This window comes from Oncorhynchus mykiss, chromosome 3, assembly GCF_057628025.1.
Source record: "Oncorhynchus mykiss isolate SJ-2025 chromosome 3, ASM5762802v1, whole genome shotgun sequence".
NCBI lineage: Eukaryota > Metazoa > Chordata > Actinopteri > Salmoniformes > Salmonidae > Oncorhynchus > Oncorhynchus mykiss.
Window position 1 is genome coordinate 73,369,812 of NC_143024.1, and position 226,826 is coordinate 73,596,637.

Here is a 226,826-nt window from a genome sequence, read left to right on the forward strand (position 1 = left end):
GCCTATTTAGCTCCTATAAGCACATTACTAATACATCAGTACATCAGTACATCAGTACATCAGTACACTGATGAAAGCTTATTACAGTTCATTTCAGAAATGCTTTTGAACAAGACCTTATATTACCATTCCTAAAAAGATTAGTTTAGCCTCCAATCCATGGCTAGTTGTAATTAAAGGGTGATTATATTGTGTAAAATTGTATTAGAGTATTTTATTGGCCCCTCCCATTGGATGACATGCCTGTTACTAAGGTTTTGATATTGAGCTGTAGTTTACCTAGCAGTGGTAACAAAACAAAGCAATGTGTGCATAAATGTCAGCACTAAATGTGGTCAAAATTCTAGGATTCCTTGAATTGATTATTAGATTCAGTGTTTATTTGTTTCACTCACTGAAAACATGATTAATCAGCAGCAAGGAATTTGTCTGTCATATGCTGAGCTGATGAGGCCCACCTCACAGTGTATGACAGACTCAGGTTATGTACAGGTTATATAGCTGAGGCATTAGATAGGAGCCAGGCTTTGACCTCAAGTTCTCCCCCAAGCAGGAAGGCAGTAATAAAATCTGTAAAAGGCAGTAAAGCTCCGGTTAATACAATGTTTTAATTTGAGGAGCTGATAATTAACACTAATGTGAGATCTGGAAATAATTACACACATCGCAACAGCCTACAGTAGTGTCTGACATTCCTATTGTGTTACACACACCACGATTCCATGGTTGTGTTCCAAATGGCACCCTATTCCGTTTATAGTGCACCACTTTCAACCAGAGCCTTACGGGCCCTGGTCAAAATTGTGAACTTTAAAGAAAATAGTGTGCCATTTGGGTCACAACCCATGTAACAGGGACTGAGGCTGTCACGCTGTCACACCCTGCATGACTTCCTGGAAAAACAGTAGTAAAAAATATACATTTTTCCTTAAAAGCAGAGATTAATGAGTTATGATGTATTAATGAAGACATACGTGATTAGCGTTTTATGCCTTCGCACCACTTCTCAGTCTTCTGGGGTTAATTAAGCTGGTGTTGACAAGACAAAGAGGAGATGATCTAGAATCAGACCATTGCAAAGGACCCTGAATCTAGAAAACCTCATCCTCTATGGGGAATATACCGTACGTCTTCCACACAGTCTGTGAAAGCTTCCTATATAGCTAGACACAATTCCTTTCTAACCAAAGTTTTAAAAAGCTCCATAGAGACGGACATCTAATAACTTACAAATGTTGTATGAAATAAGCCTTGTGTGAATCCTGTACAATCAGGTTCTGACTCTGATTGAAGTGCATGTTATGAACCCTGTCTCTGAATAATTTGAGGGATATTGCTAATCAATTAGACATTACATGACACTTGTATTGGTAATACCACAGCTTCCCTGCTTAAAGATGATACTGTACCGCAAACAACCGAACAAGGCTATGTTGGGTTAAGTAGCTTAGCTTGAATCTTCAGGGACTTACCCAGTAATTTTTCCATGCAAACAGAATATTTAATTTTGATAAGAGGAGCATAACATATGTCTGACTCTTAACGTCAACCATAAATCCAAACATTAAAACCTACAGTACACAATACACATTTGTTCTTATCATGTAAGAAATATTGAGATATTCATTGAGATATTGGTTGTGTATATGTGTTGTAATGTGTCTAATATATGTGGGCCACAGTAATGAGGTTGTGAGAGCAGGACAGAAGGATCATGAGCTCAGCTTTTCCACCAGTCACTCTTCACACCTGCTCCATCTGTCCCTCATATCAGACCTGCCTAGCAGAGCATGAGCCAGACATCCCTCCGTCTTTCCGTTCTCCCTCTCCTGCTTACCTCCCATCCCTGTCTACCTCCCACCCCTACATCTTCTTCCTGCCTCTACCTCCCTCCTCCTCCTCCTCCTCCTTCCCCACCCTGCCCTCTACCCTTCTCTCCCCTACCCCTCCTAAGGGTTCGGTTGTGGTGTAGACTAGTCTGTGCTGATCTGCTGAGCGACACCAGTGCAGCAATCCTGGTTTAACAGGAGTTTGGAGCTACCTAAAAGGATCTAATTGTGACTATAATGCAGACACATGGGAGCTATGGTGTGGCAGTGTGGTGTAAAAACACACTCCCACACATGCACATACACAGACAGGGAGAGAACGCACACACACACACGCACACGCACCAGCAGTCTGCTGGATGGGAGGTACTTCATCACTGCTTCCAGAACAAGTAATTAAAGTGCCACCTGCCGTGCCCACACTGGAGAGGACACACACCCACACACTCCTTTAAAGGAGACTGCCTCGGCTGGGTCGACTTGGTCCCCTGGCACACTGTTCTAATCATAGTATTATCACTAATTTTTTAAAACCTGGACTCTCCCTTCCCTCACCGTCTTTCTCTCTCCTCTCTCTCTCCTTTCCTCTCTTGCTCTCCTTCTCTCTCTCTCTCTCTCTCTCCTCTCTCTCTCGTTTATATTGCTCTCCTTCTCTCTCTCTCTCCTTTCCTCTCTTGCTCTCCTCTCTCTCTCTCTCCTTCTCTTTCTCTAACTCTGCTTTTTTATTACAGCTACTGTAAATGCCACCTTAAGAGTATGAACAAAACAGACCGTACCACAGACATGGGATTACTTCCTCATCTGACTTTGACTCTGTGCCATCATCCATCCCCATCCCTCCATCCCCATCCCTCCACCCTCATCCCTCCATCCTCATCCCTCCATCCCCATCCCTCCACCCTCATCAATCCTCCCTCACATCACAGCCCAGTATAATACCTTGTATTAATTGGAATCTCACCATGCTGATTACTCAACTCCATATCAATGTGGTGTTTTTGTTTACCTGCCTAACCCCTGAATAGAAAAAATGAATAAAGTGATTGGTTTTATTAATTTCCTTAGATGAGATTAGATGTATCATTCTGCTGCAGCTGCATTCCCGTACTGGGAACACCTGCTCAGATCAGTGTATTGGTTGGTTTTCTTTCTGTCTGATATTTTATGGAGAGGATTTATATGGACCATCTAACAGATAGTGTGGCAAGCAAACCTGTCCATCATATTCATCCAATTAGATTCTGCACAGAATGAATAGTGTGCCCCGTTTCTTTCAGTGACTGTGAAGAGAGAAATACAAGAGAACATAAATAAATGTGTTAATGAATGAAATATGAAATCAGAGGGCTGGGCTGGCACAAAAACATGGCTTTTAGTATCCCTATCCAATGTTAATTTGGCACATGGCTGCTGAACATATGGGGGTGGTGGTAAAGTACAATTTATACTTGCATGCGGTTTGCATTTTGTATGAAGAAAAGAGAAGCAATGCAAAGAGGCTGCCTCCAGAGTGTTAATGCTTCTCTCACTTATGCAAAACAAGGTCAGTAATGCCACTGCTCATGTTCATTATTTTGTTATAACGTGTAGTTGGTGTGGATATTTTAAATATTTTGCAACACTGATGTTCATTATTTTGTAATAACGTGTAGTTGGGGTGTTATTCTAAATCCTAAATCTGTTTTTTTCAGGCAGAAAGAGGTCAAACTTTCCGGGGGGAAGGACATCCGAGGGACACAGTGAGACTACTATGATGTACAACAGCACTGGAGCGAGTTGATACATTGCCAATTTGGGATGTGGGCATATCCACAGTGGGGGTGTGGGGGAGACAGGAAGGATAGCGGGTGGCACGCAAGGGAGAGGAGCACCCGTATCCCCACCCAGTTCTCCAGAGACTAGGTAGCTGTCACTCTGCATCGCTGTCCTTAACACACACACACAGATACAATCACCCCCCACCTCATCCCCCACCCGACACACACACCCACAAAGGAAGATGCCAAGGAATATGGGGGAACGTGGTTCTATACCACAGATGGCGTTACATGGCCTTGCCCCATTTAGCAGTTCTGGGGCACCTCCTCTCCGTCGGAGCAGGTTAGTCCCAGCTGTACCCACCCATCACACACACACCCTTGTACACACACACACAACCATCACAGGCTCCTCCATGACGGATGTGACACTTGCAGATGAGGATTTGTTGTGTGAGAATGTGTATCATATTGGTTGGGCCAGTAACCGAAAGGTTGCTGGATCGAATCCCCGAGCGGACAAGGTAAAGATCTGTTGTTCTGCCCCTGAACAAGGCAGTTAACCCACTGTTAATTAAATAAAGGTTACATTTTTTTAAATTCATTTTAAGAACCACATGGATGTTCCATTCCTGGTCTATGTCTCTGGTACCAATGCCTACCATTGCAGTTGTTTTGTTTCATGGAAATGTTAGGTGGACATTTACGCTGAATGTACAAAACACCCAGGTGAACGCTATGAACCCTTATTGATGTCACTTGTTAAATCCACCTCAATCAGTGTAGATGAAGGGGAGGAGACTGGTTAAAGACGGAATTTTCAGCCTTGAGACAATTGAGACATGGATTGTGTATGTGTGCCATTCAGAGGGTGAATGGACAAGACAAAATATTTAAGTGCATTTGAACGGGGTATGTTAGTAGGTGCCAGGCACACAGGTTTCTGTTAAGAACTGCAACGCTGCTGGGTTTTTCATGCTTAACAGTTTCCTGTGTGTATCAAGAGCAGTCCCCCACCCAAAGGACATCTAGCTAACTTGACACAATTGTGGGAAGCATTGGAGTCAACATGGGCCAGCATCCCTGTGGAACGCTTTCGACACCTTGTAGAGTCCATGCCCTGACAAATTGAGGCAGTTCTGAGGGCATAAAAGGTTGGGGGGGGGGAGGTGCAACTCAACATTAGGAAGGTGTTCTTAATGTTTTGTACACTCAGTGTACAGCAAAAACAGGGGCTTGAACATATCCTGCTATCCGGAAAGAAATACACTATAGCCAAAAATGATCTGCAGGAATGTTTCTTCCCTGGTACCAGTTGTGTTGTCATATCAAGATGATGTTGATGTATGTTGTGGACATACAGTAAAAACAGTGACTATGCAGAGATGCTTTTTTATCCAGAAGAAATGGCCCATGTACATACATTCACATAAACTCTATGATTTGTCATGCATTAGATATTCTATGCAACTGTTATTCTAAATATTACAACTATATGCTTACAAAAACATGTTTTTTCTCTGTTTCTACCTAACTGTCATTATATTGTCCAAATAACATTATCATTCACTTGTTAAAGTACATTTGTCACCATCACAACTCATTGAAGTAATAACATCATCAATAACAGAAATTATAACATCATCAAACCCAGTTGGTCCCAACTGCCACTGCAGTGTTTTGCAGAGTCCAGAACAGCTCCCAGCTTCCAGCCGGGGCCCGAATGAGATATTTAATTTATATTAGGTAAAGTATGTTTTAATGGCTCCTCGTCGACCACTCATCCCCTACCCTCCCCACGGGGAGAACACAGTCTCAGGAAAGAAGGGCCGCATCCCAAATGGGACCCTATTGCCTGCATAGTGCACTACTTTTGACCAGAGTTCTATGAACCCTATGGGCCCTGGTCAAAAGTATTGCACTGTATAGTGAATATTGTGCAATTTGGGACACAACCAGATTCTATTACAGTTGGCATTTAGAAGTCAGTTGGCTTTTAGAAGTCTCTGGAATCAGATAGTAGCATTCATTAGAGTACACACACACACACACACACACACACACACACACACACACACACACACACACACACACACACACACACACACACACACACACACACACACACACACACAAGCATGTACACACTTACACAAGCACTTACACAGACAGGAGGAGGAGGAGGAAAGGAGTAGGGGGAGGGGGAGGAGGAGTGGGAACAGGAAGAGGAGGTGAGGAAGAGGGGGGAGGAGGAACAGGAGGAGGAGGAGAGGAGGAGGGGGAGGAGAAGGAGGAACAGTAGGAGAAGGAGGGGGAGGAGGAACAGGAGGAAGAGGAGAGAGGGAGGGGAGGAGGAGGAGGAGGAAAGAGGAATGGGGAGGAACAGGAGGAGGAGGAGGGGGAGGAGCAGGGGGAGAGGAGGAGATGAGGATGAGGAGAGGGTAAAGAGAGGGAGGAGAGGGGGAGGAGGAGATGGGGAGGAGATGAACAGATGGGCCTAGCCCCTCCCATGGGTCAGGTTACTCAGTAAGGAGAGGAGTCACTGCTCCTGTTATTAAGTGTGAGACGCACTTTAGACTCAACAGAGTAGTACAGCTGCTGCTATACGCACACGCACACGCACACGCACACACTCTCATGGGACACTTACTGGTGACATCAGCCTTGATGTCTGCTAGCTGAAACAGTGGTGCAACATAGTCTCTGCAGATCTGATAGGCCTCTTTCTTATGGCTGGTAGGGTTCACAAACACCTTCAGGGATTTGGGCCTGTTCTGGAAACCTGCAAGAAGACAAGGGGATAATCAATCAATCAAATGTATTTGTAAAGCTATTTTATAGCACAAAGTCCTGGTGTAGACACCAAAAAGAGACAGCAAAAACAGAAGCAGAGGACAACAGAATTAAAAAAGGCAAACAAACAGGTACATTTCTGCTTCACTGGGATTTCCAGTCCAGGTCAAGCACATCTGTTAGTCAGTAAAAGCAGGCATCCCTACCAGGCATGGTCAGTTTTATCACTGTGTATTGAGCTTTTGTCTGAGGCACTTGCTATAAAATCAGCTGAACAAAGAGTGAGTTGAGTCCGCTCTAAGGTCAGTAGGTTTGAAGCTCTCGCTTACACAACCTGAACTGCAGCTAGAGAGTCTGAGCTGAGGGAGATAGGGGGGAGTCATGACTCTCTGTCTAACTCTCTCCCCTTCCCTCAACGCTCGCCCTCTCTCCCCCCTGACCTCTCCCACTCTTCACCCTGCCCTCTCTCTCTATTCCCCCTGCCCTCTCCCTCACTTCACTCTGCCCTCTCTCTCTATTCCCCCTGCCCTCTCCCTCACTTCCCCCTGCCATCTCCCTCTCTTCACCCTGCCCTCTCTCTCTCTTCCCTCTGCCCTCTCTCTCTCTCTGAGCTCCCCCCGCCCTCTCTTTGTCTGTTGTCCACCCTGCCCTCCACTAAGCACCCAGCCTCTGAGCTACTGAGCTTCCACACTGGATCAGAACTAGGCAGAATTAGGGAGTGTTCCTTCCTGGCTTTCCTGGAGCCTGGTGGAGACCCAGGAATCGATGTGGAGAGGCAGCATGCTGAACCTCTCATCCCCATCATTGTCTCCATTATCCCCCTCATTACTCTAATCCACTGGCTCCCTGGTGGTTGGTCCCTGAAGTTCCTGACCTCGACACGCTAATGAGCCCTATGCCCCCTGAGCCCCAGCCTGAGCCTGAGCCTCAGCCTGCCAGCCCTGGTTCTGCTCTGACAGAGCCCCACTCTGAGCCCGGACCCCCGGCCCTCTGCCAGCCACCCAGCTATCCATTCTGACAATTCATTGTGATCTCTTGGGTTTCAGGGGCATCCAGGGTCACATGTTCAAAAGGAAGGGAACGAGCAACGATCAAGGAGGATGTGCCCGCAATGCCGTCGGGGGTACGCCAAATAAAAATGTGATTCACATTAAAAATAATAATAATAATAATAATAATAATAATTTCGTTTTTGCTTCGGATGTTGGAGTGTGGGCCATCCTGTCCCAGCGATCTGCACCGGGCCAAAAGCTTTATCCCTGTGCTTTCCTGTCCCATCGTCTCAATCCTGCAGAGAGGAACTACAATGTAGGCAACCAAGAACTCCTGGCGGGTTAAGATGGCGTTGGAAGAGTGGAGGCACTGGCTGGAAGGAGCAGAACAGCCATTATTGGTCTGGACCAACAATAAAAACTTGGAATATCTCTGTACAGCCAAGCGCCTCAACTCCAGGCAGGCCCGGTGGGCCCTCCTGTTTACCAGCTTCAACTTAACCGTTTCCTATCACCCAGGGTTACAAAATGTGGAACCTGACACTCTCTCCCGGCTATACAGTTCCTCTGCCACACCCTCGACTTCCGAAACTATTCTCTCTACCTCATGCCTTGCTGCCACTGTGGATTGGGGTATTGAGAACCTGGTTCGTGAGGCGCAATGCTCCTAGCCTGGACTTGAAGGGGGCCCAGCTAACCAGCTGTTTGTCCCTAACCCAGCCCCAGTCCCAGGTCCTGGAATGGCTCATTCCTCCAGGCTTACCTGTCATCCAGGGTTCCGTCGTACACTAGCTTTCCTCCGACAACGTTTCTGGTGGCCCACCATGGTTCCTGACGTCTCTGCCTTCGTCGCCGCATGCACAGTGTGTGCTCAGAACAAGACTCCATGGCAAGCTCCTTCTGGCCTCCTTCAGCCTCTACCGGTCCCTCATCGTCCCTGGTCTCATATATCTCTGGACTTTGTCACTGAGGCTCCATCCGTCTGATGGCAACACTGTCATTCTGATGGTTGTTGATCAGTTCTCCAAGGCCACCCATTTCATCCCTCTCCCTAAACTACCTTCAACCAAGGAGACGTCCCAGCTCATGGTGCAGCATGTCTTCCAGATCCATGGATTCAATCGGGGTTCTCGTCTCAGTTCTGGAAGGCAATCTGTACCCGTATTGGGTCATCGGGCAGTCTGTCATCCGGATTCCATCCCCAAACTAACGGTCAGTCAGAGCGAGCCAACCAAGACCTGGAAACCACCCTGAGATGCCTGGTCTCAACCAATCCACTACCTGGAGCCGACAACTGGTTTGGGTGGAGTATACCAGGAACACCCTTCCTTGTTCGGCCACGGGTCTCCCTCCATTCGAGTGCTCCATGGGGTATCAGCCTCCACTCTTCCCGGAACAAGAACAGGAGGTCAGCATACCCTCGGCCCAGATGTTTGTCCCCCGCTGTCAACATACCCGGAGAAGCGCCAGGGCGGCTATTCGCAAGACCAACTCCAGGTATCGTCGACTAGTGGACCGTCGTCAGACCCCAGGTCCCGCTACCTCATTGGGCAGTGGGTATGGCTGTCCACACGGGATCTGCCCCTTCAGGTAGAGTCCCGCAAACTGTTCCCTCATTTCATTGGCCCTATTCCAATCTCCAAAGTCCTGAGTTCCACTGCTGTCTGTCTTGTGTTACCCCGTACCCCCCTCCCCGTGTCATTGATGGCCATCCGGCCTACACGGTAAAACGTCTCCTGGGTGTTCGACCACGGGGCAGGGGTTTCCAGTACCTGGTTGACTGGGAGGGTTATGACCCGGAGGAGAGGTGCTGGGTTCCCGCTAGAGACATCCTGGATCCAGCCCTCATCACTTTAGCAGTATGCTTAGGGTCATTGTCCTGCTGGAAGGTGAACCTCCGTTCCAGTCTCAAATCTCTGGAAGATTGATCCCGGTTTCCCTCAAGAATTTCCCTGTATTTAGTGCCATCCATCATTCCTCCAATTCTGACCTGTTTCCCAGACCCTGTCGATGACAAACATCCCCACAGCATGATGCTGCCACCACCATGCTTCACTGTGGGGATGGTGTTCTCGGGGTGATGGGGGGTGTTGGGTTTGCGGTAGATATGTGGTAGTGGTGGAGTATGGGCCTGAGAGCACACAGTGTGTTGTGAAATTTGTGAATGTATTGTAATGTTTTTAAAATTGTATAAACTGCCTTAATTTTGCTGGAACCCAGGAAGAGTAGCTGCTGATTTGGCAGCAGCTAATGGGGATTTTTAATTAATACAAATACAAAATTAACCTGTGGTGAGTTATTCACAATTTTCGATTAACAAATAAGGTTTTATATGTAAGATTACAACCCCACGATACAACCCCATGAGCCGGGTTGTGGCAAAAACTCACACTCATTCTTCTGTTTAATAAATGTATTGTATAGTGTGTGTGTGTGGCAGGCTTACAATGATGACAAAAAACAACATTTGAGAGTGCGCTGACCCTGGTGCTAGAGGGGGTAAGCAGCTGGAGGTTGAATGTTTGAAGGGGTACGGGACTATAAAACGTTTGGGAACCACTGCTCTAGAGGATAGACAGATGAGGCTGGAGAGCAGGATCACATCTCCAGCCTTACTGGGCCTTCCTGCCCTGCACTCCACTTCTCTCTACCCTCCCCCTATGACCTCCAGGCCCACTATACCACTCCTGTCTCTCTATCCTCTCCCACTCCTACTGGGCTCGGAGGCCCTGATACTGGGAGCAGGTGCAGGAAGGATGCTGTCACTGCTGACTGAGTTGGGGCTGTGGCTGGGGCTCAGGAGGACCAGAGTAGGCCAGGGGGTTGGATCAGGAGGCTCAGCCCAGGAGGCTCAGGAGGGTTAGGAGGCCAGGGGAAGGCTAGGGGGACTGGGAGGAGGAACAGGGGAAGTTAAGGAGGCTAAGAGGGGGCCATGGGAGTTTCTCATCATCCCCCAGCTAACTTCACACAGCCCCCAGTCTCACAGAGGGGAGGGGACAACAGACACACACTAAGCCACACTTTGTCCGACTCAGACAGATACACAAAACACTCTGCTTTTCATATCATATCGAAAGAGACACTTTGAGCCATATATCGGTCTTACAGCTAGGTCTATTGATTAGGTATTGTCAACACGAACACTAGATTGTGCATTATAGCTGTTAATTTTAAGTAAACACCATGTAGTGGAGTATAGCATTATAGTAACATTTTATTATTAGGTACAGTATCTAAGTAACTAATGCATTACACTGTACGTAGCCATAGGAAACTGGAACCCTATGACTGTAAATCTTGTTGGCCTTCTCCTTTCTAAAACAACATGAAACCAACATGAGTCTCCATACAATCCAGAATATTATGTTTCAGTCCAGTCGTCAGCAGAGCTTTCCTACAGGCTTCAGACTACACAGAGGATTATGTACCATAGCAACACGGCAGGCTGGGTAGCCAGGCTGGTGAGGGATCTCTCTCTTCAATCAGGGTTTAACTAAGTCCTCTCTCTCCCCGCTAGGAAATGTTTACCATCAACACTGGATAACTCATGTACACGCACAGTGTACACACAACAGAAAAATGTATTTATTGGGTCACTTCAGTACACCATAAAATACACCAACAGGTACATTTACCACCTAGTTCCTGCCAGATGAATGAGGCTTGCAAGCTATGTTTCTCAATTGTTCGTTTAGCATCCTCAGAATCAGCCTTAAAAATATAAAGTGTTTCTGAGTTCATTAACTTACATGTTGCTAACATGACATGGAAAACTGGTAAATCGTGGGAGCTTGGGTGACATAACCAATGATGGTGCTACATTGACTGAATATTGACAAGATACTGTATGTGCAATTAGAGAGTGATGTTGTCCATGTTGTGGACTTGTGGAAAACAACATGAGATCATCAAGTTTGTATCCGATGATGATGTCTTCGGTCTCTGACTCATGGGTTTAATGCTGTGTTACCTCTGAGGACCATAAGGCTAGCCTAATGTCACCCAACATGCACACACACACATACACACACACACACACACACACACACACACACACACACATGAATGTCGGCCAACACAGTGACTACATCTGTCTCTGACCACCACTAAGTGCAGACAGAAAGAACCAGGAGGAGAGGACGTGTGGCTCCTGTGGCTGTGGTCGAGATTCAGTCACCAGAGCATCTGTTTAGACCTGCTAAGGGCTTCTCTCTACCCCTGGAGACAGCCACAAGTCACAAGGGACTACTTTTCCCATAATCACCAGTAAATTACCTGGAGCTGAGGTCAGGTTTCTCAGTGATTCCTATTGGAAAACAAAGCTTCTGTCCTACCGGAAGACTAAGAGTCCCCTCTGGTGGGCTAACGATCACAACTGGGATATGATGGGAAATATGGTAAAGTCCCAAATGGCACCCTATCACCTATATATCACACTCCTTTTGAGATGGTCCCATAGGACCCTTGTCAAAAGTAGTGTACTTTATAGGGAAGAGGGAGCCATTTGGAGGTAACCTATGGCTATTATAGCTGAGGCCAATTACTCAGCCTCAGCCCTGGTATACCAATGTTGTGTTGTCCCTGTTCTTTTTCATTTGGCTGTGAGCTGCTAATCTCCCATTTAATGAGTTCAAAAACACTGGGAGGGTGAGTGTTCACGAGGCAGAGAGAGAGAGAGAGATGTAATGCACATATGCAGCTCAGTGATTGCTTCAATGACAATACTCGGACACAGACAGGCTTTCAGGAGAGCACAGAATATTTGCTAATCCTTTAGGAACAGATGTCTTATTTTTTCCCTGCTGAAAATCCATGGCTGACTGATTCACTGGCTGGCTGCCTGGCTGGTGAGGGGGCCATGATCCTCCTGGCTGAGCCCAGGCTGGGGAATCTGAGTTTGGGGAAGGTCAGGGCCTCGTGGGGCCTCTAAGGGGCTGGATCCTGGATGATCTGGAAGGCCCAGGAGAGGCAGGGAATTAAGACGGCATACAGGATATGGAGAACTAGCCTGGTTCTTAGATCTGTTTGTGCTGTCTTGTCAACTCCTATGGTAATTGTCAAGACACAGGCCACATGACAATGACCATAGGAGTTGGCCAAACAGCACAAACAGATCTGGGACCAGGCTAACTTAGAACTGAGTCGTGTAGGCTGGACTCGTCTTGTCCCCATATTGTCCCCATCTTGTGCTACTTCTCCTGGGCGTATGGCATACGGGTGGCGAACCCAACACCCCAGACCTTTCTTCAGATCCTCAGATGCCCTGCCAAACAGGAGCATCTGGCGCTGTGTCAGGAGCTGGCATTAGAACGCATTAGCGGTGGGGGAGCCCCCAGCCCAGTCCCTGCATGAAACCCCACCGAGTCCTTCCCCACCCGGCCATCTCCAGATTTACCCCCTCAAGCAGGGGGATCACCGTGCTGAGGCTCTGGATCTGACGCCAACACACACACACATCCCTTCCTCCATATGTGCTCTGCCCCCAACCAAACCCAATCCTCCCTCCGTGCTGGATAAATTGACTAGATATTTGGGATTATTTAGGCTGTATGTGTCCAGTCCACAGAGAGTTGTAGATGTAGGCTGATTACAAAAATACACCACAATTCTTCTGGATTTATTCACAGTACTTTAACAAATGAATATAAATTGTGAATTTAATAACTGTTGTGAATATAACAACTGTGTTGTGACTATAATAACTGTGTTGTGACTATAATAATTGTTGTGAATATAACAACTGTGTTGTGAATATAATTACTGTATTGTGAATATAACAACTGTGTTGTGAATATAATAGCTGTGTTGTGACTATAATAACTGTGTTGTGACTATAATAACTGTTGTGAATATAACAACTGTGTTGTGAATATAATAACTGTGTTGTGAATATAACAACTGTGTTGTAAATATAATAACTGTGTTGTTGTAACGGATTTCCTCCTCTTCGTCTGAGGAGGAGTAAGGATCGGACCAAAACGCAGCGTGGTAAGTGTCCATATGCATTTATTCAAAAAACACAACTGAACACTGGAACAAAATAATAAACGTGAAATATACAAAACCGAAACAGTACCGTGTGGCCCAAACACACACACGGAAACAAACACCCACAAACCAAAAGTGAAACCCAGGCTACCTAAGTATGATTCTCAATCAAAGACAACTGTCTAACGACACCTGCCTCTGATGGAGAACCATACTAGGCCGAACACAGAAACCGAACATAGAAAAACAAACATAGACTGCTCACCCCAACTCGCGCCCTGACCATACTAAAACAAAGAATAAAATAACAGAACTATGGTCAGAACGTGACAGTTGTGAATATAATAACTGTGCTGTGAATATAACAACTGTGTTGTGACTATAATAACTGTGTTGTGACTATAATAACTGTTGTGAATATAACAACTGTGTTGTGAATATAATAACTGTGTTGTGAATATAATAACTGTGTTGTGAATATAACAACTGTGTTGTGAATATAACAACTGTGTTGTGAATATAATAACTGTGTTGTGAATATAATAACTGTGTTGTGAATATAACAACTGTGTTGTGAATATAACAACTGTGTTGTGAATATAATAACTGTGTTGTGAATATAATAGAAATCATTATCTGCATGTGATTTGGGTCAATAAAAAAAATATGAATACAAAAAATAAACAAATACTGTATTTGGAAATCATTAAATAATCCAAAAAGACTAACGGGAATGTGTCTCTGGTTACTAACACAAAAGGTTACCATTATGAACTTTTTGAATATGTATTAGCACTAAGTACATTATAAACCAAAATATATTTTAAAAAAAACATACAGTACAGTGAAGAGATGCATAGCAGCATATGTGTTTTCACTGTAGGTGATAATCCTCCGTTTATATTGCTGGTGTGTTTTCACTGTAGGTGATAATCCTCTGTTTATATTGCTGGTGTGTTTTCACTGTAGGTGATAATCCTCTGTTTATATTGCTGGTGTGTTTTCACTGTAGGTGATAATCATCTGTTTATATTGCTGGTGTGTTTTCACTGTAGGTGATAATCCTGTGCCTTATATTGCTGGTGTGTTTTCAATGTAGGTGATAATCCTCTGTTTATATTGCTGGTGTGTTTTCACTGTAGGTGATAATCCTCTGTTTATATTGCTGGTGTGTTTTCACTGTAGGTGATAATCCTGTGCCTTATATTGCTGGTGTGTTTTCACTGTAGGTGATAATCCTTGGTTTATATTGCTGGTGTGTTTTCACTGTAGGTGATAATCCTCTGTTTATATTGCTGGTGTGTTTTCACTGTAGGTGATAATCCTGTGCCTTATATTGCTGGTGTGTTTTCACTGTAGGTGATAATCCTCTGTTTATATTGCTGGTGTGTTTTCACTGTAGGTGATAATCCTGTGCCTTATATTGCTGGTGTGTTTTCACTGTAGGTGATAATCCTGTGCCTTATATTGCTGGTGTGTTTTCACTGTAGGTGATAATCCTGTGTGTTATATTGCTGGTGGGTTTTCTTTTATAAATGCGGTGTGTATGTGTCAGACAGCGACACGTGTTCTGTGCTTCAACACTGACTGATAACACCTCTAATGTGGGGTCTGGTGAGTCAGACAGACAAGGCCCCCCAAAAAAGACAGACAGACAGACACACAGACAGTTTTAAGTCAGACAGACAGACAGGCAGGCAGACAGACAGACAGACAGACAGACAGACAGTTAAAGTCAGACAGAGAGACAGAGACAGACAGACAGATGCGGTCAGAAAGACAGACAGAAGGGTCCAGTCTGTGGGGGGGAATACACTAAGACAGGACTGGTACTCCCTCCAGTGAAAGTGATATGGCTGTGATACCTTTGTTACGGAGGACAGCATCTGCTTCTCTCTGTTTCATCCTCCGCAGAGAGAAAGGAGACAGATATACACACACTACCGCTCTCCCATGGTGATGAGAGCCAACACACACACACTCCCTATTATATGCTCTCCCACATAACACATGCTCATTCACACACTATTTTCACACTAATTTACTTACATCTAACATACTGTTCATGCTCTCTTTCTCTCCTACTCATCTAACTTACTTACCATATTCCATGATCAAATTAAATCACTCAATCACCAACTCCCTGATCCACTTTCTTTCTGTATCCATCACACACACCTCAATCCCTTACTCACTCACTCACTCACTCACTCACTCACTCACTCACTCACTCACCCACTAATTCATATTACTACATTACATCCACACAATTCACCCTCTAACTGATTGACTTGACTCGCCCACGGGGAAGTTTTCTCCACCTCACCCAACTAAGTATACAAAGACCAACAACAGAAAACATTGTTGACCAAGCAAGGTTGAGCGAGGGACTGGTATCTATGCAGAGGAGTTGACGAGAAGGTGGTGTCTCCATGGATACACATGGTGAGTTAATGGAAAGCCTGTTAATGTGTAACATTATACACTCAGTTTGCAGACAGGGACCAGGGTAACATTCTACACTAATCCATGCAGCTAGCAGACAGGGACCAGGGTAACATTCTACACTAATCCATGCAGCTAACAGACAGGGACCAGGGTAACATTCTAAACTAATCCATGCAGCTAACAGACAGGGACCAGGGTAACATTATACACTAATCCATGCAGCTAGAAGACAGGGACCAGGGTAACATTCTACACTAATCCATGCAGCTAACAGGAAGGGACCAGGGTAACATTCTACACTAATCCATGCAGCTAGCAGACAGGGACCAGGGTAACATTCTATACTAATCCATGCAGCTAGCAGACAGTGACCAGGGTAACATTCTATACTAATCCATGCAGCTAACAGACAGGGGCCAGGGTAACATTCTACACTAATCCATGCAGCTAACAGACAGGGACCAGGGTAACATTCTACACTAATCCATGCAGCTAGCAGGCAGAGACCAGGGTTACATTCTACACTAAAACATGCAGCTAGCAGACAGGGACCAGGGTAACATTATACACTAATCCATGCAGCTAGCAGACAGGGACCAGGGTAACATTATACACTAATCCATGCAGCTAGCAGACAGGGACCAGGGTAAAATTCCACACTAATCCATGCAGCTAACAGACAGGGACCAGGGTAACATTCTATACTAATCCATGCAGCTAGCAGACAGGGACCAGGGTAACATTATACACTAATCCATGCAGCTAGCAGACAGGGACCAGGGTAACATTATACACTAATCCATGCAGCTAACAGACAGGGACCATGGTAACATTCTACACTAATCCATGCAGCTAACCGACAGGGACCAGGGTTACATTCTATACTAATCCATGCAGCTAACAGACAGGGACCAGGGTAACATTAGACACTAATCCATGCAGCTAACAGACAGGGACCAGGGTAACATTCTACACTAATCCATGCAGCTAACAGACAGGGACCAGGGTAACATTCTACACTAATCCATGCAGCTAACAGACAGGGACCAGGGTAACATTCTACACTATACCATGCAGCTAACAGACAGGGACCAAGGTCACATTCTATACTAATCCATGCAGCTAACAGATGTCTTCAATCACAAGGATCCATTTTAGGTTTGAATTATATTTTAGCCCAAACAATTCAACAAGGGTTACATTCTACACTAATCCATGCAGCTGGCAGACAGGGACCAGGGTAACATTCTATACTAATCCATGCAGCTAGCAGACAGGGACCAGGGTAACATTCTTTACTAATCCATGCAGCTAACTGACAGGGACCAGGGTAACATTCTACACTAATCCATGCAGCTAGCAGACAGGGACCCGGGAAACATTCTACACTAATCCATGCAGCTAACAGACAGGGACCAGGGTAACATTATACACTAATCCATGCAGCTAGCAGACAGGGACCAGGGTAACATTTTACACTAATCCATGCAGCTAACAGACAGGGACCAGGGTAACATTCTACACTAATCCATGCAGCTAGCAGGCAGAGACCAGGGTTACATTCTATACTAAGCCATGCAGCTAGCAGACAGGGACCAGGGAAACATTATACACTAATCCATGCAGCTAGCAGACAGGGACCAGGGTAACATTCCACACTAATCCATGCAGCTAACAGACAGGGACCAGGGTAACATTCTATACTAATCCATGCAGCTAGCAGACAGGGACCAGGGTAACATTATACACTAATCCATGCAGCTAGCAGAAAGGGACCAGGGTAACATTCTATACTAATCCATGCAGCTAGCAGACAGGGACCAGGGTAACATTCTATACTAATCCATGCAGCTAACAGACAGGGACCAGGGTAACATTCTACACTAATCCATGCAGCTAGCAGACAGGGACCAGGGTAACATTCTACACTAATCCATGCAGCTAGGAGGCAGAGACCAGGGTTACATTCTATACTAAGCCATGCAGCTAGCAGACAGGGACCAGGGTAACATTATACACTAATCCATGCAGCTAGCAGACAGGGACCAGGGTAACATTCCACACTAATCCATGCAGCTAACAGACAGGGACCAGGGTAACATTCTATACTAATCCATGCAGCTAGCAGACAGGGACCAGGGTAACATTATACACTAATCCATGCAGCTAGCAGAAAGGGACCAGGGTAACATTCTATACTAATCCATGCAGCTAGCAGACAGGGACCAGGGTAACATTCTATACTAATCCATGCAGCTAACAGACAGGGACCAGGGTAACATTCTACACTAATCCATGCAGCTAGCAGACAGGGACCAGGGTAACATTCTACACTAATCCATGCAGCTAACAGACAGGGACCAGGGTAACATTATACACTAATCCATGCAGCTAGCAGACAGGGACCAGGGTAAGATTTTACACTAATCCATGTAGCTAGCAGACAGGGACCAGGGTAACATTCCACACTAATCCATGCAGCTAACAGACAGGGGCCAGGGTAACATTCTACACTAATCCATGCAGCTAACAGACAGGGACCAGGGTAACATTCTACACTAATCCATGCAGCTAGCAGGCAGAGACTAGGGTTACATTCTATACTAAGCCATGCAGCTAGCAGGCAGAGACCAGGGTTACATTCTATACTAAGCCATGCAGCTAGCAGACATGGACCAGGGTAACATTATACACTAATCCATGCAGCTAGCAGACAGGGACCAGGCTAACATTCTACACTCATCTAGTCAGCTAGGAGACAGGGACCAGGCTAACATTCTACACTCATCTAGTCAGCTAGGAGACAGGGACCAGGCTAACATTCTACACTCATCTAGTCAGCTAGGAGACAGGGACCAGGCTAACATTCTACACTCATCTAGTCAGCTAGGAGACAGGGACCAGGCTAACATTCTACACTCATCTAGTCAGCTAGGAGACAGGGACCAGGCTAACATTCTACACTCATCTAGTCAGCTAGGAGACAGGGACCAGGCTAACATTCTACACTCATCTAGTCAGCTAGGAGACAGGGACCAGGCTAACATTCTACACTCATCTAGTCAGCTAGGAGACAGGGACCAGGCTAACATTCTACACTCATCTAGTCAGCTAGGAGACAGGGACCAGACTAACATTCTACACTCATCTAGTCAGCTAGGAGACAGGGACCAGGCTAACGTTATACACTCATCTAGTCAGCTAGGAGACAGGGACCAGGCTAACATTCTACACTCATCTAGTCAGCTAGGAGACAGGGACCAGACTAACATTCTACACTCATCTAGTCAGCTAGGAGACAGGGACCAGGCTAACATTCTACACTCATCTAGTCAGCTAGGAGACAGGGACCAGGCTAACATTCTACACTCATCTAGTCATCTAGGAGACAGGGACCAGGCTAACATTCTACACTCATCTAGTCAGCTAGGAGACAGGGACCAGGCTAACATTCTACACTCATCTAGTCACCTAGGAGACAGGGACCAGGCTAACATTCTACACTCATCTAGTCAGCTAGGAGACAGGGACCAGGCTAACATTCTACACTCATCTAGTCAACTAGGAGACAGGGACCAGGCTAACATTGTACACTCATCTAGTCAGCTAGCAGACAGGGACCAGGCTAAGATATTATACTCATCTAGTCAGCTACCAGGCAAGGACCAGGGTAACATTATACACTAATATGTCTGCTAGCTAACATTCTACACTCATCTAGTCATCTAGGAGACAGGGACCAGGCTAACATTCTACACTCATCTAGTCAACTAGGAGACAGGGACCAGGCTAACATTGTACACTCATCTAGTCAGCTAGCAGACAGGGACCAGGCTAAGATATTATACTCATCTAGTCAGCTAGGAGACAAGGACCAGGGTAACATTATACACTAATATGTCTGCTAGCTAACATTCTACACTCATCTAGTCATCTAGGAGACAGGGACCAGGCTAACATTCTACACTCATCTAGTCAGCTAGGAGACAAGGACCAGGGTAACATTATACACTAATATGTCTGCTAGCTAACATTCTACACTCATCTAGTCATCTAGGAGACAGGGACCAGGCTAACATTCTACACTCATCTAGTCAACTAGGAGACAGGGACCAGGCTAACATTGTACACTCATCTAGTCAGCTAGCAGACAGGGACCAGGCTAAGATATTATACTCATCTAGTCAGCTACCAGGCAAGGACCAGGGTAATGTCCTTCATACACTCATCCAACCACGAAGAGTACTAATATCCTACAGAGGATATGACCACATCAGGAGAGGGGAGGTTGCTGGACACACACTGACTAATAGGTCATCTGCTGTAAACCAATTTAAATCATGAACTTTATGCAACTGATTGTAATAACATTTTTGCATATGATAAATAAGGTTCTAAGGTCAGGCGGAGCTCCTCTGAGACTCCTACTCTGAGACTCCTACTCAGAGACTCCTACTCGGACTCCTACTCTGAGGCTCCTACTCTGAGGCTCCTACTCTGAGACTCCTACTCAGAGACTCCTACTCCGAGATGCTTTATAAATATAGCCCCAGATGTTTCGTTTTTTAGCCTTTCTGATAGAAGGTGATTATAAAGTTTCAGTGTCACATTAAGCGGTGTATATTAGGCTCCTGTGTGCTCTGAGATGTGAAGTCTCTGTCTCTCAGCTCCTTCATTAGAGTTCCTCCAGACTGCCGTAGCCAGGTTCTATGTGTGTGTGTGTCCTAAAGAACAGATGCATGCTGCTATCTTTTACTACATTAGCTTCCCACATTAGCTAACTGACTTGCCTGCCTGGGAGAGAAATGCATTACTTTGGGCCACATGTCACCTTGGTCCGCGCCGCGCATGATTGCCTGTTAAAATTATACCTTGATAGCCTCACACAATGGAACATAAAGGACGGTGTGCTAGCTCCTCCTCTAGCTCCTCCTCTCTCTCTCTCTCTCTCTCTCTCTCTCTCTCTCTCTTTCTCTCTCTCTCTCTCTTGCTCTCTCTGTTTTCCACAGGGGGATGTCTTTTGTTTTATTATAAGGCTGTTGTTAAGTCAGTGGTGCTGCTGAATAATTTCTCCCACAGGGGGAATTTAAACTGTGGTATGCTGGATTACAGGAGCTCTCACCTGTTACAGTGGGAACGGTGTATCCCTGCGCCCTCGTTTCCCAGGGAGCCTCTAATAACGTTGCACAATGAAGGGAGTGTCCCAGCTGACAGTTAAACACAAAAGGTGCTGCTGCATAACCCCGTCTCCCTCCTTGCCTTTTTTATCAACCCCTCACTCTCCTTTCCTAGAGATGGATTCTGAATGCTGGAAACCAAATGGAGGCATTGCCTTGGCCAGTGCTGTGGTCATTGCTGGGCCATCGCAGTGACAAGCCATGTGATGTGGTCTGACACATGAGGTGGCGTGGTCCAGCTGAGGGTGTCAGCCACCAGATTAAACCAGCCATCAGTCGTCTGGTAATGTCACCAGCCTGGTCACAGACAGACCAGCATGTGTAGAGGCCAGCGCTAACAATGGCAGCACCTGTACAAGGCTCAAGGCAGGATGTCCGTGTCTTTCTGATACCCTTGCCTTGTGCGAGCGGAGCGACGCTGTGTAGAGCTACAATCCTACAATCACCTCCATGGCATTTTCAAAGCCCCCTTTCTTTCACAGATTAGTGGGTCCTGTGTTGGGCAGGTCAATCAGACCAACCAGGCCCCTCATAGCCCACACCAGGCCGTCTCCCCTCTCTGGACAGATAATATGGCCTTGGTGCTCTTGTCAAAGTGGATGGTCACACTCCTGCATCAAGTTGAACTTTATTGTTGTCGTAGCTAAAGGCCCTCAGGGGGAGGAAAAGAGAGAGCGGAGGAGAGAGTGAAACAGAGAGGAGAAAAAGAGAGAGGGGGGAAAGCTCAGAGTTCAACTTAGAGTTGATCCATTGACCATTGTCCTCTAAACTGAATTCATATGTCTATTGATAAGTCATAGTGTGAGAACTACATAAACCCGTTAGCTAAGTTGTTTAACAACAGAATGGAGAGGATTTTTTTACCGTTTATGTTTTAACTCTTTGTATAGAGCCTATATGAATATATGCATGATTCATGTAGTTGATGGCTATTATTTAATCGTATATAACATTATATGTCTATTGTTGATAAGGACAAGGTCTGTTATGCCCTTAATTTACTTTTGTACTTACTTGGGCCTTGTTGTGCCAGGTGAAGGCTAAGGGCTCTGCATGCTCCTAATACCACCTTTTAACAGGGTCAATATTTAGAGCCGCAGTGGATCTTTGTCCGAACAAGCCAAAGCCGTATATTTATTTAGTATATGAATCTGTGTCGAACCATATTTGCCCAGCACCTGAGTGTAATGAGATGCAGGTTTTATAACAACCAATAACTCTTGTTGGTTCAATTTAGTAGTGCAAATGCACTGCCGCTGTGTTACATTTGGTGAAAAATATTCTGTACAATGATAAAAGACGAAACCGCTTGTAGTTCAGCACTCCTCTTCTAAAATGCTTTTTGAATATGGGCCCAGGCTTAGTTTCATAAGATGATCCATTCTGCAACATAAAAAAAGAAGAAGAAGACAATATCGAATCAATTAATGATTGTTTTTGTATGTTTTTTTCTTCATAAATAAGGCTATTCAGTGTCCTGTAGGCCGCCTCAAGGCATGTTGTTTTAATTATGTTAATAAATTCGTGTTAAAGTACAAAGTACTCACAGCCCTCTCACACAAAAACCCAAGGCCAACGTCCCAAATGACACCCTATTCCCTACATTGTGCACTACTTTTGACCAGACGCATATGGGCCTTTGTCAAAATTAGTTCACTATATATAGAGAATAGGGGACCATTTGGAACACAGCCAAGGCTTTGGATCCTCCTAAGGCTGAGGGAGGTACAACTTTAAAAGTCGGCTTTGCCAAAGTTGTACTAAGTCTTAAATGGCACACTATTCCCTAGGCAGTGCATTACTTTTGACCAGGTCCATAGGGCTCTGGTCAAAAGTAGTGCACTATATAAGGAATAGAATGACATTTTGGACAAATCCTTGGTTTGCCTGAGGAACAGAACAGTACAGGGCTATAACAGAGCGGACAGGCCTGTGAAAGGAGAGATGGTGTAATGCCGGCTAGATTGAGCTAACATAACAACAATCCCCTTTAATCTCAGATGACTAATGCAGAACTAATCACGTAGTATTAGCTGGCTGCTGCTATAACGAACGTTACAGGGATTACACTGAATTGTGTTAACACAACATTATGTTCAGACAGACAGTGTCACTAACTGGGGCTGTCTAGCTTTTGAGTGCTCGTCTAAGCTGCACCTGGTAGAGCTATCTCTAAACCAGGTTTTTCATTTACAGAAACTCCAACATACATTCTATGCACACACTGTACTGTATATTAGGCAACATTTCTGGGGTGGATATTTTAGATTGTCAAGGATATTATGTCTGATGAGGCAGCATGTAGTAGATTAATTGAAAGGTGTTGGATATGGGCACTCTTTTTGTGTGATGGCCATGTCATTGCCCTAGACTACGCTGGAGAGGAGGAGGGTGGGAGAACGATGTGGAGGTGTTGGCCACTAGGGCCTGAAGAACAGGTTGATGGTGGCCACCCTGTAGTTAGTAATTATCTTTCCTTCTACGGAACTGACAGGGGGAGACAGTGGGTGGAGAGGGGAGGAGGATAGGCTGCCTAAATGGTCCAACCCAGCAGGGCCCTCAGAGACAGGTGTCCCCATCATGCCAGGTCTCTTCCTAGAGACACTCACAGAGCCAATAACCACACAGGGGTGCTGCTTAAAAAAGTCCTAAAAAAATCACAACAGGAAGATATTGGAGAATGTCTTTATGTGACAACCTGTAAAAAGATTGTGATATCCTAGTGACTACAGTGATCGATAATGTATTGCTTTATTATCAGTGACCAACTATTTGAGCATGTCTCTAAATCTTTGTGGGTTGTTGGCAACAACATCACTGCAAACTGCTGTACAACATATATGCCCTGATATGTTTGGTGTTCAAATATTTGTCAAAAGCACAGCCCACTTAGGGTGGTACAATTACATTTGGGGCCATAGGTTGAGTCCACATAAAAATACACTACATTTTTTGATGTTTTCCATCTTTTTTACTCAGTCAGACCAAATACTATATGAGCCAGTTTACCAGACCTAGATTCAGTCTTAAAAGCAGATTTGCCACTGAGTCTAGAACTCGGCTTAATCTTTGTCAGAGAAACCAGTCCTATATGTTTAAAGTATTTTTTGTGAAGCAGACTTACCACTGAGTATCTCCTTCATTTTTTTAAACCAGATCTCACAGTGTTCCACATTCATGTTGTTGAAGTGAATGGCATGGTCCTTCAGCTTGGGTCCATACTTCTTAAACTGGAACAGAGTGATGCCCAAGAGAGTGCCCCTTGTCTGCTGGCTCGTAGCATCTCTCTTCACCTTCACTTCAAACATATCCTTCAGCTGCACATACTGTGTACGCCTCAGAGTCTCCGACTGACCTAGAGATACACAGGAAGCAAAGACATGCTCCGGAAGTGCAGGAGCCCTTTACCACAATGCCGACATAAAGGCTTAGGCCTATACTTGAACAAGGAAATAACTTTAGTTCTGAGAGATAATAGCTTTTGAAAGTGTTAAAGGCCCAGTGCAGTCAAAAACGTGATTTTTCTGTGTTTTATATATTCTTTATTTCCACACTATGGGATTGGAATAACAATGTGACATTGTGAAATTTATGATAATGCCCTTTTAGTGTAAAAGCTGTTTGAAAAGACTGCCTGAAATGTCAGCCTGTTTCGGTGGGATTGAGTTTTGGCCTTCCATGGTGACATCACCATGTGATAAATTAGTTAATAGACCAATAAGAAATAGAGTTTCAAACCTATCTGCCAATAACAGCTAATTTTCAATTTTCCCCTAGACAATGCCAGCAAAATTGTTGCTTGAGAAATTGCCCTTTGCCCTTTGTTTATTTTTGACCATTTTAATTGAAAACAATTACAGTACAGTAAGGTCAGGTACTTCATTTTTACGCAGAAACGATTCGATCTTGAGATAAAAACAGCTGAATTAGATCTTTAACTCTTAATGGGAAATGTGTTGACAGAGTGTGACATCACAGGATTGTTTAGTGTCTCATTCTCCCTGGCCCTCCTGCTGAAGACAATCAACATCAGACACAACTCCAATTAAACAGATCTGGGTTCTTTGTCCAAGATGGCCAACTGTCCTGACTGTGACTCCTTCTCTTCTCTAAATGAGTCTGTCTCTCCTCATGTGAAACCCTTTCTTCATTAGGAAGATCCCCAGCCTGTTCCTCAGACAGTGTTTCAGAACATTAACTACCATCTATCCTCTCACATTACTGAGCTTAGCGGGACACCCCGGTTGACACCATCTGTTCCTGGTGATCAGGCTTCTTCCAGACCTGGGTCCAAATACGATTTGAAATTGTTCAAATACTTTGAGTGCGTCCTCTATCCCACTCTAATGTTGGCTGTTACAAAAATATCCAATATATTTAGAGGAAATAAAGATAATCTCCCCCGATTGACTAAATGAGCTGGCTGCAGACAGGGTCCAATGACAAACAGGGCATTATTTACAACAGTGATATATTAGGATACAAGGGAAAAGGCACTCAGAAAAGGGGGTAGAGAGGGGGGATAGTTTGAGGCTTTAGAAAGGGGGAGAGTCCCCCTCACCCGTTTCCTTCCCTCCAGTAATACAGTGATGTACAAGGGAAGGAGGGGGGGAAGGGGGGATTACAGTAAACTGGTGCTGGCGCCCTGTCCTGTCTGGATCAATCTAGGCACATCTGCCTGATTCCGACCATAAACAGGATTATAGGGGGACTTATCTGCTTGACGCTAATTGTTTTCGCAGTTTATGCACAAGCCAACTCTTTCAGGTGCTGCAACTCGGCATATAAAAACTCCATACACAGTGGTTGGCTGCCCGTGACTTCTTTCAGGCACAGGTCCATTCATAAAGTTGGCTGAGTTGTTTGGAACTTATTTTCGGTTATTTAGGGGTTTGGCAGGGGTTTGAATCTGTGAAACTAATTAGTGTAATGTTTTGGATTTGGACATTGCTGGTTTGGATGGGATGTATTGTCACACTGTGCATAGGCAATATAATGATATAGAGAGATGTGTCATGGCATTGAATTGCAACTTAATAACATGTTCATGTATTTGTATATTCTGCAGAGGATGTGGAGTATTGTGGAGAAATTATAAATGTTTTCAAATTTTATCTATCTTCTTAAAGTCTTTGAAGTCCTTGAAGTGAAACAGACATTGCAAAAAAAGGATTACTTACTACTATTAACAACTAGTCATTATGTTACAACTAGGGCTTTCAGAGTTAATCAGTTTCGAAGTCGATGCCTCTCCTTGTTCGAGCGGTGTTCGGTGTTCTAGTCATCGCCGATCCATTTTTCATTTTCCATTTGTTTTGTCTCGTTTTACCACACAACTGGTTCTCATTTCCCTCATTATGTGTTGTGTATTTAACCCTATGTTCCCCCCATGTCTTTGTGTGGTATTGTTTATTGTAAGTGCACATTTTGTTTGACTGGTGCGCGTCGAGTTATTTGTGCCCATAATTTGTATTTCTTATGCCGTTGGTTTTACTATTAAACTGCTCCGGCTATTATCAAGTTCTGCTCTCCTGCGTCTGACTTCCCTGCCACCAGATACGCACCACTTACAGAATACCACACCCACTACATGGAGTCAGCAGGAGCAGGTGCCCCTGGTATGAGGATAGAGGAGAGCGTCCAGGAGCAAGCGATGAGTCTCGACCTTCCCAGGGAGTATGATGGGACGGCGGCACGGTGCCAGGGTTTCCTGTGACAGCTGGACTTATACCTGAGCACCGTTTACCCGGCTCCCTCGAGAAGGGAGAGGGTGTCCGTCCTCATTTCATGACTCTCGGGGAGAGCTCTGGAGTGGGCTAACGCCGTATGGGGAGAAGGAGATTTCGAGAACGTCTATTCCACCTGCGGCAGGGGACGAGGAGCGCACAGGAGTTCGTTTTGGACTTTCGGACCCTGGCCGACTGCGAGGGCGGGATGGAACGACAGTGCCCTGATCGAACATTATCGCTGCAGTTTGCGCGAGAATGTCCGTCGAGAGTTGGCCTGCAGGGACACCACCCTTACTTTCGACCAGCTGGTGGACCTGTCCATTCGGCTGGATAACCTGCTGGCTACCCGCGGACATCCAGATCGGGGTCTGTCGGTTCCATCCCCCAGCACCACCACTCCGATGCCCATGGAGCTGGGAGGTGCTGCGCTAAGCGAGACCGGAAGAGGTTCCGTCTCGTGCACCATCTGTGGCCGCAGAGGTCACACTGCTGGTCGGTGCCGGGTTGGTTCCTCTGGGAGTTGAGGCAGCAGGCAGGGCACTCTGGCGTCACCTCAGGTGAGAAGGCACCCTTCTCACCCAGAGCCCTCTGTTGCACAAATGTTTTTGTTCGTTACGTTTCCTGAATTTTCCCCGCATTCCCAGCATAAGGTGCTCACCGATTCAGGAGCGACGGGGAATTTTATAGACAGATCATTAGACTTTAGTTTAGGGATCCCCATCATTCCTGTAGGAATGCACTTCCCAGTTCACACCTTAGATAGCGACCATTAGGGTCAGGGTTGATTAGGGAGACCACCGCTCCTCTGGGCATGGTGACGCAGGGGGGTCACACTGAGAAAATCAGTCTCTTTCTCATTGACTCTCCTGCGTTTCCAGTGGTGCTAGGTCTGCCCTGGTTAGCTTGTCATAACCTCACTATTTCATGGCAACGGGGGGCTCTGTTTACCTCGGCTCCCGTGCTGGCCAATCCAGATCCCTCTTTGGCATTCTTAGTGGTGGTGGACGCGTCCGAGGCTGGGATAGGAGCCGTGCTCTCTCAGTGCTCGGGCACGCCACCGAAGCTCCGCCCCTGTGCTTTCTTCTCGAGGAAGCTCAGCCTGGCGGAGCAAAACTATGACGTGGGAAACCGGGAGCTGTTGGCTGTCTTCAAGGCTCTGAAGGCGTGGAGACATTGGCTTGAGGGGGCTAAACACCCTTTTCTTATCTGGACTGACCACAGCAATCTGGAGTACATCCGGGCGGCGAGGAGACTGAACCCTCGCCAGGCAAGGTGGGCCATGTTTTTCACCCATTTTGTGCTCACCCTTTCTTACAGACCAGGTTCCCAGAACGTGAAGGCAGACGCGCTGTCCCGGCTGTATGACACAGAGGAGCGGCCCATGGATCCCACCCCCAGGCATTGCGCAGGCATTGCGTGCAGAGCCCGCTCCACTCCAATGTCCCGTTGGGCGTCTGTATGTTCCGTCTGCTGTCTGTGACCGGCTGATCTATTGGGCCCACACGTCACCCTCCTCTGGTCATCCAGGCATTGGTCAGACGGTGAGCTGTCTGACTGGGAAGTACTGGTGAGGGTGTGAGGGTTTATGTTTCCTCCTGCTCGGTGTGCGCCCAGTGTAAGGCTCCTAGGCACCTGCCCAGAGGTAAGCTACACCCCTTACCCGTTCCACAACGGCCATGGTCGCACCTGTCAATTGATTTCCTGACTGATCTTCCCCCATCACAGGGAAACACTACCATCCTGGTCGTTGTGGATCGTTTCTCTAAGTCCTGCCGTCTCCTTCCTCTGCCCAGTCTCTCTACGGCCCTAAAGACTGCGGAGGCCTTGTTTACACACGTCTTCCGGCACTACGGGGTGCCTGAGGATATAGTGTCTGATTGGGGTCCCCAGTTCACTTCAAGGGTCTGGAGGGCGTTCATGGAACGTCTGGGGGTCTCGATCAGCCTTACCTCAGGTTTTCACCCCGAGAGTAACGGGCAGGTGGAGAGAGTTAACTAGAATGTGGGTAGGTTTCTGAGGTCCTATTGCCAGGACCGGCCGGGGGAGTGGGCAGCGTTCGTGCCCTGGGCAGAGATGGCCCAGAACTCGCTCCGCCACTCCTCCACTAACCTCTCCCCCTTCCAGTGTGTATTGGGGTATCAGCCGGGTTCTGGCTCCTTGGCATCAGAGTCAGACCAAGGCTCCTGCGGTGGACGACTGGTTCCGGCGCGCAGAGGAAACATGGGGCGCCGCCGCCTTTTTTTTCTTGTGATTAATCACATTGTCTGAAATCATTCAAAATACACTGAAAACATACCAAATACATAATCTATACAGCTAAAAATAACAATGCAATGTTAAAACAAGTCGACATGAGGTTAAAGAAAATTTGCTTTTTCAATTTGCCTAATTTTGCTAAAAGTTACATTAGACAAAATCAACATTAATATTCTTGTAATTTTTTTGTATGAAAAAGTCTTAATTTACAGCTTAATTTGAGCAAATTCAGAATTTGCGATGAATCGCGATGAATCACAGCAAATCCTGCGTTTCAATCAATTATTTTTTAAATACCATTTGACAGCCCTAGTTAAAACCTGTGCTGTTCACTGTAAGGCATGTGTGTGTGTGGTGATAGAAATGCTTAGAGTGATGGACTGCAATTACCAGAAATACTATTGTGTGTAGTTTCATTAACCGATTCAACACAATACACCATAATTGTGGGAAGTGCACATGACAGATTGAAAGGACTAATTTCTGCCCATATTTGCTCTACAATTTATGGCAGTCAAAGTTAATTAGCTGAACGGTACAGTGAGTACAGTAACCACAGCGAGGGTTCAGAACGTGTGTGACCCCTCCGTATTACAAGAGGGACAGATAGAAATTGTGTCTGTCCCAAATGGAACCCTATGCCATATATGGTGCACTACTTTTGACCAGTCCAATGGCCTGATCAATTGGACACGGGTCAAAGTAGTATACTATATAGGGCATAGGGTTCCATTTGGGACAGACAGAGACAGACAGACAGTGTCATAGTCTAATTGCACAAAGGGAACAAACAGACCCTGTCGTCTGCTCTGTTTGCTTCCTGGGGGCTTGACAACAGCAATATAAAAATGTAAATATTGGGTTTTGCTGTGTGTGTGTGTGTGTGTGTGTGTGTGTGTGTGTGTGTGTGTGTGTGTGTGTGTGTGTGTGTGTGTGTGTGTGTGTGTGTGTCGGCAGGCAGGCCTCTGAAGGCACAGGTGGAAAATATGATCCTAGGTGCCACACTGTGAACCACATGGCCCACACAACATGGGGGCAAAGAGGAGCACTACACTGACCTGGCACAGACTGGCTATGCTTGGACAGTTGACAACATGACAATGTTAGCTTGAGTTATCTGGGACTGAGAGCACTCTACTGTATGTCCCAAAAAAAAAAAATCAACAACAACAGCTGAAATGAGACAAATAGCAGTTAAATCTGTAGTGAATAACAACCCGTTGTAGTGTGAACTAAGACACACTTGAGATCAAACATTAACACATTGAATGAAGAAGAACCCAACAGAGAGATTCTATGAATGCTCAATACAAATTTGAACAAAAAGGCATATCTGAGAACATTCCTTCAATTTTTGTATTACAGCCAATGTCCAAAACATTGTCATTGCGGGATGCCAGATTAAATGGATGTATTTTTTTACCATAAATTAATTATAGTAGATTATATGATGCTGCTATGCTACCTATGTCTGCTATGAGCAGAAGTAGTGCTGGGAAGAAGCTTGTCTCCATCTGGCAGCAATAAAGGTTTTCTAGAAGTCTGCAGCTATGCTTAATCTTTGTGCTCCTTCTTGTGCCCCGAATGAAAGGTTGTACCTATCATGTCATTTCAAATCAGAATCATATTTCGACAGAGAGCGACACAAGCCAGGCTGTTGAGCAGAGTATACAGTCGTGGCCAAAAGTTTTGAGAATGACACAATATTAATTTTCACAAAGTCTGCTGCCTCCGTTTGTATGATGGCAATTTGCATATACTCCAGAATGGTATGAAGAGTGATCATTTGAATTGCAATTAATTACAAAGTCCCTCTTTGCCATGGAAATGAACTGAATCCCCCCCAAAAAAATTCCACTGCATTTCAGCCCTGCCAGAAAAGGACCAGCTGACATCATGTCAGTGATTCTCTGGTTAACACAGGTGTGAGTGTTGATGAAGACAAGGCTGGAGATCACTCTGTCATGCCGATTGAGTTCGAATAACGGACTGGAAGCTTCAAAAGGAGGGTGGTGCTTGGAATCATTGTTCTTCCTCTGTCAACCATGGTTACCTGCAAGGAAACACGTGCCATCATCATTGCTTTGCACAAAAAGAGCTTCACAGACAAGGATATTGCTGCCAGTAAGATTGCACCTAAATCAACCATTTATCGGCTCATCAAGAACTTCAAGGAGAGCGGTTCAATTGTTGTGAAGAAAGCTTCAGGGCGCCCAAGAAAGTCCAGCAAGCGCCAGGACCATCTCCTAAAGTTGATTCAGCTGCGGGATCGGGCACCACCATACAGAGCTTGCTCAAGAATGGCAGCAGGCAGGTGTGAGTGCATCTGCACGCACAGTGAGGAGAAGACTTTTGGAGGATGGCCTGGTGTCAAGAAGGGCGGCAAAGAAGCCACTTCTCTCCAGGAAAAACATCAGGGACAGACTGATATTCTGCAAAAGGTACAGGGATTGGACTGCTGAGGACTGGGGTAAAGTCATTTTCTCTGATGAATCCCCTTTCCCCTTTTTTGTTTGGGGCATCCGGATAAAAGCTTGTCCGGAGAAGACAAGGTGAGCGCTACCATCAGTCCTGTGTCATGCCAACAGTAAAGCATCCTGAGACCATTCATGTGTGGGGTTGCTTCTCAGCCAAGGGAGTGGGCTCACTCACAATTTTGACTTAGAACACAGCCCTGAATAAAGAATGGTACCAACACATCCTCCGAGAGCAACTTCTCCCAACCTTCCAGGAACAGTTTGGTGACGAACAATACCTTTTCCAGCATGATGGAGCACCTTGCCATAAGGCAAAAGTGATAACTAAGTGGCTCGGGGGAACAAAACATCGATATTTTTGGTCCATGGCCAGGAAACTCCCCAGACCTTACACAAATGATGACAAACTCCAAGCAATGATTATGCAAGAATGGACTGCCATCAGTGGCCCAGAATTTAATTGACAGCCACCGGCCAAACTGAGCAATTGGGGGAGAAGGGCCTCAATACTAGGGGTCTATGGGTCTGAATACTTTCCGAATGCACTGTACATGTATATAAGATACAGTATATCCCATAACTATTCTAAAGGACCAGAGTGCTTGTCATATTATTATTATTTTAATTTTAATCTACATATCAGGAACCATATAGGCCCAAGTATGGAGCCTTGTGGGACACGACATTATATTATTTTGGCTCCGATAGAATTCCATCAATATCACAGACTTTGATATTATAAAAAATATATATTTTGTGTTCATATTTAGTGCATGGTGACCAACAACTTTTCATCAAACTAATATTTATATCCTGAATTATAACACAAATTGAATGGCTGCTATTTGTTAGGTGTCCCAATATGTGCACTAGATGAGAATGTAAATCCATTAAAGCAGAGAGAGCCCCCACAGGTTAATCTATCTATCTGATAAGATCTCTGGAGACAGTGGATATACGTATAATGTATATCTGTAGTCCCACTCGAGAGAGGAGAGACTTCATGTTACATATATGACCTTGTGTGTCAACAGATGTGTTGTATTGATCTGGTCCCTATACAGCCATCACCCACAACATATGGAGAAGATATACACATCAGCAGTCAGAGGCATTAGCAGACTATAGGGCCTCAGCATGGGGTTAGATGTCCCTGTCAATCCTGAACTCAAGATGAAAAGAGATGAGAGATGGTTGAAGACCTTGGTCTGGGAACATGTGCAGTGCCTTCAGAAACTATTCATACCCCTTGACTTATTCCACATTTTGTTGTGTTACAGCCTGAAATTCCAAATGTATTAAATTGATTTTTTTTGCACATTTATTGAAAATGAAATACATAAATATCTAATTTAAATGTATTCACACCCCTGAGTCCATACATGTTAGAATCACCTTTTGCAGGGTTTATAGCTGTGAGTCATTCTGGGTTAGTCTCTAAGAGCTTTGCAAACCTGGATTGTACAATATTTGTACATTATTATTTTTTTAATTCTTTAAGCTCTGTCAAGTTGGTTGTTGATGGTTGAAGAAAGACATGTTCAAGTCTTGCCATAGATCTAAATGCAGATTTAAGTCAAAACTGTAACCAGGCCACTCAAGAACATTCAATGTTATCTTGGTAAGCAACTCCAATGTACAGTGCCTTGCGAAAGTATTCGGCCCCCTTGAACTTTGCGACCTTTTGCCACATTTCAGGCTTCAAACATAAAGATATAAAACTGTATTTTTTTGTGAAGAATCAACAACAAGTGGGACACAATCATGAAGTGGAACGACATTTATTGGATATTTCAAACTTTTTTACCAAATCAAAAACTGAAAAATTGGGCGTGCAAAATTATTCAGCCCCTTTACTTTCAGTGCAGCAAACTCTCTCCAGAAGTTCAGTGAGGATCTCTGAATGATCCAATGTTGACCTAAAAGACTAATGATGATAAATACAATCCACCTGTGTGTAATCAAGTCTCCGTATAAATGCACCTGCACTGTGATAGTCTCAGAGGTCCGTTAAAAGCACAGAGAGCATCATGAAGAACAAGGAACACACCAGGCATGTCCGAGATACTGTTGTGAAGAAGTTTAAAGCCGGATTTGGATACAAAAAGATTTCCCAAGCTTTAAACATCCCAAGGACCACTGTGCAAGCGATAATATTGAAATGGAAGGAGTATCAGACCACTGCAAATCTACCAAGACCTGGCCGTCCCTCTAAACTTTCAGCTCATACAAGGAGAAGACTGATCAGAGATGCAGCCAAGAGGCCCATGATCACTCTGGATGAACTGCAGAGATCTACAGCTGAGGTGGGAGACTCTGTCCATAGGACAACAATCAGTCGTATATTGCACAAATCTGGCCTTTATGGAAGAGTGGCAAGAAGAAAGCCATTTCTTAAAGATATCCATAAAAAGTGTTGTTTAAAGTTTGCCACAAGCCACCTGGGAGACACACCAAACATGTGGAAGAAGATGCTCTGGTCAGATGAAACCAAAATTGAACTTTTTGGCAACAATGCAAAACGTTATGTTTGGCGTAAAATCAACACAGCTCATCACCCTGAACACACCATCCCCACTGTCAAACATAGTGGTGGCAGCATCATGATTTGGGCCTGCTTTTCTTCAGCAGGGACAGGGAAGATGGTTAAAATTGATGGGAAGATGGATGGAGCCAAATACAGGACCATTCTGGAAGAAAACCTGATGGAGTCTGCAAAAGACCTGAGACTGGGACGGAGATTTGTCTTCCAACAAGACAATGATCCAAAACATAAAGCAAAATCTACAATGGAATGGTTCAAAAATAAACATATCCAGGTGTTAGAATGGCCAAGTCAAAGTCCAGACCTGAATCCAATCGAGAATCTGTGGAAAGAACTGAAAACTGCTGTTCACACATGCTCTCCATCCAACCTCACTGAGCTCGAGCTGTTTTGCAAGGAGGAATGGGAAAAAATGTCAGTCTCTCGATGTGCAAAACTGATAGAGACATACCCCAAGCGACTTACAGCTGTAATCGCAGCAAAAGGTGGCGCTACAAAGTATTAACTTAAGGGGGCTGAATAATTTTGCACGCCCAATTTTTCAGTTTTTGATTTGTTAAAAAAGTTTGAAATATCCAATAAATGTCGTTCCACTTCATGATTGTGTCCCACTTGTTGTTGATTCTTCACAAAAAAATACAGTTTTATATCTTTATGTTTGAAGCCTGAAATGTGGCAAAAGGTCGCAAAGTTCAAGGGGGCCGAATACTTTCGCAAGGCACTGTATATTTGGCCTCGTGTTTTAGGTTATTGTCCTGCTGAAAGGTGAATTTGTCTCCCAGTGTCTGATGGAAAGCAGAAGAAGGCTCCTGCCATGGAGCTGGAGGTTCAGGACCGTGGACCATCGCCTGCGCTGCAGCATACTCCTTGCCAAAACACCTCCCGGTATCTCTCATTACCTTCCTCTATCGACTCCCACACAGGCTCTGGTTCACTCCCCGGCTCCGCCGACCAAACCGTGTGCCACCCCCCCCAAGACAAATTGGACTGTTTTTTGGGCTTTCTATGTGGCCGCGAACCCCAGAATCGTCGCTGTACTCCCTTCTCTCCTTCAGTCTGCTTTTGTGTCCTGATTTCCTCCCAAGTCCAGGATGTCTTCTTCTCCTTTATCTCCTCCCAACCAAGCCCAAGATAACCTCTCCTCCCAGGCACGCTGCTTGGTCCTGTTGTGGTGGGATCTTCGTAAGCATACTCAGACCAAGGCGCAGCGTGATATGGGTTCCACATATATATTGGTGAAACGCCTTAAAACAATAAAGAGCAAACGAAACTAGACGTTCTGGAGTGCTCATAGGCAACAATACAAAAACAAGATCCCACAAAACACAGTGGGGAAATGGCTACCTAAATATGATCCCCAATAGAGACAATGATAAACAGCTGCCTCTGATTGGGAACCATACCAGCCTGACAGAGCTTGAGAGGATCTGCAGAAAATAATGGGAGAAACTCCTCAAATACAGGTGTGCCAAGCTTGTAGCGTCATACCCTAGAAGCTATAATAGCTTCCAAAAGTGCTTCAACAAAGTACTGAGTAAAGGGTCTGAAAACGTAGGTACATTTTATATTTCCGTTTTTAATTTGTAATACATTTGCAAAATTTCTAAAAAGTTGTTTTTGCTTTGTCATTGTGGGGTATTGTTTGTAGATTGATGAGGTGGGAAACGCAATTTAATCTATTTTAGAATAAGGCTGTAGCGTAACTAAATGTGGAAAAATCAAGGGTTATGAATACTTTCCGAATGCACTGTAGACCCAAGAACCTCTGTGGTGCAATTAATTCCCCAAAACTGAGGATAGACTGACAAGTAGCAGTGACAGAGGACCTGACGAGCTAAGATCTGCCTCACAGTCTCAGAGTCTTGGGAAAACAGGATATTTTTGAACATCAAATTAACACTTCAACACCCTACATCTAACAACCCACTAGTGAACTGGCCAGAGAAGTCATATCCCTCTCACAGGGACTGAACCTCATGGAAGGATATCTAGGACAGAGTGAAATAAAAGAGAGCATAACATTTTATGAAGTTAAATTGCATTTTGTAAACATTCACTGTGTGTCAATCTAAATCTTGTTGTTTTCTTAGACATCCATCCAATAAGAGGCATTTGACAAATACAAGTGTTTAACATGCTATCTAGTTTAAATGCTTTGGCCAGGAGACAGATTTAGTAAACTTCTACTGTTCTCCTTGCCTAGGTCAAGACACCTAGTACTGCCAAAGTTGTGGGTTCAATCCCAGCAGGAATCACATACACGTACTAAATACAGTCACCTCAGGCCAAGGTCCAATCACAGTAAACAAGGCCAACGAAAGCAAAGCCAGGGGTCTCAAGGTCAAGCTATTGTAGGAGCCTCTGGGCAAACACAACGCTTCAGTAGGTTTACATTACATTTTTAATTCACTATGAATATTATCTGTGGTGAGTTGATGCATTTAGTGTTTGAAACTGTGATATTAAAAGTATTGCCTCTCAATGATATGAGAGCATCAGATAAATAAGTACAAGAATTTAGTATACTATAGCTACTTGAATATGTTCAGTACCTAAAGAATACCTGTTATAACTTAATATTAATTTCTGTCTATCAAAACAACATAACATTGCATTTCTTTGAACATTGGCATAACTTCAGCATGTCAAATATATAGGCTACTGTGAGTCATATTTCAAATGATCATTGAAATTGAGACCACTGTACAGATCTGATCTGCTATCCCTGGGCAGAACAGAATCTCAAACCCAGTCAAATAGACAACCTCCAGCGAATCAGACATGTGCCTGTGGTTTTTTTGGCAGTTTTGTTGGAGCATTTGGTAGTGGCCATAGGGGGTTATTAGACTGATGCTTTCTGGGTAATGAGAGTGCTGGCTTAATAACATTAGCTTGGATCACACATAACCAAAAAGTATTGCCCGTAAAGATTATTAAGCAAAATGAAACCCAATCTGTTTTGCACTAAGCAATTGATGCTTTTGAGAGATATATACTGTACAAAACAACAACAACCCAAAAATAACATGAAAGGGATGGATATCTAGTTCAAACTCTCCATATGTTTAATTTTTTTTCATTTTGTTTTGATGAAACTGTTTCATCTGATCAACCATTTGGACACATTTGATTCTATGTTTGAAGTCTGTGCACAAGAAAAATGGCTACAACCCCACCCCCCTCTCCATTGAAACTGATAAGGCAAGTAGGGCCTCCTATACCAGCCCATGACGATTACACGTTGTCCCATGTATCCATCCTTCAGTGTGGAGATGCAGATGGCGATGTGTGAGTATCATTTACTTGGACATGTTCTAGGTCTGCTCCCCAAATGACACCCTATTCCTTACAGTGTATATGGCTCTGGTCAAAAGTAGTGCACTATGAGGGGAATAGAGTGTCATTTGGGATGCAACCTAACTGTCCACATGAGCGCCAGATGCCCTGCTTTAGGTGGTCACAATAGTCGGCCAGCCGGCTGGTCAGAGACGGAGTCTATTACCGACACATCTGTTACACATAACTTTCTGGCAACAGGCACTTTCTACATTTTTCCTAACTGGTTTAGTGATTTTATCTTCCGTATACTTTGGCCGAGCGGCCAACAATAAATAAAGAATTCTTATTAGGCTATTGGCTGGCTAAGCTCTTCAAGAGGCAGCACATAATATCATTTATTTACAGCAATATAACACAAGACCAAGTAAGATCTTTCTGCTTCCAGAATAATATTTGGTAACCTAGACCTACATCATTTCACCCCAAAATTGAAATTTACCCTACAGCATGGGCTGGCCATTGAGTGTCACTCCCATGTATGTCACCATTGACAAAGGGGATTGAAACTGATTGAGACTGCTGTGTAACATAGTTTGAAACCCAAATAAGTAAAATATCAAACATTAACGTTTTGAATATTGATAGGTTTAAAAGGCTAACTGTTATGATAGGTTTAGTAACAGTCAATAGGCCTATAAGCCTACATTACATACTGTGCGAATAATATGTAGACTATAGTATAGGCCTATGCAAAATTAGCTAAATATACTTTGTTTTATAACAAAAATACATTTTATAACGTTTTTTTTGTTAATGTCTGTATCCATAGAGCCAAGTATGTTTACTTCATGGCTTGCAATTGATAGGCTGTCATTGATGTTGCACCTTTTCTTGGTTCAGCTCCCGTATTAAGGAGTCCATCTTATCTGGAATCTAACCTACAGATAAATGAAACACGTACAACCCTCTTTTCTCAAATACCTTTGTGTCACTTCTTACAAGCCATGTAGGAAATGTCCGAAATTCACGAATTCATGGGGGGATTCTGTTTCACTAAAGCCAAGAAACGGTTAGCTATGTCTTCATGTGAAAATATTATGTTTTATGATTCCCCTCCCTGTCTGATGTAGGCTATGTTTGTCGGCAAGCGGCACTGGTAGAAGAAACAGACCCCGTCTGCAATTGTCATGGATAATGGTGAAACAGTGAGCTCACCTGTAGGGGTCTCTGGCTGAATAAGACTCCATGTCACCCTCGTCGATGACAGAAGGACGTCGTGACTCTTCTTCCCTATTTGAAATATCCCTCTCACTATCGGTTCGTCTGTGTCGTAATCGGTGTACTGTTTCTCTGGCTGTTCTTGTTCTTGCTCACTCGACTCCTCCGCGCAAAGCTGTGCAGCTGAGAACGAGCGTTTATCGGGTTGTTTTGGTTGTTGCGTTCTCTCGTTCTTCTTCCCACGGTTTCCTGTACTCACGGGAGACCGCGGTGGCGTCTCACTCAACTCCTCATGGCTCTTTGACAATGCGTCCCCTTCATTTATCGATTTTCGAGGGGACTCAAACATTTAAAAACGTTAACGGTAAAGTCTTATTCCACAATGGTGCCTGCTTTGTAGGCTATTACTGGGTTGCTTGCATGGGCGCGTGCCCGCGACGGTAAGGTTATTATGGCAGGTCCAACAGTTGAAACTTCCCACTCTGTCTAGTTATGTGGTTATGACTAGATGGTATACAGTTTATGTCAGAATTGACCAGAATTGACTTTTGCTACAGGTTGGGATAATTAGCGTAGCAGGTTATGAGAATTAGGTTAAGAAAATGGTTAGGGTTAGCTAAAATGCAGAAAAGTTCACTTTTGACGTAAATGTGACAAACTGTAATCAATCTAGCCATGACCCCTCTGCCTACTTCAAGTCACCAGGCTGAGCGCAGCCCGTAAAATGTTCCTCCGGGGCACGCGCCCACAAGGAAGGTTCTGAAGAAAATCTCTGTCAAGAGCCTATAGGATATAACGTATGGTGTGTTTATATTTCATCCAGCCAACATGCTAGTCATTAGACCATCGTTTGTATCATGCTATGGTTCATTTCTAAATTCGTTTACATGCTTGGCCTATGCACCGAATCCAAAGAGCTGGTGCGTAAAGTTTGAGTTACGCACAGGAATGGATTTCTATTTTTCAGGACCCTGTCTGTCCTGTCCATTATGTCATTGACTTTACCTCAATGTTGAAGGTTTACGAACTAACCAAAGTAATTATAGAACAGTGGCCTTTATAGGTCTTTAATTCAATAAAATATCCTGGCATATCCTACTGAGTAATACGGGTATAAGACTACATACCTAGACAAGGCTAATGCGCCAATATCCTTAGCAGCACCATGGACAGTTCCTGATTTAACAAAGGAACCCTGCATACCCATTCATAAAGTTACAGATGACACAGGGATGCCAGTTTCCCAATTTGACATAGTTTACAGCCAACCGACTTGGATGTCTCTCAAATAAATAAAAAACGGTGTGCATTTATGAAATACATTTATGAAATACAAAATACATAATACATTTGTATTTTGGGGACACACGATTTACAGATTTCAGGAGTACACACATTGATTTCATTTTTTCATTTTATTATTCCAGTTTAAAGCATGCTGTGAGTGTTTACTTCCATCGAAGATGTATGCTTATAATCAAATGATTAAACTGTTCAGTGAAGATTCTAATATTGAGGAAGGACGGATATCCAAGGAAACATCTCTAATGGTTATTCAACATGAACAGTGAATAAAGAAGCACCATTCAGAATGTATATCATGAAGTTGGTTCGCTGCATAGTGTTTTCCCTTATAATATAAGTATTGGGTTATAGATGCAGCCAGTGTGTTCATGCATAAACAAGATAATTTTCATAAATTAAAAACCTCCCCAGCAGAAGTAACATCTGTGTCTTGCTCGGTTTGCATACGAGATGGTGTTCTTACTAAAATAGCACCCTATACCCCTCTATACTTGTGCAGGGCTCATAGTGCTCCGGTCAAAAGTAGTACACTATATATAGGGGATAGGGTGTCATTTGGGAAGAAACCATGGTGGCATGTGAATGCCCCTTGACTTACTGCAGCTATTCGTGGCATGGCAGAAAAACGCTCGTTTTGTCCTTCAGTATTTGATATACAACGTTAGGTAAATAAATGCTGGCTAAGGGGATGTGCTCATTTTCACTCATATAGCCTAGGCCTAAATGTTAATCACAAATGGATGTCCTAATATTTCTCATATCAAGATGCTTTTAATTTCATGCATCTACAATTCATAATATAGCCTAGGACAATATAGGATATAATGATTTAGTAGCATATCCTTATGGGCAGAGAAATAGTCACTCTCCATGCGTAAAGATTTGACGGAAACCCATATTTTAGAGAATGTGTCAATAATTTGGACATCCAAGAAGTGTCGAATGTGGGTTTCAACGAAGTCAAGGTTATTGTGCGACCAGGCTGAGGGACTGAGGGGAAAGCCACTGAAACTAATTGTGCCTTAACTCTGGTTTTTGACAGATTTAGTCATAGGCTATACGTTTTCATTTAGGTTTTTATACAATTTTATCATTATAAAGAACCATATAGTTGATGATGGAGCCACACCTGTCAACGTAATGTTGGCCAAATCAGTCCTGCTCAAAAGTAGCTATTTCTGTTTAGCTCCGTTATTGTCAACGCAGATGTAGGTAATCAATTTGAGCCAGTTTGCAACAGCAGGAACATTATCCTGCAGCAATAGGACATATGAATTATTATGTGGATTATAATTAATGGACATTGTTGTAGGGGTTGATACATTTTTCGTTAGGGCAAATCAAGTCTGACATTTCAAAGTGGAAATTACAAACTTAAGAATACTTTTTAAACCTAAAATAGACTACAGGTTTTCATTTTCTGTATAGGAAATTCTCAGCAACAAAGGAATGATCAAACTAAGATCCTACATCTGTCGATCCAGATAATAATTAAAGAAATTGTAGGCTACTCATTCACTTTATTTTACAATAATAATTGAGTGCGCCTCATGATATACATTTATCTCCACTGACTTATGTACACTTGAATCACATCGGAAGAGAGTTTAAAACTAAAAACAAAATGCAAATAACGAACATATGAGTATAACTCCATGGCACTCAGTCAGTCCCTATGAGTCCTGAAAACATCCTACATTATAAAATGTTTACAAACAATATACAGTCGGCACACATTGACGATAAGCATCATGCTGCAAATAGCTCTTCTGCACTGATTTGGACATGCATGCAATGGCGCAATAAGAAGGTGCCTGGTATGTTCCAAAATGTGCTGCACTGATAATGAATTTGAAGATAGGCCACGGTTGAATTTTGAAATGAAATAATAAGTAGGCCTACTTCGTTTTATGCAATGAGCATTTCCAGGTGAAGCGTTGTATACACAATTAGGCGTTTAGGATACTTTGCAAGTAGTAGGCCCCTGCGCATTATTAAACTTTTAAGTAGGCTATCAATGTTTTGGGGGAAATAAAGTTATCAATATTGTGCAACGTTGCATGATTTGCAGTAGGCTAAATAATTGCTAAGGCAACCGATTTGTATTAGCACTTGCCTCTGTATACATAACTTTTTTTATAAAACGGTTGTATCATATAAACATGACATAACACTATTTTATAAAACATTAACAACATGGAGTTGTGTGAAATGAAATACGACTCGACTTCATAAAAAAGCTATTCATAATTCTGTACAAAATCACAACAAAATAATTCAGTATGGGAGATGTACAATACTGGTTGAAAAATATAGAAATCTTTATTATTTATTTTATTGGCCCAAGTATTCGTTTAAAAATTGCATAGTTTTCCAAATTATTGCTTGTGATTTTGTAGCATGGATAATCAACACATTCTGAGTATAGTCACCACTATTTCCACAATGTGACCTATAGAAGCGCTATAGAATACAATACATGAAGTGAAAGAGAATATGCATATGTATCCGCACTTCTCCTAAAGGCAGTAACAACAATAAATACATAGGCTACATGATAGAATCAAGATGATAATAAATTGCTCTTTTGCATCAGTGGCACTAGGATATCATATCATGACGCACTCTTATCAGTCTTTGATGGTTTAATGTGTTCACGGATCATGAAATATAGCGTTAAGCTGAGCATTCATGACTCTCTCGTGATGAGTGTGTCCTTCGTACGACATAATGTTTTCCATCGGTATCTCACACCGCTGCGCAGAGCTCGCGTAAAGGGGCGCGTGCCCCTGTGGACCCGCCAGTCCCGCGGCAGCCTGGTAGTGCATTGTAAATGCGTAGTTCTTTTCGAACTCAGACGAAGGCTCGTGTTTGAAGGAAAAGTTCCCGTTGACACTCAGTGGTGGGCTTAAAGGTCCGTCGAATGATGGACTAGTGCAGTCTGTAAGCGGCAGCGCGGTCTCAAAGAACGGCTCCAGCGCACTTCCGTATGAATGGGGCTTGACGTGGAAGATGTGGGAGCTGTCCATTGTACCATATGGAGGGCTGGGAAGACCCGGGGTCTGGTAAGAATAGGGATGCGCGGCGAAGGAAGCACTTGCTGGTTGCATATGAGATGGTATCTCCTGTGTCTGCTCCGGGAGGAACGTTCTGGGGTTGAGCTGGAGACAGCCTGCCACTAGATTAGTAGTGGGCTGAGACAAACCCTTACACAGGGCCTGTACAAATGACATGATGTCTGGGCTCTTACCCGACCGCAAGATCTCTGACAGGGCCCAGATGTAGTTTTTAGCCAGACGCAAAGTCTCAATTTTTGAGAGCTTTTGGGTTTTGGAGTAACATGGCACAACTTTACGCAAACTCTCGAGCGCGTCGTTGAGTCCGTGCATACGATTCCTTTCGCGCGCGTTCGCCTTGTGGCGCCTCATCTTAAACCTCTGCATTCTGGCTTTTGTCATTTTCTTCTTTTTTGGTCCACGACGTTTAGGCTTTTGATCGTCGCCTTCTTCTTCCTCATCTTCATCTTCATCATCATCCTCATCCAGTCTGTTTAACCCATCCTCGTCGTCATCCTCGAGGTCCCCGTGCATGGATTCGAGTGCGCCGTTTTTCTTCTCCATATCCTGTTCATCCTGGGAGCCCTGACACTCATCAGTCCAGGTCGCAGAATCCTGGGGGTCTGATGACATCATGGTTTCTTCCGTGTAGGACTTAGTCATATTGGAAATCTGTCAATAAAAAAGACAACCGTGAGCAGACTCACTTAGGACATAATTTTCTACTTGACTAATAGCCTATTCAGCAGGAGTTCGTTTTGGAAAATGTGCATTATGCTATACTAATGTTTTCACTCTAAGTCAAACAAAAATAATTTTGTATCAGAAGAACCAATATTACGTTTGCAACACCGATGATTATATAGGCTATCATAAACGTCATCGGAATTTGAGAGCAAAATGTAGAACAGTACTTTGACAATTTGATGGAAAATAATTGTTGCAATTACGTTATTTTAAATCTCCAGTCAGTTGAAACATCTATGAAATGTCATCGCTGAGTTCAATCAGAATATCTGAATCCCTGTTTTCTTTTTGTAACAGGTGACATATGGTCACATCACCTATCATCTGAGCAGGTTTGTATCAATAAATAATTCACGCCTATTCAGAAAATCTTTAACTGTTAAATAACTATACTTTATGGCAATGTAACAGATAAATCACAGCACACAGCACTCCATGCAATTACTTTCACCCAAAGCATTTGCATAAATAAGTTATTGCATTATAAGATTGAGAAATAAATACCTATGTTTTGCAGAATTATCTTGTTATGACTCTGGCATGCCCCTCCTGAAGTGTGAGGTCCGGTGGAAGGATTGTAATGTGGCTGCGCCGACAGATGCTCGGGTTATATAGCGCTGCTGCTGATGCTGCGAGTGACTGACTGGAAGAGAGAGATGAACCTGTGTGTATATATGGCTGTATCCCTAATACCATCACCATCGCGTTACCCAATGACAGTCAGGAACAGGCTCCACCCACCCAGGCCTTACTCCCGGCACGCGCCATATGGTCCATCTACGTCAGGCAAAAACTGCCTCAAGTGTCACGTGATATGGGACCATTTGTGTTCGCCAGCGCTCTGTATTCCGCTCCTTTGTGGCCAAAAGAAAGTGGCCATCTGTCACCAGTTAGGGACTCCATAGACCTGTGTGGACCCGCAGGATGGATTAACTCTTTGGTGCGTAAGACATATTCAATCACTACCAATACTCAAGCCCAACCCATTCCCCACGTGTGTCCTCTTTACATGGTTTGATTTTATTAATCATGAATCTCATAATTATGGAATAATGTAATTTTGCACATTAGGATACTTTGGGGACATTGAACACACCTAACATAGCCCAATAAACACGTAAAGTCACGAAGGAAAGAATAAGGCCCTTGCTGGCAATATTAAAGGCCCCATACTGGCCTTTCATAACAACAAAAATAATTAATTTGGATCAAATGCATACTTTGCCTTTCTTTTTTTGCTCATTGCTGACTGCATCAGTGCTCCTCTGTAAGCGTTATTGTCCCCATCTCTAACAGTGCGTGATGTTGATTGGCAACAGTGGTTGTACAATCTGGACCGAGCTCGAGCTGCTGAAGTAATGAGCATCGAGTCTCCCTCTCTTTTCAAACTGCAGGTCGGCACGCGAGTCGCACGCGCACTAACAAAAGCATGTTTCACGGCTCACTGCCTCGATCCAACGACCAAAATCTGCTATCTTCTGTTCAATAATTCCCCAAAAAATCTACGTGTTGACCGTTGGACAGACAGCGTAACAAGTGGGGGTAAAAACATACAATCAAGACAGAACTGAACCACAAGACAACGATTGAATATTTAAGCAGAATAGTTATATGGTGGGACTATAAAATGAGTCCATAGGCTTAGAATGAGACCGATCTGCTGCACGAACTAAAACCATACGGACTGGACTGTCTGGTCATTCACAAAATGAGTAACTCTAGGCCTATAGCCTAAAATCTAACGACTGGGCATTTGGCTAGTCCTAAATGGAAATACACTCATAAGCACATCATTTGGGATGAATTGTCAATATCTTTAAATAAACCTATTGATATAGCCTATAGTAGCATAGGCCTACGTGTATGGATAATTGCGCAAATAACTCCATTTTTTATGCTAAACAAAAAGTCTAAATTAAAACAATTTTGCCGACATGATGAGCCATCATAACATTTTCAACTTGTAAACGTCCATTAAAATAGCTTATTTTTTTCAACATTTCAACTCGGTAGTGTCTGACACGGACATCCCGAGAAAAACACCACACATTCACACTGTTTGCACAGCTCTGAATCGTATATTTAACAGCGTCGGTTAGGCTAATGGCCCAGCGGAGCAACTCAGAGCACGGGTCTGCTCCGTGATGTAGGTAACCGTCAAGTGGCCACATAACCTGGTCGCCTCAAAGTGCTGCCTGAGAGAGAACACCTTATCTCGACTCTGTCATAAAACCAGGACAAGTTGTGTCAGTCGAAAGTCCTCTACGAGAACAAGCTGCGCACGCAGCTTCCTTGACTACATCTTTCTGTTACCATGAAAACTGTGTTAGCAGGAGACACACGTGGTCGAGGCTTTCAGCACCACCGACAGCTACACTTACAAGAGGGAATACAGCACACTTCTCTTAGAAGCTACATATGATTTTAGGATAGACTTTACAAAACAATTTGTTTATGTATTTAACAGCTCATAATTACTAGGCTAACTTTGGTTTAAATAATACACAGTAAGACCAGTCTATCTGTTAAACATATTGGCTAAACATAACTAATTCCTAAAGAAAATGCACTGATTAAACGTAAATTTGCTTTAGACTTGCCTATGTCTAAACATAATTCACACTGATATTGGCTTCATATTGTAACATGTCTTTGCAAACATTATTCGTTTATTCTGTGCTCAACAATATGATACTTTACTGTTATGCTCGTAAAACAACATTTTAAATGCAAAAAGATAAACCAAGTTAATATAACATCCAACTTGGCACAGACATAATTTCAACGTCTATTCCACATTGGTACAACTTAATTTCATTGAAATGACGTGGAAACAACCTCGGTCCAACCAGTGTGTGCCCAGTGGGGTGCATTGGGTTCAACTTGGTGTTTGGTTGCAAACATCCTAAACCCACCGTATCTATTTGAATATGATGATCTGACCTATTCTCTAGCACTAATTAGAAGCCCTTGTCCCAGTGCACGGAATACATACTAGTCCCTACTCCTAGTCTCCTACCAATGCCCTTCCGCTTGAATGGACGCTTAGATTGAACTAATTCCACGTAGCATTTCATTGCACCTTCATCGCAATAATTGCTTGTGCAAAAATGCAAATATGTATTAATTAGTTAGACCACTGATTAGTTATTTGGTATTGGCGTGTTATAAATCACAATTTTGGAAGCGGAAATAAAATCCTGGCTCGAAATCCAGCTGTGTATAGCGCGATGGGTTTTGGATTCAATAATAGGCCTAGGATATGGAACCCTTCCGGCGCGTTCATATTGCAGGTGACCACCTGCTGCATGCACGTGTCTATCTGACCCCTGTGTGGAGTGCAGATATGACCTATATATCTTATTAGGGAAATGCATAATATTAACAAAAACACCAATGGGCTAAGAATAACAATCTAATAATAATAATCATAATGTTTTTATTATTACTCTGTTGAAGCCTAATACAATTATTAACATAGAAGACCTACACTGTTGTAATATAACAATACCTACTAGGCTTTTAATAATAACAATGTAAGTATCATACAAGTATTACTATTTGCCGGGGCTTCAGAACGAAGTCCAATATTTTTTTTATTGACGAACAAATATGAATCTTATTTTTTTAGCCAAAAACGCACCACTTAGCTAAGACAATCCATTTTGTAAAATGTTGGGAACTTTAAAGCTAAAATCCTTAGTTGATATACATACAGTTTTCGACTTATAAAGTAATGATATAGAGGCCTATACCCATTTATTCTTGAAGAATATAACTTATAAATGCCTCATCCGCTTAGTTCAACTGTCGTACCCCATCAGAACCCAAAATATAAGTCTGGTTTACTCCAGTGTTTGTAAACAATGTAAATGTAAACAAACACTGTATAGCCTCAAAACATGGTTAAAACTATAAAGTTGATCAAATCAAATGTTATTGGTCACATTCACATGGTTAACAGATGTTAATGCGAGTGTAGCGAAATGCTTGATATCATGGATGGTCAGTCAGTCCTTGCATCTATAGATCTGTCTATACATTTGAGTGGTAACATTTATCCAGGCCCACCCCTCAGCTACTGTTTCAATTAAGGATTATAGCTTTAATTTAGTTGTTTTTCTTTTAAAACCCACATAGCCTAACAGTTACCCATAGATCACAATTACATCCTTCCCGATCTGTTTTAAATTCTTCGAACAGGCACTCATAAATAAGCTAGACAATATAACTTTTTCATAATTAAGAAACAGGGGTGGCACTTGAGGTAGCACTCGAATGTGATGAAATCACGACATTTCATTGTTTATTTGTCAAAATGAGGCCCAGAATATTAGAGTTTTGTGCTGGTGAGTGGGACTGTGACTTCACTGAGTCACTTTTCTCAAAAAAGACCAAGATCTTTTTATTTTTTATATTTTGTCTTGGACGGATGCATGCAGCTAAATGCGGTAGTATGGCGTCGTCTTGTGGTGGATATGAAACATTATGTCGGAGGCACCAGGACCGGGTTTTTCAAAACTGTTAGTCTATAATGCTCTTTTTCGCTATCCAGGATCAAATTTCTGAAAAGAATCGGATAGGGTCATTCAGGTCCAAATACCAAAATATAAAGATCACAGAAACCGTATTTTATTTCATTAAACAGTCCTTCTCATTGCCACCTAATACTGGAAAGCTATCTACGCGTTCACTGTCATGGTGAATCAGAAATTAGTAAACTACGTGAATTAAGGTAAAGATAATAAAATAAATTATATTAGCCTCTGTATTTCGCTTAAGTAGGTAGCTAGGCTACATGCATTTGTTTGACACTTCTTAATATAAGAGCTGATCACATTCCTATACTGCAGTCAATTTAACATCCCGAAGGTTTGGTTTTCAGATGTAATAACTTTTTTAAACCTCCCCACTTTAGTTTCATTGAAATATCTCGCCTTTCGCCAATCTAAATCGCCTATCTAAATCATCCCTTCCAGTCGGATCAAGATTATCCTGATTTTCGGGAATCAAAATAATTCTAATCACTTCCTTTGAGTCTTGAGAAACGCAAGAACAACATTTCATACAGGTCGGATTGGATTACCCAATCAGAAGAATCAGAATCACATTTTTCAGTTTTGAAATACTAAATTCGAGCATTTAATCCACAATTGCTGAAATTCCGTTTAGAAAAGTTTAGAAAAACTGGGCCCATAGGTGAAGCTTTAAACTATAGGGACTACTTTTTAATCTTTAAACTATTCCATAAAGGATTAAAGTTGTTTAGATTATGAGCATCTAAAAAGTATAAATGTTACTGCAATTAATTGACCTAGTCAAAAGTTCCCGATAACCACTCTAGCACAGGTGGGATTTCACATCTTCATATATATTGACTGCATTATAGGTATGTGGTCAATTGTTATATTGAGAATTGTCAAATAAATGCATCTACTTACTTAGAAGTGATATGCAAGCCCTATAATTTTTAATCAAGGTAGCTCTACCACTATTCATGTAGTCTACTCATCTCTGTTAACCTATGACAGTTTAGAGGTAGTACCACAACCTGTCTAGTAGATCCTAGCCGATTATTTTCTGAAAAATCATCTCAAAAACAGCCAGATCAATCTGATCCCCCTGGATAGCAAAACATGGATTACAGAATCTGGATCAATCTGATCCAGATAAAACATTTTGAAAAACTGTGCCCCGAGCCTTGTGTGCAAATTAAGTAGAACATAGACAAACTATAATCTACTACTCAACAAAACAACAACATAGGCCTATAAGCAAAACTGACTCCTACACTCTGGAAAAAATAAAGTTATTCCATTCTATCTACTCTACCCAAGGCCTATCCTATTGTATGCAATTCTATTGACAGGTGCTGCTCCGAGGAAAATCAAATACGGTGCATACCGAAAGTATTCAGACCCCTTGACTTTTTCCACATTTTGTTACGTTACAGCCTTACTCTAAAATGAATTAAATGATTATTTTTCCTCATCAATCTACACACAATACCCTATAACGACAAAGTGAAAACAGGTTATTAGAAGTATTTGCAAATGCATTAAACATAAAAAAATCAGAAATACCTTATTTACATAAGTAGTCAGACCCTTTGCTATAAGACTTGAAATTGAGCTCTGGTGCATCCTGTTTCCATTGATCAAGCTTGAGATGTTTCTACAACTTTATTGGAGTCCACCTGTGGTAAATTCAATTTATTGGATATGATTTGGAAAGGCACGCACCTGTCTATATAAGGTCCCACAGTTGACAGTGCATGTCAGAGCAAAAACCAAGCAATGAGATCGAAGGAATTGTCTGAAGACCTCTGAGACAGGATTGTGTCGAGGCACAGATCTAGGGAAGGGTACCAAAACATTTCTGCAGCATTAAAGGTCCCCAATAACACAGTGGCCTCCACCATTCTTAATTGGAAGAAGTTTGAAACCACCAAGACTCTTCCTAGAGCTGGCTGCCCGGCCAAACTGAGCAATCGGGGGAGAAGGGCCTTGGTCAGAGAGGTGACCAAGAACCCGAAGGTCACTTTGAATGAGCTCCACAGTTCCTCTGTGGAGATGGGAGAACCTTCCAGAAGGACAACCATCTCTGCAGCACTCCACCAATCAGGCTTTTATGGTAGTGGCTAGATGGAAGCCACTCCTCAGAAAAAGGCACATGACAGCCCACTTGGAGTTTGCCAAAAGGGATTTAAAGGACTCTCAGACCATGAGAAACAAGATTATCTGGTCTGATGAAACCAAGATTGAACTCTTTGGTCTGAATGCCAAGTGTCACGTCTGGAGGAAACCTTGCACCATCCCTACGGTGAAGCATGGTTGTGGCAGCATGATGCTGTGGGGATGTTTTTCAGTGGCAGGGACTGGGAGACTAGTCAGGATCGAGGGAAAGATGAACGAAGCAAAGTACAGAGAGATCCTTGATGAAAACCTGCTCCAGAGCGCTCAGGACCTCAGCCCGAGACGAAAGTTCACCTTCCAACAGGAAAACGACTCTAAGCACACAGCCAAAACAACGCATGAATGGCTTCGGGACAAGTCTCTAAATGTTCTGTGGCCCAGTCAGAGCCCAGACTTAAAAAAAATGGGGTATTGTGTGGAGATGGATGAGGGGGGAAAACCATTGAATCAATAATAGAATAAGGCTGTAACGTAACAACATGTGGGAAAAGGTCAAGGGGTTTGAATACTTTCTGAATGCACTGTACATTCCAATATTTCACTAATACTGTAACCTACTATAATATGCCTAGCCTGACTACCCATACACATCGCTCCTGCCAAACTAGCATTTCTTCTCCACAATGAGTCCGGATTTGCCTTCCTCCCTGACATTTTGTAGAACACAAACACATTCTGACTGTTCTGATTGGTCCCAGAAACCAATGGGTTGGGCCAGAGCCGGCCTACATGATGACATTATGAACTTTGATATTCTGATTGGTTAGATTTGTTAGAGATGATCCAATCCCTGATGAATTAGTTTTGTACAACACCCCTAATTTTGATGTCACAACAAACTATTTGGTTGGCAGTTTCAGACTGAATGTATGTGGAGATTTAGGATAAGTCGTTGGGCAACAGTGGGCCTACTGTATTTCACTGATGTTTGCACTACACATATGCCACAAGCAGGTTACAAAATATCCTTGTGGAAGACTCATCTCATCCCAGTTATGAAGACAGTGCTGCGCGCCCCTTGTTATGTTACTTTACTCCGCCCGGAAGCGGAAGACTAGGGTAAATTAAATTCTACAAAATTTGTCAGATTCCATTTCCACGGAGCTGCATTTTAACGCTTCAAACTCCTTTCCAACCCACAACACAATGGTAGGCATAAGTGTTTATTGAAACATTACATACGATGATGTTTAGAAATCTGATGCTAAACTTTTACTGTGGCGCACTTTGCCTGATGCAATTCACATGGACCTCAGTTGTCACTGATTTCAATCATTTTCGTATTTATCCGAAGTAATTGTTGGGATACAAATTAACAGCTTTTATGTCAAGGGAAATTTACACGGCAAATATAAGTCAGAAAACAATGTAAATGCATAGGATATGGCGGTGTAAGACACGACTAGCCTTTGGGTAAATAGTTTAGGATAGGGCAAAACATCTCAGGTGAGAGACTAGCTCGATTTTAGACACCTTTTAACCTTTTGATTAATTAATTAATAAACCGTCCTTGACAGCTTGCGAGATATCACTCGACACGTTGCTGACTGTGGCCTATCTGTTTTAGCAGCATTTGTCCTGCTTTGGATTTTATCCGTATTATCTTTAGACCGTTCTAGTCCTAGTTTCCCGATAGCGATGGATTTTAGGTTTACGAGTGTTTTAACTTTACGTCGTCCCTACAATGGTCGAAGAAACAACATGCGTTTCCAAAAACACCACGCAGGGAGAATGTTCGCGCTGGAAAATTGAAATAAAAGCAGCGCTGCTCTCGGATTAGGTTTCTCCATTCAAATCATACTTTACCATTCTAATTATTCCACAATACTGAAGACTCATCCGTTTCTAGAGGGATATAGCACCCACTGTTGCAAATATCGTTGCGCCTTATTCTAATGCGTAAAAGCATTACCCTAAAAATGCACTAAATAAAGTTAAGAATTATAGACAGTAGCCAGTATGATTGAAATATATAGCATTGTAGGCTATAGGCCTACTGTATTTCCAGTATATTTTAGTGCAGTTATCTAGTTTTTCATTGGAAGCATATGCTACTTTTATCGGTTTGTAACAATTGCAAAGACATTGGCAACTTTAGTCAACTTTGTTTTGAAGTTATCAGGGTCACAGAGAGACAGACAAACATGTTGATTATGTGTTTAGTGGAGATGTTCTGTGTATTAGTTGACGTGGAAGGGGAAAAAATGATCTAATGATCACTTTGCTATTCTATGAGTGATCTGAGGCAGTTGGTAAAGGAGCGTTTTAAAGTGAAACTTTTTAAGGATGGTCTTCCTGCCAGTGTGCTTCTTGGTCAAATAAATGATCAATATTTCAATACAGTAGCGGGGCAGGGCAGGCCAGGCCCCCTGAGGCCTGCACATAACACTGTCCCTGATGAGTGTTATTTTGATTTCAATAACAATTTTGTTCGTTTAATTTGTGAATTGACAAAAATAAACACAACTATATAACTAGTTAATTTGACAAATGTTTCAATATATTGTTGAACATAAAATACTCTATGGGGATATCAAAGTTCCAGAGTGCCACCTCTGCTAGTTTTTGAAGTAATCAACCATTTTACACAGAGAAATTGTCATAGTTGGCAATTTAACCAATCACAGCCCTCCTTTTACTTCAATCATTGCACGTCCTGCAATTCACCAGCAGAGGGCGACCATTTTGACTCCATTTTCACGTTCCCTCTGTTGGTAATGCTTACAAATTTGATCATAAATCTCTAAAAGTAGCAGACATCCCCCTATGGAACTTTGATATGCCTGTAGAGTATATTACCGTATAACCATGTCACCGACGGTTATGGATGAAGGCCGTCATGACAATAAAATAACTGTTGTAACCATTTAAAAATAAATACAAATATGTGTGTATTTTTGGAACTAACTGCTGACTGAAGGACGGGATGGCCAGGCATTCGTGCCTTAGCCGCAGCAAGATGTTACATTTTTCAGGGGGTGCTGCAGCACCCTCAGCATCCCTACTTCCTGCGGCTGTGAGTAATGCAGTTGAGTGCGTTTCTGCGGTAACATGGACTCTTAACAACGTGATGGAACTTTGTTGCTCCTTGCTGAAACAAGCAAGGTGTTGTGTCAAATGAGCCCCATACAATGCAGCAGCGGCACACACAGAAATAGAATGAATAGAACAGGCTTTATTCTATTTCTATGGTAGCACATGCAGTCAGGCGAGGAGGAGAGCGAGAGAACAAAAAAGTAAAAATGACGGAGACCACTGTCATTTGGCTGGCCAATTACCGTCATCCAAAATTCCATGACTTTCACAGCCCTACCCACGTGCGAACACACAAGAGACACCCACATCAAAGCATGAAAGCATGCCTCCAGGATTGAAACCAAGGCTAAATCAGTCAGTTCAGCCCCCCTTTAACCTCGAACACCAAATTATGGTCATTGTCAATCGTAAAGGACAATTATTCATTTTTTATGGGTGAAACGTCCAAGCTGCGTCTGCATTAAACAATTTGATCTCAATTAGTTTAATGGAAATATGCATTTAGATCTTCTTGAATTATGTAAGTAACTATACAGTTTGTCAACAATAATTCCTCAAAGGGACCATTGTATGGATTAAAAGCTTTTTGTTCTGATTTCATGAAGAGTCACCCATGCCATATTTTGATTTGGATTATTCTAAGTTAAGTGGCTTTACATCCGGTAACAGAATTGAGGTAATGGAATCATGGGTCCTTGAGCTGTACTACACAGAAATGGATGTGAATGTCATTCTCTTCATGGTGATGTATCCTAAATAGGTACGCAAAGGTAGAAATATGCAAAATCCTCCTTTGCATGCATATTTCTGTATTCTACTCGGGCTATTATTTTAATGCGCTCCGCCACCAAAGAAGACCAAATTTGGTTGCTCAGGATCGGACCAAATTTGAACCAATTATAACGTCTATGGCTTTGTTTAGCTGATCTGATTGGGCATTTTTTTTTTCAAATAACCATTATTGGGCTGCCTGTCTAAACGCAGCCCAAGTGTCACAAGTTTGGACATCAAAGTACAGCACGGTGGAGTTCAGTACATTATAGTGTACTCAACTCTAGTGTGCTCTGCGATGCACATAACTAATCTTCTACTGTACTGCACAGGACTGTACTGATCTATACTAATTTTCTTTACTGTAATGTACTGTACTCTAATGTGTGTTGTCCGAACTAGTGAAACATAGACATCTATGATTGGTTAAGATTTGGTCTGGACCATACCAAATCTGAACCAATAATGGACGTCTATGTTTGGGCCAAATGATGGCTGGTCAAGACCTCTGTGGATGTTGAAATGAACGTTGGTCCAGACCGGACCAAAAAACTAGGTCTGTGGACGCTGAAATCAATGCCAGGGCGGACTGACCAAATTTAAACTAATTTTCAACGTTCATCGATGTCCGGTGTAGGGAGGACTTGTCCAGACTTTTCACACTCTTGCTTTAACCACCAGATGACAGATAGAGAAAGAAAAGTTATCAGTTGAACATAACAGATATTCTCTCACCGAGAATCTTTTTTATCACTTCATGAACAAAATGTATGCCAGTAAAAAACAAACTAATTGGTAGGTCTACCTTTACTTGTTACTTCTTGTTACTTACGGAATTTCAAGACACAAGGCAATGTTTCTTAAACTTACAGGAGACAAAAAAAAACGCATCCTAAACAAAATATGTTGATATTAGATGGCAGGGGTCTCTCCTTAAGAATTATTGTATTTAGATGTACAGTGGGGCAAAAAAGTATTTAGTCAGCCACCAATTGTGCAAGTTCTCCCACTTAAAAAGATGCTAGGGGCCTGTAATTTTCATCATAGGTACACTTCAACTATAACAGACAAAATGAGAAAAAATCATCCAGAATATCACATTGTAGGATTTTTATTGAATCTATTTGCAAATTATGGTGGAAAATAAGTATTTGGTCACCTACAAACAAGCAAGATTTCTGGCTCTCACAGACCTGTAACTTCTTCTTTAAGAGGCTCCTCTGTCCTCCACTCGTTACCTGTATTAATGGCACCTGTTTGAACTTGTTATCAGTATAAAAGACACCTGTCCACAACCTCAAACAGTCACACTCCAAACTCCACTATGGCCAAGACCAAAGAGCTGTCAAAGGACACAGGAAACAAAATTGTAGACCTGCACCAGGCTGGGAAGACTGAATCTGCAATAGGTAAGCAGCTTGGTTTGAAGAAATCAACTGTGGGAGCAATTATTAGGAAATGGAAGACATACAAGACCACTGATAATCAACCCTCGAGCTGGGGCTCCACGCAAGATCTTACCCCGTGGGGTCAAAATAATCACAAGAACGGTGAAGAAAAATCCCAGAACCACACGGGGGGACCTAGTGAATGACCTGCAGAGAGCTGGGACCAAAGTAACAAAGCCTAGCATCAGTAACACACTACGCCGCAAGGGACTCAAATCCTACAGTGCCAGACGTGTCCCCCTGCTTATGCCAGTACATGTCCAGGCCCGTCTGAAGTTTGCTAGAGAGCATTTGGATGATCCAGAAGAAGATTGGGAGAATGTCATATGGTCAGATAAAACCAAAATACAACTTTTTGGTAAAAACTCAACTTGTCGTGTTTGGAGGACAAATAATGCTGAGTTGCATCCAAAGAACATCATACCTTTCTGGTAGTTGTATTCTAAAACCCATTTTTCACCTGTTTTCCACCTGTTTGACAAGAAATGAAAGCTTTTGCTTACTCCAAAATTTTAGGATGGAAAATGGTTGAATGTATACCTTCAGAAAGTATTCATACCCCTTGACTTTTTCCACATTTTGTTCTGTTACAGCCTGAATTTAAAATGGATAAAATTTAGATTTTTGTTTTGTCCCTGGCCTACACACACTATCCTATAATGTCAGTGGAATTATGTTTTTAGAGATGTTTACAAATTAATTAAATGAAAAGCTGAAATGTCTTTAGTCAATAAGTATTCAACCCCTTTTGTTATGGTAAGTATAAATAAGTTCAGGAGTATAAATTTGCCTACCAAGTCACATATGTTGCATGGACTCAAACTGTGTGCCATAATACTGTTTCACGTCATTTTCTACGTACCTCACTCATACAATTATCTGTAAGGTCCCTCAGTCGAGCAGTGAATTTCAAAGATAGATTCACCCAGAAAGACCAATGAGGTTTTCCAATGCCTCGCAGAAAGGCAGGCAACTATTGGTAGATGGGGAAAAAAACAAACATTGAATAACCCTTTGAGCATGGTGAAGTTATGAATTACACTTTGGATGGTGTATCAATACACCCAGTCACTACAAAGATACAGGCGTCCTTCCTAACTCACTTGCTGGAGAAGAAGGAAACCGCTCAAGGATTTCAGACGCCAATGGGGACTTTATAACAGTTACATACTCTAGTTTAATGGTGGTGATAGGAGAAAACAACTGAGGAACGATCAACAATGTTGTAGTTATGCCACAATACTAACCTAATTGACAGAGTGAAAAGAAGGAAGCCTGTACAGAATATTCCGAAACATACATCCTGTTTGCAACAAGGCACTAAAGTAATACTGCAAAAAAATGTAGCAAAGCACAACTTTTTGTCCTGAATACAAAGTGTTATGTTTGGGGTAAATATAATACATTACTGAGTACCACTCTCCATATTTTCAAGCATAGTGGTGGCTGCATCATGTTATGGGTATGCTTGTAATCTTTAAGAACTGGGGAGTTTTTCAGGATAAAAAAATAAACAATGGAGCAAAGCACGGGCAAAATCCTACAGGAAAACTTGGTTTAGTCTGCTTTCCATCAGACACTGGGAGATTAATTCACCTTTCAGCAGGACAATAACCTAAAACACAAGGCCAAATCTACACAAGAGTTGCTTGCCAAGAATGTTCCTGAGTGTCCGAGTTACAGTTTTACCTTAAATCTGCTTGAAAATCTACTGCAAGACATAAAAATGATTGTCTAGCAATGATCAACAACCAATTTGACAGAGCTTGAAGAATTTTGAAAATAATAATGGCCAAATATTGTACAATGCAGGTGTGCAAAGCTCTTAGACTTATCCAGAAAGACTCACAGCTGTAATCACTGCCAAAGGTGATTCTAACATGTATTGACTCAGGGGTGTGAATACTTATGTAAATTACATATTTCTTTATTTCATTTTCAATACATTTGCAAACATTTCTAGGAACATGTTTTCACTTACTCATTATGGGATATTGTGTGATGGGTGAGAAACATATATTTAATCCATTTTGAATTCAGGCTGTAACACAACAAATTGTAAGTCAAGGAGTATGAATACTTTTTGAAAGCACTATGTATATGCCTTAGTTTCTCAAAAATATGGACTCTTAGCTTTCATTTGACACCCAATTTGATATGCTCCTATGAATGTCACATGTTGGTGCTCATGGGTCCTTTTTACATGGAAGTGACCCACTGTAAAATGTTGCCAGCAAATCTCTTACAGTACTATAGTAGTAGTTTGTTGTTTCTAATATCAGGTGGATGCTATTAAACCCATAATTTTCAGCTGTTATAAGAAAATGTTATGATAATGCGCCTGTTGTACCTTTGCTGGCCAGGCATAAAGGCAGGCAGGTGGACAGGCAGGGGGACAGGCAGGGCAATCAAGCAGACAGGCATCTACAGTGCCTTGCGAAAGTATTCGGCCCCCTTGAACTTTGCGACCTTTTGCCGCATTTCAGGCTTCAAACATAAAGATATAAAACTGTATTTTTTTGTGAAGAATCAACAACAAGTGGGACACAATCATGAAGTGGAACGACATTTATTGGATATTTCAAACTTTTTTAACAAATCAAAAACTGAAAAATTGGGCGTGCAAAATTATTCAGCCCCCTTAAGTTAATACTTTGTAGCGCCACCTTTTGCTGCGATTACAGATGTATGTCGCTTTTGGTATGTCTCTATCAGTTTTGCACATCGAGAGACTGAAATTTTTTCCCATTCCTCCTTGCAAAACAGCTCGAGCTCAGTGAGGTTGGATGGAGAGCATTTGTGAACAGCAGTTTTCAGTTATTTCCACAGATTCTCGATTGGATTCAGGTCTGGACTTTGACTTGGCCATTCTAACACCTGGATATGTTATTTTTGAACCATTCCATTGTAGATTTTGCTTTATGTTTTGGATCATTGTCTTGTTGGAAGACAAATCTCCGTCCCAGTCTCAGGTCTTTTGCAGACTCCATCAGGTTTTCTTACAGAATGGTCCTGTATTTGGCTCCATCCATCTTCCCATCAATTCTAACCATCTTCCCTGTCCCTGCTGAAGAAAAGCAGGCCCAAACCATGATGCTGCCACCACCATGTTTGACAGTGCGGATGGGGTGTTCAGCTGTGTTGCTTTTACGCCAAAAAGTTCAATTTTGGTTTCATCTGACCAGAGCACCTTCTTCCACATGTTTGGTGTGTCTCCCAGGTGGCTTGTGGCAAACTTTAAACAACACTTTTTATGGATATCTTTAAGAAATGGCTTTCTTCTTGCCACTCTTCCATAAAGGCCAGATTTGTGCAATATACGACTGATTGTTGTCCTATGGACAGAGTCTCCCACCTCAGCTGTAGATCTCTGCAGTTCATCCAGAGTGATCATGGGCCTCTTGGCTGCATCTCTGATCAGTCTTCTCCTTGTATGAGCTGAAAGTTTAGAGGGACGGCCAGGTCTTGGTAGATTTGCAGTGGTCTGATACTTCAGTGTTTGCTGCACTGAAAGTAAAGGGGCTGAATAATTTTGCACGCCCAATTTTTCAGTTTTTGATTTGTTAAAAAAGTTTGAAATATCCAATAAATGTCGTTCCACTTCATGATTGTGTCCCACTTGTTGTTGATTCTTCACAAAAAAATACAGTTTTATATCTTTATGTTTCAAGCCTGAAATGTGGCAAAAGTTCGCAAAGTTCAAGGGGGCCGAATACTTTCGCAAGGCACTGTATGTGGACAGAAAGGCAGTAGTGCTGAGCGATTAGTGCTTTTTGGGGTCGGTTCACTTTCGGTTTGACTATAAAAAAATAATTATGGGTTTTAGTCCCTTTTTTTTTCTTTAACCATTTAATGCGCTATGCATTGTGTGGGTTGAACAACACAGAATAAAACAATTAATACAATTCCCATGAATAAAGTCATCAAATAAAACAAATGTAATATCCACAACTGAAATATTTAGTTAAAGTAATGTTAATAACTGCCAATTACCGCTTATCACATATAACCATTTATTAACATTAACAACATATTTCAGTTGTGTATATTACATTTGTTTTATTTGATGAATTTATTATTTAATCTCTATAGAGCTGCTGCCTATGCTGTCTGAAGAACTACAAAATTAAATAAGGCATAATTTTATGACTGCTGAATACCAAAGGTCAATCACTTAGATCATGTATTTTCAGGTAGCGATACCTCGCGAAGCAACATCTGCTCTCTATATCACCTCACGATCACACATTCTTCTCTCTTCCGTAGCAGTCATAAAATAAATAGACTGGACAAGTAGATGCGCAATGGATTATGCTAATTTTAGTTCATTACCACATTTTTATGCGCTAAACTATGTAGAATGTACTCCCTACTACATCGTACAGTTCAAGCTGGATCTGATTTATCAAATAATTTAACCGATGTCGGTCAATTAGTTGTTTAAAACAAATGGAAAATAACCAACATTGGTTAATCACTCAGTAGTAAGACAGGCATGCAGTCTCAGGAGGTGAGGACAGAGGACAATGTCCACAGACCATTTTTGGCAGGGTGGCAGTCACTGTCCAGTCCTGTGGGCAATTCCAAGGTAACAGAGTGATGCCGATTACCAACAACGACGAGACGGCCTACAGGGTGGAGGGGAGGGCCCTCGAAGTGTGGTGTCAGGAAAACAACCTCCCACTCAACGTCAACAAAACAAAGGAGATGATCGTGGACTTCAGGAAACAGCAGAGGGAGCACCCCTCTAGCCACATCGACGGTACAGTAGTGGAGAAGGTGGAACGTTTTAAGTTCCTCGGCGTACACATTACAGACAAAGTGAAATGGTCCACCCACACAGACAGCGTTTTGAAGAAGGTGTAGCAGCGCCTCTTCAACCTCAGGAGGCTGAAGAAATTTGGCTTGTCACCAAAAACACTCACAAACTTTTACAGATGCACAATCGAGAGCATCCTGTCGGGCTGTATCACCGCCTGGTATGGCAACTGCTCCGCCCACAACCGCAAGACTCTCCAGAGGGATGTGAGGTCTGCACAATGCATCACCGGGGGCAAACTACCTGCCCTCCATGACACCTACACCACCCGATGTCACAGGAAGGCCAAAAAGATCATCCAAGACAACAACCACCCGAGCCACTGCCTGTTCACCCCGCTATCATCCAGAAGGCGAGGTCAGTACAGGTGCATCAAAGCTGGGACCGAGAGACCGAAGATATTTTTTAATCTCAAGGCCATCAGACTGTTAAAGAGCCATCACTAACATTGAGCGGCTGCTGCCAACATACTGACTCAAATCTCTAGACACTTTAATAATTAAAACTGGGATGTAAAAAATGTATCACTAGTCACTTTAAACAATGCCACTTTATATAATGTTTACATACCCTCCATTACTCATCTCATATGTATATACTGTACTCCATACCATCTACTGCATCCTGCCTATGCCGTTCGGCCATCACTCATCCATATATTTATATGTACATATTCTTATTCATTCCTTTACACTTGTGTGTGTATAAGGTAGTTGTTGTGAAATTGTTAGATTACTTCTTAGATATTACTGCATGGTTGGAACTAGAAGCACAAGCATTTCGCTACACTCGCATTAACATCTGCTTACCATGATGTATATGACCAATAAAATTTTATTTTATTTGATACTCAGATGTTTCACTTTAAATTGTATGTCAAACAAAAAACAATGATAATGTTAAACAAACCAATTGTAAAGTTAAATGAACCAGACAACGCTATGCACTATACTTTTAACAAATACCACAACAAATTGTACAAAAACACATTTGCTTGAAGAACAAGTGCAGATGCAAAGTTTGGTTATAGAATGACGGCACAAATCGTCATTCTGTTACCCAACTTTGCATCTCTCACTTCTTCAGCTGTGAAAGTGATAGACATGGGTTGAACTTGACACACTAAACTTCTCCTGACCTTTTTTATGTTTATATAACCTGTAAACCAGGGTCATGGTCAAGTTTGCCAACAGCAATTATTTTTGCTGGGTCACTCTCTAAACCACTGCACTGTTATTTAGGCATAGGCTTCATCCCAAATGGCACGCTAGGCTCTTTACTAATAGGATGAAGGTGCCATTTGGGATGCACTTTAGTGGTCACCCCCGGTCTGCTAGCCTCTACTAGGGGATAGAGGGTTGAAGTGACACATTTTATAGGTTGTGGTGAGAATATTCACAGAGAGGCAGGGGTACCAGAGGTGTGAAACCTTTGGCTGGATCCAAGCAGGAACACACTGACGTGTGTGTGTGTGTGCATGCTTTGTCAGTCCTGGAGCGTCTTTAGGTCAAGCACAGTTTCTTCTTCCTCAGGATAAATCTTAACTTCACATCGCCTCGACGACGCTCTGTTTGAATTGAAACGGAAATTTAGGCTTAAGCTCAACCCTGTCGGAATGAGAGTTTCACAAAAATACCAAAAGTGATGCTATCATAAGCAATGTGTCACTTTGTTCTTAAATAAAACGTAGTCTTACTTTTCAGATTTATTTGGATTGGAACCCAGTCTGTTTGACATATCCAGGATATATAATATTTAGTGAGAGTTTGAGACTCTTCTTGACTTGTCAGGTCTGACAGTACGTGGGTCATTCAGGCTTGTTTGGGATCTAATGCTACATGATATTTCTTCAGCTTTATTTGGTAGAACTCAAAGGTCCAATGCAGCCATATTTATATCAAATCATTTTTGGGTGTAAATGGCATGTTATAGAAGGGATGTAAATGGCATGTTATAGAAGGGATGTAAATGGCATGTTATAGAAGGGGTGTAAATGGCATGTTATAGAAGGGGTGTAAATGGCATGTTATAGAAGGGGTGTAAATGGCATGTTATAGAAGGGGTGTAAATGGCATGTTATAGAAGGGGTGTAAATGGCATGTTATAGAAGGGGTGTAAATGGCATGTTATAGAAGGGGTGTAAATGGCATGTTATAGAAGGGGTGTAAATGGCATGTTATAGAAGGGGTGTAAATGGCATGTTATAGAAGGGTCCATACAACTTTGTTTGTGATATCAAATTTTTTGAGAAACTTACCCCAAACAGCAAATTACTCATCCTCCTTGTGTAGTGTGGGGGCCCTGAAGAAATATGAACAAAGGCTCCAAATTTACCCAAATATGTTCTTATAGAAATGGCAAAGCTCTCAGTATAGTGATGCAGGTCTTTAGATGTTGTACAGATGACATTTATCTGCAATGTTATATTCCATTTTGTGCGACTAGTCGGAACCCCATTGCCTTCAGAGTTGCCTGAATTCGTTGGGGGATGGAAACGTTGCTCAATTGGGATCAAGGGACCTAACGTGTGCCAGGAAAGCCTTCCCCTACACCATTACCCACGAGCCGTTACTTTGTGTTTTTAGCTGAGAGGAGTGGAACCTGGTGTGGTAGTCTGTTGCAATAGTCCATTTGTGACCAGGACCGACGAGTTGTGAGTTCCAAGATGCCGTTCTGCTACCCACCTGTTAGCTTGCATGATTCTTGCCCTTCTCTTTCGACCTCTCATAAGCGACATGTTTTTGCCAATAGGACTGCCACTGACTGTTTTCTGTTTGTTGCACCATTCTCGGTAAACCCTAAACACTGCCTGGCAAAAACTATAATGCTCAAAGTCGCTTAGGTCACTTGTTTTGCTCATTCTAATGTTCCATCGAACAGTAACTGAATGCCTCGATGTCTTCCTGCATTATATAGCAAGCCACGGCCACGTGACTAACTTGTGTGTACGTGACGAAGCAGTGGGGTGGCTGGCAGGCCAAGGTATTCTGTTACCGCTCTAGACAAAGCAGTCGCTGGCAGGCCAAGGTATTCTGTTACCGCTCTAGACAAAGCAGTCGCTGGCAGGCCAAGGTATTCTGTTACCGCTCTAGACAAAGCAGTCGCTGGCAGGCCAAGGTATTCTGTTACCTCTCTAGACAAAGCAGTCGCTGGCAGGCCATGGTATTCTGTTACCGCTCTAGACAAAGCAGTCGCTGGCAGGCCAAGGTATTCTGTTACCGCTCTAGACAAAGCAGTCGTGGTTCAGATAGCCAGATTGCAGCTCTGAACCCCGGCATTATTTCTTGAATGGCACCCTATTCCCATATATTGCACAGCTTTCGACTAGAGCTTTTAGGGCTTCGGTCAAAAGTAGTGCACTGTATAGCGAATAGGGTGCCATTTGGGATGGTGGCTGCGTCATTATAATTGACCACAGAATGTTTGAATTTGTTTAACTTTAAACTGGACTTTATGAAAGAAGTTTGGCATAACGAAAGGCCCTTGTTGGCACCGATATAGAAGGCCTATTTTCCCAGAAGTTTTCTTTTTCTTTATTTTTTTTTATTTAAGCTTTATTTGTAAGGTCATCTCATTGAGATAAAAATCTATTTTTTTAAGGGAGCTGTAGTAGGATTGGATACTATGGTTGACCCATTTTGACTAGTCTATCTATGTGACACTGCATAAAAAAAAGAAACCATCAAAGTAGTGCTACTGTGCTATAATGTTTGTTTTAGAAGGTCATAACCGATAGCTGGTTAAGAAAAACAACGTATGTCTGTATAGAGGCAAGATCTCTGACAAGCTAAACAGTAGATACTGTATTGGTGCATTTTCTTTGCTGATTAAAAGCAATTTGTATTTTGACTTACAAACCAACTCCCCGAGACACACCACATATGTAATGCACAACTATTAAATAACTTATGTAAGCCTACACAACTATTGAGGGGAGGATGGCTCATAAAAATGGCCTGAGTGAATGGAATTGCATCAAACACATGGAAACCATGTAAATGATTTGATTCCACTCCAGGCATTACCACAAGCCTTTCCTCCCCAATTAAGGTGCTACCAACCTCCTGTAGCCTACACTCTTAAGTTCAGTAATGAGTTTTCCCAAGATATTTTCTCTTAAGACGTGACAACTTTATTACAATTTGAAACTACTTGTTGGCTGAATGGAGTTCTTACTAAGTGCTTTGTTTTGGGGTGGGACTTGGTGTTCAATAGCGCACACTAGCAAAGCATTTTGCAACTAAACACAAGTTCAGAAAGTACCTCCCCGTTCCATTACCTCCACCGTCCAGAGTATTTCCTTTCTTGTTGTGTGTCTTTGGGACGTGGTGGCAGTCACGATTTAACTGATGGATGATGGGTCACATTTGGCCCATGATGTGGAAACTGGGCATCTTTAGTTCTGCTGAAAGGGGTTAGGGGTCAGGGTTCAGGAGGTTGGTGTGTGAAATGGGTGCAGACTGGGACCTATACTGAACAAAAATATATAAGCAACATGTAAAGTGTTGGTCCCATGTTTCATGAGCTTAAGTAATATATCCCCAAAATTTTCCATACGCACAATTTTTTCTCATTTAATTTACATCCCTGTTAGTGAGCATTTCTCCTTCGCCAAGATAATCCCTCCACCTGACAGGTGTGGCATATCAAGAAGCTGATTAAACAGCATGATCATTATACGGGTGCACCTTGTGCTGGGGACAATAAAAGGCCACTCTAAAATGTGCAGTTTTGTCACACAACACAATGCCACAGATGTTTTGAGGGAGTGTGCAATTGGCATGCTGACTGCAGGAATATCCACCAGAGCTGTTGCCAGGAAATTGAATGTTAATTTCTGTACCATAAGCCGCCTCCAATGTTGTTTTAGAGAATTTGGCAGTATGTCCACCCGGCCTCACAACTGCAGACCCACGTGTATGGCGTCGTGTGGGCAAGCGGTTTGCTGATGTCAACGTTGTGAACAGAGTGCCCCATGGTGGCGTTGGGATTATGGTATGGGCAGGCATAAGCTACGGACAACAATTACAATAGCATTTTATCAATTGTCATTTGAATGCACAGAGATATCGTGACGAGATCCTGAGACCCATTGTCGTGTCATTCAGCCACCATCATCTCATGTTTCAGCATGATAATGCACAGCCCCGTGTCGTAAGGATCTGTACTCAATTCCTGGAAGCTGAAAATGTCCCAGTTCTTCCATGGCCTGCATACTCACCAGACATGTCACCCATTGAGCATATTTGGGATTACACGGGTCTGGATCAACGCTCTGGATCGACGCGTACAACAGCGTTACAGTTCCCACCAATATCCAGCAACTTCGTATAGCCATTGAAGAGAAGTGGGAAAACATTCTACAGGCCATAATCAACAGCCTGATCAACTCTATGCGAAGGAGATGTCACGCTGCATGAGGCAAATGGTGGTCACACCAGACACTGACTGTTTTCTGATCCACACCCCTACCTTTCTTCTTAAGATATTTGTGACCAACAGATCTGATTCCCAGTTATCTGAAATTCATAGATTAGGGCCTAAGGACTTTCTTTCAATTGACTGATTTTCTTATACGAATTGAAACTCAGTAAAATCTTTGAAATTTTTGCATTACATTTTTGTTCTGTATAAATATAAGTATCCTCTTTACAACATGTTTGGTCTCAAGGGAGTTTGATAACAGCTGAACAGTGTTCCTTCTGACCAAGCTGGACAGCAGCATAGACGTGCTGTGGTGTAGGATACAGACCCACACACACAGACATAAATAAACAATCTCTCACACTCATAGTTCTCTAGGTCTTGACCAGGCCAGGTGTTTTCCTTGGTCAACGTTAAGCTAGTTTCGCGTTGCCATACCTCATATCACATTGATGTCATGCCTCCCTTGGAGGTCTGGATAATTTTTTTTATTGCAAAACAATTTTGAATGGTTCCCTGGCTCCCAGATGTTACATTCCAAGAACCCTCCCCCCACATGGGGGTGCTGTGTGTTATGTTCATCACTGTTTTTAAGTGTGGCTGACAGTGTGCGTTTTTTTTTTACTGAAAGTGGAGTACGCTGATAAAGTAAAACCTCACGACATGTTATGAAGTGCTCAGGTGAGCGAGAATTTTTCCATGTCGCCATTCATCCGACGCTGGCTGTGCTTTGCTACCACCCGAAAATATCTTTAAGATTGCCCATTATTTTGTTTTTGTAAACTCTAAATCACCTTTACACCACACACTGAGTCGCATACGAAGCTCTCCCTCTCCCTCCATTTCGCATATCTGACAATAAGTTTGAATTCTACTACACCGGCTGTGACACTCGACAGATGTGGCAGGGCTTGCAAACTATCACGGATTACAAAGGGAAATCCAACTGCAAGGCAAGCAACACTGACCCATGTGTGAGGGCACCAGCTGTTCCGGACGACTGTGTGATCACATTCTCTGTAGCGGATGTGAGTAAGACCTTTTTGAAACAGGTTAACATTTTGTGTGTAAATTGGTCACATCCCTGACCGTTGCCCTTCTCCCCCATTTGGCCGGGGGCCAAACTCATTTCTGCCATTGAACTTCCCTGAGGCTACTGTTGGTTGGTTTGGCTGCCTTTCAGTTTCCCTCCAGTGTCTGTGCTGTGGTTGGTTTGGCTGCATTTCAGACCGGGAAAGGAAATACTCTGCTCTGTAATCCACTATTGTTCTGCAGTATCAGCACTTTCAAAATATTTATAAGGAGGTATGGACCAGAGGCAGCAGCTTCAAATTGTCTGGCTTAGCACACCCTTATACGTAATATTCGTATTTTGGCTTGAGGCAAGCTTTGCATCCCAAATTGCACCCTATTCCCTACATAGTGCAATACTACCCATGGGATATGGTCAAGTAGTGCACCATATAGGGAACAGGGTGCCATTTGGGATTCAAACCCAGATGCGTTTGTTAGTCAGTATGAGTGGTGTAAGTGTCTGAGTGTCTGATCCGGTGGATAGGCCTGTAAGTGCAAAGAGTGATTATCAACACAGCTGCTATAATAAAGCCTCCACTCACATTACACTAATCTCGCTTTCCCTCTTCCCTTTCTCACACTCTTTTATCCAACATTCCATCTGCATCTGAGACCTTAGGCTGTCATTGTAAATAAAAATGTGTTCTTAACTGACTTGCCTAGTTAAATAAAAAATTAAATCTTTATACACTAAAAATGAAAGGTTACTGGAGTATCCTTTAGGGGTTCTTAAAATTGGAACTGTGGGGGATCCACTATAAGTTCGTAGAAGATCCCCTCTTAATGGATCCTCGACAAACCTTTTGGGGTTAATATCTGAACTCCCCTCTCCCCTTTTATTATTGTTATTATGATATTGATAATACGCATAACACTATTTTAGTTGTCAGTGTTTTATTATGATTTTAGTGGCAAAGCAGAATAAAAAAAATCAAAATGCGAGGTAAGCTGCGAGGTAAACGCCCAGCAAAAGTCCAATGGGTATATCCTCTTGTGTGTTGATGCTCTCCGTATCTATAGCCAGAATGATTTTGCAGTGCATGGTGATTTGAACAGGTTTCTAGTTATCAGAGGTGTAGGGATGGGGAAGTCTGAATCCCAAAAATAGTGATTATACAGATGTTTAACTAAACATGCACACAACAGTATTCATACCTTGGTTTTTGTGGTAAATGTGAATGCACATACCTTATCCATATTGTAGAGGCCTATGGGGTTTTCATTGAAGAGGTAGACATACCTTTGTATGCCTCCTCGTCTGTATACATACAGACACAAAAGTGAGCAGTTCAGTCATCTGCATCCAATGCAGCTTCCGAGTGGCGCAGCGGTCTAAGGCACTGCATCTGTGTAAGAGGCATCACTTCAGTCCCTGGTTCGAATCCAGGCCGAATCACATCAGGCCATAGGGCAACGCACAATTGGCCCAGCGTATTCCGTGTTTGGCCGGGGTAGGCCATCATTGTAAATAAAAATGTGTTCTTAACTGACTTGCCTAGTTAAATAAATAAAAGCTAGCCTTTATATTCTTATAGCATACAGTACATATTCTTACCTTTTTTGATTGAAATCCATTGAATTGTGTCCATTTTCTGTTTTTAGAAATATTTGCACAGATATTAAAAGATAGATGGTATCATCACAAAACAATAGCAATTTAGATCATATAAGGGACAAACCTTACCTTAAATTGAGGAGATCTTAAACATTTTCGTTTAAGTGCCTGCACATGTTGTCTTTTCAAATTCAAGCATTTTAGATTGGCAGTTAGGTTCCTGCAAGAACCCTCACCAACTATGGCGGTTCCTTGAGGAACCCGACCTCCTATGGGGTTCGTGGAAGAACCTTTTTGAGGGCAATTTTCAGTGCCAAGAACCCTAAGGTTCTCTGAAGAACTTTGAGATCTTAAAAGAACCCTTGTTAAACCCCTAATTTTGAGTGTCTTTGGGCGCAGATGATTTAAAGCTGGTACAGTCGATTACTTCCTCTGTTCATCTGTCTCTCATGCTGCATCCCAAATGGCACCATATTCCCTATATCAGGGCTCTTCAACTCTCTTCCTGGAGAGCTATTGTCCTGTAGGTTTTCTCTTCAACCCTAATCTAGCACACCTAATTCTAATAATTACCTGGTTGATAAAATGAATCAGGTTATTTACAACTGGGGTTGGAGTGAACCTACAGGAAGGTAGCTCTTCAGTGATGTTTATTTTTTTTATTTTTTTATTTTACCTTTATTTAACCAGGCAAGTCAGTTAAGAACAAATTCTTATTTTCAATGACGGCCTGGGAACAGTGGGTTAACTGCCTGTTCAGGGGCAGAACGACAGATTTGTACCTTGTCAGCTCGGGGGTTTGAACTCGCAACCTTCCGGTTACTAGTCCAACGCTGTACTGCGCTGTACACACTACGCTCATCAATCTACACACAATAACCCAGAATGACAAAGCGAAAACAGGTTTTTAGAATTTTTTGCAAAAAACAAACAAATTTAGTTACATAAGTATTCAGACCCTTTGCTATGAGACTTGAAATTGAGCACAGGTGCATCCGGTGTACATTGATCATCCTTGAGATGTTTCTAGAACTTGATTGGAGTCCACCTGTGGTAAATTCAATTGATTGGACATAATTTGGAAAGGCACACACTTGTCTATGTAAGGTCCCACAGTTGACAGTGCATGTCAGAGCAAAAACCAAGCCATGAGGTCGAAGGAATTGTCCGTAGAGCTCCGAGACAGGATTGTGTCTCGGCACAGATCTGGGGACGGGCACCAAAACATTTATGCAGCATTGAAAGTCCCCAAGAACACAGTGGCCTCCATCTTAAATGGAAGAAGTGTGCTGCCCGGTCAAACTGAGCAATCAGGGGAGAAGGGCCTTGGTCAGGGAGGTGACCAAGAACCCAATGGTCACTCTAACAGAGCTCCAGAGTTCCTCTATGGAGATGGGAGAACCATCCAGAAGGACAACCATCTCTGCAGCACTCCACTAATAAGGCCTTTATAGTAGAGTGGCCAGACGGAAGTCACTCCTCAGTAAAAGGCACATGACCACCCACTTGGAGTTTGCCAAAAGGCACCTGAAGTACTCTCAGACCATGATTGAGGAAAAGATGAATGGAGCAAAGTACAGAGATATCCTTGATGAAATCCTTCTCCAGAGCTCTCAGGACCTCAGACTGGGATGAAGGTTCACCTTCCAACAGTTCAACGACCCTAAGCACACAGCCAAGACAATGTAGGAGTGGCTTTGGGACAAGTCTCTGAATGTCCTTGAGTGGCCCAGCCAGAGCCCGGACTTGAACCATATCAAACATCTCTGGAGACACCTGAAAATAGCTGTGCAGCAACGCTCCCCATCCAACATGACAGCTTGAGAGGATCTGCAGAGAAGAATGGGAGAAACCCCCCAAATACAGGTGTGCCAAGCTTGTAGCATCATACCATACCCAAGAAGACTCCAGGCTGTATTCGCTGCCAAAAGTACTTCAAAAAAGTACTGAGTAAAGGGTCCGAATACTTATGTAAATGTAATATTTCAGTTTTTTTTTACAGACGTTTGCAAAAAATTCTAAACTGTTTTTGCTTTGTTATTATGGGGTACTGTGTGTAGATTGATGAGAAACATACATTTTAGAATAAAGCTGTAACGTAACAAAATATAGAAAAAGTAAAGTGGTCTGAATGCTTTCCGAATGCACTGTAGATACACAACTGAGAAAAAATTGCTTAAAATCTGGGGTATAATACTTAAGTTGTTTGAAAAATGCTAAATTCTCCAACCCCTTCCCCCATCCTTATATACTCCATGCTCCCTCTTCACAAAATGCAGCACAAACTGTCAAGTGAATATCAGTTCATTATCTGCAGAAGTGTTTTAAGTTCGACACTCTTTGCATCTTCAAGATGTCTCACTGTACTTCATTTAAATAGACAATCCTATTAGTTAATGGTATTTTCTAATTACCCCTTTTTAGATTCCCACACATTTAGATAGCTGTCTGTCACCGCCATTGTTTTGAGAGCAAAGTGGTCGTTTTGTGTTTGTTTATTTATTTACATTCCTTATTATTTCAGATGATTACTCTGGAAATAGAAGTAACATTATAATAGCCGCCGCCTCTTGTCCCTCGAGGTTTGGCCTATACACTCCAGTGAGAACTCCCTCCTTCTGTCTATCCCTCTATCCTCACTTCAGAAAGAGCTGATCCACAACAGGAAATGACTCGGCACCAGCACGCAATCTTTCAACTAAACCGACATTTTCTGCTCCACTTGTTGTCAGTTGGACTTCTTGCTCTCTGTCTATCCATCCATCCACCCTGTCTGCCTCTGTCCCACATCTCTGCCTGGCTGAGTGGGAACTACTTTTACATTTGATGGCTTTGGAAGTGACCTTAGTATTCTTGGAAGAATTCTTAGGATATAATTCTGTCAGAAGGAGGAATTCCCACCAGGTATTATTAGTGTTGTGTGTCATGCGGATTGTTTTGTGTTCTTCTGCTTCTTGTTCTTGAAGAGGTTGTCACATTTATTAATTTGGTGTTCTGGTCGTAATTCATTTAGCCATCTAAGTTATGGAAAGAAACAAATTGTGTGTAGTCTTGTTTTATCTTGTTTGTATGATATAGCAACTTATTTTCCAAAGTCAGTTCCGTTATTGGATATTTGCTCGTTTACAGCTCAACGCTGTTCTGTTCTGTGAGCATACATGGCTATCATGCAGGATGATGTTATATTACAGGCATAGGCATGTTTTCATACCTTTCCTTTGTATCGTTAGGCTTGTTTGTGCAAGGTGTGTGTGTGTGTGCGTGTGTGTGGCTACCATCTAGTCTCATAACAATCCCCTCCCTCCTATTTGCTACAGGTGACTTGCCCCCTGCTGTAGCGACCAGGCCAGGGGAGAGGAGGAGTTGTGGATCCAGGAGCGGACCATGGAGCAGTGTGAAACTGCTGCGAGCCCCAGCATAGATCACCCATGGAAGGCAGCGACAATAATGAGGAAGGCCTGGATCCAGAGCAGAGACTCCTGGCAGGGCCTCTCTGAGAGCCAGGACACCCAGGATCAGGAGGGTTGCAGCGAGGAGACACTGTGTTCAGATCCCACTATGGAGGAGAGGACAGCCCCGGCCGAGGAGCCTGGTACGTTGGGATGAGCTACAGAGGGAGCAGCAGGCAGAAATAATTATAGTTTGGCTTTTTACAGCTCAGTACAGCTCCATGGAAGTCACGATGAAACAATAAAGCCTACTTAAGGTCTTGTTGCTATATAATTACCAAGCCCAAAAGGGAATAAAATCCTGCAACAGCAAACAGATTATTATTTATTTTTATCCAGTTGTAATCTACATTGTAGATTGAATGTTAAATTGCATTTATAGAAAACTGAACAGTTGTACATGGCTTTGAATTGCTCCGTTTTTTTTCTCTCAGTCCCTAAGAAGATTGCGAGCTGGCTCAAGGACTGCAGGTATTGTAGTGTGGCATTATAATGAAACCTTTATATTTGCATGTAAATAAAACTCCTGACTGTCACTGTATATCAGGGTGGCTGGTGTGGAATGCCTAGTGACTAGCTCAGTCAGCATAGTGAGGAAAGTAAATACTTACTTTTTTGTCATTGTCACTTCTAGGCCATCCTCAAAGACATGCAGTTAGACATCATTTGAAAAAAGACTTGTGGTTAAATGGGACTGGATGGCTGGCTTCTCGGGGTAGTCATTGTTTGGTATGACTATTGGTTACCTTTTACAGCTTGTTTAGTATACTTAAATATACTAAACATTAAAATAATATACTTCAAATATGAGATGTACTATAAAAATACATCTTAAGTATAACTGTAATATCACTACACTTCAACACACTTATTAAAAGTGTACTTTATATTCATTGTTTTTTCATACTATAAATATATTATCAAACTTCAACACATTTCAAAATACACTTGGAGTTGTTTTTAAGTTGTAGCATAGATGTTTTTTTTAATGAAACTGCTTGTGTGATACAGTGCTTTGCAAAAGTATTAATACCCCTTGGATTTCTTCACATTTTGTGTTAAGCGGGATTAAAATGGATTTATTTGTCATTTGTTGTCAACAATTAACTCTAAATACTCTAATGTCAAAGTGGAAGAAAACAATGAAATAAAAATTCAAATATAGTCATTGCATAAGTGTTCAGCCTCTTTGTTTTGGCAAGCCTAAATTGGTTCAGGAGAATTTGGCTTATCAAATCACAGAATATGTTACATGGACTCTGTGTGAAACAGTAGGGGTTGACATAGTCATAAAAATATTAACGGTTCCTCTCCTCCATACATACATCTGTGAGTTCCCTCAGTCAAGTATTGAATTTCAAGCACATATTCAACTACAAAGACCAGGGAGTCTTTCGAAAGCCTCATAAAAGGGCAGTGATTGGTAGATCGGTAACAATATCAAATCAGACATTGAATATCTCTTTAAGCATGGTGAAGTTAATAACTACTGTATGCTGTGGATTATGTATTAAACCACCCAGACAAATCAAAGATGGTCATCCTTGTGAGCTGCAGGACAGGAATGAAACTGCTCATGAGGCCATTGGGGATTTGTAATATAGTTACAGAGTTGAATGTCAGTGATGGAAGAACTGAGGATGGATCAACAACATTGTAGTGACGCCACAATAATGATTTAAATGACAGAATGAAAATAAGAATACAAATATTCAGAATTCCAAAACATACATTTTGTATTTAACAAACAAGGCACTAAAGTTTTGACTTAAGTCTGCTTGAAAATCTATGGCAAGATTTGAACATTTCTGTGTAGCCATGAGCACCAACATCTTGACAGAGCATGAAGAATTCTGAAAAGAATAAAGAGATAATCTTCAAGACTTGTCCGGGAAGACTCCCAGCTGTAATGGCTGCCAACGGTGTTTCCAGCATGTATTGACTCAGGCAGCTGAATACTTACGCAATTACTATATTTTAGTTATTTCATTTCTAGCGATCTTTATTTTTTTTATAGATATCTTTCACTTTAATATAGTCTTTTGTGTAGATTGACTTTTTAAATGTTTTATTAATTCAATTTTAATCCCACTTTAACAACAAAATGTGAATACATCCAAGGGGTATGAATTATGTTGCAAGTTACTGTAGTTTCACTGCCAATAATGAGTTTTGAAGTATTTTCTGAATTCCTGTTCAGAAAAGTGCAGCAAAAGTTGAAAATGATAGCATCCTTTTTTTGCAGTTGAAGTTTTGATTTATAATATGATATTGTTTCTCATATTTAGTTTATTCAAATGTTTTGATATTCATTTTCAAACTGAATAATGTTGTACTTTTAATTACACATGACATATTACACATGTATTGAAATGTTAATGAGGAAGGCCTGGGTCCTTAATGTGAACCACCAAATGTGTTAAATACCAATGGTGCACAGTTCTCAAAAGGGTTACTTGTAAATTGTAAATAGCATGTAATAATAACATTGGCATAACATTGGTTCAATTACAATAGCTAATGCGGTTAATGAGTCAAAGTGTATTTGTAAAAGTATACTTGAAACACATTATAAATACATAAATACACTTTTTTTTGCAAAGAAAATATAGGAATTCTAATCACAATACAATTTGAGTAAATTTCTAATTTATGAGCAATACACATAAAATGTACTTAATGTGCATTCAAAGAATATTTGTTTTGCTCTTCATCTGATATACTAAGAAGGTACATAAAGTCCCAATTTATATCATTTTAAATATATTTAATATACTTAAGTGCTAATAAAATACAAATCAAATTGACATTAAATGTATTTAAAATTGTTCCAATTTGATAATATTCAATATACTTAAAATATGAAGTATGATTTAAGTATATTTAAAAATAATAATAATAATAATTCCCTGCTTGAGTTTGCCTGCGTGACAGGTTAAATGTCTCCCGGAAGAATGTTGCTTACTATTAGGGTTTATTAGGGTTCATCGCTGTACTTTAGTGCGCAAGTTAAACAAACATTACCATGGAACTCAGAATAATTTATTCAGTCAAATATTCTAGTTGGTTGAAAATCCCCCACGAACCTACGTACATGAGTAAGACCGAGTGAGATAGTGGGAGAGAGCAAACAGAAAATCACATGATGTTGATTGAGGGTTTTACACAATGTCAATAATGTCCTTTTATGAAATATTCATTATGGCAGGGCGCTGGTATAGGCCTACAGACATCTGTTCCAAGTTTAGTTAACCTAGATTTTACATGAATAATTAGCATATAGACTTGAGTTGGTCTGACTGACTCATTATAGAAGTACAGTAAGATTAGAATAGAGTAGGTCACATCAGAAAGCATAGGTCTGGGATAGTGACCATATGTAGTTTGATCTATAGACGGAGAGGTGAGGTAGAGACCTAGGAGCCAGCTAGAGCAGGGTTAGGGATGTTATGTAATGTGCTACCTTAGACTAGAGCAGGGCTCTCCAACCCTGTTCCTGGAGAGATACTGGCCTGTAGGTTTTCACTCAAACCCTAATCTAGCGCGCCTGAATCTAGAAAAAAAATCGATACAAAGTGTGTGCAAATGAGGTAAGGCAATAAATAGGCAGTAGTGGCGAAATAATTACAATTTAGCAATTAAACACTGGTGTGATAGATGTGCAGAAGATGAATGTGCAAGTAGAGATACTAGGGTGCAAAGGAGCAAAAAATAAATAACAATATGTGGATGAGGTAGTACAGGTGATCTGAGCTGCTCTGACAGCTGATGCTTAAAGATAGTGGGGGAGATATGAGTCTCCAGCTTCAGTGATTTTTGCAATTCGCTCCAGTCACTGGAAGGAAAGGCGGCCAAAGGAGGATTTGGCTTTGGGGGTGACCTGCTGGAGTGCGTGCTACGGGGGGGGGGGGGGGGGGGGGTGCGGGGTGCTGCTGCTGCTGCTAGGGTGACCAGTGAGCTGACATAAGGTGGGGCTTTACCTAGCAAAGACTTATAGATGACCTGGAGCCAGAGGGTTTGGCGACGAATATGGAGCAAGGGTCAGCCAACGAGAACATTGTTCTGTGTGTGGGATCTTTATGTCAAACAAGATTTACATGATACAGTAACTATAGTACTACTGTACAGTAGGATTGGGTGTGACTTGATCTGCTGATATGTGGGTAGTTGACAAAAAGATAAAACGGTTGTAGTGTTTGTGTATGGGTCTTCCTGTGTGAGGAAATGAGCCAGCACAGTGTTAGTAGGACACTAGAGACCAGGGGTGTTGAACTCATTTAGCCCCGGGGGACACATTCAGTCTTCTGTATGAATATAGGTCCATTATTTCTACACAGTTTCAATTAGGTTTTGGTCATTTTTAAGTATATTGAGTTTGTTCCCGCCTAACGGTGTATTTATGTCTCTTCACAGGACTCCTCTTGGGGCCTCTCTGGATGAACAGAGCAGCACTCAGTCCAAGGGTGAATTCCCCTCTACTATAACATCAGTCCTATTTTATAAAACTAACTCTCATATGGAAAAAGATCATGTGGAGAGGTGCGTGTGTGTGTGTGTGTGCGCCAAGGGGGTGTTTGTGGAGTATTTCGCAACTGTCTCACCACACCCCACCTTGGAGCCCTAGTGTACTTTGGAGCGTACGAGCCAGCTTCTGTACTCATACACCCACACTCACTCCAGTTACCAGTTGGTAGCTTTGTCAAACTGTTATTGTGCTTCTAAATTGAAGTAAGAAACAGACTCAGGCATGATACAAGTATCCTGAGCTAAAAGGAATAACATTTGGATTCCCTGTATTTTCCTGCTCTTCCTGGTAATGCAAACTATATGGGCTGCTGGTGCCCTTTGATCAATGGCTATCTACAGTAGGTAAGATTTACCAACCAGGTAGGAAGGTATTTAACGGTACATTTGTGTCTTGGTTTAAAGTGTTTGTCTGTAGTAGGCTGTTCAAAATGTTTTTTACAGGCACGTGCCAAGGTTTTTATTTGAATGGTTATGTAGTCTACTGTAGGGTATACAATGCATTCGGAAAGTATTCAGACCCCTATACTTTTTCCATGTTTTGTTACATTACAGCCTTATTCTAAAATTGATTAAAATGTTTTGTCCCTCTCATCACCCAATACCCCATGATGACAAAGCAAAAATTATAATTTTTTGCACACAAAAAAATAAATAAATATGAAATTTAGATAAGTATTCAGACCCTTTACTCAGTACTTTGTTGAAGCACCTTTGACAGCGATTACAGCCTCCAGTCTTCTTGGGTATGACGCTACAAGCTTGGCAAACCTGTATTTGCTGAGTTTCTCCCATTCTTCTCTGAATATCCTCTCAATCTCTGTCAGGTTGAATGGGGAGCGTCGCTGCACAGCTATTTTCAAGTCCGGACTCTGGCTGGGCCACTCAAGGACATTGAGACTTGTCCCGAAGCCACTACTGCGTTGTGTTGGCTGTGGGCTTTGGGTCATTGTTCAGTTGGAAGGTGAACCTTTGCCCCAGTCTGAGGTCCTGAGGGCTCTGGAGCAGGTTTTCATCAATGATCTCTCTGTACTTTGCTCTGTTCGTTTTTCCCTTGATGCTGACCAGTCTCCCAGTCCCTACCACTGAAAAACATCTGCAATGAATGAGGCTGCCACCACCATGCTTCACCGTACGGATCGTGCCAAGTTTCTTCCAGATGTGACGCTTGGCATTCAGGCCAGAGAATCTTGTTTCCCATGGTCTGAGAGTCATTAGGTGCCTTTTGGCAAACTCCAAGCGTGCTGCCATGTGCCTTTTACTGAGGAATGACTTCAGTCTGGCTACTCTATCATAAAGGCCTGATTGGTGGAGTGCTGCAGAGATGGTTGTCCTTCTGGAAGGTTCTCCCATCTCCACAGAGCAACTCTGGAGTTCTGTCAGAGTGACCATTGGGTTCTTGGTCACCTCCCTGACCAAGGCCCTTCTCCCCCAATTGCTCAGTTTGGCAAGGCAGCCAGCTCTAGGAAGAGTGTTGATGGTTCCAAAATTCTTCCATTTAAGATGATGGAGGCCACTGTATTCTTGGAGACCTTCAATATGGCAGAAATGTTTTGGTGCCCTTCCCCAGATTTCTTTTGACCTCATGGCTTGGTTTTTGCACTGACATGCACTGTCAACTGTGGGACCTTACATAGACAGGTGTGTGCCTTTCCAAATCATGTCCAATCAATTCAATTTACCACAGGTGGACTCCAACCAAGTTGTGGAAACATCTCAAGGATGATCAATGGACACCGGATGCACCAGAGCTCAATTTCGAGACATATAAGCAAAGGTTCTGAATACTTACATTTTCAAAAATGTCTAAAAACATGTTTTCGCTTTGTCATTATGGAGCTTTGTCATTATTATGTGTGTAGATTGAGGATTTTTAACGTAACAAAATGTGGGGGAAAAAAATCAAGGAGTCCGAATGCACTATACAAGTGGCGCAGAGGTCTAAGGCACTACAGCTCAGTGCTAGAGGCATCACTACAGACCCTGGTTCGATTCCAGGCTGTACTTCAACCGGCCGTGATTGGGAGTTCCATAGGGCGGGCGCACAATTGGCCCAGCGTCGTTAGGGTTTTGCCGGGGTAGGCCGTCATTGTAAATAAAAAATTGTTCTGAACTGACTTGCCTAGTTAAGTAAAGGTTAAATGAAATGTAAAACAAACAGTTCTATTTGTGTGCTTAACCCGCTAGAGTTTATGTCGTGTGGACATCTAATTAGCATTATAAATAAAACATCAAAGTCTGTCTGTTTATGCTAGAGATACAGTATGTTTTTTGCATGGGCTCAATGTACCGCGTCCACCGGTGTCAGTCTTCCACGTTTGCAGCAGTTGCAGACCTACAGTAGTGTTTGTCAGACCATCCCTAAAATTGGTCTTCTAAGGATAGCATCTGTTGCGTTTTGAATGGTTTGGTCTAAAAACTAATATGACCCCTCTATGGAAGATGACACTCACGAACACAATTGAACTAACTGTACTTTACAGGAGTGCTAAAGAATGGCTGCAGCTTTGAAGACTACTTTTCTCTGGGAGCTGAGGGTAAGTGACAAGATGTGTTTGGGGGAGGGGTGTGTGTGTGTGTAGGGGGGGGGGGTCACTAAAGCAATACAATCTAGGACAGGGATGGGCAACTGGAGGGCCCTGTCTGCCACATATTTTATTATTTTTACTGTTGAGAGTTAGATTAGTAGAATACACAAGGTGCAATTTCGAAATGTGGTTGTGCATCAGCAGTTTTTCTGTTATGTCAGTCACTGATAGTCACTCAATTTGCCCATGTAAATTAGTCTAGCCAGCTATCTAAACTTCTAGTAATCATGGTCCAATTACCGAACGGGGGGGCCCTCCAATTTTTTTCTCTACGCTGTCAAAGGTGGGTTGCTAAATTGTTTTGCTCGCAAGTTGCCAATCCCTGATCTAGGACCACACCACTTCTATGGCAGTTTCAGCTGTTAATGAGCCTTCTAGAGCGACTAGGCTGGGCCCTGATCAAAAGTAGTGCTCTATATAGGTAATAGGGTGCAATTTGAGAGACAGAAAATCTGTGTGGCCAAACAATTAAGAGCTAGAACTTCTCATTGTAGGAGTGCTTGGCTCTTTAGTTTTTACGAAAGCTACAAAAAGCTGCTGTTGCTGCTCTTACGACCGAACATAATACTATATCATTTAGTGGGCGCTTATAAACTCAGAAAAAAAGAAAAGTCCCTTTTTCAGGACCCTGTTTTTCAAAGATAATTTGTAAAAATCCAAGTAACTTCACAGATCTTCATTGTCAAGGGTTTTAACGCTGTTTCCCATGCTTGTTCAATGAACCATAAACAATTAATGAACATGCACCTGTGGATCTTTGAAAAGCATAGTCCTGAAAAAGGGAAGTTTTTTTGTTGCTGAGTTTCCCATCAGACCTGTATGGAATGGCTTTGAGGTTTATTGTTGGTAGTGCATGGTTGGTGCTGTCAAAGCTGTGACTAAACTACATGTTTCTCATTCTTCCACTCAGCTCAACAGCTGTAGTGATGCATGCTCTCTGATGTGCTACTGTATGTTGGTCTCTTTGAGAGATGGGGTCAGTCAGATTTTGTACTGCATGGTTGCACTCCACACATTACTATTGTGTTTGTGCAGACCAGAGACAGTGGGTGGTAGCTAGTGTGTTGTGCTAAGGTTGGCTCCTATTAAGGTCTGCTCTGACTTGTCTCAGGTTGTGTTCCAAATGGCACCCTGTTCCCTATAAAGTGCACTACTTTTGACGAGAGACAATTTGGGTATTAGGGTGTTATTTGGGACATACCTATGCAAGGCAAGGGGCCCCAGTCAAACCTGAGATAAGTGTTCCATTGTGTCCATGTCATAACGCCCCATGATTAGTCAATCTTACTCAATCTCCGGCCTAGCGGAACTACAATGTACAAGTCTCAACAGAGACTTGAGGGCCCTTCACCCTTCTGGCTCCAATCCACTCCATCAGGGAGTGGCAATGATGTGGATAGATGGATGCATATAGAAAAACATCACCACGTTTTGCTACTGTTAATGTTCACACAACAAGAGAATTAAGAGTAATTCAATGGAATCTCATGCTTTGATGATTATCCTGCTCTTAGAGGTTAAAGAACCAGTTAGGCTGATTTGTGTTTGTTCAATTTCCAGGCAGACAACTGACATTGTGTACTCTCCCATCTTTGTCTCAACCAGGACCTGGGTTCAAATACTATTCGAAGTGTTTGAAATACTTTGTTTGCTCTAGCCTGCTGGAGTTTACTGTTTTGGGACTATTCTATTGATCGATCACACCAAGAAAGCTCAATTAAGCTCAGATAAAGAATTTCAAATGGTATTATATTTAGAATAGTATTTGAACCCAGGTCCTGGTTGAGACAGTCAGGCATCCACGTATTCTTTGCGTCACTAAGGCAGCCTGGAAGAAGCCATCAGATTCGGAACAGTATTTTTTTTCCTGGCAGATGAGGCTAGTCCAGACTTCAGGAGGACCGTCTTTACTGTCTGTTTCTAAACCATCACTCTGTCATTATGTTCCTCTTTGTCTCAAAGACGAGGATTTGGTTCTGGGGATTCTCATTTTGACAGTGGACTCTTTTGCTTATGTTATATGTGGGAAAGGGGAGGCTTCATATTTTTAGAAATGGTTGACTTGGAATCACTGCAAAATCAAACCATTCTGTGATGTTTCATATCTGTTGTCCTTGATCACAAATGCTTGACAGCAGTCACCTTGATTGTATGTTTTACAGAAGTAGAAATGTTTTTTTTTCTTCTTTATCAGTATTTTCTACAGTGTAACAAGTTAATTATGACAGATGGACTTTGAAGAGAAATTTGTGAATTACTTTATACTGAGCCAGCTTACCAAAGCACAGAGCAGTGTGCAAAGCTCCTGTATTAATTTCTTTCTTTCTCCTCCCTGCAGCCAACCACCTTCAGCCCAACAGTGCCAAAGCAGAGACACCCTGGTAAGACCCCCTCCCCCCCTTATGCTATTGGCCACTCCTCACCCCCTCAAGTTCAGTCCCAGCAGTAGTCTTACTCTCTGTGGCTGTGGTGTGAATACTGTACCGATCACTGCTTGCTCACTCTGCTCCCCAGCTATGGGATATGTGCAAAGGACAAGAGGAGCCAGTTCCTACAGAACAGGAGTATGAACTCAATAGGCTCAGGGAAGAGCAGCACCAGTGTATCCAGGTGAGTAGTAGACACTCAGATGGGCAGGCCCTGAGCCTGAGCCAAGCTCTGTGGTTGGTTTCTGCCCTTCTGGGTTTGAACTGAAGCCAGCCAAATAAGGTTTAGAGTGCTCTGGTTCATTCATATATTACAGCACTTCATTATTAGTATGGTAACCAGAACATTTTAGGTCCCAAGAAAGAGCTAAAAGTTGGTAGGTTTATATCAAGTTTAATAAAATACTGCTTCTAAAGTTAGTTAGCCAAGAAGTTTGGAAGTATCTATGTTTTATCTCAGACTTTTCATCTATGTTTCATTAATGGTTCAGCACTGCATTATTTCAACAGTGTATTTTCTATGCATTCATGCATTCACTTTGTCTCCAGTGTGTCTGAGTTGTTGGACCTATATGAAGAGGATCCAGAAGAGATCCTGTATAACCTGGGGTTTGGCCGGGAGGAGCTGGATATCGCCTCAAAGATCCCCTTGCGCTTCTTTAACAGCCCCTCTTGTGCTAAGGGCATCGATCTCAAGATGTACCTGGAAGCACAGCTACAACGCACAGAGATGGAAAAACCCAACTATGCCCTGACAAGTATGTTAACACTCTCTCGGTTTGCCTCCAACTGTCTTGCTTTGTCTTTCTATTGCTCTCTTGTTCATGCATGCATTGGCTCTCTCTCTCTCGCTCTCTTTCCCATGATTTCGCCCCCCCCCCCCCCCCCCCCCCTTCCTTCGAGCTGTGAAAACACTGTATGGCCTGGAAACACTGATCGTATTACTGTTCTCTGTCATAAAATCCAGACATACAGCCATGTGCTGGCATGTACATACTTGCAGACCTACAGGTAGTGATGAAAATAATGAGTTGTGGTTCTGAGTGTCACCTGGAGTGCAGAGTAGCAGTGGGATAGGTGGTAGGATGCGGTGGTGGTGGGGTAGGATGCGGTGGTGGTGCGGTAGGATGCGGTGGTGGTGGGGTAGGATATGGCGGTGGGGCAGGGGTAGGATGTGGCGGTGGGGTAGGATGTGGTGGTGGGGTAGGGGTAGGACGTGGTGGGAGGGTAGGGGTAGGACGTGGTGGTAGGGGCAGGGGTAAGATGTGATGGTGGGGTAGGATGTGATGGTGGGGTAGGGGTAGGATGTGGTGGTGGCTTAGGGGTAGGATGTAGTGGTAGGGTAGGTGTAGGTTAAGATGTGGTAGTCTTGTAGGTGGTGTAATAATGGATGACACACCGCACATTGGCTGGCCAGCCAAAGAGGAACAGGAAGGGACACAATGGCTGGCCAGCCAGAGAGGAACAGGAAGGGACACAATGGCTGGCCAGCCAGAGAGGAACAGGAAGGGACACAATGGCTGGCCAGCCAGAGAGGAACAGGAAGGGACACAATGGCTGGCCAGCCAGAGAGGAACAGGAAGGGACACAATGGCTGGCCAGCCAGAGAAGAACAGAAAAGGACAGAGTGTGTGTGGAACATAGCCTGTTGTCTGTAAACTGCTGGACCGAGGCCCAGTAAGAAATGCTGTGTTGTAGCAGCTCTCGAGTCAGTTTTATCTTGATCTGGTCTAGATTAGCACATTAAAGGGATAGATGAGACTCTCTCATAAATTCCTTTTGAAGTTTCACCCCTGTGTTGTTATGTGTTAATAACGTTTAGATTGCGTTACCCAGCAGGCTAGGCAGGGGGTTGAAGAATGCCTTGCATGGCTAAACATGGAGTTTTCTAGCTGAAGTATATGTTCATTAAAAGTAGTTAAACCTACGCCCCGGTTTGTCATTATAAAAGGAACAAACATAACAACCCCTCCCAGTTAAGTTTGTGAGAAGTTTCGTCACTAACTGAAGGCCTTGCTGTTTCTGTTTTGTAACAGTGTTGATTTTATGTACAGCATACTGATCATTGGAATTATGGTTGCCCTGTGAGCTGTGACAGCCTGTGCCTTTCTGTGCCTGTAAAGCTGATTTTATTGTCATGATGCAGCTTTCGCTTTCATCATCCTCCAAATGAACTGCACCCATGAGGGCTGAATCTGCTGCTAAGAGAGACAAATATAAACAGGCTTTCTGGAGACTAGCTAGCTAGAGTCTTGGGTCAAAGAACTCAGGAGCTCATTGTTTCTATTTTGATTCTTAGTTTATCAAGTTTACTCCCTCTTTCTTCCCCTAAACTAGAATTTGTATTTTAATTCCAGTTTCCTCTCTCTTTCTTTCCCCCTAAAGGTCGTTTCCGTCAGATCGCGGTCCTGACCACAGTGGCCAACGAATTATTCCATCTCTACTCCCAGGTGTCGGGCCAGCACGTCCAAAAGATCTGCAGCCTGGATGGGGAACCCCTTACCATCATCACTCCTTCTCCTCTGACGAGGAACAACTCAGCCCTGAACGCAGCCAAGATCCTAAAGAAGACCATCACCAAGCATAACCTGTTGGGTGGGGCAGCAGAGGAAGTCTCTCATAGCCCCACAGCCCTGTCTACTACCACAGAGAAACAAGCAGACCAATTGAGTCCAGGTACAGGGGACAGCGCCATCACTACTGACTCCGGCCACAAGGGGGAGCTCAAGCAGAAGGCCTTCATGAAGAAGGAATCTACTTCCCCGGCGATGTTGACTGAGGACAGCCACTCTAGAGGCAGCGCTGAAGCCCCCCTGAGCATCAACGGACACCACGCTGGAATGAATGGAGACAGTCCTAAGCTAAATGGAAATGGCCTGGCGTTGACAGGAAGTGGAGAAAATCACATTTCGTTCACTGTCAGTGTAGTCCCTGAGGAGGCCCAGGAGGGTGATCTGAGCCTGTGCAGCGAGGCTGACCTGGAGAAAGAGCACCAGGAAATCCATCAGAGGGCCATCCGATCAACCCCAGACGAAGAACCTAACTACAGCCTGATGCACAACGCTCACATCACCCACCACCACACGCAGGCCAAGGATTCCTTTGAGATGGAAGAGGTAGGAGGACCATACTCACACACGGGTTGAGGGGGGTTCAAATCTTGGCTTAGTTTTACTGTTGCACTGCTCCCTCCAGTTTGAGAAGGAGGTAGGACAGTCCGGAGAAACAGAGTTGTGGAAAGGGGTTAAATTCTTGACTGAGTTTCGCTATACTGCCCTCCCAGTTCAATATACCGTTTTGTTCTTATCTTCATCTCCTGGTTCTCACACTGGGCTGTTTTTTTTAAACCTTGGTTTTAGCTGTCCTAGCAGATATTGTGAAAAGCTAAGGTCACGAACTTGCGTCTATAAATAAGTAAGAACAGTAAGAGAGCATATGGAGGACCCTGGAGACCAAGTTATTATTGTGACTCCATCTGCAGTTTGTCCCTCCTCTCCCTCCAGATCTAGCAGAATGGGGTAATAGTTACAGTAACTGGAGGGAGGGGGCTGTATGCATCAGAAGTGTGTCAGTGTAGAAGTTGCCCCAAGTGTTTTTCTGTTTGGCTTTGTTTCACCACACAATACAAGTCACTGTGGAAGCATTATGTTCCACATACTGTAGGAATTAAGAAAGTAAAACGTACATTTTTTATCTATCCTCTCAGGTCCAGAGTAATAAGAGTGAAGCTCTACTTGGAACTTGCAGCCCCTCTAGAGCAGGCAGTGGTGAGTCTGGCATTCATGTTATACACCTTATAAGACATTATAAAGGCTCATACATGCTTATAACAAGTCATAATACTTTTCAGATTGATGTAAGGTGTTACCAAACTTTCCAACATGGATATCCACTGATATGATCAATCACTTTATTACATTACAAAACCATATGTTCTGTTGTTGATCAGTAAAATGAGTTCACTGGCATAATCACCATCTCTCAAATAATCACTAACATAATCACTAACACTTTGTTGTCTTGCAAAGTATTTAAATACTACTGTAGTGTACTCTGATGGAATTTTCCATATTGCTACTTAGAACACATGGACCTGTGACAATCCATTATAATTGAGTGACCCATCTAAAACAAAGCGCCATTTTCCTCAGGAATTTATACATGTTTTATTAGATTAAACCTTATATAACAACTCAGTATATTTATTTTCCTACTGATCATGATACTCTATTAGAACATAGAGCCTCAGGGATGTGCTCTTCAGGGAATCACTATAACCCAAAATAAATGGAGCTGAAGTCAACTAAATGGATGACGTCTGCCCTCTGGTGGATAACTCTGTACTTAAAAAAAATAAAATAAATGTGTGTATAATACAAGTTGTTGAGATGGGTTGGTTGTTTACAACAAAACAGACACTTGCGCCACTATGGGGCAAAACAGATGGGGTTGGCTTAGATTGTTGATAACATGTTGAAAACATACAGTTGCAGAATGAGCACTTGTCTCAAATACATTGTTAGTTGTTGGTTAGGTGGTTCGCAGGCTAGCAAATTTGAGCCATATTAGCATAGACATGACATCAGTCAAAACATCTCAAAACAAGACATGGTATCAAGAACAAGATCAAACGAGCCCCTTGTGATTCACCACATGGCCGTTTCTTGTGATTTTTGCTAGCTAGCTATCTGTCCATCCAGAACCATAACAACACACGGCCTTCAGCCCCATTGACACGTGCGCATCGTTTTCATGGCGTTGTCAGCAAACCCGTCTATTGTAGATGCAATGCAAGTGTGTCATATCCCTGTGTTGCAAAGATACCAATGGAACACAGATTGTTTTTTTACTCAGTGCAATGTGTCTCGTAATTCGTATGAAAATGTTGATTACTTATTTTGTTGAAAACCCAGATTGATGGTCATCATGGACGTCACCGGGACCTGGCTACGATTTTTGGTCAGGACCGAATCTTTTGCGCTGCTGCAATGGTGTAAAAAATGAAAACTGAATTTAATGCGCCACTTAGTTCATAGAGCTGTGGTTAAATGAAACTCCCGAAGTTATCCAGCTGTTATGATCAGGGCTGTAGTGCTGCTGGAGCGCAGCAGAGCGACGCTCGCCACTTCTCAGAATGGTGCTGTCTAGCAAGATCACTTAATGATCAATTAGTCATCTACATAACACACCGAATATGCTAGCATAATGTCAGGCTACGGTTATTCCAAAAACACCATGTCATCTCTTATGACAATTTAGGATAATTGTGCTGAATTTTTTTATTTCTTTCTCATGCGGAGCTGTGTTTAACTCCATCTGCTCTGAAATGTGATTAGTTCGGCTGGGTAGCCACCCGTACGTCATTCAAGAAGATCCAAATGCATATTCCCATGAAACTGGTTGGGATCAAATGGTTGGCATGCATGCAGCATGGCCGTTTCAACTGTAAAACATGAAGAATTAGGATTCACGATTGACATTAATGATGGCATTATTTACGATAAGGTAGGCTTAATTTGGTGTTTTAGATTTTTAAAATATTAATTAGCATTTTCCTTTTAGCCATTTACAGTACCATTGCCAATCATGCAATTTGGATGATGCATTGTATGTACAGTACCAGTCAAAAGTTTGGACACACCTACAAATTCAAGGGTTTTTTCTTTATTTTTAAAAATATTCTACATTGTAGAATAATAGTGAAGATATAAAAACTATGAAATAACACATGGAATCATGTAGTAACCAAAAACAAATCAAAATATATTTTAGATTCTTCAAAGTAGCCACCCTTTGCCTTGATGACAGCTTTGCATACTTTTGACATTCTCTCAACCAGCTTCACCTGGAATGCATTTCCAACAGTCTTGAAGGACTTCCCACATATGCTGAGCATACTCTGGATCTTCCTTTCCTGTGTCGGTCCTCATGAGAGACCGTTTCATCATAACGCTTGATGGTTTTTGCGACTGTATTTGACTAAACTTAGAAAGTTATTCAAATTTTCCGTATTGACTGACCATGTCTTAAAGTAATGGTGGACTGTCGTTTCTCTTTGCTTATTTGAGCTGTTCTTGCCATAATATGGACTTGGTCTTTTACCAAATAGGGCTATCTTCTGTATACCACCCCTACCTTGTCACAACACAACTGATTGTCTCAAACGCATTAAGAAGGAACAACATTTAGTTTGATGTCTTCACTATTATTCTACAATGTAGAAAATAGTAAAAATAAAGAAAAATCCTTGCATGAGTAGGTGTCCAAACTTTTGACTGGTACTGTATATTCTAAAATAATTTAAACAATAGGCTTCATGTCAGTACCATCTTTCATTCAGAAATGCTGGTTTAATAATAAGAATGGTAATACAAATAAAATGCAGTTCCAGTAGGCTAACTAAACAAACAGCACTACACCACTGGTACACCACTGGTTATAATAAATGTAAAGCAATTGACATGTGTGGTCAACTGATAATTGGGACAGCGTCATGGTGCTGCTTTGCGACAAGCATGGAAACTCATCTCGATAAATCAATCATGGACAGATTTTTGTTTTCAGTGAATCTCTTTGGATATTTGGTCACAATTAGGCTGGGAAATGTTAGCTACATTGAGGTGAGTGCTCATGATCATTAGTTAAGCAAATGAAAGCAATGCAGATTTTCTCAACACACACATAATTAGGCCTATAGCCTACCTGATGAGCTTCCCTGATGTTTTCCTGAACTTTCCAATACTTTTCTGATGCATTTCAGTCACTTAGCCTACTGATGCGAATACAAGTCATATAGGTCATAAAGCCTACATTGTTTCAATAACAATATAGCTTAAACAACTTTTGACTTCATTGATTTACTGATTTTACTCTCTTGTAATTGTAGGCTAGGTTACTTGCTGAAATATTATTTTAAATATTATAGTAACAGTAGGCCTCCTACACCATAAGCTCTAAATCAAATCAAATGTATTTATATAGCCCTTCTTAGATCAGCTGATATCTCAAAGTGCTGCCCAGCCTCAAACCCCAAACAGCAAGCAATGCAGGTGTAGAAGCACGGTCGCTAGGAAAAACTCCCTAGAAAGGCCAAAACCTAGAGAGGAACCAGGCTATGAGGGGTTGCCAGTCCTCCTCTGGCTTTGCTGGGTGGAGATTATAACAGAACATGGCCAAGATGTTCAAATGTTCATAAATGACCAGCATGGTCAAATAATAATAATCACAGTAGTTATCAAGGGTGCAACAGGTCAGCACCTCAGGAGTAAATGTTAGTTGGCTTTTCATAGCAGATCATTTAGAATATCTCTACCGCTCCTGCTGTCTCTAGAGAGTTGAAAACAGCAGGTATTGGACAGGTAGCACGTCCGGTGAACAGGTCAGAGTTCCATAGCCGCAGGCAGAACAGTTGAAACTGGAGCAGAAGTGGCGCCAGGTGGACTGGGGACAGCAAGTAGTCATCATGCCAGGTAGTCCAGAGGTAGGTAGTCCAGAGGTAGGTAGTCCAGAGGTAGGTAGTCCAGAGGTAGGTAGTCCAGAGGTAGGTAGTCCAGAGGTACAGTGCCTTGCGAAAGTATTCGGCCCCCTTGAACTTTGTGACCTTTTGCCACATTTCAGGCTTCAAACATAAAGATATAAAACTGTATTTTTTTGTGAAGAATCAACAACAAGTGGGACACAATCATGAAGTGGAACGACATTTATTGGATATTTCAAACTGTTTTAACAAATCAAAAACTGAAAAATTGGGCGTGCAAAATTATTCAGCCCCCTTAAGTTAATACTTTGTAGCGCCACCTTTTGCTGCGATTACAGCTGTAAGTCGCTTGGGGTATGTCTCTATCAGTTTTGCACATCGAGAGACTGACATTTTTTCCCATTCCTCCTTGCAAAACAGCTCGAGCTCAGTGAGGTTGGATGGAGAGCATTTGTGAACAGCAGTTTTCAGTTCTTTCCACAGATTCTCGATTGGATTTAGGTCTGGACTTTGACTTGGCCATTCTAACACCTGGATATGTTTATTTTTGAACCATTCCATTGTAGATTTTGCTTTATGTTTTGGATCATTGTCTTGTTGGAAGACAAATCTCCATCCCAGTCTCAGGTCTTTTGCAGACTCCATCAGGTTTTCTTCCAGAATGGTCCTGTATTTGGCTCCATCCATCTTCCCATCAATTTTAACCATCTTCCCTGTCCCTGCTGAAGAAAAGCAGGCCCAAACCATGATGCTGCCACCACCATGTTTGACAGTGGGGATGGTGTGTTCAGCTGTGTTGCCTTTACGCCAAACATGACGTTTTGCATTGTTGCCAAAAAGTTCAATTTTGGTTTCATCTGACCAGAGCACCTTCTTCCACATGTTTGGTGTGTCTCCCAGGTGGCTTGTGGCAAACTTTAAATGACACTTTTTATGGATATCTTTAAGAAATGGCTTTCTTCTTGCCACTCTTCCATAAAGGCCAGATTTGTGCAATATACGACTGATTGTTGTCCTATGGACAGAGTCTCCCACCTCAGCTGTAGATCTCTGCAGTTCATCCAGAGTGATCATGGGCCTCTTGGCTGCATCTCTGATCAGTCTTCTTCTTGTATGAGCTGAAAGTTTAGAGGGACGGCCAGGTCTTGGTAGATTTGCAGTGGTCTGATACTCCTTCCATTTCAATATTATCGCTTGCACAGTGCTCCTTGGGATGTTTAAAGCTTGGGAAATCTTTTTGTATCCAAATCCGGCTTTAAACTTCTTCACAACAGTATCTCGGACCTGCCTGGTGTGTTCCTTGTTCTTCATGATGCTCCCTGCGCTTTTAACGGACCTCTGAGACTATCACAGTGCAGGTGCATTTATAAGGAGACTTGATTACACACAGGTGGATTGTATTTATCATCATTAGTCATTTAGGTCAACATTGGATCATTCAGAGATCCTCACTGAACTTCTGGAGAGAAGTTCAAGGGGGCCGAATACTTTCGCAAGGCACTGTAGGTAGTCCAGAGGTAGAGAGAGGTAGAGAGAGAGAGATTCACACAGGAGAAATACTCCAGATATATCAGACTGACCCTAGCCCCCCAACACATAAACTACTGCAGTGTAAATACTGGAGGCTGAGACCGGAGGGGTCAGGCAGGAGACACTGGCCCCATCCGATGGTACCCCCGGTCAGGGCCAAACAGACAGGATATAACCCCACCCACTTTTCCAAAGCACAGCCCTCACACCACTAGAGGGATATCTTCAACCATCAACTTAGCATTCTGAGACAAGACCGAGTATCGCCCACAAAGATCTCCGCCACAGCACAACCCAAGGGGGGGGGGGGGCGCCAACCCAGACAGAGAGACCACGTCAGTGACTCAACCCACTCAAGTGACCCACCCCTCCTAGGGACGGCATGGAAGAGCACCAGTAAGCCAGTTACTGACCACAATCAATTGAATGAATAATAACAGGTGTTGATTATTTGGCCTTGGCGAGAGCACAACGAATGGAAGGAAACAGCGCTGCAGGAAGGGGTGCTGGAAGTGCTGCAGATTAATTGAAATACATTTGCCAAATTATATAATTATTCTTATCTCTATAAATAAATTACATAAATGAAAGTACTACACCAGCATAATTTATCCACAGAGGATCAATAGCTTATTCATAAAAAATATCTGTAGATTGTGTTTTGTCACATTTATGAGCGCATAGGCCTAGTTAGTCTACAGTCGGGAGTCCTGCAATTGGGCAACCTGCACGGTAGCAGAGAGAACAGTCTATGACTAAGGTGGCTGAAGTCTTTGGCAATTTTTAGGGCCTTCCTCTGACACTGCCTGGTAGAGATTGCAGGAAGCTTGGCCCCATTGACGTACTGGGCCATACGCACCAGCCCTGCCACTTCCGATGAGCGTCGGAGCCGGTGTAGTGCGATTCAATCTTAGTCCTGTATTCACTCTCTGCCTGTTTGATCTCTCCCTCCCTCCCTATCTCCATTACAGAACAACAACTGAGAACAACCAACCAGCAGTCAGACAGTAGTGGTTTTGCAGAGGGCCCCTCTACTGATGGCTCAGCTAACAATTTCAAGATACAGGAGAGCGCTGACAGCTGTGACTGTGAGACAATGCTGATGTCCTACGCTGGGGAGGTGACCACTCCTCTAGCCCTTGAACACCCTGCCTTTGAGAGGCTGCAGTTAAAGGAGGAACAGGAGGAGGAGGATGTGCAGATACCCTCTGTCCTACAGAAACGCCTTGAGGAGGACGGGAGTGGGAGCAAGAGCCCTATTGGGGAGGAAGAGCAGCGGCAGGAGGTGCCACAGTACACCTTCCACCAGTTACCTAAACCAGAAGATAGAGGAGTGGCCCAAGACTCAGAGCAGGACCAGCAGCATAGCACTGCTGAGGAAGCTGCTTCTTATCCTGCCTCTGAGACTCCTCAGTCAAGTCCTGAGACTTGCCATACTGTTGAGGCTGATCCTGACATGGCTACAGTGCCTGGTCCTACAGAAGACCATGGCTCCATCCTGACCCCTGACTGCAGCTCCTCTGGTGCCCCAGCCAGGGAGGGTGTGACTGACAGGGTGGAGATGGATGCCAGGCTCTCCAGCCCTAGACCCAGCTGCCCCATCTTCAGTGCCTCACCCAGGGTCCACGGGGCCCTCTACAGGGCCCAGCAGAGGGCCTTGTCCCCAGGCCTCCAGGGCCCCTGCATGGAGGGGAAGGTGAGGGATCTGTTCAGGAGAAGAGTCCCCCTGACGAGGTCCCGATCCCTGCCTACCTCCCTCCTCAGCCCCTCCTGTGCGGTCTCTTCTGTCAGGATCCAGTTTGGCCAGGGGACAGTCAGGCACTGCACTCGGACGGTCTTTTCCTACCGATACACCCCAGAAGTGAAGGAGGAGGAGGTGCAGGTGGAGGAGGAGGTGCAGGTGGAGGAGGAGGTGCAGGTGGAGGAGGAGGAGGTGCAGGTGGAGGAGGAGGAGGTGCAGGTGGAGGAGGAGGTGGAGGAGGAGCAGGTAGAGCTGGAGGTGGGGTCCATTGTGGAAGAAGAGGTTCCGGAGGAGGAGTTTCAGAGAGGCAGCTTTTGCTCCATCTTAATTATCAACAGAGAGGCCGAGCCATCTCATGGCCCCGGGCTACAGAGAGATGGGGAGCTGAGAAAGCTTCAAGGCAGAGTCCCCCCTTCCCCCCTCGCCATCCCCCGCCACCTGACCCTCTCAACCATCTCACTGCACAGCCACAGCCCCCCTCCTGAGTGGGGAGAGAGACCTCTGGTGGAGCACCACCGTGCCTGGAGCACCTGTAGCGTACCTAACCTTACCCAACGTAACCTGGCACAGCATAACCACCCTAACCTGAACCACTTCAATAACCCTAACCTCACTCAGCACAGCAACCCTAACTTAAACCTCACTCAGCACAGTAACCCTAACTTAAACCTCACTCAGCCTAGTAACCCTAACTTAAACCTCACCCAGCACAGCAACCCTAACTTAAACCTCACCCAGCACAGCAACCCTAACTTAAATCTCAACCAGCACAGCAACCCAGATTTCAACCTCACCCAGCACAGCAAACCTAACCTGGCGCACTTCAATTACCCTAACCTCACTCAACACAGCAACCCTAACTCTACCCTCACACAACACAACCTAGCCCAACACAATAACCCCAACCTCCCACAGCACACAGCCCCCAATTTACCCCATCATATGGCCCCTAACCATCCTTACCAGAGTCCTCCTTTCACTTACAACATGGGCAGCACCCTTCCACACAACTTCCCGCACAGCACACACTACCCCTTTTCCCCGTACAGCTCCTCATATAATACCCCGCCCCATAGCGACCCTTTCAGTTCACCTTACTATAACTACCATGGTAACCCATATAGTGGGTCTTACAGCTACCTTCATAGCAACAATCATTATACTGCCCATAGCTCTTACTCTAACCCATCACACACACCTTCCAAACTGCCTCCACATCTCTCTACTGCCCCCTATGGAGAACCATACAGTACTCCATTCCCTGGCCACCATCATCTGTTTCCTTACCCCCATGGAGTTGACCCTATGGGGGCAGCCCCTAATTCCCACCTTCCACCAGCCCTGTCTACCACTGAGATGCAGCTCAGACGGGTCCTTCATGACATCAGAGGAAGTGTACAGAACTTGGCTCAGGTGAGACAAAACAACTACATACTACTACTGTAAGTCACTTTGGATAAAAATGTCTGCTAAATGGCAAATATAGTATAGTAGTACATATGTGTACTATAACATTCTGCAAGGCTCTTTGCAGTTTTAAAACCTAACACTAGCCATTCCACCCATAATGCAAGCAGAGACATTTGGACCCTAGTTTATCAGTGACTAAGTATTTGATCTGTGGTTTCTCTGCCCTCAACAGAATTCATCAGAATGCAGAGCAGACGTTTTCAATCGTCAGAGATCTGCCCAGCCACTGTTTGAGGTATTCACTCACCTGACCTGCCACTCTTAAAGAAATTAAATCCATGATTACCAATTCTGTCCTCCAACCTCTCCTGGGGTGTGTCTTGGGGGTTGGGAAATAGGTCAAAGACATCTCTGTGGCCTTTTGTCAATTTGATTTGCTCAACTCCTGCGTCCTCTCTCCTCCGTCCTCTCTTGCCTCTTTTAGAAAAAGGTCAAAGGTAATCAAGGAGAGGCGGCGTGGATGAAAATGCACTTGTATGAAATGACTCTCGTTCTTCATTCGCACTTCATCAGGCAAATGTTTAGTGGGAGTGGATCCCAAAAGAAATGTGTAAAGTGATAAAAACAAATGAAGTTAGTTGTTCAAGACATGTTATAGTTACAATTATATGTAGCATATTGCTTCTAAACCTGTGCATGCTTTTCTCCTCCGACAAACGATAGCTGATTCAAAGGGGGCGTGGCAGATATCAAAACTCTTCCGCGAAGGACTCCGGTAGATTACAAATTACTATCCTTGATGAAAGGTGGCTATCGAAGAGGACAGTCTTCTGTTCGTGTACTAACAAATTGACACTCGTCGACCACTTATCTGTTTCTGGGTCACGGAGGAGAGACTACAGAAGACAGTCTTTTGCCCAAATGAAAATCTCCCTGTGTCTCTGTGACAATAGACAATAAAGTAATCTTCTTCAATGTTCTCCTCCTCCCCTCAGACCTCTCTCCAGAAGGAGCTGCAGGCTAAGAGGAGGAGTCTGAATGTGTTCCGGACACAGATGATGGATCTGGAAGTGTCCCTGATGAAACAACAGGCGTTAGTCTACCAGCACCTCAGTCACGACGAGAGGTAGGCTAGAGGCCCTTGGACACAGATGTTAGCAGAGTCTGTGACAGACAGACATGCATGCATGCAAGTGTCTTAATAGGGCGTTGGGCCACCACGAACCAGAACAGCTTCACTGCTCCTTGGCAAAGATTCTACAAGTGTCTGGGACTATATTGGAGGAATGCGACACCATTCTTCCACAAGAAATTCCAGCATTTGGTGTCTTGTTGTTGATGGTGGAAAACGCTATCTCAGGCGCCGCTCCAGAATCTCCCAGTAGTGTTCAATTGGGTTGTGATCTGGTGATTGAGGCAGTCAGTGCATATGGTTTACATCATTTTCATGCTCATAAAACCATTCAATGACCACTCGTGTCCTGTGGATGGGGGCATTGTCATCCTATACAGGCATAGCCATGGTAGCAAAATTAATGGCCTGTCCAGCATTTTTATACATGACCCTAAGCCTGATGGGATGTTAATTGCTTAATTAACGTGGGAATCACACCTGTGTGGAAGCACTTGCTTTCAATATACTTTGTATCCCTCACTTACTCAAGTTTTTCTATTATTTTGCCAGTTACCTGTACATACATGGTAACAGTGGTCTCTTTCTGTTTGTGATTGCCAGGCAGGAGGCGGAGCAGCTGCAGGGCCTGCGGTCAGCAGTGAGACAGGAGCTGAAGGAACTAGAGCTCCAGCTAGAGGATCGGCTGCTGACCTTGAACGAACAGCTCCGCTCTGCCAGCCACCACAGTCTCTACCGCCACCGCATGGTCGGTACCTGAAACTACACCTGGAAACACACACACATATACACACACACACACACACACACACACACACACACACACACACACACACACACACACAAAGACCGAACCGACTGATACTCTCTCATACTTTCTCTCACTCGTAACTCCTAAACATGTTGGATAAATGGTTTGTCATAACTCTGTTTGCTCATGGCACCTACTGTGGTTCCTCTGGGTTCTTCTCATTTGACAGGACATCAGGCTGCATGTACATCACTACTCTTGTATTTGTTGTTTAGCCACCCATCATATCAATCCGTACCTCTTCTTTAATGTAACATTTGTGTGGTTGATATTTATCTTTCCTTTCTCCTGTATGGTATGAAGAGCGGTCACAGCATGTACAGCCTGTCTAACAGTTCTGCTCTGAGAGCTATGGAGCCGGTGAGTACCTGCAGTGGGTCTGGGCTTTTATTTTCTAGGTTGTTCCTCCTGTAATGGTGTGTGTTCTATTCATATAAATATATTGTTATCGTCAATATGGCTGCACGTCCAACCGTCACAGAACATTCACATAAATAGGAATGTCTGTTCTTGGAATTCTAATTCTACAGTGCATTCGAACCCCTTGACTTTTTCCACATTCTGTTACTTTGCAGCCTTATTCTAAAATTGATTTTTTCTTTAAATTTCCCCTCATCAATCTACACACAATACCCCATAATGACAAAGCAAAAACAGGTTGTTTTTTTAAAAAACAAAATAAAAAACTGAAATATGACATTTACATAAGTATTCAGACCCTTTACTCAGTACTTTGTTGAAGAACCTTTGGCAGCGATTACAGCCTCGAGTCTTCTTGGGTATGACGCTACAAGCTTGGCACACCTGTATTTGGGGCGTTTCTCCCATTCTTCTCTGCAGATCCTCTCAAGCTCTGTCAAGTTGGATGGGGAGCGTCGCTGCACAGCTATTTTCCGGTCTCTCCAGAGATGTTCAATCTAGAGGTTGACCAATTATGATTTTTCAACTCCTATACCGATTATTGGAGGACCAAAAAAAGCCGATACCGATTAATCGGCTGTTTTTTTTGTTTTTTTTAAATTTTATTTACAACAATACAATTACAACAATACTGAATGAACACTTATTTTAACTTTAATATAATACATCAATAAAATCAATTTAGCCTCAAATAATTAATGAAACATGTTCAATTTGGTTTAAATAATGCAAAAACAAAGTGTTGGAGAAGAAAGTAAAAGTGCAATATGTGCCATGTAAGAAAGCTAACGTTTAAGTTCCTATGAAAAATGGTGGTTCCTTTTAACATGATTCTTCAATATTCCCAGGTAAGAAGTTTTAGGTTGTAGTTATTATAGGAATTATAGGACTATTTCTCTCTATACCATTTGTATTTCATTAACCTTTGACTATTAGATGTTCTTATAGGCACTTTAGTATTGCCAGTGTAACAGTATAGCTTCCGTCCCTCTCCTCGCTCCTACCTGGGCTCGAACCAGGAACACAACAACAACAGCCACCCTAGAAGCAGCGTTACCCATGCAGAGCAAGGGAAACAACCAATCCAAGTCTCAGAGCGAGTGACGTTTGAAAGGCTATTAGTGCGTACCCCGCTAACTAGCTAGCCATTTCACATCGATTACACCAGCCTAATCTCGGGAGTTGATAGGCTTGAAATCATAAACAGCTGCTGGCAAACGCTCTAAAGTGCTGTTTGAATGAATGCTTACGAGCCTGCTGCTGCCTACCATCGCTCAGTCAGACTGCTCTATCAAATCATAGACTTAATTATAACATGATAAAACACAGAAATACGAGCCTTAGGTCATTAATATGGCCGAATCCGGAAACTATAATCTCGAAAACAAGACGATTATTCTTTCAGTGAAATACGGAACCGTTCCATGTTTTATCTAACGGGTGGCATCCATAAGTCTAAATATTCCTGTTACATTGCACAACCTTCAATGTTATGTCATAATTACGTAAAATTCTGGCAAATTAGGTGGCCCAAACTGTTGCATATACACTGACTCTGCGTGCAATGAACACAAGAGACGTGACACAATTTCACCTGGTTAATATTGCCTGCTAACCTGGATTTCTTTTAGCTAAATATGCATGTTTAAAAATATATACTTCTGTGTATTGATTTTAAGAAAGGCATTGATGTTTATGGTTAGGTACACGTTGGAGCAACGATAGGCACCGCATCGATTATATGCTCCGCAGGACACGCTAGATAAACTAGCAATATCATCAACCATGTGTAGTTAACTAGTGATTTATGATTGATTGATTAATTGTTTTTCATAAGATAAGTTTAATGCTAGCTATCAACTTACCTTGGCTTACTGCGTTTGCATAACAGGCAGTCTCCTCGTGGAGTGCAATGTAATCAGGTGGTTAGAGCGTTGGACTAGTTAACTGTAAGGTTGCAAGATTGAATCCCCCGAGCTGACAAGGTAAAAATCTGTCGTTCTGCCCCAGAACAAGGCAGTTAACCCATGATTTCCGATTGTTATGAAAACTTGAAATCGGCCCTAATTAATCGGCCATTCCGATTAATCGGTCGACCTCTAGTTCAATCTGGTTCAAGTCCGGGCTTTGGCAGGGTCACTCAAGGACATCCCAAAACCACTCCTGCGTTGTCTTGGCTGTGTGCTTAGGGTCGTTGTCTTGTTGGAAGGTGAACCTTCGACCCAGTCTGAGGTCCCGAGTGCTCTGGAGCAGGTTTTCATCAAGGATCTCTCTGTACTTTGCTCCGTTCATCTTACCCTGGATCCTGATTAGTCTCCCAGGCCCTGCCACTGAAAAACATCCCGACAGCATGATGCTGCCACCACCATGCTTCACTGTAGGGATGGTGCCAGGTTTCCTCCAGATGTGATGCTTGGCATTCAGGCCAAAGAGTTCAATCTTGGTTTCATCAGACCAGAGAATCTTGTTTCTCATGGTCTGAGAGTCCTATAGGGGCCTTTTGGGAAAACTCCAAGCGGGCTGTCATGTGCCTTTTACTGAGGAGTGGCTTCCGTCTGGCCACTCTACCACTGAGGCCTAATTGATGGAGTGCTGCAGAGATGGTTGCCCTTATGGAAGGTTCTCCCATCTCCACAAATGGAACTCTGGAGCTCTGTCAGAGTGACCATCAGGTTCTTGGTCACCTCCCTGACCTAAGCCCTTCTACCCCAATTGCTCAGTTTAGCCATGCGGTCAGTCTTGGTCTTGGTAGTTTCAAACTTCTTCCATTTAAGAATGATGGAGGCCACTGTTCTTGGGGACCTTCAATGCCGCAGAAATGTTTAGGTACCTTTCCCCAGATCTGTGCCTCAATACAATCCTGTCTCGGAGCTCTACGGACAATTCCTTTGACCTCATGTCTTGGTTTTTGACATTCACTGTCAACTGTGAGCCCTTATATAGACAGGTGCGTGCCTTTCCAAATCATATCCAATAAATTGAATTTACCACAGGTAAACAGGATGCACCTGAGCTCAATTTTGAGTCTCATAGCAAAGGGTCTGAATACTTATTTTTAATACATTTGCAAAAATGTAAAAATAACTGTTTTGGCTTTGTCATTGTGGGGTATTGTGTGTAGATTGTTGAGGATTTTTTGTTATTTAATCCATTTTAGAATAGGGCTGTAACAAAATGAAAAATAAAGGGAAAGGGTCTGAATACTTTCCGAATGCATCGTTAGGTTTTACTTGTCGCAATTCACTGTGTCATGCTTGTGGTTTGTGTGGTTTCTCCCTCCAGATGTTGAACCTGCTGATGGAACCGCTGTACCTGCAGACAGAGCTGGGCTACGAGGGTGGGGCAGAGAGCAGACCAAGCATGGCACCCACGCCGCGCTCAGGCCGCTCCTCCAGGTCAGCCAGTCCAATGAGGTCCACCGGATGTCACCCAGACCCCTCCCACACCTCAGAGCTGCCCCTCCCTGGTCCCCAGAAGACAGAGGTGTATCGAACCTCCATCTCCCTCACCCCAGCCCCCCCTCCACGGCCTGGTGCCTCCACAGGGTTCTCCCAGGGCCAGATCAGTCCTCTAGAGGCCCAGGACCATGCCATAGACAAGGCACTGACAGGAGAGCAACATCCAGAGGATCGAGCGCAAGGAGAGGAAGAGGGCAGAGGAGGAAGAGGGGCAGCTGTAGACCCTCACCTGCTAGAGGAGAGGGGTAGGGAGGGAGGAAGAGGAGGAAGATTAGTTGTAGGAAGGGCAAACAACCCCCAGCTACAGCAGCTCATCAAGGAGGTAAGTGAGCTCAGTGTGTTCTAGGATTCTATTTTAGAATAAAGGTCAACATTGAGATTCTATTCTATTTTAGAATACGGGACAACATTAAGATTTGTCCTTCACTGAACTATGAGTGCTCAAATTGGACCCTGCCCAGTGCCTGCCAGTATTTGTGTTTGAGGTGCAATAACAATGCCAATATCGCCCAGGACATGTTTTATTATGTCCTTGGCTGACGGGACAAGGTTACTACATCCTTATTGAAAGACGATTCCGCTCATGAAAAATCATTCACTGAGCTGATTTAAGCGCTTGGGAGGGGGCACATGGACCACATTTTGAAGCTTCAAAAGGAAATTGGAATTCCACAGGAACCTATAACTTAGGACTACTTCTTAGTCAGTGGTCTGATGCCCGTGTTTGGCAGGGCTTTAAAGATGGAATCTGCAGTAAGGAGAAACGACACCACTGGCCTCCCAACCGCCATTGTTATTGTTTTTTTTTGCCGGGCTGAGGAGCGTCGTGCAGCATGGTAAAACAAATTCTGTACATATTTTGCTCTTTTATTGTGTGAAAATTCATGTCCGAGGGGAAAAAACAGTGTTCGTTGTTTGCAGTAACTTGTTGTTGTAATGTTGCAAATGAAAATAGCAGTTTCACCATTAAGGATTCCAGCTTTAGTTATTTTGAGGGATAAGAGATGTGTGTTTTGTGTTTCAAAAATCTCAGTTTAAAATCAACTATTTATGAAGCCCTTATTACACCAACAGAACAGGGTGTACTGCCAATCCTGGGCTGTGTTCATTAGAGCACTCTGTTATGCAACGAAAAACAAGCATTTCTTATTGGTCAAGTTCTGATACTGAGGCACCTCCTTGTTTCTCTGCATTTTCTTCTGTTTGAGTGTAGTCAATTAGTTATTCTGTCCCTTCCTATCAAAGAGACGATTGATTGATTAATTTTTATTTTATGTATTTTTTTATTTCACCTTTATTTAACCAGGTAGGCAAGTTGAGAACAAGTTCTCATTTACAATTGCGACCTGGCCAAGATAAAGCAAAGCAGTTCGACACATACAACGACACAGAGTTACACATGGAGTAAAACAAACATACAGTCAATAATACAGTAGAAACAAGTCTATATACGATGTGAGCAAATGAGGTGAGATAAGGGAGGTAAAGGCAAAAAAAGGCCATGGTGGCGAAGTAAATACAATATAGTAAATACAATATAGCAAGTAAAACACTGGAATGGTAGATTTGCAGTGGAAGAATGTGCGAAGTAGAATGGGGTGCAAAGGAGCAAAATAAATAAATCAAATCAAATACAGTAGGGAAATAGGTAGTTGTTTGGGCTAAATTATAGGTGGGCTATGTACAGGTGCAGTAATCTGTGAGCTGCTCTGACAGCTGGTGCTTAAAGCTAGTGTGGGAGATAAGTGTTTCCAGTTTCAGAGATTTTTGTAGTTCGTTCCAGTCATTGGCAGCAGAGAACTGGAAGGAGAGGCAGCCAAAGAAAGAATTGGTTTTGGGGGTGACCAGAGAGCTATACCTGCTGGAGCGCGTGCTACAGGTGGGTGATGCTTTGGTGACCAGCGAGCTGAGATAAGGGTGGGACTTTACCTAGCAGGGTCTTGTAGATGACATGGAGCCAGTGGGTTTGGCGACGAGTATGAAGCGAGGGCCAGCCAACGAGAGCGTACAGGTCGCAATGGTTGGTAGTATATGGGGCTTTGTTGACAAAACGGATGTCACTGTGATAGACTGCATCCAATTTGTTGAGTAGGGTATTGGAGGCTATTTTGTAAATGACATCGCCAAAGTTGAGGATTGGTAGGATGGTCAGTTTTACAAGGCTATGTTTGGCAGCATGAGTGAAGGATGCTTTGTTGCGAAATAGGAAGCCAATTCTAGATTTAACTTTGGATTGGAGATGTTTGATGTGGGTCTGGAAGGAGAGTTTACAGTCTAACCAGACACCTAGGTATTTGTAGTTGTCCACGTATTCTAAGTCAGAGCCGTCCAGAGTAGTGATGTTGGACAGGCGGGCAGGTGCAGGCAGCAATTGGTTGAAGAGCATGCATTTAGTTTTACTTGTATTTAAGAGCAATTGGAGGCCACGGAAGGAGAGTTGTATGGCATTGAAGCTTGCCTGGAGGGTTGTTAACACAGTGTCCAAAGAAGGGCCAGAAGTATACAGAATGGTGTCGTCTGCGTAGAGTTGGATCAGAGACTCACCAGCAGCAAGAGCGACATCATTGATGTATACAGAGAAGAGAGTCGGTCCAAGAATTGAACCCCATAGAGACTGCCAGAGGTCCGGACAGCAGATTTGACACACTGAACTCTATCAGAGAAGTAGTTGGTGAACCAGGCGAGGCAATCATTTGAGAAACCAAGGCTGTCGACTCTGCCGAGTCTGCCGATGAGGATGTGGTGATTGACAGAGTCGAAAGCCTTAGCCAGATCAATGAAAATGGCTGCACAGCAATGTTTCTTATCGATGGTGGTTAAGATATCGTTTAGGACCTTGAGCGTGGCTGAGGTGCACCCATGACCAGCAAACCAGATTGCATAGCAGAGAGGGTATGGTGAGGTTCTAAATGGTCGGTAATCTGTTTGTTGACTTGGTTTTCGAAAACCTTAGAAAGGCAGGGTAGGATAGATATAGGTCTGTAGCAGTTTGGGTCAAGAGTGTCCCCCCATTTGAAGAGGGGGATGACCGCAGCTGCTTTCCAATCTTTGGGAATCTCAGACGACACGAAAGAGAGGTTGAACAGGGGTGGCAACAATTTCGGCAGATAATTTTAGAAAGAAAGGGTCCAGATTGTCTAGCCCGGCTGATTTGTAGGGGTCCAGATTTTGCAGCTCTTTCAGAACATCAGCTGACTGGATTTGGCAGAAGGAGAAATGGGGAAGGCTTGGGCGAGTTGCTGTGGGGGGTGCAGTGCTGTTGACCAGGGTAGGGGTAGCCAGGTGGAAAGCAATAGAAAAAAAGCAGTAGAAAAGGTGGATAGCTGTAGAAAAATTATTATTGAAATTCTCAATTTATAGTGGATTTATCAGTGGTGACAGTGTTTCCCATCTTCAGTGCAGTGGGCAGCTGGGAGGAGGTGTTCTTATTCTCCATGGACTTTACAGTGTCCCAGAACTTTTTTGAGTTAGTGTTGCATGAAGCAAATTTCTGCTTGAAAAAGCTAGCCTTGGCTTTTCTAACTGCCTGTGTATAATGGTTTCTAGCTTCCCTGAAAAGCTGCATGTCACGGGGTCTGTTCGATGCTAATGCAGAACGCCATAGGATGTTTTTGTGTTGGTTAAGGGCAGTCAGGTCTGGGGAGAACCAAGGGCTATATCTGTTCCTGGTTCTAAATTTCTTGAATGGGGCATGCTTATTTAAGATGGTTAGGAAGGCATTTAAAAACCAGGCATCCTCTACTGACGGGATGAGATCAATATCCTTCCAGGATACCCCGGCCAGGTCGATTAGAAAGGCCTGCTCGCTGAAGTGTTTTAGGGAGCGTTTGACAGTGATGAGTGGAGGTCGTTTGACCGCTGACCCATTACGGATGCAGGCAATGAGGCAGTGATCGCTGAGATCTTGGTTGGAGACAGCAGATGTGTATTTAGAGGGCAAGTTGGTTAGGATATCTATGAGGGTGCCTGTGTTTACGGCTTTGCGGAGGTACCTGGTAGGTTCATTGATCATTTGTGTGAGATTGAGGGCATCAAGCTTAGATTGTAGGATGGCTGGGGTGTTAAGCATGTTCCAGTTTAGGTTGCCTAGCAGCACGAGCTCTGATGATAGATGGGGGGCAATCAGTTCACATATGGTGTCCAGAGCACAGCTGGGGGCAGAGGGTAGTCTATAGCAGGCAGCAACGGTGAGAAACTTGTTTTTAGAGAGGTGGATTTTTAAAAGCAGAAGTTCAAATTGTTTGGGTACAGACCTGGATAGTAGGACAGAACTCTGCAGGCTATCTTTGCAGTAGATTGCAACACCGCCCCCTTTGGCAGTTCTATCTTGTTTGAAAATGTTGTAGTTGGGGATGAAAATTTCAGAATTTTTGGTGGTCTTCCTAAGCCAGGATTCAGACATAGCTAGAACATCCAATCTAATTGATTAGTCTCACTGTGTAACTTCTGTCCTCTACCTCAGATCAAAGAGAGCCTTGCTGATGAGATCCGACAGGAGATAGCCAGTGAGCTCCTGGCGGCCGTATCTCCACGACGATCACCTGTGTTGGCCAGAGAATACCCCCTGTTAGACTGTTGACAGGTCCTACATCTGAGGTGAGTGTCTCTCATTCTTTGGGAAGAGACGCTATCTGTTCATACTGAAAGTAATCTCTATTTCTTCACTAAGCCATAAAGATCCTTTCATGTTATCTACACCCTGCCATAACCAGAATCCCTGTAGCAATCCACCATACCTGATCCAGTGGAGCTCAGCTCAGCTCATTTCATACACTTGTACAAATTGGTTCTTCGAGCCATATAGACCTGTTGCGATTCAGCTATCCGCTGGCACATCTATAGCTTTCGGCTAGCACCTCTATTTCTCAATGTGTAAAGAGTGTTGTTGTTTTCTCCTGCAGTTGAAGATAACCACTGGTAAAGTCTACCCATTCTACTCAACCTGAACACTGGTGAAGCCATACACTGAACAGCCCAACAACCTTTTTACCACTGTTTCTACTATTTCCAGAGAGTCTGATGATGGCAGATACCTTAACACTGTGTTTTCAACCATATAGGTAGAGTTTTTTTTTATTTCAATGGTTTCTTCTCCTCAGTAGTCTGCTGACTGACAGATACTCTGGGGCCTCATTTATAACCGTTGCGTAAATTTCACACTAAATATCTGAATATCTGCATGTGCCATTTCTGAAAAGACTGCATACATACAAAAATAGAGTTTTATAAACTTGGCATACATATGTTTACTGTTATAAATCACACCCGTCCTGAAACTGTGAGTGAAAGAGCATCAGTACTCTGTCTGAAAAACGCCCATCTACCTTTTATGGTGACAAAAACGCCCTTATTCGCTGTATACTTTCGAAGTGTTTGAGCAGTTTTCTAAAGGAAATAGCAATAGCGAACTTGATCAAATGTCTTTGGAGGTGATTGCAGAATGTTAAACTTTTGCAATGACATTTGCTGTAGGCCTAGGCTATCTGATAGACAAAAAGTTAATGAAAGACGACAACTATTGCAAATTGCTGTTGAGCTGTAAGCAGACCGTTTTAATTTAATTGGGCCTAATGTTTTGCAATGACTTTTTCTCTGAACGATGCTACACTGCCCTCGAATTCTGAAACATTCTCTACTTACAGTGGTAGACATGCACACTACAATGCACCTGTTCACCTGGTAAATTTTAATTTAGTTATAAACCCGCTTCCTTTCTGATGCGTAGAGCAAAATACTTGAAATAATAGCTTATCTAATAGACTTAATTAAATGAGAGATGCGCATGGTCATTTTTTGTAGGCTATGGTTACTTCAGAAATATGGACCAATAATGTCCAGAAAAGGTGAAGAATTTATTCTGCAATAGTTATGAAAATATATATTATGTGTATAAATGCAATATTGTCTACTCAAAAAATGTTAAATTACAGTATTCAGATGTGGGCTACAGAAGTAACCTGCAACCCGTCTGTTCCACCGTTAATACTACTGCGCTCTGGATCGGATGGCATAGAGCAAAATACTTGAAATAGCTTATCTATTTACTACTGTGAAGTGGGTCCAATTAAAGCAGATATGAGATGAATGCTATTCCTGTTGTTGCCCGATATAGGCTACCTCGTGAGTATGACACCATCACAGAAAAGGTGAGGAATTGATTATGCAATGATCATGGAAATAAATAATACATAGTAGCCAGGGATATAGATAGATGATTGTCTAATTATTTTAAAATGCAAAGATAAACTAAATATATTTTCTCTTTACTCACTAACGGAAAATGATTGCATCTTGTTATTAACCTGTTTATTGTTATTCATAAGCGTGTCCATATCCTCCATTTGCACAAAATATAAATGTACTTGCCTGCTTGCAATACAATATTTCAACCACTAGAATCTGCATAAGCATTGTCTAAAGTCTGCGAGAAGGTGAGCACGTTTTTACATCAAGTTCAGTTTTTATAAATGCCAACTTTTGTGTGAAAATTGGCACACACATTTTTTGAGATTTATTTTGTACCTGCCAAAGGTTTATAAATGAGTTCCCTTGTATCTTAAGACGTGTATGCTGTGTGCCTTGGAGACACTAATGCTGCTGTGTACTTGCTGTTATAGTGAACTGTCTTGTTCTCTGTCTTAACCGTCCTATTTCAAACACTCAGAATAACTACTGCATTACTCATGTGTTGTCGACAGGGGTGTAATTGGAGGTGAACTAGAGTTCGCAAAGTAAAATAATTTTGACATGTACAAAATGTGTTTAAGTTAACTGCCCAGTGTTTCCAGATTTCAGTGAAACATGACCTATAATTACTGACAATATGAGCTAAATAGTTGTCCTTCTATTTTTTTTATTAAGTGTGTTAAAAAGCAGTTTTTCTGTGTTGGAATGTTATGGGTGTACCCCAACAAAAGAATGGTGTGGGCATATACCCGGTCATTAAAAATATTAATGCTAGTAGACCGCTGATTGGCTATCTCCTCCTCCTCATGGAGATGACATCATGTTCTATGAGGAAATGGCAAGCATTTTTGTGTTTTATTTTTTTCAATTAATGCTGGCAACATATAAGCATAGGAAGAGTCAACAATTTGGGGGGGATATGAGTTAACAGAATATAAACTTTTAAAAGTTATATTTTCACTCGGTCGTTACTTTACGGTAAATTCTAAGATCAGTAAGTTCCCAGAGTGACTTTTCTCCAATTCCGTCTCTGGTTGTTGGTGACATTTGTTATTATGTTATGATATGATCCTGACGTTGTGTATGGGTTGTATTTAAGCACATAGATGTGGATCAGGGTGCATCTCTTGTCCTAAAGGTGAAAAATAGAGTTAGAAGATGATTATGGTTGTATGGGAATTTAGTGTCAGCTGTAAATTACCATGCCCTCTTCTTCTAATGCCATCTCTATGAGGAACTAATCAGACCTGGTTTCAAATACTATTTGAAGTCTTTTAAATACTTTGATTGTTTTGCTCAGCTTGCCTGTAGTGCCAGATGGGCAGGGTTTACCGTTTTGGGAATATTCTAATGGCTCATTAAGCCAGGCAAGGTCAGATAAAGTATTTGAACCCAGGTCTGGAACTAACTATGCAATACATTTCACTGTCTCTGAACTTGAAAATATCATTAGTAAAAAGACTATATCGATCTCTATCAGACAAGATACTGTTAATTCTGCTGTGTTTCTACTCTCCAGTTCAGGCCACCTGTCTGTCTCTATTACCCCTTTAAAGAAAATATCTCAGGACAAATACATTTAGTGGTTTTTAACGTCTATTTAAGATAAGAAATACAGGTATGAATTTTTGTTTGTTTTTAATGTGAGACACTAACAAAAACACGCATCTGGGTCGTATTCATTAGGCACCAAACAGAGGAAAATTGATTGGATCGTGCAGGGACTAAATTTGATTTGATTTGGACTTACTTTCTGTAGAATCTTTAAAAATAACGTTTTCAATTGTTACCCTAATGAACACAACCCAGGACAAAGGTGTAAAATGAGTATAATGCATACATTTAAGTGGTGCTTTTTAAAAGCAGTAGTTGATGCAACCCAATTAAACTTGTTGTTTCCGGTTTGGACAAATTATGTACATAATGTTTGTTAAAATTAAATATTGGTGCACCTAAAACATTGAAGGAATGCAAAAGGGACTAATTTGGTGGAATGACCCACTTACTACATAGCTGTAGATGATCTGTACTTATCTGTAGCTTACTTGTACTTACTAATGGTCAAGCACAGACGAACATGCAGCTTATAACTTCTCTTTTCCCCTATATGCTGAACTGTGCATCACCCCTGAGGTGGCACCCAGTCGCTTGTCCGGCCCGCTCCACACCTCCAGCCCCTGCCTCTAATTCTCTGGCATTTCCTCCAGAGGTATCAGGTGTTCCTAGGTCGTACGTGTTTAGAGGCACAGAATGATCCCTGAGCATAAATGGGCACCATTGACGGCAAGGCGAAAACACACTGGGTTGCGTCTCAAATGGCCTCCTATTCCCTACATAGTGCACTACTTTTAACCAGGGTCTAAAGTAGTGCAGTAGGGAATAAAGTGCCATTTGAGACGCAGAACTGCCCCAACCATGGGCACTGGGACTGTGGGCCTGTTTGTGTGTCACTCAGTTTGACTTGGTGTGGTGTTAATAACAGGTCTGTGTTGCTGAGGTTATTACTTTTCTCTTAAGCGCTCCTTTATATTGTTTATTATGGTTTCTCTGTGTACAGCACGTTGACACATTGTGAACATTACATCAGCATACTGTGTTTTGTCTTCTCATTCTAGTTTGGATCATCTGCCGTTCCTAGACAGATGCCAGACACAGAGAAATGGGTCATTTATGGTTATTTATGGTTCATCACAGTCCTCATTGAGGACTGCATGTCAGAATGTTGTTGTTTTGCCACTTCACTTAAATTGAAGTTTTGGTCAGTCCTTGCAGACTACTACATCATCCACAAATAAACATGTTATTTATTTGTATGTATTTGAACATTGTGGTTACATTAATGATGAATGAAATCAAATAAATCTTATTCATGAATTATGGGTGTCGGGAGCAGGTCGTTTTTCCAACACACCTATTATAGCGTTGGTATTTCATCAATGCTGTCCAATTCAAGCATATAAGGCTATAATATCGTTTGGATTAATGCAATAACTATTGTATGTGATTTTATAAAAATGTGGGGTAAAGAAAACTGTTTTAACATGGCATCCTCTTGAACTGACCTGTATTTTCCTGCATTCTAGACTAGAGCAATGTGTGGAACGATGTATTAAACATTTGGAGGGTTTGTGGTTTGAAAATGCAGACTTTTGAATTTGGAAGCTGGCACAACCCCCTGATCTGAAATATGAGGATATATGGTGATGGGAGTCAGTATCCCATTCTGAAATGGACACAGGGTTTTCCCACTCTGACCCGATATGCACAAATGCATTTCTTTAACATGAACCAGGTTTCCAGCCATGCGATTCATTAAACTACATATTGGATTTTTTGTTTTTAACAGGCCTGGTGGAAACAACATATTTGTCGGTCTATTTTCCAAATTGCGACAAAACAAAATACTATAAAAGTTGCCCACTGGGCACAGACATCTAGTTTTGTACGAGATCTTCAGTTTCTTGGCAATTTCTCACGTGGATAAGCCTTAATTTCTCAGAACAAGAATAGACTGACTTGTTTCAGAAGAAAGGACTTTGTTTCTGGCCATTTTGAGCCTGTAATCGAACCCACAAATGCTGATGCTCCAGATACTCAACTAGTCTAAAGAAGGCCAGTTTTATTGCTTCTTAAATCAGAACAAACATTTTCAGCTGTGCTAACATAATTGCAAAAGGGTTTTCTAATGATCAATTAGCCTTTTAAAATGATTAACTTGGATTAGCTAACACAACGTGCCATTGGAACACAGGAGTGATGGTTGCTGATAATGGGCCTCTGTACACCTATGTAGATATTTCATAAAATATCTGCCGTTTCCAGCTACAATAGTCATTAACAATGTCTACACTGTATTTCTGATCAATTCGATGTTATTTTAATGGACAAAAAAAATGCTTTTCTTTAAAAAAACAAGGACATTTGTAAGTGACCCGAACATTTGAATGGTAGTGTGTGTGTATATAGACGAGTGATTTATACATTTATAAACTAGGACATGCCTGCGGGATTGAGCATATTAGGCCTTTTTCAGACAACTCCACTGTCTCAAGGTTCACATACCACTCAGGAAAGGAGAGGGAGGGAGAGTGGGGAGTAAGCGAGCACAAGGTCAATGAGAGAAAGAAGTATGGAGGAAGATGGAGAGAGCAGGGGGCAGTGGTTTCCTGAACTTGGGTTATCAATATTTAACATTGTGCCTGCCTGGTCCCTTCGGGGGATTATATTGCACTTCTGGGCCATGATGTCATGATACTCAGAGAGAGATGGAGGGAGGGAGGGGGAGAGATATCGGAGACTCAGACTGGCCTGTGGCTTTCATCAATGATAGAACAACTGACCCAGCAGAGGCTAAAGAGAGTGCTGTTGGTCTGTCTGAGTCAAGGGCTGGGGGACAAGGGAGACTGGCTGTGGCTGCTACAGTGGACTGGACATTAGAAGAGTGTGTGAGGTGGAGTGCATCTCTCTCTTTCTCTCTCGTTTTCTTTGACGGGGGCAGGGGAGAGGCAGGCTGGGCTGTCCACTAAAGCTATCACAGGGCTCATAAGGAAGGGGGAGGAACAGAAGAGGCTGCTGCTGCTACAGTATGTGCAGCTGCTCCCAACACAGTCCCCTCTTCCTCTCTTTCTCTTACTTTCCCTCCCTCCTCGATCTTTCTCTCTATCTTCTCACAACATGGAGCCCAACAGTCCTAAGAAGATCCAGTTTTCTGTACCTGTCCGACAGAGTCAGCTGGACCCTCAGGCATCGGAGCATGTAAGTGAAAACATCCACTTCTACATGATATGTTAATACATGTATTACCATTATGACATGGTAATGGGACGATATTGTTATGGTGGGCTCGCTGAAAGAGTGTGGGGCTTATCCCTGTGAGACCCAAGCATTTTTGCCCCCGCCAAAATTGCAACACTTACAAAATTCCTCCTGCTCTTGCTCAGAATGTTTTCTCAATTTCTTTTTTCTTCTACATAATCACATCGTAAAGACAGGACGCACAACAAATGCTACTTAGTTCATCTCCGTAGACTCGGATGTATTTCTATGTAGTGTTAGACATGGGTTTAGGACCTGTTGCATTTTTGCAACCTGGGAATCTGAGTTAAAAGGACTAGCTCCTCTTGACACTGACTGGCAGAATAAGCTTTATGTTATGCATGTGTGGGAAACCTGTTTTATGTCATGGACAATGGTGAACTCCTTGAAAGATGAATGAAGGCTTGTTTTCCCCCTCCACTTTCTGGAATTATTTGTCACAATCTTAGTTTTCTAGACTTTATTGCAATGTCTTAGTGCCTTAAGTGAATATTGCCTGGGGAAAAAGTGTAGTGCCATATTAAACTATTTCCATTGTATCCTTATTTGTCACCATAGTGGTTATAGAAAAATAGCTTCATCCAAAGCTTTGGCCAACCTCTCCCACTCCCCCCACCACCTCCACACCCACCCCTCTCCATAACCTAGACTAGGGATTTTATTGCTACTGAACTCTAGTCTATCACTTTGTAAAACATGCACACACAGCAGTGACTGGTGCTTGTTGTCTGTCTCCAGCTATACTCAGAGCCACACTTTAACACCACTTTTCCCTGTCATGTCTCTCTGCCCCATCTCTCTACCCTGTCCTGTCTCTCTGCCCTGTCCTGCTCTACCCTGTCCTGTCCTGACCTGCGACCCTATCCTATCCCGCCCTGTCTTGTCTCTCCCAAACAGATCCGTAAGAGGAGACCTACACCAGCCACCCATGCCATCTATCTTCCACCAGACCTAACTGCAGCAAGTAAGATACTTCTCCTGTGTGAGAAACCGGGTTGGGGTCCATTTAAATTTAATCTCATTCAATTCAGGAAATAGACATTGCCCTCAATGAAAAGCAGTGAAAATGGAATTTCGGTAGTTTCCTGTATTGAAATGGAATGTGTGGTCTGAATGTTGCCAAGCTACACTCAGCATGACTGTAAACTGTCATGGAAATGATGTGTGTCTTCATATGACAGTTGTTTGGTTTTTGATTCGTTGTGCTCCTGTTGAGGGTCGTTTGAATTTGGAGACTTTTTGTTTGTTCCCAACTTGCTCATTATTGATAGTGAGAAACACAAACGAGATTTGGCTCACTCTCATTTATGTAAATCATCTAAGTGTTTTCTTTCAGATCTGTCTGACATTTAACGAAGAGCTGTGGGATATAAAGGAGTTATGTAAACATGGGTTGAATGAGGGCTCGAAGACTTCTTGTGGAGTGTTAAACTATAAGATGTCTGAGGGGGGAATAATGGATAGACGGTGATCTCAGCCCTGGTGAATGGGAGTGACGAGAAGTGTGTTAAAAAGGAGGCGGCAAGGAGAGTGTTTTTATCTTTGTTGTGTCATCATGAAACAGTGAGAGTGGAATCTAACCTTGAGTGAGAGATCCAGAACATGGAGGGTCACAATGTGATATCAGCACAAATACCTTCCCTGTGGCGTCAGCATATGGAGACTGCAACACTGCACAGCTATAGTCACAACACAGCCACAGCTTACAGCTCAGCCTCCAGCACAGCCTGCCACCTAGCCACAGTCACAGCCCATACCCTAGCAGGCTGCAGCACAGTCATAGCAAAGGCTGCCTTGTCCACACTCTGGCCTTCCTCCCCACTGCTTTTGAAAGATCATAATAGAGTAAGACTGAGAGGACCTGTGCCAAAGAAAGCTCCCCAGGTATAGCTGTGGATGACTCTGAGGCAGGGAGAAGAAACCAGCAGGACCAAATAAGAGATGGTTGGTCTCTAAAAGAGAGTACAGTATCTGTCTGTAATCAAACACTGGTACGTTATTCAGGTCAAACCTGATAGATAGCAGAAATTCAACCTTCAACCACATGACACACACCAATCTACCAACTATTTCCTTATGTTGCGTCTGGAAGGCAGTGAGATCAGATATTTCTGGCCTCCAGGGTAAAGCTTGGTTCATTAGCCTCATCAACACCCTGTTGGTGACCTTGACCTTTACCCTGTGTGACTTGACTGTGTGATCGTGGACAAACATACATCTCCACACACATCGCCCAGCTGCACACCAGATCCCAGCCTGATGTACAGCCCAGCACAGAAGGCATGCAAAAACCCACCCAGACACACAAACACGCACTGTTCAGGCTGCCCAGTACAGAACAGAAAGGCATGCAAGCAGAGCTCCCAGTCAGGCATCACAGTCATACTCAACATCACGTCACTGAGGGGAACAGGATGTGAATGGTTATCATTATCGTTATGTCATGACATGAGATAGTGTTGTTGTATCTGACCGCTGTTCCCCATGTCATAACCTGGCACAGCCTAGCTGGCCACATATCTTACAGCACACAGGGTTTGATAAATCATCCGTTTGTGTGTGCTTGTGCATTTGTGTGCATGTGAGTATGTGTGTGTTCTGTGAGGTGCTGGGTGGCCTGAACAGTGTGTTCGTGTCTGGGTGGATTTTTGCAGGCCTTGCACGCGCGTATGTGCGTGTCTAGAAGAGAGGTTTGATAGATAGGTATGTACAGTGGGGCAAAAAAGTATTTAGTCAGCCACCAATTGTGCAAGTTCAACCACTTAAAAAGATGAGAGGCCTGTAATTTTCATCATAGGTACACTTCAACTATGACAGACAAAATGAGGGAAAAAAAATCCAGAAAATCACATTGTAGGATTTTAATGAATTTATTTGCAAATAATGGTGGAAAATAAGTATTTGGTCAATAACAAAAGTTTATCTCAATACTTTGTTATATACCCTTTGTTGGCAATGACAGAGGTCAAATGTTTTCTGTAAGTCTTCACAAGGTTTTCACACACTGTTGCTGGTATTTTGGCCCATTCCTCCATGCAGATCTCCTCTAGAGCAGTGATGTTTTGGGGCTGTTGCTGGGCAACATGGACTTTCAACTCCCTCCAAAGATTTTCTATGGGGTTGAGATCTGGAGACTGGCTAGGCCACTCCAGGACCTTGAAATGCTTCTTACGAAGCCACTTCTTCGTTGCCCGGGTGGTGTGTTTGGGATCATTGTCATGCTGAAAGACCCAGTCACTTTTCATCTTCAATGCCCTTGCTGATGGAAGGAGGTTTTCACTCAAAATCTCACGATACATGGCCCCATTCATTCTTTCCTTTACACGGATCAGTCGTCCTGGTTCCTTTGCAGAAAAACAGCCCCAAAGCATGATGTTTCCACCCCCATGCTTCACAGTAGGTATGGTGTTCTTTGGATGCAACTCAGCATTCTTTGTCCTCCAAACACGACGAGTTGAGTTTTTACCAAAAAGTTATATTTTGGTTTCATCTGACCATATGACATTCTCCCAATCTTCTTCTGGATCATCCAAATGCTCTCTAGCAAACTTCAGACGGGCCTGGACATGTACTGGCTTAAGCAGGGGGACATGTCTGGCACTGCAGGATTTGAGTTCCTGGCGGCGTAGTGTGTTACTGATGGTACACTTTGTTACTTTGGTCCCAGCTCTCTGCAGGTCATTCACTAGGTCCCCCCGTGTGGTTCTGGGATTTTTGCTCACCGTTCTTGTGATCATTTTGACCCCACGGGGTGAGATCTTGTGTGGAGCCCCAGATCGAGGGAGATTATCGGTGGTCTTGTATGTCTTCCATTTCCTAATAATTGCTCCCACAGTTGATTTCTTCAAAGCAAGCTGCTTACCTATTTCAGATTCAGTCTTCCCAGCCTGGTGCAGGTCTACAATTTTGTTTCTGGTGTCCTTTGACAGCTCTTTGGTCTTGGCCATAGTGGAGTTTGGAGTGGGACTGTTTGAGGTTGTGGACAGGTGTCTTTTATGCTGATAACAAGTTCAAACAGGTGCCATTAATACAGATAACGAGTGGAGGACAGAGGAGCCTCTTAAAGAAGAAGTTACAGGTCTGTGAGAGCCAGAAATCTTGCTTGTTTGTAGGTGACCAAATACTTATTTTCCACCATAATTTGCAAATAAATTCATTAAAATCCTACAATGTGATTTTCTGGATTTTTTTTCTAATTTTGTCTGTCATAGTTGAAGTGTACCTATGATGAAAATTACAGGCCTCTCATCTTTTTAAGTGGGAGAACTTGCACAATTGGTGGCTGACTAAATACTTTTTTGCCCCACTGTACAGGGTGAATTTCTACCCATTGTACTGAATCATCAGTATGAACAGACAGGTTTTATTTATCCCATTGTACTGAATCATCAGTATGAATACACAGGTTTTATTTATCCCATTGTACTGAATCATCAGCATGAATACACAGGTTTTATTTATCCCAATGTACTGAATCATCAGTATGAATACACAGGTTTTTATTTATCCCATTGTACTGAATCATCAGTATGAATACACAGGTTTTATTTATCCCATTGTACTGAATCACCAGTATGAATACACAGGTTTTATTTATCCCATTGTACTGAATCATCAGTATGAACACACAGGTTTTATTTATCCCATTGTACTGAATCATCAGTATGAATACACAGGTTTTATTTATCCCATTGTACTGAATCATCAGTATGAATACACAGGTTTTATTTATCCCATTGTACTGAATCATCAGTATGAACACACAGGTTTTATTTATTCCATTGTACTGAATCATCAGTATGAACACACAGGTTTTATTTATCCCATTGTACTGAATCACCAGTATGAATACACAGGTTTTATTTATCCCATTGTACTGAATCATCAGTATGAACACACAGGTTTTATTTATCCCATTGTGCAGAGGAAGGGAAAGGGTTGGTACTGTTAATTGATGGAGGGTGTGCTGGCCCATATTCTCCTCAGAGAGAGTTTTTGGCAGAGGGTAAGGGGTGTTCTTGGCTACGTCCCAAATAGCACCATATTCCCTTTATAGTGCATTACTATTGACCAGGGCCCATAAGGATCTGGTCAAAAGTAGTGCACCATGTAGAGAGTAGGGTGCTATTTGGGACGTTCCTGTTTGTGACAAACTAGCTAACTCAAATCTACTGGGTGGCAATTAAATTGTCTGACAGAAGCCAGTCGCAGGACCTTCATCCAGGAGCCAGCTTTAGAGGCATTACATAGTCAGAATGTATGAATGTGTGTGTGTTACATCACAGACCCACCCTTTCATTTTATCCATTGATTTCTTTATCCTTGGCTGGGTGCATGTATTTCTGTCTCCTCAGTGCCAGGTCTGTGTTTTATGGCAGGCGTAGGTAACCACTGCCAATGTGACAGCTCTGTTCCCACCATGACCCTGGTTCCATCCCTCCTTCCATCTCTCCATTCCTCTATCCCTCTATTCTCTATGTCTCCATGGGCGTATGGACAGTTTCCTCCAGCCTAGTTGTCTTGTCAAAGTTGTTGATAGTATTTATGCTATCTGACCTTTTACCATTACATTATCCTGAGAGATCCCATTGGGAGTTACTGGCTGTGTGCTGTGAATGAGAATGGATGGTGTAGTGTAGTCGAGTGAAACTCGTTTTGCTCAACTCTGTCTGTGTATGTGGGCTGCATACTGTAGGTGGTGTGCGTGGGACCCTATTCATTCACAGCCATTATTTCAGCTACAAGCAGCTCTTTGTCTTGCTGATATTTCCCTGTGAATGTCATCCAAACTGTGTCTCTTGGAGAGAGGCCACTTCTGAAGGTTAATACTGAACCTTACTGTAGTGTTGTGTCTTTGGATTATTGGGTGTCCTGAATCAGAATTTTATCATTGAGAACCAGATGTGCTATCAATATATTTTGAGCTGCAGTGCCCATGGCTTTAATTGAACACTCTCCCTAACAGAGATAATGTGTGAAACCCATGGACCTGGAAATAGCTAATACAAGACTCTCCCTTTTGCCATTTTAGCTTTTTATAAGGCTCACTGTTGATTTTGCCATCAGCTCTTCATCTCTCTCCTCTTGTGTAAAAACAGCTGGTCATTTTCCTTGGACGCAGACCTAGTAGTATGACTGGTGTCCTATAACAGTGGCTGGATTGAAGGGTGTCACAGAGGATGTATAGTGTTATAGATGCATTGTAAAGTGTCATAGCAGCCTTACATGACCCCAGGGAATGCCAGTGCACTTTTTCCCTGCCCACTACAGTGGAGACTATGACGTCATCACCCTCCCATGCCCGTAGGCTTGATGGTCCGAGACACACTGACTTCATTCAGCTATTGTTGTGAGGTGATGTGTTATATGGTAGTAACATGCTGATAATGTGGTCCACATGTTTTGCTGCTGCCATTAGTTCATGTACTGTGTTGGCCTTAGAATACAACATAGGCCTACAGTACAAGGTTGAATTTTTGTCCAATACATATCATGTGCTCTGCATGTTTAGCTGTTTGTAGTCACATCCAATGCTTGTCTGTTGTGCCATTCAAACAACACCCGTGGTCATGTTAATGTGCTCCACATGTTTTGATGTCAGTTCATGTACAGTGTTGGCCACAGAGAACTACATACAGATGTAGGATCTTAATTTAATCTACAGTCCCAGTCAAAAGTTTAGACACACCTACTCATTCAAGGGTTTTTCTTTATTTTTTACTATTTTCCACATTGTAGAATAATAGTGAAGACATCAAAATGTTTTATTTTAGATTATTCAAAGTATCCACCCTTTGCCTTGATGACAGCTTTGCACACTCTTGGCATTCTCTCAACCAGCTTCACCTGGAATGTTTTTCAAACAGTCTTGAAGGACTTCCCACATATGTTGAGCACTTATTGGCTGCTTTTCCTTCACTCTGCGGTCCAACTCATCCCCAAACCATCTCAATTGGGTTGAGGTCGGGTGATTGTGGAGGCCAGGACATCTGATGCAGCACTCCATCACTCTCTTTCTTGGTCAAATAGCCAATACACAGTGGGAACCACACATGCAGAGATTATCCGTTCACCTACTCTGCGTCTCACAAAGACACGGCGGTTGGAACCAACAATCTCACATTTGGACTAATGTGCATTGCTCATGTTTCTTGGCCCAAGCAAGTCTCTTCTTATTATTGGTGTCCTTTAGTAGTGGTTTCTTTGCAGCAATTCAACCATGAAGGCCTGATTCACGCAGTCTCCTCTGAACAGTTGATTTTGAGATGTGTCTGTTACTTGAACTCTGAAACATTTATTTGGGCTGTAATTTACGAGGCTGGTAACTAATGAACTTATCCCCTGCAGCAGAGGTAAATCTCTGTCTTCCTTTCCTGTGGCGGTCCTCATGAGAGCCAGTTTCATCATAGCACTTGATGGTTTTTGTGACTGCACTTGAAGAAACTTTCAAAGTTCTTGAAATTTTCCGTATTGACTAACCTTCATGTCGTGAAGTAATGATGGACTGTCATTTCTCTTTGCTTATTTGAGCTATTTGAGTTTTTGCCATAATATGGATTTGGTCTTTTACCAAATAGGGCTATCTTCTGTATACCACCCCTACCTTGTCACAACACAACTGATAGGCTCAAACGCATTTAAGAAGGAAAGAAATTCCACAAATTTACAAGGCACACTTGTTAATTGAAATGCATTCCACCTCATGAAGCTGGTTGAGAATGTGCAAATCTGTCCTCAAGGCAAAGGCTGGCTACTTTGAAGAATCTCAAATATAAAATAAAGTACTGTTAAAAGGTTTGGCGTCACTTATAAATTATTTTTTTTATTTTTTATATATATATATTTTTTGTCCATTAAAATAACATGAAATTGATTAGAAATACAGTGTAGACATTGTTAATGTTGTAAATGACTATTGTAACTGGAAACTGCTGATTTCCTATGAAATATCTAGACAGGCGTACAGAGGCCCATTATCAGCAACCATCACTCCTGTGTTCCAATGGCATGTTGTGTTAGCTCGTCCAAGTTTATCATTTTAAAAGGCTAATTAACAATGTCTACACGGTATTTCTGTTCAATGTTATCTTATTTTAATGGACAAAAAATGTGCTTTTCTTTCAAAAACAAAGACATTTCTAAGTGACCCCAAACTGTTGAACGGTAGTGTTTATTTAGATTTGTTTAACACTTTTTTTTCATTACTACATGATTCCATATGTACCATTTCATAGTTGTGATGTCTTCACTATTATTATACAATGTTGAAAATATTAAAAATAAAGAAAAACCCTGGAATGATGAGTAGGTGTGTCCAAACCTCTGACTGGTACTGTATATTGTCACGGCAAAACAATCCTGCAGCAACAGGATTTGAACGTTTAGTCGAAAATGTTGCTTGATCGCGGTTAGGCTATTAGCTGGTCAATAGTAGGATACAGAAAAACATGCAATACTCTTAACATAACCATGTGTTAGTGTGGGTTTTCAGTGAGCTTATGGAAATCACAAAGCTCATCTGCATTTCCTGAGGTGCAGGAAAAATTCTTAGCAGCAAAAGAGTGATCAAAGTAAGATCCAGCATCTGTATAATACAGGGCTTGTGTGTTGACCCATGCTATTCATTCAACAAAATAGTCATGTTAATGTGGTTCACATGTTTGTGCTGTCTTCCGTTTATGCACTACAAATGTGATGGAGCTGAATTCAGTCTGGATTTTCAGGCTACGTCTGTTGTCCAGTGCCATTCATTCAATAACTTATTGAATTATTGGTGTTTTGCTCCAGCTGTGATGTTCATGGTGATATGAATCCCCCCTGGTTGTAATTTCTAAGATCAACTTCAATTCAGAGAAACGTCAATGGAGGGGAAGTTAGAGCAAACCAAGCCATTACAGCCGGAGGTTAGCAGTGATCTGGACACTGAACCATAAACTCTCTCAGCCATGAGCTCATCACGATGAACATTACAGCTCTCCCACTGTAGTCACATCACACAGATTAAATACAATGTTCCAGCAGAACCTCAGCACACAGATTCTAACCAAGGGTTGAGTAAGGTAGGATACAGAAAAACATGCAAAACTCTTAACATAACCATGTGTTAGTGTGTGTTTTCAGTGAGCTTATGGAAATCATGGTTTGCTTATGGTTTGCTCTAACTTCCCCTCGATTGACGTTCCTTTTTTGGGGCGACAGGTAGCCTAGTGGTTAGAGCGCTAGTTCAGTAACCGAAAGGTTGCTGGATCGAATCCCCAAACTGAGGTAAAAATGTGTAATTCTGCCCCTGAGCAAGGCAGCCCCCCGCACCTCTCTGATTCAGAGGGGTTGGGTTGAATGCATTCAGTTGTACAGCTGACTAGGTATCCCTCTTTCCTTTTTTAAGGCTGACAATTTTAGCTAAACTGACAAATGTACTATAACTCATGTCTGCTTTTCTCTCACACAGATGACAAGCAGACTACAAGTCATCAAGGAGAGGTAGATCACTCTGTTTACCTTGCTCTGTTTAAAAGCAGAAATAAAAGTCAAAGAACAACATTATCAGGATGCTCCCTAGCAGCAGTCTATGGTTCTATGAGGTGGCATGTCTATCTGATGCAGTTGTCATTGATTACCTGAGATGGCCTGGCTCCTGAAATAGCTTCAGTGAAATGGGATCTCTGCTTGTTGTTTCTCATGCGGTTCTTTTTTTCTCCCTCCATCTCTCTACACCAGACCCAGAGTGCAGGGACATCTCCCGCTCAGAGAAAACACAGCGTCTACATTCCGCCCACCATGAAAGGTACAGGTCGTCACTCACACCATTTTTTTCAACACAAACCTTTGCATTTACAAGCTTTGCCGTCAAGACAGCACAGGGGACATTGGTTCATATTCTCCTTTTATTCTGGAGAGTAGGAAACACTGGGTGTATTGTCTGTGGTCAGCATTATATTTAAACAGAGCCCACTGAAGCGTGTGACAGAGTAACTGCTTGCTGACTCATAGAGGTAGCTATTTCCTGGAAAGGCCATGGCTACTCTCTATATATACATCTACATTAGATATTGATTGATTGGGAGTTATATCATCCTCCTGTTATAAGACTCTCAAATGGATAGTCAGATAGTGCACAAAGAGAGCTACACCATCCCATCCCTCAAATGGATAGTCACTAGTCAGGTGGTGCAACAAGGACTATGGACACAAAATAAACTAATTTGAACACAGCAGCCTATTCTTGGTCCAATTAGATAGCAACTATATTATTGTAATAATTATTGCAGTTTTCATTACACATTTGTCTTGTTAATTAGGGGGTGGATTAGAATATATCCAGCATGGCCAAACAATATCCAATGGCCAAAAGCCTTTAGGCTCAATGGCCTTGAATTCAGTTGAATGCGGAATATGCTCCAGTTCAGAGCACAGCAGGAGACCACTTTCTGTTGTAACAGATGGTCAAATAAATGAAATGCCCAGTCCAATCAAAAACATGATTTCTGTATTTTATATATTTCCATACTATGAGGTTGGAATAATACTATGAAATTGTGAAAATTATGATAATGCCATTTTAGTGTAAGCACTGTTCAAATCATCAAGTCAAATTGTATTAGTCAGATGCTTTGTAAACAACAGGTGTAGAGACTAACAGTGAAATGCTTACTTACGGGACCTTTCCAACAATGCAGAGAGAAGATAATAGAAAAGTAATAACAAAGTAATAACAGATACACAATGAGTAATGATAACCTGGCTATATACAACGGGTATCAGTACTGAGTCCATATGCGGTAATTGAGGTAGATATGTACATATAACTAGGAATAAAGTGACTAGGCAACAGGTAGATCAACAGTAGCAGCAGCAGGGTGGCAGATAGTCTTGCAGTTAAGAGCGTTGGGATGGTCACTGGTTCGGATCACTGAGCTGACTGGGTGAAATATCTGTCGATGTGCCCTTGCGCAAGGCACTTAACCCTAATTACTCCTGTAAGTCACTCTGGATAAATGTCTGCTAAATGAATAAAAGGTTTTTAAAAATAATAATAATAATTATAGTCTGGGTAGCTATTTGGTTAACAATTGAACTAACTATTTAGCAGTCTTATGGCTTGGTGGTAGACGCTGTCAGGATCCTGTTTGTTCCAGACTTGGTGCATCTGTACTGCTTGCCGTGTGGTAGCAGAGAGAACAGTCTATGACTTGGGTGGCTGGAGTCTGACAATTGTTAGGGCCTTCCTCTGACACCGCCTGGTAGAGAGATCCTGGATGGCAGAAAGCTCGGCCCCTGTGATGTACTGGGCAATTCGCACTACACTCTGTAGCGTCTTGCGGTTGGATGCCAAGCAGTTGCCATACCAAGTAGTGATGTAGCTAGTCAAGATGCTCTCAATGGTGCAGCTGTAGAAATGTTAGAGGATCTGAGAACCAAATCTTTTCAGCCTCCTGAGGGGGAAGCGGTAAAGAGGGCACGACAACACGACTGTGTTGGTGTGTTTAGACCATGATAGATCCTTAGTTATATGGACACAGAGGAACGTTGATGTGAGTGGGGGCGTGCTTGGCCCTCAAATTTCCTGTAGTCCACGATCAGCTCTTTATCTTGCTGACATTGAGGAAGAGGTTGTTGTCCTGGCACCATACTGCCAGGTCTCTGACCTTCTCTCTATAGGCTGTCTCATCGTCTTATGGGGTTAGGCCTACCACTGTTGTGTCATCAGCAAACTTAATGATGGTGTTGGAGTCATGCAGTTGTGAACAGGGAGTACAGGAGGGGACTAAGCACGCACCTCTGAGTGGCCCCGTGTTGAGGGTCAGCATGGCGGATGTGTTGTTGCCTACCATCACCACCTTGGGGCGGCCCGTCAGGAAGTCCAGGATCCAGTTGTAGAGGGAGGTGTTCAGTCCCAGGTACCTGAGTGATGAGCTTTGATGGCACTATTATGTTGAACCATGAGCTTTAGTCATAGGTGTTCATCTTGTCCAAGTGGGAGAGGGCAGTGTGGAGTGCAATATAAATTGTGTCATCTGTGGATCTGTTGGCGGGGGGGGGTATGCAAATTGGAGTGGGTCCAGGGTGTCTGGTATGATGGTGTTGATGTGATCCATGACCAGCCTTTCAAAGCATTGGCTTCTTGGGCACAGGGATTATGGTGGTCTGTTTGAAACATGTAGGTATTACAAACTGGGTCAGGGAGAGGTTGAAAATGTCAGGGAAGACATTTGCCAGCTGGTCAGCGCAAGCTCTGAGTAAGCGTTCTGGTAATCCTTGTGAATGTTAACCTGTAATGGTCTTACCCACATCGGCTTTGGAGATTGAAAAACCGCCTGAAATTTCAGTGACATCACCATGTGGTAAATTAATTAAATCGACTAATAAGAGTTCCAAACCTGTATGCCAATAACAGCTAATTTTCTGTTTTCCCCTCCCCACACAAACCCTCCGACAGAGAAATTGCTCTTTGCTAAGAAGCTTTTTTGTTTGTTTTTACGATTTGAATTGAAAATGATTACAGTATGGTAATAACCATACCTAGAAAGTACCTAGAAATGATCTGATATTGAGATAAAAATGGCTGCATTGGACCTTTTAAAGTGAAGTATTATAGCACCATTTATTTAGGTTCCATACTGTGTGTCCACAGACTGCTCTAGAGGCCATGGTGAGGACAGAGACAGCCTGCCTCCTACCAGACTGGCCAAGACTCACACAGACACGCTGGCCCTAGCAGAGGAGCTATCAGGGGCCCTGCCACGACTGGCAGACACACCGAGGCGCAAAGACACCCCCTACCAGCACCAGCCTCCCTTCATTCCAGGTAAGGCCCTCACAGCAACACACTGTACCTGATATGAAAGTCTAGTCGAACTGGACTGTAGCTTATGTGGAAGGCTACAGGCAAATAATGTGGGCCTGGCTCAGGTTCGTGTTGTTTCCTTTACAGAACATGTAAAGCTGCAGATACAGCTCACCACTGTGGTTGAGGTTGTGAGGGCGAATCAGTTCACACTGTCAAATCTAGTTGGTCACACTACTGTCAATGCCTTGATGTTGGTCATAGTTAACGGATATAGACCAAAGCGTTTAAAGATCTCCATACACATGGACGTCTTCTCTGTGCTGTGGCTTAGCTGCAGGGAGGAGTGTTCCAGTCACAGGACAGATTACATTTGACCACTGTGCTGACACAAACAGCATCATACTTGCACACACACACCATCATCATCCTCTGTAGCGTATTAGAACAGGACACAGTGTGTGCCTGTGTGAGGAGCTGTTAGAACATACTGCGACTGTTTCTTAGTTATTGATCTCTCTGATATGACCCTACAGCACTCTGTCTGTCCAATTCCCAGGGGTCAAGCTGCTCAAGAGCAAATCAAAGCTCTCCTTCCCTGAGGAGGAAGAGAAGGAGGAGGAAGAAGATACCAAGAAGAAGTAGGATCCAAAGTGAAGCGTGAGGAGCAGACAAAACTGTTGGCCATGTTTCTGATGGTTCAAACACATGAATGGGTAATGAACTCTTGGTAAGAGATGATGCTAAACTATCAGGTTATCATTTCTAACCTGGGAATCCATTTTATTCAGCCATGCGTTGTTGAGATCAATAAAGGACAATGTCATTCATTTGTCTGTACTGTATCTCACTCTTAGTTGGTTAATTATTGTTAGATATTGTAATAAGAGAGTATATATGAACAGCAATACTGGCTGTTATGCAGTGAAAATATATCTGAACATATACAGATTTTTGTTTGTTTTCTTTAAACAGAAAATAACAATGCATCTCCTTGTGTCTGTCTCATGTAAAAACATATTTCACATAGATTGACTTGATATTTTTGTAGTATTTTATACAGAAACTGGGCTAGGTATGAATTGTTAGACTTGTTTACCACTCTTAAGGTACTGCACAAACAAAGGAGTCCTACAATTTATTTGATTTCTTTCGCTCACTGGTGTTTGGAGTGTCTGAGTCCTATCCTATGAAAGGCTGATGCATTGCACATGTGACCAAATAATAAAGTTCATTCTTGAATGAACTGTTGGCAAAACCTGTACATTTCAGATGTCTAACGCATTGTGGACCTATAGTGTAGCAGAGAAACATCACCTGCAAATAATGCCAAACCCTCTCAATTTCAGGCAGGATTATTTTAGTAGGCTAATTGTTCTCAAATTAATCGTGGGAAGATTTCATAACACAAAATAAAACATTTTTCTCTTACATGTAGTCAGTGTATTTATTGTGTCAAACAGAGAGGGTGTACATTAACTACATTACAATGGGAAAGGAATAAAACAGCACCCCCAAGTGGGTAATATTAGGCACTGCACAACCAATCATACTCAGTGTGTGTAGCTGTCGGCAACCATTCCAGTTCTACTCTAGGGTAAAATATGTTTGTCTAGCATGAGATCAAGAGAGAACACACACTGTTGCAATTAAGAACCGTGATCGTCCTAATGTACCATACAAACCCATCTGAAAGAGAAGAGAGAATGAATATAGACACAAACTACTTGTGGTGCAAAGAGGAGCAAGAAGATCCCCATCTTTAATAAATAACAATACAATAACAGACTGGAAATAAAATCAATCAGAACAAATTTACAATAAAAAAAGCTAACAAACAAATATGGTGAATCAGGGGCGGCAAACAATTGGCCCAGTGTCGTTAGGGTTTGGCCGGGATAGGCCATCATTGTAAATAATAATTTGTTCTTAACTGACTTGCCTCGTTACATGAAGGTAAAGTAGAATAAAAATCAGGAAGTGGCAGCATTGTTGGGTCGCTTATCAGAATCAAGGGCTCTGAAGAGACTCCTCCCCTGACTCAAGGACTGCCCCAGGGCCTGCTCCTGCAAGCAACAACAGTTACCATGACAACACAGAATCACACAGCTGTAACCTTGACAACCCTCCACTCCGCAGTTCTCTCTTGGACACTTGGTCACAGATCGTTGTGACTGACAATACGATTCTAGAGATGAGAGAAATACTACATAGCTATAGCCTACGGACAGGACACAGAATTATAAAAAGACATGACATTGGTAGGTTTCACTGTGATATTGTACTGTGTTCTGTTACGTTGCACTACATTATGTTGCATTTGTTGTATTGTATATTGTGTCATGTATCATATCGCTAGCTAACATTCCTACCGTTCCATGGTAGGCGTTCAGGAGTGATGGAACCAGGTGATGTTGTCTCTTTATCCTCACACGGGGACAGAGAACTGTGAGGATGGTGGTCCAGCTCTGAGTCCTCCTGGGAAGAGTTATTGGAGTTTGTGTTGTTCATCAGTTCATTGAAGGGCTCTGATTGGAGCTCCTGGCTGTGTCTCTCAGGGCTGGTGTGAGTCAATGTAACCTCTGTTTTCATCTGGGACTCCTCCATCTCCTCTGGGTCAGTGTTCAACTCAGCTCGCTCTTTACTCGCCAACTCTGAGGAAACGAGAACACAAGCAAAAAGAACATATAATGTCATACATAGACTTATGACAATGTAAAGAACATAACACTGAAAGAAGGAAAGGTATTCATGAGACTGAAGAAGACAAGGAAGAAAAAGATGAAGAAGAGCAACAACAAAAAGACAACTATACCTTGTACAGAGAGCTCCTTCCATCGGTCTTTGTTGTGTTGGATGACCTCTGCCAATGTGTGTCTGATCCGTTTCAGGTCGATGCCAGTCAGGCTATAGTCTGTAGTGAGCCCCTGGTCAACCCCCTGGCTGGATCCTCGGCCACTATGTTTCTGGACTGACTCTACCACCGTCACCGACCCACTACCCGTCAAACTGAGCAACAGAATAGAAACACAGTCTATTCTGTCAAATACATGACACCAACTCCTTGTGAGGATGTCCTAATATGGACATCAATTAAATAGAACAGAAAATACTGGAGTAAGACTTGGTTGCTTATTCCACAACTTCGATCGACCATAGAGACTGAAGATCGAGAAAGTGGTAAGCCTACTGATGCATGTTGATTCTGTCAGACATGTTAAACTGGGAAAACTGTGATTTCAAATCAATCAACCAAATGTATTTATAAAGCCCTTCTTACATCACTGATGTCACAAAGTGCTGTACAGAAACTCAGCCTAAAACCCCAAACAGCAAGCAATGCAGGTGAAGAAACAGGGTGGCTAGGAAAAACTCCCTAGAAAGGCCAGAACCTAGGAATAAACCTAGAGAGGATCCAGGCTATGAGGGAGGGCCAGTCCTCTTCTGGCTGTGCCGGGTGGAGATTATAACAGAACATGGCCAAGATGTTCAAATGTTCATAGATGACCAGCAGGGTCATAGTGTGTATAATATTAGGAATGTGTCCCACCTTGACCTGCGTACGCCAGTATCATGTGACTTTAAGGTATCCTCTATTAGAGGGGTAATGATCTTCTCGGTCGTGTCCACCAACACAGAGAATGTGGGTTCCACTATGAAGTCAATGAACCCTGCGAGACAGACAAACATTTGAGAAGAAAATCAGGCATGACTCGCTCACACTGAAGATTATAGTTTTCAGAGAAACGAGAGTAAAACATGTGTGTGTGATGTAACAATAATTTATGAAGACAGGCAGTGTAGATTCCCATGCTTTATCATATCAAGGGAAAAATATGAAATACTTTCTCAAATGTCCACATGGTGGCCCATTTGAGCTATGGCCTGTCGGAGAATACAAACCCATCCTGAATGAAACCGCTCACAGTGAGGCCAATAACAGGGTGTGATGCTCACCTATTTGTGACTGTGCGATCATGGTAGCTTTACGATCACACAGAGGAGAGAATGGCAGCCCTAACTCAACCTCTTTATCGCCCTGTAAGAAATCAACAACACCAGCCTTGGTAACCATACCAATGTAGAATGGCAGGTTACTGTATACTGTAGCATTATGTACTACAATACCCATAATGCTCTGTATAACATAACCAGTTCATCCGAGTGAAGATATCCCTGAAGCTATCAGAATGGTGTCCCATTTCCTTAACAATACAAGTTTAATTAGGATTGGATACATACAGAATACAGTGCTGAAACACTAAAGTTTCCCTCTTCCATGGTTTCTGTCAGTGACTACACACTGTAGTGGTGGGACTATGCTGGTACTGTACCTGTCGGAAGAACTCCTCCATCAGGGCCTGTGTCCATCGGTAGTGCAGCTTCCAGGCCTTGGCTGGGTGACTGATGTCAGCTGCATGCAGCATCAGAGATAGGGCTTTAGCCTTGTCTACTCTGTAGATACAACAGTACATCAGCTAACACACAAAATTATACACTGAGAAAGAGTGACGCACTCACACACACAAACATATAGGATTGAAGGCACGTTCTAGGGCGCGTTCTCAGAGCATGCGCAGAACAGCTGGCAGGCATATTCACTGTAATTTTCAACCTCTTCTTGTCCCTGTCTGTAATTCCCACATGTTTTAAGATGACCACAGTCATCCCTGTTCCTAAGAACTCTAAGGCTTCACACCCCAATGATTACTGCCCTCTAGCTCTCACATCTGTAATCATGAAGTGCTTTGAGGGGCTGGTTATGGCACTCATTAACTCCACCATCCCAGACACCCTAGACCCACTCCAATTTGCATACCGCCCCAACAGATCCATTGACGCAATCTCAATTGCTCTCCACATTGCCCTCACCCACCTAGATAAGAGGAATACCTATGTGAGAATGCTGTTTATTGACTACAGCTCAGTGTTCAACACCATTATCCCCTCCAAGCTCGTCACCAAGCTTAGGACTCTGGGTCTGAACGCCTCCCTCTGCAACTGGATCCTGGACAATCTGATGGGCCGACACCAGGTGGGGAGGGTAGTCAACATCACCTCCACCACGCTGAGCCTTAACACAGGGGCGCCACAAGGGTGTGTGCTTAGTCCTCTCCTGTACTCCCTTTTCACCCACAAATAACTCTAAAACCATTATCAAGTTGCTTTCGACAACGTTGGTAGGCCTACAGGGAGGAGGTCAGTGACCTGACAGTGTTGTGCTGAAGCAACAACCTCTCCCTCAACATCACCAAAACCAAGGAGCTGATTATGGACTACAGGAAACGGGGGGACGAGCATGCTCCCATCCACGTCGACGGGGCGGCAGTGGAGCATGTAGACAGCTTCAAGTTCCCAAGTGTGCAAATCACTAAAGACTTAAAATGATCCAAACACACACGTGCATTCGTGAAGAAGGCATGACAGTGCCTCTTCCCTCTCAGGAGGTTGAAAAGGTTTGGAATGGGCCCTCAAATCCTGAAAAGGTTCTACAGCTGCAATATTGAGAGCATATTGACTGGCTGCATCACTGCTTGGTATGGCAACAGCACCGCCCATCAATCGCATGGCGCTACGGAGGGTTGTGTGGACAGCCAATACATCACTGGGCCGAGCTCTCTGCCATCCAGGACCTCTGTATCAGGCAGTGTGAAAAGAAAGCCCGGAAATGGTCAAAGACCCCAATCACCTTAGCCATAGACTATTTTCTCTGCAGCCGCATGGCAAGAGGTACTGACACCAACAGGCTCTTGAACAGCTTCTATCCCTAAGCAATACGACTGATAAATAGCAAACAAAATAGCTACATGGACCGAGTTTACCTTGTATCTATATTGAGCGTTGCACACTCACGGCCCTACACACTCAAACTGTCACTCAAACGCACACACACAAACACTCGCTCCATAATTTACTCACTCACACATAATATGCACATACATTATACTGACTCTACACACCCACTCACATGCAAGCTACTGCTAATCATTATCCTGTTGCCTAGTCACCTTACCCCTATACATATCTACCTCTATCACACCTGTATCCCTGCACATTGGCTCCCGAGTGGCCTAAGGAACCGCGGTCTAAGGAACTGCATCTCAGTGCTAGAGGTGTCACTACAGACACCCTGGTTTGATTCCAGGCTGTATCACAACCGACCGTGATTGGGAGTCCCATAGGGCGGTGCACAATTGTCCCAGTGTCGTCCGGGTTTGGCCGTCATTGTAAATAAGAATTTGTTCTTAACTGACTTGCCTAGTTAAATAAATGTTAAATACAAAAAACATGAACATACACTATGGTATAGGAACTGACTTTTTAAATATTTCCTGTACTGTTTATAGTATGCTTACTTTGTATTTCTTATTCTTATTTCTCATGTTAGTTTTTTCTAGTATTACATTGTTCATGATTATTGCATTGTTGGGCTTTGAGTTTGCAAGAACGGCATTTCACTGTACTTGTGCATGTGACATAAAAACTTGAAAGAAAGGCATGGTCCAGAGAGCCAGGGTTAAGGGTAAGGGTTCAGAGGTTAGGGGTCATAGGTCAGGGTCCAGAGACAGTCCACTCACCCCTCAGGCTGCTGCAGGGCGTTCCTCATGCTTTTGATCTGCTGGAAATGGCAGGACATGTCTGTACTCATCACCATCTCAATCACCAGGGTCCGCAGCTCTCTGACAAACAAAGACACAGACAGGTTAGAGAGATGGCAGGACGTCTGTACTCATCACCATCTCAATCACCAGGGTCCGCAGCTCTCTGACAGACACAGACAGGTTAGAGAGATGGCAGGACGTCTGTACTCATCACCATCTCAATCACCAGGGTCTGTAGCTCTCTGACAGACACAGACACAGACAGGTTAGAGAGATGGCAGGACGTCTGTACTCATCACCATCTCAATCACCAGTGTCCACACCTCTCTGAAAACACAGGAAAACAGAGTCCGTTTCCACCTAGCCTCCACTACAGCTGGTCTTGGATTCTCCAGGACAAGAACACAGTGTGATGTCTAGCACCACTTCCACTTCCAACAACATCAAGCATAGCATTTCTTTACAGTACCTAATGATGGATGTGAGCCTATGGGACTTTCCATAATCACTGATAGACTGAATGTGAAAACAACAGATGTAGACCTTAGTGAATGTTTACTTACAAGCCCCTAACCAACAACACAGTTTAAAAAATATGAATAAGAATAAGAAAAGGAACAAGAAATTAAAGAGCAGCAGTAAAATAACAATAGCGAGACTATATACAGGAGGTACCGGTACAGAGTCAATGTGCGAGGGGGGGGGGGTCCCCGGTTAGTCGAGATAATTGAGGTAATATGTACATGTAGGTTATTAAAGTGACTATGCATAGATAATAACAGAGAGTAGCAGCTGCGTGAAAGACGGGGGCAATGCAAATAGTCTGGGTAGCCACTTGATTAGATGTTCAGGAGTCTTATGGCTTGGGGGTAAACGCTGTTTAGAAGCCTCTTGGACCTAGACTTGGCACTCCGGTACCGCTTGCCGTGCGGTAGCAGAGAGAATAGTGTCTGACAATTTTTAGGGCCTTCCTCTGACACTGCCTAGTATAGAGGCCCTGGATGGCAGGAAGCTTGGTCCCGGTGATGTACTGGGCTGTACGTAGTGCCTTGCAGTCTTGGAGGCCGAGCAGTTGCCATACCAGGCAGAGATGCAACCATGCTCTCGATGGTGCAGCTTTTCAGTCTCCTGAGGGGGGAATAGGTTTTGTCGTTCCCTCTTCACGACTGTCTTGGTGTGCTTGGACCGTGTTAGTTTGTTGGTGATGTGGACACCAAGGAGCTGGAAGCTCTCAACCTGCTCCACTGCAGACCCATCGATGAGAATGGGGCGTGCTCGGGCCTCTTTTTCCTGCAGTCCACAATCTCCTTTGTCTTGATCACGTTGAGGGAGAGGTTGTTGTCGTGGCACCACACAGTCAGGTCTCTGATCTCCTCCCTATAGGCTGTCTCATTGTTGTCGGTAATCAGGCCCATCACTGTTGCGTCATCGGCAAACGTAATGATGGTGTTGGAGTTGTGCCTGGCCGTGCAGTCATAAGTGAACAGGGAGTACACGAGGGGACTGAACACGCACCCCTGAGGGGCCCCTGTGGGGAGGATCAGCGTGGCGGCTGTGTTGCTACCTACCCTTACCAACTGGGGAAGGCCCATCAGGAAGACCAGGATCAAGTTGCAGAGGGAGGTGTTTAGTCCCAGGGTTCCTAGCTTATTGATGAGTTTTGAGGGCACTATGGTGTTGAACGCTGAGCTGTAGTCAATGAATAACATTCCCACATAGGTGTTCCTTTTGTCCAGGTGGGAAAGGGCAGTGTGGAGTGCAATAGAGACGGCATCATCTGTGGGTCCGTTAGAGCGGTATGCAAATTGGAGTGGGGCTAGGGTTTCTGGGATAATGGTGTGGATGTGAGGCATCCCCAGCCTTTCAAAGCACATCATGGCTACAGACGCGAGTGCTACGGGTTGGTATTCATTTAGGCAGGTTACCTTAGCGTTATTGTGCACAGGGACTATGGTGGTCTGCTTAAAACATGTTGGTATTATAGACTCAGACAGGGAGAGGTTGAAAATGTCAATGAAGACACTTGCCAGTTGGTCAGCACATGCTTGCAGTACAAGTCCTGGTAATCCGTCTGGCCCTGCGGCCGTGTGAATGTTGACCTGTTTAAAGGTCTTACTCACATCGGCTGCGGAGAGAGTGATCACACAGTCGTCCGGAACAGCTGGTGCTCTCATCCATGTTTCAGTATTATTTGCTTCGAAGCGAGCCTAGAAGTAGTTTATCTCGTCTGGTAGGCTCGTGTCACTGGGCAGCTCTCGGCTGTACTTCCCTTTGTAGTCTGAAATGGTTTGCAAGCCCTGACACATCCGACGAGCATCGGAGCCGGTGTAGTACGATTCAATCTTAGTCCTGTATTGACGCTTTGCCTGTTAGATTGTTCCTCCGGAGTGCATAGCGGGATTTCTTATAAGCTTCCGTGTTAGAGTCCCACTCCTTGAAAGCGGCAGCTCTAGCCTTTAGCTCTGTGCGGATGTTGCCTGTAATCCTGCTTCTCGTTGGGGTATGTACAGTGGAGGGAACAAGTATTTGATACACTGACGATTTTGAAGGTTTTCCTACTTACAAAGCATGTAGAGGTCTGTAATTTTTATCATAGGTACACTTCAACTGCCTATTGTCCTGTAGCCCATCCCAGCCTTGTGCAGGTCTACAATTTTATCCCTGATGTCCTTACACAGCTCCCTGGTCTTGGCTATTGTGGAGAGGTTGGAGTCTGTTTGATTGAGTGTGTGGACAGGTGTCTTTTATACAGGTAACGAGTTCAAACAGGTGCAGTTAATACAGGTAATGAGTGGAGAACAGGAGGGCTTCTTAAAGAAAAACTAACAGGTCTGTGAGAGCCGGAATTCTTACTGGTTGGTAGGTGATCAAATACTTATGTCATGCAATAAAATGCTAATTAATTACTTAAAAATCATACAATGTGATTTTCTGGATTTCTGTTTTAGATTCCGTCTCTCACAGTTGAAGTGTACCTATGATACAAATTACAGACCTCTACATGCTTTGTAAGTAGGAAAACCTGCAAAATCGGCAGTGTATCAAATACTTGTTCTCCCCACTGTACGTACGGTCACTGTGGGGACGACGTCATCGATGCACTTATTGATGAAGCCAATGACTGATGTGGTGTACTCCCCAATGCCATCGGAAGAATCCCGGAAAATATTCCAGTCTGTTCTAGCAAAATAGACCTGTAGCTTAGCATCTACTACATCTGACCACATTTGTATTGACCGAGTCACTGTTGCTACCTGCTTTAATTTTTGCTTGTAAGCAGGAATCAGGAGAATATAATTATGGTCAGATTTGCCAAATGCAGGGGTAGGGAGAGCTTTGTAAATGTCTCCGTGTGTGGAGTACAGGTGGTCTAGAGTTTTTTTCTGCTCTGGTTGCACATTTAAATGCTGATAGAAATTTGGTAAAATGGATTTAAGTTTCCCTACATTAAAGTCCTCGGCCACTAGGAGCGCTGCCTCGATGAGCGTTTTCCTGTTTGCTTATGACGGAATACAGCTCATTGAGTGCAGTCTTAGTGCCAGCATCGGTCTGTGGTGGTATGTAGACAGCTACGGAAATTACAGATAAACTCTCTAGGTAGATAGTGTGGTCTACAGCTTATCATGAAATACTCTACCTCAGGTGAACAAAACCTCAAGACTTCCTTAGATATCGTGCACCAGCTGTTGTTTACAAATATACTTAGTCCGGCCCCCCCTCCCCTCTTGTCTTACCAGACATAGCTGATCTATCCTGCCGATACAGAGTATGTTGATAATGATGTCGTTCGGCCACGACTCCGTGAAGCATAAGATATTACAGTTCTTAATGTCCCGTTGGTAGTTTAATCTTCTGCGTAGGTCGTCGATTTTATTTTCCAATGATTGCATGGTAGCTAGTAGGACGGAAGGGGGTGGGGGTTTATTCGATCGCCTATGAATTCTCAAAAGGCCGCCCGACCTCCGTCCTCTTTTTCTCCGTCTTCTCGTCACGCAAATGACAGGGATTTAGGCCTGACATGCCACACCACACCACATTCGCATCCAAACCTAAAGTAAAGGCTAAGTATCTAGGTTATGTTACAGTACTAGCCCCTTCGTTCTTTGAAGTGGTGATCTCAATCTCTTAATCAAATGTATATTATAAAGCACTTTTGACCTTCTTAACTCACCGCCAGTCATCTTTTGACAGGTTGACCAGTATGTTCATCTCATCCTCTTGCATAAGTCTGTACGCAGCACTAACATGGTGGTTCTCCAGGACTGACCGGTCGTTGTACAGGATGGCCACCTCTGACCTGGAGAGAGGAAGAGAAGGGGAAAGAGAAGGTGTGGATCACCGTGTGATCAGTCATTGTGCTGCATGGCGGTTCCCAGGCAAGATTATTTTACCAGGTAGCCAACCTGTATGGCAACAGTAACTAGGAAGCAAAACTGGTTGAAATGATTTATTTTCAACCAGTTTAGAAATTACAACAGCGATTATGATACGATAGCGATGGTGGATATTTGAGATGGGGTGGCAGGTAGCCTAGCGAAAGGTTGCTTGTTTGAATCCCGGAGCCGACAAGGTGCACATTTTGTTGATGTGCCCCTGAGCAAGGCACTTTACCCTAATTGCTCCTGTAGGTCACTCTGGATGACTAAAATGTAAATGTGATGGTAGCGAAATGAGAATTCCAGATTTTCCTAATGCAGAACAGGGCCACATCAGAAAGTAGTTGTTCTGAGACAAATAATATTTTATTTATTTTTCTAAATTGTATTATAAGTAAAAACAGAAAAACTAAATGACAGTTACTAGTACATTACTCCAGTGCTAGGGCAGTTTGTAGTACTTTACTCCAATGCTAGGACAGTTTGTAGTACTTTACTCCAGTGATAGGACAGTTAGTAGTACTTTATTCCAGTGCTAGGACAGTTAGTAGTACTTTACTCCAGTGCTAGGACAGTTAATAGTACTTTATTCCAGTGCTAGGACAGTTAATAGTACTTTATTCCAGTGCTAGGACAGTTAGTAGTACTTTATTCCAGTGCTAGGACAGTTAGTAGTACTTTACTCCAGTGCTAGGACAGTTAATAGTACTTTATTCCAGTGCTAGGACAGTTAGTAGTACTTTATTCCAGTGCTAGGACAGTTTGTAGTACTTTACTCCAGTGCTAGGACAGTTAGTAGTACTTTACTCCAGTGCTAGGACAGTTTGTAGTACTTTATTCCAGTGCTAGGACAGTTAGTAGTACTTTATTCCAGTGCTAGGACAGTTTGGAGATTGAAAATAATCAGAGAGGGAAAGTTTACTAAATACCTTCATTGTCCATTTCACAACAACCCCTCATTTCTAAAATACGAGTAGCCTTTCTGATCAATTTATATTAGACTAGAGAGTCATGCAGAGGGAATGAAGGGTTTAAACTAAAGGGCTCCTCTCTCTCTCCCTCTGCTATCCCTTATCACTGAGGTCAGTGCTGCAATTTTGAGTATTCTCATTGTGCACTTCATTTTAATGGGTTCTTTAAATGGGTGCCTTCACTTAAATGGGCTCTTTATATGGCCATGTTCCCTTAAGGCTCCATTGGCATTCATTAGTCAGGGTCAGACTGACTGCACTGTCTGTCTGTCTAGGAGGCAAAAGCTGTACAATACAAGGAAATCTTCAGTTTAACATTAGTATTGGTAGTATGGAATGAATGAAAATGGAAATAAATAATATGTCCATTAGGTACAGTAGCTAAGTGTTCAGGAAATCAGGAATAAAAATGCCTACTGAAAGAAGCAGAAGTTTGCACCGTTCGTAGAAAACTTCAGGAAGAATACTGACACACACCTGGTCTGAATGTGAAAGTTGTTGGTTGTCCCAGTGTGTTCAAAGTCATGGATAGCTGCAGCAAACACCATGGCCAGGATGTCCAGTTCAGTGAGCCAGTGCTAGAGAGACAGAGAGTAAATGTAACAAGAAACACAATCAGAATCCTCTATCCTTTGATCTGTCTATTATGCTGGGGTGGGGTGGGGGGGGATTCATAGCATCCCTATTGCACCAACCTGCATGTGTGTGTGAGTGTGCATGTGAGACTCACCATGATGCCAGTGTGAAGCATCAGATAGTGTGCTGTCTGTGTGACGTCGGCAGCGTGGATCAGGTTATGGTAGGGGTTTCTGTGTTTGCTGTAGCCCAACTCTAGAGCCTCTACAAAGGACACCAAAGATGACACTGGTATCTGGGGAAAAACAGCGAGGTTAGGACATCAGAGATGACAGTGGTATCTCAAATCAAATCGTATTAGTCACATGCGCCGAATACAACCTTACAGTGAAATGCTTACTTACGAGCCCCTAACCAGCAATGCCGTTTAAAACTAGTAATTAAAGAGCAGCAGTAAAATAACAATAGTGAGACTATATACGGGGGGTACTGGTACAGAGTCAAGGTGCGGGGGCACAGGTTATTTGAGGTAATATGTACATGTAGGTAGAGTTCTTAAAGTGACTATGCATAGATGATAACAGCAGAGAGTAGCAGCAGTGTAAAAGAGGGGGGGGGGGGGGGGGCAATGCAAATAGTCTGGGTAGCCACTTGATTAGGTGTTCAGGAGTCTTATGGCTTGGGAGTAGAAGCTGTTTAGAAGCCTCTTGGATCTAGACTTGGCACTCTTTTTTTTATTTCACCTTTATTTAACCAGGTAGGCTAGTTGAGAACAAGTTCTCATTTACAACTGCGACCTGGCCAAGATAAAGTAAAGCAGTGCGACACAAACAACACAGAGTTACATATGGAATAAACAAACATACCGTCAATAATACAATAGAGAAAGTCTATATACGGTGTGTGCAAATGAGGTAGGATAAGGGGGGTAAAGGCAATAAATAGGCCATAGTGACGAAATTATTACAGTATGGCAAATTAAACACTGGGGTGATAGATGTGCAGAAGATGTGTGCAAAGTAGCGATATTGGGGTGCAAAGGAGCAAAATAAATAAAATAAATAACAATATGGTGATGAGGTAGTTGGATGGGCTATTTACAGATTGGCTATGTACAGGTGCAGTGAGCTGCTGTGACTGATGGTGCTTAAAGCTAGTGAGGGAGATATGAGTCTCCAGCTTCAGTGGTTTTTGCAGTTCGTTCCAGTCATTAGCAGCAGAGAACTGGAAGGAAAGGCAGCCGAAGGAGGAATTGGGTTTGGGGGTGACCAGTGAAATATACCTGCTGGAGCGCGTTCTGCGGGTGGGTGCTGCTATGGTGACCAGTGAGCTGAGATAAGGCGGGGCTTTGCCTAGCAACGACTTATAGATGACCTGGAGCCAGTGGGTTTGGCGACGGATATGAAGCGAGGGCCAGCCAACGAGAGCTTGCCGTGCGGTAGCAGAGAGAACAGTCTGAGCAGAGAACACTAGTGTGGCTGGAGTCTTTGACAATTTTTAGGGCCTTCCTCTGACACTGCCTGTTATATAGAGGTCCTAGATGGCAGGAAGCTTGGCCCCAGTGATGTACTGGGCTGTTCGCACTACCCTCTGTAGTGTCTTGCAGTTGGAGGCCGAGCAGTTGCCATAGCAGGCAGTGATGCAACCATGCTCTCGATGGTGTAGCTGTAGAACATTTTGAGGATCTGAGGACCCATGCCAAATCTTTTCAGTCTCCTGAGGGGGGAATGGGTTTTGTCATGCCCTCTTCACAACTGTCTTGGTGTGCTTGGACCGTGTTAGTTTGTTGGTGATGTGGACACCAAGGAACTTGAAGCTCTCAACCTGCTCCACTGCAGCCCATCGATGAGAATGGGGCGTGCTCGGTCCTCTTTTTCCTGTAGTCCACAATCATCTCATTTGTCTTGATCACCTTGAGGGAGAGGTTGTTGTCCTGGCACCACACGGCCAGGTCTCTGACCTCCTCCCTATAGGCTGTCTCTTCATTGTCGGTGATCAGGGCTACCACTGTTGTGTCATCAGCAAACTTAATGATAGTGTTGGAGTTGTGCCTGGCCGTGCAGTCATGAGTGAACAGGGAGTACAGGAAGGGACTGAGCACACACCCCTGAGGGGCCCCTGTGTTGAGGATCAGTGTGGCGGATGTGTTGTTACCTACCCTTACCCCTTGGGGGCAGCCCATCAGGAAGTCCAGGATCCAGTTGCAGATGGAGGTGTTTAGTCCCAGGGTTCTTAGCTTATTGATGAGCTTTGAGGGCACTATGGTGTTGAATGCTGAGCTGTAGTCAATGAATAGCATTCTCACATAGGTGTTCCTTTTGTCCAAGTGGGAAAGGGCAGTGTAGAGTGCAATAGAGAATGCATCACCTGTGGATCTGTTGGGGCGGTGTGCAAATTTTGAAATGCTCTCACACACACAAAAATATTTTCTCATTTTGTAGTGTAGGGAATTACATCCCCAGAGTTGACTTCATTAAAGAAAATATAACTCCTGCGAGATATTACATCTGGCACACTGTTTATTGTCCAAATTGTCATGTGTGCCAGAGTTATCTTTTCTCCAATGAAGTTGGAGAGACCGAGAGAGACACGTGTGGGGGGCTTCATGTGTACTGTAGCTTATGTGTAAGCTTAACTCCTTTTGTTTAATCAGACTAAGAGCAGAGTAGGGCCCAGAACACCGCTCTTCCTAAATCAAAATATGAGCATCATGCGTCACACACGTTCACATTCACAATGAAAGAGCTGAGCTCCTCCGGATATTTGAGTATCCATTTAAAGCCTAGCTGTCACATTGATTCTAGGAACAGTATGGCTGTGAATGACAAAACCCACACGTGACAAGGCCAGGGCCTTCCGACTGACTGTTGAGCAATAGCATGGAAGAATAACAAGTGATTGGATTTATATAGCACTTGTCTACCAAGTGAGGTACTCAAAGCGCTTTACATAGTAGTCGGAAACACCTCATCCACCACCAATGTGTGGCACCAACCATTGGTGATGCATGGCGACCATTTTTATGCCAGAACACTAATCACACATCAGCCAGAGTGTGATATATGTCAATTAGGAAGGAGGGGGATGATTAGGGGCCATGTTGGGATTTTAGCCATGACACCAGGGTTAATAGCCCTACTCTTGGGATTTTTAATGACCACACAGAGTCAGGACACCCGTTTAACGTCCCACCCGAATGATCGCACCCTACGCAGGGCAATGTCCCCTTCACTGCCATGGGACATTGGGACCTCCTGGCCCTCCAACATCACTTACAGCAGCATCTGGTCTCCCATCCAAGGACCTGCCAGGACTAACCCTGCTCAGCTTCAGAGGCAAGCCAGCAGTGGGATGCAGGGTGTTACAGTGCCTTGCGAAAGTATTCGGCCCCCTTGAACTTTGCGACCTTTTGCCACATTTCAGGCTTCAAACATAAAGATATAAAACTGTATTTTTTTGTGAAGAATCAACAACAAGTGGGACACAATCATGAAGTGGAACGTGGAAAATGAAGTGGAAAATCAAGTTTTCAGTTCTTTCCACAGATTCTCGATTGGATTCAGGTCTGGACTTTGACTTGGCCATTCTAACACCTGGATATGTTTATTTTTGAACCATTCCATTGTAGATTTTGCTTTATGTTTTGATCATTGTCTTGTTGGAAGACAAATCTCCGTCCCAGTCTCAGGTCTTTTGCAGACTCCATCAGGTTTTCTTCCAGAATGGTCCTGTATTTGGCTCCATCCATCTTCCCATCAATTTTAACCATCTTCCCTGTCCCTGCTGAAGAAAAGCAGGCCCAAACCATGATGCTGCCACCACCATGTTTGACAGTGGGGATGGTGTGTTCAGCTGTGTTGCTTTTACGCCAAACATAACGTTTTGCATTGTTGCCAAAAAGTTCAATTTTGGTTTCATCTGACCAGAGCACCTTCTTCCACATGTTTGGTGTGTCTCCCAGGTGGCTTGTGGCAAACTTTAAACAACACTTTTTATGGATATCTTTAAGAAATGGCTTTCTTCTTGCCACTCTTCCATAAAGGCCAGATTTGTGCAATATACGACTGATTGTTGTCCTATGGACAGAGTCTCCCACCTCAGCTGTAGATCTCTGCAGTTCATCCAGAGTGATCATGGGCCTCTTGGCTGCATCTCTGATCAGTCTTCTCCTTGTATGAGCTGAAAGTTTAGAGGGACGGCCAGGTCTTGGTAGATTTGCAGTGGTCTGATACTCCTTCCATTTCAATATTATCGCTTGCACAGTGCTCCTTGGGATGTTTAAAGCTTGGGAAATCTTTTTGTATCCAAATCCGGCTTTAAACTTCTTCACAACAGTATCTCGGACCTGCCTGGTGTGTTCCTTGTTCTTCATGATGCTCTCTGCGCTTTTAACGGACCTCTGAGACTATCACAGTGCAGGTGCATTTATACGGAGACTTGATTACACACGGGTGGATTGTATTTATCATCATTAGTCATTTAGGTCAATATTGGATCATTCAGAGATCCTCACTGAACTTCTGGAGAGAGTTTACTGCACTGAAAGTAAAGGGGCTGAATAATTTTGCACACCCAATTTTTCAGTTTTTGATTTGTTAAAAAAGTTTGAAATATGCAATAAATGTCGTTCCACTTCATGATTGTGTCCCACTTGTTGTTGATTCTTCACAAAAAAATACAGTTTTATATCTTTATGTTTGAAGCCTGAAATGTGGCAAAAGGTCGCAAAGTTCAAGGGGGCCAAATACTTTCGCAAGGCACTGTATGCAGCTGGCTCGTATACACAATCTTGGCAATTTGGTAGTACTTCAGCAGTTTTCCTCCTGTTATGTCAGTCACTGACAGTCAATCAATTAGCCCATCTCAGCTAACATTTTATAGATTGCTGGGTAAGTTAGTCTAGCCATGTCACGCCTACTCCCGTTCCGGTGCTCAACGTCGCCAGTCTACTAACCACCGGTCCTGGCAATCATCATTACTCACACCTGCTCCCCATCGTTACGACACCTGGACCTCATCATCACCTTGATTACTCTCCCTTTCTTTAGCCCTCAGTAGCCTCAGTCATTAGGCAGTATAGGTTTTGTTCACATTCTGTACACCTCTACTTTTTTGTTTATCTTTAAGATTCTTATTATTAAACTCACCTTCTGGACATGCTTCCTGACTCCCAGCATATACAATACAAGCCAGCTATCTGAACACTGTACAGTAGTAATCATGTCGACTTAGAATCAAATCAAAATTTATTGGTCACATCCACGTGTTTAGCAGATGTTATTGCGAGTGTAGTGAAATGCTTGTGTTTCTAGCTCCAACAGTGCAGTAATATGTAACAATTTCGCAACAATACACACAAATCTAAAGTAAAGGAATGGAATTAAGAATATATAAATATTTGGACGAGCAATGTCAGAGAGGCATAGACTAAGATACAGTAGGATAGAATATAGTATAAACATGAGATGAGTAATGCAAAATATGTAAACGTTATTAAAGTGACCAGTGTTCCATTATTAAAGTGGCCAGTGATTTCAAAGTCTATGTATAAAGGGCAGCAGCCTCTATTGTGCTAGTGATGGCTATTTAACAGTCTGATGGCCTTGAGATAGACGCTGTTTTTCAGTCTCTCTGTCCCAGCTTTGATGAACCTGTACTGACCTCGCCTTCTGCATGCATGATAGCGGGTTGAACAGGCAATGGCTCGGGTAGTTGGTGTCCTGGAGGGCAGGTAGTTTGCCCCCGGTGATGCGTTGGGCAGACCGCATCACACTCTGGAGAGCCCTGCGGTTGCGGGCGGTGCAGTTGCCGTATCAGGCGGTGATACAGCCCAGGGTTTTAGGCGCCAAGCCAAATTTCTCCAAGCCAAACCTCCTGAGGTTGAAGAGGCGCAGTTGCGCCTTCTTCACCACACTGTCTTTGTGGGTGGGCCATTTCATTTTGTCAGTGATGTGTACGCAGAGGAACTTGAAGCTTTCCACCTTCTTCACTGTAGTCCCGTAGGGGGGTGTTCCCTCTGATGTTTCCTGAAGTCCATGATCAGCTCCTTTGTTTTGTTGACATTGAGTAAGAGGTTATTTTCCTGGCACCACACTTCCAGGGCCCTCACCACCTTCCTATAGGCTGTCTTGTCATTGTTGGTAATCAGGCCTATTACTGTTGTTGTCTGCAAACGTGATGATTGAGTTGACCGGGCACACAGGGCACATGCCTAGGGGCTCTGACCCCCAGGGGGCACCATTGATTTTGCGAGTCACTCCCACTCAGATATTACATGAACATGGCATAAATCATGGCAAAATGTGTGGAACGGCAGGGGATATAGCATTAAAACTGTAACATTTTCTCTCTATCCATGGCCAAATTTGTTGAATCGTATAAAATTGGCAAAACACAAAAAAAGGTGCTAAGTGTACAGTGGGACAAAAAAGTATTTAGTCAGCCACCAATTGTGCAAGTTCTCCCACATAAAAAGATGAGAGAGGGCTGTAATTTGCATCATAGGTATACTTCAACTATGACAGACAAAATGAGGGGAAAAAAATCCAGAAAATCACATTGTAGGATTTTTAATGAATTTATTTGCAAATGATGGTGGAAAATAAGTATTTGGTCAATAACAAAAGTTTATCTCAATACTTTGTTATATACCCTTTGTTGGCAATGACAGAGGTCAAACATTTTCTGTAAGTCTTCACAAGGTTTTCACACACTGTTGCTGGTATTTTGGCCCATTCCTCCATGCATATCTCCTTCCTCTAGAGCAGTGATGTTTTGGGGCTGTTCCTGGGCAACACGGACTTTCAACTCCCTCCAAAGATTTTCTATGGGGTTGAGATCTGGAGACTGGCTAGGCCACTCCAGGACCTTGAAATGCTTCTTACGAAGCCACTCCTTCGTTGCCCGGGCGGTGTGTTTGGGGTCATTGGCATGCTGAAAGACCCAGCCACGTTTCATCTTCAATGCCCTTGCTGATGGAAGGAGGTTTTCACTCAAAATCTCACAATACATGGCCCCATTCATTCTTTCCTTTACACGGATCAGTCGTCCTGGTCCCTTTGCAGAAAAACAGCCCCAAAGCATGATGTTTCCACCCCCATGCTTCACAGTAGGTATGGTGTTCTTTGGATGCAACTCAGCATTCTTTGTCCACCAAACACGACGAGTTGAGTTTTTACCAAAAAGTTATATTTTGGTTTCATCTGACCATATGACATTCTCCCAATCTTCTTCTGGATCATCCAAATGCTCTCTAGCAAACTTCAGACAGGCCTGGACATGTACTGGCTTAAGCAGGGGGACACGTCTGGCACTGCAGGATTTGAGTCCCTGGCGGCGTAGTGTGTTACTGATGGTAGGCTTTGTTACTTTGGTCCCAGCTCTCTGCAGGTCATTCACTAGGTCCCCCCGTGTGGTTCTGGGATTTTTGCTCACCGTTCTTGTGATCATTTTGACCCCACGGGGTGAGATCTTGCGTGGAGCCCCAGATCGAGGGAGATTATCAGTGGTCTTGTATGTCTTCCATTTCCTAATAATTGCTTCCACAGTTGATTTCTTCAAACCAAGCTGCTTACCTATTGCAGATTCAGTCTTCCCAGCCTGGTGCAAGTCTACAATTTTGTTTCTGGTGTCCTTTGACAGCTCTTTGGTCTTGGCCATAGTGGAGTTTGGAGTGTGACTGTTTGAGGTTGTGGACAGGTGTCTTTTATACTGATAACAAGTTCAAACAGGTTAACGAGTGGAGGACAGAGGAGCCTCTTAAAGAAGAAGTTACAGGTCTGTGAGAGCCAGAAATCTTGCTTGTTTGTAGGTGACCAAATACTTATTTCCCACCATAATTTGCAAATAAATTCATTAAAAATCCTACAATGTGATTTTCTGGATTTTTTTTTTCTAATTTTGTCTGTCACAGGCCTCTCTCATCTTTTTAAGTGGGAGAACTTACACAATTGGTGGCTGACTAAATACTTTTTTGCCCCACTGTATATCTCAAACCTAAAAAGGTTATTTGGCTGTCCCCATAGGAAGAACCCTTTTTGGTTCCAGGTAGAACCCTTTTGGTTCCAGATAGAACCCTTTTAGGTTCCATGTAGAGCCCTTTCTACAGAGGGTTCTACATGGAACCAAAAAGGGTTCTCCTATGGGGACTGCCGAAGAACCCGTTCGGAACCCTTTTTCTAAGAGTGAATGTAGCCCTTCAAGTAAAGTGTAACCATATTATCATAGGATTAAAATATAATCCTGACATTCAGATCAAAGCACAGTAACTGTATGTGTTTGTGATAAGCTCACCCCTTGTCTAACAGAGGACATGTAGAAACTATAGTATAAAACCAGACAAAGAGATGAGGACAGAGAACAGAAACAGTGTTAGGTTGAGTGCATATGTCTTCCTCTGAGGTACCCAGACCAGAGGCCTGTGGTGTAGAGTAACACACACACACACACACACACACACACACACACACACACACACACACACACACACACACACGCACACACACACACACACACACACACACACACACACACACACACACACACACACACACACACACACACACACAGAGGCTTGGGGTATAGAACAGGCTGAGAGGGTGATTAGGAAGAACACTTAGTCAACAAACAAACAACAAACACCCTAATTATAGAATGAGAGACTGAATAGAGACTAACCCTGAAGCGGTTGATCAGGTCATATCGGGTGAGCAGTTCGTAGACCAGGAACTTTAATGCGTGTTCACTGCTGGCCTCGTGGAGGACAAACACATCAAAGGACCAGTTATCTACATCCTGTAAACAATAAGATATCAGGGATGATGACAGCACAGAATTAAATAGAACACACATTGTGTTCTATAATAAAACACATATTGATTGTCATCGCTATGAATGTCAGAATATGATGTTATGATAAAGTCTAAAATAGCTGTAAAATCAGGTACATCTTGTACAGATGTAATAAAGCCTTTATTCTGCAATGATTATGCATGATATGACAGTTTATCTATTTAATGTTTTAGGATGTCATCATTCCTATCTCAAAGTGTAGCTTGACTGATATCATCATCTTTCATTTCTCATAGGTCCGGTTTCCTGGACACAGATTAAGCAAGACAAGAGATTCCCAAATTAGCAATATTTTTTTTGTCCAGGACTAGGCTGAATCTGTATCTGGGAAACCAGTCCCCAGTGTATGATGTATAATAGTAATAGTAATACTATAGTAATATGACATATCAGGCACCTTCAAAGCAGCGATGGCAGCTGGAGGGTACGTCAATCCAGCCATGTTAGATGTCCGCCTGTACATCCTGAAGATAGGTACACAACCATTAGGTGGTTAGACAATAGAACTGTGATGCACCCAGCAGGCAAATCGGGTTGAAATAATGTTATGATGAACACTGCTTGTAATGATTTCATTTCAATGAGTTTTGCCCACTGGGGCAGCTCCTGTACATGTACTTTGTATACATAGAAAACTGTACACACAGACAACAAACAACAGCTGATGATTTCAATTGTATTCTTCCCACTATGGTATCAAAATGCTACAGTCACATAATGCCACAATGCCTCAGTTTTCAACGATTACCAGTAATGGGATCAACAGTAATTTAATTTTTAAAAAGATTAAAGGCTTTTGAGCAGGCATTCTTTGCAGATTACGAATATTTTGGCACTGGACAGAACCGAACCAAAGGCTGGATGTTGAAAGGGGTGAAGGGAGGGATGAGACAGGGCTGTTAAATAAGGCCAAAGAAAGACTGTATTTGGGCTTTGGCAACAACAACAAAGAAAGGTGTGACATGTCGGAAGCCCAGCCAAGTTATCTCTGTTCTTCAAGTGGGCCTTGGTCAAGAGTAGTGCACTATATAGGGAATAGGTTGCAATTTGGGATGCATCCTACATCTAGTTTATAAAAGAGAAGGAGAATCTGCCATGCTGGGCTTTGACTGTATTCTCTTCTCTCGTCTCCTCTGAGAGTGTTTTCAGTCATAGACCAGTTCATTTTTCTCAGGGGAATCTGGGCTGAAGAGACCATACTCTCTGACAGACATATTGTATAACTGTAAAGACAGATCTTACTATGGAATATGGACACACATTTTATAACTCAAATTCTACTGTTGTCCACAAAAGAAGAAACCATCCAAACCTGTTGTTTGACACATTTGAATAATATACTAAGCAATGTACATTCCAACTGTTGAACTGAGAATGCCTGCATTGTGGATTCCATTTTGGAATATTAATTTCAGGAGATACTGTAGCCTAGTAGTTGCCATGGAAATAAAAGTGAGACACAGGCCATAGCAACAGCTCTTGAGAAGATTTCAGACACATTGCTGAATATGATGTTTATGTATTCATGTTAGTGCCCACTGTAAGTAAGAATTCACTATTGACCATTTTTATTGACTGGCAGAATGACAATTAATACTATTAGACTACAAGCGAAAGCAATTGAGGGAAGCTCATTGCTCAATATTATTTATGTATTCATGTTTGTGCACACTTACTGGAAAGTTTTTTTAAATAACCATTGTTCTAGGGCAGAATGACAGTTACGTGTTTCTTTTAAGAGCAACACAAGAAGTTCTAACAAGAGCTTCTAACAAAAGTGTTAATGGTTTGATGGTGTGTTTTTTTTTAACTTAAATGTATCTGCATACTTATCAATGTAGATAGCCTACTGTAATTCTTTGTTTATTTTCCCATATATAATAAAAGTACATCCTCCAGTACCTCTTGACTGTGGTTTGTTGTGTGTGTGTGTGTGTGTGTGTGTGCATCTGTGTATATGTTTGTACCTCTCGACAAAGATGCCAGCCTGCACGGCATGCACGATGCTCTTGAACCGTGGTTTCTCCTCGGGTCGTCTCCTGACCACGCCCATCTTCCTGGTGAAGGTCGAGGCCAGCCAATCCCGCACCTCCATTGGAACAGAGTCCGTCTGGATGTCACTGAGCTCATCCTCAGTGTCCAGAAGACGCCTGTGAGGGGGAGGAACAAGGGACAGTCAGACTCCAGGTCACTCGGAACACACAAATGTAACAGTCCCATACTACCTGATATTCACCTGTTACATACCTGTAACAGTGTCACATTCCCTGTAATTCACTTTTTACCCATAAGTAGTATAGCTTACATTTCCTGCAAAAGTATGCTAAATGCCACTCACACTAATAGCATGTACTGTCGCTAATAAAAGTGTAATTTGTTTCCATTGCTGACTGTGATGTGATGAGATGAGAGGCCAGGTCTTGTAAATGCCTGTTTACCTGTCCTGGTATGGAACCCCTGAACCATCATCCTCACTATGTGATCCCCAGTAAATGTCATTCTAAAGGCTGAATGGACTTCTTAAGTGTTAACTGACAGGCTCTCTTTCCATTGCAATTTGTTTAGCTGAGGAAACCGCCTTGGTGAATTATTAACCGTAAAACAGATCCTCAGCTGTAATGAGAAAGAAAATGTGGCCAATGAAGGAAAAGGTAGGCAGATATTTTGAATGTTGTGATTTTAGAATGTCAACATTAGGTTAGACGCTAACGTAAGGAAATGAGGCTTACGGAATCACGATAAGGGTGCAGGACTTCCTTCTGCAAGTAATTATTCTGAAATTGAAAAACCGGGCTACCGTGAAAATAAATGATCATATATTATGATAATGGAAAATGCAATTACTACACAAATATGATTCAATCAAAGTCTGCATCCAAAATGGCACCCTATTATTGCACTGATGTAGGGGAAGGGTTCTGCATTGAACCCAAAAAGGTTCTATCTGGAACCAAAAATAGTTCCTCTACGGGGACATCCGAAGAACCCTTTTAGGTTTTTTCTAAGAGTGTAGATAGTAAATAAGGTGCCATTTAGGGGGGGGGGGGGGGGGGTGAGCTCTGCAATCAGACTACAGGCTATGCAACACCTGCTTATCACTGGAGAGCCCAACTGAGCTGACTCACTCTGCAGTCTGTATCAACAACTACAGCCACAACAACCCAGACTGAGAGGGATGTATGGCTCAGTAAGACTTTAGTTTTATAGTCTCCTCCATGGAGAGATGGAAAACTTCACACGTGGAGTTTAAGAAGTAAAGTATGGAGTGCTCCTTCGAGTAATCGGACGTTCCCCCATGACGGGGGAGACACCCAGAGAGAAGTGAAACATCCAGAGAGAAGTGAGACACCCAGAGAGAAGTGAAACATCCAGAGAGAAGTGAGACACCCAGAGAGAACTGGAGGACTTTGATCAGCAGACACAAAGACACAGTTTGCATAGAAAAAGTATATTTTCAAACTGTCTGAGCTAAGGCACCAAAACAGAGTAGTACTGCACTTGTGGTACTCCACTGGTTGTACAGCACTCGATTTGTCAAGGAATTTAATTATCAGAATAGGTTACTATCTATGAGTACCATATTTTATGTGAGTTGTATTTGTGCAGTTATTTCCCATACCTTTAACGGTGCAGAGTACAAAATGTTTGATGTAGTTATTGAATTGAATTCAGCTGAAATTTACTCACCTGGTTTCATCAATATAGACTGCCTCTAGAACAGAGGCTGCATACTCTATATTCTTCCTCAGGTCCACCACGTTCACTTCTCCCTTGTCTAGTTGCTTCACCAGGCATCTTAATCTGCAAAGAGGAAGTTGGATTCAAATTTCATATTCATATATGAGCTCATGAACACTGGATAATACATAGTACACAGAGTACTGTATGTCGATACAACTCGACAGTCTCTGAGCTGGTCTTGTCAAATCAAACGTTATTGGTTGCGTACACATATTTTGTAGATGTTATCGCAGGTGCAGCTAAATGCTTATGTTTCTAGCTCCAACAGTGCAGTAATACCTAACAATACACACAAATCCCCCCACAAACGCAATAAGAAGGAAAGAAATTCCACAAATGAACTTTTAACAAAGGCGCACCTGTAATTGAAATGCATTTCAGGTGACTACCTCATGAAGCTGGTTGAGAGTATGCCAAGAGTGTGCAAAGCTGTCATCAAGGCAAAGGGTGGCTACTTTGAAGAATCTAAAATATTTTTGGATTTGTTTAACACTTTTTTGGTTACTACATGATTCCATATGTGTTATGTCGTAGTTTTGATGCCTTCTATTATTCTACAATGAAGAAAATAGTAAAACATAAATCAAAACATTTGAATGAGTAGGTGTGTCCAAACTTTTGACTGGAACTGTATATATTTCTTACATTTCTCATTTGTTTTTTTTTTGTTTTTTTGTAGGGGGGGGGTGTATTGTTTTGCAATATTAGGTATTGCTGCACTGTATATAATGGTGTGAAATAGACAGTATGGACAATACAATTTATAGAAAAGGTGTGTACAGCATTAGTTACAGTGGGGCAAAAAAGTATTTAGTCAGCCACCAATTGTGCAAGTTCTCCCACTTAAAAAGATGAGAGAGGCCTGTAATTTTCATCATAGGTACACTTCAACTATGACAGACAAAATTATAAAAAAAATCCTGAAAATCAAATTGTAGGATTTTTTATGAATTTATTTGCAAAATATGGTGGAAAATAAGTATTTGGTCAATAACAAATGTTTATCTCAATACTTTGTTATATACCCTTTGTTGGCAATGACAGAGGTTAATCGTTTTCTGTAAATCTTCACAAGGTTTTCACACACTGTTGCTGGTATTTTGGCCCATTTCTCCATGCAGATCTCCTCTAGTGCAGTGATGTTTTGGGGCTGTTGCTGGGCAACACGGACTTTCAACTCCCTCCAAAGATTTTCTATGGGGTTGAGATCTGGAGACTGGCTAGGCCACTCCAGGACCTTGAAATGCTTCTTACGAAGCCACTCCTTCGTTGCCCGGGCGGTGTGTTTGGGATCATTGGCATGCTGAAAGACCCAGCCACGTTTCATCTTCAATGCCCTTGCTGATGGAAGGAGGTTTTCACTCAAAATCTCACAATACATGGCCCCATTCATTCTTTCCTTTACACGGATCAGTCGTCCTGGTCCCTTTGCAGAAAAACAGCCCCAAAGCATGATGTTTCCACCCCCATGCTTCACAGTAGGTATGGTGTTCTTTGGATGCAACTTTCATCTGACTATATGACATTCTCCCAATCTTCTTCTGGGTCATCCAAATGCTCTCTAGCAAACTTCAGACAGGCCTGGACATGTACTGGCTTAAGCAGGGGGACACATCTGGCACTGCAGGATTTGAGTCCCTGGCGGCGTAGTGTGTTACTGATGGTAGGCTTTGTTACTTTGGTCCCAGCTCTCTGCAGGTCATTCACTAGGTCCCCCCGTGTGGTTCTGGGATTTTTGCTCACCGTTCTTCCATTTCCTAATAATTTTTCCCACAGTTGATTTCTTCAAACCAAGCTGCTTACCTATTGCAGATTCAGTCTTCCCAGCCTGGTGCAGGTCTACAATTTTGTTTCTGGTGTCCTTTGACAGCTCTTTGGTCTTGGCCATAGTGGAGTTTGGAGTGTGACTGTTTGAACTTGTTATCAGTATAAAAGACACCTGTCCACAACCTCAAAGAGTTGCCATTAATACAGGTAACGAGTGGAGGACTTCTTAAATAAGAAGTTACAGGTCTGTGAGAGCCAGAAATCGTTCTTGTTTCTAGGTGACCAAATACTTATTTTCCACCATAATTTGCAAATAAATTCATTAAAAATCCTACAATGTGATTTTCTGGATTTTTTTTCTCATTTTGTCTGTCATAGTTGAAGTGTACCTATGATGGAAATTACAGGCCTCTCTCATCTTTTTAAGTGGGAGAATTTGCACAATTGGTGGCTGACTAAATACTTTTTTGCCCCACTGTATATAGAGCACCACAGTATGAGTCATAATACCCATAAATCCTAGCAGTCAAACAGGGAAATGGTTCCATTCATTTTTCCCATAGGGGATTTTAGAATCACATAAAATGAGGGCTGTGTTTCGTGTAGGCTTACCCTGGTGGGACCTTTTGATAACCGTGTAAATCTATCTCGGACAAGGTGACTTTTATCAATATATTCGCCTGGATTTACCCACACCCAAAATTAAATGCTAATGTGGCTATCATAAAGACCTTCAAATGCCATGATGATCTGGACAAGACTGCCAAATCGAGGCAAAGGTAAGAACAATGAATGGTTAAAAACGATTGGAACAATTTCCCTGTTTTACTGCTAGGTTTTTATGGGTATTATGACATCTCAACTGTGGGGCTCGTATTTTTTTAAATTTTAAATACACTGTTTAGCAGATATATTTATTCGAAGCACTCACAGTAATATGTGCATACATTTTAAGTACGGGTGATCCCAGGAGGCATACCCACAACTCTGGCGTTGCAAGCACCATGCTCTACCAACTGAGCTACAAAGGACCAAGGGCAATATAGGATGAGCTTCGACTAGAACACAGTATATACATATGAAGTGGGTAAAACAGTATGTAAACATTATTCAAGTGTGTGTGTGTGTGTGTGTGTGTGTGTGTGTGTGTGTGTGTGTGTGTGTGTGTGTGTGTGTGTGTGTGTGTGTGTGTGTGTGTGTGTGTGTGTGTGTGTGTGTGTTAGACATCCAGGGAACTAGCACCACTGAACTACAACCGCCTGATCAACAAAGCCTAGAAAGTCAGTGAAGCCTTTGGTATTGGTCTCATACAGATCTTTAAATATTTACCACGGGACTAGTGCATCATTAAAAACCACAGGGGATTGACACTGTGCCATGGCTTGCCTCGGTGGGCACACAGACTATCACCAAACACCAGACGCCCAACCAACCCTCAGCAAAATGACTTGGGATGTGTCCCAAATGGCACCCTATTCCCCATATAGTGCACTACTTTTGACCAGAGGGCCTGTAGTGCACTATATAGGGGATAGGGGGTGCCATTTGGGATGCAAACCTACTGTAAGATCCCTGCTGCAAGGCAAGACCATAAGAGGAGCATCTGTTTTCAATCTGAGGTGTTATTATGTGAAAATCTGTAACAGAGGAGGATTCAGAAGTATTGAAGTGTTATTGACATGTGGTTTTATATGAACACATAATCCTAAACCCAAGCTGTCAAAACAACAGGATCAACTGACTGAAAGCCAGGATACAATACAGAAAACACACACACACACACACACACACACACACACACACACACACACACACACACACACACACACACACACACACACACACACACACACACACACACACACGCACACACACACACACACACACACAATACAGTACGGAAAACAACCAATGCATCTGCATGCAAAGTGAGCAGGAGAAAGCCATTTGCGAAGTGAGCAGAATGTATGTAGTAGAGAGACTGATAAGCCTGGGACTTTATTGTGCCTTTACTGTGGGCTTGTTTGCCTTATCTAGTCATTTTTCTTCCTTCTCTCTAGTCTTTCCTTCTTTTGTCTTCAGAGGGGAAACACAGCAGGATACCGCTCTGCCAGTCAAGATGAGTGAGCAAAGTGCCAAGTCTATACTATTCTATCACAGGCGGCAACTTAATTGGAGAGGACAGGCTCATAGAAATGGCTGGAATGGAGTAAATGAAATGGCATTGACATATCAAACACATGGTCTCCTAGTGCTGATACCATTCCATTCACTCCATTCCAGCCATTATTATGATTCGTCCTCCCCTCACCAGCCTCCTGTGTATTATATTGTGCTCAGTGTTAATTGAAAATCTGACTGACTACTATTGGCAAACTGCCACCCCCAGCATTGGTTTGTTCTGTAAGCTACAACAAGACAAACGCCTAGGAGCGGCTCAAACATGGTGAACTCTACATTGACGTGACCATAAATAGTGACACCTGTTGCACCTAATAGTGGTCTGTAATATCAAAATATTTCAATACATGACTAATGAGGATGCAGAAAGTAAACATTTGCCTTGCATAATCAAGCTGTAGACAGCCATCTCTTCCACATTGTCAACTGCCTGTGATATTACATCTACTGTTGCATTTAGCCTGATATAGTATCTGGTGCACTTTGGATGAGAGTGAGATGCAGCCAGGGTGAGAGTTGGCAATAGTCCCTCAAAACAACTGTCTCTCCAACTCACTTATCACACATTCAGTAGCAACAGGTTTCCACAGACCAGGGTCTGATTTCAAAAAGTGTCTCAGAGTAGGAGTGCTAGGGCAGGTCCCCCCTGTCTATATAATCATATGTACTATGATCTAAAAGGCTAAACTGATCCTAGATCAGCACACCTACTCTGAAACTCTTTGTGAATATTGTCACAGACACAGCGTTTAGACTACAGTTTGAAACCACTGAAACCATGGGAATAGATCATGTGTAGTGGGTGGGGGAATAACAACAGGGCTATTCCCCCACAGTGTTTCCAGCCGTAGGTTTATCAATCATATGACCTTTTCCTCTGTCACTCCCCACAGCACTGGCCTGATGTCTTCCATCTCACACACCCTGGATTAGACCAATCACACAGCAGATAAATATAAATAGTGGCCCTGATTGGTGGATCTATCTGGGTCACAATAATACAACCTTGTCTTTGGAAGCAAGCGAAAATGACTTTTTTCATGTGATTTCAGTATGTTTCAGTATAGGTTAGCATATGATAAAAGATTCTGAATAAAGTGGCAGTATATTAATAGTTGAAACAGCCACAAAGGTAGCAGTATTGAGATATTTCTTAAGAAATAGAAAAAACATGGACTTTACAATGGTAAAGGGACTAAAAACAGGTCAAACATGTTACAACAAGTTCAGTTGTATAAGCACGTGCCATATCTTTCTCAACAACTGGGTTGCTTATCTGAGTTCACATGAGCTCTTGGAAACTTTGTTTGACATTTTGGTCAAGTAGAAAACCTAAGACATCTGGACAACTCTCAGATGATGTTGTACAGTAATAATGTTTTAAACACTCACATACAGACGTAGGATCTTCATTTGATAACTATTTTGTTGATGAGAATTTTCCTGTACAGCTGGAAATGCAAACTTGTAGTATTTTCAAGGTTTAAAAAGGCTTCTAAAGTTTGTAATTTCCACTTTAAAATGTCAGACTTGATTTGCCCTAACATGTAAAATGTATCAACCCCTACAAAAAATGCCCATCAATTATAACGCACATAATAATTCACATTTCCTGTAGCAAACGGGATCAAATTAAGATCCTACAGCTGCAGGATGCATCCCAAATTACACCCTATTCCCTACACAGTGCACAACATTTGACCATAGTCCTATGGCACTGGTCAAATAGTAGTGCACTATGTAGGGAATAGGGTTCCATTTGGGATACACAAATAGCCTTATCTTTGCTTTCCAGGACTTCAACTCAGAGCTCAATATAATGAGAAACTAACTTCATGTGTTGACATACATTATCCTGTTACTGTGACTATGAAATAACCATAATTCATATTTAGAGTATATTCGTCATAGAACTATAGGACTACAGTACATACTGTAAGAGGACCCTTACATGCTGACCAGACCGGACACGTCGCGTGCACGAGCGTCGCAAATTAAATTTAGAAATCCATGTTATTCAATTATTGTGCCAACGAGCGTCTGCGACACAAAGGGCTAAAATAGAACTCATTCCTATTTCTGACGCAGATCGCGCTGAAAGTCCTGCCTCTCCCATCTCCTCATTGGTTATACCCACATGGGTGACTGAAAGACTAACTGTTTTGCCGGTAGTTGTGGTAATACAATGAAAGTTTAGATGCAATCACCATATAAATTAAACGATGAAAAAGCCTGGAAGGAGGAGAGATGACTAGAAACGATTCGGTTGGCCATTTTATGTGTGGATTAATTGTCGGAGTAGAGGTCCTTGTGCATTTCAGGTAAAATAACAACTCAATGTTTATATCCCAGGACAAATTAGCTAGCAACAGCAAGCTAGCTAAATAGGACAAATTAACATTAGCTAGCAAGTGCAAGCTAACTAGCTAAATTGCCATACATGTTTAATGATTTTCGACCTTTCCCCAAATTAATGTAATTGGTTCTGTTATGGTGAGTGAATGAGGACCCAAAAGCGAACTAACTTAAACAGAGCTTCTTTAATAACCAAACATAGGTAGGCTCAGATAGACCGGCAGATTCCGACAGGACAGGACAAGGTTACAGCAAACATGACGATAGTCTGGCTCAGGCATGAAACACAAACAAGAATCCGACAAGGACAGGAACAGAAACAGAGAGAGATATAGGGACCTAATCAGAGGGAAAAAGGGAACAGGTGGGAAACGGGGTGAATGGGTAGTTAGAGGAGACAAGGAACAGCTGGGAGAAAGCGGGGGAGAAAAGGTAACCTAACAACGACCAGCAGAGGGAGACAGGGTGAAGGGAAAGGACAGAGACAAGACACAACATGACAGTACCCCCCCACTCACCGAGCGCCTCCTGGCGCACTCGAGGAGGAAACCTGGCGGCAACGGAGGAAATCCTCGATCAGCGCACGGTCCAGCACGTCCCGAGAGGGAACCCAACTCCTCTCCTCAGGACCGTACCCCTCCCAATCGACAAGGTACTGGTGACCACGGCCCCGAGGACGCATGTCCAAAATCCTGCGGACCCTGTAGATGGGTGCGCCCTCGACAAGGATGGGGGGGGGGGGGGAAGACGAGCGGGGGCGCGAAGAACGGGCTTAATACAGGAGACATGGAAGACCGGGTGGACGCGACGAAGGTATCGCGGAAGAAGAAGTCGAACTGCGACAGGATTAATGACCCGAGAAATACGGAACGGACCAATGAACCGCGGGGTCAACTTGCGAGAAGCCGTCTTAAGGGGAAGGTTCTGAGTGGAGAGCCAAACTCTCTGACCGCGACAATATCTAGGACTCTTAGTTCTACGCTTATTAGCAGCCCTCACAGTCTGCGCCCTATAACGGCAAAGTGCAGACCTGACCCTCTTCCAGGTGCGCTCGCAACGTTGGACAAAAGCCTGAGCGGAGGGGACGCTGGACTCGGCGAACTGAGATGAGAACAGCGGAGGCTGGTACCCGAGGCTACTCTGAAAAGGAGATAGCCCGGTCGCAGACGAAGGAAGCGAGTTGTGGGCGTATTCTGCCCAGGGGAGCTGTTCTGACCAAGACGCAGGGTTGCGAAAAGAAAGACTGCGTAAGATGCGACCAATAGTCTGATTGGCCCGTTCTGCTTGACCGTTAGACTGGGGGTGAAAGCCGGAAGAGAGACTGACGGAAGCCCCAATCAAACGGCAAAACTCCCTCCAAAATTGAGACGTGAATTGCGGACCTCTGTCCGAAACGACGTCTGACGGAAGGCCATGAATTCTGAAAACATTCTCGATGATGATTTGTGCCGTCTCTTTAGCAGAAGGAAGCTTAGCAAGGGGAATGAAATGAGCCGCCTTAGAGAACCTATCGACAACCGTAAGAATAACAGTCTTCCCCGCTGACGAAGGCAGTCCGGTGACAAAATCTAAGGCGATGTGAGACCACGGTCGAGAGGGGATAGGAAGCGGCCTGAGACGGCCGGCAGGAGGAGAGTTACCGGACTTAGTCTGCGCGCAGACCGAACAAGCAGCCACGAAACGACGCGTGTCATGCTCCCGGGTGGGCCACCAAAAACGCTGGCGAATGGAAGCAAGCGTACCCCGAACGCCAGGGTGGCCGGCTAACTTGGCAGAGTGAGCCCACTGAAGAACGGCCAGACGAGTAGGAACGGGAACGAAAAGAAGGTTCCTAGGACAAGCGCGCGGCGACGGAGTGTGAGTGAGCGCTTGTTTTACCTGCCTCTCAATTCCCCAGACAGTCAACCCGACAACACGCCCCTCAGGGAGAATCCCCTCGGGGTCAGTGGAGGCTACTGAAGAACTGAAGAGACGAGACAAAGCATCAGGCTTGGTGTTCTTAGAGCCCGGACGATAAGAAATCACGAACTCGAAACGAGCGAAAAACAGCGCCCAACGCGCCTGACGCGCATTAAGTCGTTTGGCAGAACGGATGTACTCAAGGTTCCTATGGTCAGTCCAAACGACAAAAGGAACGGTCGCCCCCTCCAACCACTGTCGCCATTCGCCTAGGGCTAACCGGATGGCGAGCAGTTCGCGGTTACCCACATCATAGTTACGTTCCGACGGCGACAGGCGATGAGAAAAATACGCGCATGGGTGGACCTTGTCGTCAGAGAGGGAGCGCTGAGAAAGAATGGCTCCCACGCCCACCTCTGACGCGTCAACCTCGACAACGAACTGTCTAGAGACGTCAGGTGTAACAAGGATAGGAGCGGATGTAAAACGATTCTTGAGGAGATCAAAAGCTCCCTGGGCGGAAACGGACCACTTAAAGCACGTCTTGACAGAAGTAAGGGCTGTGAGAGGAGCGGCCACCTGACCGAAATTACGGATGAAACGACGATAGAAGTTCGCGAAGCCGAGAAAGCGCTGCAGCTCGACGCGTGACTTAGGGACGGGCCAATCAATGACAGCTTGGACTTTAGCGGGATCCATCTTAATGCCTTCAGCGGAAATAACAGAACCGAGAAATGTGACGGAGGAGGCATGAAAAGTGCACTTCTCAGCCTTCACAAAAAGACAATTCTCTAAAAGGCGCTGGAGGACACGTCGAACGTGCTGAACATGAATCTGGAGTGACGGTGAAAAAATCAGGATATCGTCAAGGTAAACGAAAACAAAGATGTTCAGCATGTCTCTCAGGACATCATTGACTAATGCCTGAAAGACAGCTGGAGCGTTAGCGAGGCCGAAAGGAAGAACCCGGTATTCAAAGTGCCCTAACGGAGTGTTAAACGCCGTCTTCCACTCGTCCCCCTCCCTGATGCGCACGAGATGGTAAGCGTTACGAAGGTCCAACTTAGTGAAAAACCTGGCTCCCTGCAGGATCTCGAAGGCTGAAGACATAAGAGGAAGCGGATAACGATTCTTCACTGTTATGTCATTCAGCCCTCGATAATCTATGCAGGGGCGCAGAGACCCGTCCTTCTTCTTGACAAAAAAAAACCCCGCTCCGGCGGGAGAGGAGGAGGGGACTATGGTACCGGCGTCAAGAGCTACAGACAAATAATCCTCGAGAGCCTTACGTTCGGGAGCCGACAGAGAGTATAGTCTACCCCGGGGGGGAGTGGTTCCCGGAAGGAGATCAATACTACAATCATACGACCGGTGTGGAGGAAGAGAGGTGGCCCTGGACCGACTGAACACCGTGCGCAGATCGTGATATTCCTCCGGCACCCCTGTCAAATCACCAGGCTCCTCCTGTGAAGAAGAGACAGAGGAAACAGGAGGGATAGCAGACATTAAACATTTCACATGACAAGAGACGTTCCAGGAGAGGATAGAATTACTAGACCAATTAATGGAAGGATTATGACAAACTAGCCAGGGATGGCCCAAAACAACAGGTGTAAAAGGTGAACGAAAAATCAAAAAAGAAATGGTTTCGCTATGATTACCAGAAACAGTGAGGGTTAAAGGTAGCGTCTCACGCTGAATCCTGGGGAGAGGACTACCATCCAGGGCGAACAAGGCCGTGGACTCCCTTAACTGTCTGAGAGGAATGTCATGTTCCCGAGCCCAGGTCTCGTCCATAAAACAGCCCTCCGCCCCAGAGTCTATTAAGGCACTGCAGGAAGCTGACGAACCGGTCCAGCGTAGATGGACCGACAAGGTAGTGCAGGATCTTGAAGGAGAGACAGGAGTAGTAGCGCTCACCAGTAGCCCTCCGCTTACTGATGAGCTCTGGCTTTTACTGGACATGAAGTGACAAAATGACCAGCAGAACCGCAATAGAGACAGAGGCGGTTGGTGATTCTCCGTTCCCTCTCCTTAGTCGAGATGCGGATACCTCCCAGCTGCATAGGCTCAGCTCCCGAGCCGGCAGAGGAAGATGGTAGTGATGCGGAGAGGGGGGCAACGGAGAACGCGAGCTCCTTTCCACGAGCTCGGTGACGCAGATCAACCCGTCGCTCAATGCGAATAGCGAGTTCAATCAGGGAATCCACGCTGGAAGGGACCTCCCGGGAGAGAATCTCATCCTTTACCTCTGCGCGGAGACCCTCCAGAAAACGAGCGAGCAAAGCCGGCTCGTTCCAGCCACTGGAGGCAGCAAGAGTGCGAAACTCAATAGAGTAGTCTGTTATGGATCGATTACCTTGACATAGGGAAGACAGGGCCCTGGAAGCCTCCTCCCCAAAAACAGATCGATCAAAAACCCGTATCATCTCCTCCTTAAAGTCCTGATACTGGTTAGTACACTCAGCCCTTGCCTCCCAGATTGCCGTGCCCCACTCACGAGCCCGTCCAATAAGGAGAGATATGACGTAGGCGACACGAGCAGTGCTCCTGGAGTAAGTGTTGGGCTGGAGAGAAAACACAATATCACACTGGGTGAGGAACGAGCGGCATTCAGTGGGCTCCCCAGAGTAACACGGCGGGTTATTGATTCTGGGCTCCGGAGATTCGAAAGCCCTGGAAGTGGCCGGTGGATCGAGGCGGAGATGGTGAACCTGTTCTGTGAGGTTGGAGACTTGGGTGGCCAGGGTCTCAACGGCATGTCGAGCAGCAGACACTTCCTGCTCGTGTCTGCCTAGCATCGCTCCCTGGATCCCGACGGCTGAGTGGAGAGGATCCGAAGTCGCTGGGTCCATTCTTGGTCGGATTCTTCTGTTATGGTGAGTGAATGAGGACCCAAAAGCGAACTAACTTAAACAGAGCTTCTTTAATAACCAAACATAGGTAGGCTCAGATAGACCGTCAGATTCCGACAGGACAGGACAAGGTTACAGCAAACATGACGATAGTCTGGCTCAGGCATGAAACACAAACAAGAATCCGACAAGGACAGGAACAGAAACAGAGAGAGATATAGGGACCTAATCAGAGGGAAAAAGGGAACAGGTGGGAAACGGGGTGAATGGGTAGTTAGAGGAGACAAGGAACAGCTGGGAGAAAGCGGGGGAGAAAAGGTAACCTAACAACGACCAGCAGAGGGAGACAGGGTGAAGGGAAAGGACAGAGACAAGACACAACATGACAGGTTCAGAGTTTGTTTTGATATTTTAACCTGCGTGTCGTGATCGCGTTTGGTGTAGGGGGGCAAAATAAATGTATGCACGATAGCGCACGATGGCAGCAGGTTTGGGTTCCGTGTTAGGGACCTGTGTGAGGTTGAATGAAATGAAAGAATGAAAATTAATTAAGTTAACAATTTGCCAGGGTCCGATTAAAATAGGCTTTATGTGAAACTGTATCGCTTTCAGGAACTTCTTTCTGAGCTGGGCCTCCAAGAAGTACAAACAAAGGCATAGGGGGATGTCTGATTTTAGCTGCATCCAACTGGACATGTCAGACCTACAAGAGAGCATTTTCCCATGAGTTAACTGTGTCCTCCTCCTTGGAAGGGACTGATGCCGTCACCAGGGCCCAGACTGGGGCCCCAGAGGGCACAGTGACAGGGCTGGAATAGAGCTGGGGCACCCTGCCTTGCTCCTCTCTGCCGCCTGCTCTGCCAACCTCTCAGACAGACTGATCCAACATTCCTCACCCCTGAAGATGGCACCCACAGGACTACTTTATGACCCGATAACGACCCGTTTCCAAGAAACAGCGGTGGATGATTGCTACTACATTTCATGTATGAAAAAAGAAAAAGTCCAGACTCTCTGCAGTATGTTGTCTGACTGTGAACTAGACTGGTTTTGTGCATCATTTATTTCAACAAATAAACAGATCTGTACCCTGGTGGTGCCCCAGGCACACAGAGGCTAAACGAGGATGCTTTTCATGTTGCTAAGAAATCCAAATGGCACCCTATTCCCTATTTAGTGCATTACTTTATGGGGTCATTTGGGATACTACCATTGTGTTTGGCTGGTTGTCTTTAATGGCTCCTCAATAAACTAATTCTCATGCTTTCAGATTGTAAACAACATGGTCTCACAGAGGGGATCTATTGATGGCAATAAAAATAACATCCCTGTATGATACAGGCTATCACCAAAACAGAAATATAGTCTGTGTAATTGAATGTGTTGATCCATGAAAAAAACGTAATCAAAACAACCTACAGTACATTATACTTTGGAATGTTTTTGCTGTACAATTTTTTTTTTTAAATAACACTTTGTAAGGGAAACAAACCAAACTCTGATGTAAGCTGGTGAGTTTTACAACCGGCTTACCATTCAAGGCTCCATCATTCTGACAAGTGAGTGGTTCCAGCGCTCTTGGTGGCTTTCCAATTCAGACGCTCAAGTTTTTAAAAAACGGTCATTCACTGGCCTATAAACACACTTGGTGGGGACAGGGCCTTGTTGTGTTATGTTAACACTGGTCTGAGCCTGGGCCTACTTTCTGCTTTCTACAGACCTGCAGGCCTCCTAACTGACACTGGGTCTCTCCAATTCAAACATGTTCACGGAACCTCTGGTAAAACCTTGTGACAAAAGAAATCTGGTGTTGATAGTGATATGTTTGACAGCCCTATAGATGTCAGTATAGGGACAGACAGACTCTCTAACTGAAACAGGGACAGTTCAACTCAAACATGTTCACAGGAACGGGGTTTAAAACAAGCTGACAAAAGCAATTTACATCCGATGTATGTTGCAGACATATGTTGCAAACCCTAACCATAACCCTTACCATTAACCTGTCTCTAACCCTATCCATGCTATGTGACATATAGGCTAACTAGTATGTTATAAGTAATATGTCAGTTTGAGGATAATGGTTTATTTCATGTGTAAAAAAAAAAAAAAAAAAAGGAAAAGGAAATGAATTGTCACATACACCAGATAGCTGCAGTGAAATGTGTTGTTTTACAGGGTTAGCCATAGTAGTACAGCACCCCTGGAGTAAATTAGGGTTAAGTGCCTTGCTCAAGGTCACACCGACAATTTCTTCACCTTGTTGACTACTATGTCAACTAAAAGACTGAATTACAGTAACACATAGGCTACACATACAATAAACACATTTAAGTTAATAAGATTAGATATAACAAATTGAACAATGTCAAAAAGTATGGGAGTTAAGGCAGGAGAATGGAGGCAGAAGAATGGAGGTAGAACAGTCAGAAGCGATGGAGAGAGGAGGCAGCATCTATTATGTGACATAAAGCTAGAATAGTTAAATGTCACTATTTTGACATTCTAATGAGACCAGGCAGTTCTAACTAAACAAAAAGGTATTTTCTCTGGCTTGCCACATTTTTCATAACTTTATTTTAGATAATATCACCCATGTAACACGCTTCTGGTTTATTCTGAATTGTAAACTGGCCTCTTGGGTGGTCCCTAAATGGATCTCACGTCTGTTCTAATACTAGTTTGGCACAACAGACAGAGACAAAATCCTACACTCTGACCAGTATCTCTGTTGGACATCTCATCCCACAAGTCAACAGAGATTTCAGTTTCTCACAGGGCCAACAGAGGTTCCATAGTCTCACCATCCCTGGTTCCACCTCTGGTTCAGTCGGTGTGACTAGAGGGTAATTACACCAGTCTCCTGGGTGATACATGATAAATCAGACTCCCTCATCTCTCTGTTATCATCCTGTTCTCCCCCTCCCTCCCCCTCCTCCCTCCAGCCCTCCCTCACCTCTGTGTTATCAACCTCCTTTTCTGTTTTGTTCTATTTGTAATGGGAGGGCTAAGACTCCATAAACTCTCATTACATGAAGGATAACCTACTGCAAAGTACACTGTAAATCCTGGAACGTCAAACACCCACACACACAAACAGCAGTTCCCCATAATCCCATTATAGCAGATGACTATTCTGAGGGGTGCTGGCTGTACTGTAAGTTGAAAAGCAGGCCATGGGGTCAGTGGTTTCAGAGTTGACACACACACACACACACACACACACACACACACACACACACACACACACACACACACACGGCCATGAAAAACAGATAATGCTCTCTCTGGGGAAAGTCAGAGGCCTCTCTCTCTCAGCTCAAAACCCTCTGTAGTCCTCTTTGATGGAGAGAGGTCATTTAACTGTTTGCCAGCCATTTTCCTGACAGCTGAGGTGAATTATATCATAACACTAGACACCCCCCCCCCCCCCCCCCACACACACACACACACACACACACACACACACACACACACACACACACACACACACACACACATAAGACAGATCTCCTAACTGTGATGGTCAGACTGTAGCCATTTGAGATGGACAGGGAAGTACATTTATGTAGATCATTTTTGGCTCGCAATTCCACAGCCACAGCCGAGACTCACAAGAAGTTACAGCTGGCTGCAGAAGTAGGTCAGAAGTTGGCGTTGTTATATACTTTGGTACTTTATTTCCAACCCAGATGATACACAAGGCCTGACGACAAGGGGAAACCAGACAGCTGTTTTCTGTTATACAATAGCAGAGCAAAATGTGCTTCATGTGTGCTAGGTTTAGCACAGGCATAAACCATGATCATCTCAAGTGGAGCCTTAACTGAACTTTTCTAACCACAGAGGAGAAACTATTCGCTCTTCGTCTTTCAAATCTCAAAGAATGATATCAGTCTCAGCTCTGTCCCTGGCTAAATTAAGGAACTAATAACAAACTTAATTCAATAAAATGATCAATTTTGTTTTACAGTTTTGCAGCAAAGGGTGATTTGAAGACCTGCCAAAAAATACTCTATTGTTTTCTCTAATTTTGTGAATTGTGCTGAGAAAATAGTTTTAATATGATCTTGGTCAAGCTTATCTACCTTGGTGTTTGAGATAGTGTTGATCTCCTGGACTGTTTTCTGTAGCTCTGAACCCTACACCCCTTTAGTCCCAGGATGCAGTCACAAAGGGTCACTTCTGTTTGGTTGGTGTGTGTGTGTGTGTGTGTGTGTGTGTGTGTGTGTGTGTGTGTGTGTGTGTGTGTGTGTGTGTGTGTGTGTGTGTGTGTGTGTGTCCTGACCAACATGTTTGTTTGGTCCCTCTCGTCTCACAGTAAACATCATGCTATTTATTCATCTGGGCCGCGTCCCATATGGCACCCTACTCCCTTTATGGTGCACTACTTTTATGGTCTCTGGTCAAAGTTAGTGCATTATATAGGGAATAGGGTGCCATTTGAGATACAAACATATTCAGCCATGATGATCCAGTACAGATGTCATGTTGCCCCTCTAGTCCCTATACTCTTCCTGTCTATCCACTGGGAAGTGCAGCCTGGGATGTCAGTTGTTAAACTATACTATACTCACTTGGCAGAAATCTCAGATCAATTGGTAAACTCTGATTTACCACACCAAAATACCTATTTGCGCCTCTACCGGATGGAAACTACAATTGTAATGGCTGTGCTCAATGCAAAGGCACTTACAAATGTATATCCTTCAAACACCCTCAAACAGGGAAACAGATCCCAATCAAAGGTGTTATCATGTGCTCCACTAAGGCAGTTATTTATCTTATAACTTGTCCTTGTGGTAAAAATGATGTAAAACAACACCCTGTCTAGGAGAGGGGGTGATCTTGACAATGTATTGTTAAAACGAGAGGCTGCCTGGATGTTTAATTTAAAGACCCCCTCTCTCTTGCTCCCTTCAGTGTCAATGTAGACTTTGATCTGAAGCCATTCTTGTGATTACTATCCATTGTAAAATATTTATATGCCTATGTAGCCAAATTGTATCTATGACTGTATGTTATTCATTCATGCTTTTTACATGTTCTATTTATATCTGTAAATCAACCAATGAAATCAAGCCACTCCCGGCCATGATTACAGACACCTGTGTGTGTCCTTTCAAAGTATATAAACTAGTGACCAGCAGTGTTTGTCATTAGACCCTGATGAAGACAGCTCGACAGCTGTATCTGAGCTCCTAGAGTCTGCTCCTCTCCTTTTCTTTTTCACTTGTAATACTGTAAACAAAAGATAGTGTGCCTCATTTCCAGTCCAGAGACATGGCTTGATTCAAAGAAAGAGTGTGTGTGAACATGTGTGTGTGTATATGTGTGTGTGTGCATGTGTGTATGAGTCAGAAAACAAGTCTTCCCATGCAGACAGTCTGCCCAGCATAATCAAAGCCTGGAAAAGGCTCGGGGGGCTAGCGGAGGATTAGGGCACCATGGGTTGACTAAGGAACATGACAACCCCACAAGACTCCACAGGACCCACAAGACCCCACAGGACTCCAGGGGACCCCATGGGACCCCAGTACTCCACAAGACCCCACAGCAACCCACAGGCCCCACAAGACTTAAGGAAGAGAGTCCCCCTCCATATTATGGGGTCACTAGTTCAGTATGGGCTCAGGACTCAACAATCCAAGAAACATAAGCGACAACACCACCCAGATACATGACGTAGAAGTATTTGGGAAATGACTGATGTTCTCAAACTTAGGACTGGACAACCCCACAGGACCCTGCTGGACCACCCGCAGTAGATCAAGGAGAAGAAGAAACATCAAAACAATACCACTCAGATTACAGTCTATATTAATTTCCATGGTGGAATCTATTCATAGAGGTGACTTGGGAAATGACAGCTTTTTCCAAACCCAGTCCTGACTGACAGAGCAGAGGCATCCTTCCGGAACAATGTGACAACGCCTCCCCTCATAGTCCTGAGAAACACGTACCTTCATTTTGTCAGACTATGTCAGACTCAGCACAGATTAATTGAACAATGTGAGAACACTTCCTACCCCTGAGATACAAGTGCTTTAAAACATCTTTAAAACAGCAGTTCATGAAGCGAAGTAGCTGCTAAATATTGATGTGCCCTGACTAACTCTGTAAGAGCAGAGCAGAGAGAGGGACCTGTTACACAGCTGCATTTCTTTACCAGCCCTCTCTCCTTCCCTCCCTCCTTTCCTCCCTCCCCGTTGTACATGCTAAGAAGCTATTAGCAACCTGCGTCTAATAACCGTCAGGGCCAATGAACCATGCCACAATGTTCTGCTTTTAATGACCGTCGAACCACAACAGAGACAGGCAGGAGTAGTTAGTACAATCCACTTCCTACTCCTTAGAACACACACACACACACACACACACACACACACACACACACACACACACACACACACACACACACACACACACACACACATATATTGGAGAGTGTGCTATAACAGCGAGAGAGAGCTCTGGGAATTATAATCCAGCCATGAGATAGGAATATGATTACTGCAACAACATAGCTAGTGTAGTTATGCCAACGGAACTGACACAGTCCGGATCATCAGGCAGACACACACACACACACACACAGAAAGAGTAGGCAGGTGAAACAGCCTTTAATATGATCCTTCACACTCCACAGGAGCAGGAGCAAGACAGAGAAGACAGGCAGATAGGTAGACAGACCACACTAGTAGATTGATATGATCCTTCACCCTCAACAAGAACAGCACAGGAAAGAGAAGCAGAAGAGAGGCAGGTACAGTAGGTAGAGAGACCTAGTAGTAGTAGTTTCCTGGGGACGGACAGTTGCTCTTTCTGTCTTACCTGAAGACGGGTCTATGGAGAAGCTTCCTCTTGATCGTGACATACTCTTCCATTTAAAGTGTGAGCCCAGGCTGGGCTGGGTTGGGGATAGGAGCAGGGAGCTCTGTGTGAGGCTGGGCTGTCCCCCAGCTGCTCCTCTCCTTACGTTGCACTGTGCTGCTCTGAGACAACTGGTCCTGCCTGGTCCCTGCTAGTCCCCCTAGTCCCTGGTCCTGCCCTCTCCCTCTCTCTCTTTCCCTTTCTCTACTCCCTTTCTCTGCTTTCTCTAAAAGACCAATGAGAAAGGCCATAGAGGACACATCACAGTGTTGCTCTCCTAGTCTCAGACAGAGAGGAGGAGAGAACCAGGGGAACAATCCCAAACAACCACAAACAGGTAATCAAAAGAACCCAAAAGTACCCAAAACAACCACAAACAACCACAAAAAAATCCCAAACAGGTACCTCAGGACTCCTGTGTGTGTGAGCAATAGAACAGTTCCATCAACAGGAGAGATTTAGAACCCTGCAGCAGCCCCCTTATCACCCAACTTCATCACATACCGAATGTTTTGGGGTCTGCTGCCTCAACTTCAAGGCGTCCCGTGTGAGCAGATCTTTTTAAACAAGTTGTTAGGCAAATGTTCTATATAGTAATTAATGAAGATGGATAGAGGCTGGTTAGAGGGGCTGGCTAAACATCAAGACATGGCCATTAAATCACAATATGTATTTTATTTTGCCAGGATGATGTGTGGATGGTGCAATGCAGAGCAAAGTACAGTATAGTAGCGTAGAGTAGAGTACAGTACAGTAGTGTAAAGTACAGTAGAATAAAGTAACGTAGAGTACAGTAGAGTAAAGTACAGTACAGTAAAGTAGCGTAAAGTATAGTAAAGTAGCGTAAAGTACAGTACAGTAGAGTAAAGTAACGTAAAGTACAGTACAGTAAAGTAGCGTAAAGTATAGTAAAGTAGCGTAAAGTACAGTACAGTAGAGTAAAGTAGCGTAAAGTACAGTACAGTAGAGTAAAGTAGCGTAAAGTACAGTACAGTAGAGTAAAGTAGCGTAAAGTACAGTACAGTAGAGTAAAGTAGCGTAAAGTACAGTACAGTAGAGTAAAGTAGCGTAAAGTACAGTACAGTAGAGTAAAGTAGCGTAAAGTACAGTACAGTAGAGTAAAGTAGCGTAGAGTAGAGTAAGGGAGTTGGGAGTGTGTGTGTCCGTATGTATATGTGTGTGTAGGGAGGACCACAGAGCGGCGGGAGGCCTTGCGGTGCTTTAATCAACAGAAGATATGGTTGTTTAACTTACTGAATGTGAAGTTGAGGCACGCTTTCTCACCCCAACCCAGCTGGAGGAAACTGATGATAAACATCACCAACACTGGGGTCGTTTCCAAATGGCACCCTATTCCCTACATAGTGCAATACATTTGATCAAAGCCCTATGGTCCCTGGTCAAATGTAGCGCACTATATAGGGAATATGGTGCAATTTGGGACTCTGAGAGGGCCATTCCTCCTGGAGGTGGAAACAAACACTCAAACACTATCATCAGATGGAAGACAACCCTCACACACACACACACACGCACACGCACGCGCACACACGCACACGCACACGCACACACACACACACACACACACACACACACACACACACACATAGAGAGAAATGTGGGTTTTGGGGTAAATGCAAGCAACAGTCCAACAAGAAGTCTCAACTTCAGGAAAATACAATAATTGACAAATACATTGTAGTGCACAAAATTGATTATAATATTGATTATAATATTGATTATATTATTTTGACTGTATTCAAAATGAGCTTGACAAACAGAAATGATTATGCCAAAAAAATGTAAGTCATTCAAGTGAATCAACTTTACACTACAAATTAAAAACAACGCGGCCATAAACAACACGTCTTTGTCAACAATTCATCAGTCAGTAAATCAACAATATTTCCCACACATATCGAGGTGTTCTAATGAGTGGGTGCGCTTTAAAACAGTAAATCAGTAACGTAACTTTTGGAATACCCAAACTAAGTAACGTAATCTGATTACATTGTGTTACTTTTAGATTACTTTCCCCTTAAGAGGCATTAGAAGACAAAAATACATAACTGGCAATACATGGATGTTACATTTTACTTCATGGGTTGGTTATGTAGTCTTCTTCTAACCCATTCCTTTCTACTACATATAATAATACAATTAAATATGGAAGTATAGATTAGCCAAATTGTTTTACCTGAGCATAACCCCAAAACTAAGGGCTTATTAGCCAGCCCTACACTGTTGTTTATAATTTTTGTTGTCATGGTGGACTGATTGGGCTCGTTGATTCGAGATGAAAAATAAATGCTGCGCTCATGGAATGGCATGCTTTGAGTACTGAAGTAGCGTAAAGTATAGTACTATTCACTGAAAAGTGCTATTTACATGTGAAAAATGTATGTCATTTGCTGCATTTGCTAAATGCCTATGGTTTACCTTATTGTTGGTGACGCTTTGATGTATTGATAATATGCAGCTGTTTAAAGGTCAAATCCACAAATGAAACAATAACAAAATGGTCGCCCTGCCCCTGTTTTGGTAAAAAGCTCTGGGTATGGGCCGGGAGAAATGTAACCACTCTCAGAATTATTGTTTTAACCAAGTTATGAGGCTATACAGTGTTTGTTTGTAAATATTATAAATGTAAACATTGGAGAAAAACAGGCTTATATGTTTGGTTCTCATGAAACAATGCATATACAGTACCAGTCAAAAGTTTGGACATACAGTGCCTTGCGAAAGTATTCGGCCCCCTTGAACTTTGCGACCTTTTGCCACATTTCAGGCTTCAAACATAAAGATATAAAACTGTATTTTTTTGTGAAGAATCAGCAACAAGTGGGACACAATCATGAAGTGGAACGACATTTATTGGATATTTCAAACTTTTTTAACAAATCAAAAACTGAAAAATTGGGCGTGCAAAATTATTTAGCCCCTTTACTTTCAGTGCAGCAAACTCTCTCCAGAAGTTCAGTGAGGATCTCTGAATGATCCAATGTTGACCTAAATGACTAATGATGATAAATACAATCCACCTGTGTGTAATCAAGTCTCCGTATAATTGCACCTGCACTGTGATAGTCTCAGAAGTCCGTTAAAAGCGCAGAGAGCATCATGAAGAACAAGGAACACACCAGGCAGGTCCGAGATACTGTTGTGAAGAAGTTTAAAGCCGGATTTGGATACAAAAAGATTTCCCAAGCTTTAAACATCCCAAGGAGCACTGTGCAAGCGATAATATTGAAATGGAAGGAGTATCAGACCACTGCAAATCACTGCACCACTGCAAATCTACCAAGTCCCTCTAAACTTTCAGCTCATACAAGGAGAAGACTGATCAGAGATGCAGCCAAGAGGCCCATGATCACTGGATGAACTGCAGAGATCTACAGCTGAGGTGGGAGACTCTGTCCATAGGACAACAATCAGTCGTATATTGCACAAATCTGGCCTTTATGGAAGAGTGGCAAGAAGAAAGCCATTTCTTAAAGATATCCGTAAAAAGTGTCGTTTAAAGTTTGCCACAAGCCACCTGGGAGACACACCAAACATGTGGAAGAAGGTGCTCTGGTCAGATGAAACCAAAATTGAACTTTTTGGCAACAATGCAAAACGTTATGTTTGGCGTAAAAGCAACACAGCTCATCACCCTGAACACACCATCCCCACTGTCAAACATGGTGGTGGCAGCATCATGGGTTGGGCCTGCTTTTCTTCAGCAGGGACAGGGAAGATGGTTAAAATTGATGGGAAGATGGATGGAGCCAAATACAGGACCATTCTGGAAGAAAACCTGATGGAGTCTGCAAAAGACCTGAGACTGGGACGGAGATTTGTCTTCCAACAAGACAATGATCCAAAACATAAAGCAAAATCTACAATGGAATGGTTCAAAAATAAACATATCCAGGTGTTAGAATGGCCAAGTCAAAGTCCAGACCTGAATCCAATCCAGAATCTGTGGAAATAACTGAAAACTGCTGTTCACAAATGCTCTCCATCCAACCTCACTGAGCTCGAGCTGTTTTGCAAGGAGGAATGGGAAAAAATTTCAGTCTCTCGATGTGCAAAACTGATAGAGACATACCCCAAGCGACTTACAGCTGTAATCGCAGCAAAAGGTGGCGCTACAAAGTATTAACTTAAGGGGGCTGAATAATTTTGCACGCCCAATTTTTCAGTTTTTGATTTGTTAAAGTTTGAAATATCCAATAAATGTCGTTCCACTTCATGATTGTGTCCCACTTGTTGTTGATTCTTCACAAAAAAATACAGTTTTATATCTTTATGTTTGAAGCCTGAAATGTGGCAAAAGGTCGCAAGTTTGAGCATGCGTCCATTAGACCTATAGATATATATTTTTTTTTATCAGCATGAATTAGATTGAGTAATAAAAGCCCCACTTTTATTCCATAGGCTGGGATCCGCACTATGCAGCTGTTGCAAGAGCATATTTTTACTGGCTGTGGTTTCAAAAATAATGATTGAAAGGCACCTTAAACTTCTTGAATTCAACCATTATTTGGTTCAAATACACATTTAGATTTGTGAACTGCCATCCACGACAACATAAGGCGCAAATAGCCAAATGAGAGAGCAGCAGCGTGATTCACATAAATGCGCTATGTAGATATCAATAATAAGTTATATCCGTTTAACCGTAGACTACACCCCTGCTGTCATCCTTACCTCCAAGCGTAGATTCAAGTTGGATAATCCTTGGATGCTGACAGCAGTCCCACCATTGGAAGACCTAGCTTGGACTGTAGCCTACAAAAGCCTATTCCTGCTCTTTTCCCGCGGTCCATCAAACACTTTTCGTGTGTCATCATAGTGGTCTCTGTCTTGTGGTCAGAGTCGCTCAGGTGGAACAATCTTAAACTTGCACCTTATTCAAAGCTGATTTGAATGTCATTGAGACAACAGAGAAGTGTCAAATATTTTTTTTTTGCAAACATCTGAATTTAAAAGTAATCCTTGAAGTAATCTAGTTTTTCAAAAGTATCTGTAATCTGATTACAATAGTTTTGCTGGTAACGTAACGGATTAGGGTTACCGTTTTTTGCAATCCTTTACATGTGACAGATTACATGTAATCCGTTACTCCCCGACCCTGCTATTCAAGCACTACCAAGCCATTTTCCTGTCAGCTTGGATCTAATCATGTCTTCAGCATGAGGAAACACTTGATGAAAGCAGGGGGAAAAGGAAAGCGGTTAAAAAAAAAAGGGGGCAGATGTTAGAGAGATACTGTACTACTCTACTAGGCCTAATAGTCGCAGCAACTGACACTATTTTGCAGGTTATATCAAACTGTAACAGACAGAACATAGTCCAGGCTATACCTGACCTGACACGATATCACGTCACAAAACTTAACAAGATGCAACAAGTGTTCACATAATCTTGGAATGCAGAATCAAACTTTGCATGCCCTAGCTAGCTAGCTATTTGATTTTACATGTTAACAGTCTGTCATGGGAGACTATTGTTCCTTTGAAATGACATTGGGTTAGGTTGCTTTGGGTCTTTCAACACAACTGCCTGTTGTCCGGGAGGGAAGGAACTAAGAAACTCACTTCAGCGCTTGACATCAAAGAGTGGAAAATATGTACTGGCACCACAATGACTTACGCAACTCTTGAAAAACTAAACATGATTGTTCTGAAAGCAGTGAAACTCTCCATAAATGTTCACTGTTTAAGCTATAATATTATGTTAAAGACACAATTTTGCTATTATAACAATGTTCTACACTTATCTAGTTCATTGTGACAGAGGTGAAATACAATACAGCATGGAGAGACAACATAAAGACAACATAAAGACAACATAAAGAGGGTGAAGAGGTTGAATTCAAAGTAATGTTGAAAGGGCGCTACAAACAGTATCATGAATGTAAAGGGTTTACCTTGAAGGCTCACCTCAGCTCAGATGTGTTTCACCTGAGAGTTTAGAATGAATCTTATGAACAGAAGAAGACAAACCAACAAACAACTAGAGTAGCTGTAAATTGGGTACCCTACCAGTCAGAGCCAAATCAATAGTGAACCCTGGGTACTGGGTATGTTCAGGACGTAAAACAAAAGTGGCACAGTCGGTAGAGCATGGCGCTTGCAACGATTCCCGCTGGGGACACCCATACATACAAATGATTGCATGCATGACTGTAAGTCACTTTGGACAAAAGCGTCTGCTAAATTGCATATATTCTAATTATGTATTTCTTTATATTAATTGTCATTATAGTTATTACTGATGTTAGCAACCCAGAACCAAGTAGAATCTCAGTCACTGGTCAGCATTGGGGCTGAGCCAGCCCAATATTGGTGTTGGCTGTGGTACATGGAATACAGGGCTATATTTGGATGCCATTATGGATTGCTTTACCATGCTTTTTCCATTCTCCCATTCTTAAGCGCAAAACATATCCTTTATGGCTTGTTTGAGGATCCAAATAAATCCCAAGTTACAGCTTTCTTGATATTGTTTGAAAACCTGTCCAAAATAAGAAAACTGTACCATGTCAGATATAGAGTTGAAATGTATTCAATTTTGAGTTTGCATCCCAATATTACACTTTATATACATCACAGAAGACTGAACTATAACAAAACTGGATTTGTGTCACCCAAATATTGTGTGCATGCTGGCCTGCTTGCTACGTTTAATTTGTTACAAGACACTAAGGACGCTGAGGCACAATCAGTCATTAGCTTTCAAACAAATGATAGAATATAATGTACAATAATATCCACTTCAGTAAGTAATAAAAGCATGTCAAGTCATTGATCATGTGCTTCTAAGGGCCCTAGTGAAATATTCCTGACTGTGTTTCCACTACAGGTGCATCGGGCCTATTCATAACTATCGGTCTAGTACAGCTGAATTATTCCTAAATCCAACTGTGTGTGTGTGTGTGTTTGTCTGTGTGTGCGTGCGTGCGTGTGCGTGTGTGTGTGTGTGTTTGTCTGTGTGTGCGTGCGTGTGTGTGTTTGTCTGTGTGTGCGTGTGTGTGTGTGTTTGTCTGTGTGTGCGTGCGTGTGTGTGTGTGTCTGTGTGTGCGTGCGTGCGTGCGTGTGTGTGTGTGTGTTTGTCTGTGTGTGCGTGCGTGTGTGTGTTTGTGTGTGCGTGCGTGCGTGTGTGTGTGTGTATGTCTGTGTGTGCGTGCGTGTGTGTGTCTGTGTGTGCGTGTGTGTGTTTGTCTGTGTGTGCGTGCGTGCGTGCGTGTGTGTGTTTGTCTGTGTGTGTGTTTGTCTGTGTGTGCGTGCGTGCGTGCGTGTGTGCAACAGCTTTAGTCATTTCTTTCCTCCCTGTATCTGACAGACAGACAGGGCCCAGAGCCCACTTTTCTTCTATATCTGTTGACTTTCTGCCAGACCTGGGTTCAAATACTTTTCAAAATATTTCAAATACTTAAAGCATTTGCGCTACCTTGCCTGGAGTGCCAGTTTGTCATTTTAGGACAATTGTATTAATCCATTAAGTCAGGCAAGCTCAATCGAGCACAGAAACAATATTTCAAATTATTTCAAATAGTCTTTAAACCCAGGTATGTTGGCTGGTCTGGTGTTCCTCTCCTTGCCCTGACAAGAGTGAAAGGAAACGGTGCACTACTCTGTAGCTCTGCATTTAGCTCTCACCGTATTTCAATCTGTGTCATGGAAAAAAGGCAGAAAGGCAGAGGCAGAAAAAAGGCAAAAAGGCACCAGAACACCCCCCCAAGAAAAACAAACACCAGATAGCTGCAGTGAAATATGTTGTTTTACAGGGCCAGCCATAGTAGTACAGCACCCCTGGAGTAAATTAGGGTTAAGTGCCTTGCTCAATGGCACGTCAATCCATTTTTCACCTTTGGTAATTGAACCAACAACCTTTTGGTTACTGGCCCAACGCTCTAAGCGCCAGACTACCTGTCGCCCCAATTCTCCTATTAGCATGTGATTGTGATAACTCTGTTAGCCCTGTGGTGCTATGAGGATCTTCAGTATGGCAGTATGTGAAGTGGAGTAACACTTTCAACTGTTAAGTCTTGTACTAGCTTTACACACGCAGCCTGTCTTTCCTGGATTCAGTGTGTTTTGAACAATTAATAACTGTAGAGTGAATCGCCACGATGAAAGTGCTCTCATCCGGAACTAGTGTATGCTTAATTGATCTACTCCAGAGCACTGTGTCAACCTCAAGCCACAGACTACTACGATGTCCCATAGATGACACGTCACATGCTGCTATAGCAACAACAAATTGGAATGCGTTGTCTCTCCATTAGATCAAAATGGGTTCTATTCATTTTCGTGCCGTTATCAGCTAACCTGTCTATATATCCGACAAAAACACCACACAACATGTTAAGCAAATGTCTATGGAAAGGTAATAACCTGACAAACAGATAGCTATTTAAAACATAGAACTAAATCTCGATGCTTGGTTGTTAACTGAAATCAGAGAGAGCCTGAGGTACTGTACGTGACACAGATTGAATGTAGAGGAATTGGAATTGGTAATTGCATTGCAACACTTTCATTCTGTGGCAGAATTGGTTCTAAGGAAGCATGGTGCTGCAGGGTCTGATCTAATCAAGAGGAGACGCGAGAGGAGCAGACAGGCAGTTCTGTTCAGAATAGACAGCCAACATCAGGGGATTATAAACAAAGAATAAGAGTGACACAAAAGCAAGGACATGATATTCACTAGTGATTGCCTTTTATTGTTCAGACATTCTTGTAGTTATTGTTAAACATGGGTCCTATACATCCCCTATATCAACAGGCTGATTGTCTCTGTCCATATACATTAGGACAATGACTTATTTTCAGTGGTGTGGCAACCTGCCAACCACATAGTGTATGTGTATACAGTAGGGTTGGGAGGTATACTGTACAGTATATACTATATCCCGGGGTATTTTGAAAAAACCTTTATGATTTTCTGATTTTCTGGGTTTTGCTAACTTGCTAACATTAGCTAGCTAAGTGGCTAAAGTTAGCTTAAAAGATCAAGCTTCTTCTTGGTCGCTAACAGCATCACAGACAATCTCCTCCTGGATTAAGATCACTGCTGTCTAGTATTTGTTTTATGTATGCCGCAAACTGCATGTTAAGATACTTGCATTAGCTGGGTTGTCTGTCTTACTAGTAAATGTTCACATGCACTCGTTCGCATTTACCTAGTATCAACTATGGGGATTCTTTAGTACTTGTTAGCATTATGGTAAGTGATGTTTTTTTACGTAAAAAGAAAAAGGCCCCTTGTGCGCACTACCGGTAATGCTGTATACCACGGGATGGCACAGGCACGGTATGAAGGTATGGAAATCTGGACGTGGCCCAACACTAGAACAGAGTCTGAGAAGATGCCAAGTTGTTCAAAGATATCACCTCTATCAGAAACCAATTCAACATTATAGTTAAACCAAACATCGAGATCAACATCTGCAGTACCTTCAATTGTTATTATGAAGGCCACATTCCTGAATAGATTGGCTACACTGCATAATGATTGGCTGTCCATTAACAGCTGCCTATCATTGGAGAGTATGTAAAGGGGGAAAAAATAGAAAGGAGAGAACAGCTGGTTGCCAGGAAACACCAGAGCACAGTGGATCAACTAACCAATCTGCTGCTGCTGGGTCAGGGACATAGACTTACTGAACATACTTCACATATGTGCACAATAGAAGGTTAAAACTGGATTGGAGTCACAGTATAATCAAGTACACACACACACAGCATGGGGTTTAGATTTGGGTGGAAAGGGTTCAAGGAGCTACTGAGCATACATTCACACAACAGAATAGATGAGATAGAGAGGGTTCAGGGAAAGGGTTCAGGGCACACAGAGACGAACAGTACCTACTGAGCATACATACTGTGCGTGAACACACAATAGCTATGGACGGAGAGGAGAGGAGTCAAAGCCAGAAATACAAAAATTAAAGTAGTTTATAGCCACCTCCCCTATTCTCTGCTGACTCTGTAGACAAGCTGCATGTACTATGAATACATAATCTCTTCACGTTTTTACTGAGACAGCTTGACTGACGGTTGACTGTCAGAGGCACAGCTTGACTCATATGCAGTCAATGACCAAAAGACAGCACTTTTGGTCATTGAATGCAGGAAAGGGCTACATCAGCCATAAATCCCCTTGTGACAGGGGGGAATGGAAGCTTGGCAACAGGGAGTGGCACTTGAACACAATCTTCACAAAAACATTTGATTGTTAAAACTGTTGTAGCCTGTCTATCTTTGGGTAACAGGGTTGATGTGTTATGCTCGACCCGCTCAGTTTTCCAACACTAAACACTAGAAAATGGTCAGATAGTATAACCAGCTCACCTGCTTTTACACTATGATTCTTGACTATCAGATGTTCAATGTTTATTTTTATTTTAGAGTTCAGTTCACGTAACAGGATTGACCTTAAAATGAGGAACAGATGTAAATAAATCACATTAAATAAATATGAATCTTCAGAAATGACTTTGTCAAAGCAAAAAAATAACTTGGGCTTAACAATAATGGTGAAACTTGGAGAATTGGGGGATTAAGTGAGGTCAAATCTTCCTAAAAATGACACAAGGTTGATTGGGGACATGTCAAAATGCTGAATTTTGGCACTTTAGCATGTCTTTATTCATAGGAAAAAAGGCTTTTAAAATGCAATATTGGTGCAAAATGTCTACTTAGAATATCAAAGGGACACAAAAGGCACTCTTTTTGTGGAGTGACCAATCTGGCCTCTGCTCCCTCTGAAGACATGCTGCATGTACATGTACTAAAAATACATAATGTCTTCACGCTTTTACTGAGACAGCTTGACTGACAGTTGGCTATTCGAGTCACAGCTTGTCTCATATCTGCTCTGCTCCTGTCATTGATGCCTTATCAAAAGCTATTACACTATAACAGTATATAGAGCTTCAGTAAAAGTATGGCCAATCACTTATACTAGAAACACATTTAGTAAATATATTTGAGCCATGGCATCCTCAAAGCTACATTTGAACAGCAGTCCAGAATGTTGGGATTTAATTGCAATTGATCGATTACATTTTTGAACTTTTTCAACATACTGTATAGTATCTCCTGTTGCTGAACAGTATCCCCTGTTGATGTCACATTGAGTGGATTTAGTGGGATAGTTCAATGGGTACCTCTAGTGGAGAGAGAACTCTATGGGCCAGTTGAAATGACTCACCCAGGAGTCAATATTTGAAAGTTTATTGCTACAATCAAAACCACTAACTAACATGATCTATTCATGAAGATTCCTAAAAATGGTTTGGTTAATCAACCACAGAGAATGGACAATCACTCCATGCGATCGGCGCAACTACACAGTTCACAACAACTCCCTTAATAACAGACTGCTCTCTGAATCATTGGCCAAATATTGTACCCTCTAGTCTAATCTTTTGTGGACAAACACACGTAACAAAGGATGGTATCGCAGCGTCTGTCAACAGACTGTGGGATGCGACGACTAATAATGAACTTTGTTCCGGTGCACACATTTTTTTTCGTAACAAATACCGATTTTACAGGTGTTCGCAACTTTCAAAATTTGGAAGGGGAGAGGACATTTGTCCAATGATTTGTCTCAGAGTTTCCATTTAGGGCGGTGGAGTGCCTTGCTAGTCTCATTATCTCCTCCTAGGACTTAATTGAGCATCTGACGCATTTACGCAAGATTTTTGTTCTAGGTTCCGGAGACAATGTAACAGTTCTGTTGAACCAAAACAAATGTTATTTGTCACATGCACCGAATACAACAGGTGTAGACATAACAGTGAAATGCTTACTTACAAGCCCATAACCAACAATAAATACTAATGCAGAATTCTATATCATTATATTTCTACACACTTCACAATCAACACCCACACTTACAGACGGGACGGGACCAGACAGACAGACGAGGAAAAACCTGTGCTAAGGGTCATTGTGGAAGAGCACCTACGTGTGAGCATGTTGCATGAATGCAAGCTTTCAACAGTAGACTGCATAATGCAGTGTGTGTGAATATGTGTGCGTGTGTGTGTGCATGCACACGCATGTATGTGTGTGCGTGTCTCCCTGTGTGTTTGTGTGTGTGTGTGTGTGTGCGTTTGTGCTTGTGTGTGTGAAGGCCAAGGTAATCAAACTTAACAGTTTCTGAATGGGCTCTCAGTGAGAGCTACTGACCCCACCATACAGTATGAAAGGGATGTAACAAGACACTCTAAACCAACACAGTACTGTATAGTATGAATATAGTATTTAAACCCACATACAGTGTAGCTTCAACAAGAGCCTCACATGTTTTATCCTGTAGATTAGGGATGGGCAACTTTGATGGATGTGGGGGCCACAAAAAAATCTGAACTCATCATGAGGGGCCGCAGTGGCTTGCAGGTCTGCCTACCCACATCCATACCCACACCTTGCAAGCAAAACAATTTAGTTGCTCCCCTCTTGACAGTGGAGAGAAACAATTTTGTTTTAGAGTTAATTTCCTGCAATCAAGGATTTTTTTCATGGGACTTAAAGAACATTTTTAAGTTAGCTGCAATTCTACACATTTTGCCATGAGGTGGAGAGAAATGTTGGCAGGTTTTTATGATATCTGAGTAAGAGTGACTAACCAAATCAATGTGGGCCCCTGGTCAGTAATTTGAACATGATTACTACAAGTTTAGAAAACTTACAAATAAAACCAATTTTGCTGACATGGGGTAATTGAGTGACTGTCAGTGACTGACATAACAGGAGAAAAAATGAATTTCGAAATTGCACCTTGTGTATTCGAATATTCTAACTCTCAACAGTAAATTGAGACCTGAGCTCCCCCCACCCAAAAAAATATGTATTTTTTCTTTGTTTTGGAAATTGATCTCCGGGCCTTCAAAATGGAGGCTGCAGGCTGGCAGTTGCCCCTCCCTGCTATATACAAGTATATACGAATATACGAATATTCTAACTCTCAACAGTAAATTGAGACCTGAGCTCCCCCCACCCAAAAAAATATGTATTTTTTCTTTGTTTTGGAAATTGATCTCCGGGCCTTCAAAATGGAGGCTGCAGGCTGGCAGTTGCCCCTCCCTGCTATATACACTAGGCGTGGGTGGTATACTGTATATATACTGTATATACAGTATGCCCCGGTATTTGAAACAGCCACAGGTTGGTTTTTCAATAAATAAAGCAGATTGCGTTCTTCATTTCACCTGTCACATTATTTTACATTATTAAGCTTACCATAGTTCCCCAGAAAAGCTGAGCCAGTCACATTTGTTTGTAAATAGCACAATGGGAGAAAGTGGAGGCTGTGTATATGGATTAACTTGCTAGTTCGCTAATTAAGTGGCTAAATTAATAAGGAGACAAGGCATCATATAGTGGTAGCTTTTGTCAGTGTTTGAGAAGCACATTGGATTAAATTTTATTTAACCTTTAACTATGGATGCATTATCTGTAGTGCTGCCACTGCTATCTATCCTGATTTCCTTGCATTTTTTCTCCTCTCTGTTCTCTGCCCCTCAGTCTGCCCCTCTTCTCAGAGCAGGCAGGCTCGTTGCCCTAGCGACTCAAGACTCCACACAGACAGTCCTTCAGACAAGCATGCATCAAAATCTGCACTGTGGCTCTCATTGTAAATGTCCAAACTCACCAAAAAATGACATTCGGTAGCTACTACATATACATACATATACAGTGCCTTGCGAAAGTATTTGGCCCCCTTGAACTTTGCGACCTTTTGCCACATTTCAGGCTTCAAACATAAAGATATAAAACTGTATTTTTTTGTGAAGAATCAACAACAAGTGGGACACAATCATGAAGTGGAACGACATTTATTGGATATTTCAAACTTTTTTAACAAATCAAAAACTGAAAAATTGGGCGTGCAAAATTATTCAGCCCCCTTAAGTTAATACTTTGTAGCGCCACCTTTTGCTGCGATTACAGCTGTAAGTCGCTTGGGGTATGTCTCTATCAGTTTTGCACATCGAGAGACTGACATTTTTTCCCATTCCTCCTTGCAAAACAGCTCGAGCTCAGTGAGGTTGGATGGAGAGCATTTGTGAACAGCAGTTTTCAGTTCTTTCCACAGATTCTCGATTGGATTCAGGTCTGGACTTTGACTTGGCCATTCTAACACCTGGATATGGATAACTTTAAGAAATGGCTTTCTTCTTGCCACTCTTCCATAAAGGCCAGATTTGTGCAATATACGACTGATGGTTGTCCTATGGACAGAATCTCCCACCTCAGCTGTAGATCTCTGCAGTTCATCCAGAGTGATCATGGGCCTCTTGGCTGCATCTCTGATCAGTCTTCTCCTTGTATGAGCTGAAAGTTTAGAGGGACGGCCAGGTCTTGGTAGATTTGCAATGGTCTGATACTCCTTCCATTTCAATATTATCGCTTGCACAGTGCTCCTTGTGATGTTTAAAGCTTGGGAAATCTTTTTGTATCCAAATCCGGCTTTAAACTTCTTCACAACAGTATCTCGGACCTGCCTGGTGTGTTCCTTGTTCTTCATGATGCTCTCTGCACTTTTAACGGACCTCTGAGACTATCACAGTGCAGGTGCATTTATACAGAGACTTGATTACACACAGGTGGATTGTATTTATCATCATTAGTCATTTAGGTCAACTTTGGATCATTCAGAGATCCTCACTGAACTTCTGGAGAGAGTTTGCTGCACTGAAAGTAAAGGGGCTGAATAATTTTACACGCCCAATTTTTCAGTTTTTGATTTGTTAAAAAAGTTTGAAATATCCAATAAATGTCGTTCCACTTCATGATTGTGTCCCACTTGTTGTTGATTCTTCACAAAAAAATACAGTTTTATATCTTTATGTTTGAAGCCTGAAATGTGGCAAAAGGTCGCAAAGTTCAAGGGGGCCGAATACTTTCGCAAGGCACTGTATATATATATACACATTGGGGAGAACAAGTATTTGATAACCTGAAAAATCGTCAGTGTTTCCTACTTACAAAGCATGTAGAGGTCTGTAATGTTTTATCATAGGTACACTTCTTTATTTATTTATTTATTTCTTATTTTCTCATTTTTACCCCTTTTTCTCCCCAATTTCGTGGTATCCAATTGTTTAGTAGCTACTATCTTGTCTCATCGCTACAACTCCCGTACGGGCTCGGGAGAGACGAAGGTTGAAAGTCATGCGTCCTCCGATACACAACCCAACCAAGCCGCACTGCTTCTTAACACAGCGCGCATCCATCCCGGAAGCCAGCCGCACCAATGTGTCGGAGGAAACCCCGTGCACCTGGCAACCTTGGTTAGCCCGCCACAGGAGTTGCTGGTGCGCGATGAGACAAGGATATCCCTACCGGCCAAGTCCTACCTAACCCGGACGACGCTAGGCCAATTGTGCGTCGCCCCACGGACCTCCCAGTCGCGGCCGGTTACGACAGAGCCTCTCATAGGTACACTTCAACTGTGAGAGACGGAATCTAAAACAAAAAATCAAAAAAATCACATTGTTTGATTTTTAAGTAATTAATTTGCATTTTATTGCATGACATAAGTATTTGATACATCAGAAAAGCAGAACTTAATATTTGGTACAGAAACCTTTGTTTGCAATTACAGAGAACATATGTTTCCTGTAGTTCTTGACCAGGTTTGCACACACAGCAGCAGGGATTTTGGCCCACTCCTCCATACAGACCTTCTCCAGATCCTTCAGGTTTCGGGGTCGCTGGGCAATACAGACTTTCAGCTCCCTCCAAAGATTTTCTATTGGGTTCAGGTCTGGAGACTGGCTAGGCCACTCCAGGACCTTTAGATGCTTCTTACGGAGCCACTCCTTAGTTGCCCTGGCTGTGTGTTTCGGGTCGTTGTCATGCTGGAAGACCCAGCCACGACCCATCTTCAATGCTCTTACTGAGGGAAGGAGGTTGTTGGCCAAGATCTCACGATACATGGCCCCATCCATCCTCCCCTCAATACGGTGCAGTCGTCCTGTCCCCTTTGCAGAAAAGCATCCCCAAAGAATGATGTTTCCACCTCCATGCTTCACGGTTGGGATGGTGTTCTTGGGATTGTACTCATCCTTCTTCTTCCTCCAAACACGGTGAGTGGAGATTAGACCAAAAAGCTCTATTTTTGTCTCATCAGACCACATGACCTTCTCCCATTCCTCCTCTGGATCATCCAGATGGTCATTGGCAAACTTCAGACGGGCCTGGACATGCTGAGCAAGGGGACCTTGCTTGCGCTGCAGGATTTTAATCCATGACGGCGTAGTGTGTTACTAATGGTTTTCTTTGAGACTGTGGTCCCAGCTCTCTTCAGGTCATTGACCAGGTCCTGCCGTGTAGTTCTGGGCTGATCCCTCACCTTTCTCATGATCATTGATGCCCCACGAGGTGAGATCTTGCATGGAGCCATTAATACAGGTAATGAGTGGAGAACATGAGGGCTTCTTAAAGAAAAACGAACAGGTCTGTGAGAGCCGGAATTCTTACTGGTTGGTAGGTGATCAAATACTTATGTCATGCAATAAAATGCAAATTAATTACTTAAAAATCATGCAATGTGATTTTCTGGATTTTTGTTGTAGATTCCGTCTCTCACAGTTGAAGTGTACCTATGATAAAAATGACAGACCTCTACATGCTTTGTAAGTAGGAAAACCTGCAAAATCGGCAGTGTATCAAATACTTTTTCTCCCCACTGTATACATATACACACATATATATGTATACACACACACACACACACACACACATATACAGAGAGAGAGTAGATAGACAGATACCATGTGACGTACCTTTGAGACGTGTTTTTGTACTTCTGCCTGAAAAACAAGATGAGGAGTGTACATTAGATTAGTAGGCCATACAAGGTACGTCATCGCTCTGAGCTGTGTCCCAAATAGCACCTCATTCCCTGCATAGTGTACTACTTTTAAACAGATCCCTCCCTATGGGTCCTGGTCAAAAGTAGTGCTCTATATAGGGAATTGGGTGCCATTTGAGACACAGCCAGATATAAATAATGAGTGTGTTTCTGCTCTGGAGCAGTCTGGTCTAGGAGATTCAGATTAGTCATGTACATTTTTGTTCTCTCTCTCCTCTCCAGTCACTCATCTCCTAACTATAGGGTAGTGGAGAACACACACACACACACACACACACACACACACACACACACACACCTTCACCAGGGTGTTTAATCTGGTGTGAAGATCCAGTGAAGAGGAGGAATGTTGCAAAAGAATCACTGGAATTATCACACTCACAGCAATTATTTCAACAGCAGTAAATTATGCATCACACAAAATGTTTTTTCAGATTTTATAAAAAGTGCTTGAAATTGTACTTTAAAGCATTAAGACAAGAGACAGCTTCAACAAGAAAAGTTATGAGAAAAGAGCAAAATCACTCCCATTTAGCTCAATCCTTTTAAAATAAATTTTCCCTAAACTGTTGAATTGACATGTAGCCCTGTATGTGGCCTATTCCTATACAGAGGCTCAGTGTGACATCATGTCATTTCAGGGAGGGGAGAAGTGCTCAGTGGAGAGTCCTGACTATACAATGAGTCTGTGTGTGTGAGTCTGTGTGTGAGTCTGTGTGTGAGCCTGTGTGTGTGAGTCTGTGCGTGTGTGTTGCTCTTTGTGAGCTGAGGTGATTATAATGCTGGAGCAGGGATTTTAATATCTGAGATCAGGCAGCCAGTCAGTCCGTCAATCAGCCAGCCAGCGAGCGATCACCGCTTACCCCAGCTGTGTTGACTTAGATCAGGCCGCCTAAAGAGGACATACAGGTATCTGCTCTGCTCTACCCGCTGTTACCCCTCCTCTCCTCTCTTTACTCTGCTCCCCTCTCTCCTCTCCTCTCCCCTCCTCTTCTTTCCTTTCTTCCCCTCTGCTCTCCTTCTCTCCCTTTCTATCCTCTCCTCCTCTCCTACCTTTATATCCTCTCCCTCCTCTACTTCTCCTATCCTATCCTCTTTACTTTTCTATTCTCCTTTCCTTCCTCTCCTATCCTCTAGAGTGCTATTTTATTCTCTTCCCCCTCCCCTCCCCTCCTCTCCTATCCTCTCCTCTCCCATCCCCTCCTCTTATAACCCCTCTCCTCCCCCGCTCTGCTCCATAGCAACACAACTGTCTGTCTCCTACACCAGTGAGCCACAGGTATTCAGGGGATTACATTGAGAGCAGTGTGTGTGTGTGTGTGTGTGTGTGTGTGTGTGTGTGTGTGTGTGTGTGTGTGTGTGTGTGTGTGTGTGTGTGTGTGTGTGTGTGTGTGTGTGTGTAGGGTAGGTTACTTTCTAAATGTAATCCGTTACTTACTAGTTCCAAATTGTAAACAGTAACGTAACTTTTGGACAACCCAAACTCAGTAACGTAATCTGATTACATTCAGTTACTTTGAGAAAAAATACATAACTGGCCATACATGGATGTTACATTGGTTATGGTTATGTAGGCTTCTTCTAACCCATTGGTTATGTAGGCTTCTTATGTAGGCTTCTTCTAACCCATTGCTTTCTACTACATATAATCTACATATACATATACTACATATAATCATATGATAAAAGTATATCTTTACATTAATATATATAATTTAGAAGTCCAAAAATTAATGTAGCAACTACAGATTGCACATTTAAGTCTATCAAAAGTGTGCGAGTTTAAGCATGTGTCCATTAGGCCTATGGATGTATTTTTATCAGCATCAATTAGATTGAGTAATAAAAGCCCTGTTTATTCCAAAGGCTGGGATCTGCACTATGCAGCTGTTTGCAAGAGCACATGTTTTACTTGCTGTCCACTGGTTTCAAAAACAATGATTGATAGGCAGCATAAAACTTCTTGAATTCAACAATTATTGGGTTCAAATATACATTTAGATTTGTGAACAACCACAATCCGTAAACCGCAAATAGCTAAATGAGAGAGCAGCAGTGTGACTCACATCAATGCGCTATGCAGATATCAATAATAAGTGATATCCGTATCGCCGTAGACTACACCACTGCTGTCATCCTTACCTCCAAGCGTTTATTCAATTTGGATCATCTTTGGATGCCGACAGCAGTCGCACCATTGGAAGACATAGTTTAGACAGTAGCCTACAAAAGCCTATTCCTGCTATTTTCCCACATTTGGTGTGTCATCATAGTGGTCTCTGATTTGTGGTCAGACTCGCTCAGATGCAAAAAACTTACATTTGCGCTATTGTTCAATGCTGATTTGAACATCATTGAGAAAACAGTGGTGTCAAATATTTTTTTCGCAAACATCCTTTCTGAATTTAAAAGTAATCCTTGAAATAATAATCTAGTTTTTCAAAGTATCTGTAATCTGATTGCAATATTTTTGCTTGCAACACAACGGATTACAGTTACCGTCTTTTTGTAATCCCATACTTGTAACGGATTACATGTAATCCGTTATGCCCCAACCCTGTGTGTGTGTGTGTGTGTGTGTGTGCGCGTGCATAGAGAAATGCTCAGGGGACAGTGTGTGATTGAGGACTATGTGATCAGGGATTTCAGCAGTGGATTGTGTGTGTGGGCGTAAACATGTGTACTGTGAGTGCACATTATAATGAACTATTGAATACATAATGAGTTTAGATAAGCTTCAGTGATAAACAGTTTGCTACTACTGCGACCCGTTTGTCAGATACAAGTTTAACAGCTATATAATCGACCCATTAATTTGTTGTAAACTGTGAAAATGACATATTATGCAACTGCAAATTAGTGTAATCATAGTGCCAGCTGTATTTAGCTTAATCAATCTTATGTGGTAACATATTGATTATAAGGTTAAAAAAAATAGAACTGCTGAAGAACACATATTATACCATTATTACTTCCATTAAATCATTCATGAATTTGTTCATTCATGTACTGTAAAAACAGTAGGTTAATGCAAATACTGATATCGGCTCACAGTAAGTACCAGTCAAAAGTTTGGACACCGACGCATTCAAGGGGTTTTCTTTATTTTTTACAAGTGTTCTACATTTTAGAATAATAGTGAAGACATCTAAACTATGAAATAACACATATTGAAACATGTAATAACCAAAAAAGTGGTAAACAAATCAAAATATATATTAGATTCTTCAAAGTAGCCACCCTTCACCTTGATGACAGCTTTGCACACCCTTGACAATCTCTCAACCAGCATCATAAGGAATGCTTTTCCAATATATGCTGAACACTTGGTGGCTGCTTTTCCTTCACTCTGCAGTCCAACTCATCCCAAATCATCTCAATTGGGTTGAGGTCGGGTGATTGTGGAGGCCAGGTCATCTGATGCAGCACCACCACTCTCCTTCTAGTTCAAATTGTCCTTACCCAGCCTAGAGGTGTGCATTGGGTCATTGTCCTGTTGAAAAACAAATGATTGTCCCACTAAGCGCAAACCAGCCATGCAGGTTAAGTGTGCCTTGAATTCTAAAGAAATCACTGACGGTGTCACTAGCAAAGCACCCCCACACCATCATACCTCCTCCTCCATGGTTCACGGTGGGAACCACACATATGCAGAGATCATCTGTTCACCTACTCTGCATCTCAAATATGGACTCATCAGACCAAATGACAGATGTCCACCGGTCTAATGTCCATTGCTTGTGTTTCCTGGCCCAAACAAGTCTCTTCTTATTATTGGTGTCCTTTAGTAGTGGTTTCTTGGCAGCATTTTGACCATGAAGGCCTGAATCACGCAGTCTCCTCTGAACAGTTGATGTTGAACAGTTGATGTCTGTTACTTGAATTCTGTGAAGCATTTATTTGGGCTGCAATCTGAGGTGCAGTTAACTCTAATGAACTTATCCTCTGCAGCAGAGGTAACTCTGTGTCTTCCTTTCCTGTAGCGGTCCTCACAACAGCCAGTTTCATCATAGCGTTGGTTTTTGCAACTGCACTTGAAGAAACTTTCAAAGTTCTTGCAATTTTCTGTATTGACTGACCTTCATGTCTTAAAGTAATGATGGACTGTTGATTCTCTTTGCTTATTTGCGCTGTTCTTGCCATAATATGGACTTTGTTTTTTTGCCAAATAGCCCTATCTTCTGTATACCACCCTTACCTTGTCGCAACACAACTGATTGGCTCAAACGCATTGAAAAAAGGAAAGTAATTCTACAAATGAACTTTTAATAAGGCACACCTGTTAATTTAAATGCATTCTAGGTGACTACCTCATGAAGCTGGTTGAGATAATGCCAAGAGTGTGCAAAGCTGTCATCAAGGCAAAAGATGGGTACTTTGCAGAATCTCAAATATATTTTGATTTGTTGAACACTTTTTTGGTTACTACATCATTCCATATCTGTTATTTCATAGTTTTTATGCCTTCACTATTATTCTACAATGTAGAAAATAGTACAAATAAAGAAAAACCTTTGAATGAGTAGGTGTGTCCAAACTTTTGACTGGTACTGTATGTATACACACACACGCTAAATACATACACTATATATACAAAAGTACGTGGACAACCCTTCAAATGAGTGGATTCAGCTATTTCAGCAACACCCATTGCTGGTAGGTGTATAAAATCAAGCATGCGGCCATGCAATCTCCATAGACAAGCATTGGCAGTAGAATGGCCTTACTGAAGCTCTCAGTGACTTTCAGTGTGGCACCGCCATAGGATGTCACCTTTACAACAGGTCAACAATTTCTGCCCTGCTAGAGCTTCCCAGGTCAACTGCAAGTGCTGCTATTGTGAAGTAGAAATGTCTAGGAGCAACAACTGCTCATCCGCGAAGTGGTAGGCCACACAAGCTCACAGAATGTGACCACCGAGTGCTGAATCGCGTAGTGCGTAAAAATCTTCTGTTCTTGGTTGCAACACTCACAACCAAGATCCAAACTGCCTTTGGAAGCAACGTCAGCACAAGAATTGTTATTCGGGAGCTTCATGAAAATGGGTTTCATGGCCAGAGCAGCCACACACAAGCCTAAGATCACTATGTGCAATGCCAAGCGTGGGCTGGAGTCGGTGTAAAGATCGCCGCCATTGGACTCTGATGCAGTGGAAACGCGTTATCTGGAGTGATGAATCACGCTTCACCATCTGGCAGTCCGACAGACGAATCTGGGTTTGGCAGATGCCAGGAGAACGCTACATGCCCAAAAGCATAATGCCAACTGTAAAGTTTGGTGGAGGAGGAATAATGGCCTGGGGGTGTTTTTCATGGTTCGGGCATTGCCTCTTAGTTCCAGTGATGCTACAGCATACAATTATGTTCTAGAGGGATTCTGTGCTTCCAACTTTGTGGCAACAGTTGGCAGAAGGCCCTTTTCTGTTTCAGCATATCAATGCCCCCGTGCACAAAGTGAGGTCTATACATTAATGGCTTGTCGAGATCGATGTGGAATAACTTGACTGGCCTGCACAGATCCCTGACCTCAACTCCATTGAACACCTTTGGGATGAATCGGAATGCCGACTGCGAGCCAGGTCAAATCGCCCAAAATCAGTGCCCAACCTCCCTAATGCTATTGTGGCTGAACAGAAGCAAGTTCCTGCAGCAATGTTCCAACATCTAGTGGAAAGCCTCCCAGAAGAGTGTAGGCTGTTATAGCAGCAAAGGGGTGGACCAACTCCATATTAATGCCCATGATTTATGAATGAGATATTTGACAAGCAGGTGTCCACATACTTTTGTTAATGTAGTGTACCTACAGTACATACATACACGGAAATCATATAATGTACACAATCCTCTCAAACCTACAGTAGTAATGAATACACACTAATGTATTGTTTACAAACCAAATATGTACACATAAGAATACCAATAAACCTGCTTCGATATACAGTATAGTGATGGAATACAAAGATACTGCAGCAACGCGTCAGAACTGGCGTTAAAACACTGCATCAGTTCTTATAACAAATAAACATTTCTACACAAGAGCTTGAAAGCATCTCACTCGTTCAACCACCCTGACAGATCACGTCTCATGGTCAGCTCCTCGCTGAGGAGGGATGAGAGATGAAAAAAGAAAAGGAAGGATAAGAAGAAGAAAAAAAACTTACATTCCCTTTAGTCGCATCCACATTTTCTCCGTCTGCTCAGTCTTTGGGTACTTTAGGGAGCTGTTGTCCATGCCATCTGTGTAAGTACACAGTTCATCCAGATCCATGCTGAATGTGTTATAAAGGTGCAGCGATTAACTGCAGTATCTCAGGTATGTACAGCACAGCAGCTCTCTCTCGGTCTACACTCTGCAGTCTGAAACCCTGAATCCTCAGAGCACTTCTCAGTCTGGTCCTCAAAGCATCATCCCTGTACTGTAGTCATAAGAGGCTTGTGTCTCTTCTCTCCGCTCTACAGCTTCTGCATTACTGCGCTTATTGGCCTATTAGAGTATCAGAGCAGAAAAAGAGACAGCTGCTTCACACAGTGCCACACTGTGAATGAACCACTCTCCACTACACACTGACATTCATTGTCTGACTGTCAGATGGTTCAATCTCTCTCTAGAGTACCTCTCGCTCTGTTTCTCTCTCACTGTCTGTCTAGTACCGCTCTCTCTCTGTTTATCTCTGTTCTCTCGCCCTCTCTCTCTGGTTCTCTCTCTAGTACCTCTCACTTTCTCTTTACCTCTCTCTCTCTCCCCCCGTCTCTCTCTTGTACTCTTATCACTCTCAGAGAGGAGCAGAGCAGAGAGACCAGAGCTAGGCAGCAGCGAGCGGCTCTACCTCGCAAAGGTAGAAATTCCTTTCTCATCAAGAGGAGTTCAGTTGTATTTGTTCACATCCAGATCCAGAGTAACGTGATGTGGCCAGTAAATGCTCATCAGAAGCTGTAGCAGCAGTATCCTCTATGGATATCACATCACATCCGCTCCGTTTGTCCAGGCAGATCCATTGAGAGACGCTAGGGATGTACAATTAGTGTCAGCTGCTTATGACATAATTATCAAGCCCACCTAGAAATCATTCAGGAGCACCACACAGAGAGACCATTAGACACTACAGAAAGCTGCTGCAGCCAGGAAGCAGAGCATCGGCAGCTATAGAATGGATTCAATAGACAAATGTCCTGGTGCTTGCATCAGTTCCTTTATCAATCACAAAGGTGCAGTAGTAATGAAATAAAACAGATTGGTAGCAGTGGTAGCATCCTGCCTGCTACAATGTCTCACTCCTCCATTCCACTACTGTCGCTCTCACTCTCCCTGGCAAAAGGAAGGAGGGCTGGAGAACTCTGATGAAAATATCATGATTGTTTGTGAAGCAAAAGAGGCGTCATGGCTGATTAGTGGGACAGAGGGAAGAATAGAAAGATAGGGCAGATAACTATAGAGAGATAGTGTAGATGGAAGGCTTGGGCTGGGATCAGTACTGTACATTTGCCCTAAATCTGATCAAACTGCCACAGGACAGATGACCTTACAGTTGTGAGAGAGGGGGTTTTACACATATCTCAAAATAATGACAGAAGCTAGACAAGAGCATGGTCCAATAGAGAAAAAGGAAATGTCCACTTACTGTTCTCAGTGCTACCTTACAGCTATGATCACACTCCGAAATAGTCTCACTGAAACGATTAGAAATACCACCGCAATGAATTATCACGTTTGACCAAAATCAAATCAAAGTGTATTGGTCACGTACACATATTTGCAGGTGTTATAGCAGGTGCAGTGAAATGCTTATGTTACTAGTTCCAACAATGCAGTAGAATTCCTAGCAAATACAAAGCAATTACACTAATAATCCCAAAAGTCTAAACAAGAAATCAAGAAATAACAATCCAGTGTAGATACACTGAGCATGGGTTAGAATCCAGAATATAAATACGTGGCGTGTATATGATTTGGAAAGAAAATGGTGTGCACAGTAGTAGGTATATTAGGATAAGCTATGTCCAGAATACAGTATACATACACAGTGAGTAAACAACATTATGTAAACTGAATAGAAATATAATATAATAAATGTCACCATATTAAAACAGCACTTCACTCCTCTACCAATAATTATTTCAAGGGTGCACCCTGCACTGTCCTCTTCTCTGTGAACAGATTCTTCCTCATCATATCCTTGACGTCTGCTTGTCTTGCCTTCATATAATTACAGCACAACAGAGAGCAGCATGCAGAACAACTTAATTGTTTTCAAATTAGCATGGCACGCCAAGCAGAAGCACGTTTCCTCTATTCAATTATACTGGAGTGGTAAAAGAGAGCTTCTCACGATAGAGTCGCACGTTATCTTGCACAAAAAGTAACCTATATCATCTGCAAAATTACACAATAAATTATAGGGTAAACAAAATGGTTAGCTCATAGAATTAAAAAGGTATTGTCGGATATTAGTCATCCTAATCAGACAGTTTTTTTCACATGGATGATACATTGGAGACAATATAAGACAAGTACTGGAAATCAAATCAAATGTTACTTGTCACATGCACCGAATACAGCAGGTGTAGACCATACAGTGAAACGCTTACTTACAAGCCCCTAACCAACAATGCAGTTAAGAAAATACCCCCAAAAAAGAGCTAAAAGTAGAAAATAATTAAAGAGCAGTAACAATGGCGAGGCTATATACAGGGGGTACCGGTACAGAGTCAATGTGCGGGGTCACCGGTGTCGAGGCAATTTAGGTCATGTGTACATGTAGGTAGAGTTATTAAAGTGACTATGCATAGATAATAAACAGAGAGTAGCAGCAGCGTAGAGGAGGGGGGGGGGGGCAATGATAGTCTCGGTAGCCATTTGATTAGATGTTCATGAGTCTTGGGCTTGGGGGTAGAAGCGGTTTATAAGCCTCTTGGACCTAGACTTGGCGCTCCGGTACCGCTTGCCGTGTGGTAGCGGAGAGAACAGTCTATGACTAGGGTGGCTGGAGTCTTTGACAATTTATAGGGCCCAACTCTGACACCACCTGGTATAGAGCTCCTGGATGGCAGGAAGATTGGCCCCAGTGATGTACTGGGCCGTACACACTACCCTGTGTAGTGCCTTGCGGTCGGAGGCCGAGCAGTTGCCATTAAGAGACAGTGATGCAACCATGCTCTCGATGGTGGATCTGTAGAACTTTTTGAGGATCTGAGGACCTATGTCAAATCTTTTCAGCCTCCTGAGGGGGAATAGGTTTGTCGTTTAATCTCTTGGGTTAAAGTTATGTATAGTAACCCTTGGTGTAAAATAGTAAATAATGGCTACTTCCAACCTCTCTGGATTAAAACCAAATTATGATAACTGATAAATGATATTACGTATCGGATCACAAAAAAATTCAACTTTTACATTACCAATAAAAGGGTCCGACGAGGATGTGGACATACTCGGAAAGAAAATAAATTATCTCACTCCAAGAAATTTTTATAGAAAGTGGAATGGAAGGGCCTCCCGGGTGGCGCAGTGGTTAAGGGCGCTGTACTGCAGCACCAGCTGTGCCACCAGAGACTCTGGGTTCGCGCCCAGGCTCTGTCGTAACCGGCCGCAAACGGGAGGTCCGTGGGGCGACGCACAATTGGCATAGCGTTGTCTGGGTTAGGGAGGGCTTGGTCGGTAGGGATATCCTTGTCTCATCGCGCACCAGCGACTCCTGTGACGGGCCGGGCACAGTGCGCGCTAACCAAGGTTGCCAGGTGCACAGTGTTTCCTCCGACACATTGGTGCGGCTGGCTTCTGGGTTGGATGCGCGCTGTGTTAAGAAGCAGTGCGGTTTGGTTGGGTTGTGTATCGGAGGACGCATGACTTTCAACCTTCGTCTCTCCCGAGCCCGTATGGGAGTTGTAGCGATGAGACAAGATAGTAGCTACTAAAAAACAATTGGGTACCACGAAATTGGGGAGAAAAAGGGGCAAAGTAAAATTAAAAAGTGTAATATTAAACACCTGTATTTGTGGAAGAAAAAATAAGTAAAAAATCACCCTGAAAAACTTGTCGTTTACCGATTTGCTTATGGTTTTCACCTAGCGACATGTTTTTTAAATGACACTAAAAGAGCAATAAATAAATAAATAAAATAGTCCAGCCAAAATTAAAAGGGACTATTTATATAATGAATATGAATTCGGGAAGTAGAGATGATTAAATATTAATGCATTAGACCTCGCACTAAAGGAGTCAGTCATACAAAAGTGACACTTAAATCTGAACTAGTTCTCTCGCAAATTAGTAAGAATGTCTCACTCGAGCCCAGGGAGGAGCGAGGAGAGGGACGGAAGCTGGTTACACTGGCAATACTAAAGTGCCTATAAGAACATCCAATAGTCAAAGGTTAGTGACGTTTGAAACGCTATTAGCGCGCACCCCGCTAACTAGCTAGCCATTTCACTTCGGTTACACCAGCCTCATCTCGGGAGTTGATAGGCTTGAAGTCATAAACAGTGCAATGCTTGACGCACAACGAAGAGCTGCTGGCAAAACGCACTAAAGTGCTGTTTGAATGAATGCTTACGAGCCTGCTGCTGCCTACCAACGCTCAGTAAGATACTTGTATGCTCAGTAAGATACTTGTATGCTCAGTCAGATTATATGCAACGCAGGACACGCTAGATAAACTAGTAATATCACCAACCATGTGTAGTTAACTAGTGATTATGATTGTTTGATTGTTTTTAAGAAAAGTTTAATGCTAGCTAGCAACTTACCTTGGCTTACTGCATTCGCGTAACAGGCAGTCTCCTTGTGGAGTGCAACGAGAGGCAGGTGGTTAAAGCGTTGGACCAGTTAACAGTAAGGTTGCAAGATTGGATCCCCCGAGCTGACAAGGTGAAAATCTGTCGTTCTGCCCCTGAACGAGGCAGTTAACCCACCGTTCATAGGCAGTCATTGAAAATAAGAATGTGTTCTTAACTGACTTACCTAGTTAAAAATATTAAATAAAAGTGTTAAAAAAACAATTAAAAATAAAGAAAAATAACGGCCAAATCGGTGTCCAAAAATACAGGCCAAGGTGGTGAGAAACAGTAGTGATGACACCATAGGCCTTGTTGATCTCTGCACCAGACCGAATGCTCTTGCCAGCATACTTGGGGTCCAACACGTACGCTGCGGCATGAATGGGCTTCAGGCAGAAGTCTTCACAATTTTTGATGCATTTCAGAACTGCAGTTTATTCTGCTTAGAGCAACAGTGAAGTGGGCAGGGCAGTATGGATTTCTTATCTTACATCTGCAAGCAGAGTCTGAACATCAGACAGGATGGCATGGTCTCCCTCAATCAGTGCAATGGCTACTGCTACAGGTTTCAAGAGTTTAAGGCTGCTTACCACACTCTACCAAATACATCATCCAGGAGGATCCTCTTGATGGGGCTGTCCATATCGGCAGACTGTGATATAGCCATTCCTTGGAGAGACTCCTTCCCCTCCAGGAGAACATCAAACATGATGACAACACCATTCCAACGGGTGTAGCTGGGCAGATTCAATGTGATGCTCTTATTCTTCTCACTTTGCTTGGTGAGGTAGATTGATGCTATAACTTGATGACCCTTCACATACCTAACCATTTCCTTGGCTCTGTAGAGTGTATCCATTGTTTTCAGTGCCATGATGTCCTTGAGGAGCAGATTCAATGCATGAGCAGCACAGCCAATGGAGGTGATGTGAGGGTAGGACCAAGCAGCCTTTAGACCAAGCAACTTTCATGTTCGCAGCATTTTCTGTCACCAGTGCAAATGCCTTCTGTGGTCCAAGGTCATTGATGAGCCTCTTAAAGAAGAAGTTACAGGTCTGTGAGAGCCAGAAATCTTGCTTGTTTGTAGGTGACCAAATACTTATTTTCCACCATAATTTGCAAATAAATTCATTAAAAATCCTATAATGTGATTTTCTGGATTTTTTTTTCTCATTTTGTCTGTCATAGTTGAAGTGTACCTATGATGAAAATTACAGGCCTCTCTCATCTTTTTAAGTGGGAGAACTTGCACAATTGGTGGCTGACTAAATACTTTTTTGCCCCACTGTACATGTAGATATGGTTAAAGTGACTATGCATATATGATGAATAGAGAGTAGCAGTAGCGTAAAAGAGTGGTTGGCGGGTGGTGGGTGGCGGGACACAATGCAGATAGCCTGGTTAGCCAATGTGCGGGAGCACTGGTTGGTCGGCCCAATTGGGGTAGTATGTACATGAATGTATAGTTAAAATGACTATGCATATATGATAAACAGGTCCCAGACGTGCTCAATGGGATTGAGATCCAGACTCTTCACTGGCCATGACAGAACACTGACATTCCTGTCTTGCAGGAAATCACGCACAGAACGAGCAGTATGGCTGGTGGCATTGTCATGCTGGAGGGTCATGTCAGGATGAGCCTGCAGGTAGGGTACCACATGAGGGAGGAGGATGTCTTCCCTGTAACGCACAGTGTTGAGATTGCCTGCAATGACAACAAGCTCAGTCCAATGATGCTGTGACAAACCGCCCCAGACCATGACGGACCCTCCACCTCCAAAAATCAATCCCGCTCCAGAGTACAGGCCTCGGTGTAACGCTCATTCCTTCAACAATAAATGCGAATCCCGACCATCACCCCTGGTGAGACAAAACCGCGACTCGTCAGTGAAGAGCATTTTTTGCTCGTCCTGTCTGGTCCAGCGACGGTGGGTTTGTGCCCATAGGCGAAGTTGTTGTTGGTGATGTCTGGTGAGGACCTGCCTTACAACAATCCTAAAAGCCCTCAGTCCAGCCTCTCTCAGCCTATTGCGGACAGTCTGAGGACTGATGGAGGGATTGTACGTTCCTGGTGTATCTCGGGCAGTTGGTATTGTCATCCTGTACCTGTCCCGCAGGTGTGATGTTTGGATGTGCCGATCCTGTGCAGGTGTTGTTATACGTGTTCTGCCACTGCGAGGATGATCTGCTGTCCGTCCTGTCTCCCTGTAGCGCTGTCTTTGGCGTCTCACAGTACGGACATCGCAATGTATTGTTCTGGCCACATCTGCATTCCTCATGCCTCCTTGCAGCATGCCTAAGGCACGTTCACGCAGATGAGCAGGGACCCTGCTCTGTGTTTTTCAGAGTCAGTAGAAAGGCCTCTTTAGTGTTCTAAGTTTTCATAAATGTTACCTTAATTGCCTACCGTGTTTAAGCTGTTAGTGTCTTAAAGACCGTTCCACAGGTGCATGTTCATTAATTGTTTATGGTTCATTGAACAAGCATGGGAAACAGTGTTTAAACCCTTTACAATGAAGATCTGTCAAGTTATTTGGATTTTTCGAATTATATTTGAAAGACAGGGTCCTAAAAAAGGGACGTTTCTTTTTTTGCTGAGTTATATGTGTGTGTGTGTGTGTGTGTGTGTGTGTGTGTGTGTGTGTGTGTGTGTGTGTGTGTGTGTGTGTGCGTGCGTGCGTGCGTGCGTGCGTGTGTGTGTGTGTGTGTATATATATATATATATATATAAATATATATATTTACCCCAAAAATATATGGGGGATAGGAAATGATGCAGATAATTACATTGATGGAAAATACAATCTATCCGCAATATTAAAGCTGATCTACTACCTAAAAAAATATTATTATTATTATTATTATAATGAGGTAACACTTTACTTACATCTATTGTACTATGATGACGTTACAATGCATTGGAAGCATGTAAAATAGTTCAGAGTAAAGCTAGTTCACAGAGTAGCTTATAGTTTTCAATAGCAAAGAGAAGAGACAAAAGATCAGCAAAATTCATACAAATGTAGGATCTTCATTTGAGCCACTTTGCAAGAGCAGCAAAATAATCCTGCAGAAACAGGAAATTTGAATTATGTAAATTATAATTCATGGTTGTTTGTAGTGGTGGACACATTTTTCGTAAGGGAAAATCAAGTCTGAAATTTCAAAGTGGAAATTACACACTTAAGAAGCCTTCCTTTTAAAACATCAAATACACAAAAAGTTTTAAATGTCCTGCATTGCAGGAAAGTTCTCCTGCAACAGGGTGATCAAATTAAAATCCTACATCTGTAGTATAGGTATTCAGGTATTATAGGTAGTATAGGTATTCATTCTTGTTCACTGAATTATAATTAGATCAGGTGCCATATGGTTTTTCTGATGCTTGGTCTTGTAATAAAAAATGATGTAATGACTGTTTGAACTGATTTTCATACAAAGCTATTTCAATAATTGAAAAAGAAAAACATGAACCTTGAATAATAGTAAACGAGAACACAAGAACACTCATACTGAGCAAGTCAATCAAACATTTTTCATATTTGCTCCCTGCTGCGTTGCGTGATTGATGAGGGGTTGCCATGGTAACACATTTTCTTGTTACACAAATGGCTTCTTGGTACTGAGGGTGATGACTTGACTGCTGTAAAAGAAAAGAAAAGAAGAAAAAACCCAGCGAAGAATGGACCTGATGCTGTGAGGCAGGGGAGCTTAATCTAAATGCTTGAAGTCATTTTTACTTTGACACTAACTTTCTAACTTTCTTCCCTGAAGCCCTGAAAAACAACTGTATAACAAATACATAAGATTCACATCTATTCAGCATTACAAAATGCCTCCCACGTCTCTCTTCCCTTCTGTGTTTGGGGGAATTCTACAGGCTTAGAACATACTTAGTTAGCTGTGTTCTCTACTATGTAAGACTCCTTTCTCCCGCAATAATATTATGAGGAAAGACCATTTACATAATTCTAAAGAATGAATGTCTTCTTTATGAATAACAAATTAGCCGTGCGAAGCTAAACACCCGTCAACAGCGCACTTGTCAATAAATATGTGGAAGTCAACCTCCCTCCAAGAGGGCACGTGTCAAACTATAAGCAGAAACGAGTAGTGTGTATTGTACCATATGTACTGTATGTTAGCCTATACAGGTTATGTTACAGTGCTGTTCAAGGTCACATCACCATGATTCCTTTCAACCCCCTCTATAAAGGCATAGCTATCATCAGTGTACATCTGGTACAGAGCAAAAACACACGTGTACACACGCAAACACACACACACAGTTCCCCTCCAGTTTCCGTCAATCTGAGATTGGTACATCCATTTTTGAACGTTTAAATGAATGATATGTATCTATTGATTCTTGTTGAATATGAGCTTAGTTCAACTGCCATACCCCATCAGAACACACAATATAAACAATGTACATGTACTGTAAATAAACACTGTAGAGCCTCAAAACATGGTTAAAACTATAATGTTGATATCATGAAGGTGATGGATAGCAGAGAGCTCACTGTGTGGTATGGTATTAACACATATTTTTTATTAAATGGCTTTTTACCTACACTACACTATGACGCTTTGCCAATGTTCATTTCCAAAGCCGGTTGGAATTATACAAGGTGATGGATATTTTTGTCTTCTTACTCAGTGTCATATGCTCAGAACTTGTAAAAAGAAAGTATAATTGCTAAATTAAAGTTCGGTATCATGGCAGCAAAGTTCAGTACACAACCCCTATCCCCTAACCGTTCTGTGTTAGAAGATTGGAATGAACCAAACAGACAGATGAAAACAATTTGGCAGTGCCTCATCTATGCCCACTGAAAGTCTCTAACCCCACATAAACAAATGTGGCTGTGAAACGCAGCTGTCACCATGGAGACCAATCCTGAATAAGGCAATATGTGAAAACCGTATCTCTTTAATTAGGTTCATATGTTGGCATTTAATTTGGATGAGCAACGGACAGAGAAATCCCAAGAGAAAAGGGATTTAGATATGAGGGTGGATACAAGGCTAGCTGTCGAGTTCCACTGATCCCCTTTGAACACGATATCGGTGATGAAGCAACTCATTTTAAATGAAGGAAGCGAAGTGGGCGAGGGGACTGAGGGGAGACGTGAGCATTGGCGAGAGAGTGTGAACAGGGCGGGACCTTAGTTGCAGAATGCAGAATTTTATGCAAATACTCTGCGATATCGTGGCATGATTGACCAATCAAAGCTTACTAGAGCTGCCAGCCCCTACTGGATTGTCTGCTGATACCTAGCACTATCTAGCATGCTTGTTGCTGACAAGCACCCACATGAGGGCAAAGCTAGAGAGGCTATCCGAAATACCGCAGACAGTGGAAATCCCCTGTAAGAGTTATGGTTAGGGTGATCTTTCACTTTGTTTTGTTATATTAACATATACACTATATATACAAAAAAAGTATGTGGACACCTCTTCAAATTAGTGGATTTGGTTACTTCAGCCACACCTGTTGCTGACAGGCGTATAAAATCGACCACACAACATTGCACCGTCATAGGATGCCACCTTTACAACGAGTCAGTTTGTCAAATTTCTGCCCCACTAGAGCTTCCCCGGTCAACTGTAAGTGTTGTTATTGTGAAGTGGAAATGTCTATGAGTAACAACAGCTCATCCGCGAAGTGGTAGGCCACACAAGCTCACAGAACGGGACCACTGAGTAATGAAGTGCGTAGCGTGTAAAAATCATCTGTCCTCGTTTGCAACATTCACTGCCGAGTTCAGAACTGCCTCTGAAAACAATGTCAGCACAAGAACTGTTTGGGAGCTTCATGAGATGGGTTTCCATGGCCGAGCGGCTGCACACAAGCCTAGGATCACCATGCGCAATGCCACGGGTTGGCTAGAGTGGTGTAAAACTCACTGCCATTGGACTGGAGCAGTGGAAACAAGTTCTCTGGAGTGATGAATCACGCTTCACCATCTGGCAGTCCAACAGACATATCTGGGTTTGGCGGATGCCAGGATAACACTACCTGCCCGAATGCATAATGCCAACTGTAAAGTTTGGTGGAGGAGGAATAATGGTATGGGGCTGTTTTTCATGGTTTGGGCAAGGCCCCTTAGTTTCAGTGAAGGGAAATCTTAACGCTACAGCATACAATAACATTCTAGATGATTCTGTGCCTCCAAGTTTGGGGAAGGCCCTTTCCTGTTTCAGCATGACTATGCACAAAGTGAGGTCCATATAGAAATGGTATGTCGAGATCGATGATCAAGAACTTGACTGGCCTGCATAGAGCCCTGACCTCAACCCCATTGAACACCTTTGGGATGAATTGGATGCCGACTGCGAACTAGGCCTAATCACCCAACATCCGTGCCCGACTTCACTAATGCTTGTGGCTGAATGGAAGCAAGTCCCTTCAGTAATGTTCCAACATCTAGTGGAAACCTTCCCAGAAGAGTGGAGGCTGTTATAGCAGCATTTCCATATTAATGTTCATGATTTTGGAATGAGAAGTTCGACGAGCAGGTGTCCACATCATTCTGGTCATGTAGTTTGTGTTCTCTCCTGGCTCGTTAGTTATTGAGTGTGTGCGTCACAAACGGCACCCTATTCCCAATAATAGTGCACAATTTTTTACAAGGCCCCATAGGGTTTTGGTCAAAAGTAGTGCAATACTGTATGTAGGGAACAGGGTGCCATTTGGGACGCATGCAATGAGTCTTTCAGAATGATGTCTACCAGGGCTCTACATAAAAGCTGATGGTACTCATCACTGCAGCTTTTTAAGGGGAAAACTGGAGACATGAAATAAAACAGAATCCCCTGAAGATTCATTAAAACATGCACACTGTCTGCATTTCCTTTATCTCCTGCATTCATTAACAAAGTCTTCATTACGCTTCACAAAGTGGGAACAAAATGTTATAGCTTGATAAATTATATGTGTTCACATCCCCTGTGCCCTGTGGATTCCACAGGAATTGTCATCAGAATATTAACTAAGGTATTAGATACAAGCTACAAGATTGACATGACCAAGTCAGCACTGAGCAGCAACACCTCCTGTCAACACAAACAGTTGATGACCTATTTAGCTAATACTGGGATACTTAAATCAAATTGTATGTCACATGCGCCGAATACAACAGGTATTATGGTGAAATGCTTACTTAACCAACAACGCAGAATTTTTCAAAAGTAAGAAAGAAAATATTTGCTAACAATTATTTTTTTACAAATAATAATAAAATAAAGTAAGAACCCAATAAAACAACAATAACAACGGCATATACAGGGGGTACCGGTACCGAGTCAATGTGAGGGGGTACAGGTTAGTTATGGTAAATTGAGGAAATAACTACTTGTAGGTAGCAGAAAAGTGACTAGCATAGATTATAAACAGCGAGTAGCAGCAGTGTAAAAAAGGTGGTCAATGCAAATAGTCCGGGTAGCCATTTGATTAACTGCTTAGCAGGCTAATGGCTTGGGGATAGAAGCTGTTAAGGATCCTTTTGGACCTAGACTTGGTGCTCCGGTACCGCTTGCCGTGCGGTAACAGAGAGAACAGTCTATGACAAAGGTGGCTGGAGTCTTTGACAATTTTTAGGGCCTTCCTCTGACGCTGCCTGGTATAGAGGTTCTGGATAGCAGGAAGCTTCGCCTCAGTGATGTACTGGGCCGTACTCACTACCCTCCAAAGAGCCTTGTGGTCGAATGCCGAACAGTTGCCATACCAAGCGGTGATGTAACCAGTCAGGATGCGCTCGATGGTGCAGCTGTATGACTTTTTGAGGATCTGAGGACACAAGCAAAATCTTTTCAGTCTCCTGAGGGGGAATAGGCGTTGAATAGGTTTTGTCGTGCCCTCTTCATGACTGTCTTGGTGTGTTTGGACCATTATAGTTTGTTAGTGATGTGGACGCCAAGGAACTTGAAGCTCTCGACCCACTCCACTACAGCCCCGTCGATGTGAATGGGGTGTGTTTGGCCTCTCTTTTCCTGTAGTCCACGATCAGCTCTTCTGTCTTGCTCACATTGAGGGAGAGATGTATGTCCTGGCACCACACTGCCAGGTCTTTGACCTCCTCCCTGGAGGCTGTCTCATCATTGTCGGTGATCATGCCTACCACTGTTGTGTCACCGGCAAATATAATGATGGTGTTGGAGTCGTGCATGGCCACGCAGTCATGAGTGAACAGGGAGAACAGGAGGGAACTAGGCACACAGCCCTGAGGGGCCCCCATGTTGAGGATCAGCGTGGCAGATGTTTTGTTGCTTACCCTTACCACCTGGGGGCGGCCCATAGGAAGTCCAGGACCCAGTTGCAGAGGGAGGTGTTTAGTCCCAGGGTCCTTAGCTTAGTGATGAGCTTTGAGGGCACTATGGTGCTGAACGTTGAGCTGTAGTCAACGAAAATCATTCTCACATAGGTTTTCCTTTTGTTCAGGTGGGAAAGGGCAGTGTGGATTGCAATAGAGATTGCGTCATCTGTGGATCTGTTGAGGTGATATGCAAATTGGAGTGGGTCTAGGGTTTCTGGGATGATGGTGTTGATGTGAGCCATGACAAACTTTTAAAAGCACTTTGTGGCTACAAACGTGAGTGCTATGGGGCAGTAGTCATTTAGGCAGGTTACCTTGGCATTCTTGTGCACAGGGCCTATGGTGGTCTGCTTGAAACATGTACTGTAGGTATTACAGACTCGGTCAGGGAAGGTTGAAAATATCAGTGAAGACACCCGCCAGTTGGTCAGCACATGCTTTGAGTACGCTTCCTGGTAATTCGTCTAGACCTGCGGCCTTGTCAATGTTGACCTGTTTAAAGGTCTTACTCACATCGGCTACGAAGAGCGTGATCACACAGTTGTCCGGAACAGCTGGTGCTCTCATGCATGGTTGAAATTGCTTGCCTTGAAGCATGCATAGAAGGCATTTAGCTCGTCTGGTAGGCTCGCGTCACTGAGCAGCTCGCAGTTAGGTGCTTAAGATAACTATTATATGATTCATCAATTCTGACTTCATCAACAGGAAGAAATGCAGGTATCTCGGAGAGAAAGAACAATCCTCATCAAATGGTCCACATTCTTTTAAAGTTCTGCACTAGTTAGTTCACACAATGAAGCAAAGAGATGTGGGATATTTACTTTCTTACACACAAGGGTGGCAGGTAGCCTAGGGTTAGAGCGGTAGCCCAGTAACAGAAAGGTCCCTAATTTGAATCCCCGAGCTGACAACATGAAAAATGTGCCCTTGAGAAAGGCACTCAACCTCTAATTGCTCCAGGGTTGTCGTTAATAATGGCAGACCTTAGCTGTGACTCCACTCTCTGAGGGTGTCTCAGGGGGAGCTAGGATATGCAAAAAAATACATTTTTAATTCACACATGAGTATACATGAGTACACTTGAAATAGGACAAATATAAGCAGCTAACTCTTACTACAAGCCTTGGTGCAGACCCTCATTCTGCTTTTCCCTCATTCAAATGATCTTGCAATGAAGAGAGGAGATATGGATTTGGGCTAGCCTAGTTAGTTCACACATTCATGACGGTCAGTCCCCTGAGCTGGCCACATAACATCATTAGCCTCATAACGAGGAGAGGGACAGTGACATTAGCATGGAGCTGTAACTGGAGGAGACATGCAAGCCTTGACACTGTGTGTGTCCCAAATGGCACCCTGTCCCGATTCCCTTTATAGTGCACTATTTTTGACCAGAGCCCATTTGGCTCTGATCAAAAGTAGTGCACTATGAGCCTCCCGAGTGGTGCAGCGGTCTAACGCACTGCATCGCAGTGCTTGATGCGTCATTACAGACTCAGGTTTGATCCTAGGCTGTGTCGCAGCCAGCCGCGACTGGGAGTCCCATGAGGCGGCGCACAATTGGCCCAGGGTCGTCCGGGTTAGGGGAGGGTATGGCCGGCCGAGATGTCCTTGTTCCATCGCGCTTTAGCAACTCCTGTGGCGGGCTGACTTCGGTCGCCAGCTGTATGGTGTTTCCTCCGACAGATTGGTGCGGCTGGCTTCCGGGTTAAGGAAGCAGTGTGTCAAGAAGCAGTGTGGCTTGGCAGGGTAGTGTTTCGGAGGACGCATGGCTCTCGACCTTCATACGGGACTTGCAGCGATGGGACAAGACTGTAACTACCAATTGGGGAGAAAAAGGGGTAATACACTATATAGGGAATAGTGTTATCTTACTCAGAACTACCTCTTTTGATTGGGGTCAGAGATTAACTGGTTCTGGCAGATAGATGTCCTGTGTGGATAAGTAGAGCATAGCAATGCCAAGGTCGAGGGTTCAACTCTGTCATGGATCACAAATATACATACAAAAAATGTATGCTGTGATGTAGTTGCTTTCGATAAAACTGTATGCAAAGAGATTATATTTAAACAATAAGGATCTGAGGAAGTATGTCCGTTGCGTCGTGCTTTAGGACAGCTCTTAGCCATGGTATATTCGGCCATATATCACAAACCACCGAGGTGCCTTATTGCTATTATAAACTGGTTACCCACGTAATTACAGCAGTAAAAATAAATGTTTTGTCATACCCGTGTTATATGGTTTGATATACCAAGGCTGTCAGCCAATCAGCATTCAGGGCTCGACCCACCCAGTTTATAATATTGCATATCGAAGCTTCTTCTTCTCTTACTGTAGTATGCGGCTCACTCTAGATTATAGTTTCACTGCATTGTAGCTTTGCTCTTTGCAGACTGAAACATTGTGGTAGACTGTTGCTTCTTCACTGGTGCAAAGGACTGTTATTTTTGCAAAGTGGTCATGATTTTCATAACAGGACTTTGACTGCAATATGTTTCTGAGAACAAATGAGCAGCAGAGTGGACGTGTTGCTATGGCTACCTGAGCCTGGGCTTGTGTGTGTGTGTGTGTTTCTGCGGGAGAATTGATGCCAAAGCATTGAATTTCATTACTCCCACCGTTTATACCCCGATGCAAAACACAGCATTTTGCTCATGAATCAAAGAGGATCAAATGGGATATTTTAATGGGATAAAGACCCAACATACCAAATATAAATGTAGATCAAACATTGTGTCCCTATCCAGCTCAAAGGACCAGTGTGCTGGGACAGGGAATGATGATGAAATGTGTGATCAAACATTGGCCATTGCATGAACTGGGGGTACAGATGTATGCTTTGTTTTTTTTATATGAACATAACCCAGTGAAGTGAAAGATACAGTAAGCAGTAACAGCCAACATGAGGACAGGCCTGTGTCCATAAAGATTCTATAATTACAGCCAGGCTATGCAGCGCCCCAACCTGATCCTGGGCTCTTTGGCTGCATATATGAACTGTGAAGTGAGAGTTGTCCTGTGGAGTACTGTCCTGTGGCAGGTTATAGCCAGTCGGTCACCTAGCAGGGTATCTTACCTTATCCTGGGGTATTTGGCTGTAGTCACAGAGTTTTCTTTCCCTGATCCCCCTGTTCCCATCCCCATCCCTGGTTGAAGCCGAGGCCGGACCCCCACAGTGCTACACCTGGTCCTCAGTGGCCAGGACAAGGGTTGGGATGGCTTGTGCACTATGGAGTTGGATTGCAGTGAGTCACCTGGCAGGACAGGAGGAGCAGACTGTTAGAACCACAGCTCAGACAACACACTGTGAATCGTGTCCTGAATCGTGCCTGTGACTCCTTGTGTCCTCTCTACTCACCTCCGTCTCAAAATGTCACAGAAGGAGGTGAGGACAGAGGCACAAGGAATCAAGGAAAATACTTTTGAAAGATGGATTGCAGTGTTAGAATTACATATTTTCCACATTGTTCAGCGAAACAACACACTGGTCAAGACTGTGACTAATGCAGGAGTAGCTTGGATCAGCTTTATCATGGCAAACTAATGTAGCTTTTTTTTTCTCACAAACTTGCCACTGAAAACGAATTTATCGGTTTATGATAACATTCCTATGATGCTGATTAAATCCATTACAATCCCTGACAATCTGAACCAAATTAGCCTCTACCTCTAATTTCCGTGATTTCTGTGGAGAAATTATTACCCTCCGACATTCTGTGTTATTGTCATCTAGGAATGTCTAATTATTTCATCCCACTAGCAGTGTTTAGATATGGATGCCATTAATATACTAAGGGTTTTCTGTAGTCTTTTTCCTGTTAGGAGTAGAGCGAAAAGGAATCAGGATCAAAATGAGAATATTAACAAAGTCCATTACTGTAATTGAGAGAGAGCGAAAGAGAGTGAGAGAGACACAATTAGACACAACCAAATCATAAGAAAACAAAAATATAATTATTTCCAATGTGTCAAGTAATTAACAAAATAACAGAGCAAACAAAATCAGGTGGAAACTGAGCTACAATTCCTAACCTCATGCCAAATGTATAACCATATTAGAGAGACATATTTCCCTCAGATTACAGAGACCCACAAAGAATTTGAAAACAAATCCAATATCTATTGGGTGAAATTTCAGTGTGCAATCACAGCAGCAAGGTGTGTGACCTGTTGCCACAAGAAAAGGGCAACCAGTGTAGAACAAACACCATTGTAAATAGAACCCATATGTATGTTGATTTACTTTCCCGTTTGTACTTTAACCATTTGCACATCGTTACAACACTGTATATAGCCACAATCTGAATTGTCTTTATTGTTTTGGAACTTTTGGGAGTACAATGTTTACTATTAATTATATATTGTTTATTTCACTTTTGTTTAGTATCTATTTCACTTGCTTTGTCAATGTAAACATATGTTTTCTATGCCAATAAAGCCCCTTAAATTGAAATTGAATTGAGAGAGGGGAAAAAGAGGTGGGTTAGAGAGAGTCAGTGTGAGTCAGTGAGTGAGTGGGAGAGGGGTGCATGGATTAGAGAGAGGGAGAAGGAGAGAGAAAGAAAAGGAGAGCAAGAGGGAGAAGAAAGAGAGTCAGTAAATACAATGATTTGTACACAACATTTATAAGCTTGTTTATACATCCAATCACTGTTAGTGACAGTCAGTGTGGTTTAACAGGTTGCCATGGAGACAGTCAGTCGTAGCCCCTTCAAAGTTACAGTAGCAGCGCACTAATGGAAAGGCAAAGCTTCTCATCCATGATGTAACAATAATATAGTCTTAGAGCAAATACATGTTCTCTCTCTCTCTAGTGAGTAGGAACATTGGGAAATGCTTGAGTCCTGGGAGTACAATAGTGGAGGGAGTGGAGGCATTCTATTTCTATGAGTGGAGGATCCAGTGGAGAATGCTCAAACTAGAGGTCGACTGATTAATCGGAATGACCGATAAATTAGGGCCGATTTCAAGTTTTCATAACAATTGGAAATCCGTATTTTTGGGCGCCAATTTGCCGATTTCAAAATAAAAAAAATGTAATACCTTTATTTACCTAGGCAGGTCAGTTAAGAACACATTCTTATTTTCAATGATGGCCTAGGGACGGTGGGTTAACTGCCTTGTTCAGGGGCAGAACGACAGATTTTCACATTGTCAGCTCGGGGGACCCAATCTTGCAACCTTACAGTTAACTAGTCCAACGAAATAACGACCTGCCTCTCTCTCGTTGCACTCCACAAGGAGACTGCCTGTTACACGAATGCAGTAAGCCAAGGTTAGTTGCTAGATAGCATTAACCTTGTCTTATAAAAAACAATCAATCATAATCACTAGTGAACTACACATGGTTGGTGATATTACTAGATATTATCTAGCATGTCCTGTGTTGCATATCATCTGACTGAGCATACAAGCATACAAGTATCTTAAATATCTGACTGAGCGGTGGTAGGCAGAAGCAGGCGCCTAAACATTCATTCAAACAGCACTTTCGGACGTTTTGCCAGCAGCTCTTCGTTGTGCGTCAAGCATTGCGCTGTTTATAACTTCAAGCCTATCAACTCCCGAGATGAGGCTGGTGTAACCGAAGTGAAATGGCTAGCCAGTTAGCACGCGCTAATAGCGTTTCAAATGTCACTCGCTCTGAGCCTTCTAGTAGTTGTTCCCCTTGCTCTGCATGGGTAACGCTGCTTCGATGGTGGCTGTTGTCGTTGTGTTGCTGGTTCGAGCCCAGGTAGGAGTGAGGAGAGGGACGGAAGCTATACTGTTACACTGGCAATACTAAAGTGCCTATAAGAACATCCAATAGTCAAAGGTTAATGAAATAAAAAAATGGTATAGAGGGAAATAGTCCTATAATTCCTATAATAACTACAACCTAAAACTTCTTAGCCGGGAATATTGAAGACTCATGTTAAAAGGAACCACCTGCTTTCATATGTTCTCATGTTCTGAGCAAGGAACTGAAACGTTAGCTTTCTTACATAGCACATATTGCACTTTTACTTTCTTCTCCAACACTTTGTTTTTGATTTATTTAAACCAAATTGAACATGTTTCATTATTTGCTTGAGGCTAAATTGATTTTATTGATGTCTTATATTAAGTTAAAATACGTGTTCATTCAGTATTGTTGTAATTGTCATTATTACAAATAAATAAATACAAATTCGTCCGATTAATCGGTATCGGCTTTTTTGGTCCTCCAGTAATCGGTATCGGCATTGAAAAATCATAATCGGTCGGCCTCTAGTGCAAAAGATTCTATCGAAAACCTGTTACAAACTATGGAGATTCAGTTAGGTTGTTGTCTTGAAATACTGCTTCCCCAGTGACATAAACCGCTAATGATATCGGGACAATTTTTGTGAACTTTTAAAGATTAGACTATGCTTGACGTGCAGCTGTATGTCTTACACATGTAGGATCTTAATTTAAGCCAGTTTGCTACAGCAGGAAAATAATCCTGCAGCAAAAATACATTTTTATTATTTTGTGGATTATAATTAATGGACATTGTTGTAGGGGTTGATACATTTTTCGTATGGGAAAATCAAGTCTGAAATTTCTAAATGGAAATTACAAACTTCAGAAGACTTTTGAACCTCAAATACACTACAAGTTTTATATTTCCTGAATTACAGGAAAGTTATCCTGCAACCGGGTGATCAAATCTGTATGAAGAGAATAGCAGAGCATAAAAGGTTGATGCTGACAATGGGATGTTCGGTGGAATGTCTAATGTCTTTGAACTGATCTGACTTGCATGAAGCTTAGATAAAACAGACTGACTGAGGACACAACACACACGTACACACACACATGCACAAGCATACACACACATACTGTAGTCAGCCACTATAATCGGGAACAAGGATTTGTTCCAATCTTTGAGTTATTGAGGAAGAGAAATGACTTAATTTGCGTTCACACTGAAAGAGTGAGCCACCAACAATGTACTAAATGTAAACATGCAAATAGTATTCCTGATCAAATCATCCCCATGCTGGGTGTGTGTGTGAGAGTGTCCTGCAGCTGCCATTTCAGCCCATTAGCAGGCGATCTAATTCTGATTTGATCATACTTCGTTCAGTCTTGTGAGAACAGAACACGCTAACTGCTGTATTCTCTGGTTGCCATGGTAAAAGATAAGAACCAGATACACATGTCCAATGACATCCCACCAGGAAACATAATGAATTCAGGAAATACATAATGAGTTCTGAAACAAAAACCACAGCCAGGGGTTATACTGAGGTTAACCATTTCTGTGGAGGGGGTCATCGGCTGTCACCTGCCCTCCATCGAGGAAATGCACGTGTACGACTCCAGGACAAGGAAGCGTGCAGAAAAGATCATTGCTGACCCCACACACCCCAAACACCCCATCTTTCAAAGACCTCCTCTGTCAAATAGTTCCGGTCAATCTTGACCAAAACCACCTGAACAGTTACTTCCCCGGTGCTGTGGCCCTCACCAACCGGCCATCGGGCTCATAGGGATTAATAGACTTCGCATTGAGCCGAACACTGCACCTTCCCATCAGTGACCTGTAATACTAATAACTGCATTTGCCCTATGTACACACTATGTACTCCTTTGCATAACACTTTATATGCACTGTACACAGTATATTCATCACTACAGCATCCCTCCTTCTACTTCTGTAAATTGTATATCCTCACTGTAAATCAGTTTATATTCCAGAGTTTTATGTTTACTGTGTATGTATGTATGTATGTTGACTTGGTGTCTGTATTCTGTTGGTACATTGTCTATTGCTGGCAGCAATCAAATTCTGGGTTTGCGTAAATGTAGTTGGCTAATAAAGTGATTCTGATTCACATCAGGGTAACAGTTATAGGCCTAGATGGTCATATGCAGGTATGTGGCTAACATGCCCCCCTGATCTCTATCTTTCTGTGTAGGCGGTTTGACTAGTAGTCAATGATAAGACATAAATGTGCTCTGCCACAGACTGCCAAATTACGTGATTTCCACACCGTTGTTATAGTAACAAAGCAAATATCCTCCATCCACTTCAGAAGACTGGTAAATTACACTTGATGAGAGTCCAACAAAATGTCACTGATAACCAGACTGTGCTCTTCGCTGACACATCTTTGTAATTTTAACAGTGTAATCGGAAAGTATTCAGACCCCTTCCATTTTTCCACATTTTGTTAGGTTACAGCCTTATTATAAAATGGATTAAATACAACAACAAAAATCTCATTAATATACACACACAATACCTCATAATGACAACCATTTTTTTTTTAAAATGTGACCTGTTGCCACAAGAACCTGTTGCCCAAAAAAACAGAAATACCTTATTTACATAAGTATTCAGCCCCTTTGCTATGAGACTTGAAATTGAGCTCCGGTGCATCCTGTTTCCATTGATCATTCTTGAGATGTTTCTACAACTTGATTGGAGTGCACCTGTAGTAAATTAAGTTGATTGGTCATGATTTGGAAAGGCACGCATCTCTCTATATAAGGTCCCACTGTTGACAGTGAATGTCAGAGCAAAAACCAAGCCATGAGGTCTAAGGAATTGTCCATAGAGCTCCGAGACAGGATTGTGTCGAGACACAGATCTGGGGTAGTGTACCAAAACATTTCTGCAGAATTGAAGGTCCCAAGAACACAGTGGCCTCCATTATTCTTAAATTGAAGAGGTTTGGAACCACCAAGATTCTTCCTAGAGCTGGTCGCCCGGCCAAACTGAGCAATTGGGGGAGAAGGGCCTTGGTCAGGAAGGTGACCAAGAACCCGATGGTCACTCTGACAGAGCTCCAGAGTTTCTCTGTGGAGATGGGAGAAACTTCCAGAAAGACAACCATCTCTGCAGCATTCCACCAATCAGGCCTTTATGGTAGAGTGGCCAGACAGAAGCCACTCCTCAGTAAAAGGCACATGACAGCCTTCTTGGAGTTTGCCAAAAGGCACCTAAATGACTCTCAGACCATGACAAACAAGATTATATGGTCTGATGAAACCAAGACTGAACTCTTTGCCACGTGTCACATCTGGAGGAAACCCAGATTTTAGCAGAGATGCAGAGGAGCATATTAAGTTTATTTAAAAAAAAGAACTACCCATCAAGAGGATACAGACAGTTCGAGAGGTATGGTTAGACATAAAGAAAAAATATATACATTTTTTTCATAGAATTAAGGATAATGGTTATGGCTCTAGATTGCATGAAAAAGCTTTCAGGTGTTTGAAAAATGCTAAATTCTCAAACCACCCTCACGTACATTGAGCCCCCTCTGATGTTTGGGGTGCATGACACCCCTGCAAGCCATTATTATGAGCCCATCCTCCACAATGAAGGTGCCACTGGCCACCTGTGGTCAGCACAGCACCCAAGTCTGTACTGTACACCTTCTGAGAAAGAAGAGAGGTATGAGTCTCTCTGTATAATCTTTCTACTATAACTATTTTAATGGCTCAAACAAGCACATCTTATATAGGAAGCGCTTTTCCTTGTCCACAGAGGGCTCAGCAAAGAAACGTTTTGCTTTTTCACAGTGAGTGGACATCCACTGTCCTTTCATGTTTTATTCTGAATAGCATCAGAGAGGAATGAGATGGAGAGACAGAGGAAAGTGTCAGGGTAAATGTCAAACCAATACCCATGTCTGGACTCTGCAGTACCACTATTGGCAAAAAGGATCTGCTTGCTTCTATTGCACATTTTTCCTCTGATGATTCATTTCTAAGAGCCTCAAACTGTTTCTGGATCAGAATTTAATTATATTCTACATCATTTTCAAATGGTAACATTCACATCAAACATTTGTCTCATTTATTGGTTCTGTTACAGGCTTTGGTTTTTCCGTTTATGTTTTGAGGTTGGACTTTAGCACGTATAGCTCGTTAACATGTAGGTCACCTCGTTAGTCAGTATGTGTTACACCTGTGCTGGTTGCCGTTTCATTAGCGGAAAGGTGTTTCACCTGTGCTGGCCCAGGTGCTATTTAAGACTGGCTGGCCTAGTGCTCCAGTTTTCTTGATAGATGCGGAGGGGTAATTCCTTTTAGTTGGCGTTCCCTATTTAGATTTCTAGACACAGTCCTTTGTGATTTTGTTTTGGTCCACCTTTTTGTTTTGCTTCTGTTTTTAAGTTTAGTGTGGGTTTTCCTTTTGTTTGCCTCTTAGTGGGCAAATTTTGTAGGTACTCATGGTGGGTGTCTATAAGGTTCCAGTCGTTGTTGCTAGAGTGTCTTTCAGAACCCCTCCTAAAACCACCTGTTTTGGTTGTTGTCAGTGACTTTGTTAGTTCCCCTTCTGTTTTGAGCGACATTATTTAGTTTTCTTGCTGGGGAACATAATAGTTCTCAATATGACAGCAAAATGCTACATGTACAATGAAAACTCCTGGTATCCAGTGAAATAGACAGGATGTAACAATTGAGACATTACTCTGCCTACTACTCCATAAGTCTGCATCCCAAATGATATCCTTTTCCCTATATAGTGCACTACAAAGGGGACAGTAATGCACTATATAGGGGATAGGATGACATTTGTGGTGCACATTATGGCTTTCTGTTGAGCTGCCAGCAGTACTATTTACTCAACATGTTACTGGCCAATGAAGTAAAATTGCTCCTGTTCTGTTTTCTTTATAACAGTTTGAGTTTAAAATCGGCAGGCTCCCAATGGGTTCCGCATCAGTGAGTTTGACGAGACAATTCTCCCTCTGTGCGTGCGCTAGTGCCTTAAATACTGAACAATTGCCTTGAATCAATGTACACATGCCATTGGTTGTTGATAGCTCTTCAACGCTTCTAACAGATGAGGTTAATAGAACCAATCAATCAATGTCTGGGTTCAGATGGACCTACAAACAGTACTGTTACAATGGTACAAATAGAGAGATTCAAGACCCTCGTAAGACATCACAGTAAAATAGGATGTATTGCAAAAGTAAATGGTAAAATGGTGGTGTACTGGGAAAGATGGTTAGTGTGTGGAAAGTGTTAGAATTAAGATTAGTGATTGGTTGATTGGCCGATAAACTTGGAATCCAGTATTAGAAAATAACTCCCCAGAGAAGCAGAGTGGAAAAGGTAGCTAGCTACTTTTTTGTTGCTAGCTAGCTGAAGAAAAATGTCTGGTTCCCTGATTGGCCAGAGGCTAGCTAGCTAACGAACCCCAAAGATAACAATCAACACTCCACCAGCAATGATACAAGTGGTCAGATTGACTCCTCCGTACAGGTGCTATTAGCTGATAGCTAACGTTAGCATTAATCACTAACTTACTAACTGGTAAACGTACTTAGGTTAGAAAACTAATAGGTGATTAGTTTTAGGTAGTTACAACAAAAATTCTTATATCATTCAGAAAACATGTATTTTTTTGTTGATTTTTTTTTTGTTGTGATTTTCAAATGGGGTTTTTCGCCACTTAAACAGCCACCATCTTGCATTTTTTTATTGTTCCAGTCTCCTTTAAGGATTCCGCCATTTTGATTGGACCCCAAGATGGGTGGCTCTGCTCAGGGCAAAAAGGTAACTGTACAGCAAAAACGTAGCTAGGGGTAAGTACAGTTTTTTAAAATTTGTACTAAAAGGCTGGGAAGGATAAAACCACAGATGAAAGTATTTTAATAAAATTATATGAAATGTATTCGCTGCAGTACTATTAAATTATCGATATTAGTGCCCACCACTATTTATCACCGTCTACTTGCATAGACCTCAATACTGAATTGTTGGACAACATGGAAAATTCATATTATGTGCTGATTAAAAAAAATGCCAAAAATGTCCCAGGGTAATGTATTAGACATTCTACATTTGTTGCTAAGATAATTATATGACAAAAAAAAATATTAATGATGTGCACACTTATAATGAAGCCAAGCGTGTCAAAAAAGGACATCTTACGCACTCGTTGTCAATGTTGATTGTTGACAACGCACTCGTCAAAATTAAACCGTATTACATACATCAGAAGGTAATACCTCACCTGCCATGGATAAAAAATACCCTAGTAATACAATTGAATAGACCCATATATTCTCTATGTAATCAAGAAACCAATTGTCTCCCTGACATCTCCTTCCTTTCCATTGAGTTAATGTCAGCCCATAAACACCCCACAGCCCTGGAATTAGAACTCTTTTTGTGGAAGCCAGGCACTGAAATAGGCCTAAATGATGTAAATGTGCTCTGTGTCTACAGAAGGGTCTACAACACGAATAGGCTCATATGAATCCTAAAGAATAATGATTGCTAATTCTGTTTACTTATGGTACTGTTATTAAAGGTATCATCCATATGGCACAGATGTCAATTCAACATGTATTCAACCAGTGTGTGCCCAGTGGGCATGTGCAATATTCATGAATAAAATGCTGCATCATTATGCCTGGTAATAATAACTATTCACCAATATATATGAAAGCTTGTATGGCAGAAATACTTAAATAATTGATCAATCGGACAACAACAAATGTTTTTGGCTGCAGTCTCAATGGGAGCAACTATCAACTGCTTCTCTTATTCACAGTTAGAGAGAGGATCAAACAGGATCAAACATTAGACTTAATCCTGACTCCTGGCCCGCATGAATATTGTTCAAAGGTCTCCGTAATCCCCAGGCACGTGGCCCCTTTGAATCCATTCATAAAAAGTGGAAATGGAAAAGCAATAAGGTAAGTTAATGAATGTTTTATCAAGGATCAGCTCTCTGGGTGTGACAAGATAATCTTTTCAGATTAAACAAGCCAAAATGTCAAATACTGCTTTTGGTTAAATCCAGTCAGAGCACATTGATTCCCAGAGGTCACACTCCCTCAAGAGATAGATGGCGTGCTATGTTGCACTCCATACACTTGCTCAACACACACAGAGACGCACACATGCACACACCACACGCACACACACAGAGACTCCCTCAGAGAGATGGCATACTATGTTGCACTCCACACACCTGCTCATCCCCTATGTTTCTTCATCCTTTGAGCCTCCAGAGAAGTGGGTGTTATTTTGTTGGAGGTTTATTGTTAAATGGAGCCATCTAGTGGCCACGCTTGATACATGTTCTGTATGTTAACCTTACCAGTGCAGTAGAATTTCCCCAAATATGTTTAGCAGTTTGACTGATCTTCTGCTAGATGGCAACAGAAATAATACTTTATTTTTGAGGACTGATTACATTACATTTTTTGTAATAAGTGTCTGTCTCTTAAATTACAATCGATGTATATGGGTCTTTGCAAATACAAAAGGTGACTTGATAGTTGTAAATCAAACATTTGTATGTGTTTGTTTTGTTTCAGCTGTACTTGTGTGTGTAATTGGTACAGCCACAGGAAAAGGAAAACTAAGAAGTGTGCCTTTAACCTTAAAAGTTAAAAGAATGTCATGTTTTCGCAAGCCTTTTTTTGATCCTTCTGAAAATGTTTGAATTTTTCAAGCATCTATTTACCAACAAAAATGATTGATTTCTGTGTTAAAATTGAGAAATTAAAAAATAATCTATTTTGTACACTAGTGCAGTGTATACGAACTCAATATGGTTTACAACTTACTATTGAAAGTTATAATAGTAGAATGCACAAAGTGAAATTTCAAAATTGGGTAGTGCATCACCAGTTTTCCTATTGTCATGTTAGTCATTGCATACCATAGTTATTTATAACTTGTCAGAAATTTCCAGATCAACTAGCCCATGTCAGCAAAAGTTTTTTAGCTAGGTTTTTAGCCCATAGATTTTGTAGTAATGTTTGAGTTTCAAATGTCACATGCATACACATTAAACATGACAATGTATAGAATTGCAAGAAAATTAGGTTTACATTTGCTGCATTTTATCTGTACCCATGACAAAATGTGTAGAATTGCAGGAAATACAGTGCCTTGCGAAAGTATTCGGCCCCCTTGAACTTTGCGACCTTTTGCCACATTTCAGGCTTCAAACATAAAGATATAAAACTGTATTTTTTTGTGAAGAATCAACAACAAGTGGGACACAATCATGAAGTGGAACGACATTTATTGGATATTTCAAACTTTTTTAACAAATCAAAAACTGAAAAATTGGGCGTGCAAAATTATTCAGCCCCCTTAAGTTAATACTTTGTAGCGCCACCTTTTGCTGCGATTACAGCTGTAAGTCGCTTGGGGTATGTCTCTATCAGTTTTGCACATCGAGAGACTGACATTTTTTCCCATTCCTCCTTGCAAAACAGCTCGAGCTCAGTGAGGTTGGATGGAGAGCATTTGTGAACAGCAGTTTTCAGTTCTTTCCACAGATTCTCGATTGGATTCAGGTCTGAACTTTGACTTGGCCATTCTAACACCTGGATATGTTTATTTTTGAACCATTCCATTGAAGATTTTGCTTTATGTTTTGGATCATTGTCTTGTTGGAAGACAAATCTCCGTCCCAGTCTCAGGTCTTTTGCAGACTCCATCAGGTTTTCTTCCAGAATGGTCCTGTATTTGGCTCCATCCATCTTCCCATCAATTTTAACCATCTTCCCTGTCCCTGCTGAAGAAAAGCAGGCCCAAACCATGATGCTGCCACCACCATGTTTGACAGTGGGGATAGTGTGTTCAGGGTGATGGGCTGTATTGCTTTTACGCCAAACATAACGTTTTGCATTGTTGCCAAAAAGTTCAATTTTGGTTTCATCTGACCAGAGCACCTTCTTCCACATGTTTGGTGTGTCTCCCAGGTGGCTTGTGGCAAACTTTAAACGACACTTTAAGAAATGGCTTTCTTCTTGCCACTCTTCCATAAAGGCCAGATTTGTGCAATATACGACTGATTGTTGTCCTATGGACAGAGTCTCCCACCTCAGCTGTAGATCTCTGCAGTTCATCCAGAGTGATCATGGGCCTCTTGGCTGCATCTCTGATCAGTCTTCTCCTTGTATGAGCTGAAAGTTTAGAGGGACGGCCAGGTCTTGGTAGATTTGCAGTGGTCTGATACTCCTTCCATTTCAATATTATCGCTTGCACAGTGCTCCTTGGGATGTTTAAAGCTTGGGAAATCTTTTTGTATCCAAATCCGGCTTTAAACTTCTTCACAACAGTATTTCGGACCTGCCTGGTGTGTTCCTTGTTCTTCATGATGCTCTCTGCGCTTTTAACGGACCTCTGAGACTATCACAGTGCAGGTGCATTTATACGGAGACTTGATTACACACAGGTGGATTGTATTTATCATCATTAGTCATTTAGGTCAACATTGGATCATTCAGAGATCCTCACTGAACCTCTGGAGAGAGTTTGCTGCACTGAAAGTAAAGGGGCTGAATAATTTTGCACGCCCAATTTTTCAGTTTTTGATTTGTTAAAAAAGTTTGAAATATCCAATAAATGTCGTTCCACTTCATGATTGTGTCCCACTTGTTGTTGATTCTTCACAAAAAAATACAGTTTTATATCTTTATGTTTGAAGCCTGAAATGTGGCAAAAGGTCGCAAAGTTCAAGGGGGCCGAATACTTTCGCAAGGCACTGTAAGCTTTAAACCTGCAACATTTTCTTTCCGCCAACAAGAGGGGTGTGAACAGTGCTTATGCCCATACAAAACAGAGCACAGGGTTGCGGGATGTTTGGGAACCCCTGTACTAGTGGTGCATGTCTAAGTTTAAAATGTGGAATCAATAGTAAACTTTTTGATTAAAGCACCACATTTGTCACAGAGGTAGATGTATAGTGCCATCAGAAAGTATTCAAACCCCTTCCCTTGACTTTTTCCACATTTTGTTGTGTTACAGCCTGAATTTAAAATGGATTAAAGAGATTTTGTGTCACTGGCCTACACACAACGCCCATAATGTCAAAGTGAATCTCATTTTTAGAAATTTGTACAAATTCATTTAAATATAAAAAGCTGAAATGTCTTGAGTCAATAAGTATTCAACACCTGTTTGCAATGAGGTACTAAAGTAAAACTGCAAAATATGTGGCAAAGAAATTAGCTTTATATCCTGAATACAAAGCATTATGTTTGGGGCAAATCCAACACAACATATCACTGAGTACCACGCTTCATATTTTCAAGCATGGTGGTGGCTATATCGTGTTATGGTTTTGCTTGTCATCGGCAAGGACTAGGGAGTTATTTTTTATAAAAAGAAACGTAATATAGCTAAGCACAGGCAAAATCCTAGAGGAAAACCTGGTTCAGTTTGCTTTCCAACAGACACCTTTCAGGAGGACAATAACCTAAAACACAAGGAGTTGCTTACCAAGACGACATTGAATTTCTCAGCCTCTGAGTATAACAGAAACACAACACTTTGAATGAACAACAGACAAATGTTCATAAGTGGTTATGGATGAAATTTATCAAAATATCTATTCAGTTTTGACTTAAATCGGCTTGAAAATCTATGGCAAGGCTTAAAAATTGCTGTCTAGCCATTTTCAGCAACAAACTTGATAGAGCTTGAAGAATGTGCAAATATTGTACAATCCAGGTGTGCAAAGCTCTTAGAAACTTATCCAGAAAGACTTACAGCTGTAATCAGTGCCAAACGTGATTCTAACGCGATTCTAACATTCACACTCAGGAGTGTGAATACTTATAAAAACATGTTTAACTTTGTCATTATGGGGTATTTGTTGTAGATGGGTGGGAAAAATCATATTGAATCCATTTTGAATTCAGGCTGTAACACAACAAAATGTGGAATAAGTCAAGGGGTATGATTACTTTCTAAAGGCACTGTACGTACCCTGAAAATATACACTGTAGATATTGACCCACAACGGTATAACAAAAAAATTACTCAAAAATGTAAGTACATATTTGGCATCCAGGTAATGTCTCTACACCAAGTTTAGTCTCCTCTTTCAGATGTAATTGGAACTGAGTTGACAGCCTATAGTTCCAAAGTTATAGCTAAAAGTCTGATGGCACCGGCAGGCATTTCGCCTATTTCAGACATATCAGGAGTACCGTTATGTCAGATTGGCTCAATCACCAATTTCTCAGCCTCTGAGTATAACAGAAACACTTTGAATGAACAACAGACAAATGTTCATAACAAGTGGTTATGGATGAAATTTATCAAAATATCTATTCAAACATGAAAAACACGTCTATTTTGAAACATGAAACGTTACTATAAAGGTGTGTGTGTGTTTTTAAGATATGCTTATGTTGGGGAATTTAAACCATTTTATTGTGTTACAAAGGGTTCATTTAAAAAATGTGTTGCTGTTTGACAGAAAGTGTATTTTTGCCATTTTCATTTCCAAAAAGGATTTCTGTGGCTCATCACTGGCCTGTCTGCTAACAGGGAATGCTCTCATAAGGTGTGGCCTGTGGCTTGACATTGAAAGGCAGTTCATCTCTCTCGGTGTCTAACACTGGTCTTGGTCTCAGATACACTCTTAGAAAATAGGGTTCCAAACTGGTTCTTTGGCTGCCCCCATAGGAGAACCCTTTTTGGTTTCCGGAATAATCCTTTTGGGTTACATTTAGACCTCTGTGGAAAGGGGAACACAAAGGAGTTCTACCTGGAACCAAAAAGGGTTATTCAAAGGGTTCTCCTACTGGGACAGACGAGGAACCCTTTTAGCTTCTAGATACCGTATTTCTTTTCTACGAGTGTATACAGGTGACATATATCATGCTCAGGCTTCTACATTATGAGGTAATGCTGTGGCCTGTGGGCAGAAGTTGTTACAAGGCAGGACTGGTCATTACTGTGACAAGTCAAAGACTTAATGAGGCACTATTAAATATACACTGAGTATACAAAACTTTAAGAACACGTTCCTAATATTGAGTTGCACCCCCTCAAAACAGACTCAATTCGTCGGGGCATGGACTCTACATGGTGTCGAAAGTGTTCCACAGTGATGCTGGCCCATGTTGACGCCAATGCTTCCCACAGTTGTGTCAAGTTGGCTGGATGTCCTTTGGGTGGTGGACCAATCTTGATACACACAGGATAATGTTGAGCGTGAAAAACCCAGCAGCGTTCTAGTTCTTGGCATACTCAAACCGGTGTGCCTGGCACCAACTACCATACCATGTTCAAAGGTACTTCAATATTTTGTCTTGCCCATTCAACACGCTGAATGGCACATACAATCCATGTCTCAGTTGTCTCAAGGCTTAAAAATCATTCTCTAACCTGTCTCCTCCCCTTCATCTACACTGATTGAAGTGGATTTAACAAGTAACATCAATAAGGGATCTTAAATTTCACCTGGATTCACCTAGTCAGTCTTTGTCATGAAAAGACCAGGTGTTCCTAATGTTTGATACACTGTGTAGCTTACTAGTCTATTAGCTAAATCCCTATAGCAACTCAAGTGCATTCAGAAAGTATTCAGACCCCTTGACTTTTTCCACATTTTGTTACGTTACAGCCTTATTATAAAACCTATTAAATAAAATCATCATTAATCTACACACAATACCCCATAATGACAAAGTGAACTGGTAAACAAAATGTTTGCAAATTGATACCTTATTTACGTAAGTATTCAGACCCTTTGCTATGAGACTCAAAATTAAGCTCAGGTGCATTCTGTTTCCATTGATCATCCTTGAAATGTTTCTACAACTTGATTGAAGCCCACCTGTGGTAAATTAATTTGATTGGACATGATTTGGAAAGGCACGCACCTGTCTATATAAGGTCCTACAGTTGACAGTGCATGTCAGTGCAAAAAACAAGCCGTGAGGTCGAAGGAATTGTCCTCAGATCTCTGATACAAAATAGTGTTGAGGCACAGATCTGGGGAAGGGTAACAAAAGTATACAGCATTGAAGGTCCCCAAGAACACAGTGGCCTCCATCATTCTTAAATGGAAGACTCTCCTAAAGCTGGATGCCCGACCAATCTGGGCAATCAGCGGAGAAGTGCCCGACAGTACCCGACAGTCACTCCGACAGAGCTCCAGAGTTCCTTTGTGGAGATGGGAGAATATTCCAGAGGGACAACCATCTCTGCAGCACTCCACCAATCAGGACTTTATGGTAGGGTGGCCAGACGGAAGCCACTCCTCAGTAAAAGGCACGACAGCCCACTTGGAGTTTGCCAAAAGGCACCTAAAGGACTCTCAGATCATGAGAAACAAGATTCTCTGGTCTGATGCAACCAAGACAGAACTCTTTGGACTGAATGCCAAGCGTCATGTTTGGAGGAAACCTGGCACCATCCCTACGGTGAAGCATGGTGGTGGCAGCATGAAAGATAAACAGAGAAATGTACAGAGAGATCCTTGATGAAAACCTGCACCAGAGCTCTCAGGACCTAAGACTGAGGCAAATGTTGACCTTCCAACAGGACAACGACCCTAAGCACACAGCCAAGACAACACAGGAGTGGCTTAGGGATGTCTCTGAATGTCCTTGAGTGGCCCAGGCCGAGTCCGGACTTGAACCCAATCGAACATCTCTGGAGAGACCTGAAAATAGCTGTGCAGCGATGCTCCCCATCCAACCTGACAGAGCTTGAGAGCATCTGCAGAGAAGAATGGGGGGTAGAAACTTCCCAAATACAGATGTGCCACGCTTGTAGCGTCATACCCAAGAAGACTGGAGGCTGTAATCGTTGCCAAAAGTGCTTCAACAACATACTGAGTAAAAGGTCTGAAAACGTATGTAAATGTGATATTTCATTTTTTTTTTATATACATTTCCAAACATTCCTAAGAACCTGCTTTTGCTTTGTTATTATATGGTATTGTGTGTAGATTGATGAGGAAAAAATATATATAATCCATTTTTGAATTAGGCTGTAACTTTTCGAATGCACTGTATTTCTTCATATTCAATGAAGGAAACATATGCCTCTCAATATGCAAAAAGCTGTATCACTAATTTTTAACATATCTCTTCTCAAATCTCTCATGTCTCAGCTCCATTCACACAGAGCAGGCAAATGCACAGTTCACTGGCACAACAAAGGTGTTATAAAAAGCATAATAATAGAGACAAAGATTTTATTTAGAGCAAATTGACATCTAAAAATAACAGTTTTGTGGATTGTAGAGATGATGGGAGGTTTCCTCTATTGAGGAGCTACCCCTGGAAAAACACAGTGCAGATTGACCCTGGTTTGTACTCATGTTAATCTAACAGCTCTTCACTGTGATTGGGCTGAATTCATTCCTCTTAATTACGCATCATTTGGCTATCTTTAATTGCTTTCCTAGCAGCTGTCCAATAAGCTTTGGCAGCAGACAACACAGTGGAGAGCAGCAGACCTGGGTTCAAATAGTATTTTAACATTTTCATTTACTTTGAGCGTTTGCTATAGCCTGCCTTGTATGCCAGGTAAGCAGGGGGTTACAGTTTTGGGACTGTTCTATTGATCCAGGCAAGCTCAATCAAGCACGGATAAAGTATTTTAAATGATTTCAAATAGTATTTGAACCCATGTCTGGAGAGCAAATTAGAGCTTGAGCCTGCAGTGCATTCAATCCACTGCCCAAAGAGGAGAGATGTGTATGTGTGCTCAATCTGCTGCCCAGAGAGTAGAGAAGAGGACACATAATCAATTCCACTGTCTTTGTTCTGCCTACTCAACCCTGTGAGTCCAGTGGGCTTGAAATAAAACAGTAAGATTCAGTCATTATGATGGATTTCTAAAGGGTAATGAAGACAAAAACAACAACAATATGCTATTAATGTGTTACAGAGTTACCATGACAGAGAAATTGTCTGAATACTGACCCTGTAAACTAACCCATACTGTATATAACATATATAACATTACTGCCAAAATAATGGAAACACTACAGTAAATGAGAGTTCTGGTGGCTGTTTTCTTGGCATGGTTTAGGTCCACTCAACCCCTTAGAGGGCAAGGTAAACGCCAGTAAATACTCAGCCGTTATTTCTATCCTGAAGGGAGTGGATGACAATGCCCCACCCCCCATCCACAGGTTTACGAGTGGTTGATGAGCTTAAAAACAATATAAGCCATATGCCATGGCCGTCTCAGTCACCAGATCTCAACCCAATTGGACACTTATGGGAGATTCTGGAGCGTTGCCTAAGACGGCGTTTTCCATCACCATCAACAAAACACCAAATGATGGAATTTCCAGGCACTTGTAGAATCTATGGCAAGGTGCATGGAATTGGTTCTGGTGGCTCATGGTTGCCCTATTGAAAAAAAGTTATGTTAGTGTTTACATTATTTTGCCACTTAACTGTATATTATAGGATATTCCTGATTTACAATATCTTCAAGTGTGTTTTGATTGTTTTATGTAGGTGATGTAAATGAGTCCTGTCATATGTCCAAAACCAGCTCTTATCTGACCAACTTGCTTTGAAAAATGAATATTTGTAACTTTAACAATTCCTGATGATATAATATATTATCTCGAAAGAAAAAAGTATTTTAGTGACCTCAGCTGTGTGGGCTATGACATTGTGCAATAATGGGATTTAATTTGACTGGTGTTTTTGAACAGGTGAGGCCAGGGCCGTGCACAGACATTTGAGGGGGCAAGTGCTAAAAATGAAAAAAGGGCACCCACCGGCGGAGAAGTGAGGTACAGGTGGGTGGCTAACTTGACAATGTCATAACGACTAGCGGGCAGTGGGTTCAGAACAAAACGACAAACCGTATCCAATAAATATAATTATACCACCACCCAAAAGGGCACTTGGTGAGTGGGAGGGAAAAGGGGCAGGTGCTCGGGCACAGGTAGACCCTTATCGGTGCACGTGCCTGGGTGAGGCCATACAAATTTGAAAAATTGCTTCAATAAGATGTTGTGCAAGCTGCATGATGTTGTCAAAGTCTCAGAGGCCACTATGCAGCTTGACAACTCCACTTTGGGTGTGTGGCAGGGTGCAACAAGGTCCTGTGGGTCTGGGTCCCAATGGAAGGACTGTGTTTATGTGCTGCACTCACCATGGGCATTGTTTAGTAGGCCTAAATGTTGAGATAACTGACATGAAGTGGTCAACATGTTGGCCTAAACCTTTGGAAATACAGTCTGGGCTGACTGGAAGTAACTGGGATTTTTAGCATACAGTTTTGAAGATTGTCCATGCAGTTTCAAACACTGGTAATGACACACTCAAAGTTCCAAAATGGTTCTTTGTAAGGTAAAGGGTTCTACCTAGAATCTTTAACATCCTAAGAACAGTTTTTGGAAGAAATGGTTATTTGATTATTCTTTGGAAGGCAAGAATTATTTTTTTTTTAAGGCAAGAAGGGTTATTTGGAAGGCAAGAAAGGTTCTACATAGAATCATATATCCAAACATGCTCTATTGTAGGGTGATTTTATACATCACTTTGCAAGCCCGCATAATGTGACTTGCAGGCCTGATGTGATCTGTAAACCAGGAGTTTCCTAACACCACTGTGTTAGGGTATAACTAGGCCCACAAAGAAAGGCCTTGCAATATATGTCATAAAGAATGTAATTTTAATAAGGCTGGCAGAACTGTTCATAGAGGTTTCTAGGAAGAACCCACCAAAGAAAAAACGTCATATAGTGTTCTAGGTAGAACCATATTCAGGGGGTTCTATGAAGAACCCACTATAGAGGGTTCTAGGTTCTCCCTAGCACCAAAAAGGGATCCCCTATGGAACAAAGAACCATATATGGTTCTACTTAGCACCTTGTTTCTAAGAGTGTAGGCTATATCTATAGGGAGATAATGAGGTCTACGTGAAATCGTGTTTAGGCTACTACAAACCCTCTGAGACTCATATTGCTTTTATTAAAAATAAAGGTGATACCCTACACTGTAAAAAGTTACTGCCTAACTCATTAAAGAAATTGAGTAGTGCCTACTTAAACATCTCTAATGGTCAGTAGAACTCAAATCATAAGTGGTACTAACTCATATGTCAATATGATTTCTTTCACTTAATGTTTTTCAGTACTGTTAACCAATGTTAAGTTATTCAGTAAATGTAACTTTAATTATTCGTGTTCTGCTAATGTTAAGTTATTGTGTTTTTACAAGTTATGATTATTTAATATTTTAAAATCAATCTAACATTTTATTAAATAAGTTGTTCATACTTGATTCTATTATGTTTGACTTTTTTTCTTAAAATAATAAAGTAGTAGTCAGTCACATTGATAGCTGAGTAACAATTACTTGATGCATCTGTGTTGTGCTGATTATAGAATTAAACTTTTTTTTGCAAGTGATGAATACTTAATAGTGCTACATGGCTCTGTTTTTAGAGGATTGAGGGTAAATCTATTTTTTTAACTTTATGATACTTTTATACAATGTTGTATGCATGTTTGAAGAAAGATGGGTATATTTCTAAAATAGCATTAAGCAGTTTGTTGTGCTATGAGGTGTAATTGCACATGATGAACAGATATCAAAACCGCCAGGCAAATTGATGTTCAATAATTAGACGAGCCATTCTCACCATCAACAAGGTCATGTGTACGCCTCTTAATGGCAGAGGATAATGCAGCATTCTGTAACATACTGTAGCCATGGGAAGTAAGGTTGCTTTCTTTCACAAAAGTAATTGTCCTGTATTAGTGTATATATCTATATCCGTCTGCTACACCAGCGTGCGCAAAAATATCTGTCATTCTCAGCACCCACAAAACAGTTCAATATTTACAACTTAAAAATGTAATCATATGGGTCACTTTATTACACTGATCAAAAATATAAACGCAACATGTAAAGGGTTGGTCCCATGTTTCATGAGCTGGAATAAAAGATTGCAGAAAAGTTTCATACGCACAAAAAACGTATTTCTCTCAGATTTTGTGCACAAATTTGTTTACATCCCTGTTAGTGAGCATTTCTCATTTGCCAAGATAATCCATCCACCTGACAGGTGTGGCATATCAAGAAGCTGATTAAACAGCATGATCATTACACAAGTGCATCTTGTGCTGGGGACAATGAAAGGAAACTCTAACATGTGCAGTTTTGTCACACAACACAGTGCCACAGATGTCTCAAGTTTTGAGGGAACGTGCAATTGACATGCTGACTGCAGGAATGTCCACCAGAGCTGTTGCCAGATAATTTAATGTTAATTTCTCTACCATAAACCTCCACCAATGTCGTTTTAGAGAATTTGGCAGTACGTCCAACTGGCCTCACAAACACACACTACATGTAACCACGCCAGCCCAGGACCTCCACATCCGACTTCTTCTCCTGCGGGATAGTTTGAGACCAGCAACCCGGACAGCTGATGAAACGGTGATCATGCACAACCGAAGAATTTCTGCACAAACTGTCAGAAACCGTCTCAGGGAAGCTCATCTGCGTGCTCATCGTCCTCACCAGGTTCTTGACCTGACTGCAGTCCGGCATTGGAAACGACTTCAGTGGGCAAATGCTCACCTTCGATGGCCACTGGCACGCTGGAGAAGAGTGCTCTTCATGGATGAATCCCAGTTTCAACAGTAAGGGGCAGATGGCAGACAGCATGTATGGCGTTGTGTGGTAGAGTGGTTTGCTGATGTCAACGCTGTGAACAGAGCGTCCCGTGGTGGTGGGCTTATGGTAATATGAATGCAATATGAATGCACAGAGATACCGTGATGAGATCTTGAGGCCCATTGTCGTGCCATTCATCCACCACCTCATGTTTTAGCATGATAATGCACGGCCCCATGTTGCAAGGATCTGTACACAATTCCTAGAAGCTGAAAACGTCCCAGT

General features: G+C 42.7%; 4 protein-coding genes across 7 annotated transcripts; 2 read left to right on the forward strand and 2 right to left on the reverse strand.

Moving 5' to 3' along the window:
* Positions 1–39,884: 39,884 nt before the first annotated feature.
* On the reverse strand, positions 39,885–44,527 carry LOC110520317 (neurogenic differentiation factor 1-like). The gene is made up of 2 exons (XM_021597549.3): positions 44,101–44,527; positions 39,885–43,521 (listed from the first exon to the last, which is right to left on the reverse strand). The coding sequence occupies exon 2, from the start codon at positions 43,510–43,512 to the stop codon at positions 42,448–42,450; it is 1,065 nt and encodes a 354-aa protein (XP_021453224.2). The 5' UTR covers positions 43,513–43,521; positions 44,101–44,527; the 3' UTR covers positions 39,885–42,447.
* Positions 44,528–51,261: 6,734 nt separating this feature from the next.
* On the forward strand, positions 51,262–108,444 carry LOC110504376 (protein ITPRID2). 3 transcript variants are annotated; one of them, XM_036974825.2, is made up of 18 exons: positions 51,262–51,440; positions 71,736–72,010; positions 72,302–72,338; positions 76,281–76,330; positions 78,875–78,928; positions 81,318–81,360; positions 81,494–81,589; positions 81,955–82,163; positions 83,791–84,521; positions 85,112–85,172; positions 91,384–93,566; positions 93,796–93,858; positions 94,559–94,689; positions 95,299–95,443; positions 95,810–95,866; positions 99,209–99,706; positions 103,847–103,980; positions 104,286–108,444. In XM_036974825.2, exons 2-17 carry the CDS (start codon positions 71,803–71,805, stop codon positions 103,961–103,963), a joined length of 4,683 nt encoding a protein of 1,560 aa, XP_036830720.1. In that variant the 5' UTR covers positions 51,262–51,440; positions 71,736–71,802; the 3' UTR covers positions 103,964–103,980; positions 104,286–108,444. The 3 variants fall into 3 exon arrangements, with proteins under 3 accessions (XP_036830720.1, XP_036830721.1, XP_036830722.1); XM_036974826.2 differs by lacking the exon at positions 51,262–51,440 and adding an exon at positions 71,053–71,322; XM_036974827.2 differs by lacking the exons at positions 51,262–51,440; positions 71,736–72,010; positions 72,302–72,338; positions 76,281–76,330 and adding an exon at positions 76,521–76,736.
* Positions 108,445–109,784: 1,340 nt separating this feature from the next.
* LOC110520321 (protein phosphatase 1 regulatory subunit 1C) lies at positions 109,785–124,600 on the forward strand. Its single transcript, XM_021597554.3, has 6 exons — positions 109,785–110,325; positions 111,283–111,349; positions 119,834–119,865; positions 120,103–120,169; positions 123,017–123,190; positions 123,729–124,600. Exons 1-6 carry the CDS (start codon positions 110,245–110,247, stop codon positions 123,812–123,814), a joined length of 507 nt encoding a protein of 168 aa, XP_021453229.2. The 5' UTR covers positions 109,785–110,244; the 3' UTR covers positions 123,815–124,600.
* A 296-nt stretch (positions 124,601–124,896) lies between these two features.
* LOC110520320 (dual specificity calcium/calmodulin-dependent 3',5'-cyclic nucleotide phosphodiesterase 1A) lies at positions 124,897–190,438 on the reverse strand. Of its 2 annotated transcripts, XM_021597551.3 has the most exons (16): positions 189,263–190,438; positions 183,014–183,040; positions 148,232–148,345; positions 146,512–146,694; positions 144,942–145,008; positions 144,371–144,487; positions 135,849–135,989; positions 135,596–135,696; positions 133,943–134,068; positions 129,748–129,849; positions 127,504–127,624; positions 127,127–127,208; positions 126,720–126,840; positions 125,985–126,178; positions 125,542–125,823; positions 124,897–125,235 (listed from the first exon to the last, which is right to left on the reverse strand). In XM_021597551.3, the coding sequence occupies exons 1-16, from the start codon at positions 189,367–189,369 to the stop codon at positions 125,180–125,182; spliced, it is 1,941 nt and encodes a 646-aa protein (XP_021453226.1). In that variant the 5' UTR covers positions 189,370–190,438; the 3' UTR covers positions 124,897–125,179. The 2 variants fall into 2 exon arrangements, with proteins under 2 accessions (XP_021453226.1, XP_021453228.1); XM_021597553.3 differs by lacking the exons at positions 183,014–183,040; positions 189,263–190,438 and adding an exon at positions 166,177–166,451.
* Between the last annotated feature and the right edge of the window lie 36,388 nt (positions 190,439–226,826).

Excerpts from the sequence above, each read along its gene's own strand:
- LOC110520317 (XM_021597549.3), bottom strand. The coding sequence starts at position 43,512 with ATGACTAAGTCCTACACGGAAGAAACCATGATGTCATCAGACCCCCAG.
- LOC110504376 (XM_036974825.2), top strand. The coding sequence starts at position 71,803 with ATGGAGCAGTGTGAAACTGCTGCGAGCCCCAGCATAGATCACCCATGG. Across the intron at positions 84,522-85,111 it reads ATTCCTTTGAGATGGAAGAG|GTCCAGAGTAATAAGAGTGA; the intron begins GTAGGAGGACCA and ends CTATCCTCTCAG. Across the intron at positions 94,690-95,298 it reads CACCTCAGTCACGACGAGAG|GCAGGAGGCGGAGCAGCTGC; the intron begins GTAGGCTAGAGG and ends TGTGATTGCCAG.
- LOC110520321 (XM_021597554.3), top strand. The coding sequence starts at position 110,245 with ATGGAGCCCAACAGTCCTAAGAAGATCCAGTTTTCTGTACCTGTCCGA. Across the intron at positions 110,326-111,282 it reads ACCCTCAGGCATCGGAGCAT|ATCCGTAAGAGGAGACCTAC; the intron begins GTAAGTGAAAAC and ends TCTCCCAAACAG. Across the intron at positions 123,191-123,728 it reads CCAGCCTCCCTTCATTCCAG|GGGTCAAGCTGCTCAAGAGC; the intron begins GTAAGGCCCTCA and ends TCCAATTCCCAG.
- LOC110520320 (XM_021597551.3), bottom strand. The coding sequence starts at position 189,369 with ATGGATCTGGATGAACTGTGTACTTACACAGATGGCATGGACAACAGC. Across the intron at positions 183,041-189,262 it reads TGGATGCGACTAAAGGGAAT|GCAGAAGTACAAAAACACGT; the intron begins GTAAGTTTTTTT and ends CTTGTTTTTCAG. Across the intron at positions 134,069-135,595 it reads AACTTTCACATTCAGACCAG|GTCAGAGGTGGCCATCCTGT; the intron begins GTGTGTGTCAGT and ends TCCTCTCTCCAG.